Below are 210,225 nucleotides of genomic sequence, written 5' to 3' on the forward strand. Positions count from 1 at the left end.
GGAGGGGCAGGAGCAGGATTTTGTTCCCTGTGAAGGTGGAAAGGCAGATGGTGAGAAGATGTCTTGTGGGAGTGCCAGTAGGATTCAAAGGCACAGAGGACATGCAGGAGCCCCTCCTGAGCTGAGCCCTCTCTTGACAGGGTCAGGGAGCCACCAGATGTGATGGTCAGCTCTGAAAAACCACTGCTCAGCAGAGCCCAGGCATCTCCTGTGAGCCTGGGCCACCCCCTGGACAAGGACAGGTGGCACAACCTGCTTCCAAAGTGCTGCTCTAAAGCTCAGTCTGCCAGCCCAACATCTGTGTGTGGTACCTCAGCATCCATCCTGGATGGAAGGGTTGTCAGTTTGATGGATTGGGAAGGAGGTGGTGGGGAGGTGTTGTGGCTTTTTGTTGTGCTAATAAATCCCCAGTTTGGGAAACTCTGCCTTTCTGCAGGGGCAATCAGCTTCCCTGTCTCTCTTCTCCCTCTCCAGCATACTGAATTTGAGGAATTAAAGGCACCACTGCCAGTCAGAATGATGAAAGTGGGGTTTTACTGCATCCTTGGGGGGGCCTGGTGTCCTCAGAACCAGAATTCCCTCAGGGAGGATGAGGCAGGGATGCTGGAAGTTACCAAGAAGGGAGGCCCAGTTGCCTGCACAGTTCAGTGTGGGCTCTCTGGTCTGTGCTGGAGACAGGTTTAGGAGTTAGGTGGATTTTCCAAAGGTTTTTCTTGTGATCTGTCTGCACTGCCAGGCTGTGAAATCCTTCCCCCAAGGATGGGACCTGGCCAGTGCAGAGATGCCAGCTGATGGAGTGGAGGTTTCTGTGGAATAACTGATTCTGGTCAGCCCTCCCACATCTTCAGCTTAACCTGGAATCCAGGTGGGCAGTCAGAACCAGCCTTGGCTGGAGGGAAGCTTGTGGGAGCCTTTGGAGCTGAGCCAGGGTTTCCTGCAGAGCCCTTGGCACCAGGGCAGTGTCTGCAGGTCCTGACAGCACAAGCACCACTCAGCCCCTTCCCTTCTCATTCAGGGCCAGTAGACTTTGGATTGGGCTCTTAAAAATACTCTGTGCACAGCTGCTGGAGTGGGATTCACTCCCTTGAAGTGCTCAGGTGGCAGCAGGAGGGGCTCAGGTGGGAGCAGGAGCTCCAGCAGTGCTGATTCAATCTTCACCTCTGCCTTGCCACACCAGCAGGTTTTTCTGGAAGAGGCAGAGCAAGGAAAGCAGCCAAGAAGGGCTCTCCTCATCCTCAGTGCCCCTGAGTGCTGAGGGTGGTGACACTGGCACAGCAATGTCACTGCACAGCCACCCTGGACTGTACCAGCACGAGCCACTCCCCTCCCTTCTGCATTTCCCTGGCAGCACAAGGCAGAATTTCAGACAGCACCAGCCCCATTTCTGACAGGAGGAACCAGCCTGCCCATGGAATGCACCTCCACCCCACAGCTGCTGACTCCTCAAGGTGCCTCAGGCCAGATGTTCACCCTGGTGAGGCTTCCCTGGGCTGCTCTGCTCCCACAGGGTGCTGTGAGCACTTCTCCTGCTCCCCTGTGGTTTTCTGCCTTGGACAGGAACAGCTCCTCACCCTGTACCTATGGAATGCAGCACTCTGTTAAATGAGAACGTTGGGAAATAAAGAGCTGTCCATCATAGCTGCTCTAAGTGCCTTGTGTCCCTGGTCTGTGTTCATTCAGTGTCTCAGGTACGGGGCAGGGAAGTGATGCTTGGAGATCTGAGTGCTGAGTTTCCTTCTCCAGGCTGCATGGTCAGTGCCAGGAGGAGCCCTGGGGAACCCCAGCCTGGCACTTTTTGGGTAGGATTTACCTGGAGTAAGTATTTGCCAAAGGCTGTGATGAGGAACACCCCAAAGTTCCTTGGTTTTGCAGGAATTAACCCAACAATGGCATCTCTGTGCACACCAGGACACTTTTTCTTTCTGTTTTGTCCTGTTTCTGATTTGTCTGTGCCCAAATCTTCCCACACCCCACTAAAAGAGTGTCTGCCTGCCCTTCTCCCATCTCCCTCCACTGACAAGAGCCAGCAAGAACTATTTGTCACTGTGTGTATTTTCTCTAATGGAAAATGGCTTGTTCAAAACAAGAAATTCCCAGGGAAATAGCTGCTTGGGAATTGCATGAACACATTCTTTGTTAATTGGTAGTTGCCAAAAACAATCTGTATATTCATGAAGCTGTTTGCTGCACTGCTGGCTTTTTCCAAGGAGAAAACAAGACCTGCTGAAAGAAGATAAACAGTGGCAATGTTTTGTTTTTGGTTTTTTTTTTTTCCTTCCCCTAGGTCTATTTCCTTAGGAAATTACTCTCTGTGATCTCAGTGCCTCACTCTGAGCCTCTGTCCATCAGCTGGGCTCCTTCTGATATCCCTGACTCTGGCAAGCAAGCCAGGGATTTGTGAAAATGGGAGGAAGAAGAGACTATAATAATTAAAAAAAAAATTAGAAAAGTGTGTGTGGAGCTGTTCTGAGGGTGCAGAAGTCCTGCATTTTCAGCATTTATGTGTGACTTGATGGAGAGGACGAGCTGGATGTCCTGGAAATCACTGGGGTTCCTGCCCTGTGTGGGTTTTTGGGGCTGAACAAAGCACAGGGCTGAGTCTGGCACAGGGCTCAGCCTGTTTCAGTCAGCAGCAGGACACTGTGCACAGCACAGACAGCCCAGCTTGGGCTTGTTCCCATCAGTGTATTTGGGAAGGACAAACAAAGGCATTCCCTGCATGTTCTGGTGGTGAAGGCACACACCAGGATCTGTGCTCAGGACACAAAAATCCTCCTTTACTCTGAGAAATCTCATCCTCCCTCCTGTGGAACCCCTGACATGTGGGTCACAAGCACTTTGAGGCTGGGCAGAATTTCAGCTTCCTAAAAGCTCACAGAGGTTTCCCCTTTTTTTTTTCCCCCTGTGGTGATGCCACCCCAAGTTAAGGGTTTGGGTTTCAGCCAGCAGCAGGGATCAACAGAGATGTTCCCAGCAGAAACATCTTTTCCTCTTTTCCTTTCTTAATGATAACTGCACCCAGTGCTCCTCATGGTATTTGCAACCCAAGTTTTCCACCTCCCAGGCACTGTGTTTTTTTCTGATTTAGTTTAAATCTTTTTGGCTTAAGTCTTAGTCTGATTTCCTATAAAAATCTCTTCTCAGAGCAATGGAAATGTGCCACACTCTCCTTCTGTCCAGGAAAAGCTTCTGAGCATTGGCTGAAAGACCAGGGTCAGCAGGATGTCCAGGCAGGAATGTTCATGGCTGAGAGGGACTTGTTCTGTTCTCCCAAGGTACAAACCAAAGGGGAAATGACTTCATGTTGCACCAGGGGAGGTTTAGGTTGGATATCAGGAAAAATTCCTTCATAAAAAGAGTTGTTAAGTGTTTGAACCATGAATTTTATGGCACAGAATGCCCAGGGCAGTGGTGGAGACCCCAGCTCTGGAGGGATTTTAAAGCCATGTGCATGTGGCACTTGGGGACAGGGGCTGGGGGTGGCCTTGGCAGGGCTGGGGAATGGTTGGGGTTGATCTCAGAGATCTTTTCCAACCTTAATGACTCTGTGGTTCTCTGACACTAAAAGGTTGCCAAAGACCTGAGCAGCTCCTGGCAGTACTGGGCTGCAGCTGGGCTGTGGAGGGACATAAATGGAAATTACCAGCAGCTTTTGACTGTCCCTTTCCAAAAATATCCCCAGAAAACCCCTGGCTCTTGCACATCATGCATGAAAAGGAGTGTTAACCTCTGTGTTGGGCCAGCACTGGGGAGTGGAGCTGTACTTTTATTGATTTTCAAATCTTTAATACAAAGTGACTGGAAGGGTAAACTACAGTCATTGAGGCTCTTCTGTAAGGATTTCATTTCATCTGAGGCAGAGGAAATGGAACTGGGCAACAAAAGAGGCTGATGTCAACAGATTTTTTTTCTTTAATGTTGGGAAAATTTATAATGCATTAAAAAAAATTAAATCCCTGCAAAAAAAGTGACTGTACTAATATAAAAAGAGATTTAGAATGAAATCAAGAGTGTCTGATGTAAATTTAAAACATCTTCTCTTATACAAGCAAAGTCTCAATAATGAAAACATTTGCCAGGATCAGGGTGTAACCTGATGTGGGATTTGCAGTCAAAATGTTTAGATCTGGATTTAACTGTACTTTAGATCAAGAAGTTGAAAAATCTTTATTTTAAATAATTTGTCAGCTAGATATTTTTTCAGTTTTAGCTCTTTTCCCAAGGTTCATTCTTGCTAGTCAATATGCCCTTTAAAAGTTCCTGATTTGCCTCTGGAAATCATCTGTCCATGAAGCTGTACTTTATTCTTTCCATAACTTAATCTGCAATTATGGATGCAATTTCAGGCTTTCTGATTTATTTTTTTCCCCCAGATTATTTATACTTTGCATTTTTAATATTAAAAAAAATAGCAAATAAGTCTTCCATTCCACTGACTTATTGCATTACATTCCTGTCTGGTTAAATCTAACTTGGATGCAGGCTGAAATTCAACTGAAAGACCCAGAAATTGGATTTTTGTTACAAGAGCAGCAGCAGGGCTGCAGAATGGGAGCTGCAGTGTTGCATGAACATCCAGGATGGGTTTGTGGTGACAAACAAGGTAATTTGGGCACAAGAAGCTGAGGGGGTTGCTGGGGGGAGGCTGTAGTTTGTGAGAGTAAATAACACTCCAGCAATGTCAATCCTGCATCCCAGAGGAGTTTAGAGCTGCCCCCACTTCTGGAGCAGGAGTGAGGAGTTAACTAGAAAAAAATTGATATTATATTCAAGGCACAGCCATGGCCAAGGAGACCTGCATTAAAAAAAAATCATCTGGGCTTGGGTTTAAAATGGGAAGGAGGGGAGCAGTAAAATGCATCACAGAATCCAGGCTGGAATGAGGGAAAGCTGAGCTGTGCCTCAGTGCTGGGCACTGAAATTTATTCATGGGCAGGAGGGTGCCAGGTCTGCAGCTCCTCTGTGTCACAGCCTGAGGTGTCTCCTTAGAGCTGAGATCAGCTCTGGAGGACATGCAGGGGGTCTGGAACCCAGCTCTTTCCAATGCCTGCTGATGAGAGGCTGCAGGAGGCTGTTCTTGGAGGTTTTCATGGTTGTTTATTGTTCCTTATCTCAGGAATGCTTTGCCCAGTGAACAGCAGTCTGCTCACCAGACATCCAGGGCAGAATCTGCCTGGCAGAGGCAGGACTTGTCTTTTATACTCTAAATTACATACTAGGTATTTACACTTGACTCCCAATACACTTCAGTCCTATAACATGGTCCAGCTTTGTTCACATCCAATCTGAGAGTGCCAGCGTGTCACCCAGCATGGATGACACGGAGAAGAAGGAGGAAGAAGTATCCACACCCCCAAATTCTCCATCTTGGCCACGTGTCCCTTAATATAAACATTCTAGAAATCTGCTAATTCTGCATTCAAACAGTCTAATTTACACTCTATTTATTTTTGCAGCTTGCATTTCTTCTCTCAATGTTGTAAATTGTTCCAAGCAGCTAAATCCAGCCCCTGAGACACCTGGGTCTCATTCCAGGGTCTTTGGGGACCCTGCCTGGAGGGTCTCAAACCTCCCAGGGAAGCCAGAGGAATACTCTGGGCTCCCACACCTCTGGACCATGGGCTGCATGAGAAATGGTGGCGAGGTTTGTTGGGTGTTTTGTCCTTGCTGGAAGTGACAGAAAGATCTTCCTGAGCTCAGGGCTCTGCCTGTTGGGCAGGAGGTCACTGCCAGGGGCTGAGGAGGGGGATGCACAGCCCAGGGAAGACTTTTCTCTAGAATTGAAAGTGAAGAATGTGGCTTAATAGCCTGAAAAACAAAAGGCTAATCAAGGGATGTGGCTGCATGCAAGCTGTACAGCATCTATCAAAAATAAGTATTTAATTGGATATTTGTTTTGCTGTCAGCATGCTAGGCTGAAAAATATACAACTATTACCCTGAAACATCTGAGTGAGGAAAGGAGATGAGGCTGTAGAAATTCTGAGACAGAAGATACATGAGGGGGATATTTTTTGGACAGCAGACTTTGAGGAGACAGGAAATAGGAAAAACATCCTATAATTTCACATTTACCTTGTAAGAAAGCAAGGTGCTGTGAGCCACACCAGGGCTTGTGGTGCTGAATAGCACCCACATCATTAAAGTCTGCACAAGAGTCTTCTGGACACCCCAGCCTGACAGAAACCTGGAGCTGAAATCTCAGTGTGGATTGCTTGTGAGCTTCACTGCCATGGCAAACCCCGAGCCCTGACACTGGTGCTAGTGAGAAAAGCACAAATTGGGAGTTTTCTGTGGAAGAGGAATCTCAGCTGACACTCTGGAAATAAAATGTTAGTGTGGTTATATGGGCTGAGCATTGAATCTGAGGAATGGTGAGGTGAAGGAAAGGCTCTTGCTTACCTGGCTGTTCTTGAGGTTATAAACCCATGGCTGCTGCTTGTAAGACAAAATTGAAGCAATATCTTTAATTTTGGGTCAAGTCAGCAGCAAATGAGTGTATAAGAGAATAACTGATGCTGTGGAGAAGGGAAGTGGTTCAGTGATCAGCCTGGATTTAGCAAGTGAACCTGGGTACTGGAAACACTGCAGATTAATTAAAATCTGCATCCAGCAAACCCAGGGACATTGCCATGGAGCTGCCACGTTTCAGGCAGGGATGGAGACATTTGCATGGCTGTGTAACTACCAGAGGCACTGCAAGTGTGGAGTTTCTGGGCATGGACACCTTCCACAGATTCTTTTAAATTTGATTTAAGAGATGAGGAGGGCATGCCCTGAATAGATAAAAGTACCTGACAGAGATTTGGTTATGGATGAGCATCCTGGTCTTGTGCCACTTGTGAGGAGAGAGGGAAACTTGTTTCAGGAGACAAAAGGATGTTTCTGCTTTTAGGAGAGCAGCAGGGCCTGAGCAGCCAAGCCCTGGCTGGGATGTAGAGACTGAAGGTTCTATGCCACAAGATTGCTGGGTGGTTCACTACCAAATTAATTAAATTAGCCTTGGTTTTTCCTTGTCTAAGAGGGCAAGTGGCTCCCCTGCCATGCTCATGTCCATCTGCCCAGGACATGGAGTGCTGCAGGGTGTTTTTCCTAAATGGAAGTGCAGTGTTGGAAGAACAAAAAACCTTTTACTCTGCATTCTGTTTCTTCCTCTCTGGTACACTGGAGTGTCCAAAGACCCAACTGAGCACAGATTAGTTTGTTTTTTGTTTACTAAAGCAAACAGCCAGCTCACCACAGGGTGGGAGAGGTGCAGAACACAGCACCTTCAGCCCCACACCTTCCTCTGAGGAAACAGCTGAGACCTGGGCACAGCAGGGCCACAATCGTTTCCCCAAGTGCTTTTGCCCATTTGCCTCCACCCTGCAGATCATTTAGCATGAAGAAAGCAATTTTTTCCTTTGATACAGAGAGCAGGGGGAGGGGTAATTGGAGCCTGGGAGGCTCAGTAGCCATGGAGCCACCTCAGCCCTGCAGGTCTCTGATGTGCTGTAAATGCAGAGAGGAGTTACAATTACTACCCATTACTTGCCCTGGATGATGATTTATCTTGTAGCCACATGAAAGCAAAATCTCTCTGATCTGGTGCTTTTCTTTCCCCCCTGCACCTGATCAGGATGTGTCATATTTCAGATTAAAGGGATTTTCTTTGCCAGCACTGAAGGAAAACCTGTGTGTGATGTTTGATTATTCTGTCCTTTAAAATAATATCCCAAAAGGAAGGGAGTTGTTACTGTGCTGATGTCCTGAGAAACTGGATGTTGAAGGGGATACCTGGAGCATCACTGAAAGGCCACAGAGAAAATGGTTTAGTGGATTTTTTTAAAACTCCTTTGGAGAGAGGAATGATGATTTATTTGTTGAGGAGTGACCTGGGATGCAGGAAATGAGGCCTGAGTTTATTCTGTTGCTGCAGATGCAACAGAAAATGAGTTACAGGCAGGATAACAAATTTGGTGGCTGCCCTGGGACGTGTGGCCTTTGAGATACCAGAGTGTGGGAATTGTCCCACGAGGTCAGAGCCCTTCACCATCCCTCCCTGTGTGCCCTGATGGGTAAAAGGAGCTAAATGGGGACTTCTGCCTTATTCTGGGATTGGTTTTATTTTTACTCAGGTGACTCCTCAAGAGCTGGGTCCTGAATTGCTTCTTGGGAACAGGCAGCAGCCTCTGCTGTATGACATCTCAGAGCTGTAACAGCATTGTACCTCTGCAAATAGCCACGATGTTCTAAACTTGACATTTTCCCTTCTTTTCAGGGACTATAATAGCACATCACAGGCGTGGGCTGGTGAGAAACCCTCCTGGCAGGCAGTGGCACTGATGGGGAGGATCTGCCTCTGATGTCTCTTTGTCTGCTGCTCCCCTCCAACTCCTCTCTATTAACAGAGGCTTTTCAAGGCAAAGAGAGAGGCTGCACATAACCCCAACTCCCACTGCTTCAAGGCAAATCAGGCCCTTTTCTTCCTGTTGGCACTGCAAGGCTCAGCCTTGCCAAGTGTCACACACAGAGCAGGGAGAGCTGATCTGCCCCTTGCTTCTCCTCCTGGCTCATCCAGCATCCTCACTCCACTGCAGATCCAGCTGATTTGGGATCCACAGGGGTGTCCAGCAGAGGGGAGGGGGTGGCCTGGGGGTTCCCTTCATGAAACAGCTTTGGGTGGTGACATGGTGTGGTGGTTTATAAAGGTTTCCTGAAATTTTTACCTGTCTACTTCTGGAAGAAGAAGAATTTGGTCTCCTCCTCCAAGTAAATTAATAAAAGACTTTTTAAAATTATAAACTGAGTTGTTTTTTCTGTATGTTTTCAGTGTGAAAGAAAAACAAATGTGTGTAAGAGAGGGAAAAGTGCTGTAAAATTTTATTTAAAGGTTTTCTTCTTATAGTTTCTAGTAATAAAGTTTCTCTTTGTACCATTTAAAGTTAAGCCTGTTTTACCTTCCTCCTAATCCCATCTCACAAGAAAAAAAAATTCAAATGAATGAACCAAAACCAGTACACATGGTGTCACAAAATCACAGAATGGTTTGGGTTGGAAGGGACCTTAAAGCCCATCCAGTTCCAGCCCCTGCCATGGCAGGGACACCTTCCACTATCCCAGGTTGCTTCAAGCCTGTCCAACCTGGCCTGGAACACTTCCAGGGGTGGGTCAGCCACAACTTTTCTGGGCAAGAAAATAAAGCTTTCTGCTTTAGAGATGCCTGAGATGATCTGTAGATGTAAGAGAGGGGAAAGGTCCCAGGAAATAATAAGGATGTTGGTCCAATATGGGTTTATGTGCCACCAGAGGAGAGCTTCAGCCATGGGCTGTGAGTGCTGTGTGTGTTCCAGGGCACAGAAAACACCCTGGGCTGAGCATGGATCAGGAGATGCTGCTGAGGAGCTGCTTGTCTCAGTCAGAGATGCTCTGCTGCTCTCCTGAAGAAGCTCTCAGCTGGGATGGGATGTTGCAGCAGGATGTCCTGGCCACAGAGGCTGTTCACACTGTCCTTGCAGCCCATCTGTCAGTTTGTGGTGCTCCTGGTGAGGCTGGAGACTGAACCATTGTTTCAATGGTCTATCTAAAAGCACACAAAAATGGTAATGGCTGCAAATGAAATAATTGCTGGATAGAGACAAGAAGAGGCACCTAGCTGCCCATAAAAGACATGATGTCCACCAGTAGCTCTAGAGCCCATAGATGAAATGCTGCTGTCACCTGCTCTGCTGTGACAGCTGAGCATTTCCCTGAGAGCATGAACATGGCATTTTATAAAATAGATACAGCTGTGCCTGCTCAGAAGGCAACAGGATTTTTTTTTTTTTGCTGCTCTTAAAAACCTGCCAGGTGCCAGGGGAGTCATCACTAGCTCTGAGCAGCAGCACAGCCTTTCTCCAAAGAGATTAAGCAGCAATGTTCATGACTTCATTTAGCTGTATTTATGAAAGATCTTTGCAGAGAACAGCATCCACCCTGGGAGCATTTTTGTCACCCTCATATCACCTCTACAGCTTCCAGGATTTGGTTTCTCCCAAAAAGTTCTCCTGGAGGATGCTCTGCATTACCTGAGCTGGTGCCTTGTCCTGTAGATTGTAAAATATATTTCTTATTCAAGGTCTGTGCCTCTCCTGCTCTCAGCACTGGTCTGTGCCACACTCCTGGTGCTGGGAGGGCTTTTTGGAGGGTCCCTTTGGGCTCTGGTTTGGGGCACAAACTCTGCTCTCTGAGAGCCCAGTCAATATATGTGTTTTCCAAATGCCATGGGAATGGAAACAATTTTATTTTTTCACCCTAGAGAGAAACTGGTGTGTGTTTTCCCCTTGAATAATGCTTTGAAAAACCAATGGTTAGAGGGCTGTGGCAATTTCCTTTCTCTCTTTTTTTTTTTTTTTTTTTTTTTTTTTCTTTCTGGGTGATTGCTGAGCAGAGCTAGAGAGGAAACTGCAGGAGGTGAGCCTTTGATTGGTATTTCCAAAGGAAACACAAGTGCTGGGATCAAAACATCTCCAGCAAGAACTTTCACTCATCCCACAGCTCTCCCAGGTTGCCCTGCCTGCTGGGTGACAATTCCAGCTCCTCTCTGGAACTGCCTTGGCTGGAGAATGGAGTTTTAAATGCTCCCAACTGTGGGAATTTCACTGATTTATGAATGGAGATGGATGTGAAAAGAAGCCCAAACCTCCTCTCCAAGATCATTTTCATCAGACCCTGGGCAGCATCAGATCCTTCCCAGCCCCTGGCCAGAGCAAGGAGGAGCTGGGAAGGTGAGGAGCTGGGAAGCTGCCAGGGAGAAGAAGGCAGAGATGGCCTTGGCCAAACTTGACCTCTCAAGTGCTTCTGCAGCTTTCCAAACCCTGGCTTGTAACAAATCTCCTTGTTTGAATTCCTAGGAACTGCAGTTTCTCCACGTTTCCTTGGGGCAGAGGAGCCAGCACAGGCTGGGGCTGCACATCCCTGGGGGGCTCTGGAAGTACAAGGTGAGTTTAGGAATGGTCACAGAGCCTCAGGGTCTTTTGGAACTTGAGATTTCCACTTACAGACACTTCTGGCTCCCTGGGATAAAGTGGTCTTGAACAGAAGGAATAGAGCATTACCTTTTCCAGGGGAGCAGATGGAAAAATTCAGTTTAGGTGGGGTTGTGAGGGGCTGAGCTGGCAGGAGCAGCAGAGGACTCAGGTCAGAACTCAGTGCTGGGATCCATCCATGGTGAGAGAAAGGAATTGATCCGGGTTGTGAGGGCAGATAAAGCAAGGAGCTGTGTTTTGAGGGCACCTCTCATGGCTGAAGGTGTGGGGCCTCCTTAGGTGAGTTTCTCTGTCCTGTGGTGCAGAAGGGAATCTGTGGAGAATGAAAAGCTGCTGAGTGAACGTGTTGCAATTTCAAATCACCACTGTGGAGCCCAAACTGGATTATCATGGCAAAACAGAGCAGGCAGCAATTTTTTTTTTCCACAGGATTGATTTCTGTAAGCTGCAATCTTATGGATATATTTTTTCTTTAGAATGATTGGAGATGCATCTTCTCTCCTGCTGGGATTTTAGCATAAAAACTTCACCAAGTTTGTGGCATTACTCATGATTACTTTAGGTGAGGCAAAAGGACAGGTGGCTGCAGCACTACCAACACATTTTCATCAAGCAGCCTCAGATCTCCAGTTGTTTATAATTAGAAGTCAAAGCATTATCCAGATTCTTCAGACAGAGAAAGCAAGTCACATTTTGGTGAAAACCTTGTCTAAGTTTATTTGGCAGAGGTGGAAATAGCCCAATGGGTTTGCAACAACACTGCAACAGTTCATATGTGTGAAAAGACCAAGAATATCCAAATGTGAAATTAAATCACTAGTGTGAAGAACTGAAATTCAAGGAGTCATAGCAGTAAAAATCAATCACAGATCAGCTTTATTCATACAATAACTGGAACAGGCATAAAATTGCAAACAGGTTCTTAGAAATGTTGTCCAGGGGTGGTTACACGCTGTGATGATTGATGGGTTGAATTCTTAATACTCCCTTTGGGTTTACTATAAGCTGCTCACAGTTATTATAGATCTACTATATTTAATTTTGTTACCAAGTTAATTGTATTTTCCCTAAGAACTCCAGTAGCCTGCTGTGTATTTCTGTCTCTCTGCCAATGAACTGCTCCACTTATTGGCTAATAACTGACTGTAAGAATTTTTCTTTATAAATGCAGTCCCCCTAAATGTTTCTGTAACGTGGTCTGCATAAGTATTCTTCTGCCTTCTCTTTCAGTTTGCCTTGCTCTGAGCACAGCAATACTTTGAGCTACTTAAAGGTTTAGTGCCCCTTTGTCATATTTACTATCAGGATCTGAACTGCAAATAGAAAAATGACTGGTTTGTAAAAGCCACTCTAATTGCTCCCAAGTCTCCCTTAGTGCAAGTGAATCTTGAAACAAAGGCTTAGAAAGACTGGTTTTGTCAAACTGTGCAGTGTAGCTTGGAAATATTAGGGAAATAGCTAGGGAAGCAAGGGAAAAACAGCTTTACAACACCTGAAGGAGCTATGAGAGAGCTGAAGAGGGACTTTTGAGAGGATCCTTGCTGGATCTGGTCTGGGGATCCAGTGATTTATCCTTCCTTCACATCCCCTGTTCATGGAACCTCACTCTTTGCTGCCCAGGCTGCAGGAGTGAGTAATTAGATCTGAAATGAAAACCTATAATGGATATAAATCATCCTCTGCAGACCTACAAGGTACTTACAAAGGAGAATAAACTTTTAAGGGAGTCTATAAACTTAGGTTTATGTCCTGGTATTGGCTGGGATAATTTCTTCTTAGTCCCTGGCTCTGATTTGGATTCAGTAGGAGAATGTAAGGTTGAATTCTTTGATTCCTCACAGTGACAGTAACTGTCCCTTTGGGAGAGTCACTTTGGTTTCCTCCACCAGGAGAAATCTCAGGGAGGCAGGAGATCACACTGAGGCTCTGGCAGCCTGGGAGGCTGGACTTGGAAACAGCTGGACAAAGTTCTCTGGCCTCTGCCATGCACTATAAATGCATCTTTTGTTTCACAGCTGAGGAAGCCTGAGGCAAGGGGAGATGAAATTTGGCCTAAAGTCACACTGGCAGCCAGACATTTCCCATGAGTCACAAATCATGGAAATTATCGTGATGCTTCCTAAGACTTCTGAATTTTTTTTTGTTTAATCTTCCTTGAAGTACCAGTTAGGACATGATGCTGAATGACAGGCATCTATTCAGGGTGTCATCAAACATCCTTCCCTCAGGGTAGTTAAAATGCAGAGGAAATGGTAAGTAAAGGATCTTTAGATACTAATTAAATGGTAAAATGCAAGATGACATTCAAAGATAGTGAATACAGAAGAATATATCCTTACAAAGTATTTACAAAGAGAAGCTGTAAGTTGGCTGCTACAATCCAGAAAAGAAATCTTAAAAGCTGTGGCAATACTTCCAGAGGTGCACAAAAATGAAAACAGCATGGGAGGGTTATCAGTAAGGGCAGATAACAAATCAGAAACCATCCCTTGGCTTTTCCTGCACATTAGGTTGTGTGCAGTGCTGCTCCCCCAGCTCAAAAAGGACATCTCAGATAAAACAAACTAGAGAAAGGCACAGTGAAGGGCATCAGAGATGGCCAAAGATATGGAACAACTTCTGTATGAGGAAAAGGAAAGTAAATAAGACCCTTCAGCCTGGAACAGAGATTAAAAGGGAGAGAATGTGATGGAGTCATGGGAAAGTAGCAGGAGCATGGAGAAGATTTAAAGCAGCAGTTCAACGCTGTTTCTCAGAATGGAAAGACAAAGGGGCACTATCAAGTGGTTAAGTGGGAGGTTTTCAAGCAGCAAAATAAACTTCCTTTCACAGTATGCATTTTAAATGTGAGGAACTTCTTGTTGTAAGTTCTGTGTTTATAGAGATACCTACAGACATTCAGAAAAATCAGGGAAGAAAAGTCCTTTAGATGCAGCTTAGCAATCGTAGAAAAACATCTTGCCACCTGTCTGAGGCATTTGAATTAGGATGGGATGAGGCACCCTATGGAACTGGTTATCTTTCTCCATTAATTGCAGCAGGAATGCTAAGATTCACTTTAGACTTAACAAGGATGTTGGGAACAGCTAAACAAGGTGTGATAATTCTTCTCATCCTTTCTGACAAGCTCTCCTTGGAACAGACTTGCACAAGGCTTGTAGGAAGATAAATCCTTTCAGGTACAAGCTGAGGAGCCCAACTTGTGATCAAGTCAGCAAAAAGCTGAGTTCTTTGGCTCAGCGTTGGAAAAGCACAGGAACAGCAGCTGGTGTCCTGGAAAGATAAGAAACAGATCCAGAAGGGAGCAGAGGAAGGTGGAGGGGTTCAGAGTGGAGATGGCACAGGAGGAGGGACAGCCCAGCCCTTTGCAACACAACTGGCATCGACTGCTGCTGACACTGGAAAGGAATTACAAGTGCCACATATTACAGATTCCTCTGGGTTTGGCTTGATGTTCTTGTAATCTCTTAAGTAGCATTTTGAGGCTACTTTTCAAAGTGATTGCTTGTATTTCTGTTTGGTTTTGGTTGTTTGTTTTCTTTTTAACATAGACACGATGTGTCTTTGTCTGCACCACATAATTTGGATCTGGTTTCTCTCCTGTATCTCACTGAGTGATGCTGTCCCAGAGCTTTGGTCTCTCAGGTTCTGTTAAGGAGATTGATTTTTGCTCCAAGAAAGCAAAGTTTTGTCAGTGTTTCATTGCCAGGCGAGGCAACCAAAGCAGGAGGAGGGATGATAAGCAAGTTTCTTATCCCCTGTGGTCAGTGATTATCAGTGATTTTTTTTTTTTTGTGAGGTCCACTCAGACACCCTGTAGGCTTGATTTAGGGATGGCTTGAGCCCTCCAAGCTACCACTGAGTGCCTTGAACATAGAAAGTGCTAAACCACAGTTAAATATCTGGAAAATTGGTGCTTTTGCCTCAGCACCTACTACCCTGTGTGTAAAATGAGAGCTTTCCATGCTAGTGACGTGTTGTGAAGTCTAAAAGGTGATTTTGTTTTGCAAAACTCCCAGTTTCTCATGGAAAAACTGTGATGAGCAACACAGAAAGTCCCACAGGGAATAATTCAAGTTCAGTTCTGTGCAGAGGTTTGGTTGTGTGGGAAACAGGGGCTCAGCTCTCACACAGAGCATGGAAAAATAATAACTTGGTGTTTTGTCCCCACTGTGTCAGCAGCTCCAGGAGGTAAAAGACTTGCAGGAAAAATAGTGTGCAGTAATTTCATGGAATATGGGCTTGGATTTGGGGGGGATAAGTAAAAGCCAGCTTTGAGGTTGTGCTGCTTTTTAAACATTGGAGATGTGAGAGGGAATGTGTGTGGAAGGATGGGGATGGCTCTGTGTGCAAAACAAGGGGGGAGAAGGGAAGAAGAGGAAGAGCCATCCTTCAAACTGGGCATAAATAACTTTACCATAACATGACTTTAACATGAATAAAACAGTTTTTGGCAGTGGGGCAGCTGCACAGGGCAGGGGGGCTTGTCAGGGCTGCTTCAGAACAGCAGGGTGGGTACCAGGAATGATTTCACAGGCGGTAAAAGCCCACCCAGCACAGTCCTGATGGCACAGACAACCTAAAGTCTGGTGCTTCTGAACATTTTAGTGCTTGGCCTTACAACCTTAACCTTAGTAGTCCCTGTTCCTGATGTAATAAATTGAGAGTGTCACCAGAAGTTTCAGGTACTCATGGCAACTCCTTGAAATAGATCCATTGGATTTATACTACAATTGAATGGCACACAGGGAGGCCATTTATTAAAAACAAAGGAAAAGGACTGGAAACCAGTTATTTTTCACACCAAATGATAGGAAATTGTTATTATTTCTCCACATTTTGATAGTATAATAGTCACAGCCCTGAGTTTACTAAATTAATTTCTCTTGGAGATTATACAAGCCAATGTGTCACCTCCATGGTACACCTGAAATAAAAAAAGACAGCACTGTCCTGGCTGTCACAGTCAAAGGTTTCCTGCCCTAGAGCGTGACTTCTGCCAAGTATCCTATAAAAAAATATAAAATAAAATAAACCCTTCAACAGGACCAGTGCTTTGTGGTACCGTTTCACATAGATCTCACTGCCACCCCAAGTACCATTTTTGTCATTGAAAAATGATGCAGCCAGCAGTGTTGGGTATGAATTGAACATTTTTTTCTTCCCAAGTAAAGAAAAATTCTGGAGTTTTTTTTTGTAAAGATAAAGATTCACATATGGCAAGAGGGAGCAGCAGAAAATGAATCACCTCCAGACACTGTAAACATTGGTAAGTTGCATTACTCTGGAAATCAGCAAGAAGTGTTACAATTTAAAAGTAATATATTTAGCTAAAAACAGTAACAGCTGGCTCTGTTCTTGATGAAAGGTTTCATAATTTATGTGATGAATAGCAATCAGTTTGGATGTTTTCTGGATATTTCAACATGACAGCTCATTCTGGCTGCAGAATACATTGGTGTGTGCTGGAATTTAACAGGTCCTGTTAGAAACACAAGCCAAACTCTGATCACTATGAAGACCAAAGACCCCATTTAAATGATTTCAGTGTAATGTGTATGATCACTACGGGAAGAGCCATATTGCCATTTTCCTCCTGGCAATTTAAATTAAAAAAAAAATGTGTGGCATTTGCCAAACACGGGATAAGGAGCTTTGTTAAAAATAAGAATATCAGATGGAAAGGTTGCCCAGGGCTTGTTGTCAGTGTGGAAAGCTCTCTGAAAAAAATATCAGTTAGAAGGGGAAAATGAGATATCTTCACTGGGATTCTACCTTTGAGGGCTGAAGCACAGAAAAGAACCAAGCAGCAAACAAGGAGATCTTGAAGGAAGAAGTTTTTAAATGCTAATGGAAGCAGGAATAAATACCATCAGAAAAGTTTGGGTAGCAGCAAGCATCTCTGTGAACACAGAAATAAATCTCCAAATAGAAAAGCTCACACAGAAATTTCAGAGACAGCCATAAAATATGCTGGGGAAAAACCTGGATTTCATTAGAAAACTGTTTGCAAAAGAGAAATGTTGCCCCTCCCAAGCTTTCTCCTCGGACACAGGGAGAGATCTCTGAAAAGCAGGTGTTGGAAACAGCACTGGAACAGCTTTGCCTTTGGTACAAGGTAAAGGCTGAAAAGTTGTACCAGCAGGGGGAGCGGGACACCAGATTTCTTTTCCTACACGAGCGTCTAATCCAAGGAGTTTCCAGAGAGAAATCAGGCTCTAAAATGCAGGCTTTACCCACGGATCCTTTAGAGAAAGAGTCAGTGGATGCTGGTTTTCTCCCATGGCCATGGAGTAGTTGCAGAGGCGGAAGAATAAAGTCTCCAAACAGGCTTTGCATATTGGCAAAAGAAGCGAGGGAAAAGCTCTTTTTTTTTTTTTTTAATTTTTTTTTTTTTTTAAATTTTTTTTTTAGAGTACTGGTCAGACTCTTCCAGTTTTGTTTTTAATGTCCTGTCATGAAACATCTCATATTGGAGGCAGATGAGATTCAGGAGTGAATACTCTGGGGCTGCAGTATGTGATGAGACCTGGACAAGGACACTGGGTCGAGTTCCTGGGGATCTTCGGGGGAAGGGAGCTGGGCTCCTTTGGAGGGACTTTGGGAGGGATGCAGTGCTGCTGCTGGGGCTACATATGGAGCATCACAGCAGGCCACAAGTCCTGCATGTCCATCTGTGGGGCAGAAGAGAGCTGACAGTGCTGCAAACCTGGCATGAGGTGTGCAGGGCTCCAGCCACATCTGTCACAGGGCAAAGGTGCAAAAACGTGACAAACCCGGCTGGAACCCGTGCAGGCAATCTGAGTCCATGAGGTCCTTCTGCAGAGGGGTCAGGGATGGCAGAGCTGCTGGCACTATGACAGAGCCAGCAGGCTGGGGCTGGGCAGTGAGGGCTGATTGTGATCTGCTTGACATAGCCCAGCATGGCAAACAGATGGAGAGCAAAGGATAAAAATCAACCTCACCTCCAAAGACAGTTCACGCCACAAAAACCTCATTCCCAAGAGCAAAAAGGCTCAGCTTGCAGCTGTGCTGCTCCAAAGGGTGATGTACCATCCTCCCAAGGCTGACAGGGAAAGCAGAGCACAGCTAAAGGTACCATCCCCAGCCTGGGAGCTTTTCTTTCTCCACACATTTATCTTCCTGACTGACCAGAATGCTTTGAAAGGAGATATGCACACACACACACACAGACTAACATGAGTGCTTGCCCCCAGCCTCTGTTGGTTGTGCTGCCCTATCCCATTCCAGGTACAATTTGGATAATTCAGAACAGGCAATCACCAAATCCAGCCTTGGGATACAGCAGCAGCCTGCTCTTGTGCCTCCTGGAAGTGACTCAGGATGAGACATCCCAGCCTTCAGAAGCACCAGGATGATGTTTTTTCCCAAGCCAAGTCACTCAGGTTTTTAGTGGTGACACTGAGGGCTTCATTCACACAAAACTTCAGAGCAATTTTGGATGTGTTCTGATTCAGTCTGGGACATCCATCAGAAGGAGATGAACCTTCTACAGGATGATCTGACGGACCTGTGAAGGGCAGGGGACTGGACTAATTTTATTGCTGGGGCCAAGTCCCATCACTTGTTTCAATCTCCATGTTTTGAGAGTGGGTGTGGAGAGATCACTTTCTCCAACAGCACAAGATATTCCAAAAGGAAGGAGGCAGAATGGGAGATCTTGCATCTTGGCTTTACTGTCCAGAGTGTGGAGCAGCCTGAAGGAATTGGTCTGATGTAGGCAGGGAAAAGTGTGGGAAGAAAAAGCTGAGGATAATTCCTTATGTATCACTGGGAACTTTGAGGAATTATAGAACAGATCTGAAGACACCAAAGCCTTTGCAGTGATGTGAGATGATCAGGCCTCAGCCCATCAGCATCCCTCCTGTGTACACAGATAGGAAATCTCTGCCACCAGGAGGTGGTAGAGATTTTTGAGTTTTTCATGCTACTTTTCATGAACTCTTTATGTCCTCAAAACACCATCTAGGAAACTTCATTGAAAGAGCCAAGAGTTTATCATTTGCAAGAAAACTGCCTTGTAAAAGTGCCCAATAGTGCAAATTTCTTGTGTGTGCTACATTGTGGGTCCTGCTGATGTCAAAAGTCAATGAAAAACCATCACAAACCATCTCAGAAGAGATTTCTGACACCACATAATGAGCTCAGTACTGTCCTGACCACCAGTCATCCAATCCAGACACTTGCCTGGTCACTTCCACCCTCTAGACCCAGGGGCAGGGATAAATACACAAAATCTTACCAGGTGCTCAAGAAACTGGTGTGGGTCTCATCCCAGCTGAGTCCTGAGAACAGAGTAGAACTCCAGTTCCAAAGACTGTTCAGGGATCAATCCTGGTTTAAATGGGAAGGGCAGGAAAGCAGTTCCTTGGATATTCCAATCCAGATTTATTCCAAAAAGTACCCCAGGTCCTGTACAAACAATGATTTCATTTCCTATCCCTACCACTGCTGTCACAATGGAATCTGGAAGTGCAGCAGACTTTGTCAGTCTGAATTCTCACTACTCCCAAGAAAGATCTGCTGGCACATGTGACCACAGCTCTGCTGAAAAGAGCAGAAGAATTCAGTTGTGGTGGTTTATCATTCTCAGACCCTGCTGAAGAAGTGGGGGTTGAAAAAGTAGAGCAATGGATATTGCTGTGTATATCTTGCTGCTAAAGGGAAAGGCAAAAACATGATCAGTACTTTGTAAAAACAGGTCTCAGCCCATCTGAAGTGATGCAGAACACAGTGGCCATGTGCTATTTGCATTTATATGGAGTTCTGTAACTGTTACTCTTATTTTGTCATTGAGACTGAGCAGTCTTAGATGATCCTTAGGGAGCAAATACCTGCAGCAACCAGCTGCAATTTCAACTGAGTCTCTTCTCTGCTTCCTTCCCTTTGAAACAGGCATCAATACATTGACAGTGCTACTGCTAAATAAATGTTTCCAGGAAATGTTTGAGTGTGGGCTCAGGGGAATAACTACGTCCCCTTGCTATTTGCAAACAAAAATGATGAGTGCCCTGAGAGCTCCTTTCTTGCTGCCTTTAGTTGGAATGAATGCACTGAGCTGGGGGCTTGAATTTTTATACAGCATGAGGGCAATTGTTAATTGCCCCTCTGATTCCTGGTGTCCCAGGTATCAGAGAATGGATATATTCACACAAACTGCTTTGGAAGATGCAGACTGCTCTGGCAGCTTTCTCCTCCATCCTTAATGCCTTCTTTGTGTCATGGTTTCAGAAAGAATTGATTGTTTCTTGTTCTGCCTCCCATCAATGAAATCAACTGGCATTAAAAAAGCTGCCTTGCTCATTGCCAAATCGAGTCCTTTTAATATCTGGTGATGCTCTGAATTGTATTGGAACTGGGTTTCAAATTTTTGTCCAAGCTGGAATTTCCCCAGTGTTCAAACAGAGAGGGGAAAAGCTCTTAAAACTGAGCTGCCAACTTGAGGCATCTTTACACTAAATAATTCCATATTGCCAATGAGTCCTTTCGACCTTGAGCCCATCCTTCATTCCTGGTGTGCATGAGGCAGATTAAGCAAGAACTGGCTTTGCTCCAGTGACTTTCATGGTGCCACTTCAGAGGACAATTAAAGGAACTTCAAGCACTACAGATTTTCTTTTCCCTATCTATGGGTCCAGCTTCTTCATGTTTATGCTGGTTTTACATCAGTGTGAAAGGAGAACTGGATCCATAACACACAAAATAATTTTCTCCAAATGGCAGGAGAGAAGTCCTCTTGGCCATGACTTTTTAAAGGTTCTTGTTAAGGTATAATCCAAGCAAAAATGACACATTCTTGTTTTAAAAAAGTGTATTGGAAGGATGAAAGCAGCTATTTTGGAATGATCAACTTGTAATTAATTTTTCATTTAAAACTCTCACTTGGCATTAAGCAATCCTCTCTGTGCAAGTCCTTTTTTCCCTTTTCCACACATTCACAGGCTCACAGGTAAGCTGCATGACAGACCAGAGCTGCCTGTTGTTTTTCCTTTTTTCTCTCAATCCTTGTAACAACACAGGGCAGAGCCTCCTCAAAGAGATGAGATGACAGGATTGGCAGCAACCTTAGCTCATGGTGAAAAATCTTCCCTTTCTCTCACCTCAGCTGCACTGGGGAGGTCTGTGGAGGATGATGGAGCAGAGAAGGAGGACATGGAATTGGCATGGGAAAGAGGAGAACTGGGTTGTGTTCCTCAAAGACTGTGGTTGATCTGCTGAGGGATCTCAGGCAGCCACTTCAACTCTAAGCACTTTTTGCCACCACTCTTGCTCTTCATCTTTCCCTAAATCCTGAAATGCTCATGCTCCAGGGTGACCTTATTGAGGCTTTCAGTACCTAAAGGGCTCCAAGAGAGCTGGAGAGAGACTTTGGATAAAGGCTTGGAATGACAAGACACAGGGAATGGCTTCACACTGCCAGAGGGCAGGGTTAGGTTAGATTTTAGGGAGAAATTGTTCCCTGTGAGGGTGGGCACACCCTGGCACAGGTTGCCCAGAGAAGCTGTGGCTGCCCCATCCCTGGCAGTGTCCAAGGCCAGGCTGGACAGGACTTGGAGCAACCTGGGATAGTGGAAGATGTCCCTGCCCTTGGCAGGAAGTGGAACAGGATGATTTTTAAGTCTTTTTCAACCCAAACCACCCTCTGATTCTCTGCTGTCCGTGGCCCTTTGGGCTCCAACACAAGGAGCTCTGAGCTCCCACCATTGGGTCTTTAGGGTATCTTGCAGCACAAATAAGAGTGCAAAGCAGGAAATGATTCCTCTTACCTCAGAGAGAGCAAACCAGAGGTGATGTGGTCAGAAAATGGGCAGAGGAGGAGAGGTGTGCCTCTTCAGGCTCTGCTCACATGAGGACACTCACGGTTTCATGACAGCCCCATCCAGTGGGATTTGAAAAGCAGCTGTGAAGTACACCCAGACTCTTGTTCCTTTCTATTTGAGGCTGTCTGGGAAAGCTGTGAGCAGCAAAAAAGACACTGGGACTGTCTGCAGAATCAGCAAGATGATCAGGAGACATTCACGTTGTTCTCTCACTTGAGAAGTTACTTCTGCAAACATATGGCCTGGGTTTTTTTTTGAAAACACTCTGGCCAAATTCTCTTTTCCTTTTAGAGAAAGGCACCTATTTGTGGAATCTGGGGGAAATTCACCCTGTACAATAAGCTACAGGTTAAATTGATGCTTTTAAAGCTCCTTTCTGGATCAACCCTCAAATTTTAGTCACGGAATGGTAAATACACAAATCTCTCTGCAAAATCACTCCAGCATATTTATGCAAATAGTGACTTTGATGGCCCTGTTAACTTGAAGAGAGGAAACAAATCCCCATGTGCCCCTCACTCTGAGTCTTTTTCTTAGTAATAAATGTAGTTAATACATCTTGCTCAGCTCTGCACATCTTTAACTGTAACTTACAAAAAGCCCAATTGCAGAGAAAGCAATTTGCTTGATCTTTCTGAAAAGAAAAATAGTCAGCATAGTAAGAATTCAGAAACAATACAGAGCTGCAATTCATTTTAAGCTTTCAATAAGACAGAAAGTATCACTGTGCATCCATTGCACAGAGTGATGCTGGAAAGGAACCACAGGCAGGAGCAATTTCAAGAATGGCTTTGCTTGTATTATCACTAGTGATGTTTAAACATGCACAGCATGTCCTTGAAAGCCTAGGGATAAGAGGAGGAGAGGAGATGAAAAATTAAGCCTGAACTAAGGTGTTTGGAAAGCTTGAAGCTTAGAGTTGTTTCTGGGTACATCAGTTTAACCTTCAAATGAACCAGACATTTTTTCCCTTCTCTTCAAAGTAACACTTTTAAGTCCCAAAATTTGACTTTGAAGCTGAGATCAATGCTGGTAATGTTCTCATAACACCAACTCCCACTGGAGGTGAAATTGGGAAGGGGGGGAACTTGTGGTTTGTTCAGATTCCACACAACACACCAGGCAAGTGATTTTTGCATCAACTGTGCTTCCCTAAGTAGGACAGGGAATTTTAATCCTGCAGTAGAGCTTAGAGCCTCACCAGCTCCTACTGACCCTCTCAGAGCACCTCTCAAAGCCAACTAATATCTGGTCTGGGTCTCAGCTGCTCTGTCCCATGGTCTGGGAAATCCTGGAGGGGTAAGGGCTGCTTATGGCACTCCACAGATTAGAAGTAAAAGCAAATGTCTCATGTCAGTTGGTGTAAATTTGCCATGCAGGATCTGTGCTACTGTTGGACAAATACAAAAAAAAAAAAAATCTACACATTGAAAAGCAAGAAAAGGCACTGATCTTGCTTCATAGCTAGCTTAAAACGGGGATGGGGAAGCTGTGAAATGAGCTGTGCCTTGAATTCCTCAGTTATTTTGGTGGTTGGTGGTTGATTTATTGCTGATTTGTAACTGCCCTTAGTATTACCCAGCACTAGGGTAAGAGACAAGAAATCAAGATCAAAAGGGTATTTAATATTGCAAGTGCATTTTCATATGTGCATCCACACACCAGAAAACCTTGATCTTCAAAGCACTGTGCAAACACTAACCAGCTAATGACTCCCTGAGCAAAGCCACAGCAACGGCTATTTTTAATACATCTATTATTTGTTTGTGCTCATAAAAGGCAGATTTGTGCCATCAGCTTATTTAGCCAAGCACAGAACTGAGAAAAATGTGAGCAGAGGAAGAAGCAAAGGATATGGAATGTCTTGACTGGTTCCTCATGTACCACTTAATGAAAATGACCGGATGGAAAAGGAGTGAAGGTAAGTATGACATAGCCACCCAAAAAAAAAAAAAAAAAAAAAGAGTTAATTACCTGATAGAAACACATTTTAAAGGAAAAAAGGCTGGTTGCTAATGGTCCTTTCAGTCTAGCAGAGAGAAGCGTGGCACGAAAAGTCAACTAATTCAAAGCCTAATTGTTGCCAGAGATAGAATTAGCTTCTGGAATGAGTAACAAAGCCAAATGGTGAATTTGTCACCTCTTTTTTTATCCAAATGCAGGCAAGGATTTTGTGGACATTGTACAAGACGAGAGATGTCAGAGCAGGTGTACAATCTGTCTGGGTGGCTGGGGGCAGCGTTTCTTGCTGAACTCTGGCACAGAGTGGGATGGCAGAGCTGCGTTTCCAAGTGACACAGGGGACCGGGGATCCTCTGCAGGTGATGAAGGTGCCAGCTCAGAGCTGGGGCTCCTCCGACATGGGCACGGGCTGGGAGAGCAGGAGCTGTCCAGCCTGGGGACTTTAGAGCCTCTTCCAGCACCTAAAGGGACTCCAAGAGAGCTTGGCTGGGACTTTGGACAAGGGATGGAGTGGCAGGACAAGGGGAATGGCTTCTGTCAGAGGGCTGGGCTGGATGGGATATCGGGAAGAAATTCCTCCCTGTGAGCGTGGGGAGACCCTGGCACAGGGTGCCCAGAGAAGCTGCGGCTGCCCCTGGATCCCTGGAAGTGTCCCAGGATAGATCTTGGGATGGATTTTGGAGCCCCTGGATCCCTGGAAGTGTCCCAGGATAGATCTTGGGATGGATTTTGGAGCAACCTGGATATGGAAGGTGTCCCTGCCCATGGCACGGGATGGGACTGGATGAGCTTTGCCGTCCTTCTCAACCCAAACCATCCTGCGACACGCACAGCGTGGAGTGGTGAAACCTTATCCCTTCAGAGTCCGAATTAAAGGGCTCTGTTCCTCCTCTGAGAGCTGCGGGGGTCAGACGGGAGCGCCCGAAGCTGCGGGACGAGCTCAGGACACGGCGCTGTCCCGGGCGGTGCGTGAGGCGGGCGAACCCCGCTCAGCCCCGGCGCGGCCGCTGACAGCGGCGCTCCCTCACACACACACACACACACACACACACAGACAGACACAGACACACAGACACACAGACACACACACACCCCTCGGATCCCACCCTCCGGCCGCAGCCCGGCCCGGCCGAGCCCAGCGCGGCCATCCCGGAGGGCGGGGGCCGCTGCGGAGCCCGTCCTGCAGCAGGCGGCGAGGCCGAGCGAGCGCCCCGCCGGCTCCGCGAGCTGCGGCGGCCGCGCTCCTCCTCCCCCTCCTCCTCCTCCTCCTCCTCCTCCTGCTGCTCCTGCTCCTCCTGCTGCTGCTGCTGCTCTCCTCCTCTCCTCCCTTCCCTCCTCCTGCTCCCGCTCCCGCTGCTGCCCTCCCGGCTGCGCTCGCCGTCCCGCCCGGCCGCCCCGCGCGGCTCCTTCCCTCTATGGATGGGAAGGCAGCACCCAACGGCGTGGCCACCATCGAGGACAGGATCCTGCGCATCACCGGCTACTATGGATATTACCCGGGATACTCCAGCCAGAAAAGTAAGGCTGCTCCCGCCTCCGCCGGCCCTGCGGGGGGGTGTGTGTGTGGGCAGAGCCCTGAGGGTGCCCGTGCCCCCGGGGTGAGTGTGGGTGCCCGAGGGGCCGCGGCGGCTCTGCGGCTGCGGACGGGGTTGGCGGCGCTTGGCCGCGGGACCTCGCGGCTCCGAGCCTCTCCCGGTGGCGTTTCGGGGTTTATTTTTCATTTCCAGCCCTCACAGCTCCATCCCCGCCGGGCTGGGGGGTTTTTCTCGCCGCCTGCCCCGCGCTCGCCGCACCGGGAAAGTTTCGGTCCCGGTGAGTCCCCCCCGGGCGGGCGCTTCAGCTCTTGAATTATTCATCTTCCTCTCGAAATTAAAGAGATTTTTCCAGAAAAGTGGGGAGTTACCGGCGATGGGATGTTTCTCTGTGCCGCTTTAATACCGGGCACTTGTGGTTTAGGGGGTCGGTGTTGGTTCGGAGCATTTGTTTGTTTGTTTCTATTTGTTTATTTCCCTTCAGCGAAGAAGCAGAAAATAAAGCAGGTGGTCCTTGCAGAAATTCTCTATTTTTTTTTTTTTTCTTTTGAAGTTTTAAATTAGGAACAGTGAGTTTCTAGCAGCTGGAGAGAATTAGTAGGTTTTTGGAATTCTGCCGGTCCCAGTACTTTGATGGGGAAAGTTTGGCTAATGAAAGAAACGATTCATTTTTACCACCAAGGAAATGTGTGCAATCAGGTTTTATTGTATTAATAGTTGCTTTGCACTTGGCAAAGCTATGACATGCCACAGCTTAATGAACAGAAGAGGAATTGAGGCAAAGTGAGGGGCAAAATAAAGGAAAGGCAAGGATCCCACTTGGGTGAGGTGAGCACTAAGGAGCAGACTTTCTTCTGCATATTCCCCTTGGAATATTCTGCTTTCCAGAACAGCCAGTGCAGTACTCTCCAGCTCCAACACAATAATAAACCAAAACACAATTAATAAACTGCTAATATCAGAAAAACACATCCGTGGGCTTTTTATGGTGGAGGAAAGCCATGCATTGAAGCCATTTAATAAATGAGAATTCCTCTGTGTAATAGTCAGCTGAAAAATCCAAGTCAAGCCAGGTGGTTTTATCCAGCTGTTATTTGTGGCATGCTAACAGCATGACAGGTGTTATGGGCACTTATTTAGTGAGGTCAGTTGGTTTTTCTGGAATCAGAGGAGTTAGGAAGAAGCTCTGAACAACCTGGAGGTATGGCTATATGTCAGTCCAGGGATGAGTTAAGTCTGAGCCAGGTGGGACCTGTGTCCCAAATTCTGTAGTGGCTCCAGAGTATCTCTGCAGTGTGATTTACCAGAGAAGGGTGAGGATTCTGGGTTAATAGTTTGTTGCAAGTTTGCTTCGGTGGCAGAATGCAATTTTTCAGTCTGCAGCAACACTCCCACTCTGTATCAAGTTATAGATCTGACTCCAGTGTTGTCAATCCAAGTGCTCCGTGTGCTGCAGTGGGAATGTCAGGAGAACACTGCCCAGACAAAGCTGTCTTAGACCAGGTCCTGCAGATGCTACAAACTGCATCTGCTTAAAAATTAGAAAGAAGCATGCCAGGAGAGGCCAAGGCTTTCAGAAGTGCTGACTCTTGGGATTTTACTGCAAATCTCCTGGTCTTTTGTGCCTTTCTGGCTAGGTGCTGAGGCAAAACAAAATGATCAGTAGATCAGGTTTTACTGTTTGAAGAAAATAAGCAAAATCTGTGATTGTCATGTTTAAAGAGGAAAATGCAAGTGTGTAAATCAGAGGTATTCCAATACTTGAGTGCCTTTGGGTAAATGAAAGACACGAACCCCTTCTAAGCTGTGAATGCTTTTTAAAGCAGTCTCCTAAGTTTTGGAACCATTATCATCATTTTTGGAGTGCTTGCAGTTGGCAGATGACTGCTTTATCCTCATGGCTGTGTGCTTTGGGTTTTTAAAGTACTTGAATGCTTCTACAAAGATGTTCTGGCCTTACCCAAATTAAAACCAGGCATCCTTCGGGCATCATGAACATACATCCCCTTGGCACTCAGTGAGAGTCACTCTTGGAGATCCTGCCTTGGAATTCTAACTCTGTTCCTGTGTCTTGGCCAGAGTATTGCGAGGTGCTGCCTCAAAGTTCTTGTTGTGGCTGATTGTTCACACAGATGCAGCACTGTAAACATGCAGGGTGAGGAGTCTGTACCCCTGATTATTAATGGATTTTATATCTCAGTTTATTTCGGCGAGGGCGCGATTTTTGTCACCGCTATCCCAAGTCAGTTCTAGTTCAGGTGGACAGTGCTGGTGGCACACAGTGTGCTCAGAATTCCAGGCAGGTTGTGTCCACACCCTCCAGTGCCAGAGGAGCCCTTTTCCTGTCACATACCCAAGCCTGTGGCACGTGCAGTCATCTGCTTGTGCTGTCACCTTGCCCCTGCCTGGCCCTGGAGCGTGCCTGAGGGTGAGCTCTTGTCCCCAGGATGCTTCAGAGCAGAAAGCTGGCCAGGCACCAGATGGGACATGGTTTGGGTGGTGACAGCTTGGTGATGGTCACCACCTTCCTTGAGGCTCCTCTTTGTCCCCAGCCTGCAGTGCCCAGCTAGGGACAGAAAGGTTCATTGAGGGCAGTTAAGGCAGCACTAGTGGCTGCTGTTCTGCTCACTCTTGAGGGTGCCTGGAAGATGGCAAGGAAAGCCCAAGGCTTTGTGAAATGTGCTGGTGATTTGCATCCCTCCTTCAGTGGATTGGCTTGTATTCCGTGGTCTAACAGGAGATCATGCTGTGGTTTCTGTGTGGGAAGGCTGAGGACTGCTCACAAATAGCCATGAAATCTAATGTTAAAGCACTGTGCTGTTCCAAGAGCTGTTATCACAAAGAGCTGCAGTATTTTCTAGTGACTTGTGCCTCATCATCTGTATTTGTGTGCATTAACCTACTTAAGACTTGGGGTGTGCATGTGATGATTCTTTTATTAATTTTAAGTCAGGCACTTTTATTATTTTATTTATTCTTTAGAAAGTTGCTAAAGAAGGAAAATAGCTGTTTTATTTCTCTGTAAATCATCTGAATGAGCAGAAAAATGTATTTTGGTCTGGTATTTACATCCATGCCTATTGCAAAAATCCTATATCATGGCTTATAAGAAAAATATAGGATTTTTTCCCCCATCCATTTGGGCCGAGATGGGAAGGGCTCTTCCTGATCCCAGTGAACTTGTACTTGGGATACATGGCTTGATCCCTCACTTCTTGCATTTTAAATATGCAGACTATATGTGAGGTATCTGGCTTTTGTGGGAAGGGAGGGGGGCTGTGCCTCTCTTCCAGCCAATTTCTTTGGAATTCCTAATTTCCAGGGCATGGTGCTGTTGTAGATCAGAGGCTCCATTCTCTGACCTGGGGCTGCACATGGTGCTCCCACGTAAGCTCCCCTTGTTTCCACATTTTCATGTGTGCAGTTTCGTTTGGTCTGATGTAACTTTTTCATCTACACAAACACTGGGAGACTGTTCCCTCCCCTGACCTTTGCTGTAACTTCTCATTCTTCTCTGACTTTTCTGCTGGCAATACAATCATGTTTAGTGTCTCCAGGGTCAAGAGTACGGATGGGGTTTGTTTTTTTGTGTGTTTTGATTTTTTTTTTAAATTGTTTTTCTTCCCTTTTTCCCCCCACTCTTTCCAACTGCCACCCCATCTGCCTTTCATCTCAGCACTGAAACCTATTTTGCTTTCACGCTGCAAAGTTCCTCTCCTTCAAGTCTGTCCTGACACCTCTTCTGTGCCTTCCACTGAACTAAAGTTTCTCATCTCTGATCTTCATCAGCTTCACCAAGTCAAGTTTCTGCCTGTGTTGCCTTTCTGATGGAGCCATTCCCACTACCCCAAAGCCTTTTGTCTTGCAGGATGCTCTCAGCATCTCAGATCTGCGTTTCTGTGATGCTGTTTGCTCAGGCCTGGATAAGCACAGCACAGCTTTGCTGAAAATGCAGTGGTTCCTTACATGGGCAATCACCTTCTTTCCATTGTGCTTGAAGAGCTTCTTGTAACAGGTTATGGACACCCATCTCCCTGAGTCCTTGCTAGACTTTTAAACGAGTTCTTTTGGACATCATCCCATGCTGATTCGATCTCCCCTTTTCCTCTCCTTCAGGTCTGACCTGAAACCATGGAGTTGTGTAAGCTCCTGGAAGCAGAAGGTGCTGTCACGTGTCTGTGCAGCAGCAGGACTGTGACATTGGGCTCACAGTGGGACACTGGGTGACCATGCCTGGTGGTGTGAGCTGAGGAGCTCTTCCAGCAGCGTGTGACCTTAGCAGTGCTTGAGGAAATGCTGAACCTGTCCTTGCCATCAGCACTGTGGCTGCCAGGAGCAAGCTGTGTGTTTTCCTGCTCCCCTGCAGAACAGCTCTAGCAAAGGTCTGTGGTTTCATTTGGCAAGTTCAGCCTGAAGTCAGCAATCTGAACTTAAGCACCTACTTAAGTCTGAACTTGCTCTAAGCCACCGGGCTTTGACAATGCTTTCAAAGTTAAGTCTTTGCTTAATTGCTTTGTCTTAATAAGACCAGGATTAAGGCATGCTGAGCCAGCATCAGTGACTTGACAATTCAGCTTTTGCTCCCTGTGTGGAGGAAGAGGCTGTGGAGGGAAAAGCTACCCCTGGAACACTGGAGAGAATTTTCTCCTGGTTATCACAGCAGCTGTGCCAGCAGCTCTGCTGCAGTACAAATCACATGGCAAACCCAGATCATCTCTGTGCTCGCTGAGCACCCTGCCCTCCTGGTGGCTGTCACTTCCAGCCAGAGGAGCAAAGTCTCCCTCTGTTCCCTGGAGGCACCCAGCTGCTCCTGCAGCAGTTCCAGAGCCCTCCATGCACAGCAGGCACCACGGGAGCCCGGGAAAGGGGCACTCGAGGAAAGGTGCTTTGAAATCTGTGGTGGGTGAGGCTGGTTTTGTTGAGCTGTGTTTGAGGAGTCTGGGGGAAGGAAGCAGTGTCTGAATCTCTGTGTTGAAGCCTCGGGGCTGTGTTGGTTTGTACCACCTGTGGCAGCTGTCCCTGTGCCACCTGGTAGCCTTTGGGTTGCAGGGACTCCAGATGCAAGGCTAACCTGGAATGAGCTTTATTTCTGCACAGGGTTTTCCATAGGAGGGCTGTGCCCTGGGAGGCTGTGCTGCAGGCAGGGCTGGATTGCAAATTGCCAGTTTAACAATTTCCCCCCAGCCCCAGCTCTGGGACACAAGTGGATGTCATGGCACAGGATGCAGTCTTGTAGTTGCTTTTTCTCATTGACTTGTCTCTCTGTTGCGGTGAAAAAAAAGTATGGCTGTATATCAGCACTGGTAGCAGTAACTTAGGAAGCAATTTCTTTTGGCAAAACAGATTTTATAAATACTCCTTTGCTGACTAACATTGGGAAGACCAGGTTTGTTTTCTTTAGTGGAATAGGGCCAGGCTTTGTGTGGATTTCTCTTTGTGCTGGAAGGGGATGGCCTGGCATCCTTGCACAGGTAGCTGCAGTATGGGACCTTCCTCTCACCTGGGGACATCAATTATTGAGGAAGTTGAGGGATCTCATCAGCTGGGAGGAGGGGAAACTGCTTCATCCTTGGCCTTCCTTCATCCCCTTGGGGTCAAATCCCTGAGGAGCTCAGCTGTGAAAATGTGGTACTGGGCATGGATACAGTTCTGGACATCTGTGGGCAGGAGGGATGAACCCACATTGGGAAGGACATCGTGATGAGCAGGGCAGTGAAGAGAACATCCTTGCAAGAGGGGGCGGATAGAGCTGGGCCTGCCTAGGCCAGGATGGGAGCAGGGCTGCTGCTCCAAGCACATCTTGGGATGATGAACAAGGAAATGTAGGAAGGAAGAGTTATTTAAACTGAAATTGCATGTTGGCACACAGGCAAATGGGTAGGAACAGGCCATGAATAAATTAAAGCTGGAAATTAGCAGAGGGCTGAGAGTAATGGCCAAAAATCTTGCACTGTCTTATGTATTTAACCAAGAATTATTTCCCAAGCTTTAAAGATGCCTCATAAAGATGTCTGCCAAGATTTTGAGAAAAATTACCCCTATTTGGCAGGGAAAATTGAGACAGTAAGATGGGGGGAGTGATGCTAATTTGCCAGAGGTTGTTCAGAACAAGCCATAAGTTTGATGGAGCAATCTCTGCCTCCACTGGTGACTGCACAGCAAGGCTGGTGCTGTAGCTGGCCTGGTGCTGAACGTGGAGGAGGTGTTCTCTATAGCTTGGTACCTTTCCACATGTGCTCTCTGCCTGCTTTTGGGTTCCTCTGCTCTTCTGTGCTCATTCTGGGGTCACCAGTGGTGATCCCAGGGCTCAGTGTTTGGCCCACTCCTGTTTAATAACTTTATTGATGGTATGGTTGAGGGGTCGAGTGTCTCTTCTGTAAGTTTGTGGATGACACCAGGTTGTGTGGGAGTGTGGATCTGCTGGAGGGCAGGAGGGCTCTGCAGAGGGATCTGGACAGGCTGGATGGATGGGCTGAGGACAGTTGTGTGAGTTTCTGACCAGTTGCCAGGTTGTGCACTTTGGCCACAACAACCCCATGCAGAGCTACAGGCTGGGGCACAGTGTTTGGAAAACTGGAAAAGGAACTGGGGGTGCTGGTCAGTAGTAGCTGGACATGAGCCCAGGTATGCCCAGGTGGACAGGAAGCCAGCAGCACCTGGTCTGGGTCAGCAGTAGTGTGTCCAGCAGGAGCAGGGCAGTGACCATTCCCTGTGCTGGGCACTGGTGAGGCCACACCTCCAGTGCTGTGTCCAGTTCTGGGCCTCTCATGACAAGAAGGACATTGAGGGGCTGGAGATTGTCCAGAGAAGGGAACAGGGAAGGGTATAAAGAGTGAGTCATATAAAGAGTGGCTGAGAAAGCCTTGGAGGGCTTGGCTGGGATAAAAGGAGGCTCAGGGGAAACTTCTCATTCTCACAACTCCCTGACAGGAGGATGCAGCTGAGGGGGGTCAGACTCTGCTCCCAGGGAACAAGGCACAGGATGAGAGGAGATGGCCTGAAGCTGCACTGGGGGAGGTCTAGGCTGGACATCAGGAGGAATTTTTTCATGGAAAGGGTTGTTAAGGAATGGGATGGGCTGCCCATGGAGGTGGTGAAGTTGTGTGGAGACAGCTGGAGGTGGCACTTGGTGCCCTGGTCTGGTTGACAAGGTGGTGATTGATGGACTTGATCTCAGATGTCTTCTCCAACCTCAATGATTCTGTGATTGTCACAGAAAGTCTTCCTGGCTGCCTGGCCCTCTGGGTGTTGGCTGGGATGGTGGCAGAGCTCCTGGCCCCCTCCTGCCTCACCTCACCTGCACCTGCTTCACCTGAGGTGGCTTTAACCTTGCTCAACGTGACTTCATCGTGGAGCTGCACTTCCTTCTTTTCTTGTTTTGCCTAAAAGTGCGGCTGCTGCACACAGGGGAAATGACCTGGATGGGCCATGAGCTCCTCTGTGCTCTTCTGAGTGCACAGAAGGGATACCCCTCATTTTGTCTGTCCTTCCAGCACTGTCTCCTTGCCATGGCCTCCCCCATCTACACAGGCAGGCTGCAGCATATCTGATCCTGGTTGAATGTGGTAAAATGATATTGCAAAGTGACAGATGGTTCTGGCAGACTTTTATCCCTCCAGTGCTTGCATTCCTGTTTTTAATAGTGGTTTTAAAGGTTTGCAATTATTTCTTCTGCACATTTGGAAACTGATGGGCTTTTGCTCAACTGCCTGCATGGGAATTCACCCATGAAAGTGAACTTACTGTTTGTGGAAGGATTGGTGGCAGGAATTTTTTCACATAAGCCTGCTGCTGAATGATCACAGCGATGAATAATGAAAATGCCTGCAAAAAAAAGTCAGTGTCTCTCTGTGGCAAATGTGAGAATAGGGTGGGGGAACAAAAAGCAAAGTGCTTAACTGAGTGGTTAAATTATTTACCAAGTGGACCAGCTCTACTTAGTGAGACTGAAAATTGTTTTTTTCTTGTGGTGAGGTGAAGTGAGACTCCCTGGTGGCCAAAGGTTTGGGCTGGCCCTGTGCAGAGTGGCAGATTTCACTGCAGGGAGGTAGAAGCTGTAAGGCTGTGCTGAGCTAATGCCCAGGTTATGGCTTTCACAGAGCTGAAAGTGAGAGCAGCCTGGGCACTTCCAGTGCCAGCAGTGAATTTATTCCAAGGCATGCAGGATGTGCTCAAGTGACAGGCTTTTGGTGAGTCTGCCACACAAAGACCTTCCTGGTAGTCCTTTAAAAACATATTGATTTTTCCTAGACCTCCCTTGCAAATAGTTGTGGTAAAATGGACTCGCCCTTTCCTGCATTCAGCTGGGCTGGATCAGGGGCAGCAGATGGGAGAGTGAGAAAGGTGCCTGTGCTGTCCTTTTTGTGGAGGCAAGGAAGAAGAAGATTTGCTCCTGTTCTGGGTCCAGGGTGGAATATAATGTTTTCTGCTGTTTCTGGCAATCTGAAATCTGTTCCTTGTCTCAAAGCTGTCCAGGCTGTTTTGCCTGATACAAGAAGAGTTCCCATGCCTGTTTTGATTCTTGTTCGAGTTTCCAGCTGAGTTTTGGGGGGAGGGGGAGGCAAGCATCAGCATGGCAGCTCATGAGTCAGTAAAACCACTAAAACAGATCTTCCAGACCCACTTTTAGACCAGTTTTAGTCCTGGCAGTGAACTCTCCATCCAGAGTGAGACAGACATTGCAGCTTGAGGCCAGCCTGGTGACTCTTCCAGTTTTGTCCCTTCTTGCTGCTTGTGGCACTGAAGAGTTTGAGCAATTTCCTGCTGAAGCAATATCCAATACAGCTCCCCCTCTTCCTATGGAGGCTGAGTCTCCTGGGGGACTTCTGTGGATGACACACCTCATTATCAATGGGGTAGTTGGTGACTTCATGAAAAAAATACTGATTTTTCCTAGGATTTCTTAGACCACAACTCTGCAGGCCCTTTCCATAAACCTGAATGTTCTGAGGACAGCACTGGAATAATCTGTGCCTGTGTAAGATAAGCATGAAACAGGGCTGGAACACATGTTCTCTGTCAGGGAGAGAAAATTAATCCTCGTGGTGTGATTTATATCCTGCATCTTGAAGTGAGATGGCAGAGTTGTTATAAAGCAGTCAAAGTACAGTCATTGCATCCCTTTTCTTTTCAATATCTAAATCCTGGAACTTTAAAATCCTTTCTTAGACAAAGCTTGGCATGTGGAGTGTTGCAGCCCTGGAATTGTGTGGGTGCAGATTGGGGTTTTTCTCTGCAGTGCCAGAAATAACCTGTTGTGTGATACGTTACAGGGGCTGGGATTTGTAGCAGCTTGTGTGCAAGAGGGATGCTTCAAAGTGCTTCACCAGAGGAAATTCTTCAGTGCTGACAGCATGGATAAGCAGCAAGGTGAACTTTCTGTGGTGTTTCTGCACCATGGTTTGGACTTCTACCTGAGGAGGGTTGGTTCTGTGTGTGAGAAAGCTTTTGCTCAGTGCTCAGTGGGGCTGCTGGAAAATTATTGAACTTAGCATTTACCAGGGACATACTTGATAAAGTTTCCCAATTTCCCATCGTTTTTTTCTTCTTTCCAGGGTGGGATGGAATGGGGGGAAAAAAAAGTGAGGAATTAGATAAAATGAAAACAAATTATTTCAAGAACGTTTCTGCAGAGGAAAAAGAATTGAGGTCTGAAATGTAACTAAAGAAGTGCCACATTTCACATGCATTGGAAAACAAGCCTTGGAGGAAGGAACAAAAGGCATTTTTCAGCTGAAAGACTGAGCTGAGCTGTTGTTGGTGAGCCAGGCCATATGTGTCCTGTCGAGGTGATTCATCCATACAAGTCCTGCCTTCTGTCCCTCTTCTTGGGGGGCCCTGTGGCAGCGGGCACGGGCTCGTCTGTGCTTGTGCTCCACAAAGCAGGGAGCACTGGGCTGATCTCAGGGTGCACAGCTGTCCCCTGAGCTCCTCATGGAGCTGTGTGCCCAGGAATACTCATTCCATGTCCATCTGCTCTGGGATGCAGCCCTGGCTGGTTGTTCAGAGTCAGGAGTCATCCTTCACCCATAAATGCTCTGCAGCAGGGGAAAGTGGTGAGGAGGCTGCTGAACTGAGTTTTCCAAGGCATCCTGTTTGTTTCAGTGCTGGAAAGGAGGTTAATTAGATCAAATTAGGGCAACTCTATTTCTAGCTGGGGTCTGTGCAGTGTTTTTGTGCACTTCTGCTTTGAAGTGAGTTCAGAGCGACTGTTTTGAGCATCCTGGTGGAAAGAGGCGACCCTGGCTGTGGGTTTAGAGAAGGCAGCCAGAAGAAAAGGTGTCTGCATTTGGGCAGAATAAAGAGAACTTCCTTAAACTTTGATATTCACATTGTGCACAGGTACTGCAGTGACTCCTCTGAGAGCCAAAGACTCTTGGGCAGACCTGGAAATACTGTGGGAGAGTGAATGTGAAGCTGCAGTGCTGTTAGATTTTGTGTGCCTGACTTTTAGAGGCACTGCCTTGAAAATGGGCACCTTAATTATTATTGGTATGAAATATTTATGCAGTTTAGGGAAATTTTGTAACACTTTGTGGAGATAAGAGATTCATTATAGTTTGCCTTTAAGAAGGCAAAGAAAAGTGGGTGGTGCAGCTCCCAGATTTGCCCTGTGTAGGGGAATGGAGGGTAGAAGAAACCTGTTACTGTTGTTTTGCACATTATTAACAGATGTTGGCTTTGGTCTCTTATTTTAGCTGGAATTTCAAATTTGCTAGGAGCAGTAGCTCAGTTGGCTGGGTTCAGATTTACTTTAGTTCCAAAGCTGCTCCCAGACATGGGAGGGTATTTTTGGTTTAATTGCAGATTTAAACTTTTAAACATGATTTTCTGACAAACATGACTTTGGAGAACAAAGTTCTGATAATTTTTAATGTCTTTTTTCTTCCTCTCCATGTTGAAGTAACGTGATACCTGGCAAATGATCACCTTAGGGCAGGAGAATCCTATGGTGCTGTAATGTCTTTTGCCCTTCACATCCTCCCTGTGGATGATGGATAGTGTGGGGCTGCCTAAAGCGAGTAATCTCATTCTGTTCATGATCCCTAAGTTTTTCTGTTTCCTTACTTGGTAGTGTGGACAGAAACTGTAGTTTACAGTTGCCAAATATCCTTGTTCACAATGAAAAGATTCATAGGACTTAATTTGAGTGTTACAGGCATTTTCTGTCACGTTCAGGTGTCTCTGAAAGCCAGCTGGAATTGCACAGTGCAGTTTGAAGTGACTGTGTAGACACTGGGTCTTCTGCTGTATTTTCCCTGTGTACTTTGGTGACTTAAGCCACTCTCCATGGTCCTGACTTTCCTTTTCATCCCATCAGCCTGCCTTCTCTCCTTGTCTGTGGTGTTAGACTGGGCTGGTCTAACAGGAGGGATGATCTGAAAGAAAATGTATTGGGTGCCTTTGATGTGCAGAGCCTTTTTAGGTTATGAACAAAAATTGTGTCTGTGTATTCCCAAACTGAAGAATACATGTTTGCTGTTCCCAGCCTTCCTCTGAGAACAGGCTTTGACATCATTCATACTCTATAATTCATGGTATTTTTGTAGCAGTATGTTAAGGTCTGCAGGAGAGTGAAAGGAATGATTTAGAAAAGCAAGAATTGTCCTGTGCCTTCTGGTAGGTCTGTGACCGAGCAGGTTCCTGCTCTTTGGCGTTGTTACTGGATTTCTTTTATCATGGAATAATTTTACTTTCTCTTTGGAGTGCTACTGGGTCTCTCTTTTATCACAGAATGGTTTTTTTGAGGATGATGTTGTGTTCCTTAATGTAAGCACTTGCTCCTTGTCAAACACATCCTCGTATGCCCCGTTAGGACTTGGCGCCTCGCTCCGGGGTGTTTCAGAAGCAGATTACAGAACGTCTTGTAACTCCTCAGCTGTTGGGTTTTTTAACCTGGTTTCTTAAGGAAACAAGGCTTATGTGAGCACCATCTCTCTCCCCTTTCTCCCTCCCCATGTAACTTTTGAATCTGTTGGCCAAATCCAAGTAAAATTAGCAGGAATTAGCACAAAAGGTGTGAAGCCCTGATGGACCTTATAAAAACACAGCTAGAAATGGGAGGCTCTTTGTTCTCCCACAGTGGAAAAGCTGTAGGATTACTTCAGTCTGGAGATGAGACGTGCTGCATACACTTTTTGGGGATCTTGTCAAAGACACATCTAGTTAACATCCACCATCAGACAGTGAGCTACAGGAGATGTGCAGGGAAGGGAATAATGAAGGTTCCTGGTGTGTTTCCATCCACTATTGATCTGTGCTTTGGGAAGTTCTTGGTGTTTGTCTATTTTAGCAGCTTTTGATAGCTGTTTCTTCCAAGAGTTTGTAGGGAGGTGACTTTGTCCATTTTGCTGTTGTAGGATTTCTTTTCTCTGTTGCTGCTGGCTCTTTGGGTGTGACTCTTCTGCTGAGGAATGAGAATAACTCCCATGAAATCTTGGAGGCAGATCCTTCCCACCCCCTGATTTTGTGGAGAGAGGGGAGGAGAAGAAGAACAAAGTGTTGTTCTGTTAACTGTGAATAAACATCCTGTGGACCTAGCACATGTTTTATTTCATAATTCCTTCCAGCATGGAGATAAGATACTATCCTGGGAGGAGAGGAATTGGCTTTGGACTGTTTGGCTGCTTCCTCAGGCTGTAGTGAGATGCCAGGAGCCTCACTGGGCACACCTGCCTTTGTTTGGGACTTTGAGATGATGCAGTGAAAAAATATAAAATGATGCCACAGGAGAGTTTCAGGTTTTGGCCTGAAATTCAATGAATAAAAGATAACTCTGCAGAACCACAGCTATTGGTAAAGGTCTGTGGAGCAGTGCAGGCAATGGTTGTGAACACTTTGCAGTTTTAAAAAATGGAGAGAACGGAGTTGTTTTATTATGGCTACAGAAAATGTTATCAAATATTCATGGTGATCATCTCCTCTTATTTGAAATAATAAATCCAAGGTCAATTTTGTACTTGTAGAAAGCTGGTGCCTGACTATTGGCCCCTTATTTCTTCACTGGTGTAATGTAATGATAATATTTATCTACTTTGCAAGGATATTCTTATGCTTACAAGTATATCATGGTGTGCAGAGAAGGAAAAGTAAGATTCTCCCTCTTTTTCCTGCAGGTTAGGGAGAGGCTTCTACAGAAATTTCTGAGCCCAGGGAAAGAAAATGTTGAGCTCAAGAGGGCTCATATAAGGCATAGAAGTTGATAAATTCGGTGTTCAGTGGAACTATGATGTTTAAAACAGGCAATAAAGAAATGCCACCAGTTCTGTTTATTTTAAAGGCTAAGACCTTAAAAATTATTTTTATCACTCATGCCATCCATCGTGTTGCCAGTTGTGACATTTGTGACCCGTGTTGCAAATTAGAGTTTGACATTGTGGTGACTGCACTAAGCAATGAAATATGCCCCAGGGGTTTATAAATAGGATTTAAAGCACCCATCCCATGATTGTATATTATTATTCTGCTGTATGTGTTTTTGTTATTTATTGATTTTCCCCCAAAAGGAATGCAAGTTTTTAATGTCACCATGTGGCAACAACACGAAGCCTTTTTAGTCACTGCTGCTGCACTAAGTATTGTAAAGTCTGACATCCCTTTGAAGAACTGTTCTTAGCCACTGCTGCTATTTTTATTTTTAAGTTGTTCTCTGTGGAATATTTTTTATTTTGTCCTCGCGTGCCCTGAATTTTCACAACATTTTCAAATCAATTGAGGTCTTTCCCTCTCCTGTGTTTTCCCCACTCTTATTAACTTTTACTGGACTGTGCCTTCGAAAATCTAGTTGAAAGTCTTTTTCCCTTGAACTCCAAGGAGTCTTTAGAGAAACATCTGCCAGAAGCACTGACCTACAAAATCTATTAGGCTCTTCCCACTGGTGTGAGGCTTGCTTATGTAATGCTGCTGGATGGGACAGCTCTGCTCTGGATGTGAAGTACAAAATCCAGTTTTGCTTTCATAAGCATAGGTGCAAAGAAGTGGCTGATACTGAGATGATGTTAAAGTGTTAAAAGTTGGATGTTAATTGTGGTCATATGTAACTTATCAGTTGTAATGTGGCAGAGAAGGGTGGCAAAAACAGGGGAATTGATTGTCCAAGAGAAAAATATTTCTTCTCTCCATTTCTGAGCAAAGCAATAATTTAACCTCACATTAGTCAGGTTGATTACTCTTATTATAAACACAGAAATATGAACAGGTGGTGAGGAGCATATCACTAGATAACTTTATAGATTTTCATAAATTATTTGATGATCTTTTGAGTTTGATGGTTATAGATATAACTGGCAACTTATTCACACTCTGTATATTCTTTTTAAATGTGCTGATAATGGGGAGTACCAGACAAAGTACCAGAAGTTCATCCCTTTGCTCTCTGAAAGATCTTCCAGGGCTGGAGATGCAAAGGTATCTGCTCCATCAGAACATAAAAGTGGAAGCAGCAGGGGAAGTAAAATGTCATGTGTGTGAAGTGGATCAGAGGAAAAGGGCAACCAGCCCATGAACTTGAACTTGCACTTTCTTATTGTGGACTTGGGAGATGAGCTGAGAAAGTTCTGAAATATTCTTCTTCAATTTTGGGGATTTTTGGTGACATTTCTCTCAAACTTTATCCCCACTGGATGAGTGAAGTTAAAGCACAGCAGAGCCCATAATCTTCACTACATTAGGAGTAATGTATGGAGTGGCTGATATTATATCCAACAGCTTGGATCTGTGTGAACAAGGAGCTGCTCAGAACTGGAATAATTTGGAATGCAATGTTTGGTACAAATCTGGACCAAGTTTGTCCTTTGCCTCAAGGCTGTTGAAAGGATGCCTTAATCCTACTGCTCCAGCACTATTTTTAATGCTATGTGTTCCCCCCTTTGATTTTGGAGGAAAATTTTCTAATTCCCTTTGAATTCTTGGTCAGTCATCATCTTTATCTTTTTGGAGAGACATTGGAAAGCTGTGAATCCCTTCAGTGCCATCCCCCAGGGAGCCTTGGCTTCTGAAGTGGGTGGGGGGATGTGTCCCAGACACATTAATGAAGCTCCCCATCATGAAGTATCAGGAGGAGCTAACAGAATATTTATACCTGCTCATTCCCTGACCTTCCATAATTGCCTCTGATTATTCTATTACTGCAGAACATTTTAAAGTAATTGTGGAGATTGGATGCAAGTGTGAAGCCACAGAGGCTGTCCTGAAACTTGGCAAAATCATGGACAGGCATCCAAATTGTGAGTCAGTCTGCCCTGATCTGCCTTCTCAAGTGGGATGTTACCCAGGCTGAATAATGATTTGTCCCTCCAGTGAAGTTACATGGTGACAAGTGGCAGAAGCTGACTTGGTTCTTTGATATTTTTGCCATCGATGCAGATTCCAGAGCTGGGAGTTTTGACTGTCTGCAGGGTTTGGGATTTGGCCAGTTTTACAGACATTGTCATTGGTGAGCTCTGTGGTTTGCCCAGTGATCATCTGGTGAGCAGATTGCAGAGCTGGCAGAGGTGTGGAGAAATAACTTGTGTCTCAGTGGGCAGGGTGACCTGGATCATTCTCAGTGGATACATGTCTGATCCATCTGGAAAACATCTGTGGTGGTGATTGCCCACCTTCAGTGCTTCATTTACTGTGGTTCTCTCATGACTAAATCTTTCTTGTTGTAGTTCAGACCCAGTTCTTGTCCTACTACTTTGTGACTGGTCTCCTCTTCTGCAGCAATATCTTACAGATCTCAGAACCTTTTTTTCTTGTTTTCCTTCATCTTTACTAAACAAACCAAATTCTTCCACTCATTCTGTGTAGTCATTCTTTCTGGAAACTTTCTTCTTGCCTTTATCTTCTGAAGTCTATGCAGTAGGACCTTACTTAAAATTTTGTTCCTCAGGTTGGACCCAGGTCTTCAGTTGAGATCTCACCTGTGCAGCGTGGTGGAGAAGAATGACTTCATATCCTTGATGTACATTGGATTATTCATCTCACTTCTTTGTCTGAATTTTTTGGCAACTGTATAAAAAGTGATGCAGCTTCAGCTTGGGATTTCCTCTAAAAACCCCAGTGCTCTTCTGGAAAACTGCAGTTGTTCCCTGAACTGTGATGTACAGCTGATTCTCCACTTAGTTGGGAATAACCTTTCACTTTTAAAAATAATTTTTTATTCAGGTGATTTCTTCATGTTGTTAAAATCGTTCCAGTTCTTTCTTCAATGTCCTTGGAACATTCATGTTTAATGACACTTTAAGCATAATGATTAAGCTCCCTATTGTGGAAATAACAAATACTAAAAGGACTCTCACTTAAAATCCTTCTTCCTACAGGGACCCACTGATGGCAAGCCCAGGGCTGGCTCTTGAGCACTTTCCTCTTAGTTAAATTGTTCCCAGTCACATCTGGCTAGGCAGTGTTAGGAGCTGTCCTGGTGTCAAGATCTGTAATGTCTCCTGTCCTTCACTATTCACCAACCTGTTATTCTGTCATGGCAAGAAATGACATTACTCTGATGGGATTTAGTCTCAAGGAAGCTCTGACTGGCATTTTCCTGGTTTCTTTTACATGTATCCTCTTTGATTATTTGATCTGGTGTTTTGATGGAACAGAGGACACAGGCTGCTGGTTCCATCCGACTGCTCCTATTTATTTTCTGTTCAAGTGTGTATTTTTCCTCTCTTTTCCAATTCCTTTCCCAAACCTAGCATTGTCACAGATGTTTTGGCAACCTGCTCTAATGGAAGGTGTCCCTGCCCATGGCAGGGGGCTGGAACCATGTGGTCTTTAAGGTCCCTTCCAAACCCCTTCTTTGTTTCTGTGAAGCTCCCTGTAACATTTTAAAGCTAAGTTTAAAAATTCCATTGATTTCCCAAAACTGAGACTTGTGTTTTTTATGCCAGACCAAATTGTTGATGTGAAATGCATCCTGGAGCTCCAGACAGGCCTTGGTTTGGTGCCACCTCGCTACTCTTCAGGATTTACTGCAGAGACATTAAAGATACAGCATTTCATTGCTCCATTAAGAATTTAAAACACATATGTTAAGATAAAATTGTGCTTTCCCCTTACATTTATGAGGAGATCAAGGCAAAAGCTGGGCAGAAAATGAGGCAAAATTTTTGGCCAAGTTGTCAGTGACTTTGAAATGATCTTTGCAAGTTTGTTATCTTTCTCTCCAGCATTTTGCCAGCGCTTGGGGAGTGAAGTGGTGTCAGCATATTGCTCACAGATGGTGACATTGTTAGATGTGGAATATGGCAAGGAAAGGCTCAGGTACCATTTGGAGTTAGATTTAAATGCGTTGTAAACACTACCCTGACCTTGGCACAGGTTGAGAAATTCACATACACAACAAATTACAGGGGACAAAAGGAATCAAGAAGGAGAAACTGTTTACATACCAGAAGAAATTTATTTAATGGTCATGATAAAAAAGTACTGTGTAGTATTGTGAGTGTTCAGGAGATTGTTTGAGATTGTCTAATCCCTTGCCTCTACTCCCTTTTGGCCTGAAGCCTTGGAAATTCAAGAATATCCATTAAACAGCAGATTCCAGCCAGACATCTTCCACTTCATCATGGCATGAAAATGCTGCTGAGTTGGACCAAGAGTTGCAGCTGTGTCCATGGGAGGGGCTGGAATTCAGAACTAACACCTAGCCCATGGCTGAAAATTCTGAATGATCTGTGATGAGGCTGTAAAGGACAAGAACAGGGAGCAGTGACTCCTGGGGTTAGGTTAGGTCAGGCTGATGGCAAATCTACCTAGACATGGTGTCTAGGAGGAAGTGTCTCCCCATGGCCACCCAGGCAAAGGACCCAACAAGCTGAACTCTTCATCCTTTGCCACATTCCAAGCCCCAGCTGGATAGGTCATCATCACATTCCTTTCTGAAATTCATGAGGATTATTTTTTAAGCTCATAATCATCAGTGTGTCTCTTCTTAATGTGACTCACCAATATTTTAAGGATTTTTTTTCTCTCCCTAGTTCCCTGTAAGTGAAGTGCTGCATTCTTGGTGGCCTAACTTTGGTTTAAGCTTCAAAATCCTTGCACAAACTTGAAGGGGGATCACGACTCCTCTGTGCCCCAGTCTCATTTTGCATGGTGTGGAGAAACTGATCACATAAGCTGCCTGCTGACTTCTGTCTTCTCTAGAACCATCTATTTTTTTTTTGGTTGAGTCCTAAAGCTTGAGCTTTGCATGTTGGTGACAAACCCTTTGTGACTTTGGTGTCTTGGGAGATGGAGGAGAAGCTGATGAAAAGCAGAGTCTTGCTGTCTGCTACATGATTTAGAGAGAGGCTCTGATTCTGGCAGAGTTGTCTGTGGGTTGGATATCCAGCTGTATCTAGAGCTGGGATTCCTGACTCAGGCAAAACCACTGAAAGGAGTGGGAATATTGCCTGGTGTCAGGGCTGCAGAAGTAGCCCTTGGTCTATTTTTACCCCTCTGATGCATTTTGTCTCATTTAAATCTGCTTGCAAATCGACTGCACTTACCAGTGCATAAAGTGAGTTAATTTTGATCTTGGCCTGTGTTTATTTGCAGATATTCATCCATCAGCCTGTGTTTGTTTCTTTTGTCCTGTTCAGTGGCCATTTCTGCAGATCTAACTTGCAGACTAAAAAGACTCAAGCTGGGAGAGCAGATCACTTGGGTGTGCTCAGGTTTTGTCTGCTGCTTTGTGGAGTGTGTTATTTGAGTTCTTTGTAGGAAAGCCAACCGCTGACTAATAACTTTAAATGTTATATACTGTTTCAAAGTGATGGCTGCACTGTTAATTTAGTGATCACAGGAAGACAGGACTGTTGTGTGAAATTAGAGAGGATTGTATCTTTGTTAGTTTCTTTTATCTGAGAAAACAGGAAAGCCTATTCTATTAGTTTTTGTAGAGCAGCAATATGTTCTTATCTTAAACATGCCATGTAACATAAATAATTAACCACAAGGATTAAAAATAGAAATAAATATAGGTTAGTAATCTTGTGTCTAGATGAATCTTCTCACCATTTTAAAAAAATACAGTGTTTCACCAGTGTATAGCTTCTGTGAGTGAGATCAAAATTAGATCACTGAATATTTAGGTGCTCTGTCTGTGTTTGACAATTCTCATGTCTCCATGCTTTTCAGAAGACTGCTGGAGTCTATTTATAGCACAGATTTTGAGCATCTGACACATAAGCTCCTGTGGACAGTTGGGTTAGTTTTTAGGTGCAGAATACACAGAGTTGGCTCAAGTTGAAAATGCTTTTTTAAATATTGCCTTGTTAAGCTGTCACCTTCTCCTCCAAGCTGGGAAATGTGGCCATTTGTGAGCTTGGGATCAGTCTGATGTTGCTGCTTATGAATAACCCCTTTACAGCATGGGAATTTATTTCAGGTTCACACTGATGTAACTGGGATCAGAGCCTTGGGATACACAAACACTTCAGAAACAGAGATCACTTTTAGAGTGCTTTGTGGCAACTTGGAACTTAAATTGGCTTTGAACAAAAATATTGTCTGCTGTCTGTGCAAGACAAGGGGGAATGGTTTTTTAACTTAAAACAGGAAAGATTTGGATTAGATTTTAGGAAGAAATTCTTTACTCAGAGAGTGCTGAGGCTCTGGCACAGGTTGCCCACAGAAGCTGTGGCTGCCCCATCCCTGGCAGTGCTCAAGACCAGGTTGGATGGAGCTTGGAGCAACCTGGGATAGCAGAAGGTGTCCCTGCCCATGGCACAGGGACTGGAGCAAGATGATCTTTAAAGTCCTTTCCAACTCAAACCATTCAGTGATTCTGTGAACTCCTGAATTCTTGAGGACTTGCAGATGAATCTGCTGGGATGGCTAGTAGGAAAAATGAAATGTATTCTGCATTCTTCCAGCTCTGTGGAATCATCTGTTAATGATTTTACTCCTCATTAATCTGACACACATTAAAGAAAATGTGATATCTAAATAAAAGCAAGCTCTATGGGATTTCCCTACTTTTCTATTCAGATCTAATTCATGCAGGTCTAATGCATCCAGACTTCCAAGTGTGTCTGCTTGGAAACCATGTGGGAAAAGAAGTTTTGACAACTCCTGAAATGAGCCTTCTAGCTATCACTGAACCTCTGAGGTCTTTCTGGATTTTCATGAGGACAGCTCTACCTTGAAACCACTGCTCAAGTAATTATCTTCTCTGGTAGTTTGGCTCCAGAGGTCTCCTTCACATCTGAGCTTTGTGATCTGCCAAGATGAAACAGGAAAGTCAAAGTTTAAAATGCATTTGGTGTAAGCTGTGCTCAACCTTTATCACTTTTGGTGCTCACCTGCACCAGTGAAAAAGAATCCTACCTGGACTGGAATTTTCCTAACAGAGAAACCAGAGCTGCTGGGTTCTGCTACCACCAGTGCCACATTTAGATTCCAATGATTTTTGATCCAGGGAACTCTTATCTTGTCAGGATTCCTTGACTGGCTTTGTCTGGCAAACAGCTGGGTCTGTGTTAGTGTTCCTGAAACCTTGTGACTTATAAATGTTTTTTAAGGCCAGAAGGGACAACTAAGGTTAATCTGACCTCCTTTATTTTTGTATTACCTTATATACAAATACCCATTATAATATAGTCTAACATTTGCTGCATGAACCAGACATACATTGTAATATAATTTTAATGCAAATGTATTAAAACCATAATACAGCAGTCAATTTTTCTTGAAGCTCTGAGAAATCCCCAGAGAATCTCTGGGTGTAGTTGGACTCAATCTCTGGATCTTAGCAAGGGAAGATGAAATTTTTAGCCTTGCTGTGAACTTGGACATCATGCTTAGCTCCCAGCCTCCCATGCTTGGGCAGAAATTGGTCAGTTCCTGCTCTGGGGAAAGTCATTGCAAGCTCAAAGTGAATATTTACAGATAGTAATCAATGGGAAAAGGGAGGGCAATTATTTGTAGTCATGTGATTAAATGCAAACTGTTTCATAGTGTCCAGGCTTGTTCCAGCACCTCATCCTTGGTGTGTTCCTGAATCAAACAGAGCTTGCCTACAACTCACCTTCTTTTAGCACTTACTTTTGATAGTTATGTGATTTAGTTGACAGACTATCTCTGAATGAAGTTTTGATTTCATATTCTATATATAAAAAAGGACCAGCCTTCATGAGAAATTCCAGTTATCTTTTTCACTGCAATTCATGAATAACAGTGGCAGTCACTGGAGATCTTCCCCCTGGATTTACCCCAGTGAAATCCACAGATTTTGATGGAATTGTTGGGGATTTGTCCTGGTGCAATTGAGAGAACCTGGCCCATGTGTTGCCTGTTTTTTCCTAAACACATCTTGTGTTTCAGTCAATGCATCTTGTCCCAGAGCATGAAATCTTTTAAAACAGAAACTTAAAATCCTACAAGGCAATGCAGGTTGGTTAATTTTAATTTCTAATTTCATTGACCTTGACCAATACAAGTTTTTCTGTTATCCTTGTTTACTTCAGCTTTCCTTGCCCTTAATCCTCTCCAGTATTTGTAGGAGGGATGATTATGGATGCTCAGGAGGTGTGGGCCTTCAGCTAAAGCTGGAATGGTGATGGATGTCTGGCCATGGGAATGGAAAATCTCTGTCCACTGGGATTTATACTAAAGTCTGATCACAGTGAATAAAAAAATCCAATAAAACCATACCAAGGATGAGAAGTTTTGAAGTTTTTCTTGGCTGTTTTGCCTTTGATCAGTCTAAATCCAGCCTTGTAAGAGTATTTCATCATACATTTTTGTCTGTTTTGCATACTGCATTGCACATCCATCCAGGATAAGAATAATGCAAGGATAACTGCAAGGATCCAGCTGTTTGTTTGTAATAGAAATTATTCTTTGATATTGAATTAATTAGTTCTTAATGCGGATCAGACTGCTTTATATAAACACTTGGAAAGAAAGGACAGAGTGATGACAAAAAAATCAGCTGGTTATGAAAGAATTTAAAAAACAAGACAAAAAATGCTTTATAATTTTGCAACACAGCAAGCTTTTTTCCCAGCAAATATGAATTGTTTAGAAATGTTATAAAGAGAACTGCATTTACTTCATGCTGTCTGATTAGAAGTTTTGGCCTTTTATGTATTTCAGCTTGGTATGTTTGCCAAGCGCTCTTATTACTTCAATCAATTTAAATTTGCAAGACTGATGATCCTGACAGAATCCATTGGCACATCATGTGATCCTGGAAGCTAAAAATACCATTCTCTATGGGGCTTGCTTATTTCATGCTTCAAAGCCTAAGAAATGTTCGTTTTAGGAGGGAAAAAAAAAAAAAAAAGAAGAAGTTTGCACTTTGTGTAATACCAGTAACTTCTTGAAGGAAAAATACCCGGTTGGTTTTCATGGAACCTTGGGGGTGTTTTGTTGTGGCAGTAGTGAGTTGTTTTATAGGAGAGCCTGGAGATTCCCTTTGGGGAATGGGAGACAATGTCTGGATACAGAAAACATCTCTGCTGGGGCATGAGAGGGTGAGAGTAGCACGGAGGATGGGGCACAGTCCCAGACCTGCCTTCAGCAGGGGTAGGGATAGGAGCAGCTCTAATCCCTGTTTTCCTTAGTCCATCTGCCAAACCTCACATCTCCATTAACTAAGTGATGTTTCCCTGCCCCAGATGTGATGGCTAAGAGAGAATTGCACTGAGTCTGCCCTGAACTGTGACTTTTCATTGTAGAGAGGGTGTTTGAGTCTCTGTGGGTCCAGCCACGTGTTTTGCTTTGTCCTGTTTTTGGGCTGATCTGGCTCCAACATTCACTGTTGTGTATGCAAACCAATACTAGTGGGATGCTTGAATTGTCTGTTGATATCTCTGTAAATTGCCTGTAAATCTCTGAATTGCCTTCCTGGGCATGATACAAAATGCTGCTGAGGGCTTTCAAACCTCTCCTCTGTCTCTCAGCACTCACTCAGAGCTGAGGAACCTGCAGAAACTCAGTGCTCTGTGGGCTTGCTCTGTTAGTTGCATTGGCATTAACCTTTGCAGTAGCTACAAGCTGCAATTACATCTCCTGAGAACCTCTGAAGTTGTTCCTCAGCTGCAGCTGAAAATAACAGGGCACCCCTACAGCTGATTTAAAAGGGTGAGAAAGGTCAAAGCCCCTGTCCTTCAAGTTGCTGCTTGGGAGGTTTGCTTGGGGAATTTTTGGTATTTTCTGTTGAAGCAGGCTGTCCCTGGGAATGGCAGAAACTCCATCCTTGGCTTTCAGGGCTCAGCTGGATAAAGCCATGGCTGACCTGATCTGATGCTGGCCTTGGTACCACTTTGAGTAAGAGGTTGGTGGGAAGGGAGGAAATGTCTCCAACATTTCTATGCCCATACAGCAGAACAGCTGCTTTTTATCCATGCCTGATTAACAAGCAGTGTTTAATTAATGCCCAGCACTCTGTGGGTTTCCAGCAATATCTCTGCTGTTGAGAAACAGTGTTACTGTGTTGTGCTGTCTTTTTCTTTTCTCATTTTCACCTGCTTCTCTCCACACAGGGAGTTGGGCAGCAGGGTAGGAGAGATGTTATTTTATCCAGAATATATTCTGGAGATTTAGTTTTGGACCTGACTTTGTGTGAGCATATGCTTGCCTGCAGAATAGCAAGATCTGTAGCACTTTTTTTCCTCTGTTCACCCTTCAAATTCAGAGAGCTGAGCTTGAGTTGATTCTTCATGCTTGGAGTATTTTCTTTACTTGTGTTATTCCTTATTCCACAAGTATTTGTGCCCTGTCCTGAGATGAGAAGTTTGAGCTATTCTGAGCTGTCATCCTTCAGCTTCACAATCTCTCAGGGCTGTGGAATGTGGGAAAATTTGGGCTCTCATAACAAAGCATAAGAAACTACTTGTAGCTTTTGATGGGCATTTCCATTTTGTCATTCCAGGCTGTTTTATGAAACTTGAATGTTAACTTACTTCTGATAGAGCTGGCAGAACTTAAAGCTGGTGTGATAAAGCTGAGAATGCTGGAGGTAAAGTCTGATGCAAGTCTCTGGAAGGGTACTTAGAGAATTGCCTTGTGTAGTGAAGCATTTGACTCAGCATTGTCCTGGCAGGGAACTTAAATTATTTGCAAGTGGTAAGAGTTCTCTAATGGGATGAACAAACACTCAAAGGAAGAGCTAAACAAAAATTTGCAGTTAGGGCAACAGCAGGTTCTCAATCCTGGTCTCTTTGCTTTCAGAGGATTTTCTGTGCAAGCAGCATCTCAGGGTTGCTGCAGAGTCTGGAGATCGTTTGCTTTTTGTATGTAAATATGTTCTTGTCCTCCAAACAGCATGAGAATGAAAAAAGAAATTTTTTTGATGGCCTGGGGAAAATCTTCCTTGAAAAGTTTAATAAGGATCAAATTAGTGTAAATAATACTTGATTAGCTACAGAAAGGGCAGTTTCATTGGACTAATCCTTGGCTTTTTTTTTTTTTTTTCCTTCTCCCTTGAACTACTTAGTCATCAGGCAAGGGTAGGATTCCTTTCATCTCCTGGAGGCAGAAGACAGACTGAGGTCCTGAGCAATACACTGTCATCCTTCTTTCCATATCCATCTCTTTGGTGTGGAACAAAACTTAAAACCTCGTAACATTTGTTTAGATGAAGAGTCCCGCTACAATAGGTGCAAAGGGTGCCAATTAAATCAAATGTCCAGCCTCCAGTGGAGCTTATTGACTCTCCATCTAAATAGAAACACTTGTCAAATCTGTGCTGTGGAGCTAAATATAAGCCTGAGCTTGCTCAAGAGACCGTGTCCGCTGCTCCCGTTGGAAATGTGCAAGCTGGGCTGAGGAGAAGGATGCTGTTTGATCTCCAGGGGTGGAACAGGAATGTGCAGTGAGTGGGAGGGTAACTCAAGGCTGACATTCCTAAGCTGTCCAGTTCCAAGGAGTCTGGGATAACCTAGAAAGGGTTTTAGGTCAGCTGAATAAGGAAAGAGGAGTGCTGGAGTTAGAGGTGTGTGTGGTGGTGTGTTATTTTTTGTTTGCTGCTCTGAAGTGAGTTTGGTACCTTTGATAATGATCTGTGCCTTGAAATCCTGTGTAGGATGAAATCGGACAAAGATAAGTGGATGGATTTTTAACTCCTTTTGCTCAGCTTTTTTTGCAGAGCTTCGGCTTAGTTTATCAGTAAAAGGAGCTTTTCCTGTCTCTCTGGAGTCTGCTATTACGTTTGCAAGGAGTCTTTGATGGGGGAAGGAAGTATTGAGTGAAAGTAAACCACTCCTAATCCCAGCAGCAGAGCCTGCTCCTTCCTCCATAACCCAGACACAGCAACTGGCTGAGAGAACCTGATAGAAATTCATGGGCTCAAATAACATTCTGGCAATTTGAAGCAGACCAAGTTCATCTTAAATTTACTTTGTCCCCTAAAAGATCAGCTTGGTGAGACATGCCCTTCAGGGATAAGTTCCTCTAATTATAAATAAAACATGTGCTTTCCAAGGAAGGCAAGGGAAGGAAACAGAACTGAAAGATTCAGCAGTAAATTAAGACTATTGCTTTGCTTTACTGTGGTGCTTTTCTTAATAGTGTTGCTGTCAATTGTGGTTGATGCAGGCAAAGGCTCTGTTTTGATCTCTTCTCAGTCCCTTGAATTTTGCTTTATACCAGCGTGAAATCATTCAGGGTGTATTAAGTAGATTTATTTCAGCTCCTAGTATTTAATTATGGTTTTGAAAGAAAGAAAAATTCAAATTTGGGATCAGATTGTCTGCTAGTTATAGTAAGTTCTCTTCCATCTATTACTGCAGCTGCTGAATTTCTGGCTCTCAAACATCTTTATTATAGAGTGAAAAAATGTGTGAGGCAGGAATCAATGCCTTACATAATCAATCCAGCTTCTGCAGTGAACTTCTTATGCTTTGGCTGGAATGCTAACAGAGTGTTTGTCTATCAAAGACGAGGTTTTTCTGTCTTTAGGAAGATTCCTTAACTGCTGGAGCAGATAATCTCCTGTAGGCTGTAGAAGAAACACTGAGGTCAGCATAAAGTGCTGTGATTTGCCCAGCTAGGCTGGTAAAAACCAGGCACATTTTCTAGAAAAAGCACATTTGGAGAAGCTGTTCTTGTCTTGTGATTAATGAAATAAAAAGTGGTATAAAAGCATTTCTGTGCTTGACCTTTTAGTGGGAACTTTGTGGAACTCTTCAGAAGGAGATGACTTGGATGTGCACTAACATGCATTGATGCAAGAAGACTTCTTCCATCGAGTTTGATTTGGTGTTGAACATTTGAAAAATGGGAAGAAGATCTGAGCATCAGTGAACAGTGGAGACAAACACACCCTCATGTCCTGGCATTTATTTCAGGGACCATTTTCTGGCTGCTTTCCTCTGACCTGCTGTCCTGTGCTGTTGGATGGCAATAGCACAGTTTGAAAACAGTTTCCTCTTACTCTGTTCCATGGGCTTTGGCAGATTTTTTCTATCAATGCCAGCAGAGAATTGCCCCCAGGATCTCAGTCCTCAGGCTGTGTAGGCATTCCAGTTGATGGGAGCTTCCCAGTCTCTGCATCCCATTCTTTGGGCCTCACATTTCCTAGGAAACACAGAGCAGTGCTGAGCCTTTTGTGGAACTGCATGTCTAAATCAGCAATGCCTGGTGAATTGGATTGCTTAATGGAATGAGCACTGCTATAATCCTAAGTAATCACCAATATGCTGGTGTCTCAGGGGAGGAAGGAAAAAAAGAATCCATGAAATCATTTTTATTGAAACAGTAACGAAGTAAGATTGCCTGGTGTGTGCATCCCCAGGTTTGTCACGTTGGAGCAGAAGCCATTATTTTGTGCTTATGTGTTTCATTTTAAGGAACAGCAAAATTATATCCATGTTTGATTACTTGGAGCTATAGTAATGGGGCAGGTGAGAGCACAATCCTCCTTTTACTCTAAGAAGGGTGTTTTTTCTCATACTTTAATTCTCTGTCTTGTTGACACAACACCAGAGCACAATAATCCAGATTCTTCACGGAACATTTAGTAATTTTGATCCTCAGATAATTCCACTAAATGTAGTGCTGAAGCATGGCTAATTTTGCAGAGGGTACCAGTGTTTCCCAGGAATGCATTCAGCAGGCTTTGCTTTGCTCCTGCTGCTCTAAGTGTGATTTGTAGCTTCCTGCATTTAATTGATGATAAACCAGATGCATGTCCCATTTTGCTTGGGATCCTTGTTGTATGATGAAGGGCCCAATGCTGCTGCCTGCTGAGAGTGAGATGTGCTGGTTTTAATGGACTGAAGGGCTCTGGTGCACTCCAGAATGTCTGAGGTGACATCAGGACCTTTCCATGCTCAGGGGTCATTCTTGTGTCCTGCAGACCTGCTGCTCTTCTGGACCAGCTCAGTTTCTGATAAAATTTCCTGCAGTGGCTGCTCAAGTCCAATTCTGTGCTTGGGGTTTTTCTAGAGCAAATCAGAGCATCTCAACTTGAGGCCAACACCAACTTTTTAGCCTCTGCATTGAGGAGGAAGGAGCACAGGGGCCAGCACTTTGCCTGACACTTCTTTCTATTGGAATTGTGCAAAGATTCCAGATGTGTCTGCCCTCCAAGCAGAAGGAGTATCTAAAGGTGCACACTCATGAATGTTTTTGCACCCCCAGCTTGGCACTTGCTGAGTCACATTTGCCCCCTTTGAGTAGGGCAGTGCAGTGTCTGGCTGTGCAGAGTGAAATCAGAGAACCATCATGGAATGGTTTTGTCTTGAAACCCATCTCATTTCACCCCTCTGTCACAGGCAGGGACATCTTCCACTACCCCAGAATGCTCAAAGCCCCATCCAGCTTGGCCTTGGACACTTCCAGGGATGAATGAAATGGAGCTTGATTCTCTTTGAAAGTTCCCTGCCAGCAAACCAGTGAATCCTTCACCTCTGACAGTTCTGGATGTTGTGGGATAGTTTTGCCCAAAAAGCAGAGTTCTGCCTGTGGGAGGGGTTTGGCATCTGTCCATGCTTCTTATTTATCTAAGTATCTGGAGTCAGCCCAAGGGGATGTAGAAATGGTTGTACTCTTGGTAGGCTTCTTCTTCCCACACCACCTAAAAATGCTTCAGAGTTCCTCAGCTGATCTTGAGAATTAAATATTTCAGTTTCACCTTTTGGGTATATGGTTGTGTTTGGAAAACTCAGCTCAACAGCCACAGGATTACAGCTCCTGTTGTTTGGATTGGCAGTCTTAACTCCAAGTCCCTCTGTGTGCTTTGTGCCTGATCCCATAGGGAATGTGAGGGTACAGTGAGTTTTACTGTGAAACTCAGGAATGTGTTTTAGATGAGCTGCGTATAGTGGAAATGCCCTGCTTTTAGGTGGTAAAAATGTTAAAACTTCTTTCAGCCTTAACTTACAGATCTTCTATCTCAATTTACCTGGATGTGTTTTCCTTTTTTTTTTTTTTTTTTTTTTTTTTTGCCTGCATGTCCATGTAAGACACATGGCCTAAGCCAAGTCCAAATTATTGCCTTAATTTTTCTTCCTGTTTTTACTGGTACTGCTTCCTTAGTCAGTGCAAGAGCAATCAGGAGCTGGCTCTACTTGCTTGTGATCCATCACTGTTTGTAGGCATTGGTTTGCTGCTGGATGGTGTCCATGTTGCTGGCTGAGTGCTACAACTTCCCTTCCTTTCCCAGCCTGTGTCAGACCTGCATTTTTATCAAAATGTCCTGGGCAGCAGCAGTGCAGTGTGAAGGGCAGCCAGCTGAGGCAGGACAGATCTCTGATGGGAGCAGTGGATTTATCACATAAAACACAGCTGGGAATGTTCCAGCTGACAGATGCCAGGAGATGGCAGTTTGTAGGAGGGATGGCTTTCCTGTGGGAATGCTCCATCTCAACTGGCAAATGAGGAACATCTTTCAGGTCAAAGAAGAAATTCTGACCAAAGGGAATAACCAGCACCATGGTGGTACTGGAGCTGGAGCTCAGGACTTGTCATTTTTAGGAATTTAGGGTATCAGGGTGGGTGGAATCTACCATGAGAGCAGGTCAGTCTAAAATGAGGATCACTGGAGTTGAGGAGAATCCATCATTGGAGACATTAAAAACTCAGCTGGATGAGGTCCTGGGCAGGTTGGATAAGCACGTGGAGACCTCTCCAGCCTCAGTTACTCTGTCATTGCCACACAGTCATCACCTGGACAGCTTGGAGGGCCCAGAGGGGAAGGCAGGAGCCTCATCATAAAGTTGTGATGCTCTGAGACATTCTGAAAGTTAAAAGGAATAAATTTGATGCTCACACTGGGCCTGAAATGGTGATGAATCCTTCCAAGAACTGTTTTGTTGTGGGAGAGCACAGTGACCTGGAGGGGATGGAGTGTCCCTCCCAGCCTGGCAGCCTTTGGCAAGGCTTGTCTTCAGCAAATGCTGCAGTCTTTTTCTGGTTCAGCACGTGAGAATCACATCCCAGCTGCTGCAGAGTAAAATTTAAACAGTTTGGGCCAGTCACTTAGACTCAGTATCAATTTCTGTGTTCTGTCAAGGTCACTCCAATGCCTTGTGCTGAGAGGAGATTGAGGATGCCCTTTGTGGCTGAGCCAAGTATGGGATATGTCTTACATCAAGAGAGGGTAAACTGACACCAGGCACATTTCTGTGCATGTTTTGGTTATTTCACATTGACACATTGACAGCAGTGATTACCATGCTACTAGCACACATCAGTAGTGTTCCCTAAAATCCGTGGAGCTGATTTACCTGCTTGGAGAACTCTTAATTTCAGGGTTATAGAGGCTCAGAAGGGATGTCTGAGTGCTCCTGCCTTTATGGCACAAGGTGGAAGTGGGCATAGGCACAGCCACTCCTCCTTGCATCATCCCTTCTCCAGGTGTGCAGCTGTCCTGGTGAACACAGCGTGGCTCTGCTGTCCTCCAGAGAGTGTGCTGGACACCAGGCCATCCATCACAGCCCAGCCTGGCAGCTCCTCAGGCTGCACTCTTGTGAAAATCCACGGACAGGAGAACAAGCTGTTCCACTTCGGGTCTCTGAAGTGGATTTGTGATGTCGGCACAAAAGGCAGCTCTGTCCTGGAAACAAGCTGCTGCTTCTCAGCAAGGGGAGGTGCCAGAGCTGCCTTCTGCCACAGAGATGTTCAGGACAGCTGTTCTTTGTCTGCCCTGAGCAGTGCTTGATCCAGGTGGCCTTTCTGACCAGGAGGCTCTGTCCCTTTTCCTGCCACTGGGCCCTGCTTGTAGCACTATTTGAATAGTTTTGCTTTTCTGTCTGAGGACTTTACTCTGTAGTGATGTTTGTCTTTACATCATTTCCCCTCCCCATCACGTCTGGGGTAAAGTCAGGAGAAGCTTTTTCCCTGCTTCCCTTACAGTCGATGCTGGTGCTGTGAGGAGCCCAGGGGATGCTGAGAAAAACGAGACAGGATATAAAAAACCTGCACTTTTATGTAACATATCCCTCTTTCCCTTTCTGAGAGGAGATCACTGGTGTGCCTGATCTGAGGAGGAGAGGTTATCCATGTTCTGCTCAGTGATGCTCTCTTCCCTTTTCCTTTACTCTGTATTTCCAGCACACTCCCATTGGGGGTGATGCCAACTTGTCTTGTGTCATCCAGCACCATTTTACTGCCTCACATAACATACAAACCTCACAGATGAATTACTGTCAGCAGGAAGCAAAACCAGCTGATACTTTTGTTTGGAAACTGCTATTTCTTTCCTTTAACCTCCAAGACTTTGAATTCTGAAATACTGTCCCTCTCCTAGGAGCTGTAAGTAAGGCAGCTCTGGGTTTTCTAGGCTCTGTCTCTTTGGGGTACAGCACTCAGAGGGTGATGTGTTCGTGTAAAAGGGTATCACCTCTGGTTTGCTGTGACTTATTTATGATTGACTTTGCAAGCCAAGTTCTATGTGGTTTATAAATACATGCAGTGGAAATTCAGGGTGAAATCAGCCTTTTGGAGCAGGTTTGAAATAAATGTCTTACAAATTGTAATGTCAGTTTCTACCTCAGTTATAAAATCAGTGCCATAATTGAAAGGTATTGAAATTAAAAGGGCTTGTAAAGATGCATCCCTGTAGCACAGAGCTTGCTTGCAGCTGCAGCAAGCAGTGAAGGGTTTTTGTGGAGCCTCTGGAGCTGAATTCACTGGGCACACACTTTGAATATATGGAATATACACAGGCTGATCTCAGTTGAAATCTGTGCCATGTCAGACAGGTTCCTTTAGAATAAAAATGTGCTCTTTGATTCTGTGAGTAGCTTGGTGAAAAGGGCACAGACTAACAGGCCAAAGGATAAATTGTAGTAGCAGCATACCTGACAAATCAGTTTGTGGAGATGTGGAGTGGCTTTATGGCTCAGAGCAGGGCAAGGCAGCTCTCTGAATCATTGTCAAGTTGCTGGAATAAAGTATCTACTTACGTGGGCAAAATAGCTCATTGTAATGCTTGAATAGACTGTTATTTAAAGGCCCGTGAGTCTCATTCTATATAGAGCAACATTTCAAGGGGCAAAAAGACTAAATTTATATTGGTATTTTATTAAAATTTATGCTGGCACAGCAGCACGGGAGCTCCAGTGGAAGCTGAGTTGGCTCTTTCATTCAAAGTCGCCGTTCTGCCTGCTTTGTAACTTAGTGAAAAATTACCTGTGGAGATGAGGTTTCTCATCCTGATCTCAGCCCACCAGGGTGTTTGGTCTTTTAAGTGCTTCACAACCACTCTCTGCTGCTGTGGGTGTTTAAATGATGGGGCTGGAGAAGGTGAGGCTTTCTCTGTATTTAGGGTTTGATGCTTTATTGTCTTACTTAATTATTTCTTTGCTGTTAGAGCAGCTGGAGACTTGGCTTCAGTGCTTCCTGTGGAAAAACAAGGGAGCTCCCCAGCCTTTATCCCCCATGGGAAGGGGCAGGAAGGCACAAGGACAAGAAGAGGATTTGGCTTCCCTGCACAGGCCAGCCAGCAAGAGAGCCCAAGGGCAGCTTGGCCAGTTTTATGCCCTGGCCCACACTCCATCCTCAGTTAATTAGCCCCAGCCTGTAGACACAGGAAAGGCTGAAGTCATCTCTGTCATCTCTTGGCTCCAAAGCTGTCACTTGGCCTCTTGCCTTTGTGCTGGTGTCCCCTGTGACCTGCACGGCTCACACCAGTACAGGAGCCCTTTTTACACTCATCCCACATTGCTGAGGAAAAGGGAAAATAATACCAAACCCTCTCTGTACCTGGAAATAAAGCTGACCTCCGTTTGCTTCCATAAATCACAGTCTGGGTGGCTTTGCATCTGCTGTGCATCCTTGTTCCTGGAGCCTCTGTGCTCAGGGGATTGTAAGGGCCTCACTGAGGAACTGTTGTTCAAGTATTTTGAACAGACTGAGAGGAAATTTCAGAGGATTTGGATTGTTTTTTTTAAGGGTATGGTGTGTTCTCCTTTGAAATTTATTTCCATTTTTTCTTATTCTCATGTGTTTGGACAAACCGAGCCCTGTGCTGTTCCCCGCAGTGTTTTTGTTATAAATGCTGGGATGATTTGTCCATGGCAGCCTTGGCCCAGGTGATGTCAGAGTTGGCTCAGTGAGGTGTCCTCAGAGACAGGAGACACCTGTCTTCACTGTTCTTTGATGTTGGAGCCTGGCAAATTCCTGCTAGGGATGGCTGGCTGTGAATCCCTATTGAAATTCTGGCCCAGTGCTGCCTTGAAAACCCTGCAGCAAGTGTTCATGTTGGAAGAGCTGTAGCCTGAAAGCACCATCTGACTTCTGGTTCCAGAGCAAAGTCATTCCACAGGGTCTGTAGAGATGTCCCTCATGAATGTTAATGCTTCAGGAGGATTTGCTTTCCCATCCCATGACTTCCCCATTTGGTTTCTTCCTAATGGATGCCAAAGTCACCACTGAAGTCCTTGCCCTGTATAATATTCCTTGCTAGTTAGTTGCAACCTGCCTGTCCAAAGGCCTTCTTGTAGTTTAATCAGTGTAAATCCTCCTGCTTTGCATCTCAGAGTCACCTTTCTGGGGCCAGTCATATGTGGCTGAATGGCTTCACCTCAGGAATGTGGGATGTGGATGAGCAATCCTCAAATCTCAAGTGCCTCAGGACTCTCTTTTCCATCAAAGGAGTGAAGCAGCTGGTCAGTGGTGGATAGGAAGCAGGACTTGTGTGGGGTGAAAATACCTTGGAAGCTCTTGAAAGATGAAGGCAGGAAAAGCAATGCTTCAGTTCTGCCTTCCTTTGAGAGCTAGAATCTAGGTGTCCTCATTTTTTTTTAAACTTGTGACTTTGTCATCCAGGATATGGCCAAAAAGAGAGACTAAAATGAGCATCTTGTTCTCTTTTTTCCCCTCCACCGTTGATGAACATATCAGCAAGGATGGTGACCTGAGACTAGAAAACATCTGGCTTCTTTCACTTGTTCTGTCCTTGCTTCTCAAGGCAGAGGGAGGGTCTCTTGCAGGGTGCTTTTATGATGCTGAGCTCAGGTGAATCCCCCAGGCAGGGCTGGTGTGCTGTGCTCCCAGCACTCCTCATCCCATGTTCCTGCCTGTTTTATTCCAGCACTGTCCTGCTCTGCAGTGGTTTTTATGATTTGATTGAGATTTAGATTTAGATTTAGATTCTCTGGCTTTTCTCTGTTCATGCAAAGTCTGCCTTATCTTCTCCCAGTGCTGTAGGAGCTGTGGACTCTGTTCCCTTCCCACCTCCATTATTTAGGGCTTGGTACAGCAAAGCTCTTAAGCCCATAGTTTATTCTGAGGCTGCAGATGATTTGAGAGCAGAGTTTGGGCCTCTGTTCCAGTTTTTGTTGTGGTTATTTCAATGACAATCAGAGAGCCGAGATAAGACAGGGAGAACAGCAGACATGAGCTTGAGGTTTTTTTAATTGCTCTCATCTCTGCACTGAAGAAACCCATGAAAAGATCCTGTGAAGTGATGCAAATACAGAGCAGATGCTCCAGCTGGGCTGGACTGGTTCCAGATCTGTGTCTTGATGAGAAATGTGCTCCTTGGATCTCACTGTCCTCAGAGGGAGGGGTGGGGGAAAGGCTGGGGGACGCTGGTGGTTCCACAGAGGGACAGTGTCTCTGCTGGTGACACACCCAAAAGTGGCCCTGCCAGTGGGCAGCTCCTTCTGTCCATGCCCAGCTGAAGCACCTGGCTTTACCCAAGGCCTGTCTGATTTGATGACTAAGCCATTACAAAGTGTGTGGCAGAGAAATGCTGAGGAATTTTCTGCTTTGGAAGGGAATATTGTTGCTTGCTTGATTTGAAAGCCCATTTATGGCATCAGGTCAAAGGCAGTTGCTTCTGCTGCTTCCCAATTAGAAGACTTCTTTATTGATGGATGACTGAGGTGAGGAAGTGAAAATTCTTGATGTATTTTTCTTCCTGGAAGAGTTGGCTTGCTGTCACAGTGGTCATTTCTCTTCTCCTCTGATTAGGTCCTTGTTTATCTTAGGAATTCGATGGCATTGCTAATCATTGTGGCTGTTTCAATGCTGTGGACATACCATCTATCAGAACTGGCCTCTGCTCCTTCAGTGACTCATTCTCCTTCTGGAATGTTCTGAGGACGTGCCATGGTGCAAGTTCTGTCTTTCTGACATAACAGATGAGGAACTGCACTAAACTTTTCTTCCTTTTCCACATCTCCCCCTTACAGACACTTCCCATTAGGTTAATTGGGCAAATCTGTGCAGCAAAAAAATTGATGAGTACCCCATGTCAGCCCTGTGGTGGGAATGCTGTGGAGGGAAGCATTGGGCTCTTTTTGGTTTTTTTTTTGGCATCAATGTCCAGGAGTATCAAGAGGTTCAGGAGTTCAGGGTTTTTAAGTCCTGGTGAGTCAGCACTAAGGAACACGTGAGCTTTCAAACCTGTGAAAGAAAGACAGGACAAATTGTTCTCTGGGATTGTTGTGGATAGGGCAAGAGGTATTTTGCCTCAGGCTGATAATAGGGAGCTTGGCTTTTTATCAGGAGATACTTTCCCATGACTTGGTAGGGAAAAACATGTGGAGCAGTGGGACTGGCTGAGGAGGAGCCTGTGGAGTAGCCAGTGCTGGTGGCTGTGTGAGCAGGATGGATCCTTTGTGGGAAAACAGAGAGGGAAGGGAATGGAGGGTGCACATGGTACCAGCCAGGCCAGGCTCTGCACTGCCCAGGTTTGATGGTGAAGCAATGAGGGGCTCTTGAATGGCAGAGGATGGAATGGGCACTGCTGTCTCCAGCTGAATTTTAATGGATTTGCTACACAGGGTGCTCAGAGGGAAAAAAACCCTAAATTTAAAATCCTGGGATGACTTTTGCTGCATTATCAGCCTGTGGCACTGAAACACTGAGTCAGGCTGCAGGAGCTGAGCTGTGTTGCTCCCACTTCACCCCACACAGGCTCTGGGTGCTGGCTCAACTCCCTCAAACAGCAGAAAACAAACACAGGAGGAGGGGTGGGGGGAGGCACCACTAATATTCTCTTCATTTCTGTCATCTTTCCAAACTTGCAATTTTAAACACTGTGAGAGGTGTGCAGGGAGTCCAGATTGGGTGACTGGAGGCAAAAGCAGGATTGCAGTGGAAAGTAAGAGCAGGAGCAGGTAGTGGGACATGGAGAGACCCTTCCCAGAAACAGGCAGAGTGCAAAATTCACCCGGAACTGTGCAAGGCAAGGGGGTCTTATAAGCACCTTGGAGCACAATCTCAGCCTTCCAGAAACATGAAAGTTGCAAAGTTTATTATTATTAATAAGAGTGCTGGCAGCAGTGTGGGGAGCAGGATTTACCTTCCTGCCCTGAGGACAGCCATTAGGTGAGGGTGGGAGGTGTGATTCATCCTGGAGCTGGTCACCAGAAATTCCTTGGAAGCAGCAGAGCTGCTGGAGGCAGGAGGGGAGGGATGTGTCTCTTTGCTGCACTCAGCCTAGGATGGTGCCATCATCACCTCAACCTCCCTACAGCCAAGGTTTGATGGCAAAAAAAACCCAACAAAACCTTGAGTTAAAATCCTTAGGAAGCCCCTTGAGCATCTGGGGGAAGGGATTGAGGTGGGTTGATGGAAATGTGCCAGTAGCTGCTCTGTGCTCACTTTCCCCTTCCTCTTGTTCAGATAAGATCACACTGCCCCATCTTTGCTCTACATTTTTGGCACTCGTGTGCTTGCACCCTGCCAGGCAAAGGATTTCTGTGGTTGACTAACAAGACAAAGCTGCCAGCCTCGATGTTCAGCAAATGACCCCAGTTCTTAATCTTCTTTCTTGGAAATACCAGTTTGCTGTAGGAAATGTTACAGAGAAAGTTCACCATGTTCCCAATAGATCCTGGTTTCAAATGCATGAAAAATGTAAGAATTTCTCCTCTTGCTGTATTTTAGCATGATTTCTTGGGAGAGAGTTGACATTTGTGTTGTTGAGGGTCTTTTTTCTTAGCAACTTTTGAATCCCATTGCTCCTTTTGAAGGAAATTATACAGATCTTGAGATTATTTGAATTCACAAAATATTCAAATTGGAGTAACAGTTAATTATTAGTATTAAGATCCTATAAATTCCATTACAATGCTGACTAATTTCCATGTCAGTACTAACTAATTCTGTTATTTAGTACTGAAATTCAGAGAAGTGATGCAAGAGGCCAGTGTGGAGTGGGAAATCCTGAAGAGCCAGGCTTTTCTGGCTCTGCTGTTCTGGATTTGCTTATCTCCATGTGAGACAGAGCCAAGAGGACTCCAGCATGTCCAGCAGTGAGTGAAAGTCGATTGTTAAAAAAAACCCAACCAATCAACGAAACATTACAGAAGGTTTTCAAGTGGACTTTTTGTTTTGCGTCACTTTTTCTTCTTCTTACTTTCAAGTGAGGCTATATCCACCTATTTCTTAGATTATGCCAAAACTGAAAGAAAAGTAGTTTTTCATGCAATTCCATGTTGCATCTGTGACTTGCTATATGTCCCACATGAGATTTCTGAGCAGTTGTTGATGTTGATTAAACCAAGTCCGTGGTTTGTTTGACAACTAAACAATGAAGATTTGGCCAAACTTTCCTTTGCAATGGGCCACCCTGGGGCCACAGATGAAATTGCAGATATTAATTCTTTATCTCACATGCCCTGGCACCCATCAGGTGCTGGGGTGGAAGCATCTTTCAGACAGACATACACAGACATCCAGAGGGGTATCCAGGTGTGGCAAGAAGGTTGGGCAGTAGGGAACAGGGATTTTCTCCTCTGACAAGGCTGTGATTCGTTGTGTTGGGGCTGCTGGCCAGCTCTGGGCCCTGTGGGGGACTCAGATGGCTGTGAGGCACTGTTCCAGGAGAATGAGTGGGGGTTTAAAATAGTCACAGCTCATCCTCAGGTTTAGTTTCCTTGCAAATCTTGCAAAATCTTGCAAATGCACTGCTGCAGCCCAGCTTGTACCATACCCAGGTAGAGAGAACTGATGTTACATCAGCTTACAGCCTTAGCTCTGTGTCCACAGTGCTTCACTTATCTGCTTCTCCTTCCTGTGATCCTTGCCTAAGAGGGACTTGTGACCGTGGTGATAATTATATCTCTCTATATATGCCTTCATTTCTGCTCCTTGAAGTGTCTGAAAGCTTCCTCTTTGATGTGATTCTGCTCCCCAGAATACATTATACTTTCCCAAAACAAGTACTGTGCTTGTTATAATTATTGCAGAAGTGCTGAGCATTTTCAAGTGCTTTTCATCATCCCCAAATGTGGAAATAGATGACTTGGCACTTTCTTTTTACTGCCAGCTGCTAAAGAGGCCAGTTCTGGATTAGGAGAACACAGTGAATCCATTGCAGAGGAATGTCTGTGGTGGTTGCACAAGGCTGGATTTGTGTAAGGACTGTTACTGTGTAGGGCTGGAGGTTGGGTTTATCTTCTGCCTTGTATTAGACTGGGATTTTAATCCTTGACTTGGTTTCCAATTGTGCTCAGTTTTCAAGGGCAGGGGCTGACACAGGGCCTCAAGTGTCTGATGGAAGAAATGGTCCTTTGTGCTGTCAGTCCTAGAATCAGAATCACAGACTGTTTTGGGCTGGAAGGGACATTAAAGAGCATCCAGTCCCACTCCCTCCCATGAGCAGGGACACCTCCCACTATCCCAGGTTGCTCCAAGTCCTGTCCAACCTGGCCTTGAACATTCCAGGGATGTGGCAGCCACAGCTTTTCTGGGCACCCTGTGCCAGTGCCTCACTGGCCTCATTGTACAAAAAATTTCTTCCTAATATCCAGTGTGAATCAGCCTGGTTTTGGTGTAAAACTTTATTAATTGTTTGCTGGACCAAGCAAACCCCATTGTGAGGTGGGACTTGTGTGCTTCATGCTGTATAAATAAAGGGCAGACTTTGTTTGACTGATGCTCTCTTAGTACTCCAAGTCTGTGCTAATATTCCAAGAATAACACTTGTTGTCATCTTCATTGTGGAGGAATTCCCAAATTCTTATATCAGATATTTGCTTATTAATAATTTTTATACCAGTAGGAACTAGCACTAGTAATGATCATGGAATCACTTAGGTTGAAACTCTCTCCAAGATCATTGAATCCAACCATTCCCCCAGCACTGCCAAGGCCACCACTGACCTATGTCCCCAAGTGCCACATCCACAGAGCTTTTAAATCCCTCCAGGGATGGGGATGCCACCACTGCCCTGGACAGCCTGTTTCAGTGCAATTTCAGTGAAGAAATTTGCCCTAAAATCCAGTCTGGTCCTCTCCTGGTGAAATTTGATGTCCTGTCCCTGTTCTCTGGGAGCAGAGTCTGATCCCCCCGGCTGTCCCCTCCTGCCAGGGAGTTGTGCAGAGCCACAAGGGCCCCCCTGAGCCTCCTTTTCTCCAGGCTGAGCCCCTTTCCAGCTCCCTCAGCCTCTCCTCATGGTCTGTCCTCAAGATTTTAAACTGCAGGAGGCATCACCTACAGTGACCAATGTCACCCAGACCACACAGCTCAGCCTAAGGAGGCTCCCCTACCAAATATTGTCACCAGACTTTTTAAAAAAAATATTCTTTAAAAGCTGGATTTTCAGAATTGTACTCAAATTAGCCAGTGACTGTCAACAGATGAATTTCCATCTCCAGAATGTTGCTTCTCTCCTCAATTTCTAAGAAAAGCATTGAGAGCTCCTTGCAAAAAATTGATATTTCAAATTAAATCCCCAATGAAAATTCTCAAGAGAATTCAGTTCCTCAGACAGTTTAATTCAATTTGTTATCCTTAAAAGAAAGCATACAACCTGTTATTTTAGGGACTAGGACATAGGCTTTGTTGAGCTGCACAAACATATTATGAACACAATAAAGCCAGATAATTCTTTGCAAACAATTTAAAAAAATAAAATTTCACTAAGCCTTTAATAAACTAATTAATCACTGAGGAAGACTCCTACTCTGAAACACAGAAACTTCTCCAGCTGAATTTGGACTTTGCAGTTGAGCCACTTTACCTGAAGACATTTGTGGTGTGCTGGAGAAACTTCTCCTTCTGGATTAATACTACTTTTTAAAAATAACCCTGTCCCTTTTGTAGCTGGAATTGCTCAAGTGTCAGATTTAATGAGGATATATCAGTTTGGCTAATGAAAGCCAGTAGCTCTCCCTAAAAGCAAGCTTTGCCTGCAGAAGGTTTGCAGCTTCCTACTAGTGAATTTATCTCCAGTGAGGAATGCTGTGGAATGAGTGTGATGTTGTTGCCTGCTTCGGGATACTCCAGGGGACAGAAAATCCTGTTTCACTTGCCAGCTTCAGCTTCTCTCCTGGGAAAAATGGATGTTTTTACTACAGGATCAGTGGTGTGGCATCAGTTGTGTCAGTCCCTTTTCCTTCTTTCATTTCACTGCTGTTGGATAAGAAGGTGGAGGTCAATTCTGACACATTCCTGCAGGGATTACAGGTGGGATCTACTTGTGTTGATTCATTTTGCTGTTAATTTCTGACAAGTTCAAAACAAATCCATTTTGTTGCTAATAAGTACTGGTTTGGCCTCTAACCCTTCCATTTCCTTCTTTACATTGCTGGCTGTTCATTCACAAATTTCAGACATGAGTTCCTATAATCCTCCTTCTGAACTCACTTTCTCAGGGTACCAGGCAGTCAGTGAGAGTTGCTGTCTTTTTGTGTATGTGATGTTCATCTTGTTCTCTTCTGAGTTTTGAACCTCGTGGACCATCCAGAAGGTTAAAGAGATCCAAGCTGTTGCAATCTCATTTGAATTAAAATTGAAAGGTAGTCTTTGCTAGTCCTGGGCATGCAGCAGGCAGGGTAAGGAAATAATTCCTCAGAAACTCTGGGAAAGTCTGTAGTATGAGCTCAAGCCTTACTAGAAGAAGAAGAACAAGAAGTAGAAGAACAAGAACAACAAGAAGAAAAACAAGAAGAAGCAGCAGATGGTCCTTATCCACTGCTGAAATTCTGAAGTCTGAGTGTGCATCATCTTGGATACCAAAGCTAAGTTATTGCAGGAGACAATACTGAGGAAACCAAGATTTCTATGGAATCATCTCTGGTTTTCCCAAATTATTTGTTTTATTCTATCACAGTTATTTCCTGTGCTTTAGCCTGTTGTGGGTTGTGCATGTGTGCTGAGGAAATAAGGAAAATCAGATGGGTCATATCCTGCTTTCTTCCCCCTCTGTAAACCCATAAAATGAATATGTAGACCAAGCATTCTTTTCATCTTTTTGTTACCTCTTCAGCTATGTTTTATACTTTCAAGGTTACATGTGGTCATCTGGATCAAGTAGCTTTTCAAGAGCTGTTGGTGAGCTGGAGAGGAGTTCAGCCTGGAGCTGCTGAGGGCTGAACCTCAGGAGTTTTGTATTGCAGAGCCTGGAATGGCTGAGGGTCCAGGCACTCAAAATAGGTTCTCCTCCCAGCTGGGAGCCAAGAGGTGGAACTTCTGCCATGTCTGGATAGTAGAGAGTATCTGTATCGTGTGAACATCACTCAGCACCTCAGAAATGGGTTTTGGTGACTCAGAGGAAACAGCAGCACCACAGTTCTCAGATGTTCCCAGCAGGTACTTTGGTTTACATAAAATTTATTTGGTTCTCAGGCAGGGAGCTTGCTGCCCTGCCAGCTGCAGCAGGGAGCAGCTCTGTGGTGGAGTTCCACTCTGTACAGGGTCTCCAAATGCTCCTCTTCAGCACAGAATCCAAACTGCTTTGTTGAGCCTTTGGGTGTGACTGCTATGTGTGGTTCACAAAACTTGCCCCACCTGACCAAAGTAGGGTTAAAGCATGGAGAATCTAATTTGGAAGAAAATTGCAATGTGGGTTTGTGAGGGCATGGGTGACCTTGGCAAATCCAAAGCCCTGGAGGGTTGAGCTTGCTGTCTGTCAGTGTTTCTGAGAAGGTGAGCACACAGGTGTGATAGAAAGAGTGGGTTCAGCACATGTGTTTAGATTTATCTGCATTTAAACAGTGTCTGCTGCCCTGCTGATGTATAAAGTGCTTTGCATGTCACCTCAGCAATGCAGGACCTGCTGCCTTCTTGCTGCAGGAATGTGCTCGTTTCATGCCCAGTGTATGAGCTGTGGCAGCTCTAAAAGAGTAATGCAACTCCCTTGATGCTAAACACTTGTGGTTTGTGCAGAGAGACTGGATACAGTGAAAATAATGTGTATTTAGAGTGGTTTGACCTCATACTGCCTTCCTTCTAGGAAGTCCAGCTGCAAATGCTCAAATGCTCCCTACTGGTGCTTGCCAGCCAAGTTTTTTTTGAGTGTAGCAGTGAGCAGTGACTTATTCCTGGCTCCCCAAATAAAACTGGTAGGGATCAGTAAAAAACACCCCTGAAAATTAATATAGGCTTTACTGGAACCCTAGAAATACCCTGATCATGTGGGCTAAAAGAACATGAGACTACAAAGGCATAACTGCAGCCCTCCAGCATCCTCCTGCTCCTGGGACATGGCTGCACTGCTCCAAGCCAGCTCCTACAAGATATCTCTACTGATCACAGGCTGTTCAGCAGGGCAGAGCCTCAGCTTAATCAAATAATCTTTGTTATATCTTGTATGATTGTCTATATCTGACTATTTATAGCCTGGCACCATGCGTGCCAGACACGTGTCCCAGATTGTGTCTGAGAATGTATTTGATAATGGATTTACAATTGCTGGAAAGAAGTGTGGTGATGGGCACAGAATTTTGATGGCTCTCCCTCTGCTGTGCTGTGGTTCAGATCCCTGTTCCTTAAGGATGCTGTGGAAGTTGCAGAGGTGCTGCAGCAGCAGTGAGAGCTGTGTCTGGGGGCTCCATGCATTTACTTCCAGGTGACCCTGGCTGTGTTAGTACCCTTGACTGGAAGTGAGGAATGGGCTAGCAGTCACTTGAAGGGGTTTTTGGGAGGGTTTTTGTAGAGAGACAAAGAACGTGGCTGGCAGATAAGGCTGTAGAGGATGTGGGGATACCAGGTGGATCTGGATGTTGCAGTCACACAGACATTCCTGCCTGGTGTGCAGTTCATCATTTGCTGTGTGTTCTCACTTTGGCAACACAAAACCAAAGCTGGACTAAAGCAGGTCCTGAATGAGATTCTGCTTTGTGTGAAAATCCACTCTGCAGAGGATTGTAAACACTGTTAAAAATCTCAAATTTATTTCTGCCCTTTCAGCTGTGAGGTTTGGAGTGATGCCTCGTGACCCTCCTGCCTGCAGGCTCTGGGGTTTTTTGCTTAATGCAAACCTGGCAGAAATATCGGCAGTTCATAAATTGTCATCTTTTCTTGTCATCTCAATTGGGACAGCTCATCTTCACAACAGATGTGGACAACTGGTGAGACTGCAGGCAAGTGCTCTGTGCTCACTGCATCTGAGTTGGGAGAGGGAAGATCTACCTGTGGAGAAGGAATAAATGATACATGGATTAATTGTTACCCCACTGCTTTCTGCTATTCTCAGCCACAGCTGGAAAACTTCAGCTGCAGCTCATGTATGGCCACTTGAGCTCCTTCAGCTTGAAATGACAGGGAAAGAGATGTACAAGAGGAATCAGAGAACCATAGAATCCCAGAATACCCTTGGCTGGAAGGGACCCACAAGGATCAGAGTCCAACTCCTGACCCTGCACAGACACCCCAGCAATCCCACCCTGTGCCTGAGAGCATTGTCCAAGCACTGCTGGAGCTGTGGCAGCCTCAGAGCTGTGCCCATTCCCTGGGGAGCCTGGGCAGTGCCCAGCCCTCCTGATCTTTCCTGGAGAGATGAACTGTGGCAGGAGTGGAAGCAGTGTTTCTGCACTTGTGTGGAAAAGGGATAAATCTGTAGAACAACAAGGCATCATCTGTTCTCTTGCTCTGGGAACAGCTTGTTTTTACAGAGATGTGTCCCTTCACATGGTAGAGCTTTGTCAACAACAAACCAAAAAAGGAGAAGTTAAAACTTCCTGCATAACCTGCATTCCCACTGGTCCCAAATAAAATTAGATGTGAGCACCTATCTGACTTTAAATAGCACATAAGTAATCATTCCTCAGAGCCTGGTGATAGCATCAGTTAAACTGATTAGATTCAGGGAATTAAACAAAAGAACCAAATCTGTGCTGCTTTCATCTGCATTGGAGTGGCTGAGGAAGAAATCAATACTTGTTAGCTAAACAGGGACAATATTGTCAGGGCTGGAAGTTGTTTTCCATTCTCTGTACTCTGTTTAGAGCTTGGGAGTGATCTTGGGTCCATCCAGCCAAGCCATGCAGAGGAGACAAGGGGTGATTTGGGGGATTAAGGCTGAAAATGGGTCCAGGGATTGGTTTCAGTTCTCTGCTGTTCCACAAGCTCCTCATGTGATCTTGGGAATATTCTTAAGCTTTCTGCAAGGCACCATTTCTCCTCCCTGCTTTAGATGGTGAATGACTGTGGGCTGGCAGCTCTGCTGATGACCACCTTCAGCTGTCTGTCCTTTGGTTCCTGGTGGGCTTGGACTTTTTTCAGTTCTGTTTGGAGGATGCTGTCTCATCTTTCAGTGACTGAAGCTGCTCTGTGAGCTTGCCACTGTTTATACCCCCAGGTTAAGCTGGGAAAAGCCTTTTGTGACTCTGCTCATGGCCAAGGTGTCCCTGCTTGTCCCTTTCTGTAACTATTCCATATAAACTCAACTCTGCTGGCAGCCAGGAAAAGTCTCTGCTGTTTCTCTGGGCCACCTTAACTGGCTGAACACTTTTCACTGATTTATGATAGAGACACTTTCAAGGGTTTGTGGCTTTTCTTCCCAGGTCCTGCCTGCTGACAGTGACCTTATCTCCATTTAACTTTGCCTTCTGGTTTCTTGAAGACAAGCATAGATTTAAACAGTCCAAAATGAAAGATTAAGCCATGGTTTTAGCTAATCTTCATGCAGAGGAGGCTGCCTGCTCTTCCTATCTGGGGTTTGAGAAATTCTATTATGCTGCAGCATATCTCCAAGGAAGGATTTGAGTGATGATGTTAGCAGCCTATCTTACACTAATTTTTACACTTAATAGCACATGATAAGGCTGTTGTCTGCAGAGTAGCATTTTCTTCTTGAAAAACGACTCCTGTCATTTGTTGTGCTGCAGCATGAAAACATTCTGCATTTTTCTCTCTGAGGATTTTTAACTATCCCGTGTCTGCTGCTTGGTGATTGTTTCCACTTTGAACCCAACATACACCTGAGCCAGAGCTGTTGCTAAGAGGTTTACAGGAAATTCATGGTCACAGAATTCTCCATGGACTTATTGCTGATAGAGCTGTGAGGTCTCTGATCACCTGTCAGTTTTTTAGGACATTCTTTTGGGTTTTCAATTTGTCCCTTCTTACAAAGCATCCTGCCAAAATAGTGCCCTTCAAAGACACTGAGCCCCTTATTTGGAAGCCTCTTGAGGGCTTAGAGCTCCTAAAAGCTTTCAAACTGTGGCATTTCTGTACCTGCAGAGTAATCTCATGCATTTCCCAAAAGACAGTCACAGATAATCTCCTCTGAGACCTCATTAGAGAATGCAAAAATTTTCCTCTCTGGATTTCTATCTTGACCCTCCATCCTGGCAGCAAGGGGGTCCCTGTTCACTGGCATTCATCTTTCTGTCCTGCTCTTCTCTTGGAGTAATAGAATCACAGAATTGTTTGGGTTGGAAAAGACTTCTAAAATCGAGTCCAGCTAATCCTCAGCACTGCCAGGGCCACCAGTGACCCTTGTCCCCAAGTGCCACATCCATATGGCTTCTGTGCACTTCCAGGCATGGTGGCTCCACCACTTCCCTGGGCAGCCTGTTCCAGTGCCTCACCACCCTTCTGGCATTTTCCCTCCTTTCCAGTCTCCCTCTTTTATCGTGTATTCTTTTTCTATGTCATTTCTACTGTTTCTCCCCTGCCTTTGAGTGACCTTTTGTGGTATCTCTGCTTTTTCCTCCTCTTAAACTGTGGTATCTTCTCCCTTCCTCACCAAGTACTTTGAGTCCTTTGTGCTGGCTTTTGCAGTAAATCCCTGCTACATCCACAGTCACTGAGGCAGGCTTTGTAAAGCTGTCTTTTCCTTAAAGCCATTCCTGGGCCTGAAGTCTGCCACGTGGTACACTTAAAACTTCTAAAAATCATTGCAAGAAAGCTCAGAACCATCTGCTCTGTTTTTACAGACAGATTGTAGGCAGACTGCTGTGTTGGCCAAAATGATGTGGTCATTAAATCACTGTGATGTTGCTCATTGGCAGGTTTTAGTTCTACCACTCCAGCCTAAAACCAAAGTCCTTTCAATTCTGCATGTGCAGGCAAACCATCACTTGGCATTAAATGGATTGATTAAATGTTCTGCTAAGATGGACTCAGTGAAGCAAAGGCTACCCAAACTGGATCACCTTCTCTGCTGGAACATCTTTTTTTCATGCCTGAGACTTCTGTTAAGAAATTAGAGACTCTGGAGGAGAGAAGGGTTTGGGGTGACCTAAATGTGGCCTTGCAGTATCTGAAGGGAACTGGCAAGAAAGATGGAGAGAGACTTTTACAAGGGAGGGATGGCACAAGGGAATGGTTTCAAACTGAGAGTAGTTTTAGATTAGATATTGGCATGAAATTCTTCCCTGTGAGGATGGAGAGGCCCTGGCACAGGGTGCCCAGAGAAGCTGTGGCTGCCCCTGGATCCCTGGAAGTGTCCAAGGCCAGGTTGGATGCCTGGGACAGTGGGAGGTGCCCCTGCCCACGGCAGGGGTTTGGAACTGGATGATCTTTGAGGTCTCTTACAACCCAAACCATTCTGTGATTCTATGATTTTTGTGATATAATGCTTTAGCTCAGTCTTGAGCATTCAAAGCCATCTGAATTTTTCCAAATTTGACCCTTTTCATGAATCTTCCATTTGCCTTCCAGTGTTGCATAAATTTAGTAGTAGCTAAACCAAAGTGGCATCAGGTACCTGGTGGAGCCTGTGCAGCAAGTTTACTCTCTGCCTTTGAAAGTCTGTGATCCCTACTGGCACCATGGTGAGGCAAGAACTGGGCAGGTGTTTCCATGTTGGCCAGAGAGCCTGGCAGCCAGAGAGATGGTTTGTGCTTGGGTGTCAGGAGGGCTGACAGCCTCCCCAGCAGCTTGAGCTGCTGCAGAGCTCCTGTTCAACTCTTTTTCCAGAAATTGCACCCTTGAAGTGAAATCTCTTCAGGAGAAGGTGGCTGCAGGCATTGCTGCTCTGGGAGTGGGTTCTGCTCTACTGAACCAAGGTGGGCACTTAGACCAGAGCCATGGAGAACTCCATTAACCTGCTGATTGAAAACCAGAAAAAATGTGTTTTGTAGTCACAGCCCAAGCCTTTGCTTCTTTTAGCCTTGTCTTGAAGCTTTGACTTGTATCTTAACACTCCAACAGAACTGGTTTCTAGAAGTGTGCTATTGCCTTCCTCATTTTTTGCTGCTTTAGGTAAAACAGATGGATTTCAATGTCTCTGTGTAAAGCATTTGCTCTAGATTCTCCCTTCCTACAGACACTTCCACTTCGTCTCAGAGGAGGTAGATGAGTGATCAGAAGACCTCAGACAGTTGCCAGAGGCCCTGCAGAACCCCCTTGGCCCTTGCCTCCTGCTCAGAGCAGTGCTGGGGTCTCAGAGGTGCACATCTGGTGGGTTAGGGCAGGGTACATACCCAGGGCACTGTTTTCCAGCTGAGATGGGCTTTGTGAGCTGCTCTTTCACTGAAGATGGGCTGAGGAGCTTCTGGTCCCAGTGGATTTTCCTGCAATCCTTGTCACAACTGGAATGGAGAAGCTGGTCAGGAAAGTCCTTTGCTTTGCCAGGTAAGTTATAGCCCTGGGCATCATCAGCTGCCCAGAGCTCCCAAGAGTATTCCCCAGAAAGTGCTGGAGCACTGGGAGTCCCTGGAATCTCCTGCTGTTTATTAATGCTCAGGGAGGTCAGCATCCTGCCTTCTGCTTCCACAGTTTGCTTCTGCCATGTGTAGGGAATTAGACTCCAGGCTGCCTTTTCAGGTGGATTTGTCCAAGTGTGTTGTGTTTTTCTCTTTCCAGATGGAATTATTGTTTCTCTCTGAAAATTGAGTTTTCCACACTATTACAGGTTGGTTAAAGGCTGGAAGAGGTGAACCACTCTGGGCTGCTTGGGTAGGACCTGCAGGATGTCTCTTGGGCTGGTGGGTGCTCCCTGAAGAACCACACCAGGTCAGATAAATTAGAGCAGCCTATGAACTGCTGCTAATTGCTCTGGCTTAGGTCAGGCTGAGATCAGCTATGACTAGAGATCTGTGGAGCTGAGAACAGCTCTGATTTATGTTAAGAAGATTCTTCTGGAAGCAAAATTTGAATTTATATTTGTAATGAATTTCTGAGACAGAACCATCTATGTGAGGGCTCATTTCCTAACAGTTTGTATTAAATCTGTTGTTGATATTCTGGAGCTTAAATATGTTTCTATAAGTGCAAAAAAAAAAAAAAGAATGGTCCCTGGGTACTTTACAGATATGCTGAATATCAGCTATGATGTGACAGCAATAAGCACATCAAACTCTGGGCTACTGGCATCATTGATATGCTGTGTGTGCAGAGGCTTTGTATATCACTAGGCTTTGTGCCTGACAACTGCAAGGATGTTAATTATTATGCTATAATTCATCAACTGAAGGACCTTGCAGCACTGTTATTAAGACATATTCTGAGGCCTTTGCTGGGTCATTAAGCAAAAACTAAGTAAAGACTAATTTACTCCATTATTAATCAATTAATTAAATATATTCTGAAGTCCTGTTTTAAAAAGGAAGGTACTGCTTGGAAATTACATAAAAATTTAAACAGAAAAATAAATTACTCTTCACACTTTAAATAATTTTGGAAAATAATTCTGCAGAGTCTTGTAAGTCCAGGTCAGTTGCTGATTTGAGGAACTACAGGGCTTACAAGAAACAATAAGAATGGGGTGGAATTTTACCCAGTAAGGCAGGTCCTGTTCACAACCTGTGATCTGTCCCCTTCCTCCTGTCCTCTGGCTCTGCCGTGGTTTGTGACTGAGGACCCTCTTTACTGCCTCAGTGTAATCAAGGCATCAGTTTTTCAGGTTTCCCCACCCTTAGCCTTGAGGAGTGGCCTTGACCATCTGCACCTTCCCTGGTTCCAGATATATGAGTGACCTTGTTGCCAGCACTCACTGAGTCATTTCTCAAATCTCTGGATTTGTGTTTTCCTGGAGTCCCTCAGCTCTCCCTGGCTCTGGGATAGTTTTCTCTTCCTTGGCACGTGACTGAACAGGGACAGGAGTGATTTTCAGGAGTGTTTTTCCCTTCCAGTGCTGTGGCAGCAGCATGGTGTGACCCTTCAGCAGGTGCCAGGTCTCCTCACTGGAAGCATTGGGCAGCTCCCAGTTTAGCTCCCCAGAGGTCCCACTTAGCTGCTGCAGCAAACCCAGCCCTGGCTTCTCCTGCTTGGCCCATCCCTGCTGCCAGAGCTGTTTCCAGCTGTTTCCAGCTGCCTGGCCCATCTCTAGGTTTGACTGCCTTTTGGAAGTGCCAGCTCAGTGGCTGCCCACAGGGACAGGAGATCAAATCTGGGAGCCTATCAGCTGAACAGCCTGTGAGGCTTCCAGGTTTTTTTTTCACTTGCTTTTGCATCAGTATCTGACAGGCTCAAATCCCAGTGTGCCAAAGAATTGCAGCAAATATTTACTCTCCTTTCAGTTGTGGTAGCACCTGGGAGGCCTTCTCTGAAATGTGAGGTGTGTGTTGTGCTGGAGCACCATGCCCTTGTGCTTGAAATTTAGACACGGCTCCTGCCCCAGGAGCATTCAATCCAGCAGACAAGGAAGTTGTAGAGAGGTGAATATATTCAGGACATATTCCTGCCAGAGGCAGACACTAAACAAAACCCTCACCTGCTCCCTTCAGCTGCAGCCTGTGGTTTGTGCTGGTTTGGCTGCCAGCTCCTCAGACTGGGATGTGTTCTGTAGGAAATCCACGTCTTCATCACCCCACCAAATGAAGGCAGAGTTGGAGAAGGCTTTTGTTGCTTTCTTATTTTTTTTTTCCACATTACATAAGTACCTAAGCTGCTAGGATCATTAGAATGAACTTCTCCCCATATTTCAAAACCAATCTCTTGTTTTGACGTTTGCAATCTGGCTCTTCCCTGGTGTGCTCATGGTGCTGGTGTGGAAACGAGCAGCCTGCATTCCCTCCTTCTCCTGACGTGACTGGAAAAGAGAACGTCAGGCGGCTCTTAAATTCCCATGGAGAGATGAGTGCTGAAGTGTGAGCTGGCTAAGCTTTCCTGCATCTTTCCTAATACTTACAGTGATTTAAAGCATATAATCAGATTTGTTGGGTGAGAAACACACCCCAGCCCATCCCCATTGCCATGGGACAGCCAAGGAGGGAAGCACTGGTGGGTGAGCAGAGAAGTGCTAAGAGGAGATGGAGCAGGGGACTGACAGCAGCTGGCTGGCACTGGAGGCAGTTTCTTTTCTCCTGGAGTGTCTATTTTTGGCTCATGCATATTATGGCACAGATATTTCCCAGAAGATGATGTGGCTTTTATTTGAAGGCAGCTGTTTCTGCTGACTCTGGGTAGAAAGGCAGGGTATTTGGGTTATGGCCTATATGTGCACATCACCTGCAGTGTGACAGGGAGAAGGGGCTCAGTCCATGGAGCCACAGAATATCCTGAACTGAGACCCACAAGGGTCAACAAATCCAGCTCCTGGTCCTGCACAGGGCACCCCAACAATCCCACCCTGTGTCTGGGAGCAGTGTCCAAACTCTTCTGGAGCTCTGGCAGCCTTGGGGCTGTGCCCATTCCCTGGGGGGCCTGGGCAGTGCCAGCACTCTCTGGGGAAGAACCTTTTCCCTGGGCTTTGTGCAAGGCTGAATCCCATGATCAGGGAATGGTTTTAAACTGTAAGAGGAGAGGTTTAGATAAGATGTAAGGAAGAAACTCCTCACTGTGAGGTTAGATGGAGCTTGGAGCAGCCTGGTTTGTGTGAAGGTGTCCCTGCCCTTGACAGGGTGGGTGCAACTGGATGGTCTTTAAAGTCCCTTCCAACCAAGCCAATTCTATGATTTTATGATTTTATTTATGGAGGTCACCTTGTGTTTTGCTCTCTGAAGCTGGATCTCAGCTAAATGGATGTTTGGGTTTTGCTGCCAGCTCTGGCCTCCCTGTGTTAATTCACTGCTGTTTAATTACAGTGGAGCTGTTCTGCCTTGGCTCTACAAAGCTGTGTGCAGGCTGGTCAAATGCCATCATCTCTAGGGCTGGATTGTACAAATCTGCCCCATCAAATAGGTGCTTTTTGCAAAACCCAGAGCTGTCCCAGGGCTGCTGCTGATCCCTTTTATGCCTGGGCAGCACAGCAAGGCTGGGACACGCTGGCTGCCCGTGCTGAGGCAGGGAGGTTCGTGCTGCAGGAGGCTCTCAGCTGCCTGAGGATGCTGTGAGATGCTCTCAGGTACCTCGTCTGCCACTCTGTGGCTGCTGTGAGACAGCAGAGATGCACCAAGCACCAGAGCCAGGGGCAGAGCCTGCACAGGGGCTCTGCTCAGCAGTGTCAGAGTTGTCACTGTTTTATCCTCAGGGAGTCAGGGAGCAGAACAAGCTTTACCCCCTGTACAGACAGGAGGCACACTATGTCAGCCCTGAGATTTGTCTTCAGCTGCCTTCAGCTTCAGATTTGTCAGGGAAAAACGTTTGGAAGCTCATCATTGTGTGCCAAATAGGTGAGTATTTTGTCCATCATGAACAAATAGGCTGCAAGAAGCTGGGGGATACACAGGGGGGAATGTAGGAGTGTGGTGCAGAAAGGTCATGTTCTGCCACTGTGAGCAGCACAGGGGAAGAAAAAAATATAGTAGAGAACATGGCTAACCTTGGTCAGCAATGATGTGCCTAAAGCTGAAATTCTTCACTGTTTCAGCTCTGCAAGAAGACAGGGAGAGATAGAGGGAACATAACAACTGTGTAAGAAAATCCAGATGCAGCAGCAAGGCTCAGTGCCCTGGCATGGTGCAGGTGCTGTATCTTTGTTCTTTTTAGCTCCTTTTTTCCCCAGTGCCTCAGTGTGCCTGCCTTTGTAAGGGCTCTGCTGACCTCTCCATGTGACCCCTTGGCTGTGTCTGCTCTTCACTGCCTGCTCAAGACAACTTGTCACAGAGTACCCTCACACTGTCACCTCCACTGCTCTTTGCACCAGGGACACATCCTCTGAGCAGCCTCGTCCTTTCTGCTCGTTTCTCAGATCTCTTTTCAAAAACCTCGTCTCTACTGAGCCTCCAAACCTCTGCAGTAGGTCCTAATACCCAAAGACAAACTCTTGAGATTATTTCTCAGGGCTGAGCCAATGCTCTGCTTTGTGTCTCTGTTCTTACTGAAGTGCTAGGCTGGGCGACTTCCACAGCAAGCAACAATGTTTAAAAAAAAAGTGAGTTTTCCTGAATGTTTTCACTCTCTATTTTCACTCCATTTTATCAGAAGTGACCTGAAACTCCTGCTTTTCATCAGGCACCCTGGGGGGGAAGCCTTGCTATGAAATATTCCTCCTTCTTTGATGCAAAATACTTTGAAAGTGTTTCCAGTTGGGTTTTTTTGACCATGGCTATCCCAGTGGGGTGCTGGTTTGTCAGACATGTGATGTGTGATCATACAGTCTGTTTGCTTTGGACTCTGGAATTCATCTGGAACAGCACAAAACTCCTGTCCTGGAGGATGCTCTTGACTGTGCTGTACATGAAAGGTGTTGCAGCAGAGACCTGGTGGGTTTGGTCATTTGTGGTGTTAGATACAGATCCAAATGGAACTCATTGCCATAATGAAAAAAAGAACAAACCCCACTAGAGGGTCTTTTTTCTTTTTCAAACTGAAGCTGCATTTTTTTGCCAGGATGCACAAGAAGAAGGCCTATATAGAACAGGGACACCCAAGTGGAGCTAACACAGGTCTAAACTTTGCTAAATGCAAACTCACACATCTCTCAGCTGCATCAAGATCCCTTGTTTCCAGGATAATCACCCTAAAATCTTCTTTCTTTTACCCACTGGAGTGAATGCTGTGATAGATCCCCCAGCAGGGAGAGGAGCACAAACACACTGGTGCTGTGTTTGTCAGCCTGCTTAGCTGTGCTTCCACAGATAGAAAAGCAGGGAGAAAATACCAAAACAACTGGAAATATTTCACATTTGTTCAGCTCACATACCTCACTTGAGTCTCTGGGACTGGTAAATAGGTGCTGAAGTCAAAGCACTCAGAGCCTGTTGGTATTTTCTTGCTGTGAGGGGCTCTGGCCAGTGCCCTCAGACTGCTGGAGGAACAGAGCTCAGCTGTGCAGATTTTGAAAACATTGCCATCAAATCCTGCCAAGGAGGAAACTCTGTCAAATGAAGGGGAGAAAGAGAGGAGGAAGACAGGGAAATGAGCTGTGACTCTGCAGCATGGATATCCTGGGACTGCTGCTGCCAGTCACCTCTCTCTGACCCACCTGCTCCATCCCTTCCTTCCCCAGATCCAGCTGGGTGATCCTCCTCTCCCTGCCCCTTCTCCCTCCAAGCACTTCAAACCTTAAATCCTGCACTTCCCTGTCAGTTGTTGTTGTGTCAACTCGAAATATCTGCAAACAGCCAAACGGGGAGCCCCTCCCTTCTGGTTCCCATCCACCCTGGCACGAGGAGCCAAAAACCATGGGAATGGTGTGTGGGGAGGTGCTCTCATCCTTCAGTCAACACTGCAGTAGTTAAGCACTGAAATTAATAAACAAGAGGGTTTGAATAGACACCCCCCCCAACTGCAGTGGTTTTTCTCATGGAAGCACTGATCCATAAAGTTTGGAGTCGAGCACTAAGTTGATTTAAAAATGCATCCAGCTCTGGCTGCAGGCACCGTGCCTGGGGTGGAACAGGGCATAGCTCAGAGCTCTGCCCTGCCCTGGCTGTGGTACCACAGCTGTGAAGGGATGGGGGAGTGGTCCTGAGTGCTCTGCAGGTGGAATGTGGGGCTTATTTTCCCATGGCCACAGGAGTGGAACATCCTCACTATGGCTTTACAGGGAGCAGAGGACTGGACATGGACAGCTTTTCAAACTGCCTGGTGATTTTGGGCTGTTGCACTTTAAAGACTGTTCCTTTTCCAGAGTTAAAGTTCCATTGTCTTCTGACTCTCAGCCCCATTTCAGCTTTCACAATGCACAGATCCCAAATCAGCTGTTCTTTTTTTTCTTTCTTTTTTTTTTAAACAAAGCCTAGCTTAGGAAATGTCCCTTGAGACAGCTGTGAAAGATTCTTGCTTGCAAAGCTACCTACTGATGTGCTCCTAATTATTGCTATCACATTGTTTCAATGATGCCTCCAGTACAGAGGATTTTATCTTATCTTTTCATGTACAGGGTGTTTGTATTTGGATTTTCTTTGGGATTGGAAGTTGTGAGTAGAGTTTTTGGAGTCTTCTAGCAGGGTGAACCCCTCTTGCTTTAACAGGGGGTGTATGGCCAAGGGAGAGGCAGTTTATCTCTCTTACCTCTCATGAGACACACTGGAGAGCAGTGCTGAGGGTCAGGATGGGATCTTTTCAAGCCTTTACAGGGTTCACTTGGGTGTTGCTGTAATTGTCTTGTTCTTCTGGCAGTTTTAAATTTTAAGGCATATTGACCTTTAAACTGTAAGTGTCTTTTTGGGATTGACTAGAATAGTTTTGGGAATGTTTTTGGTGTGGTTTATTTGGTTTTTTTTCCCTTTTGAGACATTGGGGCAGGAGGAGGAAGAGGACAGGCTTGTGATGAAGTCACTGGGCAGCAGCTGAGGCCTCAGTTCAGTTCTGGTTGTCTGCTGTGGTACATTGACTGGCATTAAATCCTGATATTTGGGGCCAAGTTCTAAATTCAGCAAGGTGAATATTAGAATGGTCATTGTTTTCAGTGGGAAAATGTTTTATTGTTTGTTTTTTTTTTCCAAGGGAAGAAAACCTAAATAATTTAAAGTATCCCAGACTGTGGTCTCATTTTCCATTCTCTGTTAGCTGCTATTTCTGATGCCTGTTTAAAAACATGTGAAGCATCACAGTTTCCTAACCTGGCACTGCTTCATGCACTGCTGATGCTTGCCTTGCTCAGAGATCAGTGAAGCAAATGAATCCAGAAGCTGAAAGGCTTTTGAGCCAGGGCCCTGGAGCAGAGCAGGTCAGGACTGCCAGAGATGGTGGCTTTTAGAGGGCTTGTAAGCACCAGAGCTGCTTTCTCTGGAGAACTGGAAGGAAAACAAGAAACTTTGGTTTCCCAAATGCCAGGAAAGTCAGCATGAGACTGTTAACTCTGACTTTAGTTTAGATTGCTTAGAGCAGTGATAAATAGAGGGTCAGTGTGCACATTAGTGGATTGGTGTAGTGGTTAGCATCGTTCAGGGGCTGTATTTTCTAAAAACAGCATCTCTGTGATGCTTTGTAACTTTACTGGTACCTTGATCTGCTGATGCTCAGATCCTTCCCCAGGGATTGAGCTGTGGGACTGGTTTTGGCTTTGTTCACTGGTGGATCTCAGAGCAGTTCTCAGTTGTCTGGTTTTTTCCTAGGCCTCTGTGAAGCAGATAAATGCCATATGTCCCTCTGCCAGCTGAACTGTCCCAGTGATGTGGCTGTCAGAGGGTCTGTGCATAAGGCAATGAGTGGTTTGAACCCTGTCCTACCCAGAGATCTGTTTTCCTGTGAGGACAGAGGAAAGTCTTTCCATAATGAGATATTTCTGTCAGTGCAGCAGCCCCTCAAGGTTCCTTCAGACCTCAGTGATGAAAGGCAGAGTGAAGCACCAGCCTCTGGTAACAAGCAGAGTGCTGCACTTTGATGTTTTCCTTGAAGAGATCAAATGGAGAGTTGTGGTGACTCCTGGGATCTGTTTGCTAAGCACACACAAATCATGGGTGTGGGGAGAGGGGGAGGTTCAGGTTGGATATCAGGACAGGTTCTATCCCCAGAGGTGCTGGCACTGCCCAGGCTCCCCAGGGAATGGGCACAGCCCCAAGGCTGCCAGAGCTCCAGGAGAGTTTGGACACCACTGCCAGGGACAGGGTGGGGTTATTGGGGTGTCTCTGCAGGGCCTGGATTTGGGTTCAGTGATCCTTGTGGGTCTCTTCCAGCCCTGGATATTCTGGGATTCTCTGTTGGGGTCTGTTAGGATAATCTAACGGCTTTGCAGAAATCACAGGGGCCGGGAAATGCAGTGTCTCTGGGAGCTGCCTGTACATGGAATGGAGTCTCTGTGCTGTTAATCAGGCACATAAAAATGAGTGAGGGCAGGATTCCCTTCCAGACCTGATCCCAAAGGGGCTGCCCAGCTCCCTCCATGGCCCACAGGACAGAAAGACAGTGTGAGCTGTCCTGTGTGACCCTTGTGACCCTTTCCACAGGCATTCTCTGTCCAGAGGAGTTTGGATGAGCACAGCCAGTGACAAGGAGAATCACTGGAAGAGAGTCTTGCTGCCAGTCTGGACTGAGCAATGCTTGCAGGGATGTCTTACCTGCAGAAAATCTGTCTTCAGGGTGTGCAAATACTGCTCAGTGTGTGTCCCTCCCTCACTAATTTAATTTACATGGAAACACATTCTGAGATCAGCTGAGCTACATTTGCCAAACTTTACCAGCCTATTTGCTCATGTAAGGGTGCCAGTTTCCCAGCTGGATTTTGCCCCAAAATCCACAGTGTGACCACTTCACTCATCCATTTCAGTGCTCCTGGCAGCACATCTGGAAATCCCTGCCTTGCTGCTGTTGGGAGCAGCTACATCCTGTAGAGAGAATTAGCTGCATCGTGTGACAGAATTAGCTCTAATCTCATCATGCACATCTGCAGTGGAGCTTGGAGCACAGAGGGATGCTGGAGCAGTCAGTAAAGCCTGGAAATCTGCTTGGTGGCAGACTTTGGGGGTCAATCTGCACTGGTTGTGGTGGCCCCTGGGAGCAAGACAGGAAGCAAAAGGCTTAAGCTGCAGTCAAGGCAGAGTTAGGTTATCTCTGCAGGGCAGTGACTCTCTCAAGCAGATTGTGAAGTCGCTTCAGGAGGGTTTAAATAGCAGGTCAGGCTCACTTCGTCCTCGTGCAAGGCTGAATGGATCCTCTGCTGCACCAGAGAAATGGATGGAGTGACCTCTGGAGGTGTCTGGTTAGTCCTGTTTCATCATTCAAAGCTGTAGCTTTAAAGAATAACTTTCTTTTGGGGAGGTCCAATTGCATAAAATTATATTGCAGGCATTGCCCTCAGGACCCCTTAAAGACTTTATCTGAAAGAGGAGAGAATGACAAGGGTGGTTCAGTGGCTGAGAGTTTTAGCTCCATACCCTCAGCATTGGTGGCCACCACCAGGGATGTCTTGGAGAGCTGGCAGGCAGCAGAGATGAGGTGAAATGTGTTTTTCACACTTTTAGGGTGATTTGTGGGATTTGAGATCGCTTCTTGAAGTGAAGTCTGTCACACTGGTATCATTACCACTGAAAAATTTAATATCCATAAAATGCTCGTTTACTTTGGGGTTTTGGCCACGCATCCACACTCAGTGGTCTGGATTTAACTGCCATGTAAGTTTGCTAAAATCATCCCATTAAATATTTCCCCAGAGCTGGCTCTCAGCCTTCAGCAAGGCTGGTCTAGGTGAGCCTTAGTTTTGTTGTTCCACTCTTTAAGTGCAAATTCAATGTTTCTTACAAGCTCTGGCTCACACAGTCTGTGATCAGCCTCAGAGCCAGACAACTTCCTTGCAGTAGTTTTAGTGGGTAAGTGACCAGTGAAAAACCCTAAATCTGGAAATAATTAAACTTCTACTTTAATTTTCAATGTCAAGTGAGTACTCAAGGGAATTTCAACATGATGTATGAATAATTAACATGAGCAGTTTAAAGCAGCTTTCTTGCTAAGACTAAGTACTATGCAAAGGAAGTAAAATAAAAACACCCTTTAAAATTTCCAAAAGGAAAGGTAAATAATTGCTGAAACTCTGGTGAAGTCAGAAACCTCCATTTAAATTACTCTGTCAATAATTTAATATCTTAATTGCCACAAAATCATCAAATTCAGTTACAATTCAGCAAATTGTGGCTGTGTCCCCCTGGTTGTGCTCCTCATGTCCTTTCATGATTATACATTTTAAAGGCAGTAGCCCAGTATGTTGCACATGTGCCTAAGAAATTCTGGTTTAAAAATAAAATCATAGTTTAAAGGTAAAATTTCATTTAAAAGCTGGAAGTCATATCCAGCTTTCCTGGAGGAGGAATGTTGTCCCATTCTAGTATTTTTCTGAGCATGCATCACTTGTTTCTGTTGTTCTGTAGTGATTAAATAGAAGTGAGAGAGTTGGAGCTGGTGCTGCAGCTTTCCAGCTTTGCCTCTTGATTTTTTTAAATTTTTTTAAAAATGTTTTTATGATTCAGGGTCTTGATTTTGCTCTCACTAGAACTCCTACTTGTCTTCTGTGCTCGAGTTCCTTGTAAAGCAAAACAGAAAGCACAGTACTGCATTAAACACGTCACCAGGAGATTGTACTGCTATGCATGCTGATGATCACAAAGAAAATACTGAACAGATTTACTTTAACTCTCTCAAGAAATTCACTTCCAGGCTGAATGCCAGTGTGAGAAATATTGGCTTAAAAAGGAGCAGTTTTAGAAGGTGATAAAGCCCTGAAAATAGGATGAAATTTCCAAATGCTCCAGAGCTATAACAAACAGCTTGTGGTAATAAAGAGCTGGCAAGGATAATCCCTGTTTGAGAAGAGATTCTGGAGGATGGAGCAAAATAAAGTCACTTAATATCAGTTTAAAGTCTGGCTTTGTTAGTGAAGTCAGTTTTTTCATGGAGTCATAGAATAGTTTTTGTTCAAAGGGATCTTAAAGCTCATCCCATTCCACCCCCCTGCCATGGGCAGGGACACCTTCCACTGGACCAGGGTGCTCCAGAGGATGTCCTGCTGCAGGTTCCTCACCTGTGTGGCCAGGTGATTCAAAAAGTTTCATTTGATGTGACTCATATCTGGTTAATATCCATCAGAGTCTGTCTGCTCAGTGAGGAACAGCTCCACCTATAAATCTCTTTTCTTTCTGTTGCTGCCTTTCAACAACAACGTAATTCCATTTAATGCATTTTGGTAACACTTGGTTAGTGCTCTAAACTGAGAGGAGATGGGCAAAAATGGATACAAATGCATCTTGGCAACGATTCAGCTGGATCTGAAGAGGAATATTAGAAAGGATAGTGTGTGTGTGTGTGTGTGTGTGTGTGTGAAAAGCCTCACTGAAGGAGAGCCAGTGAAAATAAACTCTTGTGTAGCTGTGGTCAGGCAGTCTGACAGCTCTGTGCTGCAAAAAGCAGGATAATTAGCACTTTTTCCTTCAAATAAGGGTGTTTTGGGAAGCTTTGATTTCTCTCTCTCTGTTTGTTGCTAGCTCTTAAAATATTATTTCTAATTGCTCTTTTCTTTGGAATAATTTAGGCTCATAACACATAAGAAATCCTGTTCTCCCAGACTGGTTTCAAATGTACTTTGCAAACCCAAACCCAACTGCTTCATCAGGTGCTGAATTAAAGCAATATGTCACTGCAGACTCTTCCTGCCTTCCTGCAAATACACCCAGATACAAATACATCCAGTGTCTGCCTCAGAGCACGCCCTGGGAAGCTGAATTCATCTGCTTGGCACTGCCTGGAGATGCTGATCCATGACCTTGCAGCCTGGAAAAGTGCCCTGTGCAAGCAGGAGGCAAGAAAAAGAGCTTGAGTTGGAGGTACTGCAGGTTTCCAGGGAATCTGTGGTGCAGCAGGGGTGTTTGTGCTCAGAGGGGAGGTGTCCAGGTGTCCCAATGTCCAGGTGTCCAAATGTCCAGGTGTCCAGGTGTCCAGTGCAGAGGGTGGCCAGAGAGCACACAGGCACAAGTGCCAGCCTGGGTGGCACAGGAGGGAGCTGTGGACTCTCCTGAGGTGCTGCAGGGTTCCCCCAGGCATGGAAACACCTGGGAATGGGCAGCAGAAGGAAGCACAGGAGCCTCTGGAAAGGCAGAGCAGGCATCTGCTGTGCTTGCGCTCCCAGGGTGGCTTTGCTGCTGGTTAATCCTAAGGGATCTGGAGAGGAAGCTGGAAGGGAAAACATGTTCCCCAGGGAATACAGATTAAAAATAATAGATGGTTAACACCTGGAGTCGATGATTTAGAGTTTAAATGATTCTGTGGTTGTTGCTGAATCTGATGCCATTGTGGAGATATGAGTTAGATGTGTGGGATTACACCTGCTGTTCTAGTGTTGAGCTTCACTGCTTATTCCTTCCTGTTTATTTTGAATTACACCTGACTCTAATTCCATGTCATAAATAGGCAATCCTTTAAATTTTGCATTATGTGAAGCTCTGTAAGCATCAGCTCCATCAGCAGAGCTCCCTGGAGGCTCAGATCAGCTGCTGGGGGAGTCCAGGGCTATCACCAGTGCTTGGAACTCTGCAGATACCCAATTTCCATATTCCCTGTCTCAACCTCATTTTCTGGATCATAGCATTGCTCACATTATCAGGTAGTCTGGAGCTCACAACCATTGTTCCATTCCCTGCTCTGTGTGTTCAACTGTGCTTCTTCTCAAATATCCAGTGTATTCTCACTTGAACAAAATTGCTGCCTTCCCTCCCCCTCTCTTCTTTAAACACCTCTTGCATTTTTGTCCTCATTCTTGCCTTTCACCCCAGTTCCTGGGTGGATACTACATGCTATACTTGATACAGTCTGAGCTATAAATAAGAAGCAGTTTGTTGGAAAGTAAAATTAGCAGGCCAGATTTTCAACCACACTTCTAAATCTGTGTGCAGGCACCTCAGAGTGTGCCTGTCCTCATTTCCCAAGGTGCTGAATCCTGTTGTTATCCCTGATTTCAGTGGGGATTGGTGATGCTCAGGACTCCTGGAAATCAGGTCACTTTTATATTTGGGTCCTGGGCATGGATGGAAGAGGCTGATCTCCACAAGGATGTTGTCAGTGGAGAGATGAAGGCATGGACAGGTTGGGAGCTGGTTCCAGGTCAGTGCCTTACCAGGCAGCAGAGTGAAGTGGGGGATTTGGGGAGGGAGGTTCCTGTGTATAAAGAATAACATGAGATTCTCAATGGGTGACTGTGGCCTCACATCCCTGTGGTGACAAATAGCAAGTTTTTAAATTCAAAAATCAGAAAACCCATCATTTCACTTTGAAGTGTGATCACAGCGATGCCTAAAGAGGCTGCACAGAACAGAGGTTAGTCAATGTTAAAGGGATAAAGTGGGTATTTATTAAAAGGCCTTCAAAGGATACACTTTGGGCAGTACAAGAGCCCAGCCATGGCTACACCCAAGTTGGACTCCAAATCACAAGTTTTCACGCTTTTATGAGTTTTGGTCCATTTCCATACTGGGGTTAATTGTCCAATTACAGCTCCAGGTTATGCAGTCCCACCCTCCCAGATTGCTCTCCTCAATTTTCTGGTTTTTTTACCTTTTGGGCCTGCAACAGTGTCCTTGGTTCTCGGGCTGCAAAAGGATTGATTTGTCAAACTCAACTGTGAAGGTAACTCACTAATACTTCATATGAAGTTCAGAGTTACATACTAATGCAGTACAGAATCTGGAAAATATGAAAGCTAAAACTGAAGGCATCCAGAGGCTGGAATTGTTATCCTGATCTGAACATTGCTGAAAGGGAATCATCTGCAGATCACTGCAGGAATGTTCCTGGTGAGTTATGGCTGGAGGTAACCACAGAACTTTGTCTCCCTGCAATGGTCCTGAAGGGGTGCCAGCTCCATTCTCTTGCACTCATTGAAAGTGTTGCTGTCCATGGGAGTACAACAAGAATTCAGTCAGAAGCCTAAGTGAGATTTTTTTAAAAAAGAATCTGGAATTTAGGCAAATGGAAAAATACAGCTGTGGGTATATCCTGGTGGCTCCTGGGTTAGTCTTCAGCTCAAATCAAATTGCCCAGCTGAGTGTGTAGCACTGAGTTACCACACTAATGAGCACAACTAGAAATGCCCACAGAGGGAATTCCTGGTCTTTGATTTTTGACAAGCAATGAACTGATGCAAATCAGAACAGGGACAGCTTAGTTGTACTTCTGAAAACGCACTCAGCTGGGGGGGTGCTGTTGCTTGTGTTTTAAAAGTGTGCCACACCTGGGCATTACCCCAGTGATTAAGCTGAATGAAATCACAATTTCCAGTCAGCACTGCAAAGGGAGATATTTTAGAGATGCAGATTTTCATATGGATTGTTTCCTGTGCCAGGGAGCTGCTCCCATGCTGCAAAATAATCAAAATACAGCTGGTAATGCTGGGTGAAACAGCAGGTCTGTTGTTTTCCTTCCTGGGGTGGAGGAATTCATGAATGCCACCTAAACCACTGCTGCTGACCTGGCTGGGGACACAGGGAGTGTGTGCCATCCTGCTGTGGCCAGTGCCATGTGTTAAAGCTCACAGACTCTGGGTTGGTCTGGGAGCCCTGCCTGGTGCTTTGCAGCCTGGTTTTGAGCCCTCAGCACACACTGCTGAGCACCAGAGGATGGATTGCTCAGCAGCTCTGCATCCTGCCCTCACCTTCATGCTTCCAAGGCTGCTAAGCAGGCAGGCCTTTGGAAATGGGCTGGGAAACAATTAATCTTCTCTAGTTCAGGAATTTCTAGAAACACAGTAGAAGATCATCAGAGAGTGGCCCCTGTGGCAACTTGACCCATGCAATGGCAGCTCATGCAACAGAGCATCATCAGGGGAGGTGATGGATTTGTTCTGCTGAGTGTCCTTATGGGCTCATCTTGCTCTGGGGTGAGTTGGGGAAAAGGGATCTGCAAGTGGAAGAAGTGGCCAGATCTCACCAGAGTGCTGACATCACTTCTGTCTTTCAGTTTGCTTTGTGCTTTAGGAGAAAACCCATGTGTGGATTGCCTGGGAGCAGAATAAGAGGGAGCTGCAGCTGGAGCTGGAAGGGAAGGAATGACAGAAGAGGGGCCAGTTTGATAGATGCTTGTTGACACTGCAAAGAGAAATACTTGCTTTACCTGCCACCACGAAAAATAGTTCTGGGCTTTTGACTGTGCTTTTGGCAGCTGTGCTTTTGTAATTAAATTGTGCCCCTGGTTAGGAAGGCACAGTAGAGGATGATTAAAAGCCTCAGAGGATGTGGTTGCTGCATTTCTCCATCAACAGCTGTGTAACCCAGGGCTCTGCTCTACAAAACCTGAACATACACAGAGCATCAAGCAGAAAGAGTATCCAAAACAGGTTTTCTTTGTTAGCTCAAGAGCCTCCAACTTCTCCTTCCAAGCCTCCTGTGTGCTCATATGCCAAGACAAGTACTTGGCATTCTGTTCCACTGCTCTGAGCTCTGCTGGAGGAAGAGCAGCTGCCTCAGTCTACATTTCCCAAGCCCTCTCCCAGCACAGCTTTTCCCTCTTTGGGAAGAGTGTTTACATAGCTACTTTAAGCAAGTAGGGATTACAGAAAGAGGAGGTTAAAGCTGAATTTAGCTTATGGGATTTCTGAAAGCTTCCTCTGTTGCAGCCCCCTCCTGCCACTCCTGGGATCCTTCAGGGTGGATCTGGTCTGGTAAGGACCAGGGGTTCCTGAGCCTGGAACTCAGCAGTTTGTGCTCCTCTGGAAGGAATGAGGGCTGATCAGTTCATGATCAGTTTCCAAACTTGGTCCATGATGCCAAAGGGCTGCACTCTGCATGCTCAGCCATTTGATCTTGCCCTGTTTTTCAGCTCCTCTCTTACCCCAGTGGAGCCATCACAAGGTCGTTTGGGGATCAATTCCAAACATTTTTCCTTTTTCCCATATCAGAGCCAAGCTCAGCACCACTCCTCAGTTCTGAGGTTACCTGATCCAGGCAGGGAAACCTCACACAGTTTAACAGGACCAAGTGCAAGATCCTGTACCTGGGTTGGAGCAATCCCCAGATTTTTCTATACTTTTATATATTGCTTTTGTCATCATGTTAAACACCCCAGATGCCACAATGAAAAGGGCAGGGGACAAGGGAATACATGTAAAAGAAAAAGAATTGGTGAGAGAACAAGTGGAAGCAGAGCAGGGTGACTTAGAGGTTTTTAGGGTAACTTCAGGGTCCTCTGAATCATTGGAGCAGTTTTTGTACCCACTAAATACCTATCTGAGTCTGGGTAAGCTGCATACCTGCAAGCTGGGGAGGCTCAGGTGAGCATGACACATAGAGATTTGTCTTTCCCTTTTTCTGGTTTTTTATTTGTTTTTTTTTTTTTTTCTCTCTTCATGCTCTTGACGTTTTGGTGGAGAGAGTAAAAAGTGTGTTCAGTCTGACTAAGCTTGCATTTGTACAAAGTTCCTGCAGAGAGAGGCCTACAGACATTTTACCTGCATGAAAAACTAATGCAGGGTTTTCTTGCTGTCAAGACACATCTGTAGGAAGCAGAGGAGTCTGTGTGCTCTTCCAGGGCCTCTGCACCACATTGCTGCATCATTCCCATTCTCCCTGGAGTGCTGCTTCCTGACACGAGGGTGTAGCCAGGTAGGGGTGGGTTCCTTCTCCCACAAAACAAGTGGCAGGACCAGAGGAAATGGCCTCAAGTTGTCCCAAGGGATGTTTAAATTGGGTATTAGGAAAAAAAATTCTTCACTGAAGAGGTGGTCAGGATTTGGAACAGTGGAATCACCGTCCCTGAAAATGTTCAAAATACATGTGGAGGTGGCACCTGTGGACAGGGCTTAGTGGTGAGCACAGTGGTTCTGGGTTAATGGTTAGACTCCATCAGAGTTCTTTTCCAACCTTAATGACTTTATGATTCTGTTATTCTGTGATTAATCATGGTCCCTCTGTCCCCCAAGCAGCACTTACTGTGTGGAGCCCTTTTGTGCACTGGTGCAGAGAGCAGGATGTGCTTACTGAGAAATGCTGGAAATCAGCTGCTGTGCTCTGATTTATTACAAGGCTGGGGCAAAACATTGCCAGGGATAAGGGGTAAGAAAGAAGGTCTTTAAAAATCCTGTTTTTTCATTGACATGGATTCCAGGTGATGAAAGGTTTTGGAAAAAAAAAAGGGGCAACCCCTCCTTAGGTATTTAGAAATAAAAGCTGAGTGGGCAACTCTGCCCCACAGGCTGTGGAAAGCTGTGCTTGCCCTGCTGAATCTCTCAGGGAATGTGTATTTGATAAAAAATGTAAAAAATAAATATAATAATTTAAGTGTAATAATTAATTTATCCCAAATAATCTTTGATAATCCATGACAGTCAGGTACTGTGAGCAGAGGGGCATTTTGGGCTTGAAGGTGCCAACAGTTAGCAGGGGATATAAGGGGACACATTAATTGTTGGGGACTGAGTCCTGATAGCACAGCTGTCCCCTAATGAGAGATGGGCTTTTCAATAACTTCACAGAGTCCTGATACAGACTCTGATTTACCTCTGACAAGTTCAACCAGGGCCAGATCAATGCTGTGCTCTGTGGCAGTAAATAGGCTTGATTTTAAGTGTTGAGTAAGAATTTATTTCAGATTCAGGGTGGATTTTTAACAGGGTAGAGCATACTGGCCTTTCAAGGCTGTGGATGGCTGCTGGTGCAGATCTCAGCTCCTGCAAAGGGAGCCAGTGAAAGCAGGGGTACATCACTGGGGACTGGCAGGCAGCAGGGATCTCCTTCATGGCAGCAGTTTCACTTAGAACCACCTTGGTGGTAGCTCCTCTCAGTTCTGTGAGTGACCTGAGGGGACTTTTTATAAAAATCCTTTCTGTATCCAGCAGGTAAAGCTGGTGTGGCTGGGCCTCCACTGTCACTGCTGAGCTGTTCTGCTTCCAGCCCAAGGTGGGATGTCTGTGGGGAGGGTGAGCTGTCCAATGCTGGAATTTAGAAATTTGGAAGTTTTAAATTTTTTGATATTGATTTTGAAGGGATTTTTTTAATTTGAGGATTTAAAGCTTTTACATTTGAGTAATAAAGTTAGAATTATTAGTGTGTAGTTAGAATAAAAGTGTGTGGTGTTATATGGTGAGGGGTTTGGAATGTAGGGTTTTTACAGTATAGTAATAGGTATAAGATAAGATAACATAGAGGTTTTTAGGTGTTGTCTCTTTCTGTCTTATTCATGATTTCAGGCAGTAGTTTTTGGTTGCATAGTTAGTTCTGCACTGCGGGTCACGGAGATTTGGTTATTGGGTGAAAAGTATAAATAATATAAGTGTTAGCTTTTAATTGGACTGTTTAGCTTTAAAAGACCTTGTAACTAACTAGATTCACCTCCATTTTCTTGCTTTTGTCCTGATAGCTAAAAGTGCTAAAGAACTCTCTGTACTTTAGATAAGTTTTAATAAACAGCCAAGTCTGAACGAGAAATTCATCTCCTTTGTGTTTTAATCCTGACTCTGAGTGAAGGCAGAAGAAAATGAAAACAAGCCACTGATCAGGTGGTGCAACAAACCCCTTGCATCCAAGTACCCCTGGAAGAGTTTTGTTGTGCATGGGGCTGCCAGTTCTTCTCTGGGGAAAAGACATTTCAGGTACCCATAAAACCACGTTACTGAGAGGTATAAGCAGCCTTGAGAAATGCAGGAAAAGCTGTTTCACTTTTACTACCGATTTTCTGATAGATATCAGAATGGTTTGGGTTGGAATTAACTTTTTAAAACCATCAAGTTCCAGCTCCTGCCAGCAGTGTCCCAGGCTGCTCCAAACTCCATCCAACCTGGCCCTGGACACTTCCAGGGATTGGGGAGCCACAGCTTCTCTGGGCACCCTGTGCCTCACCACCCCTACAGGGAAGAATTTATTAAAATCCAAACTAATTCCCCCTCCTCACTCAGCAGGTCTGTTTAAAACAGAGTCCATGTCCCCCTGTCACACTGGAACCATCACCAGCCATGAGACAATGTCTGGGTCCTGCCTGCTCTCACCACACCCAGCACAGTCCAGCAGGACCATCCAGAGCCTTGAGTAACTCACCCAGGGAGAGTGTGAGGAGCTAATTATGGTGAATACTCAGCTTGGACAATTTCTTTGTGTCACGACTGTTTAATCCTCCCTTAATCCCCTAATGCTGCTCAGTGACTTTTCTTGTGTTATCTTCATTGTCTTGCTAATAAGATGTTGCACATAGCAGAGATTTACACTGAAAGGTATTAAGGAGGCTTATGTGGAGATTAGACAAGAAACATTCACAATAGGTTGGAGATTTCTGAGTACCCAAATTTTTAATTCTTATAGTGCAAGGATTTTACTGTTTTAAAAAATAATTCATAGAGAATTTCTCCTAGAAAATTCAAGAAGTTGCTACTGTTCAAAAGAATTCTCTTGAATTGCAGCACTGGTTATGCTCAGGCTGTATTATTATTTTTTTTTTTTTTTTTTTCAAAAAGTAGATCCAAGTTAAGAGGGGGAATTAAACTCACACAGGATCTGTCTCTGCTCAACCAGGTACACATGAGCATCTTCCCTGCTGATGAGTGCAGATCACTCAGATCACAGATTTCAGAGGGCTCTGTGGGTGCTGGGAAATGTTTTGTTCTGAGCCTTTATAACCACAATTATTTAACTTCTAACTCTGAGGCCTGGCTGTGGAAGAGGAGGGCTGATGCCTTGCAGCTGAGATTTTAGGCTGTTGCTTCATTGTCAGTAAATTGATGTAGCTGGAATGTTGCAGGAGCAAAGGCACTTTTCAATTAGATCAGCACTTAAAGTGGAAAATTAAAACACTTTAAAATAAAATAGCAGAAACCAAGGAGAGGTAGATTTGATGTTTAACTCTCAAGAGCTACTGGATATTAATCTTACTGTAGGGCCTTATACAGAACCAGCCACTGAGTTAGGATTTGGTCACTGTTTTCCTTCAAAAGCTGCAGCTCTGTGTGTTCAGTGTCAGGTTGGGACACAGTGCTTGTGTCCTGTCCTGTGAATCCCTGGTGCTCTGACATAAGAGTCTTTCCCAAGACTTCACATTTGCCTCAGGAATCTTCTGTAATCAAGTGTCTAGTGGGTGTGAGGCTGTTTTGACTTTCAGGTGTCCATTCCTTCCAAAGCAGACAGAAATAATGAATCATAAATGGTACTTGCTGACAGCTTTTCTGACATTTCCTGCCTGTCCTTAACAGTGGTCTTGCATTCCCTGTTCTACAGAGACTGGAAAACACCACCTGCAGTGATTGGAATGCAGTGGTGGGATGCTTTTCTAGGAATTCTACAGAACATCCTACTTCAGACACCCATTCTGAGTGTTCAGCAGGTTCCCTTCACCCTAGCTTTTCTTGTCAGCCCAGCTAATAATAGCTGGTGTTTATTATTAGCACCTCTTTGTTATTAGCTCCATGAATAGAGGTTGAGTCACCGAGTCAGAGTGGTTTAGGTTGGAAAATACCTCCAAGATCCTCCAGTCCAGCACTAACCCCTGTCCCCAAGTGTCACACTGCTTTTAAATCCCTCCAGGGATGGTGATTGCACCAGTTCTCTGAGCAGTTTTCCATGGCTGACCCCCCTTTGGACTGCTGTGTCCCCATGCTCTGAGCTGTTCAACTCCATCCATCCATCCTGGCCTGAAAATCTTCCAGCAGTGAGGATTTTCTGCATGACATCATCTCATTTAGTGGTTCACTGTGCTGCTTGTGGAGCAGTTGACCTGCTGTCCCACTGAAATTCCCATTAATGCAGTTAAAGCCTCTTGGTCTTGGCCATGTCTACATGGCCCTGCCTAATGAATCCCTTCTTTTGGGTAGGAAAATGCACATGAAGATGGCTGGAACCAGATGATTTTTAAGATCTCTTTCAGCCCAGACCATTCTCTGCTTTTCTGTCTCCCCTCTGTCTTGTTGAAGTTGTTTGACCCCACACACAGATGTGGGTTTGTTTGGTTCTTTTAAAGACTTCTGATTGTTTTCATTCATTTTCACACCTTTGCTGAAGTTTCAGGTCCTGCTTCAAAAGCTCTGGGATTTCTGCATTTAAAATCAGAAGGGCTGGGAAATGTAATGCAGCACCACTAACACAGCAACAAACTTCATCTTACGTTGTAATTTTCCCTAAAAATTATTTATATTTCTTCATCTAAGCAACTTTCTGATGCCATCTGGAGTGGTAGGGGTTGGATGATGTAAGTTCCTACCCCTTCCACAGAACCTGTCTAGACAGGAACATGCTGGTGACTAAATTTTGGGACTGGCCAGCCCTGGATTTCTAGCTTGCTATGCAATTCTGATTTATGGTATTGAAGGAAGCCCTAAGCCATCTAATTAACTGCTGGCTACCCAAAACACAGCAAATGTGAGGAGTGATTTACTGTCACACTGACATGCTCTACAGTCACCATGACAAGCACAAAATAGAAGTTTTCTCAACTCAAATGCTCTCTTGTGGTAAAGAAGAGGCACTTCATAATTGCAGAACCAGAAAGTGGAGACAGCTTATTTCACTCCTGGCAGCTTTGTTAATAAAACATTGGGAAGGCAAATAATTATCTGACATGCAATTACATCTAAGCTGTTTTCCTTGGGAAAAAAACCCCACAATAGAAGTGTTGGGCGTCTGATTTTATTATCCTGTCTGGAAAGGCTGTATTGGATATTTGGAATGGATACTCAATTTATGGTTTGTTATTGAGCAGACTGAGTGCTGGTTGTCTACTTGGGCTGTGTTTTACTGCCAGGGAGTTTCAGAGTGGCTAGGGTGAAGTAGGAACCTTTCTCCTAAACTCTTAAACGTGGAAAGAGTTTGAAATGCAGGTTGGGGAATGCCCAAATTTGAGTTTTTCAGAAGCTGGTGGCCTTGCCATTTTGCCAGCACTGCTTCTCAAATGATCAGATCACAACCAGAGAATGGTTTAGATTGGAAGGGACCTTAAAGGTCACCTAAATCCTTCCACCTCCAGCAGGAGGGGTGAGCTGTAGGGAGTCTGGTGAGCTCTGCTTTCTCAAATGAGCTCTGTGCATGCTCCAGGTGAGATTTGTGTGTGATCCCCATGAGTTTCTTGCTCTTCACTATGCCTGGCTGTGGGTAAAGCCCCTAAGCTGAAATTTGTGATGGAGTATTAAACACATTTTGTCTTGGTGTTTGAGGATTAGGACAGCAGGATCCATCCAGCCAGGCAGAGGCTCTGAGGCCAGTAACAGTGTGTGCATGAAATAAAGTTCCTCTTGAAGGAAAAATTTCCTTTTTGGTTTTCCACTGAGGAATTTTCCTTTCCTTCTGATTCTTCTGTAAATATGAATGAGTTTCTAATGGTGGAAACTTTTTAATGTTTTTGTCAACCTAAAATTACAGAATCACAGAATGGTTTGGGTTGGAAGAGACATTAAAACTCACCTCATTCCAACCCCCTGCCATGGGCAGGGACACCTTCCACTATCACAGGTTGCTTGGGGGTCCTTCCATATTCTTTTTCTCACAACAGCAAAATATTGAAGATGCATCAAAGTTGATACATTTGCTGTTTCCATGGAACACTGGATGACTTTTATTAAAATTGAAGAATTGCTCTCCATGCCCACAATTAATATTTTTTTCCTCCCATCTTTAATTGCATTAATATTTCTTGCTGTAATATTTCAATATTCCAGCAGAATAAAAAGCTTAAGAAGCTGCTTTTCCAGCTCTGGAGACATCAGTGTGTACCTCCTGGTCCTTGTGGGTGGGTGATTTATGTTTCAAAATTTGTGTGATTAAGGAAAACCTGAGGTTTATTTTAATTGAAAATTTAATCCTTGTGCTTCCCAGGGACTCTCTGGTTGTCAGGTCTATGAAATCACTTAGTAAATAAAAAATCTTCCTGAAAGCACTGTAGCAGAAGATGTTGCTGCTTCCTAGTCAGTTGAGTGCTTGTGGAGGAAGGGGGTGGGGGAATCATCAGATATTTTTGGGTTTTAGGTGCATGTTCATGCTTTCAGCTGTGTGTTCTTAGGCCCAGAGGCAGAGGGGAAGGAGCTGGACAAAGCAGGTCAAGGCAGGACTTCCATTAGGCTGAGACACCAACATGAGATGTGGTTGATGCAGTTGAAGATGTCTCTGCTCTTTGCAGGGTGTTGGAATAAATGAGATTTAAAGGTCCCTCCCAAACCCAGAGCATTCTGTGACAGAGGACCTGGCCACTGGTAGTGCTGCCTTAGGATTTTAGCTTTTATATTTGTCAAATCCTCTACTGCACTAGTCATAACTCCAAACTCCATATTAAGTGTTAGTTAGGTGTCTTCACATTTTGGTCAGACAAAACAATCCCTCTAGGCCGGAAATCCAAGGACACCCTACTGCACCAGGCCCCAAAAAGTGACAAAAGTGAGTTGGGGGGAGCAAACTGGGGGTATATGACTTAATTACCTGAAGCTGTAATTGGAGGCTTGACCCCGATATGTAAATGGATGAAACTTAAAATTGTCTGAAAAACTCATGACCATTGTCCAGCTTGGGTGTACCCTCTGGGAGACTTCTGACTGCCCCAGGTGTACCTGTTTGAAGGCATTTAATAAATACCCACTTTATTCTCTTAATCTTGTCTGGCCTCTGTTCTAGGTAGCCACTCCAAGGCATCAGTAGGCAAGAGACCACTGGCTGTGGGTGGTCTGAGTGTTTTGGGCTGGTTTCAGTGGTGAGGCACTGCTGCACATCTTCACATTGTCATCTTGGAGTGCTTGTTTAGCTGGTGCTGTTTATCTTATTTCCAGGACTTGCCTGCTAGGGAAGGTAAAAATAGATCAAATGGTGTTTTTCTGTTACAAAATTGGGGTGAGTATTACAGAGTGAGTTCTTGGGCTGATTTATTGAAAATAGAAACTCATGCTAACGTGAACCAGAGACCAGAGTACAAACATGAAACCCCCAAGGGTATTAAAATTGCTTCAGGTTTAGTAAGTATTTCTTGCAGTCATTAGGTGAGATTGTGGAGAGTTACTCTACTTCTTGGCATTTGCAAAATATAGGAAATTCTGGTTAAAGTTCAGTTTTGCCTCAGTGAACAAAACATGAGAATGTAGAATACCTTCAACGTGAGCATTCTCAATTAAATCACCTGCTTATGAGGGGTCAGTTTTGGATCTGGTTTAGCATCTTTGGTGACATGGGCAGTGGTGACAAGGTGTGAGCAGTCCTGCCCACCCCATGTGATTGTGGCACACACTGGTGGGGCTGGAGCACCAATTCTTAATTGCTGAGCAGGGATATCCCACAGTTTTTAACCCAGTGAGAGTTTAGACAGAGTAAGAACTTCAGCATTTGATTCTTTAAAATCCATATAGCTGGGCACAGCAGTGAGGTAAAGGGCTCTTCTCTCTGCAAGCCTTGGAAGTTGTTTTGGATTGAGTTGCTCAAATCAAGTGGCATTTGCTGCATGCTTCTGATTTTGCTACAAGCAAGTAAAGGTTCAAACTGAAGACTTGAATTCTCTGTACATAAAAATTCCTTTGTAGGATACATTTGTTTTGATCTCAGTTTGGCTGTTTGTATTTTCTGCATCTTGCATCTAATTTGTATTCCAGCAGGATAAAATGAACTTGAACTTGGCCTTTTAGCTTGTCATCTTAAAACACATGCTCAGGCTGGAAGAGCCAATAAAAGTCATGTTCATGAGAGTCTTACAGTCTAGTGCTTGGGAATGGGCTGATGTGCTGGCTGCAGGGACACATGCAAAGTGGATTTTAGATGGATCTTGTAGCTAGCAAACAGCACAGTTTTGAATCTGAGCACTGTTTTAAAATCAGTTAAAGTTGAAGAAGCACTTTCATGTCTTTATCAGGCATTCACACACTGTGTTTCCCATTGGAAGCATCTGCCCTACCCAGGGTATCTAAAAGCCAGATGACCAGGTGGGAGCAAGCACATTACTGCCATCACAGCCACGGGGAAGAAGTGGGTGTCTTCAGAGCTACTGATACCAGGTTATAATACACCTATAAGAGAGGAGGCTGTGAGTTGTCTTCTAACATTACCAGCTTCTTACTTTATAAAGATGTTGGTGTGGCTGGTTCAATCTTTGGCATCCAAAGTGAGATGGATCCCATTATCAACATGGGAATTCATTGTTCCACGTACTTGTGCAGCTGTTTTCCTTTAGCAGGTGATACCACACCTGTCACCCTCTCTGGATCAGAAAAACATGTGATTGCCTGGAGTTCAGCTCCAGCTGTGACTGCAGCTTCAGTGAGAGGAGTAAATAAGTTTTACTTGTGCAGTAGGTCCCTGAAATATGTATGAGTAGCTGGTGCCAGCAGAGCTGGGTGAGCCGAGGAGCAGAGCGTGTTTTGACGGCATCAGCCCCTCTGCGCTGGGAGCGTGCAAGGCTTGTTAGTGGATGTGATTCAGCACTCCCCACTCCTGACTGCTGCCAGGGCTGGTTTGCTGTCTGGTTAGTGAGTCAGCAAGCTTGCAGCTTCACCCTGCCCTCGTCTGGATGAATATTTACTGAGCCCAGGGACAGGGATGCTGCAGGGAGGGCGGTGGGAGGCGAGCGGGATGTGGCGCAGAGGGGACTCTGGGCTGGCATGGGGAATGTCCTAAGACACACCTTAGTGATTTCCTTTTATAATAATGCTGGTGCTGCTCTGTCTCCAGAGCTTTGGTGAGTGCCCCATCAGTTTTTGCCTTAAGTGAGAGCAGGTGTGGAGTGTGTAAGCCTGCAGCCTGGCTTATGGTTTACACAGTGTAGTTACACTGCTGTGACTCACTCTCTAGGATTACAGATAGGGACTCCTGAGGGAAAATAACTGGATATGTAGATTGATGATAGAATCATTTAGATTGGAAAACACCTCTAAGGTCATCGAGTCCAGCCATTCCCCCAGTACTGCTGAGCTTGTCACTGACCCACGTCCCCAGGTTTCAGATCCACACATCTTTTAAATCCTCCCCGGAATGGGGACTCAATCATTGTCCTGGTCCAGGGCTTGACAAGTCTTTCCATGAATAATTCTTCCCTTATATCCAGTCTAAACTTCCCCTGGCTTAACTTGAGGTCATCTCCTCTTGCCCTGTCCATTGTTCTCTGGGAGCAGAGCCCAACCTCCCCTGGCTGCACTGTCCTGTCAGGGAGTTGTGCAGAGCCAGAACGTCCCCCCGAGCCTCCTTTTCTCCAGACTGATCCCTCCCAGCTCCCTCAGCTGCTTCTCATCAGACTTGTGTTCCAGAGCCTGTTATTATTTATTATTTATTATGAGGAGCATCACTCTGAGCATAAGAAAACTTCAAACGTTCCAGGCTGAAAGCACAGAACTTGAAGCAAGCAACAGCATACAGAGAACTGTTGTAAAGGTATCTGGAAATTTAGTTTAGTTTGAATTTTGGAGGGAAGCCCCCATATTTTACTGCTCTGGTGCCTCACATGAGGTAAGGTGGCACAGGCCTGTGGATTTTACATTGATTTGTAATTACTTGGAGTAACTATTATGCCATCCTGGTAAGTCAGTCATCACATTGCACTTGTGGATGAATGGGACAGAGGGACAGGGCTTCCTTCTCTCTCTTCCATTCCACATTATTTTACTCTTTTCTTTAGCACATGCAGAGCAGAGATAGAGAGCACAGAGGAAGGATCAGAAGTGCAGGAGCAGAAACAGAAAGCTCTTTCTCGTGGAGCCAGAGAAGCTGATGCTTTTCAAACTGCAGTCCTTGATGGAAGTTCTAAGTACCAATTCTACATAGGTTTAAGAGTTTTGTATCTTCTTCATTACTGTTTTAGGAAGGAGAGATGGCTGGGGGAAGATCTGCAAGATTGCTTTGAGGAGTTGAATTTGGCTTCTGACTTAGTGTTGAAACAATGGCTGATTCTCCTTTGAATAAAAAAAGGCAGCAACTCTTAGATTCAGTCACGTTCTGTTGTTAGTGCTGAAATTGTCTGGAAGAAATGTCTGGAATTGCCTGACACTGTCTCTTGCATTTCATCCTCACCATTGTTAAGGTTCGTTAATGATTCCATTATAAACCCCTATTTGCAGAAATGGTTTTCTAAAAGCAATTTCTGTGTTATATTATTATGTTGTTTATGTTATATAAATGCTCAAGGACTAGACATGTATTAATAGGGAGCCTTGTGATTGTGGAGCCAGCAATTACTTGACTGGTGATTACTCTATCACAAACTCTGCTGACTCTCAGCACTTTGGACAGGAGAATAAAATTCCTTCTGCAAATTGGGAAGATAATTTCCTTTGGAATAGTGATTGTTGCACAGTGCTGGAAATCCTCTGAATGCAGATAAGCAGTAAAAGCCAGTTAGCTCTAGGCAATGCAGTTGATGCTTTGGAATAGACTGTCATGGTGGAGAGCCTTGTGAGTCACCAGGGATATAATGAAGATGCTAAAGGAGATCTCCAAGCCTTTCAGGAGAGAACAAGCTGGGTAGAAAACCAGGCAGCTGTAATTCCTCTTCCCTGTACTCCTTCCATGATGTGTCCCACTGGGTGGGATGGCTGTGGGATGAGGAACTTTGTCCCTCCTTTCCATAGGGTTAATCACTGTCTCTTCCCTGCTGTGTCACTGTGCTCCAAGAGAAAAGTGAGGCCACTCAGTCTCCAAAGAGGGAACTTTTCAGCTTTACAGGAATGTGCAGAGCAAGATCAGGTGTTCATGTCCTGTTTGGTTGCTCCAAGGACCTAAGAATCCCTTCCTGCCCCTCTGGGTACAGGAGTCACAGGCTGCCTCTCCCATGAGGATGCCACAGGACAGTTCTCCCCATGGACCAGCCTCTTCTGGGGCTGCATCCAGAGGATGATCCAGCTGGGACTCTGCTTCCTCCCCTCTCCTTGAGGGTTAGGGAAGGGACCAGTCTGTGTACACATATCTCAACCCCTTGGTCCTTACACAGCATTATTGTGTGAATCCTGTGAGATTCCAGCACTGTGCCTGAGGAAGCCCAAGATGGAACATTCTGACCCAGCAATTCTTCATCCTTTTCAAACCACTTTAGCCTTGCCTAGAGCCAGTGGCTTCTCCCTCTTTGGTAGGATAATGGGAAAAGAAGGACCAAGCCCTGAGCCAAAAATCTCCACTCTCAGCTGCTGTCCAAAGCACAGAAACTATAGATAAAAGGTCTTTGCCCTTAAAAATTCAGCAACTTTGCCAGCAGATTTTGGTAGAGCTAAGCTGCCTTTCTGGTCATTCCCTTTTTATTTCTCATTGTTTCTACAGCTAACATTGGAATATAAATGGTAAAGCTTTCTCCCTACAAATTCTTTGATCAGACTTGATAGTTGATCTCTTGAAGAGCTCTGGAGCCAGGGCTCTTTAGAGGTGCCAGCAGCCACTTTGTGGCAATGGAAGCTCCCAGCACAGTGCTGGTTACACAAGGGGATGGGATCTTCTAAGAGTTCTTGAAGTTGTGTGGGCTGACACCAGTTCACTCAGTGAAACTTTTCCATTGCTCCAAGTGAACAACTTGCAAAAATATTAATAGTAATAATAAGGGAGTAGAAGAGAGAGAAGGTGTCAGGAAAAGAGGGACAAAACATGTCCTGGCTGTCTCTAGGGAAGTGAGGAAGAAATGTAGACCAGCCATAGCCTATATATGTGTATATATATCTATTTCTATATCTATCTTGGTTGTGACAATTTTTGTAGGGTGTTAGAAGAGCCTCCTGCAATACCACTGCTTTATTACCAGCCACAGACCTGGATGCCACCTGTTCTTTTGCCCAAGGCATTCCTGATTTAGCAGCTCTATAGGAGTCCCATCATTCAAAGTTTACTTAAAATAATTACTATAATCATCTGTATATTGTCACAGTGTAAGGAACCAGAAAATTGCATTGCATAATTCCCTTGCAGTTTTGTGAGAAATCTCCCGTCTGCACTGCCAGCACAGCGCAGAGATTTGATGTGAAATCCCAATTTCCTGCAAAGGGGCTGCCATGGTTTCGAGTTCTGATATATTTATATTTGATCTGCCGCGCTCAACAATTGAATGAAAGAGAAGTGTTGGCACAGGTCAAGCACTGTTTGAACGTGTTGCAAACGGTTTCCCAGGGAAACAGCAAATCAGTGCTCCTAGCTCCTGCAGCATCTCCAGAACAGCATCCAGCCCCGTGCTTGCTGTAGTACTCGGGACCAGGGGCGATGCAGACCAAAGCCAGAGTGAGCCCCTGAGCAGGAGAGCGAGTCCAGAGGATGAAGAAACACTCGGCGAGAGTGGCGCCGCTACCATCGCACAATGTTCCCGAATTAAATTCGCCCGTGCCAGACGGTAAATGCTTTTTGTTGTCCCTGTATATCTCATCCTGGGCAGGAGTTCACTCCTGCTCCGTTCCGTGCAGAGGAACAGGAATGTTTTGTGTGTGTGTGTGTGTGTATTTTTAAAGTAATGCTCAGACAGTGTTTTTAGCACTTTAATGTCATCTGGGATCAGTGGCAGTTAAATTTCTGTTATCTGTGTTCAACTGCTGTGTGAACGATTCCTGGTGAAGAAACTGATGTTGAAACGTGAACAATGGATAAAGTTGTTGTACTTCAATTCTGGCTTTTAAAATTATATGAAATTAGGTCTGTGTAATGTTGTTGGCTTTTCTGGACTATTTTATTCTGGTGCTCTAGATTTATTATTTTTGCTGTGAAAACAGAGGCACCAACTTTTTTTGTGCTTGCTGTCCCTCAGCTCAGTATAGCAGTTGTCCCCTTACACTGCTTTTCCCCCCCTCATTTTCAGAAGTGTCAGGTCTTAAGCAATTATTTAATACAGAAAAACCACGAGATAGAAATTGGAAATTCTTTTGTTTGCTCTTTATCAGACATGAGAGCCTTGCTCCTTTAAGAGTGCCATCAACTTCACATCACACTTCAGAGTCACTGGGAATGTGGTGATGTTGTTTTGACTGCCCTGATAGTGAAACAAATAAAAGTCAGTGTGCTGAAAATTTACAGGAGGTGTAAATAAGAGGTCAAGAGGGAAAGTTTTCTTAAAAATACTCCTGATGTTCAGGTTTCAGTTTTTTACTTAAACGTCTGTAGAAATCTCACACTTTAACTTTATTTGAGTTTATAATCCTCGGTGTCGGGTGTTTTAAAGAGGTTTGTGGTACTCCCCAAAGTTGCTTGTTGTGCCAGAAATGAGCTGTTCTCCCACCAGGTGTTTGTGGTGAGGACATTGGAGCTGTAAAACTGCAAGGTGTGTGCGCTGCCTCTGGCTTGAGCCAACCAGCAGTGAAAATATAATTCCTTTTTGTGAGCTGAATTCATCCAGGAGCAAAACAAAGCGAGAGCCACGGTCCAGTGCTGGTCAGCAGAGTGTGACTTCCAGTTCTTCGATCTACCTGGCTCAGGCTGCCTTCAACTACAAACAGGGCTGGGCTTTGAGAGACCAGGCAGCAGTTTGTGTTGTTTTTCTCAGAATTGTGTGTGTGATATTTAGAATTCTGCAGGCTTGGTGGTTGCCTGGTGTTTCTTCCTTGAGGGGCAAACGCCTTAAGGGAAGTTGGAGGAGCTGACTGCTTATTGCTGGTGCACAGCACCAGGCTCTAGGATGTGTGATATTGTAATTCAAACCCTCACCTGGTTTTTTAGGAGCAGCCTTAGGGCCAGGTGAGCTGGCTGTGCTGGTGAAATGGGGTGATTTGCTGCTCTTTATTTCCTGAGGGCTCAGACCAGGCTCGTGTGGGGAATGCAGAAGAGGATTAAAGATTGTCCCTGCCTCGCTGGGGTCTAGGACAAGCTGTGGTTGCCTCCAGCTTCACCAGTCCAGCTCCTCCAGGTGTCTCTGTTAGACCTGTCTTAACCTTCTGCCCATGCTGGGCTGCAGCAGCAGTGTCAAAACTGCTCCTGAGGGAGGAAAATCCAGTCTTCATAGGAGGAAAGGGCAATAGACTGGAAATGACTACATGACAGCACTTGTCATACCCAACAGGCTGCAAATGGAAAGGTTCTTGCTGGGGATGGACCTGGCCAAGCTGAATTAATACTGGACCCATACATTAAATGTGTGTGCAGCTGGTTTTTACAGATCAGCAAAGATTTTAGCATGAATTCCCAAAGAATCCTAATGGGATAGGGCAGCCAGCTTCCCCAAAACACTGCATCTACCCCCCCTTTCTTTCCCAAGTGTGGGAGGGCACATGGAAGAGATTCCAGAGCAGCTTGGGCTGTGGGACTGTGTGCTGGGAGGAGAGCAGGGGAGCAGTGGGCTCAGTTTTCACACATTTGGGGTTTGTGGCTCCTGATGAAACCACAGGAGCTGCTGGTTCCTGGAGTGAAATCCAGGCAAGAGGATTCCTTTGGCAGGGAAGGTACACCCAGTGCTTGGAGATAAGTGGTCAAAAGTGCTGCTGATGTGGAAGGAAATGGAGCAGAGAGAGCTGCCCAGAAGGGTTGACTGGTGGGTGAGTGGGAGGATGTGAGGTGTGTGCCAAGCTGGCACCAAGCCACCAAATCCTTCTGAGAGTGTGTCTTCAGCTCAGCCGGGCCAGCATGGGCACTGCACAGAGGAGAACTATCCCAAAAATGCCCTCATGGAAAGGCAGAGATGAGACCTGTCAGAGCTATTACCTCAAGGGCACTGGAGAAAACAGATGGAAGTGTCTCCTGGGATTGCAAAATGCAGCAATACAGTGATAAATCCCTACTGCTGCCCCAGCTGCTTACCTGGAAAATGTTCCTTTAACCCTCCCCTTCCTCAAATGGGCTTAATTAGGCTCTAAGTTGGGCAAAGAAATTAAAGCATGTGCTCAATGCACTGCAGTGCTGCCTCTGAGTCTGAGGCAGCCAGGCTTGGATTCATCCACATCCATCTAAATATAAGCCTGGGTAAGTACTGAGGAATCTGGGAGGGCTGGGCACCTGCAGCAGGTGATTCACCTCCCAAGATAGGTATCTGAGGGAGCTGGGATGAATCACTCCCTGGAGGCACCCATCAGCCAGCAGAGGCAATGGTTGGTGTTAGGAAATAAATAAATACAAATCTGAAGTGTTACTGAGCTGCCTGTCAGTGTGACAGCTGCTTTTTTGCATCTTGGGAGATCCATGAACCAGCCTGGATTTATTGCAATGTTTCCTGAAAGGAGGAGCTATCTTGTAATTATTTATTAATGAGATACATATGAATGATATCTGGACTGTCCTGGGTGTAAATTCCTTTCACAACAGCTTCATGCCAAAGCTGCCTCATGGTTTCATTGAAGCTACTCTGGAGTTATGGCAGTGAGAGTAAAAGTGAGAGCTTAACTGGGAATATCTGTTTCTATTTTGGAAATGTCACCCAATTCTAGAAATGACAAGATTAATTTTCAGAGAATTTTTTAAAAATAGATTGTTAACCTTTTGGTTTGGACTAGAGTGTATAAATTGTGAAACGATTGGAAGCACATCTGATATAATTCATTACAAAATTTATAGCAGAAGGTTTTCTAATGGGGTGATGTGCAGCTTTGAATCAAATAATTTATCTTAGTGCTGGAATGGTGGGATGATGGTCTGATCCTGAGATTGGCTTGAACTGGTGTTGGATCAGGTATATCTAGGAGGAAAAAAGTCCTGTAGTCCTGGAAGGAGACAAAGGGACTTAAATTCCAGTGTTGTTCCCATTTTCCTGGGAAAAGGAGATGTCCACCCCCTCCCCATGGGAGGTCAGTGTGTTCTGACTCCAGAGCTGCCATGGTTAATTCTGAGATTTCAACACAGCATTTGTTTTTCAGTGGAGAGCCCATCCATGTTTTCTGACAGCAGAATTCAGTCCCAAACATCCCGCTCCAAATGGGTGCTCTAAATTCTTTTTTTGGCAGGTCATTTTGTGTTGTAGAAGTTTTGATTTCAACATATAAAAATCATTCTTCATTTGCAGCACTGCCTTCTACATTCCTTCATGCTGTCATGCCCAGTAACTTTCAAATATGAGTAGCCACTCTATTTCAAAATGCATATTCCAGCTGCCAGTTCCACCACAGATGTTCTCAAATAAGCCTCTTTCCCAGGATCTGTTCTGACACTCCCACACTGGTGCTGGTGTGTTATTTTTGGTGTCAAATCAATGAAATTCCTTGTCCATGCTTAAAAAAAGGCAATGATACATTTGTTCAAATTACTCTGAAATGAGAAAAAAAAAAATTCCATGTTTTTAACTATACTTTCAATAAAATGCAGATGGAACAACGATTTGAACAGAAAATTGTTTTTTTTCTAGTGATTTTTTATATGTTTTGAGGAAAGGCCTTGATCCAGAGCAATACAAACAGGAAGCACTTACTTTAGAAAAACAGAATTTGAGAAGTCCTCTGGAGTGGCCATTACACTCAGGGCTCTGGAAAAGGCAGCCCACAGCTTGCCTACACCCATAGCAAGTTCACATCCTTCCTGCTAAGGTCTTTTTTCTGTTTTTATTGTTGTTTTTAATAGCTGCAGGTATTGCACACCAGGGTTGTTGCAGCCTGGATCCTCTGTGCTGCTGTCCTTGGTCAGAGGCTTTAGGACACAGCTCTGGGTGCAGACCATGCACAGAACATTTGTTGTTATTGGCACAAGAGCTTCCATCTCAGAGCAGGTTTTTCAGCACGAGATTGTGTGGCTGATGTGCAGAAAAGTGAATTTAGAGGCTTGCATTTATCAGAGTTGCATGTAGAGGCATCAAACTTGGAGCAATTAGTAAGGAATCATCTCAGAGGTGATCAGTCAGCTGTGGGGATCTGGGGATGTGTCAGGAGATGCCTTTGTGCAACTTATTTAGCAACAGTTTCCCACTTATAAAAGCCAAGGAGATGCAGGTCTGGGAGGATTTTTTCTTTTTTTTTTTTTTTGGACTGTCTGACTCGGATTCTCTCCCCTTACAAATAGGCTGGAACTTCTCCTCTGGAAGGGTTATTAGGTGCAAGGATATAGAGTGGTACATCTCTTGATCAGGCACTATGTGAATTACAGGATGTGAAATTTAAGTTCTCTTTGTTAATTTTATTGCAAGGATGGGAAGTTGTTGAGTTCCTAGTTGTAAGCAGAGTTGCTGTCTGCTGATCTGGAGTGAAGGCTGTGTACAGACACTGAAGAGATAATTGGCAGGAATTGCTGATGGATGTCACTAGTAAACCACAACAGAAATATCTACTTTTTCTGCTTTCTGCTCTTGACAATAGTTAATCATAGTACAAGAGAAATGCTGTACGCCATCACTGAGTCATTTGTTTTTCATTATAATCTGAAAACCTTTTCCCTTAGGACAAAAAAAAAAAAAAAAACCCTGAAAAATTGTAACCTTCTCATCCCCTTCAAACATGAAAACTTCCAGAACAAGGAAATAATAGATGAACAAGGCATCACTCTGAAGAGACATCTGTGCATTACTAATACACAGAGACCATTGCAGTGTTTAAATGGAGAACATTATCTCCAGATGCCTGAGACATGCTGAAAGGAATCTTCTTCACTGAACAAGAGATGTTTATTCCTCAGACCTGTGTAGCACACTGCCAGCACAGCGTGTGTGCTTGTTTTCTTGATTTTGCTTGGCTGTAGTAAAATGTAATCCTGACCTCACATCCCTGGTCAAATTGCTGCTTCTGAACATATGTAAAGTTGGGGAGTTTGTCAGTGTGTGTGTGCCCAGAGCACTGGGCTGGTTGTACTGGTGTGCTGTGGGTTTCCACCAGGGCAGAATTTGATTTTACAGGCAGTGGCTGGGGTGAAATAAGCTATGGACCCAAGTCACAGAGGACTGATGGTGTTGCACACCCTGCTCCCAGCTGTGTGCTAGCAGTAGCAAACAATCCAATTAAAGCCGTGCCTAATCCAACCTAATGAAGTTTTGTTGTAAAATGGACAGAACCAGCTCTCTTCACCTCTCCCAACAGCAGCACCACTCAACCCCCTTTCCATGTGCATCCAGTATTTCCCTGGGCTGCAGCACTCACATCTTCTTCTCCTTGCTGTGCGTCAGTGAGGGCAGAATTTCACTGTGAGAGCTTCCAGCCCTGCCAGTGGGGCTGTGGCTGCTCAAGGGGAGCTGGTGCACAGGCTGTGGGAGCCTGGGCTCGTGGGGTGTGAGCCAGTCCATCCCAGGTGGGTGCTCCCTCCTGCAGGTACCACTGCAGGGTGAAAGGATCGTTGGCAGTTCTTTCTCTGGGGCCCAATTTAGCAGGAACATTCTACTGACGTATTTTCCACACCACACCAGACCTGCTCCTACCTCCATCCATCTGTCAAAGCCCAGCAATTGTTTCTGTGGCAGTGCAATGCAGGCATCCTTTTGTCATGATAGATCAGGAGCTGGGATGTTGAGGATGCAGTAAAATAAGTTATTTTAATACTGAATGAGTAAAAGGCAGATTGTAGGTGCTTTAAGAGGCCTTTTGGCAAAGCTGCTCTCTCTCCTGACTGCAGTGGTAGGCAGAGGTGACCAGTGGTCTGCAGAGCTTTGGGAATATAACACATAGAAATTGTTAATCTCATTTCCATCACCTATTTAACCATGGATTTCATTGTGTAATCAAATAAACAGAATGTGTTTTGGCACATCCCATCAAGCCAGATGTTGCTGCCTCTAAATGAGCCAGCACTTTGTGTCAGTTGCAGTGTCGTGAATGCACAGATGGCTTTTGGAAGGGAATTCAGTTACCTGCTTGAGAGGTTCTCAGTTTCCATCAGGCCAGTTGGATAAAAAAGAAAAGAAAAGGGCACAATCAATCCTAAGATGATCTGGCCATAGAATTTAGTTCCAGGACTGCGTTTTTGTGTTGCATGGATTGTTTAACTGGATCCATTTGATCCAGGAGCAGAGGAACAGCGTGAAATTGTGTCAGGGGAGGTTCAGGCTGGATGTCAGGAAAAGGTTCTTCATGCAGGGCATGGTTGAGAAGTGATCACAAGCCTGACAGAGCTCATGGAGGATGAGGGCAATGCTCTCAGGCACGTGGTGGGATTCCTGGGGCTGTCCTGTGCAAGGCCAGGACTTGGATTCCATGATCCTTGCAGGTCCCGTCCAGCTCAGGATATTCCATGATCCACTTCTTGTAGCAACTGTGAGACCAGAAACATTGTCCAGATGAAATTGCACAGCTTGGTTCTTTTTCCAATTACTGCTGTCCCATGCTAAAGATTTTATATACCTGAAGATGATCTAAAGAGAGTTGGTTTTGTACCTCAGAGTGTAATCCTTCTCTGCAAGCCCCCTGGAAAATAATGAAGGGATTTTTCTAGCCAAGTCAAGGACACATTTTCTCACAGTGTGAGCTGCATCTGGAAACCTGTCCATGAGCAGAAAGCCACAAGTCATGTATTGCATCTTTCAGAGGGGCAAGGAGCTGTGCATTGTTTACAGGGGGTTGGTGAAAATGCTTCTGAGGACCAGCATGTGCTGCTTCTTCCTGGCTTCCTGTGGACACAGCAACTGGCTTGGATGGCAGCAGCAGATGGAGGTCACCTCCTCCTCCAGCTGGGACTCAGAATGGTGTTAATGTAGAAATTCTGGACTTGAGTGATATTAATCACGTGGTTTAGGTTAGCCACAAGCATAATTACCTTGCTAAATGAAAGTACACTGGGATATGTATATAATAATTAATGCAAGATGGAGACAGACTTTGTTGGAGTCTTGTGGAAAGCCACATGCTCCCCTTGCTGGTTTCCCTTTGGTCTCCATGAGCAGAGAAAAGGCCTTACATCTTGAGCTATAGAGCATCTACATGTGCAGGGTGAGGAAATAGATTTACTGGAACAGATTAAGAAAGTAAAATTAATCGTAAAAAAATGGGAAAGTGCATGGATTTGTTTTTCTCCAATAATGAAAAATAATCCAGGTGGATTTGGTGCATTAAGATGTGCTGGAAAAAATAATGTGAGGTATTTTCCATTTCTCCCTTTCCTCTGTGGTCAATCCCATTGGCAGTCTTGCTTTGACACTCAGTTACAACCTCCAAGGAACACTTCTAGCAGCAAGATCTGACAGTCTGGCAAGGTTTTTCTTACTTGTTTTTCCCCAGTCTCTTCCAGCAGCATTCTCTAAGGTAGCAAATGATGCCTAAAATGTAGTTTCGTTCTCAGGCTGTGATTCATCCCTGCTGAAGCCACAAGCTGTGTGAGAAGTCCCACCCCATGCTGACATCTCTGCTCAGGGTGGTTGTTCAGGGCCAGGTTGGATAAGGCTTTGAGCACCCTGGTCAGGTGGAATATGGCCCTGTCCGTGGGAGGGGGTTGGAACTGGATGATCTTAAGTTCCTTTCCAACCCAGACCATTCTCTTATTCCCTGTATGGAAGTTCAGTGGAAAACGCTGCTCTTGATCCCTCCAAATTTTGGTGGGACTTGACAGATCCCTGCTGCATAGCTGAGAGCTGTGGAGTGAGACAGCCTGAGTTCCATGAGCTCTGCCTCCCCTTCCTCTCCCATGGGACAGCACTGCCCACTTTGGGGGTTTCACTGCCCAGCTGTGCACACGGTGATTTGTTGTCCCTGCTGCTGCTGGTTTGGAAAGTCAGCCCAGCATTTATCTCTTCACCTCTCCTATCAACAGATAGCCTTAAAACATGTTCAGATTGAGCAGCATTAGGTGTCCCAGGCTTTCCAGCTGTAACAATGAAATATTGATAAATGGCTGTGCTGTCTGATTGCTTCAGGTGTAAGGGAAGAAGAGTTCAGTAAATCAAGCAGTGACTTTCGATTTAATGCAATCTCTTGAATTACAGTTTTTGTCTCACCTGCTGGGTTTGTCAATGCACAGGAGAAGATTCATGATTCTCTGTTTTATCAGATACAAATAACTCAGAGCTCTTTTTGCACGTGAGGAAAAAGAGGCTTCCATCAAATTTTGGTTGCACAGACTTCTGCTGAGTATAATGTGAATCTTATTCTGAAATGAATCTGAACTGAGACATAATATGTGTCTTTCAACATAATGAAATCTCTTTAAATGATAAACATCAAAATGAGGAGTGATTTGGAGCCAGCAACCTTGCTGGCTTCTTCTCCAAGGACAGACAGCTGGCAAACACTTCCTGAAAATAAACCTCTTTAAGTTGTGCACCTGAAAAATCAAAAATGCCTTTATGAACATCTTGCCCAAAAGTAGTGATTGGCTTAACCTTGTGGAGGCTGGGACTAATTTTCAAATGACAAATGAAGGTGTAACTTGCAAGAGTAATGTGCAGGATATTTTCTAAGTCTTAGGAAGTAGGTGATGTTATTCTTGTTTGATCGGTGGGACACTGATCAAGTAAATGGAACAAAGTCATGCAGGGAGTTGTGTGGCTGCTAAATTATTATTTTCTCCATTAAAAAGTAAATTTGTGAAGGCTTTTTAAAGGTCTGAAAACATCCAGTAGGCTCTAGAAAGCCCTTTAGAAAGTAATGCTCATCAAAAATTGAGGAGAGGCAATTGAGGAGAGTCTTTGTTAAACTTGGTGAACCCAACACACCTCTAAATCCATGGAAGATTGCATGAACCCACTGGCAAGAGTCCTATCTCAGTTCTTGAGTCTTGGATACAGTCCTTGCTTTGGAATATACTTCCAAGTAGTGGTTGGCTTTAATGTGTTTTGCTCAAAGTGCACTGGAATGGCCCGTGCTGCAACAAAGAATGTTCCCTCTGGGATTTCTGCCACAGTAGTTGCAAATGTGGCACCTTACACATGGGGTCTGTGTCTATTTTTTTATTCTTTTCAATATGAAGTAGTTGGGATTATCATATTAAATCCTTCCAAGTCAAAGTGGCTGTTCTGGGTATGGGTATCTCCCAGAAGTTTAGGTGAGATGCTTACCAGCTGAAGTAGCAGCTCAAAACAAGCAGTGGGTGATCTCAGCTGGCCATGAACACACATTTCTACCTGCCAGAATGGCCTGCCATGCTGACTTGCTGCTGGAGAAGAAGACTCTCTTGTGCTGCTCCTGTGTTGACCTCTTGCAGAGACACCTTCAGTAAATTTGGAAGTCTGTGCTCAGTCGATCACCAGTCGCCCTGATGGATTCCAGCACTGCATTCCTTGCTGTTGATTCCTGATTCTTAATCCAGCCCTTCATGCTCTTGCTCATTAAATACAGTGTCCTGCTCACTGGAAAAAGGTTTCATCTGGTACCAGTGGTATTTCTGGGACCTGGGTCTTCGCTGCCACCTCGTTCCTCTATCCAGCCTCAGTGTGAAATGTCTCATCTTGGAGCTGTCTGCATGTAGCAGGAAGAGAAATCAACTTCTCTGAAGACACAGAGATTCTGATTTGGTGTTTGTAAACGCTTAAAATTGGCATCTTCAATCCTGTAGCAGAAATCTTCATCCAAAAGACCTGTGTATGACCGTGGCTTCATTCTGTACAAGCATCTCAAGGATCATTCTGGAGGATGGAAAAAGGAAGCTCTCCTCTAGGGAGGTTCCCAGCACTGGGGGAGGCAGTATTTCCTCAGCCCTCCTCCCCACACTGAGGGGGAATGGTGGCCTCTCCTGTGGCCTGGCTCAGTGTCAGTGCTCAGGAAGGGCCCACGTGAGTACACATTCCTTGGTGCACGCCCTGTGCACGGAGCCGTGGGGCTGAGAATACGCTGCAGCATGGGGCTCTCGTTTCTCCAGGGGGAAGAGACTGGTTTTCATGCAGCACCTTTTTACCTGTAAGGGGGGAGAGAGTTAAGTATTTATTTACTCACTTATTTGCTTTATCCCGAGCAGAGCTGAAACAGCATTTTTGCCATGCGCTTCCTTTTGTGTGCGTTTCACTCCAGCCTGTTTGGAAGCCCCGCGTTCCTCCGGGACTTTCCAGACAAAACTGATGCAAACTCTTTCTTCTCAGGTGCCTCACGATCATCTGTCATCCAATGCAAGCCAGGAGGCAACTGCCCCAGCAGACACAGAGGCATGACTAGGCAGCTCTCCCCTCTATCTGTTGCTGAAGATTCTGCTGCTCCCATTCTTGAGCTGCAGAATCGAAGTCCCTCGGGAATCTGTCGGCACAGCAGAGTCGAGAGGCAGAGCAGATCAGGTAGGAACCACAGCCACACTCCTGTGCAGAGATGGGGCAGCATGCTGAGGTTTGGTTTGCCTGAGCAGGTCCCTGCTGAGCCCGGGGTGAGGCGGGAAGGTGGCAGGACGGGAGGAGCAGCCCGGGAGCCGCAGGTTCGTGGCGTGCGCTGGGCGCGTCTGAGGCACGGAAGATGCTCAGAGCTGGCTGAGCCTGGCACACGGGTAGATTGCACAGACTGGTTGTGTCTCCTCAGCTTCAGCCTGGCCACACTCCAGGGCCCTTAGGAGTTCCTTCTCAAAGGCAGTGAGGACATCAGCTCATGCCACGGATGGTCTGATGAAGAGGAAGAGGAGGAGCAGCAGGTGGAAGGATTTCTAGGGAAGACAACTCAGATCATCATTCAACTTCACATCAGGGCTTCCATCACCCACTTCACTGCAGAAGTTTAGCTCCAGTGAGCCTGTAGGTGTGGTGAACACTGACCTCTTCACCATGGTGTCCATCCAGGGATGGGATGGGAGCAGTTACAATGTGCAGCCACAGGCCTGTGGGTCTGCTAAACCACACTGTTGAGGAGGAGAGACTTTAAATGAGTGAAATAAATTAACCGTCCAAGCTTTTTGGAAGGAAATTATTTAATTGCCCAAGTTGTTTGGAAGACTCCCTGTGTAGATGCTGTGAGCAAAAAGGGGAGGAAGAACAGGTTGGATCTCCCTTGCACACTGGAGCTGGGGGTGCTGAACCTTCCTCTTGTCACTTGACCACCGATGGCATCAAGAGTCACCCATTTCCTCCTTGTGTTGGAAAACAGAGGGATCTCGTACTCCAGGAGTACTCTCTTGATGGAAAGCCTCAGAAGAGTGTTGGAGGTGATCATTGCTGCCAAGAATGGATGCAGCATCTTGCTATTAAGATCATAATTAAGATACCAGAGAACCAAATCTCATTTTCACATCAGGCTGAAATAACTGTGCATGGTGGCACTAAGGTCCATTCAAAATCAGAATCCATCTTCTCCAAGAAAGGGCTCTAGGCCACTTGAGTAGTGTCTGGATATCATACTCTTCTAAACACTTACTTTGAATTTATTAATTTCCCTTTTGATCCTGATCTTCCTGTCCTCATCAGAGAAGTCTAACTAGGACTGACCCAATAGGTAAACAAATACAAAGGATATAATTTTCTAGGGTCTAGTTGCCAAATAGCCAAAAGAGTTCCAATGAAAAGCTGTAGGTTTTGATTTTCCTCATCAAAGGGCTCTCCTGTGACCATCTTGTAAGAATTGCACTGTGGACCAAAGGACATGCAGGGATGTTTCTGCTCACTGCCTTCCATGCAGTTTGCCACTGGCCAGTGCCATCTCCCTGTCACCTGCAGTGGGATCTGCATTCTGACCTGTCCTTTCAACCTTCTTCTGTGCTCTTCCCAGCATAAACTTGGTTTGTTCCAGTCCCATCTAAATGCAGACCCCAAGGATTTCTGCTACATTGCCAATTGTAAAATGCTGTCTCCCAGCCACTTTGGCTGATCAATTTGTTTTCTCCTCATTATCATTTGGTGTATAAACCCAAGTGCTTGCTCCAGCCCCAGCTTCATGACTTGGAAATCCCTAAACCTCTTTAACAGGAATGTGTCTGCTCACCCTGTGCCTTCGAGTTCAAGCCCTGTCATTATTTTGAAATATATTTCTTACCTTGTCCTTTTGATTCTTTGTCCAGGAATTAGGTGTGCACATCCCATGGATTTTGAAAGCAGCTGTCAAGCTACTCTGTCACTGGGATCAATCACAATTTCACTTAAGTTAATTGCAAATATCTGGTCTAGAGTTAAGTGCTTCCAGTGAGCTCAGATGTAGACAGATGTAGATATATGAGGATGGAGCCAGCTCCCCTCTCACCCTGCCTTTCCATTATCATTAAATATAAAGGGGCCCCAGACAACTTGTTTATCCTGAATACACAATTATTTGCTAACTGCATCACACAGGATGAATCCCACCCATTAAACACTTCCAGCAACTCCCCACTGTGCATTTTTTCTGGCTAAAACTTACACAGGTCTTTAAATCCAAGGTAGGTCTTGCAGCAATGTGTGTTTCTGTGCTTTCCCTGGCAGTCAGACCTGGGACTGTCCCAGATCAAATGCTGATGGTGGTTTCATGCATAGTGACACCCACTAGATCATTATTGTGTAATTGAAAAATAGAAATCATGGCTAAAAGTGCTTTATTCTTCTATCATTGTGTGATTATTTTAAGTGGTAGCTGAAAATGGACTAATTGCATGATAGTTTTACTTAGCAGGAAGACCTGCAAGTTGATGTTACTATAATATATTCTATTTAAGCCATTCTAATTTGCAAATAAACTGTAATTTACCTTTCAACAGATGTCAGTCATTATTAGTACCATAAAAATATCTACTTTCTCCCAACAACCAAGGAGAATGCTAAAAGAATGCTGCCTTTTCAAACCCGTGGCTGATTATCCTCTGCATGTTTTTAATAAACCTGTAATTTTATTTAAATCCTTGATTCACCACTAAACAATGGAGCCACTGAATAGAGATTATTTTAGGAAAAAACCCCATCACACAATTTCAACTACAAAAAGTTCCATGTCCTAGTTAGGAAAATTCTTGATTGCAAATGCACTCCCTGCTATGATGAATCTTTTTTTATGTGTAATGTTGGTTTACATTAATAGCTTGGAACCCCAGTCTGAAATTTCTTTATGGCTAATGTAGCAAAAGCAATAATATAAAAGGAAACTAAACCTGAATGTGAAAGGATAGCTCTGTCACATAAAAGTTGAATATAGGACAGTGTATGTTCTCACTCAGTGCTTCTACAACTTCTCTCTAAATCACATTGTTTCTTCTATACATCACATAATGTATTAATGTGGCTGATAATTGATAACAGTAGCTAAGAATAGCTTCAGGCCATGATTTTTAGATGATTTTCCCATTTTTTCTACCAGACTGGTGTGATGTGGTCAAGCAGGGGGAGTGGTGGCAGCTCAGTGGGCTCCTGGACAGCAGTGTCAGTGTCAGCTCCTTGTTTTCAGCTGGACCTAGGAAACCAAAACTGGGATCATGAGCTGCATCTCTGGGAGATCTGTCTGGAGAGCAAGTCACCAGTGAGATTAAGCTCTCCCCACTTGTGTTAGGAAATGTGCACTTAGGTCTGAGAACCACTGTGCTAAGGTGGGAAATGCCAACTCTCTGGTTGCTCCTTGTTTATGTGCTCAGGTTTATTTCCAGGCATGCCAAGATTCACTTCTGTCCAGTTTCCTTTGTTAACTTCAAAAATGTAAGTACACCAACCTGGCTGCAGAAAGCCTTTCTCTGCTTGGCTACATAAAACCAAACTGTTTCTTTCTTCCCCTTCCCAGCTTGCAAATAAAAGAAGTGATTCTGGAATTAAAGTGTTGAGGGATAAGAACTTGTTCCTGTCTCCAGACCTGCAGGCTCAGAGAGCTCTTCTGTTGCACACATGTAATGTCACTGTTTCCAAGGGATGTATTTTTATTCTGGAGGTTTGCTGGCAGAGAGAATGAAGGGCTGATAAAGCAAATAGTGACAACAGCTTATTTGTAATGCTCTTACTTCAGCCCTCAGTGTTGTGTTTGTGTTTGGTTCTGCCTCCTTGAAGTGACAGAGATGGTATTATTAAAATACTTTTGTGCAGGATTTCAGTATTTATGGGACATGGAGGAGTTATAGGGAGAAGGCAAGGGATGATTTGTGACTTGGACCAGAAGGAGAGGTTTTGCCAAGAGCTGTTTTGAATGCATTCATTACATGTACAGCTCTTTTTCTATTCTTCCTTTTTTTTTTTTCTTTTTCAGGAGAAGAAGGAACACAAACGCACACAGAGAGCAGCAGCCAAGAAGCTGAAGGACAGACACGATGCCAGTCTTGCACATCCACATTTCTCAAGCTAATCTGGAGATTCCTGATCATTTTGTCCGTCTCTTCCTCCTGGGTTGGGACCACACAGTTTGTCAAAATCACTTTTGAGACCTTTGACTGTCCCTTTTTCATGACTTGGTTCTCAACAAACTGGAACATTATGATTTTTCCCATTTATTATTCCGGGCACCTTGCAACGGCGCAGGAGAAGCAGTCTCCAATCAAAAAATTCAGGTAGGCTTTATCCTGGCAGTATCCCTTTAAAAAACCTAATTCCTGAGGGCTGAGATCACTGCTGTGCTCAGTTCCACCTGTGGTGTCAGAGTAAAGGTCATGCTGCAGAAAACTTCATTCATAAATAGCTCACAGGAGGCTGACAGATGAGTGATGGGTGCTGAATAAACAGATGGTTGTTAAAGGGTTTTTAAATGAGTTGAAAAGGTCAATAATCTGCTTATAATTATTCTGTTGTCTAGTATTTCTATATTTTGTGTTGTTGTCTGGATCAGGCCATTGATTAATCTGTCCTGGTCCATTTATGATAGAATAGCAATGTTGGGTACAAGCAAACCAGCTCCTAGCTGAGAAGAAGGATGCTCAGAGCTGAGGGGGTTTCCATGTGAAAGACCATGGCTTGCTCTCTGTGCTGAGCAAGTATAGCAGGATGCAAACTGCCCTTTCCTCCTGCTGGAAATTCATAAGTCCCTTTTCAGTAGAAATACAAGGTTAAGGGGGAGCCCAAAGAAATCATGCAGTCCAACCACCAGTGCTGCAGCTTAGCTTCTCCTTAGCCAGTTCTGAAGGAAACCACATCTGATCTGTCTCCAGGGCTTGGAAGTACCTCACATTCTGTGACAATTGATTTCACAGTTCCTCCTCCACGTTTGTCGTTCCACTGATCTGACAGTGACGTGGGAGCTGCTTTAAAGGACAGGGCAGAATCCAGATACCACACCTTGCCCAGGGAGGGGAGAGATTCACAGGGTCATTTGGAGCTGGGACCCAATTCTGTTGTTCCAGTGCAGGCTTGCTTGGAAAAAACCCTCCCTGACTCCAGCAGAATTGTCTGTTCCACCAGGAATTAGCCAGCATGGGGCCCATCCCTGGCTCCTGCTGTCACTGAGCACACAGGGAATCCCATTTGTGACTGTCAGGCTGGAGTGCAGCAGGGCCAAACTCTTTCCTCAGCTGCTTTTTGCCAGGATCTGGGATGTAATTTGGCCCTAAATTATCGTTTCTGTCAAATCAGCATGACTGAAATTGAGCAGTTGCACTTAATTAAGTGCTTCTCTGCAAACCCTAGTGCTTTGTCTGTTAATGATGCTTCATTCAGATTTCTGCTGGAGTGTTTGTGAGAGCATTAACAGTGTCAGCTTGGCTTCTGCACGTGGGGTGAAGGAATAACAATTGCAGATAAGGAAGAAGGTGAGAACAAATACCCTGCAGATAAATCTCCTGCACTTGGTTCATTGATTATATCTCTATTAGAGCAAAATTTTGGGGCAATGCATATAAAAATTCCTGTGCTTAAATGATTGATACCTCTCCCCAGCTGTTAAGAATCCAGCTTTTAAAGTTGAGGACACTGTGTTAAATGCCACAGGAATTTCTGCAGTGGGTCAGGACATCAGTGTTAGAGCTGATGGAAATCTTCCCAGAGTGTTTCTTATTCCAGATATGTCAGGAATTCATGTTCTAGGAAGAAAGTAACTGCTGGTAAATAATGATTTCATCAGGGGGAGCAACTGCTTGGTCTGTGCTGTGCTACAGCTTGGCTGTCCAAACTCCTTCAGTTTGGATATAGGATGGACATCTCCTCAGGATGAGCTCTGGATTTTTGGTGACTTTAAGGATGGAAAATTTGTAGTTTAAACTTGGAGACAGGTTTAATGTGGAAAGGATCTTTGGAGGTCATTCCACCCAGCCTCTTCCCCAGAACAGGGGCGTTTTCAAACCTTGATTGATTCTTTGTGTATTTTCTTGATCTGCACTCTTGATATTGTTCCTGCTACAAGGCTTTTTATTACATTTTGTAAGATTTCTTGCTGCTTCATTTGCCTGCTTTATTCCTGTGCAGTAGCTAATTCTTGTCAATAAACCCATTTGCAGCAGTTCCAGGCTTTCCTCGGAGACCAGAGGTGATTTATCTTTGTGTTCTGGAGGATGTAGTTACTCTCTAGGAGCTTTGAAGACATCAGACATTTTGTCCAGCAAATATTCCCAGTGGATCTGAACAAACAATGTCTGTGACATCTTGGCAGAGATCAGTGGTCCTGGGAGTGACTTGCAGAGTGCTGCCCCAGGCTGGCAAAGCTGCAGGGAGCCACTGCTCCTTTAATAAATCCCACTTGGAAGGACAGGAGTCTCAATCCTCAACTTCAGATTGGCTTTCTGGCAAGTTTATTCTGCTCAGTATCTACAGGAGCTGCAAGAGAGATGGATTTTTGACAAGGACATGGAAGGGGAATGGCTTCAGACTGAAAGAGGGCAAGTTTAGAGTAAATATTGAAAATAAATTCTTGACTGTGAGGGTGGGCAGGCCCTGGCACAGGGTGCCCAGAGCAGCTGTGGCTGCCCCTGGATCCCTGGCAGTGTCCAAGACCAGGCTGGACAGAGCTTGGAGCAGCCTGGGATAGTGGAAGGTCCATGGCAGGGGGTGGAACTGGATGGGCTTTAAGGTCTTTTCCAACCCAAACCCCTCTAGCACTCTCTTCTTACAATATTTGAGATTATAAATGGTGTAAATTTGAGATTACAAATTTCATACTTTACCTTAGAGATTCAATCTTGTGGTCTGAGAAAATAACTGATGGTTATGAACTCACTGCTGCAGTTAGGTGAAGCATCTTGGTTGTCTTGAGGCAGAAAACAGCTCTTGGTATCCCCTCAGTATTGTAAATAAAAACTGTGTCCCTCATAAAGAGCTTGAAACTCCTTCCATTAGTGCTGGATAAGATGATCTGAAGTTCAGGAAGCTCAGAAACAGGAAATCTCACCCTGGCAGCATTTCCCACAGCAGAAGACACTGCACAGACCTGGCTTAGGAGCCTGATGCAGCTGAGGTGTGGAATAGGTGGGTGACATTTTCAATGTCAGTACATTTTGCCTCCCCATCTGGCACTTTGGCTTCTCAAGGACAAGCACTGTGACACTGAGCAGCTTCCTGCCAGGATTCACCACGGTGTAAGAGCTGAGATTGGTGCTGCAGGCTCTTCCCAGCCTGGCACTGGCCAGGGAAAGCCTTGGTAGGTGCAGATTTAATGTGAACAAAACACACTGGGAGGAGTTGGGTTTCTTGGATAAGAGGTGAGCATCACCTGGAGTGATGAGCCATAAGTAGCTGGTATTTGTATATGAAGCTGTCACTGCAGGTTTCTCACCCCCAAATCTCTCCTTCCTGCTGCAGCAGTAGCTCAGTACAGCTCCCTCAGCCACCTCTGGAATGTCACAAATCCAGGGCTGCTCTGCAAAGGGCTTTTCAGGGGAAATGTGAGGAACAGCATCAGCACAAAGCTGGGCTTCCCATGGGCCATTCCTGGGGGACACAGCATTCCTTGGTGCTGCCCCCTGAGCCAGGCTCTGTGTGTGTGACATCTTCATGCAGAATTCCCTTTCCTTTGTCTGCAGCTCTCCACCAGACAAACTGATCCCTTTCTGCCAGCTCAGGTTCAGTCAGTGCAGGGAGCACAGCTCACCAGGGTGCTTAACCACACTCAGTTTGGTGCCTGTCCCCTGCAGTGGGCTGGGAGGGATTTCATTGCTGCAGATGCCATCGTTTAGGCAGAAGCACTGGATTTGTGCTCACAGAAGGTGCTGCTGTGTTATTTGCTGCCCTGATGTCACTGTGGCCTTGCCAAGTTCCAGTCCAGGTGATGTCACTGCTTTGTCTGTGTTCCTGTACCCCAGGTCTCTGCCTGTTTGCTCTTTGTTACTGTGAGCTGCTTAAAACCAGCTGCTGGATTTCACCAGGAGGGAACAAACCTATTCCTGTGCAGGGCCTGGCATCAGAATCCCTGAGAGGGCACACAAGCTATTTAGTGGGTGCCAGAGGCAAAGCTGCACAAGTGCCTGAGGTGCTGTAATTCCTGAGAGCTGGCACACTGCCCACAGCTGAGGGCTGAGGGCTACCTGCAAGTAAAATGAGTTATTTGTGTCAGAGGGCAGGTTTTAAATAGAGCTCTGGAGCATTTGGAAATAGTTTGTGTGGTAGTTTCAGGGTCAGCTGCCCTTAGATATGTCAGTGCCTCTAAGTCAGCAGCCTGCAGCATTATTTGGGGAGGGTTCCAGGGAGCACTCTCTCCTGAGCCCAGGGTTTTAATCACTGTCATGTCTGATGACTCCTGCAAGTTTAATTTTAGTTGCATGTCAAAGAGGCTGAGTTAACCACTGAGCCACCAGCCCTCCAAAGCCTCAGGCAATCTGACTGGGAAAATAAAGCATTCTCCCTATCTCCTCATTGACTGAGCATTATTCATGGAGCTCTCCTAGGCACAGGGGTGAATTCATCAAGGCTCTGCCTCACTCAGCACCCTGTCAGAGACTTGTTTGTATTTTCTTCACTGAGAGTTGAGGAACCATCAGTCCCTGTTTTGTCTGGACACTGCTCTGTGCTCTGCCCTTCCACCTGCTTAAACCCCATTGCCTGGGCTCTGTGAAGCATTTGCAGATTCTTTTCCTGGCTGTGCATCTCTGCCCAGCCCTCCCACTGCTTCTGGGAACTCAGAGATCAGTGACATTGCTGGGGCAGCCACAACTGCCTCTCCCAAATCACTGACCCAGAGGAATGTGATAACCACAGCCTTCCTCCTTGGAGGTTCACACTTGGAAATGTCCCCCTGCCTCTGCTCTGGGTTTGTCTGTGTGCAGGACAGCAAAACCTGGCCTGTTCTGGCATCTGGGTCCAGCTGTGCCCTGCGTTTCTGGAGGCAGCCCAGGCACCTTTCTGCCTTGTTTTAACAGCACAGCTTCTTTCCTCTTGGAGCAGCCTGGCTGTGGTGGCATGGAATGGTGACACAGCCACACTGCACCCACCTGTCTACAAGTGAGGTTAGTCTGAGCCCACAGTCATGCTCTGCACCCACCTAAGTCTCAAGGGGAAGCATCTTCTAAAGGTGAACTGCAGTGTCTGCCTGTCAAGGAATGCTGAAGTGCTGCCAGTGAGTCCCTTCTCACACAGGGAAACTTGTCACCTCTACCTCCTGTTGAAATCAGAGTTACAAAAGCCTGCAGTCAAAGTTAGGCATTAATTTATTCACTTCATTGAGTGTTTGCTTTGCATCTCAGATAAATCATGCACACCAGTAGCTGTTCTTTTTTATATTTTAAACATTTTTTATCCTGATCTTTGGTGAACAGGACTCCTGAGAGTGTTGAGATCAACTGGAGTGAAGGAGATAATTAGCAGATCCACCAGCCTTAGTGTTAACTTGTTACACAGAGTTTGAGAATGGAATTTATTATTACCAGAAATGACAGCTTTGTACACCAGGTTGTCTTAGTGGCATCAGGAAACAAATGGTTATTAAGCAGAATCATAAAACCATTTAGGTTAAGATGTAGCTGACCTCAGTTATTACACAGATGTTATTATTCTACTTTCCTTAAAATGAGAGTGATGGTTTCCAACCTAAAAGTAAAAAACTGCAATGTCTTTAACAGCAAAATTCCCAAGAATTACTAAAAATGGTTAAGGGGCCCTGAAAACAATTTTGTCTTCCAAATCAGGATAATTATCAAACCACCCCCACCACCCCCAAATAACAAACATTTTTGCAGTGCAATCTTTGAAGTTGCTCATTAGTTCTACATAATGAGTGTTTTAGCAATCTTCCCAACACAGCCAGGTTTGGCTGTGAGCACTTTGCAGCCCCAGGGCATTTGGATTATTCCCTCCATGCCCCTTTCCTTGGAAGGATGTGCTGCAGGTTGAGGGTGCCTTGGTTCACTCCCCTGCTTTTTGGGGTCACTTGTGGGACCTCCCAAGTTTTAAGCAGTGTCAGGGAGCTTGCCATGCCAAGAAGTGAAGCACACTGGGAATATCTTCAGAAATACCTTCAACCAGCAGTGCAGACAGTGGGGTTGCTAAAAAACATCCTTCCCAGTCTGGGAAAGGCAGAGATTCCTGAAATCCTGAGAATCAAACAACTCACTTGAGCTGTGTGTGACAGTGTTTGGGAAGCTGAGGGTTTTGTTCTCAATTTAATCCTCAAGGAAATGTCTCCTAGAAAACACAGCTTTTCACTGTACAATAAAATGAAGCTGTTAAATACCTTTCCCTCCCTTTCCCTCCCTTTCCCTCCCTTCTCTCACACTTCTGTTTGCCTGGCTCACTCCCACTGCCTGGTGGCTCCCTTCCCCACCACTCTGATGTGTCTGCCAGTCTTTTTGAGTATCTTTAGGCAATTCTTAAAGCTTCCTTGGCCATACATAAAAAATACATTTCAATATGAATGAAAACAGGGCTTGGAGCAATGCAAAAAAAAAAAAGAGTGTTGGCAAGCTGCAGAGAAAAATTGGTGATTCTCATGTCTGTGCTCATGGCCTTGAAGGCAGAGTCTGGAGCTGTCAGAACATTACAGATAACCTTCATTTCTGTGTGTGAGTCCCTGGGATTATTGTTGCACAGAGTGATTATTCCAGGTAAGTTACGTCTGTTCTTCTTGCAAAATTGCTGTTTTAAGAAGATTGTGGGTCGTTTTCCCTATGTGAATTAAAGAATGGATTCTCTGGGGCGTGTGGAGTAGTTAGGAAAAGCACCATAAATGCCAGATGAATGTTTGTTGTGCTGGAGTGAATGCTCAGGAGAGCCCTGGCTGAGACTGAAACTCTTTTCTTTCCGTAGGGAATGCAGTCGGATTTTTGGTGAAGATGGTCTGACGCTGAAACTCTTTCTTAAAAGGACTGCTCCCTTTTCTATTCTGTGGACTTTGACTAACTACCTGTATTTACTGGCTTTAAAGAAGCTCACAGCCACAGACGTCTCTGCCCTGTTCTGTTGTAACAAAGCTTTTGTCTTCTTGCTTTCTTGGATTGTGCTCAAAGACAGGTTCATGGGAGCAAGGGTAATGAACGTGCCTCCTTTTCCACTCTCTCATCTCTCCATAATTGCACTGAAACCCATCAGCCATGGAGCTGCCACAGCACTGCTGCACTGGGGTGCAGCCACACCATGAAAACCTTCCTCATTTAGTTTTATGATGCAGCCTCAGGATCAGTTAGAGACCTCAGAACTTCAGAGGGAATTCAGTGTGGGAATTTCAAGGAGCTATTTCAGCCAGGTGTAACTTGATGAATTACAATAGAAGAACTTCCAGTTTCGTATAAACCTGTTCTGTCTTGGCTTATTGTGCTGAGGTTTAGTTAATTTTGTTTTAAACTTAGTGATGAATGCTTCTAACCAAAGTAGTTTTATTCCTTTCTAGGGTAGACAGATGTCTTCAATATATTATGTATTTTTCTTGTGCTACCCTATCACTTTTCACACACATTTACAAATGCATGTGCCAAAATTGCTTTAAAATTAACACAGTTCTATTATGTGGAGGTGCATTTTGCACTGAGGTGTTACAGGACTCACTGGCAGTAAAATGGACCCTGCAAAAATTTAAAACAGAGCTCAAACAAAATGATGTGCCCCTGGATCTGAGGAAAGTAAACTTATGTAATTTTCCATACACACATCTCCCAACATGCAGCAGTTTAAAGTGTTGGCTTCACCTTGGGGGAGGAGTAGTGAGGATTTCTGCTAGTTCATTGATGCAGATTCCCCTCTGGAATGGCTCAAGGTCGTGTTGGGCACAATCCTGACTGAATCACTGAAAACCTTGAACTGCATTAGGCACTGGTTGGGGCCAGGTGTGCTGGCTGTAATTAGAAGGGAGCAGCAGCAGCTGGATTTAAATTCCATGGAAAGCATGATGGATCAGGACACTCATCCAAGTCAGTTTGTTTTTTGAAAATGGGCACAGCAGCCTTTTTTTTAAGATTTTTTTTTATTAATAGTGTAATAGAAGGGTTCAGAAATGAAAGGAAAAGTCATCTTGTTGTATAGGTATCTCACCTGGCTTTTGGAGCAGCCACCAGGACACTGAGCCTGCCAGGCTCAGGAGGTGAGCCAGTGCTTGAAGGTAAAGCCAGACACCTGGATATCTGAAAATACAGAAAAATCAGATGAATGTGACCCACCCTCAGCCCACTGACTGACTCAAAGAGTAAACAGGGTGTAAACCCTCAGTTGTCTGCAGAAATAGCAGGAGCAATAACTACCCCTCTCTGCTCTTTGATCATCTGAAAAAATTGAACATTTTGTACCCTTTAAGCTAATTTTCATCTCCAAGCAACATCTTTCTGGAAGAGCAAGCTCTTGAGTTGTCCTAGCCTAGAAATAAAAACTATTTTCAGATATTATTTATTTTTCACTGACTAGAAAAGGTTGCCATAAATATGCATTAGTAGGAATGCTGTAGACACCGTGGGGTTCTCACAGGAAAAACTTTTCCTGGAGAGAAAATATTCCTGGGTTTTGCTGCTCTCTGGCAGAGCCCATTGCTGGAGAGGTAATTCACAGCAGCTCTCCTGGCAGAATAACACTTCATGATGTTAATAACCAGGCAGGAGAGTGTTTGAGAGCTTTTTTATTTGGCTTTTTGCAGCACAGCCCCAGCTTTTTGTGCTCTGGATGCCTGAGCTGCTCCTGGAGAGCAGCAGGAATTGGGTATTTGGACAGCTAGGACATGGAAAGAAATAAAGTTTAATCCTATACCCTGAGCCATGTTTATGTGGAAAAACTCTGCACTGGGAGCAGAGGTGAAGGGTTGGACTCAGTGAGGTCTTTTCCTCAGCAATTCTCTGGTTCTCTTTACCTATAAAAGGAGTGCAGGTAGAGCTCAGGTACCTTGAAGTGCTTCCTGCCCTGGGCAAGAGCACACAGAACCATCCCTGCCCTCACCCTAACCTTTGCTCTCAAATCATCTCTCTCTCAAATTAACAATATATCCATGTTACACTTTGGGAAGTCAGATAGCTTTGGCTCAAAGCAAACACAAATATTTAAAAAACTTTATGTATTTGAGGAGTTCTGGCTTGTGCTGCTTAGATTTAGACACATGCTTGCTTATATGTTTGCATATTTAAGCCCTTGGTTGAGATTCACATGTGAAGCTGAATCAAGGTTTTTTAGGTGGGTACAGAGTAGTTTGGGGACATTATTCTTCCCTGAAAATGTTGACTTTAGCCTGGAGAGAGGTTTCTTCCCTGTCCTTGAAGGTGTTCACTGTTTCAGGGCTTGGAGCAGCCTGGGATAGTAGAAGGGGGCAGGGGGTTGGAACTGGATGATTTTTAAGTTCCCCTCCAACCCAAACCATTCTGTGATTCTTTACACCTCATTTTCTGCTGTGCTCCACATAGAAAAAAAATGTTTCTGATAAACTGTTAGTTTGCCTTGCTCTCTTTCAGGGAAAAAAGGAAAAAAAAACAGAAGCAGGCTAATTTCATTCCTTACCTAGGAGGCTCCAAAAGTTACTATGCTCTTCCATTAATTAAAAGCCTCATTTAATGAGCTGACAGCCACCTTTGCTTCCCTGTGCCCTTGCAGAGCAGCCTGCAGATGTGAGCTCAGGTTTCTAAAGCCAGCACCTGAGGCAGGCACAGGTCACCTGTGCTGATGCCCTGGCATGTAACATGCAGGAGGAGCCTTGAGCATGAAATTTAAATAATGTTTTTGCTGTTTTCAGTCTCAGGTCTTACATCTCAGGAGATGGTGTTGCTCCACATGTGTCCATCATTTTAGTAGTTTCAGGGGGAAAAAAAAGTGCTTGGCTTCATAAATATTTGACTGAATTAGGAATCTGGGTCTCTAAATTTGGTTTAGACAGACTGGGAGTGAGTTTTTCACAGTAGGAAGAAAGGGGATGATGGATCTGCTCATTTTCACTGGCACAAGGAAAGGACTGAGCAGTGAGGGCACCAAGAGTTAAATCTCCATCCTTGCTCTTGGGAGGAGGGCATTGCTACACTGGACTCTTCTGTTTTGCCTTCTGAGGCAGACAGATTGCTGGAAATGCTCCGGCTGAAATCCTGAATTTGTGTGCAGGGCAGGATGTGTGGTGCAGCCTGAGTGTGGCAGGGCAGGGGGTTCTGGGCACTCAGAGGAGAGGCTGTGGATGTCTGAGGGGTCCTGGCTGTCAACTGGCATTGCTTCAAGGCTGGTGTCTCCCAGGATGGCCCAACTGCTGGAATGTGTTATCCTGGGAAGGAAAAGGGGGGAAATCCTGGTCCTCTCTTGCTAGAACCCTCCCAGATCTCATCACATCCCTGAAAGACTCCTCAGGGGACTGCAGCCCACAGCACTGGGCTTCAGCTGCCATTTCCTGGTGAATTTGGAGGTGTCAGTGATGTCTTCAGGTTTTGCTGAGCTGCATCTTGGATTGGGGTGTTTGACATGTGAGTAAGGTGGGATACAGGCTTGCAGTGGGGTTTGTGGCTTTGGCACAGCCAGTGCCATGTGAGAGGGCTCCTTGTGCCTCAAGGACTGGAGAAATAGAGCTGATGGTGAGGGGGAAGGGCTTAAAGCTGCACCCAGGAGATGAGTTTTCCTGGGAAGATGTTGGCCTGGATGCCTGTGGGATTTAGGAGCATTTTTACCTGGAGTCTCAGAAACTGGCCCTGCCCTGGGAGGTGATTCTGGGCTCCCCATTGTCCCCTGTGTGAGAACACCTTCACTGAGTCAGCTGTGTGCCCCTGTCCTGTGTGTCCCTTGAAACAGGGCTTTGCTCTCCTGACTGGCCCTGCTGAGGTTAATTTGTGGGATTTTTTTGTGCTTATTGCCTCAGCCTGGCTCACATCTGCTAGGGATGTATTTCAGTGATTTTCTGGGACTCTTGGTAAAGCTGAGAAAGCTCTGAAAGGCTGTTTTAAGGAGGGCACATGTTTTAATCAAGATGAGGTCTTTGAAGTCTGTGGGCTGAAGCTTAGGTTTATCCAGGACTAAATATTTCTTAAATGAGGTTCAGTGATGTTTTCAAGAGGCAAAGTGTCCATGTCACATTGGTGTAGGCTCAGGAGTTGTGCACTGGCTCAGGAAACACTCCATGGAGGTTGGGTATTCAGAAATTCACACTCCACATTTACCTGCTGAGGGCAATTAGGTGGAGAGGGGGAGTTTTTTTAAGAATAAAACATTTGGGGCTCTCCACCACTTCCTTAAGGTTCTTGGAGTCAAGACCCAGAATTTCAGATATGCTGTAGTTAATAATTCCTGTTCTTTTTCTTTGAAGCTCCTTAGATGCTCTCTCTGGGATTTTCAAATGAGGCCAATAACCTAAGCACAAAGGTAAAGGCTTCATGAAGAAATTTGATTATGTCTGTCCAAAAAAGCTGTCAGGGCACAGCCAAAACAGCTGGAAGAGCTCCCTGTGGTACCCTATTCCAAAACACAGGGCTCATTCCCCTGGACTAAATTTCCAGGATGTTTGGCCATTTAATATTTGCATTTCAAGACAAATTGGTGGCATTGATAAACATTTCTCCTGTTGTACAGTGATGCCTTAAAATTTCTTGATCTTGCAGTCACCTCTCCAAAGTGGATGTTTAGCTGGCAAAATACATAATGATGGATGTTCTGCCAGTAGGCCCCAGCAGAATTTGCAGTGCTGTAGATCCTCAGCCCTGTCAGTGCACACACTTTCATTATGTTTTACATCTCTCCCACCATCTTTCCTATTTAAGGGAAAACAAGAAAGCACCAGGTCAGAGCAGGTGGGTCATGAGAAGCCCCTCCCAGTGATGATCTCAGCTTTACACTGCTTTGCTTTGTGTGTGCAGATAGTGGCAGCAATAATGGCAATCACAGGCATTGTGATGATGGCATATGCAGATGGTTTCCAGGGTGATTCAATAATTGGGGTGGCCTACGCCGTGGGATCAGCCTCCACATCTGCACTCTATAAGGTAGGTCACAGCTGTTTGCTGGCTCTCCTGAATTCAGTGTCAAAACCACACAAATACAGAGAGAATCACTGTAGAATAGATGTTTTCTTCTGTTCATCACTCCTGTTGTGACAATGTCAGGAAATCTACCACGAGGGTAATTAATTGTCGTCTGCCAATTACCCAGAATGGCTTTTCCTGATGAGCCTTTAGTGAAATCTCCACTGCCATGCCAGGAGGAGTTTAAGATGATGTTTAAATCATGACAGCAGAGTTTATCAGCACTTTTCAAAGGGGCTTTCAAGGAGAGCCAGGGTGGCCAACTCATCCCAGGTCTGCCCTGCAGCTCCCTGGCACATGCTGGGCTCAGAGCCCTGGTGTGAGCCTGGCACAGGCAATTCCTCAGAGACACTCCTGCTTGCAAGAAATGGCTGCTCTGAAAGGTGAGGGCTGGCAAAGGTAGGAGTCTGTGTCTCAGCTTGTGGCTGGGTTTGTTTCCAGCTGTGTGTGTGAAGTTTGGAGTGAGTTGTGGCAGGATCAGAAGCTGCCCTTGCAGCTTTGGGCTTTGCTCGTCTCACTCATAAATTTGTTGTGGCCTTTCACAAGTCACTCAAAGTGCACAAATTTAATCTGCTAGAGGACAGGTTCTCAGAGTGAGCCCTTCCAGGCTGGTTTTCCTCTCACAGCAGGGTGATGCTGTGGAAGTCACTGGAGTCTCCTCCCAAACCCCAGCATTGCCACACTCAGCCCAAATCCTCTACAATCATTGCATGAGTGGTGTCTCCTGGGGTTCTTGGTTCACTCTTGGTTTTTCCTGGGTTCTTCTACACTTGCTCCTCGTGGCATTTTGTGTAAAGCTTTGTTATACAAAGCCATCCCTGTGGTAAAGACGTGGTGCTAAAGCACAGGGAAGGGCAGAAACCCCACCAAAGATCCCCTTGCACAACTCCTGTGTAGGAAAAGGGCTGGGCTGTGGCTCCACTCTCCCCAGGGCAATGGAGTGTTTCCATGACAGGCATGGATTCTAAACCCTTCTTCTTTCTTCTTCTCTCCAGGTTTTGTTCAAAATGTTCCTTGGGAGTGCAAACTTCGGGGAAGCAGCTCATTTTGTGTCCACCCTGGGCTTCTTCAACTTCATCTTCATCTCCATCACCCCCATCATCCTCTACTTCACTAAAGTGGAGTACTGGTACCCCTTCTCTGCTGTGCCCTGGGGTTATCTGTGTGGAGTAGCTGGTCTCTGGTTAGGTATGTGATCAAAAAATGTATTTATTCTTCTAAGTCTTCACCCCTCAACCCTGTGTAAAATTAGCCTTGGGCACAAACAATTTCCCCCTGTCCCCTTAAGCAGCAGAGCTCTCTCTCAGATTAATTCTGCAAACTGGTGCTTCTCAGAAGTGATTCATATTTTTCATTACACTTCATGAAACATTACTATTAATTGAGCTACAATTAATAATTTATATGTAAGCATAGTTATAATTAATAATAATTAATAATTAACAGTAATAGCAGGGAGTAAACATGAAGCAGCACTACCAATTGCCTGTTTTTTCATCCTTACCATAGTTCCTCACCAATGCCCCTGTCTCTGGCACAGCTTGACTGCTGTGAACCCCATTTGAAAGGGATTTAAAGCCCTTGGGGGGTGTTTGTGCACTGACAGGGGCACCCCAGTGCTGGGGCACCTTTCTGGGGGTGCTGCAGGGCTCCCTCTTCCTGAGCCAGAATTGCCAGAAAAAATATCTGTTGGATTCAGCCCAGGGGCATTTTAATTTCCACATATAACATCATTTCATTTGGTGAAGCCTCTTTTATTCCATAATTGAAGAGGTTTTTGTCTCACTACATGTTTATTAAATGGAAGCAAAGAGAATGTCATTGCCCATCCCATCCTGAGATGTGGCCAGGCTGGCAGCTGAGCTGCTGTGAGCACCTTGAGCTGCTCTAACCACAACTGCAGCTGCCCTGCCAGCTCCTAGGAGTCCAAAATTAGGGATAATTTGTCACCCAAGTCTATAAACCCAACCTTATGCAGGGGACTCAGCAGAAGGGCTGGGTGGTGGGTGATCAAAAACTTAAGTTTGCTTTTAATCTTTCAAGGAAAGGTTAAAGAAACTTAAGCAAACTTTAAGGGTTTTTTTTTTTTTTTTTTTTTAATCTTTCAAGGAAGTTGGAGCTCTGTGGGAGTGCTGTCATATAACAAAAAAAAAAAAAAAAAAAACCCAACAAATGACCAGTTTTTGTACCTGATTAAAGCCTGTACAAAGCCATGGAATATGAGGGTGATAAGCTCAGTATTCCAGTTTGTGAAAGGCCCTCCAGCCCTCCCCTTTCCCCTGTGAAGAATTTCCCCTAATTTCACACTCATATAGAAAAAAACCAAAAAATCACTCCCTCATTGTGGTGTGGATACTTAATATCACATATTGATACCACATATTGTACCTGTAGGGTCGAGGTGGAGGAGAAATGTGTCACTCTGGTGTTTCCCCCATTTTCACTCATTGTTTTCTCTGTTTTTCCCTAGCTTTCAATATCCTGGTTAACGTTGGGGTGGTGCTGACCTACCCCATCCTGATCTCCATTGGCACCGTGCTCAGTGTCCCTGGAAATGCAGGTACCCCTGGCAAAACCAGCCCATGGCAACTCACAGAGCAGCTTTATTGCTTAAATAATTTGTTGGGTGGAAATTTGTTGCATCCCAGAAACCTGAGTTTTTTGAGCTTTCTGTGCTTTGCAGCACTGCCCCCCTGAAAAACACTACTTTTAACCTGAAATCTTGGAAAAGGCTTCCAAATTTAAGTAATGAAGTTAAAACCACAAGTGTGTAAATAAAAGTGTGTATTTTCATGTGGTAAAAAAGTTTTAAATTTGAAGTTTTTATAGCATAGTAATAAGTATGAAACAAGATAAAAAATTTTGAGTAGTGTCTTTCAGTACTCATTTTCCTTCTTCATAGTTTCAAGTAGTAGTTTCTAATTAAAGTTAGTGCTGCACTAAAAGCCACAAAAATTTAATTATTAAGTTAAAAGTATAAATAATATAAGTGTTATTTCTCTATTGAACTGTTTAAAAGACTTTGTAGCTAACTAAATACATCTCCATTTTACTTGCTTCTAGCTAGTGGCTAGAAGTGTTGCAAAACTTTCTATACTGTTAGTAAAATTTAATAAACAACGAAACCCAAACACAAAAGATCCATTTCCTTTTTTTAATCCTAACTCTAAATAAAAATTAAAAAAAAAAAAAAAAAACCTGCAAACAAACCACTAATTAAATAATACACCCCCACTGTTACAGGAACTCACAAAGTTTTATTGATTAAATAATTTGTTGGGTGGAAATTTTCTCCAGAGTCCTGTCTTGAACAGCCTCTGTCTCTTCAGTCTCCTCTGAAGTCAGTCTTGGGGGTTTGAGCACCAGAAAATATCTGTGTTTTTTGATCCTCACACAGTCCCATCCTGTTGTTAGTGTACATAAATATGTAAATATAAGATAAAAGAAATATCCCAGGGACTCAACACTGCACCCTCTTCTTGCACAGAGCAGGAAGGTCCCTCCTGAGCCTCTTTTTCTCCAGGCTGAGCCCCCTCAGCTCCCTCACAAACCCTTCACCATGGAAATCTTGAGGCTTAATCCAACCCCTCCAGACTTGCTCAGATCCTGCCAGGGCAGTGAGGGACAGAGGAGCTGTGGCACCTCCAGCCCTGCATTGCCAGAGTGTGGAATTCTTGACCTCCAGTGCTCTGTGGCACCAGCTCTGGAGCTCTTGGGCTCCTGCTCTGAGCTCTTGGCTCCTACTTCAGTGGGTAATCTTAAATAAGCAAAGCAGCTAATAGTTAAAAGGTTATTTATTACAAAGCTCATCTTATTACAAAGCACATCAGCCTCAACAGGCAAGCAGACAAGCAATGGCAAAGCAATAGCAAAGCAAAATCCTGGCAAAGAGCAGATGGTTAGAAGCCCTGGCAAAAGCCAAAGGCTAAAAGCAGCAACTCTCCCCAGTACCTACTCTTATATAGGATTTTTCCAACAAGTTAAGATGCAAGCTCAGACCACCACTCCTTAACCTATTAGAGTTCTAGTTTCTTAGCACACCAGGTTATGTATAGAACTGCACATACAATCTATCTTGTTCTATCTAAAAAGTGTAAGCAATATTCTTACTAGAGCTCTGTTATGTCTAAGCACTGTCTAAAACTGTGGGCCTGGAGCCTCTTGCTGAAGATATCAGTATGTTTCAACCTTCAGTAGAACTCACTCTGCTACTCTGGCATTTGAAACCTTTCACTTACTAAAAGCATCAGAACTCATCCTAAAACTTACTAACTTAAATGTCTACTTTATGTGTGAGTGGCTTAATATACTTCAATCCATCCACAGACTTTAATTCAATCCTTGTACTCTGATTTCTCTCTGAAGAATTCAGAGACCCCTGACTCACTGACCCCAACATCTCCCTCTTCTCTTAGAACCATAAAGATTCCCTTAACAGACTTACTAATCATTTGTTAAATGCATGGAGAAAACAAGGCACCATGATTAGCACCGAAAAACTTTTTTATCCATGATGCTAAATTCCAATCTACTAGACAAACTCCAGCACCAGAGGAGAGCTCAGGCAGATTTGAGAGGCAGAGTGTCACATCCAGAGTGTCACAGGGATGTGAGGCTGCTGTCAGTGCCACCACCCACCCTGCTGCTGTTCTGACGCTGTTGTTATTCCCTCTTCATTCCCTCTGCTCAGCCGTGGATCTGCTGAAGCACAAGATGATCTTCAGCGTGGTGAGGCTGGGGGCCACCATCATCATCTGCATGGGCTTCCTGCTGATGCTGCTGCCTGAGGAGTGGGATGAGATCACCCTGAGGTTCATCAACAGCCTGAAGGAGAAGAAGAGCGAGGATCACTCGGAGGAGATGACGGAATCCAGCGTGCACACGCGGAGCCGGAGCAGAGCCAACGGGGCCGTGTCCATCCCGCTGGCGTAGGGCTCCACAGCTGGGCTGTGTTCTGGGAATGTGGCTGAGCTCTCCTCACCACCTGTATGCTTCAAAAAATGTCATCTAACTGAGCAGGGATTGGACTGTAAGATAAGAGAAATACAATATAAGAAATGTTTACATTTATACGCTTAACGAGGAACGGGTGTAAATAGCGACAATAAAATCTTTTGTAATAAAATGTTTAAGGTTGTGTCTTTCTGAGCTGGTGAGTTTAAAATGTGGATCAGGTTTACACAGTTTATCTCTCTTTGCTGGCAGAAGTAGAGCCATTTTGGAGGATACAAATCTTGGATATTTCCAGCTAAATCTCAAAATGTAACATCTTGACTTATTTTCAGTGAAGTGCCCTTTCAGCAAGGTAGCAGTTTTGGAAAAGCATTTCAAGCCTCTCCTGGCGTTTTGGAGAATTCATTTCTGAAAGGCACTGATGTTGGCATTGATACTCCCAATTATTATCAGAATAAATATTCCATGATGTGCAGAACATGAGGCCTCTCGTCCCAGACCACACTGAGCTGTGCCTCCTTCCAACATCACCTTTCTAGAAGTGATGCTGGAATTTGAGTGCCTTTAGTAAAGCAAAAAATAGCTTTATTTACCTCATTTTCTCCCAGAAAAGCTGCACTCCCAGCTGAGCTACAAAAGTTTCAGGAGGGATGGAACACTCTGGGTCTCTGCTGTCCCTGGGAAATGCCATTTCCTATTTTCTAGAGCTTTGGGACAAATGAATATTTTTCTTAATATCTGCTGTGGAAAAGCCTTTCAAAATCAAACCAACCATCTTCCCAGTCCCTTCCCTAGGCATGTTGCTGTGTATTTAGGCTGGTTTACACCATTCCTGGGATTGACCACTCAGGGAGGGCAGAGGAGGGAAAGGAAAGGAAAGGAAAGGAAAGGAAAGGAAAGGAAAGGAAAGGAAAGGAAAGGAAAGGAAAGGAAAGGAAAGGAAAGGAAAGGAAAGGAAAGGAAAGGAAAGGAAAGGAAAGGAAAGGAAAGGAAAGGAAAGGAAAGGAAAGGAAAGGAAAGGAAAGGAAAGGAAAGGAAAGGGGAAAGGAAAGGAAAGGAAAGGAAAGGAAAGGGGAAAGGGGAAAGGAAAGGAAAGGAAAGGAAAGGAAAGGAAAGGAAAGGAAAGGAAAGGAAAGGAAAGGAAAGGAAAGGAAAGGAAAGGAAAGGAAAGGAAAGGAAAATGTTTAAAAAAAGGGAAAAGAGGAAAAAAAGGAAAAGGAAAAGAAGGAAAGAGAAAAAAAAGAGCTATCTCCTGGAGCATCCCCAGCAGTGGCTGCCCTCTCTGCAGGGCTCAGGCAGACAGCAGCACGGGCTGTGTTATCAGCAGCACCCCTGTCCCCAGCCTGGGCTGAGATAAGATGAATGTTCCCTGTCAGGAGCAGCGACCAGGAGCAGCGACAAGGAGCAGAGGGAGGAAGGAGCCGTGGCTTTGACCTTACAGATGTGTAATAACAAGCTCTATCAGTTTGTATCCCAGCCAGGGGATATTTTCCTCCCTTTGCTGATCCATTTGTTCACGCTGTCGCTGCCTGAACGTGCTGCAAGCAGGATAAACAATAGCCTGCTTGCATTGCTGGGCTCCTTTCTGCTTTACTCACTGGGGATTTGCATAAAAGCCCAGGCGTTATTTTGGCAAAAATCCATTCCACCTACTTTCCATCTCCTCCTTTGCCCACGTTTTTGGGGTTTGTTTGTCATTTAAAATTCATTTTTGAGGAGAAGTTGTAAGGCAGAGGTGATTCACTGCTGCAGCTGGTGTTTGAGTGGTGCCCCCTGGTTCACCTTTCCCTGTGTGAAGGTGAGCAAAAACTCTGCCCCAAGTCATGGCACTGCCCTACCCTGGAGCTTCTCCCTGGATCTTCCTTAAAGCAAGGGCACAGAGCACTTAGGAGTCAATGATTTCATTTTGACTGCAATGAATTTGCTGAAAAATCCAGTTCTGGAGGGATCGTCATCACTTGCAGGTTCCATCTGGATTTGGTAGAGAGTTTAAAGCAATAAATGAAATGGGAGAAAGGGATAAAACTTTTCCAGCTCTCCTGGGAGGGACTGTGGGCTGTCCCTAATGGCTCTGTATGGGACCAAAGCTCCTCCAGCCCCACATTTCTACAGCACAATAATCAGGAATTTCACTTCAAATACAGACAAAACAAAATAATATTATTGCATTGAATAACCCCCAGTTAAAGAGAAGGAGCATCCCTGACCAGGGTTTGAACATCCACGTGGGTTTCCACTGCCCCCACACATCCATCATTGCATTTAATTCGTGATTTCCCCAAGCTGCTTAACAGGAATGACCTGTTCTCAGCCAGGGGAGAGTAATTAAAATAAAAAGGAAAAATAGATGGTAAGCATCAGGACGGAATCAGGGTGTTGATTTTACATTTTCATTTGAAAAGAAGAAGGAAAAAAAAAAAACAACATACAGGCCAGGCTGCTCTGCTCCCTCGTGCCCTGTGTGACCTGGGAAAAGCAAAGTCATGAGAGATGTCACTGCTTTGTGCTGGAAACATGAATTGGTTGGGTTGCTCCAAGGGTGAATATTTTCTTCTGGGAGCAACCTGGTCTGGTGGAAGGTGTCCCTGCCCAGGACAGGGGGGTGGAACCAGAAGATCTTTAAGGTCATTTCCAACCCAAACCCTTCTACAATCCTGTGATTTTAAGAATTATCAAACATGACTCACTTTGACCAATATTCCCAGTTAGTTTTGTCCTAAAGCTGCATTTTTTCCCAGCAGAGCCCCCAGCCAGCAGCAGCTAAGGTGGAGGAAGCTCCTGGGCCAGGGACTTCTGGCACTCCAAGGATTGAATTTCCTTCCAAAACCTGAAGATTTATCAAAAGAGCTGCTTGAAGAAACACCTGCAGGCCAGCTGAGGTGGCTGAAAAGCACTTGTAGGTAAAACCAAAGCTTCTCCAGGGCTTGGCACTGGCTCCCAGCCACCTCCACCCCTGCAGGGGAATGGCTGGGGAGGGGTCAATGTTTAACCAGGCTGGGAAGGACATCTGTGGGAGCTGCCAGGGCTCTGAGAGGCTCACAGAGATCCCTCTCCATGCTCAGGCAGGACAGTGCATGAGGGGTTTTCCTTCTCCCAGAGCCCTGGCTCTGCAGGATGGGTCTGAGCTCCTCCAAGGCACAGCCCAGGGTGACCAGGGTGGCCCCAGTGCCCACCCTGAGGGTCCTGCAAGGGCTCCCCAGAGAGCCAGGAGAGCCCAGCCCACACCCCCCAGTGCCCTCCTTCCCCCTGGAGCTGCCACCTCTGCGGGAGACCTGGTACGGGAGAGCCTGTGCAGGTGAGGGCACTGCTGGGTGTGGGGCTGGGCTGGGTTTTGGGGCTGGGCTGTGCTGGGTGTGGGCCTGGGCTGTGCTGCATCAGCAGCTTTGTGCTGTTTTTGCCTTTTCCAGGATGGTTTAGCTTTGGGAAAACTCATTTTTCCTCTTCTGCTGTTTGGGAAGGTGTTTCTCTCATCAGAGCTCCCAGCTCCTTGTTCTCATCAGCACCCCCTGGAACCTGCCCAGCATCTCCTGGCACCCCTGTCCTGCTCTCCTGCCCTGTCAGGCACATCACTGCCCCAGCCTGGCTCAGATTCTGGGCAGGTAAAGCTCAGCACGATGCCAGTTGTCATTCCAGTGTGTCACTGGTGACAGATTTCCCCAGCAGGGCAGAGGAAGGCAGACAGCCTGGCTGAGTGCTCCCCACAGCCCCTCCCCACAGCTTTGAGCTCCATCCACACCCAAATCCTTCCAGGGGCTCACATCCTTCTGGGAGGGCATTGCACAACGAGCTGGATTCTGACAAATGCTTCCCACAGCTGTAGGGGGAGTGTGGGGAGAAACATCCATGAAAACCAATGGGGGGTGAGGAGGGGTGAGGCAGAGGGAGGAGGATCTGCACCCCCAGCATCCCCCTCCCTGCTTCTCCATTCCCAAAAATCAATTTCTGACCCACACCAAGTGGTGTTAAGCACCACTGCTTCACCAGAGGCTGGATATTTCCTCCAGGATCATTCTTCAGGTGGCATCAGGAAGCAGTGAAAGCAAATAAACCTCAGGAGTGATAGCAGTGACATTCCCAGAACTGAGCTTTTGGGGAGAATACAGATCAGGCCTTGCTGTAGAAGAGCAGGTTTTAATTATTCCATGAGAGGAACAACAACCAAATGTTCCTGTTCTGGGAAATTATCACTGAGCACTTAACAAATGCTTGTTTAAAAAATATATATTTTATTAAAAAAAAAGAAAAGTTATCTTCCATTAATTTCCATTTTCAGAAAGAAGAGTATGCTCAGGAGGACTTGAGCAAAGTATTAGCTCAAGCTGCTGTCTAAATAAGCAAAGCCTCCAAGAGAATAGGTTTTACTTGGTTTATGAGGGTTCAGCTTGGCTTATTTTAAATCCAGATTCCCCCAGAGGGGAGGATCTGCTGCTGCTGAAATGCAGAGGTGAAAAACAGGAGAACAGGAGTCACAGGGATGCCCTGAGCTGGGGCTTGGTGCTGCTCCCTGCTCTGGGGCAGCAGATTTGGGGACAGCAAGTGCCAGTTCTGTATCTGCAGAGGATGGGGGCAAATGTGCCACATGCATGGAGACGATGGGAGGGAAAAATGAAAAACAACCCCAGACCTGCACAACACAAACCATCAAACCTCCTAAGGGAGAGAAAACTTCCCCAGAGCCACATCCTTGAGCAGGACAAGCTGCCCTAAGCCACAGCAACTTCCCTGTTCCCAGCTCCATGGGCCACCTCCTTTCCTTCTCCTTTCCCCCCACAAGTTCCCTGTTCTCTCACTCTGTGCAGATAGAGGCAATACTCCACCTTTTCCTCTAAGCTGCTGTTTCACCAGGTGTCCCTGCAGATTTGTCTCCAGAGGAGCCTCCTCTGCTGGAAATTTTCCCTTCTGTTCCCATTCCAGCCACAGCTTCACTCAGTGGTTAAACATTGCCAGGGCTCTGCCAAACATTTACCTGGTGGAGTCACCACCATCTCCCACATCCCAGCACCTTCACAGGAGGAGGAAATTCCTCCCTGTGAGGGTGGGGAGCTCTGGCACAGGTGCCCAGAGGAGCTGTGGCTGCCCCTGGATCCCCCAGGTGTTTCAGGGACAGGGCTTGGAGCAACTTGGGATGGTGGAAGCTGTCCCTGCCCATGGCAGGGGGTGGAAAAATAAAAGATCTTTAGGGTCACTTCCAACCCAAACCATTCCATGATTCTGTGATTCTCTTCTCTCTCTTGTGCAAGAGCTCAGCCTGGTGATCTTCCCTGAGGTTCAAATTAGCTCCAAAATACTTCTCTTGCTAAAGTCACCATTAAATTTGGCATCAGCTGTAATGTTCTTCCTGCTCTTTATCCCCAGCTCTCCTCCCCTGTTGCCTCCTCAGGGCTCCCACCCTGTGGCAGCAGGAGCTGCTCAGCCACAACCTCATTTAATTCCATGTATAAAATGTCATTTGAATGCACCAGGACAGACTTTTGGGGTGAATGGGTGGGATGAACAGATAAACTGTTGTGTGACTTGCACATGCAAGTATTTATTTGTGCAGAAAAGGAATAAAAGGGGCAGTGGTGCCCAGCTGAGAGCACCAGCACAGAACAGAGCCAAGCCCAGATCCCAGCCAGGCCTAGAGAAAGCTCAGCTTTACTGACTAACAGGGGTCACTGGTGTGTGACACTGTGTTCTTGTGGGCTGATTTCCAGGGTCTGGGGGTGCACCACTCGCCTGAGCACAGCCCTGTCACTGCTGCTGCTGCAGCTCTGCCACAGGCAGCAGATCAGCAGAGCTACTGCTCAGTCCACCAAAAAATAACAATCATCAACCTCAGGGGCTGAGCAGCAGGAAAAGACCCCAAAGTGCTGCCTGTGCCTGACTTTACCAGGGCAGTGGGAAGGCAGCAGAGATCAGGGATTTCTTGGCCAATTTCTTGGAATTCTTTAATTTGTTACCTAGGAGGGAACTTCACCCAATCCTCCTATATCCTGCCTGCTTGTTCCTGGAGGTCCATAATCCCAGGGGCTGGGAGAGGCTACAGGAGACACAGGGATGGTGTTGGTCATATTTAGGAGCATGGGTGGTTGTAGAGGGAAGCTGGAGAGGGATTTGTTAGAAATCACAGGCACAGTCAGACCCACTTCACTCCTGCAGCCAACAGAATATTCCATGTGTCACTGGAATACACAGACAGGGATTTCAGTGGGACATGCCAACCAAAAAACAGGGCACAAAGCTATTGCTGAGTGCAGCTAAGCAGCTGATGATCACCTAAAAGTAACTTGCTTTGAAAGATAGGTGTCTGCTAAAAAAGATAGGAGCCTCTTGAAATGAAAAATGTAATACCAGTCCTTCCAAATTATTATAATTTTGAAATTAAGGGGCTCTCAGGCAAAGATATGGGAATTAGGAATAACAGTTCTTTACTAGGAAAATTAAAATAGAAATGCAGTATTACACAGAACAATCCCAAACCCTGCCAGAGTCAGAATCCAAGCTGACACCCGTCAGTCAGTCAGGGTGTTGGCACAGTCCCATTCAATGGTGGCTGCATCCTCCTGCAGGGGCAGATGTGGTTCAGCTGGAGCAGTGCTCCTGGAGAAGGTGCAGTTTCCTCTGAAGCTCCAGGGATGATGTGGAAAGGTCTGGTTTTCCTCTGGGATCCAGTGGAAAGAAGGTGCCTTGGTGTCCCAAATCTCAGTTTTTATCTGGGTAGGAAAGGCTTGGCTGCTCCCCTGGCTGGAGCATCTCCCAGTGGGATGATGGAATTTTATCAGTCATGCCCTGGGACTCACTGGCCATGAACAGGAGATATCTCCTGGAGGGAGGATGGGCTGTGGGAAGATAAAGATGATTGCCCAGCTGGTTTAAAGATGAACATTAGCAGATAATGTGTGCCAGGAGATCAGGGGCACTGCCCCAGCTGGTTTCAGCAGATGGTGATAGAATACAGACCTTTGGTCACATCCTGTATTTCAACCCAAGACATAACTGCATCCATTTCTTTACCCTTTAAGGGCCCCTCTCCCTGAACACCCTGCCAGGAAAGGATGGGACCAGCATCATCAAGCAGCACCCACCCCGGAGGCCTCAGGTAAGGAGGGTGGAAGCTCCCTGGGAATTCTGGGGACAGGGGCACTTGTCACAGCCCCACTGTGGGGGAAAAAAATACCCTACAGCCACACCAAGGGCAAGTCCTGTTTTTGGGTGATCAGGAGCTTGTGTGCTCTGGAGACACAGCAGGCACTGGTGTCCCAGTGAGGGGCACGGGGCTGCCTGTGCTGGGATGTCCTGTGGGGTGTCTGGGTACAAAATCCTGCTGTTCCCATGGCCCCAGGTGCCCAGGACAGAGCCCTTTGCACAAAGGGCAAACTTGCACCATGTGGGGCTGGTTTTGGCTCTTCAGGCCAAAGCAGACAGATGTGCTCTGCCCTAGGGGGTGGTGAAGCACACAGCAATTGTTCTGGGTTTCAGGAATTGCTGTTCGTGCTCTGTACCTGCCCCAACCCCTCAGTTCCCCCATCCTGCACTTCCCACATCCATTCCTCCCCAAGACCCAAACCCCATGACTCTACCTGACCTAACAGGCAAGATTTTCCTCCACACAAGGGCTAAACTAAAGTAAACCAAACTTTTACATAACTAAAGCTCAGAAGTATCTTCAGATCTTTATTATTCTCCCTATATTGGCACTGGTGAGGCCACAGCTCAAACCCAGTGTTCATTCATGGGCATTTCTCCCCAATATCCAACCTGAATCTGCCTGGAGCAACCTGGTCTAGTGAAAGGTGTCCCTGACCATGACAGGGGGCTTGGTCCTAAAGTCCCTCCCAACCCAAAAATTTCAGTTTTCCATGATGCTGTGAGCAGTGAACCCACTGGAGCAAGGATTCTTTGCTTGAATCACCTCCTTGCTGTGATTATGATCTTTTGAATGTAATAAAGATCAGAAAAACCACCAGATGGGGTCCCTTAAACCTGCTTCCCTCAGGGCTGTGGCTCTGGGTGACACTGGTGGCTTCAGAGCTCAGAGGTGGCCACCAGCTATGGGACAAGGTGTCCCTGATGATGCAACACTGGCACCTGAACTGAGCCCACCCACACCCTGAAAACTGCCACATGGAGTCACAGTTTCCTTTAGAAACCTCTGAACAGCACAGAAATTTTAATTATTAGTTTTATTCCCATCACTGTACTTGTATATTATTGTGTGTTATTGAGACACTCACTGCTAACCCTCATTTCAGGACAAGGACTCTGTTCATCCCACCCTGCTCTGCTGCTGTTGCTCTCAGGGAGTGTGCACAGCTCCAGAAAAATCCTTTTTTTTTTCTGTGGGAATATCCTGAAAGGCAGCAGAGCAGGATGACATGGCCTTCTCAAGGACATTTAGAGGATCTTGGTCAGTGAATATTTCCAGACAGAAACCTGTGACATTCACAAAAACTAAAGGGAAAATTCAATTTTCCAGCCTGGGACTGAGCTTTACCCAAATCCTGGCTTCCCCAGCAGGGCAGGGTGGTGGGCTGAGGGATGTGGGAGGGTTTTTCCTTCATGCACCCTGTGCTGGTGACCTTGGTGGCTTCCTGGAGTGATGCCAGCCTGGACCACAGCTTGTGGTGTCACATGCTGCCATCTAGTGCCATTTTTCAGTTTCATATTTAGCTTTGTGGGGTTTTTGTGGTGTAAGAGATATGCACTTTGTGTTGGGGACTAGTGGGGAATTTTCCCTTTACATGGTGCTGGTTTTAACTCCTGCATTTTTACAGATTCAAATTGAGAGCTCAGGATTCAGCAGCAGTTCAGTGCAGACAGTCAGAGACCTGTCCCCATTTATTGAGCACTTGTTTGTAATCAAGGAATTAATGGTTTGCCAAGTAAATTATAAGTCAGGTCTTACAGACAAAGTCCTTCTGATGTCCCCTTTAATTTTTACAGACACTGTACTGAGCTCCCCACCTAGAAGGGAACTCTGGGTGGAATCACCACCCTGGAACTGCTCATAAATTGTGTAGATGTGGCACTTAGGGACATGGTTTAGTGAAGGACCAGGCAGTGCTGGGATAATGGATCTGAGGGTTCTGTTCTAACCTTAGTGATTCTGGGAATGACCCAGCAACACCCCAGAGCTTGGCAAGATTTAAGGAGGAATCTTTGCTCCTTAAGACACAAATCCATGCTCAGAGCAGCCTGTAGAGCAAGTCTCTGCCTGTTTTCACCAGCCACCAGAAAAGCAGCTTTGTGCCATGCACAGTTTTGCAGAGAGAGATTTTATTTATTTATTTATTTAGGCCAGTGTAAAGACTGGCTGGACAGAGGGAATGGTGCTCTGGGTCTCCTCTAACTGGGTTCTGCCCTTTGATGACCTGATAGGATTCTTAAGATTAAATTATGACACCTCTGCACGCTCATGAAGCAATCTGAGCTGTGGTTTGGCTTCACTCTGGTCTTGGATGGAGCTTTGGGAACTTTGGGGGCTCAATGAGAAATACCTGCAGGGATGGAATTGCTGTCAAACTGGGGCTTTGCTGCTGGTGCTGTAATGCAAAAGATTTCCCCAGTTTTGGCCACTCCTGAAGGACCAAATGATGCTCATGTCCCTGAGATGCCAAACTCCTTCCTGCACCCCAAGCAGCTGGGCCAGAATTGGAGCTGGAAAAATCTCAAGGTAGTTTCATATCCGGCTTTATGATCCTGTGGAATGAGCAGTGGTAATTATTATAAATACTGGACTTGCAGAGGCTTGAACCTGCCATCCCTCCACAAGCAATCACTCCTGCAAAGCCCTGGAGTCAGCGAGAGGTGGCTGCAAGCCCAAAACCAAAGGTAAGTGCATGAGTTTGTGCCTTCCACAAGCCCTTCCTGGCTGCAGGCTCCTTGTCCTCACAGCTTCAGCCACCCTGAGGGGCAGAAGTTGGAATTTAAGCACTGGCTGTGCTCCTGCCCCTGGCTGAGCCCAGGACACTGAGCTGGTGAGAGGATCCAAAACAAGGGGAAAGCTTTCCAGTCTCCAGCATGACATTTCCCTGGATGAGATGGACCTGCTGAGCCAGGATATTAAATATTTTGGAGGCTGAAAGTATGAGAGGCACATTTTCAAATTACTTACTTGAGCACCCATCACTTGCAGTGGGTGGGGAGAAGGGAGAGACCTTCTGGATCTTTCCCAGTTGTGAGGGATGAGAGGAAGTGGCTTCAATTGTGCCAGAAGAGGTTTAGATCGGATTTTAGGGAAAATTCCTTCACTGAAAGCATTGTCAGGCATTAGAACAGGCTCAGAGTGGTGGAGCCCCCATCCCTGGAGGGATTTCAAAGCCATGTGCATGTGGCACTTGGGGACAGGTCAGTGGTGGCCTTGGCAGCACTGGGGGAACAGCTGGGCTGGATGATCTTAGATCTTTTCCAACCTTAACACCTCCATAAGTCTGATTTAAAGGCTGCAAACACCATGTGCCATAAACACCCCCTGCAGCCCCAAACCTGCAAAAGCTGCTCTCCCCTTTGGATCAGGAGATTGTCTTGGAGAACTGACTCACTGCAGTAACACCTCAGGGGGCAGAAGCACCAATATATTGTTCTAATGAAGTTTTTCCCCCTCCTGCCCCAGAGCTGTGGCATAAACTGCAAGCACAGTGGAAATCTGTGATGAATTCCTGCAGGGTGGAATCTGCACAGGGAGATGCTCGCTGCCTTTATCCAGGAGCTCCCGAGGGGTTTGTGAGCTGCTGGCTCTTCCTTCCTCTTTCAGGAAGTGCAGGTGTATTTATTTGCATCTTTAAAAACCTCCTAGGTGCTGGAGAAGAGGGGGCAAAGCCTGAATCCCCTCCCTGGCAGGAGGCAGCACTTGCACAAGCTTCAGATGCTGGACTTGACCCGCAGGAGACGAGAGGTGATGCCAGGATGGGTTTGGGAGGGGATGGGGATGCCTCTCCCATGGACCAGGATGCTCCAGACCTCTGGATGGAAAGGTGGAAGGAAGTTTTCCCTGAGTCTAAGGCTCAGGGCTGGTGGGGAGCATCCCCTGTGATCAGTAATTACCTGTGGTTTTTCCAACGCTTTGCCCTCATTTGGCCGTGACTCACAGAGAAAACAAAAAAACAAAACAAAAAATCCCTGTCCCAGTCATGTTCTGTCATGCACCCAGTCTGGCAAATTCCTTTTGCTTGGGTTAAACTGCTGGGCTGTGCAGTTATTTCCAGGGCCAGCCCGCGACTGCTGTGGCACATTGAGCCATTAAAACTCGAGTGCTAACAGGAGCTGTTCACTCCTCTGCCGCTCGCTTGACAACTCGTTTGCAAACCCAGGAGGAGCTGAAGCGGAATCTCCACAGGGAGGCGAAAATCAACGAGCAAAACATGAAGGGATCCAGCGCCAAGGATGTCCCCGGCACTCCCAGGAGCCCTGACCCCATCCCTGCTGAGCACGTTCCTGGAGATGACCCTGGTAAGAGGAATAACTCTCCGAGGGGATGCAAAACTCGCCAGCCCTCCTGAACTCCAGAGGAGTCTCCAGGGGTGAGCAGCAGCTCAGGGGAAGGGCTGCTTGCAGGACAGAGCATGGGAATGCTCCAGAGAGCTCTCTGGGGGAATGGGATTCACTGAGCCCCATCACTTTTGGGGTTTAGGGTTTTTTCCCTGCAGAAAGGGAAGTGGATCTCAGGTCTCTTCATCCTGGGCTGTCCAAGGCATGAGCCCTGTCCTGCTCTGCCTGCACAACCCTTGGCACAGCCTGGGAATGCAGCACCCAGGCTGAAAGTGCTTAAATCAGGGGAAAACCTGCCTGCAGGTGAACTTCCACCAGGAGGAGGGGAGCAAACTTGGCTTGCTATTCCCTCGTGGTTCTTCACCTCAGCTCTCTTCCCCTTGGGGACAAAGCCATATTGCCAGACTATAATTTCATCAAATATAATCAAATATAAATGAGTGTGTTACACCTCAGCCTGCCCCATGGGGTCTGGTCTTACAGGAGCTCTCAGGATTTTCCTCACAGGATCTCTCAGAATTTTCCTTACAGGAACTCTCAGAATTTTCCTTGCAGGAACTCTCAGGATGTTCCTTACCTTACAGAACTCTCAAGATTTTCCTTACAGGAGCTCTCAGAATTTTCCTCACAGGATCTCTCAGGATTTTCCTTACAGAGCTCTCAGGATGTTCCTCACAGGAACTCTCAGGATTTTCCTCACAGGATCTCTCAGGATGTTCCTTACAGAACTCTCAGGATTTTCCTCACAGGAACTCTCAGGATGTTCCTTACCTTACAGGACTCTCAGAATTTTCCTCACAGGATCTCTCAGGATGTTCCTCACAGGTTCTCTCAGAATTTTCCTTACAGGAACTCTCAGGATGTTCCTTACCTTACAGAACTCTCAGGATTTTCCTTACAGAACTCTCAGAATTTTCCTCACAGGATCTCTCAGGATTTTCCTCACAGGAACTCTCAGGATTTTCCTTACAGAACTCTCAGAATTTTCCTTACAGGAACTCTCAGGATTTTCCTCACAGGATCTCTCAGGATTTTCCTCACACCCCTCCAGCTGTCCACAGCCATTTCCAGCTCGACTCCAGGTGACTGAGCAGCTCTGAAAAAACACGATATTTTATTATTTTTTCTCTCCCCCAGGAACCAGGAGGGGTGGAGGACTCTCCAGGCAGCCTGACAGGAAGGGGAAGGTGGAGCTGTGGCTGAGCAGGGACCTGTTCTGGGACTCCTCCAGCACAGGCTCAGAGGAGGAGAGGGAAGAGAAGATTCACCACAAACCCACTCTGGTGAGGACCAGGACAGAGAGGATTTCCCTGTTTGATGACTTCTTTGACAGGGATTTCTAGTGGCATGGCTTGGGAGTGCCAGAGGAAGAAAGCCCAGCTCTGGAGGGGCTGGGACCCCCCAGAGGATGGGCTGGGGCTGGAGATGTGCTGGCTGGAAGTGGAATTGCTGTGGGTATGGAAGGAGGAATTTCTGTGACTGCAAATGAGGAGCTCGCTGGTGTGGGGTGAATAAAACCCTCTGTGTTGTGTGGCAAATCAAAATATCTGGGGAAGAAAACCTTGGATGGAGCAACAGTGAAATGGGGGTAGAGAGAGGAGGAGAGGGCTGGCAAAAAAAAAAATAAAAAAAAAAAAATCCCTGAGCAGAAGCTAGGGAAACTTCTGGGTTAACCCCAAATATTCAATTTAAACTGAAATGTTTCACTTGCCTTTGAGTTACTCAATCTTCCTGTTTAACTTGGGGTTAACCTTTTTTAAACCACAAACCCCAGTTCAAAATGCAAGGTGAAATGATTTATCTAGGAGGTCTTTAAAATAAATATTTTGGTGTTTCTAAAATTCCTTTTTGACTTTTGTAGTGATTTTTTTGGTTTTTTTTTTATTATTTTGTTCTGTTCTTTGGTTTTGTTTTTTTTTGTTGTTGTTTTTTTTTTTGCTTTTTTTGGTGTTTTTTTTTTTTTGTTTGGTTGGTTTTTTTGTTTTTTTTTTGTTTGGTTTGGTTTTTTGGGGTTTTGTGGGTTTTTTTCATTGTTTTTTGTTTTTGGGGGTTTTTTGTTGGGTTTTTTGTTGTTGTTTGTTTGTTTTGTTTTTGTTTTTTGGGGGTTTTCTGTTGTGTTTTTTTGGGTTGTTTTTTGGTGGTGGTGGTGTTTAATTTTCTTTTGGTTTTTTTGTTTGTTTTTTAAGTTACTTCCTCTCCTTCCCAGCCCTGAACACAGAAATATATGTACTTTCTTCAGAGCTAACCTCCAGATTTATATATAATCTGAAAAATCTGGCTTTGGTTTACATTTTTCCCTGCTCATTGTTGGGGAGTGAAGGATGGAAAGGGAGAAATCTCCATCCTTTCCTGCAGACACCCTCCCAGGGATGCTGAGCAAGGCTGCAGCACCCAGCAGGAATTTGAACAAGCTGCCCTGTTGCAACCTGACCTTTCCCAGTATATTGAAAAATATGATTATATGAAGGTGCCTGATCTATCAAAATTGCTCTTGCAGTTTCCATCTCACTTAAACTGTACTTTTTATTAAATTATCTCATTTTCCTTACAAAATAATTCACCTGAGTGGGAACTTCACCCAATCCTCCTGTATCCTGCCTGGTTGTCCCTGGAGGTCCATAAAGGGCACCAGGTTTGTGGATTCAAAGCCCTCATATAAAAGGAGATTTCAGCTAAATATCACCCAGTTATTTTAATGTGGCAAACTGGGTAAGCAGGGGCTGCTGGAACACAAGGGAAGGAGAGGTTTCACCTGGCCCTGGGAGCAGACAGGTCCCTAAAGCTGACAAAGGGCATTAACCCCTCCTTGTGCTCCTGCTGTCCCCCTCCTTCCCTCTTGGTCTTTCTGGAACTACCAGGGGGCAAAACATCCCCAGAGCAGCTCCTTGCTGCAGGGCAGGGGCTGCAGGAGTGACAAACACCATTGTCATCACAGCACTTCACTGGAAACCTGATCCTCTCGTGTTTCAAGGCAGGACCCCCAGAAAAACAAGACCTGGAGTCAGTTCTCATCACCCAGGATGAGCTGACAGATGAAGCTGGTCCTGCATCCCTGTCCCAAAGCTGTGCTGCTCCCACAGAGCTGCTGTGCTGTGTCTGTGCTGCACCCCAGATCCTGATTGGCACAGCCAGGAGAAGAGCAGGACACACATTTCTGCACTTATGGCTGACTCACCCTCACCAGAATTTACCTTTATTGAAAATCCCAGGCAGAGCAGGAGCTGGAAATCACAAAGCCCAAACCAAGCTGGAGCCTCCAGCCAGGACTGAGCTGCTCTGTCCTGATTTCACCTGATTTCACATCCCTGAATACATGGCCCATTACAGAATGTCTGTGAGGGGGAAACTGCCCTCCCACCACGTGGGATTTCACCAAAAACCACATAGACAAACCCCAGCACAGGGAAGGAAGAGGAAGAGGAATCATTTTAATGAGGAGAGCTGCTGATGGCTGATGAGTCTGATTGGAGTCTGTGTGTTTTAAAGATGCCCTGAGAACTTTGCTGGCAAACACAGCCATACCTGAGAGCTTCGAGCTCAGTGTTGAGGGTGTGCTGGAAAGGTCAATGATTTAATGGGCTGGAACAATTAATCTGGCACTTGTCTATACACCTGTTCTCTTAATGATGTGACACATCGCCCTTCTGTGTTCCCATCTGTCAACAATTAAGCTGTAATTGGTGGAGATGCAATTTATCCCAGATAGAGCTGATTGGTTTTCCAATAATCGTGCTGCCAGCCTTGGGGAAGAGTGCTGCCCACGGAGAAGTGTCTGTGGGCCACTCAATCCATATCAGAGGAGACTCTGAGCATTAATTCATCAATCTGCAGTGGGCAAAATCTGCTCTGATGGCAGGGATAAAGTCAGCAAAGCTGCTCCCATCGCAGGGGGAATGGCTTCCCACTGGCAGAGGGCAGGGAGAGATGGGATATGGGGAAGAATTCCTGACTCTGAGGTGGGGAGGCCCTGGCACACAAAAAGCTGAGGCTGGATCCCTGGAAATGTTCCAGGATGGGGCTTGGAGGAACCTGGGATAGTGGGAGGTGTCCCTGTCCATGGCAGGGTGGAACTGGGTGGTCTTTGGGGTCCCTTCCAACCCAAACCACTCTGTGAGTCTAGGAAATTCTTCTGGTGTTTAAAACTGTCTGACTGTGCTGTTCTTGATTGTATTAATTCATCACAACCTGGAGAGAGGCAGCTGGCATCTCATCCCCTGCTCATGTTTTCCAACATCCTTCCAGACACTGGAAATGAAAACAATGTCTTTGTTATTAAAGGTGAAACACATCCTTTTCTACAAACTGCAGAAGATGGAGAAAAAAAACCCCAAAACCCAACCAAGCTCCTACAATGTGTGTTCTGCAACCCAGCAGTGGAGACTTTAGAGAGGCTTTAGTTCCAAATGCTGGAATCATTTGAAGACTGAGCTATTACAGCTCTGGAGAGGACTCAGCTTCAACCTGAGTCCCAACCCACAGAAACCAGAACCCCTCATCCTCACCCCCTGTGCCTCCCTGGGATAAAAATGTGTTTCTGTGCTCTCCCACACTACCCAAAGGTTCAAGGCAAGGCTGGACCCTTCCTGCAGGTTGGAGGAGTCTGCACACAGGAGCTGTGCTGGGGCAGAACTGCTCAGCCCAGATTTCAGAGAATTCAGATTGTCATTTTTCACCACAACAGCAAAGAAAGGAGTTTTTACACAGTCAGTGATTGTGGATAGCAGCAAGTGGTGCAGCCCAGGAGATGTAGGTCAGGTAGATCCCTGCCCCAAAGGACATCTGATCTCCCCAGGGAATAGTTATAGGATGTTTTTGTTGGTACCAACATGACCAGGGCAAGCCAAGTGCTTCCAGCTCAGGGTTAGCTGAACTGGTTTGGCTGAAATGTTAAATCAAAATGATAATGCTCAGCCTGGAGTCAGCATCAGCCTGGCAAAATCATTAGCAATTAAATGTACAGTTTATAAGGGGAAATGTCAATGAACTGTACTTCTGTATTTAAAAAAAGGAGCTGGGGTTGCTGTGACACCTCTGTTACTGTTCTTGAGGAAAAACATAATTTAATTACACTTAGCAAGGAGAGGTGTTAGGTAAATAAAGCTGAACAAAGCCACAGTGTAACCGGATCTCACTGACTAGTCTGGATTAATGGGATTTTCTGTCCTCCCCGGGCTCAGTCCCACCTGGTGCTCAGAGCATTTGACCTCCTCAGGAATGCAAGTCCTCAGCATCACATCACCTCCTCCTGCCCCATGCACACAGGCACTCAAAAGCAGGAAAAGCCCCACTCTCTGAGCCACTGGATACACCCAGGAACCTCATTAAAGCCTCAGTGTGCCCTCCTCCCTGCAAGGTGTGTGCCAGGGCTGGGGTTGCTTCAATCTGCTGACACAAAGCTGCAGAGAAAAGCCCCAAGAACAGCGACTCCAGCAGCTCCTTTCAGGCTGTACACGAAGATTAAAGTCTTATCACTAGCTTGGAAAAAAAAAATAAATAAATAAAATTCCAAGCGTGGCAGGATTTTGTTCGGCTCACCAGGTACCCTCAGAGTGCTCTGTGACAGCACAGCCCCAGAGCTGCTGATTTCCCACGTCCCTTTTAAAGGATTCCAGCTTCCTTTAAATAATTCCTGAGCAGGCAATGGCACGAGGGTGCATTAGGAGGAGGGAGGCAGCTCCTGTTTGTCGCTGAGCCTCTTTCCTGGGTGCTGAGCTCCTGTCCCTTGCAGCACTGCTGGATCTCTGTCCCAGGGGAACACATCCCTCAGATCCCTCCTGCTCTAAAGAGTAGGAAAATTCCTTCATTTCCTGCTCAGCACAAGGGTTGGAGCTTTTTGCCACCTACTGACACCTTGTGGGAACAGCTCTCCCAGCGAATTCCTGCAGGGATGCTCAGCCCTGCCCTGGCTGAGAGGGACGTGGAAATAAAACCAGGAATGAAAGTGGGGCACTGCCAGGAGAGCAGCCCTCACCCACAGAATCCTGCCACATCCTGGGCTGGGAGGGACTCACAGACATCTTCAAACCCAGCAAATCCTAAGGCTGATTGCAGCCTTTAAATCAGACACCCCAACAATCCACCCTGAGCATCCCTGGGAGCATCACCCAAACCCTCCTGGAGCTCTGGCAGCCTCGGGGCTGTGCCCATTCCCTGGGAGCCTGGGCAGTGCCAGCACCTCTGGGGGAAGAACCTTTCCTGAAATCCAACCTAAACCTCCCCTGGCACAGCCACAAGCCCTGAGACCCAGGATTTGATTGCTCCTAGCTGTAATTCCCTCTTTGTCTCAGCCTTTGAGCCCCTTGGTTCATCATTCCAGAGAAGAGGAACATGTGAGAAATCCTGCTGGCAAAGCCAGCCTTGCTTTCTTCCCCTTCTATCTATCTTCACTTACTAAAAGCATCAGAACTCATCCTAAAACTTACTTACTAACTTAAATGTCTGCTTTATGTGTGAGAGGGTTAATATACTTCAATCCATGCACAGGCTTTAATTCAATCCCTGCACTCTGATTTCTCTCTGAAGAATTCAGGGAGACCCCCAACTCACTGACTCCAACATCTCAGTTCATCTACTTTTTTTTTTCCTTTCTCTCCCCCTAAATTTCCTTTCTGGCTGAGTTGGAGCAACCTGGTTTAGTGGGAGGTGTCCCTGCCTGTGGCAGAGGGTTGGAATTAAAGATTTAATTTATTATTAAATTAATTTATAATTTATTAAATTATTATTTATTAAATTTAATATATTATTAAGGTATTTAAGGTCCTTTCCAGACCAAAGATTCTGGGATTCTGTGACATGAGCCTTCACAAAGTGTCCCCACAGGAGATACCTGTGTCAGTCCTGGGAAGATGTAAATGATGTAAAGATCCTCCCATTTTTTGGTCACTGCAAAAATTTTGTTTTGCTGTATTTTGTTCACTCCCATCAATGCTGCCCCTCGGGGATGGGGCAGAGCAAACCCTGCTGTGCTCCTGATCCAGCCCCAAATTTCCCAGCTCCTCCTGACCCACAGCTGCTCCCACCCTGGCATTCTGCAGCTGTGATTTAACACCCAAAATTACCCATTTTACTCCATTAACATGTTAAACAGCCACTGCTCTGTGAGAAAAGAGGGCCAGAAAGGAGCAGTTCTGCAGTCCCCCCTTGCAGATTCTCACTTCTAATTAAATCCTGAGGAGCAAGAACTTGTCTCTCACTGGTGGCCACTTGACCTCAGTTCCAAACAGCACCCAAAAAACCCAGCATGGCTTAGGACTTCCCCAAATTCAGGCTGAGCTTAAAAACCAGGCATTACTTCTACTTAACACACAAACCACCTCCTTCAGTTTAGCTGAGTTGACCTAAAAATACAGATTTTTGCCACACAAAGATGCCTTTGAGAGCTGCTGGAGCTGATTTTTTTTTTTCCCCCAGTGTTGTTCTTAGGAAAAAGCTTCTGGAGCTACACAGGGACTGAGAGGCCATTGCTGCCCTGGGATGGGGATTGATAAAATAATATATTTAATTTTCTGCAAAATGCATCTGTAGGTCTTTGCAAAATATATTTTAGAAATTCTGCTTTTCCCTAAGAATTTCCCACTCTTCAAAAACAAATAAACAGAAAGCCACTGAGGTTAAGAGCAGGGGTTTGGTTTGGGATGTTTCTCTGGTTTTCATTTATTGAAATCCCACTTTTCAGCCACAACAAGTTACTGCTGCTATTTTTGTAAAGATGATTTGTAACAATGACCTGGCAAGATATTACTAAAAGTAATCACAAAAATGTGGCAGAAAATGCCATGCTAAAGCTAGAGCAGGAAAAAAACAACAAAAGGAAAGGAAAGGAAAGGAAAGGAAAGGAAAGGAAAGGAAAGGAAAGGAAAGGAAAGGAAAGGAAAGGAAAGGAAAGGAAAGGAAAGGAAAGGAAAGGAAAGGAAAGGAAAGGAAAGGAAAGGAAAGGAAAGGAAAGGAAAGGAAAGGAAAGGAAAGGAAAGGAAAGGAAAGGAAAGGAAAGGAAAGGAAAGGAAAGGAAAGGAAAGGAAAGGAAAGGAAAGGAAAGGAAAGGCCTTTTTTCTGCAGCAACCTTTGCTTACAACTTTTATTTCAATTTGCCCCAATATCCTCCTAATAAACCCTGGTGCAACTTGATTTCCTCTTGTCCTGTCACTTGTTCCTGGGAGAAGAAACCACCCCCAGCCTGGCTCAGCCTCATTTATATCCAGGGCATAAATAAAATTATCCATCTCCTAGAGAAGGATTTGGTGGGGAGTTAAAGCTCCTGGACCTGCTGTGCTGGACAGCCAGAATGGACAAAAATGGGAATAAATGGGGCTGGGGTCAGTGCCAGCTTCTGCCCCAGCAGCCAATGGTCACTGCTCTTATTTATTTATTTATTATATATTATATTATATTTATATTATATTTATATTATATTTATATTATATTTATATTATATTTATATATTATATTACATTATATTATATTATATTACATTATATTATATTATATTACATTATATTATATTATATTATATTATATTATATTATATTATATTATATTATATTATATTATATTATATTATATTATATTATATTATATTATATTATATTATATTATTTATTTTATTTTTAACTCTGCCCTGTTTTCTTCCTTTCTTCCATCACATGGCAAGAGCTCCTGTCTGAGATCCCAGACTTTGGTGTTTAAAACTGGAGGTTTTCCTCCCATCTCAGACAGGAAAAATCCAGGATTGAATCCACAAAGCATCTTCCAGAACCTAAAGGAGGCCCCAGGAAGAGTTAGGGGGGAACTTCTGACAAGGGTCTGTATGGACAGGACAAGGGGAAATGGCTTTAAATTGCCATAGGGCAGGTTTAAATGGGATATTGGGAAGAAATTCTTCCCTGGGAGGGTGGTGATGCCCTGGCACAGGGTGCCCAGAGGAGCTGTGGCTGCCCCTGGATCCTGGAATCTTCTCCTAGCACAGGAACACAGATATTAAGCTGCACATAATACAATTTTTTCCCTCTTTGGATGCAACACACTCAAGAGTTTTCTGATCCTGGTGTGTAAATTACAGGAGTCCAGTCTTCATCTGTGTAAAGAGGAAAAAAAAAATAATTACAAAACACTAAAAAGGTTTTTAAAACCCCAACAAAACTACAGAGAAATATCTGAGTGGGAATTAGGCAGCTGCAGAGAGGGAAAAGGCTTTTTTTCCCCTCAAGAAAAGTCCTGTAAGTGGTTATGCTGTGGAAATAGTTAAAATTAGTGAGTTCTTACCTCTTCATTTCCCAGCTTTTGGATACTCTGATTCTGTAGCTGATGTTCCAGTCAAGCACAATGGGACCTGGCTTTGTGCTCACCAGGAACTGGAGAGGGGCTCTGAGATCTGGAGCAGGGAGAAAAGAAACCTCCACAGAAAATCCCTGCTCCCAGCCCAGGTGTGCCCAGATTTAGGAAAATGACACCTGGCTGTGGCCACCTTGCTGTTTGTGGTGCAGAGTGAATCACTGGATTCCCTCTGCTCTGGAGCCAGGCTGGGAGAGCTGGGGGTGCTCACCTGGAGAGGAGAAGGATCCAGGGAGAGCTCAGAGCCCTGCCAGAGCCTGAAGGGGCTCCAGGAGAGCTGGAGAGGGACTGGGGACAAGGGATGGAGGGACAGGACACAGGGAATGGCTTCAAATTGATCAAAGACAGGGTTAGATGGGATATTGGGAATAAATTCCTGGCTGTGAGGGTGGGGATGCCCCTGGATCCCTGGCAGTGTCCCAGGCCAGGCTGGATGGGGCTGGGAGCACCTGGGAGGGTGGAAGGTGTCCCTGCCATGGCAGGGGGTGGAATGAGATGGTTTTTAACATCCCCTCCAACCCAGACCATCCTGTGTTCCTCTGCCTTTGGGGCTCAAGGGACTGATGGTCACTAAGAGCTGCTTTTAAAAGTGTGGTTCTTCTGCAGCAAAGGTTTCACAAAATCTGTGAGAGCATCATAAAACTTGGCTCAATGTCCCAGAGCACTTCCCATCACACAGCTTCTGCCAGGAGAGAAATAATGAAATGCTTTTAGGGCAGCATTTTCCCTGAAGTCATCTCCCTTCAGAGTCAGATTTTGGCAGATTCCCCTGATGGAGCACAGGATGAATCAGGTGTAAAATCGAGCCTGGGGCTCCCTGTCCTGCAGGGCAGCCAGCAGCCAGCCCAGCTCCCAGGCCCTGGGCTATCACCTTCCATCCCCTCCCTGCTTTGATGTGCAGCTGTAACAGGAGTCAGCAGTGCTGATTTCACTGATTAACACACAAATCACACCCCAGACTGGGTGCTTCTTGCAATTAATCATCTGCTTGGCACTTTTTAGAGAGCCCAAAAAAGATGATTTAAAGAAATTAAAAAGAAAAAAAGACAAAGAGCTCAGACAGACAGAAAAACAAAGCAAACTGCTCCCAAACATGTGAACATCAGCTCAGGTTTTCTGCTGTTTTTCTCAGCACAGAAGCACCACCACCATCCTCTGCCAGGAGAAGAAGGAAGGTGTTAATTCAGTGACCAAATAATGCACAGGAAGCCCCTGACCTTGAGGAAATGTCCCTGCTTTTAGAGGACAGGCAGAAACCCAACACTGCAGCTCATTCCCCACACAATTAAAGCTGTGAAGGTGAAACCCAGCCTCTCATCCCAGATACAGATCTGGGGTTAAATGTGCTGGAGACTGGGAGAGCAGAGTCTGCTTTGAGAGAGCAGCCTGGGCTTTCTCCCCATCCCTGGGTGTCATCATCAGCCTGAGCAGGGTCCTGACCTGCCACAGCTTCTGCTGCAGTGAAACTTTTCCTGCAGGTTTGTGGATTGCAGCCTCCTGGTCCTTTGGAGCCAATGCATCTTTTCTTGTTTTGTCAGAGAAGTTTGTGGGCTGGGGCTCAGTTCCAGGATGAAGCTGATGAGGTAAAGCTGTGGGCAAGGCTCTGAGGGATCCCTGAGCATCCATCTCCTTCATCCTTCAGAGTGGGCACAGGTGGCTCAGAGGGTGCAGCCCACACCAGAAGAAAAGGCTTGTGCACAAATTTTCATTGTTTGTTCCCTCTCAGGGCCTGGCCAGAAACAGAAATAACCCAAAAGTGTTTTAAGGACACAAAAAGCTTAACTGAAATAAAACAAAGGAGTTTCCAAATGGAAAAGTAGGATTTATCATTTCAGGTTTCTCAGGTAAAGCCTAAGCTTGTTTACCCAGATGGATTTGGCAGATGTGATTAATTCCTGCCCTTAAACACAAAAACATTTATCTGCCAGCTCACACCATCCCAGTGGAGGCTCAGCTCCCTGCTGAGCACCCCTGGGTGAAGAGGAGATCCTTCCCTGGCCACAGGCAGGTCAGGGGTGTGTGGATACAGGAGTTTGGAGCAGCTTTTGGAGAATCCCTCTGCCCTCCTGCTGCTCTGGGAGAGCCCTCGCTGCCACACCAGCCTGGAGGAACAAAAGCTGATCAGAGGGGCTGGAAAGGCAGAGGCTGAAGGGCAGGGGATTGTGCTCCTGCAGGAGATGGACACCAGAGCAGGGGCCAGTCTGGGTGATTTTATAACTGAGCTGGGAGCTGCTCCATGGGGAGCACGGGAGGGTGCCCAGCACTGCCAGAGTCCAGCTGCAGCTGGAAGAGGTCACTTGTGGTGCCTGAGCTGCTCTCACAGCCAAAATATCAGGGTCTTCCTCCCTGCCCTTCTTCCCAGCTTTTCCTCTGCTGGGAGCTGGCTCAGCTCATCACCCCAGCAGAAATACATCACCGGGTCTGTACACAATCCCCTCAGAGCAGGGCACACACCAGCCTGCAGACAGGGCTGCTCTTCCACTTGTTTCTGTCTTTCTGTAGCCTCTGGTAGCCCATTCTGCACCAGGAGTTCATTTTTTTCACCACCTCTCAGCCTGTTCAGGTATCTCCTTCTGGCCACACAGAACTCCTCAGCTGAGTGAGGTGCTGCCCTTTCAGAGCAGACCCTCTGACCCCTCTGCAAGGGGCAGCACGTTGTTGTCAGGCTTTGCAGTCCCAAATTATCCATGAAATGCCCCTCCCAGCCCCCCAGAGTGCCCATCCCCAAGCATGCAGGAGACTCTGGGGAAGTTCATGAGCTTCACACCCCTGATTTCCCATCCCTGGCACTTTCCTCTCCTCCTGTCCCTCCCCAGGCCTTACCCCTTTACCCCACACGGGTTACCCCACCCTAGCTGAGCACTATCAAGGAAGAATCTGTTTCACCAGGCTTGGTTTGCCCCAGGTGTGTAAAACACATAAAAACACAGGAGCTCTGTGCCCTCTGCCCTGTGCCACTGCTCCATCCACCAGCACAGCCTTGCCTCCTTCTTCCCCCCAGATTTCCTGTTAAAAACCAAGTGGAGAGACTGGGCCAGTGCATCCCAGCTTCTCTTGGCTCGTTTCCATGCAAAGCTCTTATCAGCAAGGATATTCAGCAGGATATTCAGCCAGCACAGACGGGTGGGATGGCCAGGCAGGGGTGGAGAGGCTCCCAGCAGAACCCAGGTGTGATACAGATACTCCAGATCTGCAGGAAGCAGCCTGGTAAGACTTGTTGAACCACATAAAGAGCAGTCTGGGGCACAGCTGGAGGACTGGAAAAGCAGCTGGGAGCTTTTCAGAACCTTTCAGGAGAAAAGTCTTGCTGTAAATTTTGACTTCCAGGGGTGCCCAGGTGGTGACATGGAGCAAAAAGTGGCTGCTCTGGATGAAACATTTCTCTTGAAAAGACAAAACCTTTGTATAAGGTCTGTATCTTGAGATTCTTGAGTGAAAACCCTGCACTCAGAGCAACAGTGTGGAGAATTATGGAATTATTTGGAAAAGCCCTCTCAGATCATTCAGTCCAACCATTTCCCCAGCACTGTCATGGCCATGTCCCCAAGTCCCATGTCCCCAAGTGCCACATCCACATGGCTTTGAAATCCCTCCAGGGATGGGGTCTCCTTCACTTCCCTGGGTCTGACAACTTTTTCAGTGAAGAACTTTTCACCTGTATCCAAGCCAAACCTCCCCTGGCACAACCTGGGGATGTTTCCTCTCCTCCTGTTCCTTGTGACCTGGCAGATGAGACCAGGAGGAGTGTGTTGGATTTATGTGGCCAGAAATGTGAATTCTGTCCCCATCTGTTAACCCAGCTGGGGCAGTGACCCTGATCTCCTGGCACACATTATCTGCTCATGGGCCATCTTTAAACCAGCTGGGCAATCATCTTTATCTTCCCACAGCCCATCCTCCCTCCAGGAGATATCTCCTGTTAATGGCCATTGAGTCCCAGGGCATGACTGATAAAATTCCATCATCCCACTGGGAGATGCTCCAGCCAGGGGAGGAGCCAAGCCTTTCCTACCCAGATAAAAACTGAGATTTTGGACACCAAGGCACCTTCTTTCCTTGGATTCCAGAGGAAAACCAGACCTTTCCACATCATCCCTGGAGCTTCAGAGGAAACTGCACCTTCTCCAGGAGCACTGCTCCAGCTGAACCACATCTGCCCCTGCAGGAGGATGCAGCCACCATTGAATGGGACTGTGCCAACACCCTGACTGACTGACGGGTGTCAGCTTGGATTCTGACTCTGGCAGGGCTTGGGATTGTTCTGTGTAATACTGCATTTCTATTTTAATTTTCCTAGTAAAGAACTGTTATTCCTAATTCCCCTATCTTTGCCTGAGAGCTCCTTAATTTCAAAATTCTAATAATAATTTGGAGGGAGGGGGTTTACATTCTCCATTTCAAAGAGAAGCTGCTGCCTTTATTGGCAGACACCTGTCCTCCAAACCAGGACAAGGAGTCAAATCCCCAGCCCTGCACTCACGTGTTCACAGCCAGACTGATGCCAGCCCCATCACATTTGCTGCAGGCAAATGGGTGGAATTCTTGCTGTGAACAGGCAGAAATGTGGGAAATGCCCAGGATACATGGGGATGTGAGTGTGGCTGTAGTTTCATGGCCAGGGGGTTGTTCTGCTCTCCCTGCTGGGGAAGGGGAGCCGTGTCCCAGGGCAGGGTGACAGCCAGGATGGGCAGCAGGGATTTACAAGTGCCGGTTAAAGCTCTTGCCTGTTCCAGAGAGGTTTCAGAGAGCTGCCCCAGCTGGGACAGCTTCTGGTGGAGCTGCTGTTTCAGGAAGGGTTTCCTTTATTAATGTTTTGTTAGCTGTAACCTACTGTGGTTCACCATTTCCCCCTCAAGTCCTAATTTTAAGGAAAAATCCAGTTTCTGTTTGGCAAAGAGGGGCAGTCTGAGCCTCGAGCCTCATCTGAGTCACAGGAGTCAGAGGCCCCATCCTGTGTCAGAACCAGCTTTCAGGATTAATCCCTGTGCCTGCAGAAAGTCCCCAGCAAAAGCTGCTTTAGCTCAAGGCCATGAAATCAGGCTCCTGTCACAGCCAAGTGCTGACGAATGGGAACTCCCAAACCAAATCCTCACTTTGCCCTTTCTTGTGCCTTTCCCCTGCCATGTGATCTGGTGTTTTAAGCAGGGTAATGCTTGTTCAGGCCATTCTAATTTGCACAGGGAGAAGAAAAACACAGAAGATGAGCAGATTTCCACCCAGCACATCCCAAGCCTCCCATCTGCAAAGGTTTGGACAATCCACTTGCCTCTGAGGAAGCAGCAGTTCTGATTTCCAGAATTCATTAATCCAAAGGATTCCAGCACACCCAGCCTCTCCTGCCTCAGTTTCCCCTTTTTCCTCCCACTGAGGGCTGCAGCTCCTCCCCACCTGTCCTGAGCCAGTTTGCCTGATGCTGGCTGACAGTGCATCCAATGCACACTGACAGAAAGGAGTTTTGGGGCTGGGTACAACAAAAATTACCCCTAGAAAATTATCTTTGCAGTTCAAGGAGCAGAAATTTGCAGCTTAAAGAAATCTAAATCTCCCTGGAAACTATTTACCAAGGAAAACTTACCCACAGTAATCTGGCCTTTGAGTGTTAGAACAGCTTGAAAGCAAAAGTTTGCAGAGCTCAAGCAGGAGGGGAAGAGGATGAAGCTGGCAAAAGATCACGAAGAAGATGTTTAAAAAATGTTTTTCCGGAATTTGATTTTTATTTCCACACTTGGATTAAGCTGTTCAGCTGGTGAGGAAAAAACAGGAGAACTCACTCACAGGATCTGTGAGAAAAAAAAAAAAAAAAAAAAGGGATCTTTCTGTAGGTTCAAAATGTTCCTGGGATTTTGAGGCTGAAAGTTTTCCAAGAGCAATTCTTCCAAAGGACTTTCCAAGAACACACAGTAAACTGCAAAACAATCTTACAGAGAACTACAGAACTCCTGTTGGAGAGATAGAAAAGTTATTTCCACATGGACAGAGCCAGAACACTGCAGTCTGACATTTCAATAAATGTATTTTTGGCCTATTTTGACACAGTATGAAGAATACTGAGATTATAGAGCCCAATGCAAGGCAGCACCTCTGTCAATGTCTGCTCCATATTCCATTTGTCAGTTTATAAATGGAGCCATTGGAGTAATCTCTGCTTCATTGACAGCCTGGAGATTGCCAGATTTTCAATTTCCCTTCAATAAAACAACACCAAAAAAAATTCCCAAGGAGAACACTTTTGCTTTTTAATCATATCCAGGCCTGTTTCCTGTAATGAAGAACTTCTTTTCCAGTCCCAAGAGAGCAATTCTTTGAATGTCACTTTCAGACAGTGAGATAAAAATCTCTGCTATTTGCAGGAAAAGGCTCCCACTGCCTTTTGTGGCTTGAACCACTTCCCAGTTTATTTACTTTCTGAGGCTGTTTACATTTTCAGGCAGCCCAGCTCACTCATCCCTAACAAGTTCAGTTTATTGCTCCAAGAAATGCAGCCACAGGAGAGACTTTGGACCTAAGGACACCAAAAGGCTTTTGGATTGAGTAATCTGATTAAAAAATGGGTGGAAAAGAAAAGAAAAATCCCATTTTCTGGTGAATCCTATCACTGACCAGCAGCTGAGGCATGGATGGTGCCAGCCCTTCATTAGGGCTGAACCTGAACCTGCTTTTCATTCCTGGAGAGCTGCAGGACTCCCAGATCAGCAGGGAAAGGAGATGAGGGAGAAGGACATCCTTAATTTGTCTGAAGAGCAGCTGGTTTTCTCCTTTATATAATTATCTCCTCCAGCAAAGCCTCTTGGTGGGAGTCAATGGGGTTGGAGAACACTTAGCCCAATTCAGGAGTGACACATCAACCCCTTCATCAAAAGCATCCAACTCTGAGGCTCCTCTGTTTGTTCTTGCTGATATTAAAGACTAATTTTGATTTAGACTAAGAGCCTTTTCCATCCCTCAGGAGGGAGCTGTGGAAACATGAGAGTATTCAATTAACTGTGTGCTCTAAATTACTCATGGAAAGGAGTGTGCTCACGTGGACAGGGCAGGGATTTTCAGGGTACTGTCTGGAAGGGGGTTGCATGGCTAATGTAATGTAAAATAAATATAATATAATATAATATAATATAATATAATATAATATAATATAATATAATATAATATAATATAATATAATATAATATAATATAATATAATATAATATAAATATAATATAATATAAATTTTCCAGGAGCTGGGCTACAATGATCTTTGTGGATCCCTTCCAATTCAGGTTATTTTATGAGTCTATAATTTTATTATTATTTATAAGTAATAACTTCAGCTTTGTATACTTTAACCAAACTGCTCAGTCACCTACTTCTTTAACCTTTTTCTTAACTGGTACTTTACAAACAAAAAAAAAAAAAAAAAAAAAAAAAAAGGGAGCAGCAGGTGGCATCTTGTTACAGATAGAAAGTAGAAACCAGTTATTAAGTTCCTGTATTCAATCTTTAGCCACTACCTCCTCTTTTTCACCTTCTCTCAGTCTTTGGCACCTGGAGAGAAGCATTCACTATAGCAGAAAGTAATTTTCCTGTCCTGCTTTTGCTTTTTAAAAGAAAATGCCCCAAATCAAGGCAATAGGTGGCACAGAAAATAGGAATAACACCTCAGAGAACAGTTGTGAAGCTGTTTAGATATTTTTTTGCTGATGCTCTCTGAGTTCAGTTTTGATTGTGACAGATAATTTCTTAAATCCAGGATGGAAATTGTGATGGATGCAGAGCTGGGATTTAAATCTGTGTCTCCCACCTGAGGTTATGTACTCCAGCCCCCTGCAAGGGCTGGAGAGCTGGAGAATCATCCATTAGGACAAAAGAATCATGGAATGGTTTGGGCTGGAAGGGACACCATTCCATTGTCCCAGGACAAGCCCATCCAGCCTGGCCTTGGGCACTCCCAGGGATCCAGGGGCAGCCACAGCTGCTCTGGTTACCCTGTGCCAGGGCCTCCCCATCCTGTGTCAGGAATTTCTTCCTCATCTCCAATCTAAATCCACCCTCTGTCAGTTTGAAGCCTGTCACTCCATGCCCTTGTAAAAGAGTTCCTCTTTAGGTACTGGAACCTGTAAGGAACCATAAAAGAAACTGGAAGGAGAAAAGCCTTGGAGGTCCTGGCAGATGAGCAGCAGTCTCTGGCAGGTTGGTTACAGCCCTCAGTCACCTGCACACCTCTAACACAGCCACAGGCACAATTGCTGCCAAATTCCCAGAGTTTTAGGGGCCTGGACATAATGGTAGAGGGAATAAAGCTCAAAGTACATGAAAATACTTTGAGAGCATTTTAAAAGTACATTTTTTTCTAAGTACATACAGGACTTCTCTGCATGCTATAAAAAGAGTTCTCAGCATTGCAAGGGCTGCAAGCAGTTCTCAATTCTTGCTTACATGCCACCAAAATAATAAACCCCCCTCCTTACCTCCCAGGAAAATCCAGAGTGTCTGTGTTAGTCATGACTTAACAGCCATAAAAAAGGACCCATTTCAGTTCAGCTATGACACTGTTCAGATAAATGATGTTCAAGATGCTCCCTACACAGGCATGGCAATTTTTAACTCAAGTCATGACAGACAGTTTTCTCTTGTAAAAACGTTCCCACCATTTCTCTGTTGGTGAATCCCAGAATGGTTTGGGTTGGAAGGGACCTTCAATGCCACCCCCTTCCAGTGGCCCAGGCTGCTCCAAGCCCCATCCAGCCTGGCCTTGTGCAAGTGTGCATTTGCATTTTGTAGACAAAGCAAAACAATCATTAGAACATTCCCGTTGAAAAGGAAATAGATAAACAACATAACCATTTATTTGACTGCATTGTATTTAGACAACTTGTACATTTCATAACCCCACTGGTTTTGTTCTCATCAAAAAGGATAAAGGGACAGAAGAATATAATCCACTCAAAACAGCAGTCCAGTATTTTGAGATACACTTGCTATTTTCATAGATGCCCACCTGATACCTGAACTCCAACATAGGTTGTAATGTTTATACAAGACCTGAAGTTTTTTCAACACAGCACTGAGTTGTAGCAATGTCTTGCAGTGCCCTGAAAAATAGTTTGTGACATACTCTGCAACACCAATCTGATGATGCCTTGAAGGTGATGAACCTGATCATTTCTTAAAAAACAACATAATGAATGCAAACATCCAGACTGACGTGTCAGCCAGTAGCAACATTTGGGCAAATTTAAATATAAAAGCAATCAACTCCTTAGTTAGATTTGTCAATGCAAAAAGGTGAGGGGGAGAGAACTGTGTTTAGCAACAGACAGGAGAAATAAGCAACTTTTCCTTGCTAGATTCCTTTTGAAAACCAATGCAAATTCAAGGCTTCCCACTTGATTTCCTAATCCCAAGCAGTACAGAGAACAAATCTGTTTGGTAGGACCCAACACATGCAGCTTCAGTGTCTCCTGCAGTGAACTCTGACACTGCAGCCATGGCAGAACCTTGCAGGCCATGTGCTCTTTGAAAAACAAAAAAAGAGACACCTGCATCTATTTTGCTCAGTATTTTCAACATGGGCATGGCAGCAACCACCTCTTACAACAACCAACCAGAATTGTATTTGAAGTTTGCTCCAGAGGGATGTTTTTGGCAGTGAGGAGGGATTTCAGCTCACCTCCAAGTCAGCTTTTGAATCTGAAGACATCCATGGCTTAAATATTAACCAATAGAAAACTTGCCTGTCTGGCTTTGCAGATTGAAACCCCAGCAAGACACACAAGGCAGCCCAGTTTGCAATTTGTGATTCAAGCCCAACAGCTGCTGGCAAGGTCTGAAACCTCCCTGATCCAGCTCCAGGGCAGTCCCTACGTCCTGAACCACAGCTGAGGCAGACCTGACTCAATGGATTAAAGTCTTAACACTGAGCAAAACTGCTGAAAAGCCACCCAGAAAAACTGGCAGCCCGGGGGTAGCAGGGTAAGAAGTTTTACAAGGCAGCAGTGGCTACACACAGGCTTTAGGCTGAGCTCCAGCATGTCCTGGGAGTAACAGACCCCACTTACACCACTTTGCCTTGGGCACCTTTTTAAAGATGAGTTTTCTCTACTGAGGGGAACAGACCCCCTCGACAGCACAGTGTCTCTACAAGCAGAAAACTCAGCAGGGCCAATTTCCATTAAAAATCTTTATTTTCAAATACAACTCATGATTCGTACATGGTCAGAAACGTCCGTCACCATGTGCCATTGGTCTGTGCAAAAGGCGGCTTTGCTCAAATCCAGTTTTCCTGCACAGGGCTCTTTCCCAAATGATACTGGAGGTAGGGGTTTTGTTGCTTTTGTTTTTAGTGTACAGTAATTAGCAAAAAAAATGAAAACAAAAAAACAAAAAAAACCCCCAAAGCCAATCCCATGACTCAAACCAAACCCTAAAAAGAAAAAACAAAACAAAAAAAAAGTGTAGTAAGGCAAATCTGGAGAATTCACTTGATTCCATGAGAGTGGATTCACTGAGAGTTCATCCTTTTGATCCCTGTATGGACCATTCACCTCAGAGTTGCACTTGATCCTGGTGGGTCCCTCCCAACTCTGAATATTCTGAGATCTCTGATTACAGAGGTGCTTCCACAAGTCACCTAATACCTTTATTTTTGTCTTTCAAAATTAAAAAAAAAAACAAAAAAAAAACCCAAAAAAAAACCAACCAAAAAAACCAACCCAACTGATTTGTAGACCTGGGCTATGGAACCACATGGAACAAGAAAGCCTCAACACTGTCATTACTGAAAAAAATTATGGGTATTGGTAAAATCTATGTAAGCCCAAATAAAGAAAGGAAAAAAAAATTAGAGAAAAACAGAGCAAGAGTGAATGCAAGAAAGAGAGACAGAATTCCTTCCCTGCTGCTTTGATTTTAGAGGGGGAAAAAAATCCCCCAATAATTTAGCTCATGGAAGTTGAGAAAATAAGAGCAGCTAAAAATGAATACAATACACCTTGAAATTAATTTTGAAGACCAAGAACCAAAGATTGAAGCATTTTAGAACACTGAAGCAAAGCAATCTGAATCTGAAAAAAACCTGTTCTATCTTAAAATAGCTGTTTCTCAGAGCTTCTAGCAATAATTTTGATTAAATAAAAATCATACCAATTTACATTAATTTTCTATATCTTCTTTTAAAAGAAGTCCCTCACTCTTTTAATGAAAAAAGTGCATCCAAACCCAGCAGAGATTCACTGGTGCCACCAGGTTCTTTTAGCAGCTACTCAAGGTTTTTAAAATAGCTCACACTTCTTGCTAGAAGAAGGGCCTTCCAAACCCTTGTTTGGGAGAAGTATCCAAATTATAAAAATCTGAAATAATTTATTATCAAATCCAGAATTTATATAAAAGCAGATTTGTTTTTGTTTTTTTTTTCCTTGCAAAGACAACTGAAGAAAGTAAAAGAATAAAAGCATGCACTCCAAACTTAGAGGTGAAGACAAATATACTTATCTATACAGGCACTGGCAGACGCAATTTAATGGTTACTCGTTGTAACACACACCCCACCCTACAATACATTTTTTCATTCACTAATCACTGAGGTACCAATATTTAAGAATGGAAAAATTCAATATTGAAAAATAAAACCTAAAATTGAAGCCTTTTTTTTCTTTTTCTTCTTCTTCCCCAGAAAACTATGGCAATTTTTTGTATGAAATGTTAGTATACTTATAGAATTTTACAATCTACGTTGGCTTTATTTTGAATTTTCGGGAACCAAAAGCGGCGTTTCCCATCCAGGTTTTTCTCTGATCAAACGTTCACTGTGTGGATGTCCTAAAGAGTCAGCAGACTTGCAAATGAATGAACATATCTTGGCTATCACCTGGCACATCTGGCTGGTACCAAAAGGACTCGGAGTCTGAGACAATCGGCTTTAATTCAGAACAAATGCGCCATGCCAAAGTGCAACGAATGTGTGCGACACTCAATGGGACACTGACAGGTTTAAGAGCTGCATGGGAAGTACTAAAGTCCACCTTGCAAAGCAATTTGGGACAAATTGCATTGCATGCAAAGGACAACTCTGCGCTGCTGGGACGTGGCTCCTCCGGGACGGCTCTCCTAACGCAGCCATAGCTTCAGACGCAGGGCATCCACTCCGTTTAAATAGTATCTGAACAGCCTCTTGTCTCGCACAAAACCAAGGTTTTCATAAAGTTTCAAAGCAGACTTATTTGTGATTTCTGTTTCCAATACAACCTTTAAAGGGAGAAAAGAAATAGGAAGAGAAAAAAAAAAAAGTGTGTCGTATTAGTCGGCAGTTGCAAGTAAGTGATTGCTGAATTTCATTTCCAAAGGTTTTATTTAAAGGTATGTTTGTTAGCAATGAATGGAATTAATTTCTTCTTATCTTTACTTAATTAAGCAGTATTTCCACATTAAGCATCCATTCTCACATTAAAAAAAAATATAACAAAGGAGTTCATCCACAACTGTAATTGTAAACAACATTCAAGATTTTAGTTCTTGGCTGTAAACAGAATTTCAGTTCACCAGCTCGTAACGAGGGTAAAAACCACAGCAACAAACAAATCCCAAACAGCCTCTGCCTCCCAACATCCTCCCCCCTAAGCCAAGCTCCCAAACAGGTTAGGGTCCAAAACATACTTTGAATGAGTAACTGAACTTCTGCATGTCACAAGAACTTGGCACATGAGGATTCACTTAATGATTTCATATCTTTGACCCCTGATTCCTTGGAATTAGATGTAGATAAAAGCTCTGAATTGACATAAGCTGTCAGACCCAACATTTGCAGTGAATATTTGTGCTCAAGAATCAAGAATCACAGAGGGTCTGGGTTGGAAGGCACCTTAATGTTCATCCAGTTCAAACCCCCTGCCATGGGCAGGGACATCTTCCACTATCCCAAGCTGCTCCAAGCCTGATCCAACTTGGGGACCAACAAATACCCCAAACCCAAATCACAGTGCACACAAGAAGAATAAGCAGAATTTTGGTAAGATCCCAGTTGCAGAAAGACTTGTCAGAAGTAACTCAGACCAAACCCAAGTCCAGGAGTAGTCCAAATTAAGACTCAAAATTGTCTCAGAATTCTCAAGCATAGGCAAAAGCCTACAGTGGCCTTAACAAGACATTAATCACAAACCTTCAGAATTTTTCAGACTTGTTTATCTCTCTTTTCTCCACATGCGCTGAACACAGCTCTGCCATAACTGACAAGCCCTGCACCCCCTCCACATAATAAAAATGAATTCTGCCTCTTTACTGGTATCCAACTCAATTATTTAACGTTGTGCTATTAGCAAGAGATCCTGGTTGCACAGAACATGGGCTGAACTAGCAAGGACTGGGCTCCATACATCCCCTGACAGTTAACACCCATATATTAAAGAGGAGCTGATGGTCACTGTAAAAAGACCATAGAGTGAAAATACAGGACCAAAATGTCAGCCTGGACCTGGATGTGTAGAGCAGGTGAAGTCCATCTGCTTCATGGCTTCTGTGGCCTCCCTGCCTTCAGGCACACATTCCCATTCCCTTTCCCCCTGGCCCCTCCTGCCAGCTCTCTAAGCTGGATCCTAAGCTACTTCCAAAGCCACCAGGCAGAAAACTTTTCCTTTTTCTCTCCATGGGGTTTGTTTTCTACAGTCTGACTGGCTAAGCCCAGTATGAAAGGGGGAGACAACCAGTGGTTACAGTGGCCTGAAATTTTAGTCAAATATCTATATTAAATGGATTTCTAAATCTTATTGGAGGTGACCAGTCTAACCACTGACTGCCACATTTTAATGGGCAATTCCATCTCTGTTTCTCAGTGTAAGGATGCTGAAAGAACAATAAAGCTGGGGATAGCAATCCAACAAACAATGTAAGACTTGGAAACAGTTCATTTTACAAAAGGGAGCTAAGAGTCACACATTAAAATATTAATCACCATAAGTCCTTAAATTACAGCAGGGTAGTGTTGTAGCTGCACACTTAAGACAACCTAATTCAATTCTTAGTTTTGTGACAAGAATGAGAGATTGAATTTCTCTAGCTGGCATCTCCCAGAACACTACTGGCAAGTCCTGTGAGCTGTTACAGTATTCCTAACATCCTTCATCCATTAAAACAGATAACTATTCATCTGTAACAAATTATGGAAGCACCATCATTTTTTGCTGGACAGGGCTATTTCCTACACATTGTACAACTTAATTCCAATTTAAACAAAACACTGAAGCCAAAGAAGGAATCTGACCTGTGTAGATCCACTGTGCAGAGAATTATTTATTTGAACTCTCAGCTACCAAGGGCATTCACTCTCTCAAAGGTTCAGTAACCTGGCAGAGTGATGTAATAACTCTCTATTCAACTGCAAGCACCAACACCTGGCAATACTAAAACACTTCCAGCACTGCAGCTGATTGAGCTGAAGGGAGTGGTTAAATGTTGAAATACAGGTTTGTTGGAATCCCACTACCTGAGTGAATGCTCATCTTGAAAGCAAATGCAAGAGATTTGCTCTGGTATTTCTAAGGAAGTCTCAGCACAATGAAAAGCAATTCCCTGATCTCAACATACTGCAGCTGAAGACATGTGTCTGTTATCTGAAAAGGAAACACAGGCATATTTTATTTAGATTTCATTAGCTTCCTTTGGTGAAGAACACTTCTCTTCCTGGGTGAGATTTTCAATCAAGCTCCAAACCTTCAATTGTTACATTTATTTCTTCTCTTCTGGGTCGATTTTGTTGTACATATATGCCTGTTAAATCCTCTGATAACACAGTAACACCCCCCAAAGGGCAGCAAAGCTCTGATTAGATTTAACAGCATTTTCTGCTCAAGTTGCAACTATCTGAAGGTTGTGACATTCTTTTATCTTAAATTTATAAGCATTTTAGCTCAACTTTAATATTAACTGGGTTTAGAAGCAAGAAGATTTCTCTATTAAGAGTGGAGTGCAATGTTCCTTGTTGCTACATTTTAATACCATGAATTTACTCCTGAACTGAAGTCAACTGGACTGGTCAAGCTTTTTTTCTTGTTCAGTTCAAACTCTGAAGGAACTCAAGTTTAAAAACCCAAGCCATAGAATGGATACAGCCAAATCAAAGCACTAACAGAGGAGGTTGATATTCTTACTTTTAAATCTGACAGATCATCAGACTCAAGTTATGAGGGGCTTGTCCAGTGTCCTTATTCAATTTAACTGCCTTAATTTTTAAAGAGAGGCACTACCCAAAATCTAACAATTCATCCTTTAAATGTTTTGAAGGTTAAGGAGAAACTAAAAATATGAATGTAATGTAATGATTTCAAATAGGATTCCATAAAAACAGACATTTCATTTTTAATAGTGTGGTGCTGAATTAAAATGACACACCTACTAGTGTGGTCAAAAACCACTCTAAATCACCCTGAAGTTTCAATAGGAAGTTCCATGATAATCTGTGGTTCCCTTTCACTTTCTACATTTTGGCTTAAAAAAAAAAAAAAAGTTTTTGAAGTCCCCACTTACTGGAAACTTATTTTCCTTAGTTACCACTTGCATGGTACATTATTTCAGTAATAAGAAGTGAATGGATTGTCTGCAGATTCCTCAGTCATTTGCTACAGATGGAAAACCTGCATGTGAACAACAACTCCTTTCTAATTGTAACTAAGGGATGTAACAGTTCCACAGGATGGTCTTCAGCTGTAGAGTTTTGGGAAATTGCTTGCCAGCAAAAACAGTACAAAAAGCAGCCAGACACCCACCCTGCTGTAGTCAGCACATGCTTTTCTTTAACTGGAAGAAAAATATTTCCAAAATTTTGGAGCTGGAAGTAGAACTATTCACCCTCACCTGATTTATTTCCATAGTTTTCACCTTTTCTATGCAAGCAGCCTATAGTTATCCTAAATCACTGTGATCTACTGGAAACAGCCCATTACAGTTCACTACTCCAAATATTCATGAACATCAAATACTTGAGAAAGCCACAAAAGTGAAAAAAATACAAATGAGAGATCCCAAAGTTTTGTAATGTTACATGCAGACACTCCAGCTGGAAGCTGCTGTCGAGTACTCTCTTCAGGCCTGAAGGTTATTTCTGGTTCAAGCTCCCACCCCCAACAGCAGATCACTTCCCTGGTTTCTATTCTAATGTAGGCCATGGCCAGCTCCATGGCCAGCTCCTCCCTGCACACAGATTCCATTCCAGGCAATTCACCTCCTCTCTTACTCACTCCACAGCTTTTCCCAGAGAAACCAGCCCTGTGGAAGACTCTGCACCCAGCAGAAGCTGCTCTCAGGCAGGGTGCTGACCACTGTAAATCACTCATTCCTGCACTGGTTTATTCCCACTAAAACAGCCTACAGGGAAAAAAAATGTCCTTAAACACCAGAACATTGCAGCAGGCTTTGAAATGCCACCTATCAGCTGGGACTTGTCAAAATTTTCATCTGTGGTGTTGTATAAATCTTTTGTTTTTCAGGACTCAATGCTGGTACCTCCAAAGCCAAATCTGTGATACTTTGAAAAGCAACACACTGAGTGAGGCATTTATCAGATTATATGCCACAAGTTATTAAAATTAAGTCTATTTACTGCATCTATGCCATAATTAGATTGAAGGGAAGAGTTTCCAAGCAGCTTTTGGAAATTTTTCACAACACCCACAGCTGCATATTCATGTTTTTAATCCTATTCCAAGTAAGTTTCAGAAAACAGCATTTTGTTTTTAATTGCACTCCATCTTATCTCAAAGAGCAGTATCTTTTTATTTCCATCAGGATTCTGATTTTATTGAAAGATGTAGAAAAATACCTTAAAAGCTGCAGGGATAATTAAACTATTTATACACCTCACACAGACAAATTATTGTGATACACTACTTCGTGTTTGATGAGTTTTAAGCACCAATTAATCAGAAACTGATCTCCTGACAACTGTTGTGAAAACTGGTGAGAGCCAAGAGCTGGGCAGAGCTCTTGGGTGCCTACTTAGATTTTTCAGATTCTGCTCTGACTGAAAACTCAGCACTCCATCATGTAGTACAAGTAACCAACATCCTTATTCTGCACCATTTTGGGTATGTGGAAGAAGCCTGATTGGCAGCAAAGAAAAAAAAAAAAAACCAAAACATGAAAACACTGGCTGTTTGTTTGTGGGTAACCTATATGGGGAAATAAACAACATAAATAAAAATAAGTGTGGGTGTACCTCAACTGATGGTGCAGAAAAATAAGTAAAACACTCTGCTTGTATTCCATGCTCCCCACAAAGGGCTCACAGTTCAAAATTTAGTGCCAGCACAAGACTCAGCTGGTGCAAAAGCACCCCAAAAGCAGTTTGGAATCATCACTCTACAAACAGCAGTTCCAAAAACATGGCTGCCCCCATCCAGCACACAATTCAAGGAGTCTGAATTGCAGTGCCTTTGAATAAAGAGACAGAATCTGAGAAATGCCCTCTGCCCCTGGTCCAAAGCATTTATACAGCACCAGAGATGAAAATCTGTGACTAAGATTTAATGAGGCCTCACTGCAGACCTGCAACTCTTATCACGTTTATTTCATGTTTATGGAGATAAACAGCAAAAAGGGATCTTGGATTAATATGAGAGTGGTAGAGGAAAAAGACACATAGAGAGGTTACTGTTAGAGGTCAGCTGTTAGACAGTCCCATCTAGAAATGAATTTACATGAGAAGTAACACACAGACATTCAGAAATTAAACAGTAATTACTGCAACTCATAGCTCAAGTAGAAACATTCAGTTCTACTTCTGACTCTCTAATAACAGTGGGCAATTCACTTCCCTTTGCCTCTCACTTCTGCAGCTGTGGTGTGAACACTGTAACCCTGATCCTCAAATATTTTGCAATTTTTTAAAAAATCTTGACTAGTCTAGAAATGGGAAATCAACTCAAGACCACAGTGGAAAGCAATGGGGAAAACAAACCAACCAACCTCTTGACTAGTTCAGTGTAGGCAAGCAGTTAAAGAGATTAGAGGAAAGCATTTTGGAAACCATGATAGAAGCAAGAAGCCAAAATCAAGAACTTAAAAGAATTACAGACTGCACTGTACTGCCCAAGTACAACATAAATTAGAAGGTGAGGGGGAAGAAGACATCAGCAAGCAGAGACACGAAGGGATCTGAGGGGAAGAATAAATCTCCCAATGAATGAAGCCAGAGCAGAGGCAGGGATGGTGCAAGAGGCAAAACACAAGTGGAAAAATAAACTGGAGTGTGTGCCAGAAGTCCTGGGACACCAACTGTAGCTTTGCATAAGAAACAAGGACAATTGAGGGAGCAGCTGAAGTGAGATAACAGAGAGATCAAAGGGTCATTAACTATGACACACTGAAATGACAGTGCTCACACATCAGGAACAACTGCAGTGTGCCAAGGAGATGGAATTAAAGGACAGATAACCTGGTTAAAGAGGATGGATGGATGGATGGATGGATGGATGGATGGATGGATGGATGGATGGATGCAGGCAGATTTAAACAAGTTAAACAAGGCACATAACCATAGAGGTGCTTTATGTATATATTTTACAAAAAGCAGGAACTGTAATCTGGTAGAAGAGTAACAACTTTTAGGGCAGGGAGGTTTGCAAGTGATTCAGAAACTCTCCTTGCACGTCTGTGTTGCTGTGCTAACAGCACACTGCTCTGCTCTGTGCAGTGTCAGAACAGCCTGATGAGTGGCTGTGATAAATCCACATTCTGCAGCAGCACAGCACACACTGTTCTGTGGCTGTGTGTACTCTGAAGGGATGGCAGGGCTACACAGGACACGCTCATCCCACTGCTCAAACTGGGGCCCTGGCAGGAAAATGAACCTGAGTGAAGGCTGAGCAAGGTGAATTGCTGAATTTCAGCACTTGGGACAAATTTAGAAAGTCCATCTCCCATTTGTGCCATACTTGGTTTTTTTCCCTTTTATTATAAAGGAGTTAGCTTCTTACCAACTTATTTCCCACCTAAAAAAACAAAGTCCTGTAGAAGAAAAACCTGTGAAATGAATCCACATACAAGAGAGTGCAAACCATTTACATTATGAAAATTTTGATTATAAAATCTTACCTCATCACAATCTCCTTCAACCATAGCATAAATAGCTTTCTTAACCAAGTTTGTACCTGAAACACAGATTTCAGTAAGTGTCAGAGTTGCAGTGCAAAACAAAAATGCCAGTTTATATATGACTAATGTGTGCTACCTACATGACATGACACCTGGGGAAAGCAGGGAGGAAAGAAAAACAAGGAGTTGCAGTCAAGCTGCAGTCTCAAGTTTGAACACTAAAATAATCTGTGAAGTTATCCAGAGACTCAGCTCAAGTGCAAGATTCTTGTAACACAAGGATATTAGAAACAGGCTGCTAAGCTCAACATGGTGTTAAATATAGCCTTCCAAGATGTGAATCATTCCTTTTTGTTGCATTTAAAGTCAAAATCTGCTGGCATGTACTTGAAGGACATTCATCTTCCATGGGAATTTCCTCTTACTAAAACAAATACTTCTATTAGTAACAGAACTTATGAAACCATTGTTCTTGTGGCTCACTCCCATTTGGGTTTGCTAGTATCTAATAATATTCTTGAAACCCATCCCTTCCCCTTAGTCAAGCATTAGTTTCATTTTTTTATCATTACTTGTCATCTATTTCACAAGAGTTCTACAAATGTAATACCTGTCTGTAGAATTTGGGGTGAAATTGAAAGTTTATTTCAAAGTTATTAGTAGAAAAAACTGCTGTTCAGTGAAATTGCATAAATCTCACTTCCATAAGAAGGCTATGGAAAAGGAAAAAAAACCCCAAGGAATCTACAGAATGTTTTAAAATATTCTCAAAACTTTAATCGAGATTTTTATTGAATGTTATGATAAAATTGTTCTACACTTAAAGCAGATCTTCAGATTAACAGCATACTTTGAGAAACAGCAAGGTGGCAAATGTAGGGAAAAGTCAACATATAAGAATAAGCAAGGTTTTAAAGATAAATTCTATGTATGGAATTCTAATTTAACAAACTGACTAAAGTGAGGGAAAAGTCTTGCAGTGATCTTCATAATAACAGCATTAGCTCTATTTACTTCTGAATCCAAGCACCTGCAATTAAATTATGGCAGACTCCTTCATGACTCAGCTAAAAGGAAAGGAGAGACAGTGATTTCTCAGTATCCTGTTCCTCTGCTCCACTACAGAAACCAACAATGGCTTTTGAATTGCACTGGGGAAAGAAAAAATCTGCACATGCTTGAACAGTCGTGGTAATGTGGTTTTTTGGAGGGTTTTTTCTGGAAGAGAGCAAACACAATGATACATTCTGCAATGGATCACTGTATTTTTTGATTGTAAGTAATTTTCTGTCTTTAATCACAGAAGCATGAGCTGTTCAGTGTGGATGAGTGGTGCAGCACAGTTCTAAGCTTTGGAGCTGAGAACTACATTTAGTTAAAAATACCTTACAAAATGTAATTTCACAATAACCAGCATGAAAAAATTAAGTTCCATAAGAACAGATATTTAATTTAAGCCAACTTGGCTAACTGGTGTTAGAATGAAAATCCCTTCAGCAGGGCAAAACTGATTAATGAGGAAGGGCAAACTCCCTGCCAAGAGTGATTTCCTTACCACGTAACTTCCCAACAAAACAGATCTCCATTTCAATCATTCAAGTAACAATACACAGCCATTTTTCTTCCCTGATTAATACAATAATGAGCTCTATACATTCTCCCTGATGGGTAATACATGCATAATTTATAGGGGCAAGTCAGGAAATAAGTTCACTGTAAAAGAGGAGCCCGAACACAACATGGAAATACAGTGATGAGGGCACACACAAAACCACAAAGCAGCTCCCACTGTTGCTGTTTGGCAGTGGTGGAGGCAGAGGTAAGGGGCTGCTGCCTGCCTTTCTTTCTTTTTAGCCTTATCAGATCCCAGGTGTGAACCTCACAGGGCATTTCAGGTCATTTTAACAAAATCAGAAAAGCCACTGGGGAGCTCGTGTAGTTGAGTAAGGCAGGGATGACACACAAAGCACCACATCCTGAAGTTCAGTGCAGCTTAAATCTTTATGACAGCTACAGTTATCCCAGCTAGAGGATTTAAGGAAGAAAGAACAAAAAAGGCTGTTCTTACCAATTCCTTTTCTTCTGTATTTGGAATCCACTGCTAACATGGCTATATAACCTCTGCGGAACATCTTTTTGTGCATATCCAGCTTGCAGACGATGGCACCTACACACTCCTCACCTACCATGGCCTTAAAGACAAACATACACGGATGGAATTCTCAGTTTGGGATCCACAGTGCTGCCAAAAGCAGTAAACCAGTTCATTTTTCAAGTGAAAGAGCCACATGAAATTTGTTTGTATGAAGCTATGAAAAGGTAATGATGTAAATTTTAAAAGCGTCTCCAAAAGTATTACTATGATTAAAAGACTTAATTGCTTTATTACATTCCAATAAAGTTCCAAGTCAATTAACAACCAATGAAATTATTCCTGGAGAGAACCACACTATCATTTCACAAAGTCTACAGGCAAGAACACGTGTGATTAAAAAGAGAAAATAAATAAAATAAAAGACAAGGTTAAGGCATGAATTACCCTTTCATATAGGCTTCTGCAGAGGAAAAAAGTCCATTCCTGTTTTATAGTGATCTGAATTTTCCTGTACAAGGGCTGTGGTAGGTAACATACTTAATTTTTGTCTGGTTTTAACATCAAGGCCACAAAGGATCAGAGAAAAGTGTTGCGGCATTTAATCTTTAGACACTGTCGTTTTCAGTCATATGACACCCAGAGAACAAACAAAAAAGCACAGTTAATTTCACACACTTTAACTATTGGGAGATTTGGTTTGTTAAGAGCTATGCACTGGCAGTTAATCCCAGTGGCATTGTCACAGTAACCGTGGTCAAGGAGACGTCAGCATTCTGAAATATTACCAAGAAAAACCCCAAAAAGGAAAGGACCCAACTCCTCCCCAAACACTCATCAAACCACCTGCACACCCACTGTGTTCACCAAAATTTTACCATGAGAGAAAGGAGAACTAAATCATGTTAACTGCAGCATTAGGCAGCATAAGGGATTAATGACATTATAACCTGCAGCAGTAAAACTGAGTAGTGCTGCAGAGTGGGACAGCATCCAAGGGGAAAACAAATTCCTGTGCACTCAGGAAAGATGGGCAGAGATAAAAAGAAACTCAAAATTTTAGATATGGGCGTGTGAGTGGATCCACAGCCTTTGATAGACCTGCAGGAAGACCAGCCTTGGTTTAGCAGCAGCTAAACCAGGACTACAGCACATGACTGGCACAAGCATGTGCTGGCACAAGAGCTGCTGGATAATCCAAATTTATGACTTAAGACATGTCAAATGAAAAGGACTTGCTAGAGCCAGCACTGCCAGGCCTCAGAGCAGCCACCTGTGAACCCAGAGCTCACTACTCCCAAGCCTGTGGTATAAACTCAACCAGCTGAACCTTCGTGCACAGCTTGTAGCTAAAGCTCCATGGACAGCAGATTCCTTCCTGCAGGTCATACTGTAGCCACAGTCTCTTCACCCCAAAAAGAATGAAGTATTTGAGCATTTCCACCTGGATGGTGGGTTATTAACCAAGTCAGCTGTCAAACAGGAGCTGCAGCAAAGGTGAAATGAAGCAGCCAAAAAGAGTACAAGCTGCAGTTCCAAAGCCCTATGATGCAGCATGATCCTAACTCCATTTCTAATGTAGCTGAAGCAAATATAACTATTGCTAAGTTTTTATTTGGCAGGAAAACCCATTTCAGCAGTATCCAAGAACAACCCTGAACAATCTAACAAGTGGTTCTTAAAACAACAAACAGAAACTGTAGCATGATCTAACTGGACTGAAACACAGAGCCTCTAACAGTCTTTCATTTGTTCCAAAACACAGTTTATTCCACAGAAAAGAGAAGCTGTGCCCATACTCAAACAGTGTATGCAAAGTTTCAGCTCAAGGCAAGTTCTGTATCTCGGCTCAGACCTGAGAAAAGCAGGGAGTTAAATAAAGAGTATCATCAGACAGACTGCTCAGAACATTGCTATAATTATGCAGAGTACCTAGATGTAATCTTATACCTCACTAAAAAAAAAAAAAAAAAAAAAAAAGCAATAAAAAAAAAAAGCACACCACAAACTAGCAAAGTTGTGCTTTGCCCTGGAGTGAACACGTGCAAACTGTTGATCCTAACAGTTATGTGGAGAATTTTTAAGATATATGTTTGGGGTTTTTTAACAAGCATCAGGAGCAGTGACAATCTAGACATTTCATATCTGAGCTCTTTCTGGTCCAAGGCACTTTTCAGAAAAGTTATATTCATGAATCATATATTTTACATGCTAAATGAACAGCAAAGAATTTTGTTTCAATGATCAAAGAAGCAAATACCCACTGGTTTTACCACTGCTGCCAGAGAGCTGAATAAAGAATGACTCTGTTACCAGTTCTCCAAACACTTACATCTATTTCTCTGTCTTTAGGCAGGTAAGTCTGGCAGGTAATGTACACCTGTTCCACTTAAAAAGGGAGTGCTGCATTTCCACCTCATTTAGAGGGGGTTTTGCTGCTTTTCCTCTCCTTTCTCCTTTCCAACCTTATCTAAAGCTGGAAATGATTCTAAACTGTGATGTGAAACTTTGCAATTTAATTTCCTGGAGAAGGTTAAACTGTGTGAATAAAAAAAAAAAAAACCCAGACTGAAATAGGGAGAGTCGTGAGCAGGGAGGAAAAGTAGCTCCCACACAACATCATTTAGTAAAAGATAATCATGGGCCAAATTTTCCTTTCAGGTACATGAGGGTACTCCTAAACATGCAATTTTCTACAAAGAGAATTCAGCTTAAGTCTATGTTATAAACTCCACAGAGTACTATAAGATTTACTCCAATACTAGGTTATTAGTAGCAGGATTAACATACATGAATCCAAATCCAGTATTTGCATCATCTTTGTTCCTATGAATAAGTTTAAATGCTTAAAACAAGCCAGATTTTAATATACTGGAAGAGCTAGTAAAGAAATGTCTGTAAATCAGCAAGAACATTACTTTTCATAGACTTAATCAATTTGTATTAATTTCATTATCAAAGATGGCTTTATGTCTGTCAGCCACAGTATGAGCATGCATTTAGTAACCAGATCCTGTGAATTTTGTTTAAAGGAGACCAAACCAGCCAACTAGCCCCAAAAGGGAAACATTTTGCAATTCAAACACAGCAGAAGCTGCACTGCATTTTCCTTTCACACCTACACCAAAGTCCATCCCAAATCTCCCAGCCCCAGCTCGGTAGGAACTGGCTCACATTTAGGGATCGTGTTACTGAATGCCATTAGAGGATACATTCAGGGTAATGGTTTTAACCTCAGTCTGGCACTTCAGCCACAGCTCAGCACGTCCCTCTGCTTCCACTCCATGCAGCAACTCCCTCCTGTGTGAGGAACACCCCCTGGAACAGCTGCCCTGGCTGCTGTCGCCTGCTCAGGTGCTGCAGGGACTTCAGTTTTCAAAGAGCCACCGACAGTGGGAGACTGTCTGAAGGCGTGATCACTGCTAAAAACAAACTGGAATACTAAGTTTGCAAATTCTCCTACCAAAAAACCTCTTCCTACACCTGCCATGAGGCCAGGAAGACTTCTCAGATAACCTCCTAACTTTTCTGGTTCTTCCTTTAAGCCCCAGGTTTTCCACAACTGAAGAACAGGGATGATGTCTTACAAGTCTTAATTTCAACACACCAAGACTCTTGAATCAAATCCAATTTTAAGAAAATGCAAAGCATTAGTATAAAACAAGACTTAACTGCAGTCATTTAGGATTTACAACACATTTTAAACCACTTACATGGAATTAATAGGTTATTTTTAAACTTGTGAAAGTTTAAATTATAAATGCTGCTATAGCTAGTGGCAAAGTTAAGAACCCAATAAAAGCACAGATTTTCTAGATTTTTCTTAAAAGGCAGCTGAGTGGTACAGTGAATTACAGGAGAAGTTACAACACTCAGCCAGAACTCTGCTTTTATTACATTCTCTCTGATTCAAACTCTGGTACAGAGCAGGGCTGCCTAAGCTCACCTCTCCCACGCTAAAGGATTTTGAAAACAATTTTCTGAAATATTTAATTTATCAGTCTGAAATGAAAGCTTCAGAACTTTAGCACTGCTAAGACTAGAAGCTACAAAACCACTTTAAAAGAAAGCTACAACGTTGAAAATGCATTTACAATCCATCTGGGGACAAAGATGTAACACTGCTTAAAAATACTTCACATGAAACACAAGATGCCCCTTGCCCCTGTCATTTTTTGCAGAGGAGTGATTATCATTTGATGAGAAACTGGGCTGACAGAGCTTCTGAGAATAAGTAAAAACCAGGCATTTACTGGGCACCCACACCTAATACACAGTGCAAACCTGCTCTTCTGAAGACAGGCAAAACATGAGTTTAACCAACAAGCTGGAGTTTTACAGAATTCCAGAATGGTCTGGGTTGGAAAGACCTTTAAGATCATCTTGTTCCAACCCCCTGCCATGGACAGGGACACCTTCCACTGGAAGTTTATGGAGGAAAATGTTATTACCTTGCCACAGCCCAGATACTGCTGCAGTGTGACACCTCAGCACCGAGCAGTATTCCCAAGTTGCTACCCCTAAAGTCAGGATAACAGTTATGTGGATTAATTAGATATTGTATTTAACAGGGTTTTAAGATTTCCAATATCTCCAGGTCCTTTTAAAGTGCAATATTAACTTCTTCTTTGAGTGTATAGTTAGGCAGTGGTCTGAGCCTGAAGAATCCTGGCCACTACTGACCAGTCAGGGTTGACCTCTGCCTTCCCTTCAGCTGTGCTCCCAACCCTTCTCTTGCACCGGTGCCTGGGACATCCTACAGGACATATTTGGAGCTCTAAACCAAAAGCATCACCCTAAAACAGCTAAATACACACACATTTACAAGTATATGCTGGTCAGAGGGGTATCTTGGCTCCCAAAATCACAGAAACACAGGAGCTGGCACAAGGAAGGAAGGGTGAGTTGCAGAGAAAGGAAAAACAACAACAGGCTGGGCTGCACCAGCCCTTAGAGCCACTGGGCAACTTGGGAAGGCCAAGCCAACATTCAACAAGTTTCAAATCCATGCAATAAAGTTAATAATGTCCCCAGAAAATACCTTTGCATTGTTAGAACAGGGAAATTATGTTTTAGGTGGTCCACTGAATAAACCACCAGAAAGGGGAAAGTGCTGATTACTCAGGGAAAATACACACCCCATCTTAAATTTCAGTGGTGTCAGTCCTTTCCCCTATAGGGAGAGAAAAGGAAAGGTGCCATGACAGCACAGGGAAGATAGGTGAATGTGCTCTGAAGAGTTTTCAAATGGTGATGGTAAAATTCAGTAAAGGAATTGACTGAACCCTTACAGATCTTTTCCCAAATACAATCAAATCACAGGCTAACCCCTCTTCCCAAAACACTCAAAACCTGAAACCAGAAGGGTGTGGGGCTACAAAGCATTAAAGACAAATGGTTCTCTGAGATCAGGCACTAAGCTTCATGCTCAGCATCCTGACACTTCTTGCTAATTGAAATATGCAGTCCCTGACTGAAGATAAATATTTTAAAGTGATTTATTGGAGAGGATCCATTAACTGCAGGAACAAATGATATTTAATAGAACAGAAAGTTTTCAAGGCAACATCTAAGAAACAAACCTCAAAAGTATTAAAACCAGTTACAAAAAACCCCAATACCCCACACATAAATTTGACTCAGCATGCTGCAAGACCTTCAAATTATTAACAGATAACAATTTGCTGGCTTTAGACATTCACAGACATATATTATTCTCTACACTTTTATGTACTTCACATTGTTTCACCTTTCCAAAAAAAAGGCAAATTCATTGAGCTCAAGAAAAGTTTTGTTGATTCTTCAAGGCTATCAAAAAATGAAACTGTCACTACAAAATAAGCTTTCTCTTCCTTGAGTGATATCTTACTCTTTAAATACACTTATTAGAAATCATCTGTTTTAGTTCTCTGTCAAACAACTTGTCACTGCTCTTCTCACAACAAAATTATCCAGTTATTCCTTGACAAAAAAAAAAAAAAACAACCCATAATGACTGAAAGTCTAAACAAATGCATTGTGATCTAAGAGTATCCAACATTGCCTTGGCATTACCAGGGTACACCTGATGCTCAAAGTAAGGACTTGTAGTTCTTGAGCATTTTACTCTCAGTATGAAGTAAATCAGCCACAGGCAGAGCTCAGTGTTTGAAGAACATCACTGTGCTCTGATCAGCATCCTTGTAATGGCAAACATGACTTTGCATCCAACAATGCTCTCCAGTATTTTCATATTCTATTTTGTTCCAGAAGGTCAACTTCTTGCTTTGCTCAACTGCCTGTGATCCTACTGTATTCCCTCTGCAGGGTTTTGAGAGGCACAGTTCTGAAAACTCTCCTATAAACCATGTCAATCCTGCTATAAATTATACCAGATCCTAAACCAGGAACATACAGGAAGTTTAAGGCCAGATGGACTCCATTAGCCTCACCTCTTGTACTCATATTCTATCAAAATTTCAGAGATATCCTTGAACTGAAGGGTGTCTCGGCTCTGGCTAAATCAGACTTTACAGAGAGGTGTCAAGCCTTAATTAAAACATCAAGAGAGACAAATTCATCATTTTCTTTAGCAAGGAAGTGCCACAAACTCCCCTAAACGTTCTGGTTTGCAGCTGCAAGTGTTCCTATGAGCCAATCATGCACATTCACTCCTCAAGCCAACTTCTACTCAGTTTCATTTACCTGTGGATGAATTATTATCCTAAAAGTCTGCAACTGAGAGACTAAAAGTGCTAAACATTTAGGAAGGCAGGGGGGCAGCTAAACCAGCCTTTCAATAGTGCAGTAGGAAGCACACAACACTAAATATGCTGTTAGTGCAGGGAGCCAAGGTGAGGATTCCTGCATGCTGTGAACACTCTCACACCTGTAAAAGCAACACAGTTGGACTTATCTTTGTCAAAGTAAGCTCACAGATCAAAAAATCTACTAAACCTTTCACAGTGCCTCTCCACCTATTACTTAACATTTATGTGCCAGCCCTGCTTTAGTCAGTTTTAAAACCATTGTGCAAGAATTACCAAGCAGTTACAAGGCATTAGTGGACTAAGTACTTTCTTTTTTAAATCTAAGCCCAGGAACTGAGACAGAATCATAGAATGAGCTACCAAAGGTCACAAAAGTCAATGTCAAAACCAAGATTAGAAGCCCTGAATTTCTGGATCCTAGCCCTGTGCTCAAACCCTTTCCCCACCATTTAAAACATGTGTTAACAAATGCAGAACTTCGGCCACATGCTTTACTTGCACGTGCACAGGTCACAAGGGAACAGGTATTTCCAAAAAAGCTTGGCCTTACCCACAAAAAGATTATTAAAAGTATTTACACAAACGTCAACCCCTCCAGCCTCTCCTCCCCAGCCCCAAACCACTCCCAACTCCTGCCCTCCCTGCTCCCCCCGGCACTTACCAAAAAGCAAAGTTGTGGCCAGTTGTGGATAAAATACCTATATGTGTAAATGGAGTAGGGTTCAGACAGATCTTTGGTGATCAGTCTCATGATATCGGGCATCTGCAGCTCTGACTCATACTGGACGTATCGTATCGTTAGGTCCTCCTCGGGCTGACAGTCCGTCCCCGAGCCTTGCAAACTGCAGGCTGCTGCTAAGGACCCGGAGAGTAGCTGCAGGGGCTCCTCCTCCTCCTCCTCCCCTCCTTCATCCCCCTCCTCCTGCTCTTCCTCCTCCAAGCCAGTCTCTCCTGCCAGCCCATTGCGGGCTGCAGTCTTAGCAGCAGCAGTCGTGGTTGTGGCAGCAGGCTGGCTCCTGTCCCCTTTGGCTGGGGGAGAAGGAGGAGGAGAGGGTGCAGTCCTTCCCTGGGGAGGGAGGTGGTTGGCGTGGGGGGACGAGCAGGGCGCTGCGCTGGGGGGCGACGACTGCTGCTGTCCGGAGCCCATTGTTTTGCTGGCTCGCTTGTTCTCCAGCCCCTCGGGGGCCGCCCCTGCCTCCGAGCCGAGGATCTTGCCCTTGAGGGAGGCGCGCAGGTGCCGCAGCTCGGGGCTGATGAGGCCGTTGAGCTGGTGGTTGTGGTGCGGGGGGTGGTGGTGGTGGCGATGGTGGTGGCGGTGCTGCGGGCCCCCCTTGCCGCCGTCGCTGCCTCCTCCTCCTCGCTGCTGCTGCTCCCGTCCGCCCGCGGGTCCCTCCTCTTCCTCCTCCTCTTCGGCCTCCTCGTCCTGGGCGCCGGTGCAGGCGGCGGCGGCGGCGGCATAGGAGGCGGCGGAGGAGGAGGAGGAGGAAGCAGCCCCCCCTCCTCCTCCTCCTCCTCCGGGGAAGGGGGAGAGCGTGTCCCCCTGCGGGGACAGGACGCTGCTAGGCCCCGGCGGTACCTCGGCCATGTCCTACAGGAGAGACCGACACAAACTCACCGGGGAGGAGGAGGAGGAGGGCGCCAAACCCAACGGGGGGCGACGGGAAGGTGGGAGGGAGGCGCGGCGGCCTCACGGGCCGCGCTCGGCGGGTGAGCGGAGGGGGGGGCGCGAACAAAGGCACGCGCGGTGCCCGGGCCGCGCCTCGCCGCCCCGCCGCCCCCTGTGGCGGCTGCCCCGCTCCCCCCGCGGGCGCGGGCGGGGCCGTTCCCGCAGCGCTCGGGGCCCGCGGTCCCCCCGCCGCCGCCACTCACCGCCGCGTCTGGGCAGCTCCCGCTCCGCCGCCGCCAAGCGCGGCCGCCGCGGCCGTAAAACCCGCGGCCAGTTCCTGTCGGCCCTTACGACACTTCCTCCCTTGGCGGCGGCGCCTGGCGACGGCGGGGCGGGGCGGGGCGGGGCGGGGCCGGTCCCTCAGACGGGTCCCGGTGCGGGGAGCGCGGGCCGCGGGCAGGGACGGGGACCCGGGGCGGGGAGTCAGTCACAGAGAAACGGAATCGCCTTTGAGATCGCTGAGTCCAGCCTGTGACTGAACACATCCAGCCTTTCACACACTCAGGGTATCCTGCTGGCAGGAGCCACAGGGATCGCGGAGTCCAGCGCCTGGCCCTGCACAGACACGCCAACAATGCCACCCTGTGCCTGAGAGCGGTGTCCTAACCCTGAATTCTGCCAGCCGTGGGGCTGTGCCCATCCCCGGGGGAGCCTGGCAGTGCCCAGCACCTTCTGGGGGAAGAACCTTTCCTCATTCCAACCCAAATCTCTCGTGGCTCAGCTTCCTGCCGTTCCCTGGCTGCTGTGACCAGATCAGACCCTGCCCCTGCACCGCCTCTCCTGGGGATGCTTTGGCCTTTCTGGGGTCTGACCTGTGGGCTGGACAGACCAAATGTCCTCAGCTGCCCCTCATGAGGCCCCTCCGGACCCTTCCCCACCCCTGTGGCCTCCTCTGGATCTCTGGAATAGCTGAGTGTCCTTTTCTTTCATCACCTCCAGGGGTGGTGACTCCACCACCCCCCTGGGCAGTCCGTTCCAATGTCTAATCACTGTTTCTGTGAAGAAATCCTTCCTAAATCCAACCTAACCATCCCCTGACACATCTTAGGGGTATGCCCTCTTGTCCTGTCCCTGTTCCCTGGAGCAGAGCCTGAACTCCCCTGGCTGTCCCCTCCTGTCAGGGAGTTGTGCAGAGCCACAAGGTCCCTCCTGAGCCTCCTTTTCTCCAGGCTGAGCTCCCTCAGCATTTCATCAAACTTGTGCTCCAGACCCTTCCCCAGCTCTATTCCCTTCCTTGGACTTGTTCCAGTCTCTAAATGTCCTTCCTGAGCTAAGGGAGCCAGAACTGGACCCAGGCTGGCAGTGTGGCCTCAGCAGTGCCCAGCACAAGGGACAGTCACTGTCTGCTCTGTGGGCACAGGCACTGCCCACAAGGACATTTCCAGCTGTGTTTAGTCTGGGGACAGGTGCCAGGGGTGTTTTGGTGACATTCTCTTGCAGGTCAGAGTGCAGGAGTTGTTGCTTTTCCTTCCAAAAGTTGCATGAGGGACGTCATTCCTGCCTGGATAAACCATGGGCTGCGTTGTGTGGCTGGAAATTCAGCAAGGCTGAAAGGCATCTCGAGCCATCTCTGCTGCTCTCCTGCCTCAAATAATCTCTTTTAAGAGTGCTGCTGGATATCACAGCGACAAATAAGTTCTTTAGATGTGAATATGATATTAATGTGCACACAAGACCCCTCAAATTGCAGAGAAATAGTGGTGTTCTTCCTTTTCTCACATGAAGCTTTACACGGCCCTCATAAGACTTGATCATTTTCGTTTGCTACAGTTATTTTTCAAGGAAGTGACAAGTCTGGGCTTAAGAGTAAAATCCAGGAACTGCTCTACATGTCCTGGCAGGATTCTTTAATTAGGAAAAATAAATAGTGTGGGGTTACAGCCTCCTGTTTATTAACTGCTTAGTGCTGAAGTAAAGTGGGAAAAGAATAAAAGACCTGGAAATTGAGGGAATTAAAAGCTTTTATTCAAAGTAATTATTTATAGAAATACTGAAATTTTGAGAAAGAAATGAGTATCTGAATCCTTTTATATTTTTAATTTCTTTTCCAAGTCTCTTTCCCCCATCCCTAGAAGTGTCCAAGGCCAGGTTGGATGGGGTTTGGAGCAGCCTACTCTGGTGAAAGGTGTGAAAGGTGTCTCTGTCAATGGCAGGGGGTTGGAAAAAATTATTGCTAAGGTCCTTTCCAACCCAGATCATTCTGTGATTACTCTGTGGTTCAGAAAGGTAAATTCATATTATCTCTATCCATGTTGGCTTTGTGTCCTACAGCTGCTCTGCAGATCTGTTTTTAAACACTTTGCTCCACAGAGGTGTTCACATACAAAACTGTGTTCAAAGGTTTCATTTTTATTTGTGTCTGTGTGTTATCAGGCACCACAGGACCCTTGTGGGCCCGATGGAATTGCTCTGGCACAAGTTCACTGGCCTGGGGTAATTTAAACAGAAAGTGCAAACAAATGTCAGTGCAGGACTGGCCCAAATTCTGCTCTCACTTGCTGTGTTGCTGCTATGGGATTGAGAGTCACAGCCACGTGTCTGTGTGGAGAAGACAAGCCAGGCCAGGAAACACTGTCAGAGAGGGTGAAGATGATCCAAATGATGATGAAAGCCTGGTCTAGTGAAAGATGTTCCTGTCCATGGCAGGGGGTTGGAATGAGAAGATCTTTAGAGCCCCTTCCAACCCAAACCATTCCATGGTTCTATGATTCTGTGGTTACTGCTGAGATAGTCTAAATTGCTACTATTCTTAAGGTTGTCTTAATTCTTCTCTCTGTTATGAAAACAGCTGGTTTGAAAAGGCATGTTCTCAACCAGAAGCCACACCTTTTTATTTTTCCCCCTAATTTTGGGTACGTTTTCTCCTTAGTTTTCCTCTCACTGCTTTTGGTCCATCAGCCCTGAGCACGCTCATGCCCGTCACAAACATGTTCTGAGGCAGGGATGGGCTCAGACACTGGCCTGGCTGTTTGTTATTCTTTGTTCAGTGACCTTGGAGGTATCCACGGTTAATTTGTTAAGAAAACAGCAACTTAGCAAACTTTGGAAACTTAGTTCCAATACCTGTGAAAAGAAAGGGAGCTGCTGGTGGCCTTTCTCTTCTCTGCTTAAGGCAAGTACCTACAGTTAGATTTAGATTCACAGCTGCTCTCAAGGTATTATAGTAGAAAATGGACACCTAAACATGCCTTTGTTTCCTGTGGTAACAAAGTGATATCCCAGCTGCACCAGAAATAAGGATGCTGGGGACAAAATAACGAACTGTACTTAATCTAGGCAATAAAATCCTAGGAGCAGGTCAGTGCTTAATAAAGAAGTTGTTGGGATTTTATCTCAAGGGGAAGTAGTTTAACCTGAGTGTGTGACATGGAAGTAGAACTGAAAAGTTCTCTGTTGTTCTTCACATATTAACAAAAATTCTTTTAAAAGGTTACTCCCAATGGTGTCTGCATTACTTAAACTCTGAGCACACCAGCAAAGCAGTAATTAAGTCTATTTTTTGTTTCCACCTGTCCAAATAAAAAATAAATTATATATATTGGAATCTGCTTTTTCACATGGGCAAGTAAAAGTTTTTTGTGGGACTTGTCAGTGTTATGGCCCTGAGGGTGTCCCTTTCCCTGGGGGTTTGGGGTCAAGGTCAGCTTTGAGATAGGTCCAGCATGAGCATTCCTGCTTCACCCTGTGCTTCCCCATGGCCCTGTTGGGCCATCTGGGCTGAGCCTGGTCACTGTCCCCAGGGTGTCTCTGCTTGCTTTGCTCAGGAGTGTTGGGCTGTGTCTGTGACAGCCAGGTCACCCTCGTGTCCTCCCCTCTTCCACCCATCCCTCCTCACTGCCACACTCACTGCCCAGCTTCCCTTCCCTTCTGGGCCAGTGTCCAACTCTGCCATTTCCTGAGAGCAAGCCCACACCTCACCATGGTGAGCAGGAATCTTGCACTGATCCCTTTCTTTTTCTTTTTTTTTTTTTTTTGTGATGCTTTCAAAATTTAGACACAAGCACTGTGTGGGCAAAGATGCTGTCATTTCACTGAAGCAGCCTGGCTCTGGTCCTCTGCAGCTCCAAAAAATACAAGAGAATAGCAAAGATGTACCTGCAGGTCTGAAATTTCTGCACGGAACCCTGCATTTGGAGAGGAGATGCAACATGTGCTGGCAGAGGTGAGTATAGCAGGTCTGTCCAAGTTCCTGAGGCAGCAAATAGAGAATCAGATAAAAAACAACACAGGGTTACAGGCACAGGAAAGGAGGAAATCAGTAACACCAAAATGTGTGTTCAAATAGTGTTGTTCAGTTCCCACTGAGGAAAGGGGCTGTTTAAGGGCAGGGCTTGTGCTCAGGGAGGCAATCTGCCATGCAAAAGAGGTTAATGGGGAAAGGCTGCGGTTTGGAAAGTGTTGTAACGAGAGAAATCACAAGAGGGGAGTGTTGTACAGCACTCTGGTGTCTGCAACTCCCACTGCACTGACCCCGTGCCATGATCCGAGTTTATTTCACCAGAGGAAGATACAAAAGTCACCGCCTGCATCTCTTTTGACAGCAGTAACATTTTTTCTCTGTGCAAGACAAGGATATGTCATGTCAAGATCAATAAGCAGGAGAATTGCCATCTCCACCTCTGCAGCTGTGTTGAAACCAAGTGTGAAATGACAGTGAGAGGGATTTGACAGGTTAAAAAAAAGAATACAAACCAGAGATCTTAGAAGGATAAGTCAATCATGGTAATATTTATTTCATTTCTTGGTCTTACCTCTTTTTTTCGTCCTATAAGTGAAATCATGTGAGTCTTTGATCACTGACTGGGAGCTGGCTGCTCTTTCCCTGTCTACTGTCAGTGGCAGGAGGAAATCATGACTCAGCAGGAGGAAAAGGTGTGTCCATAACCTCATTCTCCTTCTGACAGCGTGCTCTTAAGCTTTTCAGGAAGAGTTTCCTACTGTCTGCTACCCTGCCAGGATTCCTTTTACTTCTCCCTGTCTCCTGAGAACACAGCACCCTTCAGTAATATTGGAAAAAAACAATGCAAGGGGCAGAAAAAATCTCTTTTCTGTCAAACCCAGGTTTGATGTGTGCTTAGAAATCCAGTGAAAATGCACTTAAGAGCAGAGATGCTGCTTCAGAGATGATTTCATGGAAGAGGATTGACTCCACTGTGCCTGGCATCTGGCCTGGAAGCTGATGGGAATGATTAATTTCAAATGATGCACTGCACTGTGGATAGCTGGAGACAGCTCTCCCCTTCCCAAACCTTTATTGAGAATGGGAAAATTTGGGGGAAGGTGATGCTGGCAGCTGATCTCAGCTGGACCAGCTGCACTGGGAGCAGGCCTGGCACAGCAGGGAGGGTGCTGTGAGAATTGGGCATGTCTGGCTTTCTCATCCATCATTGTTCCCTGCTCCCAGCATTGCACAAGGAGGGATTTTGCACTTGGGCAAGTCAATATGTTGATCTCCTTGCATGAACTGCTCACCCACACACTCTGACCCATCCCACTTCATTGTGTGAAAGGAGCACACTGGCAGGAAATTCAGGCCTTTTTTCTTGCAGTAACACCCATCAACAGTGTCAGGCTCAGTCTGACCACTTTGGCTGGATTTGGTTTATAGCTGTCAAGGAGAACAGTTACAGCATATTAAAAAATCATGTGATGCTATATATGAGCTTGCTGAAAGCTGTACAATGCAGACAAACCAAACCTGTATTGTTAAAAAAAAAAAAAAAAAGAAAATCAAACCCAAAACCCCATAATAATCTGCCAAAAACTGATTAAAATACCATTAATTTAGGTCATTAAAATATGATCATCTTTTTAGAACATTCTCTGCTGGTTCCTGATTTGCTGATAGATTCTCTAAGGTATGAAATACTTGATGAGTAAGTACCTTAAAAAACTGAAGGTGAGGATGGAAATTTAATAAAAAAGGAGTGGGTTGAAAGGAGTTAGGGAATTACAGACACATCAGTTTACCTCCAATTTCCTGAGAAATCCAGGAACAAATAATCAAACAATTTGTAAGTGTGTAAGAGAAGACAAGGAGATTAGAGACAGTCAACATGGATTTGTCAAGAACAAATCGTGTCAAATCAACCTCATTTCCTTCCATGGCTGAGTAACAGGTTTTGGGACAGAGGGGAAAACATTCAAGTTGTGAGTCTTGACATTAGTTAGACTTTTGTTGGGAAAGACATAAGCAAAACAAGGAAATATTGTATATATGGAGTTATAAGGAGCTGAGTGCAAATGTTTCAGAAGGAAGGTGTAAGAGATTTGTCTGACCAGGAGAATTCTGAAAAATGTGACCTCTATGAACAGTGAAGCCCTGTAATAAACCTAGAGAGAGTTATCATGGAAAGCTCTCAAGAAGAAAAATCACTCAGCTCATCCCTGCCCTGTTACAGAGGAACAGAATAGAGAAGGTATTTTTGTAGAGAGGTATTTTTGTACTCTGCTTCTGTTAAAACTCCAGCCATATAATAATCTTTGATTGCCAAAAGTGGATTTTACACCACAGAATTGCCTGTCCAGTAGGAAGCTCAGGCCATGTCACTCACATTAATGTCACTGGCAAAGCACTGAAAACAGAATTAGCAAAGCATTTTGTGGCTGCCAATCTAATTTAGTCGAAGTTACATTACCTGAGTATTAATCAATGTTTCAGTGTATAGTGGTGTGTATGAAACTGTTGCTTTCTTCTCTTACATGAGACTAAAGGGACAAATTCCCCTTTGAACAGGATTCCCTCAGGGAGCAGAGGGAGAATAGCTGGCCTGGGAAGTGAAACTCCTGCTTGCTCCACACCACAGTGCACCAGTGCTGGGCCTGCCACTCTCCCTCCACCTTGGCATAGATATTTGAGATAACTAGAAACAGAAACTCCAAAGTGCTGCAGGGAATTAGGCAACTTAAAACACCATCCCTGCTAAATTTATTACTGTGCATGTATAAACCCATTTTTATGCACTCATGGCCGGTACATCCAGTGCTGGTATTTTACTTGGGACTGTTTATGACCTTAAGCTTAGATGTGGGTGTAAGTGTATTGCTGGCTGGGATGTCATAGTTTTCCTGGATTTTTTATTCTCCCATTCACACTGAATCAATTCCTGATGCCACTGAACAATAACTCAGCTCTGGTTTCCCCAGGGGAGAAACTCAGCTCGTGGTGCCTATTCTGCACTGAGGCTCAGTTGGCTCATGCAGGACCAAGGATAGGCTGAGGTATTCTGCTTTTGGAGAGGAAACCCAAGTTTCCACATCCCCTTCTGAGGCAGAAAAGAGCTGCCTGCAGTACTCAGAATAGTTTAATGCTTTTAAAAATATCCTCCAAGTGAGCCTTGGCAGTGTCTTCTGCACCACCTGCTACTGATACTCTGGAAATCAGGAGTGGCTGAAGGAGGATGGTTGGAATAAAAGCTCCCCAGGAATGTCACCTTTGCACTTGTTTTAATGCTCAGCAAAGTCAAAGAAAAATAACAAGCCACTTTTTGCTCTGAATGCTTTTTTTCTGTTCCTTCTTTCAAAAGTCTGACTGGGGAGGTTTTAACTACAAAGCTTCAGGACAGAGGATATTTTGTTGATCCTGGGCTCCTGGATGATCTCTGGATGTTGGTTTGGCTGTGTGCATGCACAGAGTGACCATTAGCACAGGCAGTGCAATCCTTCTGCCCAAAACATCAGAGGTCTGGAACACAAGCCTGGTGAGGGCAAAGGGCAGCTGGGCAGCTGGGAAGCTGAACTTTGTGTGTTTTACTGGCTCAGAGGGCAGGAGGTGGGGCTGAGGGCATGCTTGGATGGACAGCAGCTGCTGGATATTGGGCACACTGGGCACAAGTTTGTCAAATCCTTCAAGAGCAGGAGTTCCAGATATCCCATGCAAACCTCAAAACCCAAAAGAGTAATAAGTTGAGTGGAAAAGAAGAAATGGTCAGAAGACAGCCTAATTCAGGAGGCAGAGAACTCAAACCTCTCCTGCAATTACAAAGGGGAGTACAGGTTTGGATCCAGCTCAGTCTGTGCATCATTTCCACATTTTCAGGCAGTGGTGTCCAGTGTAAGTACTGAAAATCAGGGGTGGCACAAGCTGAGCTTTTCTTGTGCCTGTGTGATCACAGAGTGGTTTGGGTTGGAAGGGACCTTAAAGTCCATCAAGTTCCAATCCCCTGCCATGAGCAGGGACACCTTCCACTGTCCCAGGTTGCTCCAAACCCAACCTGGCCTGGAGCACTTGCAGGGATGGGGCAGCCACAGCTTCTCTGAGCACCCTGTGCCAGGGCCTCATTGACCTCACAGCAAAGATTTTTTTCCTAATATCCAATCTAATCCTACTCTCTGCCAGTCTGAATCCTGCTTACACTACATGAGAAGAGTCAGTCTGGCTTAGGCCATGGGTTGCCCATTATTTGGCCCAGAGATGTGTGATTTTGCAGTGACATCAGCAATTGCAATTTCCTGGTATGTGGGGGTGTCAAGTCTGCATCACTGGCTGGGCACTTTAGCACTATGGATGAGTGTTGGATGCTGCAGACACTGGCCCCAGCCACACAGAACTCCCAAATCCTGTGTGTGCAGGCTCACAGCCCAGCTGAGCTCACTCCAGCCCCTGCACTGAAGGATCCTTGATTATTGCCTAATTTGAGCCTGGGGACTCAGCCATAACGAGTGGGTGATTGAATGAATCATGCCTCGCTTTCTCTTCCCCAACACAGCAATTCACCCACATTTGTTCATTACTCAGACTTGTTTGCCAAATAATTTATGCACATAATTTTGGGGTTGCTAATTCATTCACATGCAGCCTGGGTGAGTGTTTAGCAATTGAAATGAGAAAGTCAAGATGTTTTGTTTGGGCTCACAAGTTTTTGTTTCTTGATTAAACTCTCGAAACCGTGTTGTAGGGGTGATTGCTCGTGTCAGTGAATTCAGAATGTAATTTCTGCATTTACCCTCTAATACACACATACATTCATGATGTCTTCACTTGCTAGTAAACACATTGATTGCAAAGTCTGTGAAAGGAGAACACAAAAGGAGCCTAAATTAAGCTAATTATTTAAAACAATGAAACATATGGGAAACTAACCTGTTGTGTGATCTTTTAATTCTGTGCAAAAGAAAAAAGGCTACACTGAAATCTGGCCAAAAAGTAAAGTGATAAAATGAGTACTGGATGCTTTCCAGCATCCTCTGAAACATTCAGGGTAGAAAATGTCATACTGCTTGAATTTGAATCTTTTAAAGTGAAAAAAATAAGCATCAGAAGTGTAACCAAGAAATCTGGATGTGGTGATACTTAGCAGAGGAATGGAAAGTAGTAAATGTGGCACCAGATTTTAACACTGTTGTGTCATGATGGAAATCCATAACTCATTAATCCTTCTTGGGTACCCCAGTTCTGGTTCCTTTATGGATGTGGAGGGGGGTATGTGTACATATATAGATACAGGGGGTGGCAAAAAGTGGAATTGGGTAGGTAAGGGGGAATTGGGAATGACAACAGTTTATGTGTGTTCAAGAGAACCAGAGGGAAGCAGCAACTGAGGGTTTCTGACTATCTGCAAGTATTTGGCTCAGGAAGTTCTCAAGAGGGAAATTATTGGAGGCTGAGAGAGAACCAGAGGAAACATCACTTTATGCTCATCCTGCTCCTGTGCTTTTCCTAGATGTTCTCTTTGACCGGTGCAAAAAGCAAGTGTGGGTTGGATGAGTCTGGATCAATGTGGAGCTGGGAGAGGCAGGAGGTGCCCTGGAAACCAAAGTCTGGCAGCTCTTTCTGTAGCAGGCAAACCTGGGATACTTGGCTGTACTGGAGACTGTGGAAGATCAATCACTGCAGAAAGATTTTTAGCAGTTTTATTGCAATCATTTTTAAAAGAAATTACTTTATTATGTTGTAAGATGAAAGCCCTGTCAGGAATTTCTAATTGTTTAAAGAAAGGAGAGAAAATACAGAAACAATGATCATTTTTCACTACAGAGAGGTTATCAAGCAGGATCCCCTAAAGGTCTAGATAAACCCTTCAGGTACTGACCAGAAAAGAAGGGGATTTCTGAGGTGCCACAGCTGGCTGTGGGATGGTTTAACCTAAAGATTTGTGTCAAGGGAAGGAAATGGATTCCCACTCCTGGAGATTGTAAGGAAAACACCAGGGAAATTCTGTGTTGGTAAGTCCCAAATAGTAAATATGAGAAAGAGTAATTAACCATTTATATGTAATCATAGACTCTGATGGCTATTACCTGCTCAGGAAAGAAATCTGAGTGGCAGTATTGATAACTCCATGGAGACAAGAATTCAATTCCCTGCAAAATGCAAGAAGATAAATAAACCACTAGGCAGAGATAGAGAAGGAGAAATCTGTGTCCTAATAATTTTATTTCATTTTTTAATAGAATGAGAATTACTAATAGACTTTAAGTAGCCAGGTAGCTTCCAAAATGTTCTCTGCTCTCATATTCTCATAGCATGAACATTCATTTGTTCCAACCTCCCATGTATTTGGGCAAGAAAATGTGATGTCAAGAATAATGGAGAGATAGTGCTGGCCACTGATTCTATTTTGGAGTAGTCAGCAGTGACCAGGAGGTTCCTTGGCCTTCAGATGAGCAATATGTCAGCTGTGAGCACTTTTGGAACCCAGTGTTTGTCTTGGCTGTGCTGTTTTCCCTGGATGGCTGTGTCCAAGCAGGCTGGTGCAGATGGGAACTGAGTTAGGTCTTCATTCACAAATGGGAGATGACAGGGAGCTGCTGCCAGACCCCATCCATCTTCCCCATCACCTTTGCTGGGAGGGAGATCAGCTTCACACCAAGCCCAAGATTTGGCAGCTGGGCTTGGTTCCTTCAGAGGCTCCCAAAATCCAAATCCCCAGGGATGTGGGAGTGCTCAGCTCCAAACCAGACCTGGGCTCCTTGCTGGGAGCCCTGCAGATGGAGCTGGGTGCTGGAAATTCCCAGCCCCGTGGGGTCAGCAGTCACTGATATCAGTCTGGATGTGAGTTTAAAGGCTCAGAGCTTTGCTCCTAAGCTCCTGCAGACAAAACCCTCCATGTTGTGCCTTGCAGCTGGTGCTGGCTGAGGAAAGCTGCCCATCTGTGCAGAGGGAGAAGCCACCAGCACTGACTCACTGCTCCACCACCTCCTACTTCTGGCAGAAACCAGCACAAGCAGACTCAGAGCACCCTGGCAGAGCAGAGCACTTGCAGTGAGGGGCTGAGGTTGATGCTGAAGGGATGTGACATCAAGCCATGCTCAGAGCAGTCATTCCCAGGTAAGGGAGTGATGTGCATGGTCCTGCATGGACTCATGGAATCACTGTGTGGGCTCAGGGACTCACTGCATGGACTTACTGTACCCTCAGTGAGCTGATCTGCTGGAGGGCAGGAAGGCTCTGAGAGGCATCTGCACAGGCTGGATCTATGCTCCAAGACCAACAGTGTGAGGTTCAGCAAGGCCAAGGGCTGTGTCCTGCACTTGGGTCACAGCAACCCCATGGAGTGCTCCAGGCTGGGGCAGAGAGGCTGGAAAGCAGGAAAGGACCTGGGGGTGCTGGTGACAGCAGATACACATCAGTTCAGATGTGCCCAGGGGAGAAAGACGTCAGTGGTACCTGGCTTGAATTGGGAATAGTGTGGCCACAGGACCAGGGTGGTGACTGTGCCCCAGTGCTGGGCACACCTCGAGTGCTCTGCTCTGTTCTGGGCCCCTCAGTACAAGAAGGACATCGGGGCTGGAGCATGTCCAGGGAAGGGAATGGAGCTGGGAAGGGTCTGGAGCACCAGGAGAGGCTGAGGGAGCTGGAAAGGGGCTCAGCCTGGAGAAAAGGAGGCTCAGGGGGAACCTTGTGTCTCTGCACAACTCCCTGACAGGAGGGGACAGCTGGGGGGGTCAGACTCTGCTCCAGGGAACAGGGAGAGGACAAGACAAACACCCTCAAGCTGCAAGAGGAGGTTCAGGTCAGACATCAGGAGGAATTTCTTCACAGAAAGGTTGTCAAGCACTGGAATGGGCTGCCCAGGGAAGTGATGGAGTCCCCAGCCCAGGAGGTGTTCAAGAAATGTCAGGATGTGTCACCCAGGGCTCTAATCTGGTTGGCAAAGTGGTGATCAGGCAAAGGCTGGACTCAATGATCTGGTAGGTCTTTTCCAACCTTAATGATTCTGTGATTTTGTGATTCTCTGTCAAACAACAGGAGTGAATTTGCAGATCAGTTTGGCCATCCAAACACAATGCCTACAGGCATCAACCCCCAGGGTTGGACTAAACACCCTTGGCTCTCTTTACATGCACTGAAAGACACTTTTTAACCCTGCAGTCTGTGTTCATCCTACAGTCACTGAGGGAAGTTTGGATGGACTTGCCCTAGAAATGCATATTCATAATAAAGAACCTGAGTAACCAGCTCACATCATGGAAATATAGAATCATGAAAATTGAAAAAGGTCATCGAGTCCAACAATTAATGCAGCACTGCCAAGGATGAAGTTAAAGATTGGAGAGAAAAACCTCACCCTGCAGATGCAAAGACTCATCCCCAGAGTTTACAGCTTTAACGAGCCTGAAAATAAAAACATCCTTGAGCCAGAAAATCGCCACCCAGACATGCAACAAAAGACTGCCTGCTCCAAAATCCTGATCCTTCTCTGCAGCCAAGAGCCATGGCCGGTCCTTAGCAGAGGGGGATGCCGGTGGGTGGGAGGGCAGAGCCGGGACCCTTCTCTTGCAGAGGAGTTGTTAGCATCCCCCAGCCGAGCCTGCCGTTCGCCAAGGCTGTGGAGCAGGCTCACTCTTGTGGCTGCACGGAGCCAGTGCACGCTGCTGGGGCCAGCTCGGCTGGCTGCGGCTGCCCTGCCCCTCCGGGAACGCACCGGCTCCTTCCTTCCAGCCACAGCCATCCGGGATGCCGTGAGAGCATCCTGAGCGCTTTCATCAGCTCTGGCTCCGAGCAGGGTGTGTGCCCTGGGGCAGTGAATAGCTCAGCACTGCGGATATTGCTGGTTCTGGGAAAAGCAGCACCCCAGCTGCTGGGTTTGGGGTGCCCAATCCATTAAGAGTCATGGGATTGGTGTCACCCCACGCAGGGCATCCTGTATGACTGTTTATCCCGGGAGCTGCCTCCTCTTCCTGCCCAGGTGAGCAGCTCTGGGTGCTCTCCATCTCCCACCCTGCTGCCTCGGATGTTGGCTGTGGTGCTGGATCTCATCTGCCTCTGCTCTCTGGGCTTTTGCTGAAGGAGCAGCAAAACCTTTCCTTGCTGGCAGCCTAGGTGAAAGCTCATCAGTCCTGCTTCTACTGAGTGAGGAAAAAATCTGTTGGCAATTGGCTGTGAAAGTCAGAGTGTCACCAAGTGGTACTGAAAGTGGATTTTTTTTCCCTTTCCCTTTCCCTTTCCCTTTCCCTTTCCCTTTCCCTTTCCCTTTCCCTTTCCCTTTCCCTTTCCCTTTCCCTTTCCCTTCCTTTTTTTTTTTTTTTTTTTTTTTTTCCCTTTCCTTTGCTGTCAGGACATGCAGATCCCATCCATGAGGCTCCACTGTGCATTGTCTGAGATCTTGGGGTCCAACACAGACACAGCATCAGTGACCCCACTGAGTTCTTCACAGTTTGAGCAAAACTTCCCCTATTTTTGTGTGTACCCAGAGTCAGGAGGATTCCCCTTGGTTTTTCCCCCTCCTTCTCACCTGCTTGCAGCATATCCCTGCCCTCTGGAAAACACAGAGGCTGTGGCCCTGCTGTACCAGCTCCATGAGCTTTGCTGCTCATCCAGACTTCTGCTTCCCAAAAATCATCTTGGGGTAGCTCTGATCTGTGGGTGCCTGTGTAAGGATGGGGATCCATCCCTGAGAAAAGCTGTCTCGTGCTGCCAGTCTGAGCTGCAGAAGTACATGAGAAGAGATAAATGGGCAGGAAATAACTGGGATTGAAGTGGAATTAAAAATGCCAGCATCAGTTATCTGCTTTGGGTGCATTCAAATACATACTTCAGCAGCAGGTTGTTCTCTGAGAGATCCTGGGGTTATTCTGTGTATGAATCACCTTGTTCCCATTCTGCCCTAACACTGGAGGGGTCATTTGAGGAATTTGAATTTAAAAACCACCTCCAAAACTGAACTAGCCAAGTCCAGCCCTGAACTGTTTGGTGGGGCTGTAGGACAGGGAAGTGGTTTGAACAAACACTGGATCAGTGCCTTGTGATGAGAGTGAGAGAAAATCCCAGAGACCCTGGATCCTTGAATTACAGAACCCCAGAATGGTTTGGGTTGGAAGGGGACCTTAAAGTCCATCCAGTTCCAACTCCCTGCCATGGGCAGGGACACCTTCCACTATCCCAAGCCCTGTCCAACCTGGCCTTGGACACTTCCAGGGATCCAGGGGCAGCCACAGCTTCTCTGTGCCAGCCTGTCCCCACCCTCACAGGGGAGAGTTTCTCCCCAATATCCCGTCTAACTCTGTCTTTTGTCAATTTGAAGCCATTCCCTGTGTCCTGTCCCTCCATCCCTTGTCCCTCTCCAGCTCTCCTGGAGCCCCTTCAGGCTCTGGCAGGGCTCTGAGCTCTCCCTGGAGCTTCTCCTCTCCAGGTGAGCACCCCCAGCTCTCCCAGCCTGGCTCCAGAGCAGAGGAAATCCAGCCCTTGCAGAATGTTTGTGGCCTCCTGGACTTGCTCCAGTATCTCCACATCCTTCTCAAGCTGTGGCCCTCAGACCTGAACTCAGTACTGCAGGTGGGTTTCTAAATACTAATTTTTTTTTATTTTCTTGCTGATGGGAAACATGGCATATTTGCATTTTTGAGCCTGAATAGTTTTAATTCAGTTTTTTATTGTACAAGCTCAAGAGGAACATTTACTTTGTTTTCACTGATTAGTTATACAATTATTCCTTTCAGATACCACATGAACCATGAACCATAATATTGTATTCTTTGCTAATACATTTTGGCTGAGGTATTTACATGAAAACACAATACATAAATGTAATGAATTTTTCAAATGAACACATCGGTAATATAAAGTAATTTTTTTTTTTTTTCTGTACACCAAAAATTCATTAAACTTTTCTCAATTAGCAAACTGACTTTCCTAAATAAGCTGCTGATTGAGCACAAGCCACGAGCTGGATTTGATAATGTTGGATGGTGCCTGTCACCAGGGAGGGAGAGATTATCTCTGGCAGCCCAGGGCAGGCATCTTCTGCTGCATCTGACACCTCTTGGAGGGGGTACCACTTGCAGCTGCTCACCAGTGAGGAGTCAGGGCTTGTTGATGCCTAAATGAGAATAATCTTCTGCCTAGGAGGTGAAATGAGCTCCTGGGCTGGTCCAGCCTTCAGGACTGTATCAGCATCTGTGCTGTGGCCAGCCAGGTCAGGGAGAGGAGGAAATGGGAATGGGGGAGGACAAAACCTGGTTAATTTTCAGCTGGATGAAGGCACAGATGTGGCTGTTCATGTTCCTGCAGAGCTACAAGTGTTGTGGAAGTGTCCAAGGGCAGGTTGGATGGAACTTGCAGCAGCCTGGTCCATGGAAGGTGTCCCTGCCCATGGCAGAGGGTGGAACTGGATGAGATTTCCCTTCCAACCCAAACCATCCTGTGACTCTGTGATTGTGTTCAATGAGGAAACAAACTGTTACAGCCTGGAGAAGTGAAGTCATCCTCCTTCTGAGGTCAGCACTGTACTCATTTGTTATTAATTTTTTTACTCTTCTTTTTATTTTCCATAGAATCCAGAGCTAGTAATTCCTGCTGTGGACTCCTTTAAATATTTCCCTGCAGAAACCAGGGACTGATGCTAAAATCTTGGTCTCACTGAAGTTAGTGGGGAGCTTGTCCCTGGCTTTGTTGGGGGGATTTGGCTCTGGCCAAATCTTTTTGTGTGAAGTGGAATAAATCCATCAGGAGTGGAGTGTCTCAGCACAATGAGCACCTCCCAGTGCCTTTCACACAGATCACTGTTATATCATGTGCCTGACCTACTTTGCTTTAATAAGCTCATCTGTGTGCAGGGGAAGATAAGCAAAACCACTCTTCTGACACGAAAATCCATCCTGTCTATCAACATGTGTGTGCTGCTCTTGGCAGGGGCTGATCCTGGCCTGATAAGGGCTGGTTTTCCCTCTCATGGGAGCAAAACTTCCACTGGCATCCAATGGGGCTCAGACTGGGAGGCCCTGGAAAAGCTGTGGCATCCCTGGAAGTGTTCCAGGCCAGGTTGGATGGGGCTTGGAGCACCCTGGGGTAGTGTAGGTGTCCCTGCCCTGTGAGGACATGACCCTCCAGTGCTCTGGGCACCAGTTTTGTCAGGTTATCTTCAAAAATGAGTGAAGCAGCTGATAGTTGCTAAAAGGTTATTTACTGCAGGAGCACATCAGTCTCAAAAGGCAAGCAGAAAAACAATGGCAAAAACAATAACTGTCCCCAATACTAACTCTTATATAGAACCTTCCCAACAAGCTAAGACACAAACTCAGACCACCACTCCTTAACCTATTACAATTCTAGTTTCTTAACATACCAGGTTACATGTAGAGCTACTCATACAATCTATCTTGTTCTATCTGAAAAATGTAAGCAATACTCTTACTACAGCTCTGTTATGTCTAAGCACCATCTTCAACCACGGTCCTGGAGCCTCCACTGAAAACATCAGTATGTTTTTGAACCTTCATTAGAACTCACACTTCTACTCTGGCATCTGAACCTTTAACTTACTAAAAGCATTAGAGCTCATACTAAACTTACTGACTGACTCACTTACTTATCCTAAAACTTAAACTTGCACCTCTACCTTATGTGTGAGTGGCTTAATATACTTCAATCCATCCACAGGCTTTAATTCAATCCCTGCACTCTGATTTCTCTCTGGAGAATTCAGAGACCCCCAACTCACTGACTCCAGCACTGCCCATGGCAGAGGATGGAGCTCTATGACCTTGAAGTTTCCTTCCAACCAAAACCATTCTGGATTCAGTGGCTTGACCCTGTTACAGGGCTGGGAAGGGCAAGCAGTCAGCTTCAGGGCCTGGCATGGACAAAGAGCAAGGAGTGGGATCCATGGTGGGATTCAAAACTTATCCCATGGGGTTGGGATATGCAGGGCTCAGGAGGGTGTTTGTGTCCATCTCCTCCTGGATCAGCCATGAATGTTTCTCTTTGAACACTTTGTTTTCCTGGCACAACTCCCCCGGGTTTCTGCTCTCAAGGGACAATCCAGGCTCTTGCTCCTGCAGAGCATCTTCATGCTTGGGTTTCCCACCAGTCTGCAGCTGAGCACTCATCAGAGCACCTCTGCCTCTGGATGGGCAGGATCAGAGAATCACAGAATATCCTGGATTGGAAGGGACCTCGGGATGTGACACACAAGGAGCATCAAGTCCAGTTCCTGGCCCAAGAATCCCACCCTGTGCCTGAGAGCATTGCCCAAATCCTCCTTGAACTCTGGCTGACTTGGTGCCTGGACCACTTCCCTGGAGAGCCAGGATCTCCTATCCTACTCAAAAATAGAATATTCCCCTGGAAAATCCCAGCCTTTTCTGGGAAAGCTTCCCCAATGAACTGTGCTGGATATGTCAGGGTGGGTGTTCTGGCTCTGTCTCCCTGAGACACCCCCTCTGAGTTCAAAGCATTTCAGCAGTGCAGAAAAGCTGGTTTGGCTCCCAAAATAGCTGCTGCACACCACGCTGCAAATGACAAAGCTCATTACCTGGGTCATGTTCTGGGGCCTAGCTGGCAAATTCCTTTGTGAGAAAAAATCCTGCCTGCCTATGCAATGCCCTTGACCAGCCCTAAAACTGCTTTTCCTGGGCTGGGAAGAGGTGGGAGCACAGACAGACCTGGCTGAGCAGCAGGGAGGTGAGCAGGACTCTTGTCACGAGCATGAGCACAAAAACAGGATGCATCTTGTGGTTCTCTCCCTCTTTCTTTTGGTTTTTTTTTTTTTTTGTTTGTTTTTTTTTTTTTGTTTTTTTGTTTTTTTTTTTTTGCTTTGCCAGTGAATTTGGGTCAGTATTTTTACCCTTGTTTCCCTCTTTATTTATTTATTTGTTTATTAGTTATCTCTTTTTTTTTTTTTTTTTTTTTTAACAGCTTGAAGATGGGAAAATAAATAAATAAAGCTAACAGCATGGAGGGCAGAGATTTGTTTTTCATTGTGCTCCCTATTTTGGAAACACAGGGATTTTCCAAGCATTGCTTTGATTGATTCAGCCTTGAGGATGAGAGGTGGCTGAAAAAGAGCATCATTTCTGCCAATAGAAAAACATGATGGGAGAGTTCTACATGAGCTTCATGCCAGCTCTGATCCTGCCTTACCTCTATTTATTTTCTCCACCTGAGGAGCAGCAGTGCCCTGATCCTGGCTCTGTTGGGACCACTGGATAAATGCCTGTTCACAATATTCCTGCAGCCTGGAGAGCTTCATGGCTTGGCCTGACCCCAACTTTCTAAAGGTCTGAGGCTGCTGTGGAAATCCTGGTCTGTGACTAAAAGCAAAGAGCTTTCCTCTGGAGCAGGGGGCAGAAGGAGCAGCAACTTCTAGGCAGAAAAGACATGAATAATGTCTCTGCCAGCCTCTGATTGAAATAGCTGCTTGCAGGGTGTCACCCATGGAAAAATTGTTATTTTTCATCCACCTGGAAGCAGCAGCTGTGACCTACAAGCTACTTCTGGATCCAAATCATGTTTGGGAAGAAGGATCAGGTTTGTTCATGCCAAACTAGTTTAGTGCCCTGTGAAGCAAAGCCCCAAAGCAAGAACTGGAAAATGAAGGCCAAATTTAAGTTCTTTTCTGAGTGGGTCTGGAATATTCCCCCCTCACCTACAGGCTTTGAGAACCTCATTTTCTCACCCAGCTGTGGTGGTAGGTGGTGTGGAGGACAGCCTGGACCACTTTTGGTGTCAATGTGCTGAAGCAGCTCTGAAGATGAATTTAACCCTTTGTGTTTTGCCAGTGAGATGAGAATGTGCCATGAGAACCCACAAAGGTTGTTCTGAATCCTGGGAATTGGATATCCAGGTGCCTTCAGGGTCAGCAGTGCCTTTGTTTGCCATTCCTGATGTTAGCACTTGGTCCTGTGGGACATTTTGGGCTCTTTCTGGTTAATCACAGCCTTTGTGCAGTCTCCCCTTTGCTGGGGGGGAGAAGCTAATGCAGCCCTCACTGTGCTACAGCTGCTGGCTGGGAGCTGTCAATAGGTCATAAATAAATCTACACTGCACAGGAAAGACAATGAGATTATACATCCTCCTACTACTGCCAATTACAGTAAGAGCAACAATTATAAGGTAGCACTCCTACAGCTACCCCGGGGAGAAAATGAGAGGAAAATGTTCCATTAGCCTAATGAAGAGAGAGTGGTGGAGCTACAGTCAAATTTTCTCACTATTAGCCCTGACTGTGTGCCACTAACACACGGGGGAAGCAGGAGTCATAGGGTAACAATTAAAGTTGCTGGCAATTAACCCCTGCCACGTGCATGCCTCTAATCTGATGAGAAAATTAAAAAGAGGCACGGCTGCATTTTCTCACCGTTAGTCCCCAGAATGCACAAAGTGGCATTTGCAGGTGACAATGGAGGTTTGTCACCTCTGAGGCCTGGGAAGTGCCACGGGCACTGTGGATTTGTGTTAAAATGCTCTTGGGAGTGCTGGGGTGAGGAGGAGCCTGTGGAGATGGTTTAAACCCCTCTATTTAACACAGAGGAAAGAGTTACTGCTGCATTTCCTCATCAGCCCGAGCAAAGGATGGAGTGAACCCAGGGAATTCTCTGGGGTCCACCCCTGTGACAGCCCCAGAGAAAAAAGGAGGAAGATCCACTTTGGGAGTAGAAATGGGAAATGGGAGAAATATCTTGCTGGATTGACAGTGGCAAAAGGACAAACTGGCTGACAACACCCACTGGCCACACCAAAAGCTGCTTCAATTCTCCTGGGGTGGTTGGGTCAGTGCAGCCCAGTATTTACCAAGGTTTCCTGAAATATTGCTGTTTCCAGGACTTTTTAAGGGAAGAGAAATACTGGTACCTTGAAAACCTGCCTAGAGCAAGCATTAGGTATTCTGATGTTTAATGGTGGCTCCTGAGCTGTGTTGCAAAGCCACAGATCAATTTTCAGATCAAAGTTCTGGGCTAAAATTCCAACCCCACACTAGCATGGACCCAGGCCTGCTCTCCAAATTCCTCATTTCTGCCTCTGTGTCAAGTGAACATTAGCTTGAGGATCACAGTCAGGAGCCAGATTGGCATCTGGCTGGGGGATTTGGCCTGGGATGGGAATTGGCTTTATTTCCACACCCCATAAAATGTGAGAAGGGAAAAATCTGTTTTCAGACCTCACACAGACTCGTGGTGTTGGATAAAGGCTGCTCAGGCTGTAACAGAATTATCCTCAGAAAGCCCCTCTGTAGGGGATGTCAGGACCTTCTTGGGATCACTTACAGATCCTTGGAGGCAGCTTTGGTCTGGGAGCCACATCCTGGAGCAGGGGCAGGATTAACCCCTGGTGCTGTTATGGGGTTATGGGCTCTGCCCCTGTTCCCTCTGTGCAGGACTTTGCACTTGCCCCACACCCCAGGAGGGTTTGTGGCACCTTCCCAAAAGGTGGCACAGATTTTTAAGCTGGGGGAATCAGCTTAAATCATCCCATCTCTGCACTGGACCACACTTTCCCTAACTTGCTGCTCAGCAGAAGGGCAAAAAGCAGTTTTTGCCATGCCTACAAACACAAAAAGGCTCTCCATCCCTCTCCTTGCCTTTCTTTCCCACTGTGAGCTCTCTGAGCTGTCCATCACTGCCACAGATTTACTTTATTTTCAGTAAAAAGAAAATACTCATTTCTGAGTTTCAAAGAGAACTTGGCATCCATTTCTTTGTGTGACATTGGGAATGAGAAGCAGGGTGTGAGTCCCAAAGCCAGCAGAGAGGTTTGGAAGCACAAAGGAATGATGGCTAAATCCTAATTACCTGCTCAGAGAGGCTGTCCCAGCACAGACCCTGGAGGATTTGTTGTTACAGTGATGCTGGGGCAGGAGGGAGCTGGGGGAGGAAGATGATGGCTCTGAGACCACATTGAACTCTCCAGAGAATCCTTTCCATGAGTTAGAGGTGGTGGGGCTGAAAACTTCACTGCTCTGAGTGATTTGTGTAGTAATTTCAGAGCTGACATGCACTACATGGCAAATCTGATTTCCACTTTTAGCCCTGTTAAGAGATAAGGAGCAGTGATTATTATAATTACCATGTGGTTACTTTATTGGTTAAATTAACATTTCGTTGTTGGGGTTGCTGTGCAATATACAATATTATTTTACCTACTGTGCCTTCAAAGTCATCTTGTCACAGCAACAGCATGGCAGCATGGAAAAAGCCTTTTAACAAGTAGGTAAATACATGCCTTTGGGGGAGGCAGAGCAATAATTATGTCAGCTTCAATACATTTGACAGTGGAAAAAAAAAGCTAAAATAAGTTGAATCAAAAATGAGAGAAAATATTGAATGCTTGAAATCAGGCTGAAATTTAAAAGATGCAAAGTATTTGATACAGTGGCCTTGCTCTTGGATCAGGTGTCAGTAGTCCAACTCAGAGTGCTGGGTTGCTTTGGGTTTACAAGGGTGTGTAAAGGAATCCTACAGTAAAGTAGGATTTTTTTATAGTGTAAAGCCCTTCTCTGGGGATAAAGGGAGATTTATTTCAGATCCCACCTAGAATTGAACAGGTATAGAGTCACAGAATGGTTTGGGCAGGGACACCTTCCACTATCCCAGGTTGCTCCAAGTCCTATCCAGCCTGGCCTTGGACACTGCCAGGGATCCAGGGGCAGCCACAGCTTCTCTGGGCACCCTGTGCCAGGGCCTCCCCACCCTCACAGGGAGGAATTTGTTCTGTATATCCGACCTAAATTTCCCCTCTTTCAGTCTTAACCCATTTTTCCTTGTCCTGTCACTGCAGTTCCTGGCAGGGATCCCTCCCCAGTGAGCTCATTTTGTTCCAGACATGGTCATGAATAAAAGAAAAACAGGGGACACCTTTCCTCTCCATCCTTTTTTGGTTCAGGATGATGCTCCAAGTTTTCCTGCAGAATCCAATGTAGCTGAGCAGGGACAGGAGTAGAGTTTTTCTTGAGCAAATAGTTTAGGGTGAGGATTTTGTGGAATTTGATGTCAGTGTGTGTCAGACACAAATCAAAGATGGGGAAGAGGTAACATGGGAGGAAAATGACACAAAGGATGATTCATGGAAGTTTTGGGCTTTCAGGAGGAAAACAAAGCAAAATCCTGTAGGCATGTGAGTCTTGCAGCAGAAGCTTTGCTGGCCAGAGTGGCCTCATTGCAAGTCAAGCTGGTGCAGCTTTGGAGATCCAATGGATTTTGGTCACCATCCAAGGGCTGGCAGCACCCCCAGCACAGGCTGGAGCTGTCATGGCTCATTCTTTGCTTCCTGGGAAAAGCCAGAGTGAACATCCAGTGTTTGCTGCAGGGCTCACCTTGGGATTTACTCTCCTGCCTCTTCTGGAGTGTGGGGCAGGAGAGATTTTCCAAGCCCATGGAATGCTGCAGTTTGGGATCTACAGGCAACAGGTCACCCCCAAAAAGCTCTTGCCTTTCTAGAGAGAGGTGGCCAAGGGCAGCCAGCACACAAATCCTACCCTGGGACCAACAATCTCCTTGCTGAAGGTTTCTCTGTTCTTTCCTTCCACTCTGCCCCCAGGTACCAAGGGGAAGAGAAGGAAACCACAGAAAAATAGAGAAATTCTTTCTGTGAACAAGCACTCCCTCAGCTCTTGTCCAGCAGGCACGAGCAGCAGGAGAGAGCAGAGGGATTTGGGGCTTAGCTTTCCCAAATAATTGACAAGGACAGGGCTGGATTTGAGGTCATTACTGCAGAAAGCATCAACAGCAGCCCTGCTCTCTGCTGTGTGCCAGGAGGAGGCTGCCAAAGGGACCATCCCCTTGGAGCAGCTGTCCCAAGGTTCTTAGGGCAGAGTCCTGGGGATGGGACATCCCCAGACACAGGAGGCTCCATGGGACCAGCACTGCCACGAGAGAGAGCAACTGGATCACTGTGATTGTTCTTCCAGTTCAAACCATTCACTTGGGTCCCAGCTGGGTGTTTTCCCTTTCCTTTTCACCAGCATTTATCCTACAGATACATTGGTGCTTTTTTTAATCTACAAAATAGAGTCTGAGGCATAATTCAGAAGAAGGATGTCTCATAATGTGCTTATGGTTTCCTGCTCATGTCCATTCCCCCAACAGAGATTCCTCTCCCTCTCCTCCACAGCTCATTGAAAGTTAAAAATTTTCAGTGGAAATTGCAGCTGTGAACTTGGAATTATTCTTTTTACAAACTAATGAGTTTCCTATGAATATGGGGCTACATAACCACACACAATTAAACAATGCCCACACACAAGTTTGCACCTGTACAAAACATTGATTGGACACTTTGAATGAATTATTTGCTATGTGCTCTGGTCTCCATGAAGGAAAGCAGCAGGACTTTTGCATGAAGCACATGGCAAGACAGGCATATACATAAAATGACATTATGTTTGAAGAGAACTTAATTTGGAATCACAAAAAATCCCCCATAATGTGCTTTTTCCTTAAAAGGAGTCCTTGGGGGAAAAAAAAAAAAAAAGAAAAGCTTTCTCCTGAGGGTAATCTTCAAAATCTGACCATCCTTTCCTTAGGCTAGGAGCAGGAAATATGATTTTATTGGTTTTTTCCCCCACAATAAAATGCTTGTTCCCACTACTCTCCTCTGCAAGAGGTGCAGCCCATCCCGAGCAGCCGAAGATGAGACTAATCTACCTCCAACACACCAATAAATAAAATGTAAATGTTTGTTACAAGAATGCCCCCATTGTCAGCACCACCCCGGGATTTTCCAACCTTTGACTCCCAGCAGTGACCGGCTGAGTAGCAACAGCCGAGTGCTGAAAGAATTTTTCAACAGCAATTTGCTTGTTCCAATTTGCTTTTCAGAGCTGCTGCTCAGGATTGCTGGCCAGGGCTGTAAAAGGATCTCGTCCTATTAATTTGGCCCAGCTTCCCCCTCTTGTTCTGGTCATATTCAGTTTCTCTGGGAGTTCCAGTGAGTAGGTTGATTGAATTGGAAGTGCCACCAGGAGCTGGCCGGAGCATCTTCGGTTTCATGTAGGAAAAGCGGCCGCAGAAATGGATACGGGCACCTGGTGAGGAGGTGAAGAAAAGCCTGGAGATGATTTATTCCCGTGGCAATAGCCCCCAGTTCTGCTGTCAGGCTGCTCAGACAATACAGCTCCCTGCATGGCACTGCTCATTCCCTGGGGCTGGTGTGCTGGAGAAGGTTGGGAGCACAGGGATTTGTAGGAATGAGCTGATGTTTGCTCCATTCTGCTCCTTCTCTCTGTGCTCTGAGCCAGATGTGTCTATTTTAGTAATGCAAAGTGTTATTTTTCCTTATTGCAATCCCAGCTCACCTCTGGTATCAATAAACACAACCAGTCTGACAATGATTCCACTCAGTAAAGCTCAGGGGTAAATGTGGACACACAGTTTTTCTGACAATGAGTAGGAAAATGGAAGCAAAAATCAGTTCATGATTGCTATTGCTCTTTTAGTGAGATTTAGGGGTGAAAGGTGTGTGATATTGTACTCCCAAATCTTGAAATTGGGGAAATTCTTCTGAAAACTGGAAGAAACCTTGGAGAAGTCCTGCCAGTGGCAAAGTGATTCAGCAGAAATTTGTTAATATAATCTTGAGTCTTATTTCCAAGCTTTGTTCAGATTGTTGCAGCCACCAGAGGTTTTCCCAGAGTGAGGCACTTCTGCTCACCTGGGTCATCCCAGGGAGCTGCCATGGCCTGGATGAGGCTGGATCTGCTCCAGGCTCAGAGGGGACAGGAGCTGCTCTGGCACCAAGCTGAGAATGACCCTAAAAGCTTGCACAGGCCAAGCTGTGACAAAAAAGTCATTCCCAATTTCTCCCATCCCCAAAATGAAGCCAAATTCTGAGGAAATGTCTGCCTGGATGAGGAATAAAAGACAGAATAAAATAAAAATGGGTGAGGAGGAGGATGGCTGAGTGGAAGGAGCAGAGTGAAGATGTTTGCAGTGCTGACACCATGGAAAGCTGCAGCAAACCAGTGACACCAGAGAATCAGAGAATTACAGGAAAGGAGATTAAAGCTCATCCAGTTCTACCCCTGCCATGGGCAGATTGCTCAGATTCCCTGTCCCAGATTGCTCCAAGCCCTGTCCAACCTGGCCTGGGGCACTTCCAGGGATCCAGGGGCAGCCACAGCTTCTCTGGGCCAAGATTTCACCACCTTGAAAGGGAAGAATTTCTCCCCAATATCTCATCTCACCCTTTGAACCCACACTCTCTCCCTGTCACTCCAGACCCTCTGTAAAATGTCCTGCACCTTCAGAAAAAGTGACCCAGTGACCCTCAGAGAGCCTGATGGTGGCAGATTCAACCAGGAGGTCTGAATCCAGCTAGTTACAAGGTCTTTTAAAGCTAATCAGTCCAATAAAGAGCTAACACCTATATTATTTACAGTTTTGACCCAATAACCAAACTCCTGTGACCCACAGTGCAGCACTAACTATCTAACCAGAAACTACAGCCTGAAATAATGAAGAAGGAAAAAGAAGAAAGGACAACACCCAAAATCCTCCATCTTGTCCCATACCTATTACAATATTCAAAAAACTTCAAATTCAAAACTCCTTACCAGATGATATTACACACTTCTATTTAACTACACACCCGTGACTTTAACTCCATCACTCAAATTCGGAAGTTTTCTCCAAGGTCTCAATCAAAAGCAGTGTTCTGCAGGGGGTCAGTGCCAGAAAGCACAGAAAGTTTTAAACTCCCAGGTTTTCTGGGATCCAAGAAAAAGCCAAACCCGCAGGAATCAGTGTCAGCTCCGCTCCAGCCTGGTTCGGTGCCGCCACAGGGGGGCAGGAACGGCCTTTGCAGAAATCGGGATTTCTATTCCCAGGAAATCTGGAGCGAGCCGAGCTCTGCCTCTGCCGATCCATTCCTCATGGAAACTGGGAGGGTGACCCGCTGCATGTAAAGCAGAGGTGGTTTGGGGCTTTCTCCTCTGGAAATGCTGCTGGAAAATAGAAATTATCCACATTTCAGAGATGCTGGAGATGCCTTCTGGTTCTGAACAAAACCCTGTTTATTCAGCAATTAACCATCAGATTGCTGTAAATATTAGCAAATAGTTTATAATGTAATCAGCATAGAATATCATCCTATATTATATATTTTATGACAACTTTTTATTGCTCAATTGGGAAAAACAGCCGACAAAATTGATAAATGCCATTCAGCTGTTTTGCCATGTTTTCCATCTTATTTATGTACTTATATATGTATTTATTGTATAGACACGAATATAGACACAAATATCACAAAGCAGCAATACCCCATCCCCACTTTCCTTTTTGCTCAAAACAGGAGTGAACATTTTCTGAATCTCGAACTGAAGCAACCCAATTTTCTAAATAATTTAATGCAAATTAAATTTTCTAAAATTATTTCCCAAATAATTTAATTTAGCTAAAC

General features: G+C 45.2%; 3 protein-coding genes across 6 annotated transcripts; 2 read left to right on the plus strand and 1 right to left on the minus strand.

The window, feature by feature from the left end:
• The first annotated feature begins 25,093 nt into the window (after positions 1–25,093).
• On the plus strand, positions 25,094–133,490 carry SLC35F4 (solute carrier family 35 member F4). 4 transcript variants are annotated; one of them, XM_056493922.1, is made up of 8 exons: positions 25,103–25,326; positions 112,291–112,479; positions 116,312–116,609; positions 123,217–123,436; positions 128,196–128,321; positions 129,356–129,548; positions 130,831–130,920; positions 133,051–133,490. In XM_056493922.1, the coding sequence occupies exons 1-8, from the start codon at positions 25,224–25,226 to the stop codon at positions 133,290–133,292; spliced, it is 1,461 nt and encodes a 486-aa protein (XP_056349897.1). In that variant the 5' UTR covers positions 25,103–25,223; the 3' UTR covers positions 133,293–133,490. The 4 variants fall into 4 exon arrangements, with proteins under 4 accessions (XP_056349898.1, XP_056349897.1, XP_056349900.1 ...); XM_056493925.1 differs by lacking the exon at positions 25,103–25,326 and adding an exon at positions 101,724–101,799 and having other exon boundaries at positions 133,051–133,478; XM_056493923.1 differs by lacking the exon at positions 112,291–112,479 and having other exon boundaries at positions 25,094–25,326.
• Positions 133,491–136,304: 2,814 nt separating this feature from the next.
• Positions 136,305–146,627, plus strand: CCDC198 (coiled-coil domain containing 198). Its single transcript, XM_056493804.1, has 6 exons — positions 136,305–136,608; positions 140,318–140,394; positions 143,040–143,126; positions 144,091–144,189; positions 144,605–144,743; positions 145,920–146,627. Exons 1-6 carry the CDS (start codon positions 136,428–136,430, stop codon positions 146,123–146,125), a joined length of 789 nt encoding a protein of 262 aa, XP_056349779.1. The 5' UTR covers positions 136,305–136,427; the 3' UTR covers positions 146,126–146,627.
• Positions 146,628–162,911: 16,284 nt separating this feature from the next.
• Positions 162,912–183,945, minus strand: NAA30 (N-alpha-acetyltransferase 30, NatC catalytic subunit). Its single transcript, XM_056493166.1, has 5 exons — positions 183,875–183,945; positions 182,667–183,593; positions 175,233–175,356; positions 173,165–173,220; positions 162,912–166,330 (listed from the first exon to the last, which is right to left on the minus strand). The coding sequence occupies exons 2-5, from the start codon at positions 183,588–183,590 to the stop codon at positions 166,193–166,195; spliced, it is 1,242 nt and encodes a 413-aa protein (XP_056349141.1). The 5' UTR covers positions 183,591–183,593; positions 183,875–183,945; the 3' UTR covers positions 162,912–166,192.
• Between the last annotated feature and the right edge of the window lie 26,280 nt (positions 183,946–210,225).

This window comes from Oenanthe melanoleuca, chromosome 5, assembly GCF_029582105.1.
Source record: "Oenanthe melanoleuca isolate GR-GAL-2019-014 chromosome 5, OMel1.0, whole genome shotgun sequence".
Taxonomy (NCBI): domain Eukaryota; kingdom Metazoa; phylum Chordata; class Aves; order Passeriformes; family Muscicapidae; genus Oenanthe; species Oenanthe melanoleuca.

Bases quoted from the DNA above. Each gene is read 5' to 3' on its own strand.
- SLC35F4 (XM_056493922.1), top strand. From the start codon at position 25,224: ATGGATGGGAAGGCAGCACCCAACGGCGTGGCCACCATCGAGGACAGG. The intron at 116,610-123,216 runs GTAGGCTTTATC...TTCTTTCCGTAG, and splicing joins TCTCCAATCAAAAAATTCAG to GGAATGCAGTCGGATTTTTG. The intron at 130,921-133,050 runs GTACCCCTGGCA...CCCTCTGCTCAG, and splicing joins CAGTGTCCCTGGAAATGCAG to CCGTGGATCTGCTGAAGCAC.
- CCDC198 (XM_056493804.1), top strand. From the start codon at position 136,428: ATGGGTCTGAGCTCCTCCAAGGCACAGCCCAGGGTGACCAGGGTGGCC. The intron at 143,127-144,090 runs GTAAGTGCATGA...AAAACCTCCTAG, and splicing joins CTGCAAGCCCAAAACCAAAG to GTGCTGGAGAAGAGGGGGCA. The intron at 144,190-144,604 runs GTGATGCCAGGA...TTGCAAACCCAG, and splicing joins TGACCCGCAGGAGACGAGAG to GAGGAGCTGAAGCGGAATCT.
- NAA30 (XM_056493166.1), bottom strand. From the start codon at position 183,590: ATGGCCGAGGTACCGCCGGGGCCTAGCAGCGTCCTGTCCCCGCAGGGG. The intron at 173,221-175,232 runs GTAAGAACAGCC...TCTGTGTTTCAG, and splicing joins ATACAGAAGAAAAGGAATTG to GTACAAACTTGGTTAAGAAA. The intron at 166,331-173,164 runs GTAAGATTTTAT...CTCCCTTTAAAG, and splicing joins TTGAAGGAGATTGTGATGAG to GTTGTATTGGAAACAGAAAT.